Source organism: Typopeltis vanoorti, chromosome 22, assembly GCF_054136105.1.
Source record: "Typopeltis vanoorti isolate ZY-2024b chromosome 22, IOZ_Tvanoo_1.0, whole genome shotgun sequence".
In the NCBI taxonomy this organism is placed as follows: Eukaryota; Metazoa; Arthropoda; class Arachnida; order Uropygi; family Thelyphonidae; genus Typopeltis; species Typopeltis vanoorti.
The window spans coordinates 96,256,159-96,497,838 of record NC_143570.1 but is presented as its reverse complement, the minus strand read 5'-3'; the positions used below and the strand labels follow the sequence as shown (position 1 = coordinate 96,497,838).

General features: G+C 36.9%; 1 protein-coding gene and 1 long non-coding RNA gene across 3 annotated transcripts; both read left to right on the top strand.

Moving 5' to 3' along the window:
• Positions 1–53,045: 53,045 nt before the first annotated feature.
• On the top strand, positions 53,046–118,220 carry LOC150094579 (uncharacterized). Of its 2 annotated transcripts, none has more exons than XR_016550262.1 (3): positions 53,046–53,132; positions 66,187–66,460; positions 118,125–118,220. It is a non-coding gene; the product is annotated as an uncharacterized LOC150094579 (long non-coding RNA). The 2 variants fall into 2 exon arrangements; XR_016550263.1 differs by lacking the exon at positions 53,046–53,132 and adding an exon at positions 53,231–53,338.
• Positions 118,221–118,308: 88 nt separating this feature from the next.
• Positions 118,309–232,887, top strand: LOC150094578 (uncharacterized). The gene is made up of 4 exons (XM_090412112.1): positions 118,309–118,547; positions 189,005–189,802; positions 213,435–213,632; positions 231,571–232,887. Exons 1-4 carry the CDS (start codon positions 118,326–118,328, stop codon positions 232,417–232,419), a joined length of 2,067 nt encoding a protein of 688 aa, XP_090268238.1. The 5' UTR covers positions 118,309–118,325; the 3' UTR covers positions 232,420–232,887.
• Positions 232,888–241,680: the final 8,793 nt, after the last annotated feature.

The following is a 241,680-nucleotide window of genomic DNA, read 5'->3' as shown; positions in this document are numbered from 1 at the left end:
TGTAAACTCAAGAAAATCGACCGTAGAACCCACATTATTTCAGACATTAAAATATATTGTGTTAGGGTTAGAGACCACGAGATGGCGGCACATTTGAGCCGTCTCTCTTCACTGCGTACCGCTTAATTAGTGATAGCCTTGGGCCATCTGTCTCTGATTGGGTACCAGTGGAGATTGAACTGCCCACTCAGTCTCCAAAAGTTAGATAGGGCTAAATGGCCTCGCCTACTCCCGTATATACGGGAATAAAAAGGCGTTAGCTGATTTTTTTTTTTTTTTTTTTTTTTAAAATACACAAACTCGAACAAAGTATTTACTATAAATGATCCCATAACTTTATAAGACAGCTTCAAATTTCTGTTTACAGAAATATAAAAGCAACAAACATCGAAGAAACAAGAGTCATGAACTAAATAATGCATGGTTAAATGAGGATCCTCAACAGTTCTGTAATAAAAGGCATTCTATGGAAGAGAGAAAAAAAAACACCCAATGACATTCATCCACAAACATTTTACAAAATCACAGAAAACCAATAACAACTAAGATTCACAGTGCAAAAAGAAATTAGTACGTTCAGAAATTCGCGGAACACAATGCCAATATAAAAGACACATGGTCTACACTTATGGAACTATTATTCCGAAAAAGGAAAGCCTCCACACAAAATTTTATCACCAAAAACTTGTCAGGAGAAGAACTAGAAGGACCTTGCAGAATAATTTAACTATGCCTTCACTAACAGCATCATAGATCTCAAAAAAGATGATTTCCCCATTAGACCCAACACAAAACTATTAACCCAAATTCAACAGCAAACAATGTACTTTCCTCCTGTATCCAAATTGGAAATGAAAGATGCTCTCTCACAATTAATTTATTATTATTATTATTATTATTATTATTATTATTATTATTATTATTATTATTATTATTACACGACACCTCTAGGGAGTCCAAGGACTCATCGAGGGAGAGCATCTACTCTACAACTCTGAATGGACCACTCAGTCCACCAACCACAACAAACCGCAACTACGCTAACGCCATTTTCCGCACATTACCACTACCACCAGTATTTTTACAGACATTCACAGATATCCACACCCACCGCGGGATTCAAACCCGAGCCTTTTGGCTGGAGAGCGGATATGCTGACCACTCGTCCAACCAGGTCAGCGCAAAAGACTCACAGACCTCCTAACACATTTTGAACAACTAAATTCTATACTTCTGAAACTTTTGAACAACGTATTCAATACTGGCGCTATTCCCAAACCAAAAACAGCTATAGTTACACAGGTCTACAAACATGGAAAAAGTAATTACGTTCACAACGACAGACCAATAGTTAACTTACCTGTCATCTCTCACTTCTTGAAAAAGTAATACACACAAGTCTACAACACTACTTTCTGAAATATTCGTAATATATAGTGTCAGAGTAATGAAATTGTAACAGTACTCTGCTATAATTTGCCCTCCGTCAAAGTCTGTTTGAAATCATTGATAAATTTATATCAGACGTCTGTGAGGGAAATGACATGTTCCAAGTTTCAAAATTTCGTTTAGTCTAAACAGCCTTGCCTACTCCCTTTGGAAATAAAAACACATCAGCAGAGTTTTGCTTTTACCATTCCATTAATCACCATCTTTTCGTGGCCGAAATCCGAGGAAGCACACCTAGTAGTATCACTTCCAAAAGAAAAAGGCCTGTGAAATTTTAGAAGGATAAGTGTGCCATACCTTATTATAAAATTGTGAGCAGAAGAAGGAAGTCTAACGCAAGGGTTCGGCCGTCGCATAGGTAAACATATCCGTCGTTTGGTACAATACATTCTGGACATCAGCCGATAAATAGGAAACATCATTTAGCCTCCTTTTCTTGGCAACCCGATCAAGAATGTCAAAAACGGTTAGAAGAAAACTTAAAAAGAGAAATATGGACATAGCCGAAAAACAACTTTATTATGCAGGCTATTTTTGAATTAAATGTCATATTAACAGAATAAAGAGAATGTGTGAAATTCTTTGTTCCATTACTAAATGATGTATAACAGGAGTGATCAGATGTGAATAAATTCAAAATACAAAAGAAAGGAAGACAACTAGCTACATGAAATAAAACAAAACACAAAGGTTTACTAGAGTATTAGGCAAAATCCTCATGGCAACAGAAACAATTCTTACGAATATTTGGAGAAACAGTTTGGGTGATGTGAAATTTTGCAGCTGTAGATACAATATAACTTGATCTAACATTATAAAAGGAGAACAACACAGGAGAGGGCACTGAAGTGGAAATTATGTTTAACTTTCAAAGTACACTGCTTGTAAAGAAGTCAACGGATACCATAGTATGACAAGCAAAGAGCCATGGCGCTCACATTAGTAAGATGTATAATCTCCTTTCACTCCAATGACGGCGATAATCCTAAGGGGCATAGTTCCCACATGGGTACTCTAGCGATCAAATAAAATTTAAGACCATTCTTCCTATAAGCATGTAATGAGGTCCTGGAGTTTTCTGCAGTGGATGTCTGTCTAATTGACACAATGGCCCAGTTCATCCTACAGATAGCGAGAGTAGCGCTCTGTGGAGGCCAGTCAAATGTGGTGACACTTATATCCTGAAACAACGCAGTAACAGCAACAGCCTTAGAGCATAGTACATTGCTTGGGTAAGAGACAAACCGATCAGTCTGTAGAAACGCCACAATGTAGGAAGCATGGAATTGGCCAGAATGTTCATTTCTCTCTCTCTCTCTCTCTTGGAATACAATTTTCGTGGCAACAATTCAATTTTCGTGGAATTCAAATTTTCGTGGACTTCAAATTTCATGGCAAACAAGGATCGAGACCAAACCAGAAAAGCAGCACCACACCATCACACTACCAACTCTGAATTTCATGGCTTAGATTATGCAATCTGGTAACTGGTAAGATATGTTCATCGGGAATCCACCATACACACACCCGCGCATATTCTCGGTAGAGGGTGGTGTAGGTGATTCGTCGCTCCATAACAGAACTTTCGAAACTTTCGGGTTCCACTAACAGGCTCTTTGTGTACCACCGAAGACAATGCTGCAGGTTGGTTCGGTCAATGCAGGGCTTGCATATTGCGGTTCTGCCATGGAAATTCATGTTAAGACCCTCGGTTTTGAAAGTACTTGTGCAGATTAGTGTTTCAGTCGCTTCCCAGAACTCTGCATTCAATGGGTCGTCTGACCAATGGTGGTTTTTGCATATTATCCTTCGTAGCACCCGACGGTCATGTTCGGTGAATGTGACTGGTCGCCCACTTTGGGTAGCACTTATAGTTGACTCCCTGCTTTTCCATCGCAGTGTGCTCTCACGGTTTGTTGACTTGGGATGTTCTGATTTTTTAACAAGCAGAATGTCCCTAGTATACCATGATAATAAATATAGGTTTAAACAGCGCCAAAAACGCACAACAACGTAAGTTTAAGAAGAGCATGGAAGCTAGAATGTTGTCTTAACCGCTAAGATATTGAAGCTATTAAGGGGGTTCTTGAAAATAAATTAACCTCGAAAATAGCGAAGGTAAATCAGATTATTAGAGAGATGTCGACGTAATCACAGAAATGCGAGCGTCGTTTGAAGGAAAGTAGGGTTGGTTAGCCTGGTGGCTTTGCGCTTCGCACCCATATGCCTGGAGGAAGGAGTGTCCTAGGTTCGATTCCCTTTGGAGTCGTAAGGAGCTTAAGGATCTTCGTCAGCCATAGCCAAGTTAGCCGGTTTTGGGCGCGGGCAGCAGTGTTTTTTCCCCCAGTTCATCTGGGTTTTTTTCATCCTGCAAACAGACAAACCAACCCCATGAACATATACACGGATACAGTCAGGAATATCGCCCTTAGAGGATTCAGCGGAGGACTCGCGAACCGGTTGCATTAATACGCCAGTAATCCCCTCATTAGGAGGGAACTCAACCGTCCTAGACGGATGATAAAGGATAGATAGATAGAGGGGGAAAGAAAATTAAGCAGCAGGATAAGAAAGAGCGAAGCACAAAATTAGCTTTTGGAGATTGAGTGGGCAGATCAATCTTCATCGCTAGCCAATGAGAGATAGATGGCCCAAGTTTATCACTAATTATAGCCTACACCAGCGCTTCCCAAACTGTGGGCCGCGGCCCCCTTGGGGGGGCCTTTTTCTTGAGTTTCCGGGATGAAAAATCCGATTTCTCGTTCCAGAGATCGACTAACTCGCGAGCCGGTCGAAGAAAGGCTTAGAAAATGTTCCCAGTCGGCGATTAGACTTGAACTTAAATCTAACTTCGAGGGAGCAAGTGCAGAGGATGCAACCGACACTTCCACTTAGCTACACAGGCCTCAAGTAAGGAGAATGAGGTAAGTAATATTGTTAAAAAGAATGATATTCTGTGGTATGGTATTCTCTAATAAAGCAAGATGTTAATGAGCGGGTTACAACTTCAAGTTTTTCGGAGCAAAAATTAAAAACATAGCACATGCAACTGAAAAACAGAAAAGAAATGTAAACCAGATCGTAATTGTAGTAGATAGTAATGATTTATCTAGCGATAAGTTCAGTATGAGAGAAGATATGAAAGGGTTGTTGGAAGAAGCAAAAGTGCAGAGTGAGAAAGAGAAAATCGTAATTATATTACCTCGATATGACACAAATCGATTAAGAAGGGCTACATTTCGATCATGGAGAAACATTTCGAGGCAGAAGCTGTGTAGAAGGAATGGATACGTGTTAATGGATATGTGGAGTTAATTTGATGGAAGATTGCCTTTGCACCAGGGGAACAGCTACACTTGAATGAGTTTGGTATCAGAAGTCTTCAAAAACTAATATCTGGAGTGAAACAGAGAAATACAGGGAAATTAAATATAATGAGAAGAAAGGTGAGAATTGTATGTAAGGGCGACAATGTTTTGTGTGTTAATGAGAGGAATGGATATTGAAAAAATTACGAGGTGAGAATGATTTCCACTTTGTGTTCTTCCAGTTCCCACTTATCAAAGGTGCAAAGATTTATGTATCATAAAGAAAAAACATCAGCTAACGTCTTTTATTCCCTAATATGGAGTAGGCGAGGACATTATATCCTATCTAGCTTTTGGAGACTGAGTGGCAGTTCAATCTCCATCGCTAGCCAATTAGAGACAGTTGGCCCATGTCTATCACTAATCATAGGCGGCTACTGATGAAGAGACTAGCAACCAAGTGTTGCCATCTCTTAGTGCTTAACTCTAACAGGATATGTTATTGTCTGAAATAATGTGGGTACTGCGGTCGATTTTCTTGAGTTTACTGGACGAAAAACCCGCTGGCCCGTGCCAGAGATCGACTAACTCGGGAACCAGTCGAAGAGAGGCTTAGAAAAAGTTCCTGCAGTCGGCGACTAGACTTGAACCAAGGTCTGACTTCGAGCCGCCAAGCGCCACTTCTACTGAAGTACACAGGCCCATATCATAAGGCACAAGAAAAATATATATATGAATTTTAAAAAAATGCGGAAATTAAAGATATCCTAATTAAACAGAAAAATACGTCTTCATAATGGTCTCGTACCAAGGATGTACTCTAAAATTAAAAAAAGGAGAAGATAAAAAAAGATAATAAATGGGAGTCCGGGGTTTAAGCGGTGAAAGAGAAAAGGAATCCCATTATTGGCCTACTGAAATAAAGGAGAGGATCATTTCTCCCCAGAAGAAAGACAAAGAAGGACAAGGAATTGACATAAGTTTGAAGTGATGTGGTAGGGGGGAAGAGTAGAGTAATAGTATAAGAAAGGATTAGTATGGGAAGGATGGATGGGGAGGAAGGAGTAAGAGGTAAACTAGGCCTCAGCTCACGGTACTCAACTTGGTTGCTAAGTGCTATCAGATGATAACTCTTTTCACCACATCAAAGATGTGTCTCATCAGAACGGACGACGAAGATACCGAGGCCTATGTGATCAGCCCTTTCCAGGTAGATCGCCAGGTAGTTTGCCTGCGTTGCCTAGGTGTGTCTTTCAAATTACCCCATGTTAGACCTAGGACCAGGAAACCTCTTCAAACAGATGTTAACTTTCTTGAATATCACAACATTAACATGCAAAGTTTGATGTATCCTTAATATAATGTGAAGAGAGTGGATGGGGGTTTACACCATATATTGATAAATGTTGTGTCACCCAGAGCCGTTCTTTCGAGCCACAAAAAGCATCGTACCTAGCTGTACAACTTCAACAAGATGATTCTTTGTACTTTTAGCACTGTTGGAGGATTCTTAAAGTTGACGTTTTCTCTCTGACCTTCCATGTAGGCTACTTTAGGTCCACTGATGATGAAAATAAGAATTCCTGCCTGTTGCTAACTGGGGGGGGGGGCTAAAGATATATAACTTGTTCCCTGTAAAGTATTCATATTTGTCATGAAGTGTTAAAATGTAAGACTTATTATTGTTCATATGACCAGAGGTTTTTTTTAATTACTATATATGTTCATATGATAACGCCTGCCAGTTTCGCTAGCAACTGTATAGCTTTCTCAAGGCTTGAACGGTAAACACAAAAAAATATGAAAATGCGCTAATTATAAAGAATACAAAACCATTAGTAACTATACGGTAGCTAAGTTGATACGTTCGCGTGACAATGTCAGCATGTATTGCGAATCTTTAGTCCGTGTCCTGAACACGCTTTGCATGAGCACGCATTATATGATTGTTGGCGTACTGTAGTTCCATCAAACTGAGTGAATTGATTAAATTTTTCCAAGTCTCATTCAATATGGCACCTTGGTTTCTGTTTAGATTACTGCCTGTTCGTAAGACTACTGTTGCTGCTTTGAATAATCAGTGTCTGAAATCATCGTCTATGTAGGGCATAGAGCTATTTTCCAGGGGGCGTAGTCCTGAAAGAAATAGTGCCAGGGAAACAAAAATTTAAGCATAAAGTGAGGCATTTATTATTATTATTATTATTATTATTATTATTATTATTATTATTATTATTATTATATTAATTTTAATTATATTATATTATACTACTTATTATATTATTATATATTTCAATTAATATTATACTATATAAGATTATATATTAGATAATATAATAATAGCAGCAAGCTGCTATTTTTTGACCGAAAGTTGGAACTGCATTGAGTCTTATTATTATAATACTTATAATGAATTTAAAAATTTTAATAGTTTTAAAAAAAGTACCAGGGCATCGTCGTGGCCTGACTACACCCCTGCTATTTTCCCGGTCTATAGAATGAACAGAAGTTGAAAAGTGATGCGCTATACCGGAGGTGATCGTCCTGTTATGATTGTCATTTCCAACATGTTCTTTCTGTCTGATTTCGAGGCTACTTGAAGTTTGTCCAATGTACTTGAGGCCACACTTACATAGAATATTATACACACCTGGATATTTGTAAAATGACACTATCCTTATGAGATCTTAACACCATCTAATGCTAGTAGTTGATTTAAAAACAACTCTGGTGTTATGAGCTTTTAACAATCTCGCTATATTGGTGGAAACCGAACCCATAAAGGGGATGACGACTGTTGCACCCTGCTGTGAGACTGTCTCCTGTTGTCGGTGGTTATCTTCATTTAGGAATTTATTGATAATGTTTAGACGATATCTATTTTGAGATAGTGTTGTAACAATTTGAGACAGTTCTGTCTGAACCTCGTCTTCGTCTGAGACGAATTTGCGGATTCTATTTCCCAACATGTGGATGATGCTATGTTTATGTGACCTATGATAGTTTGAAGAATAATGTAGTTATCGTCCAGTATCTGAAGGCATTTTGTAAATAGACAGTTTGAAATTGTTATCTTGTCTCTTTGCCAGTATGTCTAAGATGTGCAGTTGTTTGTTATTTTCCACTTCTAGGGTAAATTTGATTTTGTTGTGGAGTGAGTTAATTCTGTCTACAAACATATGTAGGTTTTATATGCTTTCTTGCCATATGATGAAGATATCATCTACATATCTCCACCATATTGAAGGTTTAGGAGTAATTTGGTGAAGATTTCATTTTCAAATTTCTCCATGAAAAGGTCTGCACATGGTGGTGACAGATGGCTGCCAATGGCTAGACCTTCTAATTGTTGATACACCTTGTTGTTTACCTTAAAGAAATTTGATTTTAGGCAGTGCTTGAACATCTGTGTAATATCTACAGGAAAGAGATCTTTGATAATGTTAATGACTTCTTCTAATGGTACATTTGTAAATAAGGATACTGCACCCAGACTGGCCATTATATCTGTTTTTGTTAGTTTCACATTCTTCGGTTTTTCAACAAATTGTTGAGAATTTTTAATATAGCATTCTCTTTGTCTAATTTTTCCTTTTAGTAAGTTTGCAAGATGTTTAGCTAAAAAGTATGTTGGAGAGGAGCTGCCATCAACAATCGGATGAAGTGGGACTTCTTTATGTACTTTAGATGCACCATAACGTCTAGGAGTAATGGGATGTAAGATTTAATTTTTTTTTTCAATTCCTCAAGCCAAGTACTCATATTGCGGATCAAACGGTTTGTCTCATTATGATTCTTCATGGTAGGATCTTTGTTGAGAATTTTATACCTGGAACTGTCTTATAATAAATTGTTTATCTTCTTGAAATAGTCGTCCTTTGAGTTAAGAATGACTGTGGAGTTCCCCTTATCAGCTTTAGTGATTATAATCGCTTTGTTATTACTCAAGTTACGAATCGCTTTTCTGCCATAAGGAGTGGTGTTAAGTTTGGGTTGTTTAGCTGTGGCCAGGATGATTGAGCTATGAAATCTAATATTGTTAGCTATAGCCTCTGGTAGATGGTGAAGACCTTTTTAATTCCACAAATAAAGTCCATTTTTGGAATGTAATTGGGAGTGATTGAAAGGTTGAAACCTTTCTTTAGGATATCGGATTCATGTTTTGAAAGTCAGTAATCCGACATGTTGAAAATCACTTTATCCTCCAGGAGGCTGTTGTGTTTATGGTATTTTTTCTTATAGAGTTCTTCAAATACACACTTAGATATACTGGTAAAGAGACAAGATCACAATTTCAAACTGTCCATTTACAAAAAGCCTACAGATACTGGACAATATCTATTTTATTCTTCAAACCATCATATGACGCATAAACATAGCATCATCCACATGTTGGGAAATAGAATCCACAAATTCGTCTCAGACGAAGACGAGGTTCAGACCGAACTGTCTCAAATTGTTACAACACTATCGCAAAATGGATATCCTCTAAACATTATCAACAAATTTCTATATAAAGATAAAAACTGACAACAAGAAACAGTCTCCCAGCAGGTTTCAACAGTCGTCATCCCCTTTATGGGTTCGGTTTCCACCAATATAGCGAGATTGTTAAAAGCTCATAACATCAGACTTGTTTTTAAACCAATTAAACTAATTACTAGCATTAGACAGATGTAAAGATCTCCTAAGGTTAGTGTCATTTTACAAATATCCAAGTATGTAAAATATCCCATGTACGTGTGGCCTCAATTACATTGGACAAACTTCAAGAAACCTCGAAATCAGACAGAAAGAACATGTTGGAGATGTCATTCATAACAGGACGATCAACTCAGGTTTAGCACATCAGTTTTCAACTTCTAACCATTCTATAGACTGGCAAAATAGCTCTATGCCCTACATAGACGATGATTTCAGACACTGATTATTCAAAGCAGCAACCTAAACAGAAACTAAGGTGCGATATTGAATGAGACTTGGAAAAATTTAATCAATTCACTCAGTTTCACGGAACTACCTAACGCTAACAATCATATAACGCGTGCTCATGCAAAGCGTGTTCAGGACACGGACTAAAGATTCGCAATACATGCTGACATTCTCACGCGAACATATCAACTTAACTATCTTATAGTTATTAACAGTTTTGAATTTTTTATAATTAGTGCATTTTTCATATTTTTTTTGTGTTTACCGTTCAAGCCTTGAGAAAGCTATACAGTTGCTAGGAAACTGGTAGGCGTTATTATATGAACATATATAGTAATTAAAAAAACCTATGGTCACATAAACAATAATAAGTCTTACTTAAATTAAGGGGATATTAAATCCCACATAGTTTTAAAACCGGTTTTAAAACTATGTGGGATTTAATATCCATTTAATTTAAGTAATATTTTCATTGCCGAAATGAAGCTTATTAGCTCTTTATATTTAAATAATAAGTCTTATATTTTAACTTGTTCCCTTGTGAGGAATGGATGTGAAGTGCATCGCTAAGACTCCTCCAAGCCTCCAAGGAGTATGGACACTCATGAAAGGCATGTTCCTGTCCCTGCAGAGATCACAGTAGCAGGTGATCCTGGTATTATGGAATCTTGATATATATCAATGTTCACTGGATGGTTGCCGAAAGCTATCCTACATACTAGGTCTCTTCTCGTCGGATATCCTCTGTTCTTTTTTTCGGTTGTTGAATAAGATGTTTTCGGTTTCAAAGAGTGGGACTTCTGTACTTAGGATGTTGAAAAGGAGTTAATAATATTTTTACTGTGAAAGACGATGGTGGTGATGTCGTAACCAGGAGAGCGAAGTTGTTGTAAACACTAGCATAGCTGGTTGTACTGCTCCAGGACATTTTCCACTTTGGGACCTTGATGGTGTGCTATCTCTCAGACAGAGAGAGTTTAAACTCCAGAAAATACCGTAAAAGATAACTTCTAGGATGGTCAGTGCCAGACTCTTTTTTAGATGGTATTATTTAGATGTATTGCTGAGGTACTGGATGTTCAATACTGGGAGGCCATAGTCTCATAGTTTCTCTGGAAGTTGAAGGGTACTGATATCAACTTCTTTAGTAAATTGCCAAGAAAACTGCAGGGGTTTCGTATAGATCCGGTATACTTGTTCTTCTGTTATGTTAGTGATATTCACGACAAAATTATAGACTGGAAGATGATGGTTTTGGTGATAATAGCCCTGGAAGAAAGCGACATTGTACAGAAGTCCAATTCTTGAGCATGTGGACGGTTTCGTTATATATCGGATTCAGGCATTGCTAAAAAGGTAATCCCCAGGATGGTCAGGGGTTGTTGACAGGACGTTGAGGAATGTTGATTGAGTCCAACGAACTACAGTTTTTTAGTTCGGTTATGTGAATCACGGATTTTAAAGTTCTTTTCCACGTAATGTATTAGATTTTAGGTCACGCGACTGATAAATTAAGTAATAAACAGCGAAAAATGGACTAATCATTCCTATAATCAAAGAAACTCTCTAATAGAAAAATCATTAAACTACCATATATCCAGAATACATACAAAGCTCATAAAGATATATTCAAGCATAACGACTTTAAATTAGTGTTTACTGCTAGCAATCCAGGTTACACGATTAGATCATCATGGACAAGACTTACAGGAACATTTTCGTGATTGCAATATACCAATTCCAGAACACCTAGGTAATAAGAAGAGTAGCAACCAAAATTAGAACTAAAAAAATTCAAATATCGGAAAAACAGCAATCGCAACCTATGCGTTTGAACAGAAGCATGCCCCCGCAAATTGAAAAAGCCATCATATTAGACAAGCAGAATAAGAAACAACGCTAAGGATAAGTTTTAAAAGAGATAAACCGTGAGTAGACATATCGGTACACAATAAATAACGGAAAAACTCACGTTATTTATTGTGTAACGCTAAGGATATCAGAAACTATGGTCAATAAATGTGACAAAAACTCCATAAATGTCCACCGCCCTTTTGGAATCTTAGAGAGTTGGAATCTCCACAAAATGAAAATTAGGCCAAGGTTCCCAACAATACAAAGTAACACAGAAAATCTGATGCAAGTATAAAGCCAACATGATGTGAACTAAACTTTGCCCAGGAGCTCTGATGATGTCTCTTAGTCTAAAAGACTCATTCACCATACCTCCCATTTTTATCTTTTTCTTTTTAATCTTCTCCTTTTTTAAAATTTTGTAGTTCATCCTTGATACGAGATCATTATGAAATCACTGAATGTATTATTCGGTTTTAATCTGCATATCTTTAATTTCGGGATTATTATTTTCTATATATTTTATATATATTTTACTCCCCTTTATCGAAAAAAGTTCTAATGTATTTATTCAAACAATAGTCCTTCTATATGTTCACTGGGCATCTACAGATACCGTATGGTCACACCGATGCTCGATCATCAGCCACACCAGACCTCGGCATGTAGTCCTGTTGTTTGCTTTTCTGGCGGCTTCAGTTCTCTGACGATCAGTCACTCCACACACACCATTCATCCATATCACTGAAGGTCTACCACTTCCTCTTTTTCCAGGAACTTTACCTTCTATTACTGTTGTGAGAAGTCCTCCTTTCCATCCTTTCTATTTATATAATATCCAAAATATTTTAACTTTCTTCTGTCAACATCATTAAGGTACCTTAAAGTTCTACTGATCTTTTCTAACACCCATTAATTTGTGTGTCTTTCAATATACGATATCCTCAACAGCCTTCTGTAATACCACATCTCGAAAGCAGATATCCTTTCTTATCTGACTTCCTTAGGTTCCAAGTCTCACATCCATAAGTCGCTGTTGGAATAATAACTGCTTCCAAAATCCTCAGCTTTTGTTTCCATGGAGATAGATCCATCCTTCCAGATTTTAGACAAATCTCTGACTGTTGTTTCAGTCATTCCTGACCTTCTTCTGACGTCTTTTGAAAAGCAATTCTTCACATTAATAATGGATCCCAGGTACTCTAACTTGCTGACGTCCTCAATTCTTTATCCATCAAGGCATACTGGTTTCTCAAGAGCTTCTCTCTTTGTATTTCCTTTGAGAACCATAATCTTTATCTTGCTAGGATTGAGTTGAAGTCCTCTGTTATTACTCCTCTTGTTGGCTTTATCAAGAATTAGTCCTAGCTCTTCCATGTCATTACAAAAGAATACTTTGATAAAAAGCCAAACGGCTATTTTTTCTGGGGAAGTTAATTAAATGAAAGGGATAAAAATCTCTTATTATTTTACAGCAGTATGCGAAACTCTGAGATCGAAAACTACGATCTGAGAGTTTCATGCCGAAGAACTATCGGTGAATCCAAGCGTAAGTGACCACTTCGTAGTACTACACCAAGGCAACTCGAAGCAAAGGTGGAGCAAGCTCCCACACTATTCTTGATATTTTCTCATAATGTAAAACACAGCTCCTAGGAGATGTAATACTGCCTTACATTATGAGGAGAGGTCACTACCCAGACCGGTTTCAACCTTTTTTGAGTTCTCATCAATGAGTAGGTAGACCTGGATGATATCAAAGTTTAAGTGAAAAGAACTTACATCTCCTATGAGCTGTGTTTTACATTATGTGAAAATATCAAGGATAGTGGTGGAGCTTGGTCCAAATTTGCTTCGAGTTGCCTTGGTGTTGTACTACCAGGTGTTCACTTATTCTTGAATTCGCCGATAGTTCTTTGGAATGAAACTCAGATCGTAATTAGAAGAAACACACGTATAAACCACAGTGAAAATTATTTAATTGTAAATATTTCATCCTAAGTATCTTAGGACATCATCAGTACAGTATTTAAACAAAAATTAGGAATAACATACAGTTAGGGCGCATGATTACAATAGAATCTCATGCAAACGTGCATAACGTGCTAAAGTAGTACAACAACAACAACAACAAAAAAAAGTTAATTATTTAACACAGTTTTGTATGATAATTTCCCATACTTTAGGAATAGAAGAACGTCGTTGCTGTTTAGGTTTGGTCTGTGTAGTAGGGCTTCAGAACTTTCTTTGTTTAAACGTTCATGTATAAATAAAGATCTATGTAAAAGTTTAGCCTTTTCCCAATGGATCCTATGGTTTGGATTTTCAATTCCGTGTTGAGAGAGGCCAGATTTCTGGTTTAAGAAGGCGAATGTGGTCTTGATGTTCCGAGATGCGTTTCTGAACAGACCTACCTGTCTGTCCAAAGTAAGATAATTTGCATGAGCATGGAATCTCATAAACACCGGGTAACATCAAGGGTGAGAATTTGTCCTTAGGAGAAGGTAATAAGTTGTAAATTTGGTTGATAGGTTTGTAAGTAGTGGCAAAATTGTATTACTTCATAATTTTAGAAAGACATTCTAAGATTAAAAAAAAAAAATCTTAGATCGTAGTTTTCGATCTCAGAATTTCGCATACTGGCTATAAAATAATAAGGGATTTTTATCCCCTTAATTTAATTAACTTCGCCAGAAAAAATAGCAGCGTGGCTTTTTATCTCAGTTATAACATATGGTCACACCTTTCTGGCATTCGTATAGTGAAGGTATATAAGTTACATAACATAACATCACTGGCCACGAGTGTGGGATTCGGCTTGGCGATTTTGATGAGAGTGGACGTGTTACTTTAGACAGAGCCTGATTACATTGCATACAAGGTTTCTCAGCAATCTCACATTGCACTGGTGCTAACACAGTGTGATTCCTACTGTCTTCCCCTCTGCACGAAATGTGTAAGAGGTCAAATGGCCGGCTGGCCCCACCCGGAATGAGGACCAGTGGTGGTATTAAGATTTTATAGGGAGGTAGGTTTCTAACTGCGGCCTTGTGAGATGTTGATACTCCTTTTCCCAAATTAGTAGGTTCTAAGAAGACTTTGCTAATAGCCTATCTCAGTCTACAGGACATTTGCTGGCAGGCTTTAGGCCCTGCGGGATTATACATTGCTAGTAGTCCGTCCACGTCTACAGGATACTTTGCTGGCAGGCCCCCCGGCCCTGCGGTGTTATTATACTGCTTTTATCCCATTTCTGCTGGCAGGAAATCGCCACTTTGAGATGGACAACATCAAAGATCAGATCCAGATCCTTCACAAAGAGCAGTCTGTAGAGGTACTCAAACTTATAATAAGCAAATTAGAAACTGACTGCCCAAGATTTATAAAAGAGTACATTCACTCTAATGATGGAGAGGAGGAGAGAATGAGATCTCACAGGAAGATTTCATTGCTGCTCTGTCACCAAAATCCCCCTATCAAAACATGTCTCAAGGGGATCACTCTAACAAAAGTAGAAGAACCGTAGAAGACCAGATGGGTGAATACACACCAACGTTAGAAGTCCCAAGGAACACCGAAAAGGTTCCACCAGTAATACTAAGGGACAAGGACAAAGGGACCACTGCAACAGCAGCCCTTAGGGAACACAAAACTGCATATTCCTGGGCTAAAAATCAAGATGAAGGAGTCAAAATCCAACCAGCACTGGCTATAGACAGCTGACAAGATTATTGGATAACAAGAGTCTTCCATATCATACTTTTGCTTTACCCAGCAAGAAAAATCTCAAGGTTGTGCTTTGCGGAGTGACTGAGAGTGTCACCTGTGAAGAAGTCACCACTGATCTTATGAGTCGGAGCCTATCATCAGTGAAAGTGAGCAGGATGCTCAGGGCAGATAAAAGGACAATGCTACTGATACTTGTAGAAATTGATAAGGCACAGAAAGAGATTTATGAATTAACAACGACATTTCAAATCCACAGGAATCAGGATTGGGACAATAAACTATCATCACTCAACCCAGAAGATCACACAATATGGAAATTTCTGAAGATCCTGCACACCAAACACAACCCCCTACCCCCTCATGCAAACTGCTCATGGAATGGCGCACACTGATAAAGAAAAAGCAGAAGCAATAGCAGAAAACCTAGAAAAACAATGCAGCCCATCATATGACAATATAAACATCCCACATATATAAAGTCCACCAGCAGGTCAAGTGTACCTTAAGACAGTCCGAAGACAAACCAGACAGCATCACCTCCACTACACCGACTAGTGGAGCATATCACTCAAGGATACAACTGGAACCTTCACACAGCTGCGGTTTTTCTGGATATTGCCAAGGCCTTTGATAAGGTATGGCATCAAGGATTACTCTACAACTCTGCAGGCCAACATTCCAACAAACCTTACCCATCTAATGAAATCAAACCTCACTGACAGATCCATGCAGATAAAAATAAATGGCACCATCTCAACTAGGCGCCAAATCCTGGCAGGAGTACCATAGGGATTTCTATTGGCTCCTTTACTTTTCACAATCTACGTGGCTGACATTCCACAGAACCTGAGGACTACCATCACAGCCCTATATGCTGACAACACAGCCATAATGACAAGATCTCTCCTCCCACACCTGGCGATCAGTCGTCTCCAGGATACCATCACAAAGCTAGAGAAATGGTTCTCCGACTGGAGGATACAAGTAAACCCCGTCAAAAGCTCAGCTATACTATTCACCAGACGCAAAGACTTCATCCAAAATGATATTCAATTCCTCGGAAAAAAGATACCATGGCAGACAGAAACCAGATACCTTGGAGTACAGCTAGACAAAACGCTAAGCTAAATTTCAACAGCCATATCAAGCTCATAGGCACAAAGACATCCAGAACCATAGCCCAACTCTATTCCCCTGATTAATCGCAACAGCAAATTGGATAAACGCAACAAGCTGTTACTATATCGGATGGTAATACAGTCAGTAATCACATATGTATCCCCGGCATGGAGTCACACATCCAAAATCTAACATCCGGAAACTACAGAGGATACAAAACAAATGCCTGCGGATGATCTTGGACACCCCATGGTTCGTCAGAAACACGCAGATCCACAGAATGACCATGCGGAAAAGTTCTTCAGCAAGGCACACTCTCATTCCAGCCCACTAATCAGACAAGCTTCCGGTTATAGTGAACATGACTATCACAAACATAAAAGACACAAGGCAATCCTGCTCTCAGCAGAACAGAGCTAACTCCATAGTTCACACAAAGTGCGAGCATAAGACTCATAACCCCGCCCTTCCCCCCCCCCCATCAAGCTTCTCGACACAGATGAAGGGGAAAATAAAAAGCATTTTATGCTTCACCCAGCAAGCCAGTAACGTTGTTGTTGTTGTTGTTGTTGTTGTTGTATCACTGGCCACGGCAGCGGAAATTTATAAGAACATGTCGTTAGTATACAAATTGCAATATTCTTTCTATTTTTATGGCGGCTCGTGTGTTAGTGTTTCGTGTCATGTATTATTGATGATGAATTGTGAATTTGATTGATATGTTTTTAGCGATTTATATTTATGCTTATTAATTAGTAATAGTAGTTAATTGCTTGCTACCATAAACAGTCACTTTGTTTTCCATAGTGCTTTTTCCAGGTAAGTCATTTGTAATTACAAGGGCGATACGCTAGGCCTACAGCCGCTAGTATCGCCTTTGTTTGTTTCCTATAGTGACATTTTATTGCTGGTAGACATCTAAGAGTGTCTACGGGATTTGCTAATGGACCCACAAAAGTCCACAGGATTATCTTTACCTGCTCGGGACACCTGAGAAATCTCAACTCTTTCTCCATCTGTGTCTTAACACATATTAAATTATTAAAATGGTAAAACTTCTGAATGAGACAAATTCGAGGAAGTATACATGGAATTCCTCAGACTACGAAAGCTGCTGAGTGATAATTGGCCGGGAAAAGTGAAACTGTATGACACGTTTCCCCCCAAATGTGTCTCAGACGTTGTCGCTGAAGATCATTTAGAATTAGTGCCTTCTACTCCTTGAGACTTAGCAGAAGTGTGTGCACGCAAAAAGCGAAGAACAACAGATGAACCGCACAATGACAATACCGAAATGGAACAGGATCCTCAGGGTTCGGATGCCGCTATTTCTCCCAAAGAAAAAGTGCCTCCGATCATTCTTAGAGAAAAGCATAAGTGGGCAGCTTTAAGATCCACAATGTCCAATTTGCATATTGGCTTCACTAAGACCAAAAACATGGATGAAGGCATAAAGATCCAGCCAGCAACAGTGACAGACTATAGAAGGTTGACCAAAGAACTGGACGACAGAGGCATCCAGTATCATACCTTTGCGCTCAGCTCCGAAAAAAAACTTAAAAGTAGTCATTCGTGGTGTCTGTGAAGACATTGATACAACAGAAATAACTGCTCACCTAAATTCTCAGGATATGCCTCCAGTCAAGGTCAGCATAATGAACAAAACAGACATGACTCCCGTGACATTAGTCCCTGTTGCGATTCATAAAATATACAAGGATATCTATAACTTAAAAACAGAGTGTCGTCTCATCGTCACACCGGAAACACTCCGTAAAAGATCATCTTCTGGGCAGTGCCACGGGTGCCAGAAGTTTGGCCATGCCCAGAATCTATGCAGAGCGGAATATAGATGTTTAAAATGTGGAGACAGTCACCCAATCAATACCTGCACAAAGCCGAGGACCACCTCGGCCAGATGTGCCAACTGCAGTGGCCCTCATCCTGCGAACTACAAAGGATGTACTGAGCACCCAAAGAACAGACGGATGGAGGCAATCAATCAGCCCTCCTCGTACAGTACAAGAATACCAGAGGACCAGACATCGAAACCGGAGACTCAGCGGCCACAGTCGGAGACCTCCAATAATAGAGACACCCAAAAGCAAACAAGAAGTTATGCCGATGTGACCCGTACAATTAGACCAATTCCAGGACAAAATCAACCAACAGCACCTAAAAACCTAACAGCTGTTATTACGGTTTCACTAGTAAACATGCTACAAAATTTCAGCCTGTAAAACCCTACTGAAACCTCCACTAAAAGATTTCTTCGTGTAACGCAGGTCAATCTCACAGCTCTCATAAATGAATAGTAACAAACTCATTCCAGCATCTCTTCAGATAGTTGCTTGGAACACAAATGGCCTCATAAACAAAATTCTGGAACTCTGAGACTTCACATATAGGTATCAACCAGATGTTATTTTAATCAATGAAACTCATTTAAGAACATCAGACAATCCTACAATAAGGGGCTATCACCTATACAGAAATGACAGACTACTCTACAGAGGCTGCAGCACTTCCATCTTCATTAAAAACTACATTAAGAACCATTCTGTGAGCAATCCTTCAACCACTAACCTTGAGATCACAGGAGTGGAAGTAGTCACCAGCTCCACTGGTAAACTGAAAATATACTCAGCTTACAACCTTACCCCAAAATCTATACTTCACTCTCATCTAATGCCCACCATTATTTCCGGGGATATGAATTCCAAGCATCCTGCGTGGAAATGTACAACCACAAACAAGAATGGTTGCGTCCTTTCCAATTACTTAGGATCAAGCAACGCTGTTGTTGCAGGCCCCACCGAACCAACTCATCTCAGTACGTTCGGCACTGCTGATATCCTGGATATCAGCGGTGCCGATTTTTTTGAATTGCAGACTATCCTGCAGGATATTAAACGTCAATACAGCATCATATCTATGGATGAACTATCATCCGATCACAATCCAATTCTACTACAGCTGGGAAATCAAGAATACCTGTGTCCTCCTTCTCACTCCTACATTGCATGGGAAAGACTGTCAGCAGCACTCAAGGATTATATTGGACCTGTTCTTCACATACGCACAAAAGAAGAATTAGAAACTGTAGTTACAAATCTCACACAACAAATTAATTCTACTACAAAGGTAGCTTCTTCCTACAAATCTGCCCGCAAGCCAGCTCGTTTGCCTGAAGACATCATGAACTTGATCAGAGACAAAAACAGAGCTAGGAAAAGATTCCGTAACACGTGTGCACCACAAGATAAAATCAATCTAAACAGATTAAATGGGGCAGTAAGAGATGCACTCAAAGTTCATAGAGACCAAGTATGGGATGAAAAGTTATCCTCCATTTCACCTACTGACCACTCCATCTGGGGACTACAGAAAATTATCAGAAACAAAGACAGATCCCTTCCCCCAATATTCTCTGCACAGGGCCTGGCTCACACAGATGTAGACAAAGTAGAAGTTATAGCATACAACTTAGAGGAGCAATGCTGGCCTTCGTATGGAAACCTTGACTTTGACCACATATATAAGATTCACAGCAAAGTCAGACACTCACTCAAACTTCCTATCACCTGCACTGACCATATTGCACAACATCACCTGCTGAGATATATGACATTATTAAAAAATTAAGAACAAAATCTCCTTGGCCAGATGGCATTGCTAATCGGGTGATTAAACTTCTGCCCCGAAAAGCAGTAGTGCACCTGACCAGTATAATAAATGCAATTTTAAGATTTCACTATTTTCCTTCCACCTGGATACTGGCTGACGCAATTCCTATACATAAGCCAGACAAAGACCCTCAACACCTACCGCAAAATTATCGTCCAATCAGTCTCGTCTCGAATCTGGGAAAGATTGCAGAGAAGGTCATCCTCTCACGACTCCAAACCTCAGTAAATGACCTAAACATCCTCCCTAAAGAACAGTTTGGTTTTAGGCAACACCATTGTACTACCCAGAATATCCACATTGTCGAATACATCACCACCAGCTACAACTGGCACTAGTGCAAAGGCGCTGTTTTCCTAGATTTATCCAAAGCATTTGACAAAATCTGGCATTTTGGACTCCTGCACAAACTTATCTCAGTCGGTACCTCACTAAAAATGGTTCATTTAATCCATTCATATCTTCAGAATAGATCAATGCAAGTAATAATCAACGGTTTTACATCCTCCGAGCGCCACATCTTTGCTGGAGTGCCGCAACAATCTCTACTGGCTCCATTGCTGTTCTCTGTATACATGTCAGACATCCCACACAATCCAATGACTTCCATTTTGGCCCTGTATGCGGCCGATACGGCAATACTAACCAGATCTCTCAGACCCCATTTCATTACCAGAAAGCTTCAAGAAAACATTCTAAAGCTGGATGGTTGGTTCTCTAAGTGGATATTGGAAGTCAACCCCCAGAAAAGCTCAGCAGTTCTTTTCTCAAAAAGGCCAATGTCTCCTGTAGGAGATGTGTTACTATTCAATACTAAAATTCCCTGGCAGACAGAAACAAATTACCTGTGTGTAATTCTCGACAAAAAAGCTATCTTTCAATCAGCAACTAAGTCTGCGTGCACAAAGGCACCTAAAGTCATAACTCAGATCAATCCGCTAATTAATAGAAATAGCAAGCTCAGCAACAGAATCAAATTGCAACTATACCAGATGACAATTCGTCCTATAATCCCCTATGCCTCTCCGGCCTGGAGCCACACCTCTAATGCTAACATTATCAAAATACAGCGAGTGCAGAACAAGTGCTTGAGAATGATTCTAAACTCCCCGTGGTACGTAAGAAATAATCAACTCCACAGAGACACAAATATTTGCTATATTTTCTCTTTTCTACAATCCTTAGCAACCAAGTTTTTCCTAAAGATGTCCACACATCCCAACGATTTGGTTCAGCAAGCTGCAGCATACGATCCAACGGACATATTCAAATATAGAAGACCAAAAGCTATATTAGCCGCCTTTAGTGATCCATATTCTCCATGCCCATTCAGGGCGAGCAATCTGCTCATAAACTTTACCATCACTGTAACCACAACAGATAGCGGGGAATATGAAAAGCATCTTGCTTCAACCCAAAAGACATAAAGATCAATTGTCAATTGTCAATCACTGGCCACGATTCGGACTGGGCAGCGGCATAGATGACGTGATAAGATCGAGTGAAAAAATGTTATTTATGATGTGCATTCGTACCTTAAGTTAAATGTTATTCAGTGGTGATATCTGGTCTTAGAGCTACCGCGGGAACTTGTAAAGGCTTCGTTTCTCATGAGAATTTGCCGTAAAGTCTATATTTCGAAGTCTCGCTGTTCATTGTCATTAGAGTGATTTGAGTGTTGATTGCGGTCTCACGATAGTCCTTTAGTGTGATGTATTTTGTGTTTATTTGATATACGGAAGTCCTTGAGATCCAGAACAGGTAAGCATATATTTGAATATTATAAACATGAACAATTTAAGTCCCGATGACTTTATCCAATCTCTGGATAAGAAGCTGGCGCTCGACCTCCTCAAAAAACTGTTGAAGAAATTTGAGGTAGATTGGCCAGGGTTTCAAAACCTATATTCTGCGACAGATGACCCCACAGAAGGGGACAACTCAACACCAGGGGAAGAATGGAAGACGAACTAGATAATCTCTGCTCCCACTCCAAAACATGATACAGAAACCCGTGCACGGAAAAAACGTAAAATAGCGGAGACTCAGATAAACGAGGGGATGAAGGAAGATAACCCCAACACTGACCTCCTCACACCCAACAACGAAAAAGTTCCCCCAATTGTTCTATGGGAAAAAGAACGTTGGACAGCCCTTAGGCCTATTATGCAAAACCACCAAATTGCATATTCATGGGCAAAAAACGTAGACGATGGAGTTAAAATCCAGCCTCCCACAGTAGGCGACTACAGACTCCTCACAAAAACCATGGATGAGTCAAATATTAAATATCATACTTACTCACTGAAGTCGGAGAAAAACCTAAAAGTTGTACTCAGGGCAGTAACAGAAAACATTTGCACAGATGAAATTACTGAAGACCTCTGCCTCCAAGATCTCCCACCTGTCAAGGTTACCAGAATGCTATGGGCTGACAAGAGTCCAATGCCCCTAGTATTCGTTGAGATACCCAAAACACACCAGAACATATACAACATAACAACGATCTGTGGTCTGAAAATCACAACAGAACCACTAAAGAAAAGAGCTTCGTCGGGCTAGTGCTACAGATGTCAGAGGTACGGACACGCACAGAAACTCTGCAGAGCAGACTACAAATGCCTCAAATGTGGGCAAAACCACCCCACAGCAACCTGCACGAAACCCAGGACCTCACCAGCCAAATGCGTGAACTGCGGGAGTCCTTCACCCGGTAAACTACAGAGGCTGTAGTCACTACCCTAAGAATAAAACAGACAACAAAAGGAAACAGATCTCTCAACCCTGCCCACAGACACCAGAGTTGACGGCTCCCCAGTTGCATGACACCCAACAAAAGACAACAAAATACCAGCTCTCACAAATGGAAAATACCAACAGTGGAAAGCCACCGTCGAAGCAGGACATACGCCGAAGTAGCCGGCTCATCCAAAGATATCCAGTAGGACCAAATTCTTCCAAACATATCATCACAGCCTCATTGGCAAACATGCTTCAAGACTTCAGTAAGTCAAACCCATCACCAAACTCCACAAAAAGATTTCTAAAAGAAACTCAAACCATATTATCAATGGTTGTTAATGAATAAAACTAGATTACTCCCAGACTCACTACAGATCGCCGTTTGGAACGCCAATGGCCTAAAAAACAAGACACTGGAGCTTCAAGAATTCTCTCTCTCTCTCACAGATACAACCCTGACATAATCCTAATTAATGAAACTCATCTAAGACCTGCAGACAATCCAAAACTGAGAGGCTACACACTATATAGAAATGACCAACTGGACAACAGAGGTGATGGTACAGACATATTTATCAGGAACTGCATCAGGCACATTGGAATACTCACCCCCCCACAACCTTCAACCTAGAACTCACTGGTGTCGAAGTCCATACAAACTCAACTGTAAGACTTAAAATCTATGCCGCCTACAACGACCCTGCTATTTTCTGACTTGGATACTTTACTAGGCACAAATGAATCCATCATCGTCGCTGAGGGCTTAAACTCCAAAGATCCCTCCTGGAACAGCAGAACCACAAATAAAAATGGCCGTATCCTCTTCAGCTACACAGGATTAAACAACGCTGTCGTAACAGGACCCACTGAACCAACCCACCACAGCCCAACTGGCACAGCCGACATCCTAGACATCGCCATCCTACACTAAATCAAATACCAGCACAGCATTCAAGCACTGAACGAATTATCATCAGACCATAACCCAATCCTACTTCACTTAGGGAACAAAGACCAGTCACATCCCTCCCCAAACCTCCATTGTCTGGGAGAAACTTAGGAAAGTGCTGCCAGAACACATTGGTCCGGTTCCCCATATAAAAGCCAAGGAAGAAATAGACACAGCAATAAAGAACCTCGCCAATCAAATTAATAAAGCCATAACAGCAGCCACAGTATCCACGATTACCCACAAACAAAATCGTCTCCCGGAAGAAATCATGGACTTAATAAGGGAAAAAAACAGACAAAGAAAAAGATATCACAGCACTCGTGCTCCCCAGGACAAAACAGCCCTCAACAGATTAAACAAATCTGTCTGAGAAGCTCTCCAGAACAACAGGAACCAACAATGGGACAACAAGCTCACATCCATCTCCACAGCAGATCATTCCATATGGAAATTCCTAAACAACCTCAGGAACAAGCGTAAATCCCCCCCCCCCCGCAGAACAGCACCCTGCATTTGCATAAGCAGCTGCTGACAAAGCCAAAACCTTAGCAAGAAACCTAGAGAAACAATGCAGTCCTGCATATGAGAACCTAAACATCAGTCATGTATACAAGATCCATCGTAAAGTCAGGTTCACAGTAAATCGTCCCGATGTCAATCCAAGCCCTATAATGCCTACTCACCTACCGAAATCAGCGGCATCATCAATCATCTCAAGATCAAAAAAGACCCAGGTCCTGACGGCATCACTAACCAAGTCATCAAGGCACTACCACGCAAAGCCATAGCACATCTGGCAAACATCATAAACTCCATCCTCAAATGGCAGCACTTCCCCGAGTCATGGAAAATAGCTGATTTCATCCTAATTCACAAACCAGGCAAAGACCCACACCTACCTGAAAATTACCGTCCCATCAGCCTGCTATCCGATTTAGGGAAAATAGCTGAGAAAATCATCCTCATCAGACTCCAAGATCATGTCATCCAACTAAATATCATTTCAGAAGAACAATTTGGCTTCCGTCAACACCACAGCCCCACCCAACAGATCCATAGACTGATATAATACATCACCACAGGATTTAATTGGAATCAACACACTGGAGCAGTCTTCCTAGACATCTGAAAGCCTTCGATAAGATCTGGCACCAAGGCGTCCTCTACAAACTTATTATCGCTAACGTTCGACTAAACATGATACACCTGATCAAATCATACCTCTCCAACAGGAGGATGCAAGTCAAAATCAATGAAATAGTCCCAACCCAATGGAAAATCCTCGCTGGAGTTCCTCAAGGATCACTGCTAGCCCCAATCCTTCTGTTCAACATCTATATGGCAGACATCCCTCAAAATCCTCTCACATCCACCGTCGCCTTTATGTTGATGACACGGCTATTCTAGCCAGATCTCTTCAACCATATCTTGTTACCAAAAAACTACAAGATACCATCCTCAATCTAGAAATCTGGTTTAAAGACTGGTGACTACAATTAAACCCCCAGAAAAGCAAAACGATACTCTTCACAAGAAGACGAGCATCCCCCTGTTCAACTCCAAAATTCCCTGGAAAAGTGAAGCAAAATACCTTGGATTCTCGATAAGCGATTATGCCTCAACAGCCACATCAAGAGCACATGCACCAAAGCTTCAAAAGTTATCGCCCAGCTATACCCCTTGATCAACAGACACAGCAAACTAAGCTCAAGAAACAAAATTCTACTGTACAAGACAGTGATCCGACCCACAGTTATACACGCCTCCCCAGCCTGGAGCCATACCTCCAAGACAAACATCCTCGAGCTACAAAGATTACAGAACAAGTGCCTGCGAATGATACTGGACGACCCGTGGTTCATCAGGAACGCGCAGATCCACCAGGACATAAATATCCGCTACATCTCTCCACTACTAAGCTCCATAGCAGAGAAATTCTTTATGAAGACATCTACGCATCCAAACTAAGTAATACAGCAAGCTGGAAACATAAAAGACCGAAAGCCATCCTAACATTCAACGACGAGTAACCACTTCTGCCCACTCAGGGCGAGCTAAAATAGCTCACAAATCTCTCCCATCACTGCTCCCGAAACAGCAACAGGGAATATGAAAGCGTCAAGCTTCACCCTCTGCGCCATATATGTCCTGCGTCCTGCATCACTGGCCACCTCTACGATAGGCGCATGCAAGTCAGGATGTGTGGGGTAGTCTTGACACAAAAACGCATCTCAGCTGGAGGTCCACAAGGATCCCTACTAGCACCAATCCTATTCTCCTTATACTTGTGTGATATACCACACAACCCATTATCTTCAATTAAAGCCCTATGCGCTGATGACACTTCAATATTATTCAGATCTTTAAAGCCTCACCTAGCCATCAAGAAACTGCAAGAAAACCTACTGCTAATAGAACAATCTTTTTGCAAATGACGGCTTCAAGTGAATCCCCTGAAGAGCGTAGCCGTCCGATTGTCCAGAAGATCACTGCTTCCTAAAGAAGATATTCTTCTTTTCAACACTAAAATTCCGTGGAAAAATGAGATCAAATATCTCGGTGTAGTGCTGGACAGAAAACTGACTTTCAGCTCCCATATCAAGACTCTCTGTGCAAACACATCAAAATCCATAGCCCAGCTCTATCCGCTAATTATCAGAAACAGTAAGCTGAACACCAGAATCAAACTACTCATATACAAACTGATGATTCGTCCAATACTCACCTATGCTTCACCGGCCTGGAGTCATACTTCAAATTCTAATATTCTCAAATTGCAACGTATCCAGAATAAATGTCTCAGAATGATCCTGGGCGCCTCATGGTTCATCCGAACTGTCCAGCTGCACCGGGACACGGAGGTCCCCTATATTTATACTTTCATGCAGACTATAGCAATCAAATTCTTCTCAAAAGCATCTGTGCACACTAACAAACTGATCCAACTGGCTGCAGACTATGACGCAATGGATTATTTCAAACATAAAACAGCTAAAGCCATCCTAAACTTCAACAGTGAGGACTAATCTCCTAGCCCACTCAGGGCGTGCAGTTAGCTCATAAACTTTCTCCACTCACAGTTTTTCTCTCAAGATAGCTGAGAATATGAAAAGCTTTTGCTGCACCCCCATGTCAGTAAAGTTGATAGTTGATCACTGGCCAGAAGGGTGAAGCAAAATGATTTTTATTCCCCGTTGTCTGATAGGGAAAACGAATTGCAGGAAAGATTTATGAGCTGTAAGATCGCAATGTGTGTGTGTGGGGGGGGGGAGGACAGGAAAATTAATCGTTGTTACTGGTATTTAGGATGGCTTTTGGTCTCTTGTATTTGAAAAGTCAGTTTCATCATAGTTTGCTGCCTGCTTAAATAGATCGTTGGGGTGTGTAGAGATCTTTGAGAAGAATTTTTCCGCTGTAGTTTGTAGGAAGGATTAGATGTAAGGGATGTTTGTATCTCTATGCAGTTGGACGTTTATCACAAACCATGGTGCATCCATGATCATGCGCAAACACTTATTCCGCACTCTCTGCAACCTGAGGATGTTGGTGTTGGATGTGTGGCTCCAGGCTGGAGATGCATATGTTATTATGGGGCGGATCGTCAGCAGGTAGAGGAGTACTTTGATTCTGGTATTCAGCTTGCTTTTTCTATTTATTAGAGGGTAAAGTTGTGCAATGGTTTTAGATGCTTTCGCGGATAAGGCTTTGATGTGTGGTTGTAGAGATCTTGCAAGTACTGCTGTGTCATCCGCATAGAGTGCTAAGATGGATGACATTGGGTTGTGTGGGATGTCTGCTATATATATCAAGAATAAGATCTGTGCCAGCAGGGAACCTTGGGGAACTCCCGCAGAGATCCGTCGCTGATCTCTGCGGGAGTTGAGATCAGCGACGCTGATTGAAACTGTTCCGTTTATTTTGACTTGTATGTGTCTGTCCTGGAGGTAAGATTTAATTAGGTGGACGATTCTTGATGGTATGCTTTCTGAGATGAGTTTGTGTAGTAATCCGAAGTGGCATGTCTTATCAAAAGCGTTTGCTATGTCGAGGAAAACTGCTCCAGTGTGCTGTGAGCACACTGGAGCAGTGTGCTCACAGTGGTTGAAGCCCTTCTGGTTGAAGGGCTGGTTACAGAGTGGTGATTGATGTGGCTTTTTATGAAAATGGCAGTGCCACCACCTCTGTGGTTTATTCTGTCGTTTCTGTGAAGGAGGTATCCTCTAACTTTGGGGTTGTCTGCTGGTCTTAAGTGGGATTCATTTATTAGGATGATGTCTGGGTTGTATACGACAACTTGGATATCGACAACTTGGATATCAAGCATGTCTATAAAATCCACCTCCATGTCAGACATGCACTAAAACTCACCGACACCTGCAACAACAAACCTGTAAACACCTCACCAGCGGAAATCTATGACGTTCTAAAGAAGCTAAAGAATAAAAAAGCCCCTGGCCCAGATGGCATAACAAATAGAGTAATATCTCACTGCGAATTCTTGGAATTCCAGAACCTTGTTTCTAAGTACGTTCGGGTTCCAAGCGATGATCTGTAGGGAAACTGGGGTGCTTTTGTTTTTATGCATATATCAGAGCTGATAAGATGGACTGGGTTTCTTGTAGAAATCTTTTTCTGGAGTCCGAAGTGGGGTTACATTTATTGAAGACTTGCAGCATATTTGCGAGGGAGTTTGTGATAACGGCTGCTAAATTTGGGTGGTATTGCTCCTGAGTGGCCTTTGTTGAGCGGACTACATCTGCGTAGGTCTTTGTCTGCAGTTTGTGTTTTGCTTCGATCGGGGCTTCTGGTTGCGGCAGTAAGTTCTGTATCGTGTTTTGTCGACCTATGGTGGGTTGAAGAGCTGGGGCTACTGCTACTGGTTTTTGTCGATTAGTAGAGGGAGCAGATTGTCTGTTTTTGGGTGTTGTATACATCCTTTGTAGTTTGCTGGATACGGGCCCCCGCATTTTGCACATTTAGCCGGGGTAGATTTCGGCTTGGTGCAGGTGTTTGTGGGGTGGCTCTCACTGCATTTTAAGCACTTGTATTCAGCTTTACATAATCTCTGGGCATGACCATACTTTTAGCACCTGTGGCTCTGTCTTGATGAAATCTTATTTTTAGTGGTTCTGGGCTGATTTTTAGCCCACAATTTGATGTTAGGTCATATATGTTTTTGTACTCCTCGTGGATCTCTACTAAGACGAGTGGCATCGGACTTTTGTCTGCTTTGGTCATTCTGCTGACCTTGATGGGTGTAGGTCTTGGTAGCAGAGATCAGCGGCTATGTCTTCTGTATGTATGTGCTCCACGGGGAACCACCTTCAGCTATTGTACAGCTTTATTGTCTAGCTCTTTTGTGAGTCTGCAGTAGTCATTTATAGAGGCAGGTTGAATTTTGATGCCATCATCTAAATTCTTTGCTGTTGTGTATGCTATCTGTAGATTAGTCTTAGTGGCCCTTAGTTCCGTCCACCTGTTCTTTTCTCTTAAGATAATTGGGGGCGGGGGAGGTTAGAGTTTTGTCCATCTTCCTCCATACCTTCATCTGTGGGTGGTTCTGTCGTCTGTGTTTTGCGTTTTTTCCACGGGTGGGTCTCTCCTTGTTCCTGGGGGGGGGGGGAATTGGAGACCACCAAATCCAGTTTTTCCTCTGTATTAGCAGTATCTTCGCTTTCCTCATCGTTCCTCGTTGTGGAGTACAGGTTCAAATTTTTTTAGTAATTTTTTGAGTAGGCTTAGCGCCGGTCCTTTGTCGAGTGTTTCTATCAGGGCGTCGGTGTCTATTTCGGCCATAATTACGTTTAGTAGGTTTTGATGGGGGGGGGGTCAATTACTAAGACTGAAAATTAATAGCGAAACCTTACCTTTCACTGAACGAATCTCACACCTGGTAAAGTTTTTTTTGAATTCACAAGTTTGTTTTCTGCAATAGCTACCGTTAAAATAATCATGAAAAAATCACTACTCATCACGCATTGTATGAAATACATCAGGTATATAAGTTCTTTTCACTTAAACTTTGATATCATCCACATCTACCTACTCACTGATGAGACCCCAATGAGGGTGAAAACCGGTGCTGGGCGGATCTGGCTTTGAGAGGCTCCGCTTGGAGGTAAGATTTTGCCTGTCTCTGAGTGGGTCCACCGCTGATATTATGGCTCTGCTTGGTGGTGGGGTGAGCCTGTCATTGAATGGAACAACGCTGAGTTGGGCGATCTTTTGGGATCGTCTTATTTTTAGAGCCCGCTTCACCTATACAAAAGGTTGAAACCTGTCTGGGTAGTGACCTCTCCTCATAATGTAAGGCAGTACTAGATCTCCTAGGAGCTGTGTTTATATTATGAGAAAATATCAGGAATAGTGAGGGAGCTTGCTCCACCTTCGCTTCGAGTTGCCTTGGTGTTGTACTACGAAGTGTTCACTTACGCTTGGATTCGCCGATAGTTCTTCGGCATGAAACTCTTAGATCGTAGTTTTCGATCTCAGAGTTTCGCATACTGGCTGTAAAATAATAAGGGATTTTTATCCCCTTAATTAAAAAGAATGCTGTATCATCAGCATACCTCAGATTACTGATCAATCTACCTCCTATCCTAATTCCTGTCCTGAGCTCATCCAATACTTCACGCATGATGTCCTCCGCATATATACTAAACAAGTGAGGAGAAGGTAAACAACCTTGCCTAACTCATTTTCCAACTTGAAGCCAGTCAATCAATCCAACACCTCTTCTTACAGTGGCATCTTGCTGACTGTACAAGTTGGCTATGAATCTGATAGTGTGTTAAGGAAAACCCATTCTTTTCATTACTTCCCACAGTTTCACATGCTCATCACTGTCAAAAGCTTTAGAATAGTCTAAGAAACACATTGCCAGAGGGAGTCTAAGGCAAAGGATCTGATTTCTGATGCCCTTACCTTTCCTAAAATCTGCTCCTTCCTTGGGCATCTCTGCCTCAACTTTGGCCTTAATCCTATTTAGTATGATCTTCAATAAAATTTTGCTTGCATGAGATAATAAATTAATAATTCAATAGTTCTTGAACGACTTTATATCATCATTCTTATGTAGTGGTATGAAAATTCTTCCAGCTCTAGGCCATGATTTCATAGGTTGATTACAAGGATATCTCCGACATCCTTGTAATCAATCTATGAAACACTCTTATCCCACCATCCCCTGTAGTTTTATTTAACTCTGCTGGGATTTCATCTGCACCTGGGGCATTATTACTGTTAAGCTGTTTAACTGCTCCTTCAAATTCAAGCCTAAGTGGAGGATGTTCCAAATCAAAATTTTTATGGTGAGTGGGAGGCACATTTTCTTTATCCACCCTGCTGTACAGTTTCCTCATAGTATTCTTTCCATCTGATTTTGATTTCCCTATAGGTTCTTATTGGGCTGAGATAATTCTTGGCTGTATCCTGTATTATCACCTCTACTCCTTCCCAAAGCATTTCTGGTGAGTTCTCCTCATTGGTCTCCAAAAAAAATCATCCAGCCGAGTTGATGTTTCTTCTGTGAATCCACTAGGAATTACTCTAACTTCCAATCTAGTGGGATGTGCCTGACCTGGAAGTTTTAAAGTCTTAATGTTACTTTAGCTCTTACTAGGTGATGGCTTGTATAACAATCTGTTGCAGGACAAGTATGTACATAACAGATACTCGTCTTTCTCCGATGGAGAGCCAGGATATAATCAATCTGGTGCTTTGACCTATCAATGTTAGATGTCCAAGTATAGGTCCGTTGTGGATGTTTCTGGAAGCAGGTATTGGTAATTACTAATCTGTTAACAGGGGAAAATTCCAACAGTCCTTTACCACGGGTGTTAGGTTCCCCCAGACCAAACATGCCACGCTCTGGCCTGATTGTCATACTCTTACCCACTTTTGCATTTAATGCCTGAGTACCTCAGTGGTTGTGGCGTTTGCACACCATAGCGCTTAACCGCGTGAAGGGAGACTTGGTGTTTCGAATCTAGGCGGCGGCTAGAGGAAATTTTTCTAAGCCTTTTTTCGACCGGTTACCGAGTTCGTCGATCTCTGGCACGCACAAGCGGGTTTTTTCTCCCGGACACTAGGGTTTTTCGTTCCGTAAGTGAACTCAAGAAAATTGACCGTAGAACCGAAAAAATATTTCAGATATTAAATATATTGCGTTAGGGTTAGGGACTACGAGATGGCAGCACTTGTTGAGCTGCCTCTTCACTGCTTGCCGCTTAATTAGTGATAGCCTTGGGCCAGCTATCTCTTATTGGGTACCAGTGGAGATAGAACTGCCCACTCAGTCTCTTAAAGTTATATAAGAGCTAAAACGGCCTCGCCTACCTATACGTGAATAAAAAGGCATTAGTGCCTTTTTATTCACGTTATACTGCCTATCAAGGAGCCAGGCTCCTTGGTAGGCAGTCAAAAATAGTTTATAAGTTTTCATATAATTCCTCATTCTCTTCTTCAGGCCTATCCATGTGGGGTGCATAAACTACCACAATTGATACATTTATAGGTTGAGCCTTAAGTCTAATAGAACGTATCTTGTCATTACTGGGTGTTATAACCAAGAAGGTTCTTGTCTGTGCTGTCTTCGGTATCACAGCTATCCATGATCTTTTGATTCACAAACTGAGCAAATAACTAGCGTAACTTCCTTTCTTTTGAAGTGACCTTGTCCATTCCATCTGGTCTCTGTAATTTCCAGGATGTCAATTTTATACCTATCCATCTCTTTTCAGACAATCTGAAGAGTACCCATCTCTTTACTCCGAACATTCCATGTGCCTATGTAAAATTCCTTTCTAAGATTAATCTTATACTTTCTGTGTTGCTCATTCATAGTATCACTGACTTTTGATGTAGACTGTAATATACCTTCCTACTGAGCCCTAAACGAGGCTCTGATTATTCTGCGCAACAACCTAGGCACCATGAGATGTGTTATAAGAACAACCATATTAGCATTTTGGAGTGACGTCACTGCAAGAAGAAAGCGATAGGGTTGCAGAGACCCTTTCCACATACGATGAGATGAAATAGCAAAATAAAATAAATAAATATATTATTAGACACCTCCAGGGAGTCCAAAGACTCATCGAGGGGGAGTGTGCCAACAGCATCGAACGGTTGTCCCCTTCCAACTACTAACCGCGCTCAAACTTACTTAACTGAGCCATTAGTAGCAGAGGCCCTACCAATCGACCAACCTTTGCCGACACACACACACACACACACACACACACACACACACACACACACACACACACACACACACACACACACACACACACACACACACACACACACACACACACACACACACACACACACACACACACACACACACACACACACACACACACACACAATTTTCATGTACAACCTTGCTGTTTCTTGTCATATCCCTATTTCCTTCATTCTGAAGGTTGACAAAAATATCACACTCACGATCCGAAATACACTTCAATTCCTCATTCTCCCTACATTTTCTACACACATTCAATCCTTTATTAACATCTAACCACACTCCGCAAAGCGTACATTTCACAGCTAGTACACTGACTCATTTCTTTTATGCTACCGTTCTTTGATAACGATGGCGAACCTTCATTACTGGCCGCCATTTTCCTTCGCACAGGTGCCATACTTATCTCTAACGTGTTTTGTCAAATTATGTTATAACACACCAAAAATAGACGCACTAAAATACGCAAGGCAAACAAAACAAAACTACACAATATTAAGTAATTTGTATCGATAACTGAAAATGATACTTATCTTATCTGGAGCTTGCACGAACACTACACATTACGAATTCATCTAGCGGCGACTTCCCGACATAGATTATGTTATAAAACACTTTAGTACACTAACCACGCTAATAAAGCTCCAATAATATACCAAAATTAAACACTTAAGTCCATTAAATTGAATGCAAAACACCAATAAATCAACAAAAAACACATATCTCTCAGGAGCTCTCCGATAGCACGTCCGTTCACCAGCTAACCTCGACACCCTTAAATTAAACAAATAAATTTACAAAAAAGAATTCCATTCAAATTACTGAAGGGTTTCTATAAAATTAATTCAGAAGATATTTTTGAGAACAGGGCTGGTTGTGGGAGGACTAGGGGACACCCATGGAAACTGGGCAAAAGTGTGGTTAGTAAAGGTGTTAGAGCTGGGTTCTTTACTTTTAGAGTAGTGAATGAGTGGAATGCGCTCCCTGAGTCTGTGGTGGATGCTGTGACAGTGAATGAGTTTAAGGCGAGGTATGATAGATACTGTATGAATGTCAAATAGTTGTAATGAATATGATTTGGGGCCTCCCTCGATGAGTCTAATGACTCCCTGGAGTTGCCCGTAATAATAGTAATAGTAATCTTGCTTTAACATTATATTGTTTGCTTAACTTATGAGGTAAATCTGTAGTTTCTTATATACAAAGTTTTCTGAATTGCAGAATTAGTTACAGGTCTATAAATGGATAATATATCCTATTAACATTTTGGGTTATTATCATGTTATGAACTTATGTTATCTGCATTTCTTACAATTGACATTTCTACCGTCCTTGTGTCTGTATATACAAGAACATATACATATGTCTGGTAGTATATCTTAATCTACATATTTATTACTAGAGTAGTACTGACTTATCTTAAGGAGTAATTTGGTATTTACTTTTCTTTTTTTTTTCCTTACACAATTAGATATACATATATACATACATACATACATACAGACATATATATATATATATATATACACATATACACACATACATATATATATATATTTACACTTAGCTTTTTTTTTTTTCTTTGGGTTTTGACTTCCGGCTTTTGGTGATGATAGGCGTAAAAAAAAATTCATTTTTGCTCTCTTTACTGGGGTCTGTTTAGTATTCCATTCTGATTTCTCTACTTCGTTTTCTAAATCCGTTTTACTTTTTTCTGTAATTTGTGTTACCGAGATGGTTTGAATTATTTCACTGTTTGGAAGTTCTTCATCTTCAACCGGGCAATTATTATTTAATTCTTCATTTGTGTTATTCGGAGTGATTTTTTTTTTCTCTGTAGTTTCACGTTTTGTTACTTTTCTGAATTTGAAACTGACCTTTGGCTGTTAGTCTCCTCGCCCGCATGGATAATCCCTTCCTTTGCCTTTAGCGGAGAGTTATTCTCATTACATTCTGCGTGGCCGTGGGTGATAAGCCCTGGGGTACTGCTCTCATTGACCCGATTAGCTGCCTCAAATGCAATACTTGAGGTTATTTCCTGGAAGTGTTCTGCTTTTTCAAGCTCATCGCATGTGTTCGGTTGACTGCCCGAAGGGCACGCGGCCAACATGGAGGCATATGTCTGCCCTGGACATTGTTTAATATCGTGTCCGATTCTCTTGCATCGCTCACATATAGATGCTGTACATTCTCTTCTTAGATGACCTACCTGCCTGAATCTGAAGCATACAGGAGGTCTTCCTGGAATGATTACTAAGCCTGGCATTTTAGAAACTTTTATAATGTACGGGATATTTTCTATTCTGGCATTGTCATTCAATGTAATAGTCAATCTTTTTTTGTTGGATAATACATGCGCCCATTCTTTATCTTTTATATTGGATACATTTTCAATACATTCTATTTTACCAAATGATTCAAAGTGCATGCCAACTAATCTATTAGATATTTGGGGGGGGCAACCAATGAATTAAAATATCTAATTTTCTAGATCTCACATTGTGGATAATTTCACATGTATGGTTATTAACATTAAGCGATTTTAATTTAGCAAATTTTTCTTTCAAAGAAACATGTTTAAATGAAATTATGAAAACATAACTAAACTTTAAGGAGCCAAGGTGCCATACATCGGAACCTCTTACCTTGCCTTTCAAACTTTCGATGATATCCAGTTCTGTATATGGGGCGCCAGAAGGATCACACTTTAGGATGCAGGCCTTGCTCCAATCTAGTTCATCTGGGAGATTCAACGATGAGAGAACATCTAAATTGAAATCCTTCGTTGTACTGGCAGCAGGTGACTGAAAGACAGTCGCTGATGCCTGTTCCATTGTGTTATGTAGATTTGTTACTGTAGAGACTGGGGATGTATCCTTCAGAGACCAGTAGCCTTGGTACTTGAAGAGGTATTGCCAGATGAAACATTTCCTTCCGGTAGTTGTTGAAAGCTAGTAGCCTTAATAGGTGAGCTTGTATTAGCAAGTGAAGATTTTTCCGCGATCGACGACATGCTGTATGAAAGCAGACGGTACGTTAAGGGCAGCGTGCCCGCACTGGTAAGGCTTAGCAGCACTAATCCTCTTACGCTCGAACACTAAGGAGCACACAAAAACACGTCTGCTCTGGTCAGAGTTCACGCCGACTACACGCCACATCCACTGAGCTACACACTGTTAACTGTTAACTTCTGTGGCTTGATGGATGTCAATCCCGTGGATTCTGATCCCGTCATCGGTATGAAAAAGACTTATTTTAAAGGTTAGCGAGCACTCGGCTCACCCTGATTAGGGCAATGCGGAAGCGCCTGAGCCGAAAGGTAGTGCAGCTTTCGGGCGCTTAGAAAACTCCTGAATGAGTTGCTTGGAATGAAAAGCTGCTTAGGTGAAAAAGTAGCGGTAGTGTTACGAAGCAATGTGGAAATATCTGGGATATCAGCATCGAGATGCAGGAGAGCATGTCATTGGGTGATCATGGAGAAGATGACTTGACTATTCCTGAGGAATTTCTTAGTGTCGGCTTGGCTGGGGTTCATCTTGCTAAAGGTTATTAGCATCTCCCCTAGTGAGGCAGCAAGAATCTGTTCAGAATTTTCACTGTAAGCTGTCAAGGCTATGGGTAAAATCCGCGGAGAGACCGCAGAAGCGTATGTTTTATCGGAGGGAACACTCCGCACTGTGACTTCCGGCGAAGGTTTCGTGTCTTGAATCTCAGTGGGCGGAGCCAACGCCGCTCTTGTCTTCCGTAGGTTAGATGGGTGAATTGCGCAGCCTTTAAAATTTGCTGGATGGGGGCCGCCACAATTCGCACATTTAGCAGGTGTAGACGATGATTTTGTGCAAGTGTGCGAGGGATGGTTGTCACCACACTTTACACACTTGTAATCTGCTTTACTTAACTTTTGTGCATGCCCAAATTTTTGGCAGCGGTGGCATTGACCGGCGGATGCCTTTCTTCTGAGTGGTTCGGTCTTGATGACTAAGTTGCAGACTATAGTAAGGTCGTAAATTGCTCTGTGGTCTTTACTGATCTCCACTAAGACCAGAGGCATGGGGCGCTTGTCTGCGCGGTACATGCGCAAGATCTTAATTGGTTCAAGACCTTGTGATCTGAGGTCAGTAGCTATTTCATTAGTTGTTGTGGTTTCTGCCAGACCTCTGATGACTACCTTAAGGTTTGTTTCGCTTTTCAGTTGGTAGGTGTGATATGGGACTTTCTGTTCATCCATAAGTCTGGTGAGCTGGCGGTAGTCCGTTTCTCCTTCGGGCTGTATGCGAACTCCATCATCGGTGTTTTTAGCTGATGAGAACTTGATGTTATTGTTCTTCATCGTCTCTGCAAGTGACGACCAGTTTTCTTTAGCTCTCAAGATTACTGGCGGAATCCTCTCTTTGGGCTGTGTCAATGTCCCTGTTCTTTCATCAGCTAGCGCTGATGTATCCATTGGAGCTGTAGTTTCCGACGTCTGAGGTATTATTTTAGGATCTGTTGCAGGGGATTTTTTCTTTCTCTTCTTCCGTTTAACTTCCTGAAAGCCACTGGAGTTTGAAAGAGAGATGTCTTCAGTTGTTATTGCTGGCTCGCAGGCGTTGTCATGTGAAGGGTGAGGAAGTTTAGAGGGATGGGTAACCTCTGTCTCCGCTTCAAGGATCTGGTGTACTCCGATTTTATCTGGCCATTTTTTATGTAGCAAGTTGCCTAAATCCCTGAATAGCGTCAAAAGTTCCTGAAAATTGAGATCGTCGAAGGACTTGTCCATGGCTAGGCTTATGAAAACGAAATAGAACTAAAAGTCTTACCTGCTCTGTTTATCGAGCACGAACCTACGGTACAGTAGTAAACTCCGAATAATAATCGGCCTCCAAGATCTAATCTGGACCTCAGATCTAATGACTCAAAAAAAACCCTCATTCGCGCCTTTTTCTCTGAGCTACACAGACTCTTGTATATATTATTTAAAAAAAACGTTTTTTTCAATTAGTTAGTTCTCCCACATTGCCTACCCCCCACTTCCCTTTTAAGACCATAACAGCAGAAGTATGCACATCGCAGAAAGAAGACATGCAACAACATCCGAGAAAAGGTATGTCCGAATTTTCTTCTGTTATGCTGCATGTATATTTATCTCTAAAGTACATCTGTAAAGCCCTAAGAATTCTTGAGTAAAAAGCAAATGACATTAAAAAAGAGACACTTCTAAACGAAAGCAGGCAAGATAGCAGTTAAAATAATAGTTTTTAAGAGGAGTAACATAGGAGTTTTTCCAGAAATAATACCTATATAATAATAGTAATTGTAATAATAATAATAATAATATTCCCTACCCCTCCCCGAAGGAACACGGCCTTGTCGTGGCGGAAAGAATTGTGTTCTTCAGTGATGCTGAGAGCTATTCCGGCAGTAGTATAGCTGCCAGCAGGGCTACCCTTGTCTGACAGGTCTCAACTGAAGAGCCAGACTAGCAATGTTCCATCCCTCATCTTAATGGTGAAAAGTAAGAAGAGATCCATACCGGATCAGTCGACGCCCTGGTCATCAAGGACTGCGTCAGATTTTGGAGATACTGGGTATCAGGTTACAAGTGGGCTATAGGAAATCTCAAAAGCGACTGGAAGAAACGAAATGTAAAAAATGGACTGTAGAAGAAAATAGAGAAGTTATGAAATGCATTCATAGATCAACACCTTGCTAAAAGGTGATTTTAGAAAGCGTATGCATTTAATTTGGAATCAAAATTCTCAGAATCTGCAATAACAGAACAAAGACTTATGGACGAAAATAACTATATTTTCCGTAACAAAATATTTACTGAAATTGAGCTGCAAGAGTTACGTTATAAACCAACAACTCCAGTAACAGCAAATCATCAGGAGGTAGCTATATCAAACTTTAGAATCTTATTCAGTAAGCTCAATCTGACGACATACCTCAGAATGTTTTGACAGAAGTGCAGTGTAATATGAAGTCAGGAACATTGGAACATATGCACTTCATAAATGACCGTATGTCCATGTGGTAAGCCTAGTGGCTATGCGCTTCACAACCATATGCCTGGGGAAGGAGTGTTCTAGGTTCCATTCCCGTCGACGTCGTGAGGAGCTTAAGGATCTTCCTCGGCCATAGCCAATTTAGCCGGTCTTGGCCGTGGGCAGCAGGGTTTTTTCCACCAGTTTATCTGCGGTTTTTTTGCATCCCACAAGCTGGCAAACCGGTCCCGTGAACACACACGAGCTACAGTCAGAGGATATAGTACGGCAAGGAGAGCAATGGGAAACTACCGTGCTCATAATCATTTCCCTGGATGGTGGCATATATAGCTACCCCCAAACAGCCGTAAGGCTAAATACTATCGAATCAATCAAATGACCGTATAAGAACTACCACCATTAAAAGTTACATAAATCTAAGCTAAAACAGCTTCTGGTAGATGCAGATGCTTAAAACCAACACTTTACAGGAAACAAATTAGCTCCTATACAGCACAGCCTATATCATTACAGTGAAGCTTGGTTGCAAACTGCAAGAGAAAAGCCGAGGATGAAACAAAATGCACCATTGAAAATCCACTTGGAACGAAAAGTCAACAAACGTAGCTGATCTGACCAACTTAAAGAGTTTTAAAGAAGGATGGCTGAAAAGTAATAACCTCAAAAACAAACTTTTTAACATATATAATTTGGCCAACCAAAACAATTGCTGAAGTTAATGAAGAGCTATATAATGACTGCACAGAAAATTAAAAGATATGACGCAAGAATAAACCAATAGGTACAAAATATGCAATTTCGATATAACCAGCGTCAGTTATTTCAGTTTCTCCAGAGAAATACAAATGCAAACAATCATTCACCAGAAAAAAAAAACGACACTCACATTTTGGAAATCAATAGGATAATCCTATTGAACACAATAAAGATCCCTCATGGATTAAGGAAATAGAATCAGAAATGAAACTAAAACAAATGCAAAATATCATTATTAACGAAGAAATGGCCAGTCCACAAACTAGAAAATTAAAAAACTGGAATGCACCCGGCATAGCCGAACCTTATGAATTTTGGTTAAAGCATCTAACCAGTATACATGATCGCATTGAAGAACAATTTAATTATTTGTAGCAGTCAGGCTCAGCGGAAGACTGGATGATATCTGGTGGCACTTTTGTCTTCATGAAAGATATGGATAAGGGTGCAGACCCAAGTAACTATCATCCAATTATATGCCTACCAGCTATGCTTAAGCTGTTCACTGCAATCATAGAAAATTCGATATACCACTACTTATCAGATAATCAGATTTATTCCATTGAACAAAAAAGGCAATTTTAAAAAATCTAGAGGAACGAAAGACCAGATCCTTATTAATAAAATTATTCTCAGAAATTCAATTAGGCGAAAAGCTAACTTATGGCATGGATAGACTATACTGAAATATCCGATTCCCTTCCACACTCCTGGATCCTAAAATCACTGCAAATTTGGAATAGGCAAAAACATATGTTCGTTTCAGGCTGCTGCTATGAAATCATGGAAAACAACTTTTATAATGAATAATGAACGATTCGTAGATATTAGCATTAAACGTGGAATTTTCCAAGGCGATTCCTTGTCACCATTGCTCTTCAACATTTCTTTAATACCTTTTTCTATGATTCTGAAGAAAACAAAACTTGTATATGAAATTCCTAAATTCAATATTAAAATTTCCCCTCTGTTGTATATGTATGACTTGAAGTTATATGAAAAATCGGCCCAGAAAATGGACTTTTTACTGCAGTTCGTATTTTCAGTCAGGACATCAAAATGGAATTTGGTTTACATAAATGCGCAATTTTATCTATTAAACGAAGAAAAATTAATGATATTACAATTTTAATTTTGAACAAGAGAAATATTTAAAAGCAATTCCAGCTGACGAACACCATAAACACCTAGGACTATTAGAGGTCAGTGATATTCTCCACTCGAATGTCAAACAACAGGCAGCATCAGAATACATCAAAAGATTTCGAAATATTCTGAACACAAAATTAAATGGATTAAACACATTAGAGCAATGAATTCTTGGGCTATACCAGTGATGCGATACACAGCTGGCATAATAGATTGGACAAAAGAGGACCTGGGCAAACTGGACGGCAAAACTAGAAAATTAATGACTTTGCATCATGCATTACATCCACCAAGTGATGTTGACCGGTTGTACCTACCAAGGAGAATAAGTGGACGGGGTCTACTGCAAGTGAGACAGACTGTGGAAGTAGAAGAAATTAGTTTAAGAAGTTACATTGACAATAACTCTGAGCAATGCTTCAAGCACAATACAAGAAGGGCTTCTAAAAGCAACAAGAAACAAATCCGATTACTAAAAGGAACATCAAAATAACCGATACGTGCGATGAAAAAATATACCCTTGCATGGCCAATTTATTCGAGAAACTCAGGACAAAATTGACGTGAACAAGAAGTAGCAATGGCTGCAATATGGGTATATTAAAAAAAGAAACAAGAATTTATTCTAGCAGCTAAGAACAGGCATTATAAACTAATGCAATGAAAACAAAATTTTTAACATCAACAATAGCAGCAAATACAGATTATGCGATCAGAAAGATGCGACTGTAGAACATCTAATCAGTGCCTGAAGCAAGATAGCTGAAACTGATTATAAATACCACCATGATCAAGTGGCCCAAATAATTAATTTTCATGCATGCAATAATATGGCTTTCTCACTTCTGATAACTGGTGGCAGCATAAAATAGAGACAGTATTGGAAAACGAATAAAAACAAATCAGCTAACGCCTTTTTATTCCCGTATAGGGAATTAGCAAGGACGGTTTAGCCCAATCTAACTTTTAAAAGAATTTTTTTTTATACTGAGTGGGCAGTTCAGTCTCTACTGGTACCCAATCAGAGATGGTTGGTCAAAAGCTATCACTGATTAAGCGGCACACAGTGAAGAGAATGGCTCAACAAGTACCGCCATCTCGGTACTTGTTGAGCGGGCTTAATTATGCCCGTGCATAATTAAGCGGCACGGCACGAGCCTCGGACCAGCTATCTCTGATTGGTTTTCAGTGAAGACTGAACTGTCCACTCAGTCTCCAAAAGTTAGATAAGGCTAAACAGCCTCACCTACTCCCTATACGGGAATAAAAAGGTGTTAGCTGATTTTTTTTTTTTGATAATATGCCTTCGGTGTGGTTTTAATTTTTGTACCAAACTGAAGTTAAATGTAAATACTAACTACTAAATAAATAAACAAACACTTTTCTTCTTTGATTTCTTGTTGACATCGTTCATTACACTTCCTTGTAGAGGCATAGTTTCCAATTGACTCATACTAAATCCGTTTGAATGCAATACAGCACTTCTTGTGAGGCATAGTTTCATCTTTTTCTCTCAAATGCATGCTATCCATGAAAAACTACAACTCATTTTAGCTCAAAGAGCTCTGCTAATATGCTGTTCGTGTTGCTCCGAAACTCACTGATGATCTATCTGTTGTTATCTTATACTTCCCCAATGTCCTCTCGACATGCCTCTTTCTGTCAAAGCAATCATATGTATCCCCAACCGTCAGTAGCTCTCTTTTTGTTTATTTCTCATATACAAAGCATTAATCGCCTGTGAACATCCTCCCGCAGCACACACCTTGTGCACCCTACCTTTAAGAACGGAATCTTCATACAATGCCCCTCTCAAATCAAAGATCATCTTTTTTTATGCTTTGTTTCATTTTATTCTTTCAGGCCTTGTATTCATGTCCACCAAAGGTCTACTCGTTTTGACTAAATCTTCGCTTATTCTTCATCCTGTTCAAGTACTTCTTGAAGCTTGCATACCTTTTACTTCTTATTCGCGCTTCTGCATTTCGTGAATCCCATCACTTTAGTTCCAGAAATCGTTTACTGCACCTGTTTGCAGCAGTTCTCTACCTACTCTACCCCTCGCTATTAAAAAGTCTGGGTTTTTGATATCTTCAGCTCACCTAGAGTGAAAACGGGAAGATTTGTTTTAAAACGCACTGTCCCATATGTTTTCAGAAAGTTACGGCAAAAGGAATTCCTCCTCTTGGGGAACAGAAAGGTGTTAAAGGATGTTTATTTTATTTTATTTATTTAAAAATTAATATCATCATCATCATTACACTAATTACGGTATAGACCATATTTTATTTAACAACGTTAAATGTAACATAATTTAACAATTTAATACTACAATTTAACAACGTTAAATTTGTGATTCAGCATTTTATCATAACTGCAAGTGTTTTTTGTAAAAAATAAGCAGCAAACGGAAAAGTAATAGAAGGTACTAAGCAGCTGACTAATACAGTACAACTCGTAAGTACCCATCGTCCATTAAATCTGCTATATTTTACAACTAAAAAAACAGCACGTGAAAGCGCTATGCCTACCGTCCTAAATAAAGATGGCGGCAACAAAAGCCAACAACAGAAGACTACCTCGAGTCCAGTCAGCGTAGCGTCGACGATCGGCAGCAAACCGAATGACATCACGAAGTGCCGCAGCTGTGAAACCGAAGTCAAAGACGGGAAAAAAGGTATTCTGCGATTTCTGCTGCAACTGGATACATATTTCTTGCGCGAAAATAAATGCATCGGCACACAAGCTATTCACCGATCTAAACCAGCCCTACTTCTGTACGATGTGCCTCCCTTCCGTAAAACAGATACTAAATCTAGACAAAAGAGTCAGAAACCTCGAGCAGCAGCTTAATACCGTGATCGATACCTTCTCCTCCAAAATCGGAGTTTGAAACTGAGCTCGGGTCACACAACGATCAGCGCCCGACCGCAAGTGCACCCGTGCCTGTTAACGAACTTCGTGAACTAATCACATCATTGGTACACGAGTCGCTCGAGGCCAAAAATAGAAAACTCAACGCTGTTATCTGAACTTGTCGAACGAAAACTGCAAATCCCTAAAAGAAGACATCGGAAAGCTTGCAGGAGAATGCAATTTCGATCCCAGAAACCTCGTCAAATGCATCGTATCGGACCCATACAAAAGAAAGGATGGAATAAACTATCCACGTCTCTTGAAAGTGACCTGCGACTCACCAATAAACCAACCAAATTTATAACAACGATAAACAGCAAGCTAAAGGACACTTGCCCCCAGTCGCTCATACGTGCTCGACCTGATTTAATCTTTCCCCAGAGAGAACAAAGACGCCAACTCTGAAAACAACTAGAAGAAAAACGCCGAAATTGAGACAACAGTTGGGCAATAGACTACAAACACAAACAATTTAAACTAGTACAAAAACCAAGTGACGCCCGTAGCCACCAGCATGCTGGTACTGCATAGGAAACGTGCAAGACCCTTGGGGTCAAATCCATGAAACACAGAACCTTGCATATCCACTTCACTAGCATCCGTGGCCTCATCTCTAACCTCAACAGCATCCACTACCACCTGCAGTCCACCAAACCCCACCTACTCTTTTTAACCTAAACTCAAATCTCATCTTCCCCAATACTATTCATCTCAACCTTCCTAACTATACACTATTTAACTCCTTTCGACCCAAGGGTGGCGTCTGTGCATATATCCCCTCTGACATACCCTGTTAGAGAACAACTAGCTTGGAATCGCCCGACTTCGACTTTCTTTGGCTGAAGATATCCCTCTCCCACTCAGTCGATTTCATCTACTGTCTCTATCGCTCTCCTAATACCACTAATCACTCAGAGCTCTTCCATTTCCTCTCTTTAAAAGTTGATTTTCTCGAGTCGCACTCTCCAAACAGCGAAGTCATCCTCCTGGGTGATTTCAACGTCCATAACACCAATTGGCTTTCCTCTTCCAGTCATACAGATCCTGCAGGCAGAGATGCTGAAACATTTGCAGCCACTAATGACCTTACGCAAATTGTTCAAAAATCCAACAGAATACTATGCTTTATTCCCATGGTTAGACGATTGTTTCCGGTCTTCCAGTCCAGACATATGCACCGAACGCATCACCAACGTGATCCTCACTGGCACGAAAGCATATATATCCCACAGATCTGCCATCCCCTAACTAAACACTGGTTCTCCAAAAAATGTGCCAAGGCTGTACAAATGAAAAATCAGGCATACTACAACTGGCTCATATCAAGAACCCCATCCTCATTCAATGCCTACGCTGAAGCCTGAAACAAATGCAAGAAACTATCAATACTTCCAAAAGAGATTTTGAGCAGGCAAAAAGTAGGAAGCTTGCAGCCTGTCCAAACGGCAGCCATGCCTTTTGGTCCCTTTCCAAGGCAATTGGCCGTAACTTTTGCCCTACACTATTCCCCCCCCCATCACACCCAGATGGCTCATTGGTAACATCACCCATAGAAAAAGCTAATCTCGTGGCACCATACTTTGCCTCCAATGCACACGTAACTGATAAAGGCAAATGCCCTTCCAACATTGTATGTTGGGCAGTCATTCCAACTGCCCAACATACAATGCCCCCACATTCTTTTGCCAAAAAGACATCGCAAACCTGCTCTCTAAATTAGACAAACAAGTCTTCTGGCCCAGATGGAATTCCTCCAATTATCCTGAAGGTCTGGGCATCTGAACTGACTCCTATCCTATTGTTAAATTGTGAATGAAACTATGTTGTGTAATTTATTTTTTTCATTCACATTTAACATTGCTTATTATATATTAATCATAACTTGTATAAAGATTATTTATTGTTCCTTAATTAAGAATTACTATTTAAATATTTATTCTAAACTTAACCTACTATTAGTTTATTAAATAATAATATGTGTAGAAATTTATGATAACTAAAATATATGTGTAAAGTAACGTAAAGTGTTATTATAAATAATTGTATATGTAATGAAAGAGCTGATTAAGTAGCTCAAATATTCTGTTTATTCTTATTTGTAAAAATTTAACGTTATCTAATGACTTATGTAGTAGTAGAGTGTTGTATTACATTAGCGAAATGTTTGCGTTCATGCGTTGTCATGGAGACGCATGAAATAAACAAGCACGAGTCGAAGAGTGCGTGACCTTGGAATGAGAAAGGAGAAAAGAGAAAAAAAAAAATCAGCTAACGCCTTTTTATTCCCCGTATACGGGGAGTAGGCGAGGCCATTTAGCCCCCTATCTAACTTTTGGAGACTGAGTGGGCAGTTCAATCTCCACTGGTACCAATCAGAGATAGATGGCCCAAGGCTATCACTAATTAAGCGGTATTCAGTGAAGAGAGACGGCTCAAATGTGCCGCCATCTCGTGGTCTCTAACCCTAACACAATATATTTAATGTCTGAAATAATGTGGGTTCTACGGTCGATTTTCTTGAGTTTACAGGACGAAAAACCCGAGTTTCCGGGAGGAAAAACCTGCTTGCCCGTGCCCGAGAAAAGAGAAAGAAGAATTTTAATGAAAGAAAAGAGGAGAGTTTTGCGGAGCCTGAAGGAAAGTAGGATATAAGCAAGGAAGTGAAAGAAAATTGTAAATTCTTTAGGGCTGAAATTCAAGGAAGAGTGTTTAGAAGTAAGCAAAAAACGTAGTGAATCTTATACTCAGCTGCAAGTGAAATCAGCTGTTGTTATAGAGAAAAATTGATGTCGTTATCGGATAAATAAAGAACTGGACATTCAATGGGAAATTCTGATTAGTTCCAGTTAGTCTAGGATTACGTCTTAATTCTATGTTGCCCTGAGAAGAATTATTATGAATTTAACTAGTTGCAGGAAAGTATACAAGGAAGGATATCAGTACCTTATCGCTGTTGTTTAGAGTAGTGAAGCACGATTAACAGTAGTTCAGTTAAAGCGTTGGAGAATTTTATTTAACGTGTTCCGCTAGCTCAAATAAGTAAATTCATAAGTGTGCTCGCAATAAATTGATGTATTGAAGATTGTATCTGGTAAGAGTAGTCATACATGTTCATTCATTCTAACATTAACTATAGCGTATCTTAGAAGTTCAAGGTCCGAAATAAGATTGCTTGGAATATTGTCTACCTTGATTAGTGCCTGCTGTGAATTTAAACATTAAGTACAACTGATAGATGTGTGTAGACTGATCAAATAAGAAGTTTTGTCTTATTAACTTGAGTTAAGAAAATTTATAATTTTGAAGCAGTGAAATAAAGTTTAGAACATTGAATTGTAATGAGTGACTTAGCAAGATGCATTAAGTTATTTGTATTGTTTCATTTAGAAGTAGAATTCATGTATTTGCTATATATCATATATTAAATGTTTTATTTTGTTAGTCTAAATATTGTGTTTGCCTGAACTCCCTTTTATTGCACCGTTCATAAAAAAATTCGAATCATGCGGGTGCCCCAAGTAGAATAATAAATAATTCGGCCTAATGAGAAGACTGCTAACTTAATTAAGAATTGATCCTACTATTTTATATAGACTAATCTAAAAATAGGGTGGCGCAGTATAATTATAAATTTCCCTACTTTTGGATCGGTGATCAATTCGCAATTAGTTGTTTTATTTATAAGAGTGACTTGAAACAAGATGGTAAATTAGAACACAACATGAAAATAGAACGTCACGACACTATGTCACATGTACACACCTTCTTATTCCACTGGTATATATATCCCTAAACCTGGAAACTGGCCTTTATTCAACCCATTCCTAGAAAGGGGGTGACAAATCACTGCCCATCTGACCACCGCCTTATCTCACTCACTTCAGTCCTATCTAAAGTAATGGAGAAAGTTAGAAGCAATTAGAAGAATGATGGTACATTACGCACTTCGATTGGAATAGGCCTAAGTTCGATTCTCGTCTCGACGGAGGAATCTTTATCTGGAAAATTTCAATCGAAGGTGAGTTAGCGGGTCTCATACAAAGGTAGCAGGGTTTTTCTCCCGGAAACTCGGGTTTTTCATCCCGCATACAATTAAGATCGAAGATAAGAACTTCTGGTTGCCAGGGATGAAGACAATTAAGTGGTTTCGCTTAAAAGAAGAGAGTGTGAGGAATCGTTTTAGGGAGAGAGTGTTAGAGAGGATTTCTGATGGACTGGAAAGTGTACAAGATTGGTGGAAACATAATTCAAAAGTAATCCTGAGCTGTGCAATCGAGATGCTTGGTGAGACATCTGGAAAGATTAGAGAGCAGAAGGAGGGTTGGTGGTGGAATAATGATGTACAAGTGGCAGTGACAGCTAAGAGGAAGGCAAAGCAGAAGTGGAATGAGTCAAGAGTGGAAGAGAACAGAGAGGTGTACAAAGAGAGAAAGCAAGAAGCCAAGAGAGTTGTGGCACAGGCGAAGGCCATGGCATATCAAGATCTGTATGATCAATTAGAAACAAAGGAAGGACAGAGAAAAATTTACTAACTAGCGAAATGTAGAAATAAAGCAGCTAAGGACATCTTACATGTCAGGCAGATCAAAGATGCTGAAGGAAGAGTATTATGGAGGGATGTGGACATAAGAAACAGATGGAAAATATACTTTGAGGGACTTCTGAATGAGGAAAATGCAAGGACTCACAGAGGAGATGGGCAGCCTTCTGAGGGGATGGTGCAGAACATCAGTAGAATGGAAGTGACGGAGGCCATGAAGAGGATGAGGAATGGAAAAGCGGTGGGCCCCGACAGAATTCCAGTGGAGGCATGGAAGGCACTGGGGGAAGAGGGAATTGACCTGCTGTGGGACCTGTTCATGAAAGTTTGCCAACAGGAAAATATACCCGAGGAATGGAGGGAGAGTACTCTTGTTCCCATCTACAAGGGTAAAGGGGATGCACAAGACTGTAAAAATTACAGAGGAATAAAGTTGATGTCCCACACAATGAAGATCCTAGAAAGGGTTGTTGATGGTAGATTGAGGGAGGAGGTGGAGATTGCAAAGGAACAATTTGGCTTCATGCCTGGTAGATCAACAACAGATGCTATCTTTGGGTTACGACAGATGATGGAAAAATATCGAGAGAAACAAAGGGAGCTACATCTGGTATTTATTGATCTGGAGAAAGCAGACGATAGAGTGCCAAGGCAAGAAGTCTGGAGGTGTCTGAGGGAGAAGAAGGTGCCGGAGAAATATGTCAGGTTGGTGCAGGAAATGTACAGAAATGTGAAGACAAGTGTTCGGACCTGTTTGGGACAGACAGAAAGTTTTCAAGTAACAGTTGGCTTGCATCAAGGGTCAGCATTAAGTCCGTTTCTGTTTAATATTGTGATTGAGGTGGTAACAGAGGAGGTGAGAGAAGATGCACCTTGGACAATGTTGTATGCAGATGACATCTTGCTGTGTGTAGATACAAGAGAAGAAGCGGAAACTAAACTGGAAAGATGGAGAAAAGTACTGGAAGAGAGAGGTATGAGACTGAGCAGAAGTAAGACAGAGTATATGTGTTGCGCAGTGGGCGGTGGCAAGGAGACAGACCTGGAGCTGGAAGGAAATGTCATCAGGAAGGTGAGAGACTTTAGATACTTAGGTTCGACAGTGGAAGAAGATGGAGGAGGTGAGAAGGAAGTGGGATGCAGGATACAAGCAGGTTGGAGGAACTGGAGGGAGATGGCTGGAGTGTTATGTGATAAGAGGGTGCCGATCAATCTGAAAGGCAAAATTTATAGGACAGTAGTGAGGCCAGCTATGACATATGCTATAGAAACTGTGGCCCTGAGGAAAAATAACATCAGCAGGATGGAAGTAGCAGAGATGAGAATGCTTAGGTGGATGTGCGGTGTGACCAGAAAGGATCATCTGAGAAATGACTATGTCAGGGGAACAGTGAAAGTTACGAACTTAGGAGCGAAAATACAGGAGGCAAGGTTGAGATGGTTTGGTCATGTGATTAGGAGGGAGGACGAATATGTGGGAAGAAGGGTCATGCAGATGGATGTGCAAGGAAGGCGGAAGTGTGGGCGGCCAAAGAAGAGATGGAGGGAGCTGGTAGAAGAGGACTTGAAGATGAAGAACTTGGATGTGGTGACAGCCCAAGACAGGAAGGTGTGGAGGAGACTCATAACAAACAGTGACCCCACTTAAGTGGGAGAAGCTGCAGAAGAAGAAGAAGATACAGACAAATCGGCCGTTCAGAACACACGCAATTTACAGACAAAAAATACTAGTTGTTGTGGTGGTGGAGGTGGGCGTAGATGGAGATGATTCATAGTTGAGTTAGGTGTAGTTGTCCTAACACCTCCCGCGATGAGTCTTCGGACTCCTTGGAGGTGTTAATAATAATAATAATAATAATAATAATAATAATAATAATAATAATAATAAAAACATCAACTCTCAACTCCTAATCTACCTTGAAGGTACCCAGCTATTAAGCGACCACCAGTACAGATTCCCCCAAAGCCGTTCAAGGAGATCTACTCATAAATCACCCATCACTGGACGAACGCTATGGAGAAATTTGGTGAATCTTAAGTAGTTGCACTTGATATTGCCAAAGCGTTTGACCGAGTCTGGCACAAAAGCTTACTAAGCAAACTCCCATCATTTGGATTGCCTCAGGACTTCTGCAGATGGATTGCCAGCTTCCTGTCTGTATGCACACTATGTGTGATGGTAGATGGCTCCATATCCTCTCACCATCCAACTAATGCCAGTGTCCCTCAAGGCTCAGTTCTCTCACCACCATCTTCCTTCTATACATATCAATGACCTACTTCAGTTGACCTCTAACCCAATACACAGTTTTGCAGATGACAGCATACTACATCCCTCCCTTTCATTTGACAAACTCTACTTTACACAACTCACTTCAACCCACAGAACATCAACCACCATTGCCCTTGATTCTGACCTCCAAGCCATCCTCCAATGGGACTCAGACAACCTTGTAAACTTCAATGCTAGTAAATCCTAGTTCTGTTTTATTTCTCACAAAAAAGAACCATTCCCCCCAGCATTGTTTTCGATAACACTCAAATTCACAGACAAGACGAAATTTCCCTTTTCGGAATTACCTTAACATCAAGCCTCTCCTGACATAAACACATCGCAACTATTGCATCCTCAGCTTCCAAGAAACTAGGTTTTCTCTTTCGCTCAAGACGCTACTTCACCTCTAAACAGTTATTAATACTATACAAGCCACAAATCCGCCCAGCTCTCGAATACTGCTCTCACATCTAAAGTTGGACTCCAAAACGTTCTCTCAAACTGTTTGAGTCAATAATACAGAAAAGAGAACAATTATACTGTTAAATGACCCATCTCTTACCAACTCACTCCCCTCACTCTCACACAGACGCTTGGTCTCTGCAATCTATATGTTCTATAAATACTTTCACGAGAAAGGTTCATCTGAAACAGCATCCCCCACCCTGTACTAAGCCCATTGGAACACGTACAGCTGCCTCCCAACATCCTTTTACAGTACACCTCGAAATCCACAGAACAAGTTTCTTCTCATCCTCATTCATCTCTGCTACTGCAGTAATGTGGAACAATCTTCCCCGTGACGTATTTCCTAAGGAATACAATATACAGGCGTTCAAATCAAATGTAAACAAGTTTCTCCTTTCAGAATCCATCACCCATATACGGTACTAATACTATAGGTTGACCAGCCGACCTCCTGTATATGGGCCCAACATAATATATATATATATATATATATATATATATATATATATGTTAAGAATACCAAGCAATTTTTAAAAACCTGGTTTTACTCCATTTCCCAAGTAAGCAAACAGACAAAAAAGTCACGTTTGCGCCTGCAAATGATGCAAGTCTAGCTGATCCTACAGGTAGTGCAAGACCAGGGCAACTCGTGGTAGACGTGGAACAAGCTCCGATCACTAATCTTAATATTTTCCCTTAATGCCAAAACACATCTCCAATAAAGGGGATGTATGATGTTTTGTATTAAAGGCAAGGGGCCACTACCCAGACCGGTTTCGACCTTTATTGGGGCCTCATCAGTGGGAGCTAGGCTAGAAATACCAAGATTTAGTAATACAGAGCTAGTAAGTATTTTACCAGAACAAGTTGCCATAAGGTGTTTTAACCTTATTAATTAAAAATCTCTGGAGGAGATATAAATGTAGAAAGTATTTTACCTTGGGTAAAATACTTCCACGTCTACCACGAGTTTCCCTGGTCTTGCACTGCCTGTAGGATCAGCTAGACTTGCATCATTTGCAGGCGCAAACGTGACTTTTTGTCTGTTTGCTTACTTGGGAAATGGAGTAAAACCAGGTTTTTAAAAATTGTTGTTTTTAAAATAAATATATATATATATATATATATATATATATATATATATATATATATGTAGAAAGTATTTTATATATATATATATATATATATAGAGCCTGTGTAGCTCAGTGGATGTGGCGTTTGCACACCACCGCGCTAGGCCGCACGAAGGAAGTCTTGATTTCGAGTCTAGTCGGCGACTTTTTCTAAGCCTTTTTTCGACCGGTTCCCGAGTTAGTCGATCTCTGGCACGGGCAAGCACAGGTGAGGGTTAGAGACCACGAGATGGCGGCACATTTGAGCCGTCTCTCTTCACTGCTTACCGCTTAATTAGTGATAGCCTTGGGCCATCTGTCTCTGATTGGGTACCAGTGGAGATTGAACTGCCCACTCAGTCTCCAAAAGTTAGATAGGGCTAAATGGCCTCGCCTACTCCCGTATATACGGGAATAAAAAGGCGTTAGCTGATTTTTTTTTTTGATATATATATATATATATATATATATATATGCCTGCTCCGGTATCCATCCAATATCCTTTTATGAGGTCAACCCTGTCTTCCCTCTCCAATTGGCTTATATTTGAGTATTTCAAAAACCGGACAGAAAACATGGGAAACGACACAAAATTGGAAAAAGGTTAAAAATTAATAAATATTAATTTAGATACAGACAGTATCAATAGAAAAGGTGTTTCTTATTCTTGTTAGATTAGACTAATGAGAAACTGCATTTGTTTACTTTGATTTTGACGAATTGTTTGTTACTAAACAATAAGTAATGAATAAAGTTTAAATGTCTTCATAGCCGATGTTTGAAGTTGAAATTTTCATTATTCACGGCAAGTCGTTAGAGGTGTGTGTTGTATTTGGACTGATGTTGCGAGATAGAAACCGAGTTATGGTTTTGAGAAAACGTGCATGCGATATACTGTATCGTTAATAATGTAAGAAAATATCTTCCACAATTTTTTTTTCTTTTCATAGGATACTATAGTAGTTCATAAACCCGTATTATGCATACTGTTTTCAGAATGATGTCATTCAGAGTTACAATAATACGACGTACCTCAGTCTCAGTGAGATACACCTTGGTTGATGCATTAGACTCCTTTGCAGGCCTTATAACAATCCCCATCCCTGCCTGAATAAGGTTGCTATTTTTCAAGACGTATTAAACATTTTTATTTTAAACAATTATTTGGTGTTTCTATATAATAAAAATAAATGACATCGAGGGGAAACAATTTACTCTCCTCTCAATTTATGGATACACAAAAATTATAGTTTTCTTAAGAATAATTTACTTGAAATTCAATAATATATATAGTTGTTTTTATATTGTCTGGGCTCATTTATTTACACTATTATATATGGATGTACAGAATGTATGTATATGTTATTATTATTAACTATTATTTAGTTATTTTTTAATGTATCTCATTGGAGTTGATGCATAGTATTGATAATCAGTGCCTGGCCAGACCTTGAGTAATTTGCCTGTGCAAGACTCTTTCCTCTTGATATCTGTTTTCATGAAATAGCAATTTGAGCATAGTTCTTTAACTATATCATAGTGGTACTAGAATGAAAACATTTAATATATGGGAACAAGAGTCTAAATATTTGTAAAACATTAAATAATTTGATATTAATTAAAAAAAAAAAACTTTTAAATACCAAAGTTAATGGAAGGAAATTTAGTCACATCAATACCAAGGACTACCAGGACATTTTCTTCATTGTTTTGAAAGAAGAGTTCAAATCCTTTATGGGATTCAAGGAAGCTTTATTTACTAAGCTTTCTTACCAGCTCAAGGGCATTAGCCAGTTTTATACAGGTGGGTGTGATAGTGTTTCATTTTTCATTTTTTTTTTTTTTTTTTTAAAAATTTTTATTTTATAGAATTGGAAGACTGGCTGAAGAATATGCAATTCACATGAATAATATGTTAGCGTCATTGATTTTTGCTTCAGCTGTAATTCAAATTAAACCAAATCATTAGCATTCATTGGGACATTACAAAACCTGTACTTTGCAAATTTTATATATAAAACAAAGTACAGCTATAATTAGTTATTAATGCATTTTTGAAAAGTTGATGAGAATAGTTTCACTGCATTTAATAGATAATTAGATCTACAGATTTAAATTTCTTCAAGAAATCTTGTTAAAAAAAAACATATACACCATTTCTACATATATATATATATATATATATATATAGGGAAAATTCTAAGGAAAGTGATGAGAGCTTACTCCACCTTTACAACGAGTTGCCTAGTGTTGCATTACGTGCAGCCGCAAACTTGACTTACTTGTCTGTTTGCTTACTTGGGGAAAAGGATTAAAAACCTAGCTTATAAAATTGCTTGGTATCTTTAACATAATATATACCCAAGATAAAAAACTTTCTACATCTTACTCTCATCCTGTGATTTTTATATAATGAGGTCAAAGCACCTTGTGGAAACTTGTTTAGGTAAATTTATAAGCTGTGTATTACTTTACCCTTGGCATTTTCTAGGTCTGGTCCCACTGATGAGACCTCAATAAAGGTTGAAACTGGTGCAGGTTAGGCTTGGGTTCTGAGAGGCTCTGCGTGGGGATAGGTTTTTGCTCGTCTCTGAGTGGGGCCACTGCTGAGATTATGGCTCTTCTTGGTGGTGGGGGTGAGTCTGCCACTGGGTAGAGCCTATGCTGAGAAGTTCTTCTTGGTGACGGGGGTGAGCCTGTCACTGAGTGGAACAATCTGAGATGAGTGATCTTTCGGGATCACCTAATTTTTAGAGCCCGCTTCACCTATACAAAGGTTGAAACCGGTCTGGGTAGTGACCATTACCTTAATGCATAACATCATACATCTCTGAAAGGAAATGTGCTTTGCATTAGGGAAAATTCCAAGGAAAGTGATCAGATCTTACTCCACCTTTACAACGAGTTGCCTAGTGTTGCACTACATGCAACTGCAAACTTGACTGACTTGTCTGTTTGCTTACCTGGGATAAAGGATTAAAAACCTAGCTTATAAAATTGCTTGGTATCTAACATATATATATATATATATATATATATCTACCTAGCAAGCATATTAAATTATTATTAGCACCAGACCTCCAGGAGTCAAAACACTCATCGTAGGGGATACACAAAAAAGCCAATCATATTTGCTTTAAACTCATTCAATATATCTGCATTCATCACAATATCATGCAATGCATTCTGCTCTCCATGCAAAAAACCCACTCCTTACAACCTTCTTCAGGTTAACAAGGTGTAAGGAGACTCAAGAATATGACACTGACTGCTGTTGTTTTGTATTTCTGATCATAACTACTATCACACTGTTCTGCAGTAAATTTGACTGAGTTGTTGGGCTACAAAACCTCTTTCATTATTTAAAAAAATAAATTCGTTATCAACACTATTGATGAGACGGTTCTGGAACTGGCTGAAAAAGAGATAGATCAAGAGTCTGTCTAAATGGGCACCCTTAAGCAGACTAGCCACCTTATATAAATATTTACTTTACATACAGGTTATCATTAGATAGCCTGTATGTCATTCTTAGTCAGTTCTTTCCATGGCCACAAGCAATGCTTATACTATTATTTATTTGGATTTTGCTAAAGAATTGTTTGATCAATTATTGCATGATAAACTAATGTTGAAATCGAGCAGGACGGGGAATGGATAGTCATTTGGTAGCTTGGTTACAGGGATGGTTGACTAATAGGAGTCATTGAGTTGTGTTTGGAGGTGCAGTGTCTCAAAAAGGGAAGGTGATGAATGGGATACAACAGTTGTTTAACTTATATATCAGTGACATAGTTCACAGTGGGAAAGAAGATATTCAGTTGTTTGCTGATGATGCTAAATTATTCATTGTGCCTTCAAACATTTTGTATTCCTTTTAAGAGTACATTCATATGGAATTTCTTGTGTGCCATTGTTATCCCTACATTGCAGTATTTGTTTTGTATTATTTTATATATATATATATATATATATATATATATATATTTATTTATTTATTTTCTTAAAGACAAGTAATATAAACTTAAGAAGCTACACAACCTGTCCCAAACAGGTTCCTATTAGCATCAATATCCATTTTGGGATTGAAACCTACAACTTGTTGGTTGGAGAGGCTATCCACTCAGCCAAATACGAAACACTTTGCATTCCAGAAGTTAAAAGAATATATATATATATTGCAGAGTAATTTTTTAAGTCATCCACAAATTATATAATTGTTTCATGGAAAAGGTGGAGTCAGTTCTTGTAGGAGAAGGCAGGATCCATGATATTAATCATAATAATATATATACACATTTCAGATTTTTTCTGAAATGTGTAAAAAAAATCTGAAAACAAACCCCAACTCATCATCACCAGAGTTAAAGATTGGTACTATCAACGTAAGAAGCCTGAATGGCAAAGAAATGGAGCTAGCTGAGGAATTAGATAAGTACCAGATCGACATAATAGGGGTGACTGAAACAAAAAAGACCAAAACTGGTGAGATCTTTCTGAGCAATAAATACAAAATGTTATATTCAGGCAATGACAATCAAGGAAAAGAAGGAGTAGCCATAGTATTCAAAACAAAATACAAGGCTAATCTTCTTGAATGGCAGTCAGTCTCAAGTAGTGTAATGTGCGCAAATATGAGAATGGGGAACTGGACAATGAGACTTATTTGTGCCTATGGTCCCACAGAAGGTTCTACTAAGGTAGAAGTGGAGGAATTTTTTGAGGCTTTAGAAAAATCAACTGACACAATGAAAAAGGAAAAGTTGATCCTTGTTGGGGATCTAAATAGCAGAGTAGGAAATGATTGTGAGACATACAAAAATATTTTGGGAAAATTTGGAGAAAAGAGCAAAGCTAATAGTAATGGTAAATATCTGTTGGATTTCTGCTCAGGACATGGACTGGTTATTACCAACAGCATATTCCAACATAAAAATGTGCACAAATTCACATGAAGAGAAGAGGCTAGGAATAAGAAAGTCTCATTGACTATGTTATTGTTGATAGTGATGTTTTCTCCCTGGTGCAGGACACCAGAGTGTACAGATGATTTGAAATTGGAAGTGATCACTATTTAGTCTTGAGCAGGATAAAATTGAATTTCATATTGAAAAGAATAACATGTAAGAAAGTTTTAAAGCGAATAAAAGTTGAGCAGCTCCCAGATGTGAACTGTAGACTGAAATACACAAAGATTATTGGAAAAAAAATGAAAGAGTTTGAGAACAAGAATCAAACCTTGGAGATTCAGTGGCAAACTCTGAAGAAAACATTGATTGATTCTGCCAGAGAGGCATGTGGTGAGGTTGTCTGCAAGGATAAAAAAAATCAGAACTCCCTGGTGCACACAGGAAGTTAAAGAGGCAGTGAAGGAAAAGAAGAAAGCATATCAAAAGTTCCTGTCAAATAAAAATGTGCTCTTAGAGAATATAGAGACAAATGCAAGAATGCTAAACACTGTGTAAAACTAGCTAAACAAAAGTCATGGGAGGACTATGGCAAGAATATAGAAAATAAATATCAAGAAAGTGACAAAATATTCTGGAGGTTGTTGAAGAAGCTTAGGAATAGAGGAAAGAGTGCTGTAAAAGGAGTTAGGGATGATAAAGGTGACATGAAAACAGGAGAAAAGGATATCCTTGAAGAATGGAGTAATTACTTTGAAAAACTGCTAAATGAAACAAGCAGTGATGACAGCACAGTGGTAAAAAAAACACTGACCAGGCATGCAGTCAGGAATACATATCCATACTTGAAGTAGAAAAAGCCATCAAAGGTTTGAAATGTGGAAAGGCAGCAGGAGTAGATGATATTCAACCAGAAATGCTGAAGTATGGTGGTATAAGAGTCTTACATTGGCTGCACTGCATGGTTCAGAAAGCCTGGACAGAGGGACGAATTCTCTTTGGAGTAGAGCTCTCATAGTACCCATATATAAAAAGGGAAATAAAACTGAATGTGAGAATTACAGAGGTATTTCCCTACTGAGTGTTCCTGGCAAGATCTATGCAAGTATACTCGAGAAACGGTTGAGAAGAATTGTGGAAGAAAAGCTTGGTGAAGAACAAGGTGGATTCAGGCCAAATAGAGGCTGTCAGGATCAGATCTTCACTTTACGACAAATAGTCAAGAAAGCATGGGAATATAACAAAGATCTGTATTTAAGTTTTGTTGATTTGGAAAAGGCATATGACAAGGTGCCAAGAGAGAAGCTATTCAATGCGCTGCAGTTATATTGTCAATGATGCATTATATCAAGCAATACTTAGTCTTTATTTGAGTTGTAAGTCAGCAGTTAGAATTGAAGGAAGTACAGGAAGATGGTTTAATGTTAAATCTGGTGTGAGACAAGGATGTACATTATCCCCTCTGTTATTCATTATCAATATGGATCACATTATGAAGGAAAGTGGTATTAAACATGATATCAAAATTGGAGATGTTAATGTCAGCTCTTTGATTTATGCGGATGATGTTATACTTCTAAATAAATCCGCTACAAGTCTTCAAGATTCTCTGACTAAATTGAATAGCTGTTTTAATAGATATGGTATGAAGGTCAGCAATAAAAAGACAAAGACAATGAAAATAGGCAGAATCATTGAAAATGTCAACTGTGTTGTGAATGGAGAACCTGTGGAACAATTGAAACATTTCAGCTACTTAGGCATGATTTTTACTGAAGATGGTAAATTAAATATAGAAATAGACAATAGAATCAGCAAAGCTGGTATGGTGGGAAGTCAAATGAATAAATTCATATGGAATAAGAGAGTAATTAGTCGGAACACTAAATTAGCTGTATACAAGATAGTGTTTCAAACCAATTTTAACTTATGGATCTGAGAGCTGGGTCAGAAGTAACACACTTGACCAAAGACTAGAGACCGCAGATATGAGAGTCCTGAGAAAGATTATAGGCATGAACAGATGGCATCAATGGCAATATCATATTAAAAACGAGGATATTAGGAAAGAACTTGACATTGTCAGCATCCAGGAATGCGTTAGCAGAGTTAATCTCAGTTGGTATGGTCACTTAAACAGAATGGGCAAGGAAAGATTAGCAAAACAAGTGTTCTCTGCTAGTTGGCAGTAAAACGACCCAGAGGAAGACCAAGATATAGGTGGATTGATATGGTACAAAGTGCCTTAGACGATAGAAATATAAGATCTGATAATGTTGGAGTCTTGAGAAGTAATAGACTGATTTGGAGGAAAATTGTAGATAGGAAGTTAGTAATGATGTAGTTTTTTTCATATAGTACTATCATATCCTGTATACCCCTTGAGGGTACATGGCAGGAATTTGATGATGATGATATATACACATGCTTTTTCTTTTCTTTTTTTTTTTATATTGATCTCATATATGAAAGGTAGAAGAACGTATAAGTACATCAGTGCAATCTGTGTAGTGCAGGTGAATATTGAGAAAGGAGTTTATTGGCATTTTTCTTGACAAACATGGCAGGTTGTAGTTGTTTGGGAGTACTTAATGAGGAAGCCTATTCCAGAGGATAGAAATAGATTCACTGTATTTGCAGTTGCACCAAAAAGGGACTGTTTCTGGTCTTGTTTTCACAGGCCCATTAGAATGTGGAGGATGGTGGGGTGCCAGTTCAGAGTAGCAGTGACTGTGAAATTACCTACCTATAGAACAGACACAGAGTTAAAATATTTAATCTTTGAGATAAATGTTAAAGTGAGTCCATAAGGGAGGGAACATCTATGAGCTGAATTGCTAATAGATTCTGGACATCAAGAATTTTTAGAGAGGTTTAAGTGCACATTCCAAATATAAGAGCAATATTCTACAGATGTGTAGATTTGGGCTTTATAAGTTAGTAGCCAAGTGGGTGAAAATTAGCTTTTTAGTAGAATGTGCTACTGAATTGCCCACTATTGCTCTCCCACTCTCTTCCAAAATCATTAAAACAAGAGCCACTGTTAACCAACACCCTTTTACAGTCCCTTGTGCAACTCACCGAACCAACTTCACTGCCTCCTTCGTCCCATCTACTTCTGCCCTTTGGAACAGTCTCCAACATGCTGCCTTCCCCAAAGATTACAATCCTAAGCCTCCGTGTGTGGACAAGAGCAAAATGTGAACAGATTCCTCTTGCCCACACGGCACAGCCAAAGGCTTGTGGCATTTTGTGTGTGGATCAGATATTAAAAAAAAAAAAAGGGAACAGAATGTCTAGTTTTTGAGATACTGAGAAAGCGATGTGATGTGTTTATTCCAGGAGAGACTGCAGGTAAATCTATGTTGAATCAGATGAAAGATCTGACCTAAATCTGAAGTTAGACGGGATCCCTTTTGTCGAAATCATCCTTTTGACCAGATTGTCCCACTCCACTGAAAGATGATATGGAGATCAATGTTTATGGCATTGGTTGAAGATTATCCTTTCTTTTAGTGTTACACGGTGATCAGCATTCATTTTTGAATTTATGGATTCTTAGGATGTCTGAGCACTGCATAGTTTGTTAAATGGAGAGTACTAAATGGATGAATGGAGAGTACTGTCATTATCAAAACTGTGAATAGCATTCGTTGTAATTGAGAGTAGGTCATATGTATAGGAGAGAGAGAGAGAGGGTAAGTGATAGAACTGAGTCCTAAAGAACTCCCACATTGGTGGCAGTTCTACCATCTACCATGACATGCAGTGAAGATCAAGGAGAGAGAGAATGCCACTTACACAGGGTGGATGGTAGACCAAAGGATGACAGTTTGCTTAGGAGGTCTTGATGCCAGACTTGATCAAAAATTCTGGAAATGTCAAGAATGACAGTACATTTCACTGATGAGTCTTCTATTCATTACTTGTCAATAATAGTAATATGTCTGGTGCATAGGCTGATCACTCAGGCACAGATGTTGATTGGCAGAATCCATATTGATGGGCCTCTAGGTAGTGGAGAAGTTGACCATTGATTTCTTTCTCCATTATTTTGGAAAGGGTGATGAGTCAGTAGTTTGATTGTGGACTTCTATCTCGCTTTTTTTTTTTTTAAATAGACTGAATATATGATTGCCTTTTGTCGAAAAACCACAGTAGGAGGTGATTTGCTTTGCTCATCTCTGCATTAGTCGGAGGAGAAGGGTGATGCCAGAAGTTCATCTTGATCTGTATGCAGTAACAATAGTGCCATCTGGATGAGAGAGATGTGGAAGCACATGTGAGAAGTGTCTGGATAGCCTTCTCAAGGGACCACAATGGCATGTCTTCCTTTGGACAGGAGACAAGTTTTCTGTGTTTTGGCTTTATGAAGTCAGATTTAGATTTGCTGGTGGTTGTTTTGTATTTATTATGTGTTTTAGCATAGGCTGACTATGAAACTAGTATTCATAGCACAGGCTACCTTTGGTAAACTTTTTTTAATCTGTTTCTGTTGAACTAGAGCTTGGAAAAGTGGATAAGAATTTTGGATAGAACGGGCAATGAAGGACTTCAAGCCAGTGAGGATAATTTCTGTAACTTGCTATAGCAGGTGCTTACAGGCAGGGAAAAGATGGCACTATTAAAAAGAGGGGGGGAGGATGTGTAATTTATGGAAGTCCCTGCTGGAAAAAAAAGCAAATCAATTTTTCAGACTGATGAAAGATCAATATATGCAATCTCTTTGGATTTCATGTATATAAATAGTAACAATAAAGTTGATACTAGAACCATGCCATTCTCCACTCCCACTTGCATTGTTTTTTCCTCTTCTACATCTTATATTATACCTTTTTTTTTCCCATATGATATACTGGTAGCAAAATTATTATCATTTTCCTGACTTCCATAGAGTCAGTGTTAAGAAGATATTTACCACACTTTACCACCAACAGTGTAATGATATGTGTGAGAGATTTGAATAAAAATTATTATTATTTTCCTTTCCCCCATGGAGTCACAAGACTCATCGCAGGAGATCAACACTAGTGAACACAAAGTCAATTGGGCCACTCCTTAAAATCATCTACAGTCAAATTATCCACGGTACTAATGTACTATAGGTTGATCAACCAACCTCTTGTATATGGGCTCAACATAAAAAAAAAAGTTTGCACATTCACCACCTTCTCAGGCAATGCGTTCCATGCTCCTACCAATCTCCATGCAATAAACTTACTTAGCCATTTACTCACCTTCTACTTTTGCAACTTCCAGAGATGGCTCCCTTGTCCTACAATATGAAAAATCTTCTCCTTGATAATGCAATAATAACCCTTGAACCACTTAAATGTCTCAATCATATCCCCCCTCCCCTCTGCCTTTTATCCACCAAACGCTGCAGTTCACATGGTCTCAGGCTGTCTTCATAATCAATGTTGTACAGTCCTGATATGATTTTTGTTATCTATCTCTACACCCTCCAAAGTTACTTCATTCCCTTCAAATCCTGGTGACCAGATGAGCACAAATCCAGATGTGTTCTGATCAGAGCTTTATACAATGGGACCAGCATACTTATCTACACAGATTACCCATCTAGACCTTTAGGGTCTGATGATGATGATAATTCATCTAGGGATAACTATTTGAATCAAGATTGAAGAGAAGCCCCATTATTGGTGAAGCGAATAACAAACCTAGGCCACAAATCTGCGAAAAGGATCAGATTATTAAAGCTTACAAAGATAATCCTGTACTAAAAACTATTTTTGAACCAGTATTCAGACGTGAGACTCAGATACATTTTTAAACTTGGAAAACTTATATTTGGATAATGATGGACTACTCGTATCTCAACGAATGGATGAAAGAAAGTCAGAAATGAAAATATTGGCACCAGTTCAAATGATTCTATGGCTTATGTACACTTTCCATGATTTATGACCTGTCAGGACACCAAGGATTTTCTAGAACTTGGCAAAGAATAAAAGACGGATACATCTGGAAAGGTATAGTGACATACTCAAATATGTGAAATCATGCATAAGTGCAATTAAGATCCCCTTTTAGAGCAAAAGTGAAACTACAGCCATTTCCTATTCCAACAAGACCTTTTCAGGCTGTTGCTATTGGTAGTAGTCCTATCATACCACTTCTTAAAATCATCGACAGTCTGCATGTTCACCACCTTCTCAGGAAATGCGTTCCATTATCCTACCGTTATCCATACAAAAAACTTCTTACCCTTTTACTCACCACCTCCTTTTGCCATTTCCGTGGATGGCCTCTTGTCCTCGTTCCTTTCCCTCATTCTACCATATGAAAAATCTCATTTTAATATGATAACTCTTCAACAGCTTAAATGTCTCGATCATATTCCCTTGCCTTCTATCCACCAAACTCTACAGTCTCTGGCCTCAGTCTATCCTCATAATCAACGTTGTTCAGTCCTGACATAATTTTTTTATTGATCTCTGCATCCTCTCCAAGGTTACTTAATCCACTTCAAATCCCAGTGACCAGATCTGAGCACAGAAATCCAGATGTGGCCTGATCAGAGATTATACAGTGGGACCAGCACGCTTTTATCTTTCGTGGCCAATGAGATATCTTCACAAATTTTGCAGTGTGTTCTCAAAACTTTAAATCTCTATCCATAATCGCCCTAAGATCCCTTACTTCCTCCACTCCTTCCAGTATAACATCAAGTGAGTATGAAGCATCCCACCTGTGGTTCTCAAATTTTAAAACCTTACATTTCATTGCATTAAACTGACATCTCCATGTCTTTGATCACCCTTCCAGCTTATTCAAATCCTCTTGAAAGAGTCAAAACATTAGCACTATTACTATTAACCCTCTCAAGCTTCACATCATCTGCTAACAACTGAACATCTCTCTGTAGTCCTGTGACAATATCATTGACATAAAGATTGAACAGCAGTGGTCTCAGGACTGAACCCTGTGGAACTCTACTTGTAATCTTCCTACTCCCTGCTGCTCCCTCCCATATACAATTCTCTGATAGGAGAGTTATCAGAGAGCCAATCACCAATCCAATCCACTAAACTGATATCTAAACCCATATGATGCAACTTAAAAATTAACTTGTCATGTGACACTGTCAAATGCCTTTGAAAAATCCAAAACAATGACAGTGTATGCCTTACTCCCATCCACTGCTCATGTTACTCTATTATAAAAAAGTAACCAGATTACTAAAACAAGAATGCCCATTAAAAAACCCTGCTGGCCTACATAAATAATATTACCCTCATCTGCCCAATTTTGTATATGAGTTCTTAACAATTTCTCCAAAATCTTAACTATAGAAGAAATACAAACAGGCCTATAGTTTGATAACTCCATTCTACCACCACCCTTATGCAATGGTACTATCTTACCCTCCTTCCACTCTCCAGGAACTTTCCAATTGTAAGATTTTCATTAAACAGCAAAACAGTTAATGGCACGGTCAGTTCCATAGCATATTCCCTTAAAGCGTGTGGTGAAAATGTGATGATGATTTCCCCCGATGTTGTGAAGATTTTTGAAGTTGTTATATAATCAGAATATTTCAGTTAGAAAAACAAAATATCTAAACAGATTGAAGGCACTGCCATGTGAAGCCCTCTGTCTCCACCTTTGGCAAATTATCTTTTGACCATCTGGATGATAACTTGTTCTTATCCATTCATCATTAACCCTTTCTTTTGTTTCATTACGTCAATGATGTTTTTGCTGTTTATCCTCATTCTGAAAATGAACTTGCTACTCTCCTACAATGGATCAATAGTCTTGATCTATGCATTCAGTTCATCATGGAAAAAGAAATTGCTCTTAGTTTACCATTGTAGGACATCCTTCTTACTCGCACAGTCTCTGGTACTTTGTGAACCAGTGTTTATCGAAAACCTACCTTTACTGGCAAATACATTCATCAAAAGCGTGATCGTCAAGTCTTTAATTAATAAAGCACATAATGTATGCTCTCTCCTTCAAGTTTGATTAAAGTTTTGATCACTATCAAAACTTTAATGAAATTAAGTGGATTACCATCCTTATCAAACCCAGCAGATAACTCTTATGTTCTAACACCTTAGTGTTCAGCAGACCACAGGGTTTTAATCCCTTATATTTCTGGTATCTTTGAATCTATTGGTAGAATTTTGAAGAAGTATTACCTTATTCCCACATATTTTCCTATCAACAAAATTTCTTATCTGTCACTATCTACAAAAGACAAACTGCCACCTATATCTTTACCTAGTGTTTACCAGATTCCTAGTGAATGTGATTTGACATACTTTGGGCAGACAGGCTGTTCTGTGGAAAAAAGAATTAATGAACATTAATATTACATTGAATATGTGAAAGCTCAAAAGTCTGGTTTCATACAGTATAGTGTTGACATTAAACACAGTACCCAGTGAATTTAAGCTCATCTTCTGAATAGAAGTAGTTTTAAATATGAATACCTTTCAAGAGAGTTGTGGAGCCCTTTTACATCAGCCTAACCTGAATTGGAATGATTATCTCTCCCTTTCAAAAGTTAGGGAGATTCTTATTTTATGTAAACATCAAAAATAGTTTTAATATTGTTTGTTAATATTAATTTTGATTTGTAGCGGCAACAATTTTTTAATTGGTAAATTGATTATTGTATGTACATTTTATTCCTGTTCTTTGATTTGCTTGTTTCTTCACACTGATCATGTACTGTTATTTTCAGTATGAAATATCTGTACTTTCATTAAAGTTATTACTGTGGTTATCATGTAATTTGTTGTTCATGGAGTTGTTTCTGCTGTGTTACGTGTCTAGGAAAGAGAACTGGGTTCTAATATAGTGAGATATGAAAAATATTATTGACCTTTTTCAGGCAACTTGATTATGAATGAAAGCGAAGGGCTAAAAATCTTAATTTTAAGGCAACACGCATTGGTTATTTAAAGTGAATATAAAGTATTTTCTTGCAAGAAATAACAATAGTCTGTAAATTCATTATTTGGTGCTATTTAAGAATATGTGATAATCACAAATAACGTTACAGTATTGTTTTTATTTTCATAGGACCTCCATGGAGTTGCAAGATTCATCATGTGAAATCCTATTCAGCTATCATTCCAGTTTGTTAAAACTGTTGGTTGTAACTGTTCCCAGATCAGATTGCATTGAGATGAAAAACCTAAGTTTCCAAGCAGTGGTTAACTTAGTCTTGATTGAAAGGCCTGTAAAATTTCTGATGTCCAGGATAGGATTCAATTGTTTTTCCATCTGAATGGCGTGCGAATAAACTGCTGTGTTACAGAGAACTTCTCTTGATAAGTTCGCATTTAAAGAAAAGGTTAGTCACGTAAAAAAAAAGTTCAATTACAATAGATAGTACTTTAAAATCAAGCTTCATAGGCATTTGTCTGTTCTATTCAGCAACCTTTTTCATGATGTAACTTTTTATGTGATTTCAGGTTTCCATTAAGTAAGTTAGTATTACCATTAGTCAATAAATATCACTTTCACCTAGAATCATCCCAAATCTTTATTTATATATTTACTAGGGGGGGGGCATATCCACCCCCCCGACACCCAACCCCCCTGTGTTCCGGACTGTTAGGCCGGTTCTCCTTGAATTCTGATGACTCGAATTTTGAAGACTTGACACTCAGAGTAGCCCCTAAGTTTCAAAATGTTTCAAAAAACATGACATACAAACGTGACATAAAAAGACTTATCATTTTATATATATAGGGTAGATTTTACTATATTATATTTAAGGAGAGCTGGAACCATCCATTCCATATTAGTCATTCGAGGCTTAGTGGAGTAAGACAGCACTGGGAAAGGATTAAATATCTTTAATTCTTCTAGTATTTCATCTCAGTCACAGAGGCATTTTAAGGGAATACAACACAACTTGTAGAACACACAAAGGCAACACAAAACTAAGTGAAACATGTGGATGAAAGATTAGAGTCCTAACTAGGGGGGGGGCTCTCCAATGGGTACTTGGAGGCCTTAGTTGTAAACTGGAATTTCAGAGGATTAATGTTTCCCATATTTTAGAAAGTTTTATGCATCCATATTTATTCAGATTAGGCTGGTTTTTGAGGACAGCTGCAGAGTCTAAAAACAGTCTTTCTCTTCTAAACTTGCCCAGCAATGGAGCATTGTGTTTTTTTTTTCCCCAGTTGGTCTACAACACCTGATTGACCATAGTCATGGTTACAGGTGTATGATCTGTCTCTCCTTAGTAGACCAGTTTGCAGGAACAGGGAACTCAGTACACCAGGAACTGAGAGAGGAGGGAGTTGGTCTTTATGGGAACACATAAGGGTAGCAAGTTTCAAATGGAGCTTGAAAGCTGTGCAGGGGTTGTATTTCTTTAAAATTTTGCTAATTTTTTTATGTGCTTTAGATATAAGGCATGTTCATAGCATTACTAAAATCCTTCTGAAGAGATGATCTTGGATTTTGGGAAAGTTTCAGATACGTAGAATCATTTGGAAAAAAAATAAAAAATAAAAACATGCTCCATCACAAGAAGTTTAGAGAGACTGTTTTTTTAGAATCTGCAGTAACCTCAAAAATCAGCCTGATATGAATAAATACAGATGTGTAAAACTTCCCAGAATATGGGAAACATTAATTCTCTGAGATCTCAGTTTACAACCGAGGACTCCAGTGAGCACCCACAGATAGCATCCCCCACCAAGTTGGGACTCGAGTCTTTTATCCATATTTCACTCAGTTTCATGTTGCCTTTATGTGTGTATGTGTGTGTGGTTTTCTCCCAATAGTAACCCCATCAGATGGTAATTTATTCCTACGTGCTCCATTGCATACAATGAGTATGTTACATGTAGCTTCCGAGTAATGATTTATATTTTTGTATCAATATTCACTACTTCCATATTTATATTTTTATATATAGAACATATTTACACTATATAATTCATACAACATCAGTAATTTATGTTACATTACAATGACTGGAAGTCGATCTCATTGGCAAATTTAATTAATTCTGAGTAATACTTTTGGATAAGTCTCCGTTTTGACACTGGCCACTTGTCTCCAGAAGTGATGACATGTTGTACTAGGGGCATCCGGATGGATCCAGTAGCTGACATTCGTAAAGTATGTGATCGACAGTCTGTTGAAGGTGCGGACAACAAATGAATGATGGGGATTCCAGATTATGGAATCTGTGTCATCACTACTGACACAGATTCCATATCCTGGAATCTGTGTCATTTAGCCATAGCGTGGTTACACCTGGAGAGTTGGCTTGTTTTTTAGCTGGAGTCTACTTCTGATGCTTGGCAAGAATTATTTTGTTGTTGATCCTTTTTTGATGTTTTCCATTCTTCTTCCCACAAGTTTAGGCTTATTTCTTCTGTAAGTGTTTTTATAGGTTTTGAGTACTTTTGGTAACTTGTTTCTAGCCGTTTGTTTATAACACTTCTTTAGCTAGCTGATCTGCTCTCTCGTTTCCTGCTACCCCAGTATACACCTTCACCCAGCAGAACTTGATTTCCCATTCCTCTAGAGTGAGATTCCAAACCAAATTTCTTGTCTGTTCTATTAATGCTATATGGTTGTTCTGGTTTTTTCGTCTATAGTGCTATTGTCACTGTAAATTGTTGCTGTCTTTTGATGAGAAGTGTTGAGTTCTAATTCCCAGAGATATGTAAGTGAATGAACTATAGTAAGTTTTTCTGCTTAGTTGTTAGAACAAAGGGGATGCAGTCTAGAGCAGAGTTCTTGTATAATAGACTGTCTGTAAATGCAATGAAAGAATAACTAATGTTCCCTTTGGTTTTGCTTCCATCAGTGTATATATGGAAATCATCTTTCATAGCGTTCCTTCTCCTTAGTATATGTTCTCTTTGCTGGGTGAGGCCACCTACTGTAATGAAATGGACATTCGTAGAAATTTGGATCAATGTTGGAATTTTTGTTATATCTTCTGGAATTGACTTCATACATAAGAGAGAATTCTTGCATTTTTAAGCATGTCGGTGTTAGACCAGCAATAATGCAAGGATTAAGTGGGGGATTAGGCCAAGAGCACTGACAACAATATATACCCAAGATATACTACCATTGATATCTTATGCTGCACCTGCCTGGAAGCATGCACTAAAATAAAAGAAAAACCAACAAAAAGCTAAACTCTGTTTAGCTTTTGTTGGTTTTTGATTCTGGTAATCATTTTCAGCAGAGCAGAATGATTATCGGAAATAGAAATATCATGAGAAAATTTGGGGAAAAGATAAGGCTAATAATAATGGTCAGTACTTGCTGGATTTCTGTTCAGGACAAGCATGAAGATGTGCACAAATTCAGAAGACTTGAGAAATAAAAGAAGTCTCATCGACTTTGTTATTGTTGATAATGTTGTTTTCATGTTGATTCAAGACAAGAGTATACATGATTTTAAAGTAGATAATTACAAAGTAATCACCATTTAATTTTAAACAGAATAAAGTTGAATATCATATTAAAATGAAAAGTGCATAAAAAAGAGTTTTAAGAAGAATCAAAGTTGAGCATCTTTCAGAGGTGAACTGTAGACTCAAATAACTAATATTATTCAAAAAAACGTGAGAAAGTGTGAAATCAGGAACCAAACTTTGAGACTCAGTGGCAGACCCTGAAGAAAAGAAGCAATCCATTAAGCAATACATTATCTATAGTTGAGTTGTAAGTCAGCAGTTAGGCCTGAAGGAGGTACAAGAAGATGGTTTGATGTTGAATCAGGTGAGACAAGGACGAATCCAATATTATTTGTCATTATTCATCATTTATATAGGTTACATTATGAGGAGAAAGTGGCATTGGGCCACTTTCTCCTCATAAATATGGAACTAGACAACAGAATTATTATAGTATACGTGTGTAGAGGCTTAAAGTATATGTGTAGAGGCTTAACGTAGAGGTATACGTGTGTAGAGGCTTTTTGAGTGTTGTAAAAAATCCATTAAGCCTCCAACATGATATAGTTGGTATAGTAGGAAGTTTTCTTCATCATGTTTCTTCGACCTTTTGTTTTGTAGCTAATCATGTTTCTGGGTAGTCTATCATATGCCATTCATTCTAGATGCTCTTTCCATTTGGGTCTATATTTTTCTATTATTTCCATTACTGGTGTTATTGGTGACTTAATTCTTTCAGTATATCTCCTATAACCTGCTGTTCTTTGCATATGTTTCATTTCTGATGCAATGATTTTTTTTTTATATATATATATATATATTTTTTTTCTTTATTGTCCATGTTTAACTGCCATATAATAATGCTAGTTTTGATTAAATATCACACATTCTTAGTGTGCTTTTTTTTTTTGGTAACTATTGATGAACTTAATGTTTTGTTTATTATTTTATTTACTTTGGACAATTTGCTAATTTATTAGCAATGTCTATAATTTAATCTATAGCCCAAATAATTAAAATTGTTTACTTGTTCAACCATTTTATTGTCTATTACTATTTTAGTTCAGATGGATATTTTTCCTTTGAATGCTGTAGTTTGTCATCATCATCAAATTCCTGCCATGTACCCTCAAGGGGTGTACAGGATATGATAGTACTACATGAAAAATTTACATCATTACTAACTTCCTATCTACAATTCTCCTCCAAATCAGTCTGTTACCTGTCAAGACTAACATTATCAGATTTATGTTATATTATATTATCTTATATTTCTACTTCTAAGGCACTGTTTACCATATCAATCCACCTATATCTTGGTCTTCCTCTAGGTCTTTTTCTTGCCAACCTGGCAGAGAACACTTGTTTTGCTAACCTTTCCTCACCCATTCTGTTTAAGTGACCATACCATCTGAGATTAGGTCTGCTAACGCATTCCTGGATGCTGACAATGTCAAGTTCTTTCCTAATATCCTCGTTTTTAATATGATATTGCCATTGATGCCATCTGTTCATGCCTATAATCTTTCTCAGGACTCTCATATCTGCGGTCCCTAGTCTTTGGTCAAGTGTGTTACTTCTGACCCAGCTCTCAGATCCATAAGTTAAAATTGGTTTGAACACTGTCTTGTATACAGCTAATTTAGTGTTTTGACTAATTTCTCTCTTATTCCATATAAATTCATTCAGTTGACTTTCTACTATACCAGCTTTGTTGATTTTGTTGTCTATTTCCTTATTTAATTTATCATCTTTACTAAAAATTGTGTCTAAGTAGCTGAAATGTTTTACTTGTTCTATAGGTTCTCCATTCACAACACAGTTGATATTTTCAATGCTTCTGCCTATTTTCATTATTTTTGTCTTGTTATTGCTGACCTTCATACCATATCTATTACAACAGTTATTCAATTTAGTCAGGGAATCTTGCAGACATGTAGCGGATTTATTTAGAAGTATAACATCATCTGTATAAAGCAAAGAGCTGAGATTAACATCTCCAATTTTGATATCAGGTTTAATACTTTCCTTCATAATGTGATCCATATAGATAATGAATAACAGAGGGGATAATGTACATCCTTTTATCACACCAGATTTAATATTAATCCATCTTCCTGTACTTCAGTTCTAACTGCTGACTTACAACTCAAATAAAAAAAAGTATTCCTTGATATAATGCCCCAGTGACACCGTATAACTGTAGCATTTTGAATATCTTCTCTCTTGGCACCTTGTCATGCCTTTTCCAGATCTACAAAACTTAAATACAGATCTTTATTATATTCCCATGATTTCTTAACTATTTCTTGTAAAGTGAAAATCGGATCCTCACAACCTGTATTTGGCCTGAATCCAGCTTGTTCTTCACCAAGCTTTTCTTCCACAGTCCTTCTGAACCATTTCTCAAGTATACTTGCGTATATCTTACCAGTGACACTCAGTAGAGAAATAACTCTGTAATACTCACATTCAATTTTATTTCCCTTTTTATATATGGGTACCATGAGAGCTATACTCCAATCATCTGGAATTCGTCCCTATTCCAGGCCTTCTGAATTATGCAGTGCAGCCACTGTAAGACTTTTATACCACCGTACTAGTTGGCTGCTAGAGGGATTCATGGTCTGTTGTGTTTGTCGAGAGCTCCTGATAAGATAAGTGTTATTTTAAGTTATCGTTGACAATTTTGCTTGAATATTACATAATTTTGTTTGTTTTGCGTATCTTAGTGTGTCTGTTTGTGTGTTTTTTTGGTGTTTCAATTATTAATTTGATAAAATACAATAGAAGTGAGCACGTCTCCCGTAAGAAGGAAAATGGCAGCTAGTAATAATGGTTCACCATCTTTGTTCAATAACTGTAATATAAAGGAGATTATCCAGTGGACTATCTGCGAAATGTATGCTTTGCGGAGAGCGGTTGGAGTATGGTTAGATGATGATAATGGAGTGAATGTTGGTAGAAAAATGTAAGGAAAATGAGTTCAAAAAACAGAATGAAGAAAATAATGTTATGATAAGAAATTGCGAGGTTGTACCAGAGAACTGTGAGGGCATGAATGTAGAAAATGTGAATGATGGTATTAATACAGAGCAAATTAATTGCTTAACAGATAAAAAAAAAAAGATGAGATAGATGCAATGAGTGAGATTGCATTGTTGAGCGGAGCGATACATAGAGCATAGCACCTAGAGCGTATGCACAAATGTCTACTGAGTGTACCAGCCAATAATAAAAAGTATAATAGGAAAAATAAGAGTATAATTGTGAACGTAAACAAAATGAAGGATTGAGTGCTGTATGGAGATTCGTTAGTACGAGGTGTGTTAGTAGAGGATTTGACAAAATCATACCAACCTGGTGCGACCATCAAGGACGTAAGTGAGTCTATTAGAGAACAAAAGGAAAGGGGGGGAAGAAATGATATTTGTGTCAGGTACGAATGATTTGAAAGGAGATAAAATGGAAATGATAGAGGACCTGAATGAATTGTTTGAGGTAGCAAAAGAAAAGAGTGAGTGAGTTAGGATGATTAGTCTTTTGCTGCGGTATGACAGTGAAGTGTTTAGAAGGAGGGCCATAATTACAAATGATTTTATGTGTGGGTTATACATGACGAGTTGCGTGGAATTTGTGGACGTGTGGAGTGAGTTCGATTTGCATTTGAATGGATTCAGTGTAAGGAGACTTGAAAGAGTGTTGTTGAATGAAGTGGATGTGCAGAATCAAGGAAACTAGATTTATTAAGGGGGGGGAGATATGCAGACCTTGGGGAGGCAGTTGAGTGTATGAATGATTATAATATGCCCGAGCGAATAAAGACAACAAAATCAGAATGGGATAGTCAGTATAAGGTAGGGATGGGACTAACGGGGGTCTGTAATTCATGTACACTAATGCTAGGAGTATTAGGAACAAGAAGGAAGAATTTTTGGCCTTGGTTGGCACTTCCAGACCACAGGTTATTGGCATTAGTGAAACATAGCTGACTGTAGATGATATAGCTAGTGGGATTGAATGTGATGGGTATAGTGTGTTCAGGAAGAATAAAATGGGAGTAGGAGTATTGTTGATGATAGCTGATGAGCTGCAGCCAAGGAGATTATTCAACTTAATAACACCATTAAGTTGAATTGCAGGATAGAGAAAAGAGCACATTTGAGGCCATTTGGTGTGAGATTGTGGCTAGCAGAACATACAACATACAACTGGGTGTTCCTATAGACCAGGTGATGGAAAAGATGGTGGAGATAGTATGCACAAGCAAATAGAAGAAATGAGTGGAAGGAGGGTAATTATTATGGAAGATTTCAACTATGGTAGCATAGATTGGAGTGAGGAGAAGACACATGGGAGGAAGGAATTGGATTTTATGCGGTTATTGAGGGATAACTATCTGCGACAGCATGTAATGGAAATTAATAGGGGTCAGAGAGTGCTTGACCTAGTAATTGCATCTGAGGATTTGGCTGACTAATATGAACACATCTAAAGGTGTGGAATTTACAATTAAGACAGGGTACATGTGGAATTATCGGGCTGGTAAGCATGACAAGCTTAGGAGTTTGATTGGTTCAGTGCTATGGCACATACAACTACAAGGGCTACAAGTTGATAGTGCATGGGAGGCAATTAAGAAGTGTTTGCATGAAGCAGTGGCTGACTGTACACCTAGAGTACGAATAATAAATCAATTAGGGGTTAAGTGGATGAATAACACCATTAAGCTTGAGCTGCAGAAAAAGAAACAACTATGAAGGGAATTTAATGAGAAAGGTGACTGGCAGGCCCATGAACAGTATAAAGTGCAGGCCAGAAGGGTAACGAGTATGGTAAGAAAAGCAAGAAAGGATTACGAAAGAACATTCGCCATGCAGGCTAAAGAGAATCCTAAACAGTTTTTTCGATATGTTGCAAGTAAAAGAAAAAATGTATATGGCAGAATGATTTTAAAGAATGCCGATGGTAGGGAGGTAGCCAAATCAGTTGATATAGTTGAGTTACTGAGCGAGCACTTTGCTAGAATATATCATCCAGGTGGTGACATTGCAGAAATGAATGAACCTATAGATTATATGGGAATTGTGGTGAATGAAGTGGAGGTAAGTTGTCTATTGCAAAACCTCAATGTCATTACCTGTGGGATTGGATGGTATACCAGCTCGTGTCGTACGTGAAGCATCTAAAGAATTGTCAGTACCCTTGACCATTTTGTTTAGTTTGAGCCTCGGGTCTGGGTTAGTCCTGTGGGGGTGGAAAGAGTGGAAAATACTTCCACTGCATAAAGGAGGTTGGAAGACTGCTGTTGTCAATTACTGACCGATTAGCATATCAGGAATCATTGTCAAGGTCTTGGAAAAATTAGTCAAGAAAAGAATGCAGGATTGGATAGATGAAAATGAGATATTGTATGGGAGACAACATGGTTTTGTGAAGGGTAGATCATGCCTCAGTAACTTTCTCACGTTTTATAACACAGCGACGGCTGAACTGGATAAGGGTAATGGGTTTACAGTGATTCTACTAACCTTGCCAAGGCCTTTGACAGGATACCACATGGAACTCTAATCAGTAAACTGGAGCTAATGGGGAAGGATATAGGGTTGATGAGATGGATAGGAGATACCAGAGAGTGGTTTATTCAGGAGCTGAGTCCAAAAGACGGCCTGCGACTAGTTGTGTGCCGCAGGGTTCTGTTCTTGGACCACTACTTTTCAATTTGTTCATCAATGATATAGGAAAGGATCTGAGAGGAAGTGTTCACTTGTTTGCTGATGATGCAAAGTTGGGAAGAGCAGTTGTGAGTGCACAGGATGATTTGGATAGTTTGGAAGACTGGGCTAGGGAAAATGGATGTTGATTTAATTTGGCAAAGTGTAAGGTTATGCATTTTGGAATGAAAAGATTAGCAGCAGTATATCACATTGGTGGAACAGTACTTCAGGAGATTGATGAGGCCAGGGATTTTGGGAGTGTTGCTGGATAGAGAATTGAAGTTTAGGGGGCTCGTTGCAAAAGTGGCTAAATCAGCTCATCAAATCACTTGGCTTCTGAAAAATACTTTAACAAGCAGAGACAAACAAGTTATTGTTCCTCTGTATCGAGCTTTGATAAGACCCCATCTAGACTTCTGTGCCTAGATATGAGCACCAGGGTTTCTTCTTGATGGGGAGGAGGTGTAGAGGATCCAGAGACAGTGACCAAGATGATAGCAGGTCTGTGGAATGAATTTTATGAGAACAGGTTGAAGATTTGTGGGTTACAAAAATTGGTTGATAGGCAGAAAATTGGTGTTATGATTGAGACATTCAAATTACTGAAGGGTTTCTATAAGATTAATCCAGAAAATAGTTTTGAAAATAGAACTGGTGGTGGGAGGACTAGGGGCCATACGTGGAAGCTGGGCAAGAATGTGGTTAGCAGGGGTGTTAGAGCTAGGTTTTTTACTTGGAGAGAGTGGTGAATGAGTGGAATACGCTGCCAGTGTCTGTTGTGGGTGCTATGACCGTGAATGAGGTCAAGGCGAAGTATGATAGATACTCTGTGGTCGAATAGTTGTTTTTGACATGATGTTAGGGCCTCCCTCGACGAGTCTGTCGACTCCTTGGAGTTGCCCGGAATAATAATAATAATAATAATACTTGAGCATTTCCGGTTGAACATCATCTATTACTGCTGCTTTTCCACATTTCAGATATTTGATTGCTTTTTCTACTTCAAGTATGGATATGTATTCCAGACTGCATCCCTGTTTAGTGTTTTTTACCACTGTGCTATCACTGCTTGTTTGGTTTAGCAATTTTTCAAAGTAATTACTGTTTTCATGTCACCTTTATCATCTCTAATTCGTTTGCACTCTTTCCTCCATTTCTAAGCTTCTTCAGCAACCTCAAGAATATCTTACCACCTTCTTGATATTTATTTTCTATGTTCTTACCAAAATCCTCCCATGACTTTTGTTTAGCTTTCTTACATTTGTCTCTGTATTCTCTAAGAGCACAAGCTGACTTATTTGCTAGGAACTTTTGATTTGCTTTCTTGTTTTCCTTCACTGTCTCTTTAACTTCCTGTGTCCACCATGGAGTTCTGATTTTTCTATCCTTGCAGAAAACACTGATTGATTCTGGCTGAATCAATCAGTGTTTTCTTCAGGCCTTGCCACTGAATCTCTAAGATTTGGTTCTTATTCTCCAACTCTTTCATATTTTCTTCAATGTTTGTAGTTTACAGTTCACATCTGAGAGCTGCTCAGCTTTTATTCACTTTAAAACTTTCTTACATGTTTTTCTTTTCAATATGAATTTCAATTTTATTCTGCTCAAGACTAAATGGTGATCACTTCCAGTTTCACCTCCTCTGTACACTTGAGTGTCCTGCACTACTGAGAAAACATCACTATCAACAATAACATAGTCAATGAGACTTTTCTTATTCCTTACCTCTTTTTTCCATGTGAATTTGTGCATATTTTTATGTTGGAACATTGTGTTAGTAAAAACCAGTCCATGTCCTGAAGCAGAAATCCAACAGGTATTTGCCATAATTATTAGCTTTGCTCTTTTCTCCAAATTTTCCCAAAATATTTTTGTATGCCTGACAATTATTTCCTACTCTGCTATTTAGATCCCCAACAAGGACGAACTATTCCTTTTTTCATTGTGTCAGTTGCTTTCTCTAAAGCCTCAAAAATTCATCCACATGTACCTTAGTAGAATGTTCTGTGGGACCATAGGCACAAATAAGTCTCATTGTGCAGGTCCACATCACTCTACTCGAGACTGCCTGCCATTCAAGATGATTAGCCTTGTATTTTGTGTTGAATACTATGGCTACCCCTTCTTTTCCTTGATTGTCATAGTCTAAATATAAAATTTTGTATTTATTGCTCATAAAGATCTCTCCAGTTTTTGCCTTTTTTTGTTTCAGTCACTGCTATTATGCCAATCTGGTACTTATCCAATTCCTTTGCTAGCTCCATTTCTTTGCCATTCAGGCTTCTTATGTTGATAGTACCAATCTTGAACTCTGGTAATGTTGAGTTGAGGTGTGTTTTAGGATTTGTTCCAGTAGCTAACGTTTCACTGTTCGCCCTGGTTTCCTTGCAAAAACAACTGTGGGGGGGGGCTTGTTTCACCGGGTGATACCCCTGCCGGCATGAAATTCTGTCATGTTGTGCCATAGTCAGCTAAATCCCAAATTGTCAGCCCATCCTGGTTCGTTCAGTATCCAGGTAGATACCTAACAGGGTGCACCATGAGAAGGTGAGGATTGGACATTAAGCCAGAAGCCCTGTAGTTTGTTTTTTCTTGAAAGATTAACATATTGTATTGTTTTATTATTAAATTCAGTTTATATACAGTTTTTTTTGTCAATTGTCCTCAGTTGTTCCAAATATCATATTTTTGTCATCTGGAAAGAGTAAGATGTCTAAGGTAATTCTTTTCTATTTGAATTTCTTCTTTTTTGGTAATCTTCATTCTTTCATTCATATATTTCAATTAGTATTAAAGGAAGAGACATCCTTGTCCAAAGACCTTCTGTTACTTCAGATGTTTTGGTTCTGTTCTTGCTTCTTTTTATGCTTATTGTTTTCTTATATAGGCAGTAGAGTGGTTTTAATAAAGTTATAAGCAGGTGGTTCTTTAGTATATCAAAGAGCTTATATCTGTATAAAAAAGCATTTGACAGGAGAGAATCTGTATGCATTTCTAAATTGAATTTTCTTTTCTCAGTTAGTAGTTTGAGGTCAAATATAGATTTGTGCAGGCTCTTCCTTTTTTAAAGCTATTCTGTTCTTCATTTATGATCTTTCTAGTATACGGTTGATTCTGTTCTTCAGTATTTTGGCACATATATCTTATGTCCTGTGTTTAATAAACTTATTTCTTTGTATCATTTCTTTTAAGCTTACACGGTGATCCGAATGCATTTTTGAAAATTATGGAGACAACTACCATGGTAGCAAAAGAGAAGAGTGAGAGAGTTAAGATGGTGAGTATTTTTCTGAGGTATGACAGTGAAGTGTTTAGAAGGAGGGCCATAAGTCTGTTAGATGGTGATAGTGGAGTTAATATGGGCAGAAAGTGTAAGGAGAATGAGGATCTAAAGCGTGTTTCGGGTGGCGAGAGTGATCGCGTTAAAGAAAGTCAGAATATGGAAATTAGTAATCTGATAAGGAATTGCGAGGTAGTACCAGATAGGTGTGAGAGCGTCGTTGAAAGTGTAAATGAAGGTAGAAATACAGAACGATGGATGATTTAAATGATAATGAAAATGGTGAGATAGATGCAAGTAGTGAAATCGCACGGTTGAGCGGAGTGATACACAGAATAAAGCGGCAACTGGAACGTATGCAAAAATGTGTACCGAGCGTACTGACTAATAAACGGCGAAAGTCTGATACGAAAAATAAGAGAATGTTCGTAAACATCAATAAAATGAAGGAGCGAGTGCTGTACGGAGATTCGTTATTAAGAGGTGTGATGGTTGAGACTTTGACGAAATCATACCAACCGGGTGCGAACATAATGGACATCAGCGAGTCTATTCAAGTGCAAAAACAGAGGGTGAAAGAAATGATAATCGTGGTAGGAACAAAATGCTTTGAAAGAAGACAAAATGGAAATGATAGAGGATGTGAGTGAATTGTTTGAGGTAGCAAAAGAGAAGAGTGAGGATGGTGAGTATTTTTCCGCGATATGACAATGAAGTGTTTAGAAGGAGGGCCATAATTGCCAATGACTTTATGCATGGGTTATGCATGGAGAGTAGTGTGGAGTGATTTCGATGGGCGAAAGGATTTATGTAAGATGGATGGGTTACATTTGAATGGATTTGGTGTACGGAGGCTTGAAAAAGTGTTGATGAATGAAGTAGAAGCAGATGTACAGACTCAGGGAAACTGGATTTAAAGAGGGGGGGGGGAGTAGATATGCAGACTTTAGGGAGGCAGTTGAGTGTATGAATGAGCATAATATGCCCGAGCGAGTACGAAGGACAACAAATCAGACTGGGATAGTTAGTATAAGGCATTGAAGTAGGAATGGGACTAACGGGCTTCTGCAATTCATGTACACCAATGCCAGGAGTATTAAGAACAAGAAGGAGGAGTTTTTGACCTTGGTTGGCACTTCCAGGCCACAGGTTGTTGGTATTAGTGAAACATGGCTGACAGAAGATGATAAAGCTAGTGAGATTGAATCCGACTGGTATAGCGTGTTCAGGAGTGTGACAGGGAGAATAAAAAGGGGGGGGAGTGTTATTGATGATAGCTGATGAGTTGCAGCCCAGGAGTATAGAAGTTGAACTGCGGGATAGAGAAAAGAGCACATTTGAGGCTATTTGGTGTGAGATAGAGGCTATCTGAACAAAATATACAATTGGGTGCTGCTATAGACCAGGTGATGGAATAGATGGTGGGGATAGTATGCATAGGCAAATAGAAGAAATGAGTGGAAGGAGGGTAATTATTATGGGTGATTTCAATTATGGTAACATTGACTGGAAGGAGGAGAGGGCACATGGGAGGAAGGAATAGGATTTTATGCGGTTATTAAGGGACAACTATCTGCGACAGCATGTAGTGGAAAATACTAGGGGGCAGAGAGTGCTTGACCTAGTAATTGCATCTGAGAATGTGGCTGTAACAAACATGACCATGTTGCTACCATTTGGTGAGAGTGATCATAAGGTGATCATGACTTGGGAGGTGGCTAAAGGAGTGGAATTTACAATTAAGACAGGGTACGTGTGGAATTACCAGGCTGGTAAGTATGACAAGCTTAGGGGTGTGCTGGGCTTAGTGCCATGGCATGTAAAACTGCAAGGGCTGGATGTTAATAGTGCATGGGAGGTGGTTAAGAAGTGTTTGCAGGAGGCAATGGTTGACTGTATACCAAGAGTCCGAATAATAAATCAAGTAGGGATTAAATGTATGAATAACACTATTAAGCTTGAGCTGCAAAAAAAGAAACAATTGTGGAGGGAATTTAAACAGAAAGGTGACCAGCAGGTGCAGGAACAGTATAAAGCTCAGGCTAGAAAGGTAACAAGGGTGGTAAGAAAAGCAAAAGCGGATTATGAAAGAAAATTGGCCATGCAGGCTAGAGAGAATCCCAAACAGTTTTTTAGATATGTAGCAAGTAAAAGGAAAAATGTTCATGGCAGAATGATTTTAAAAAATGCTGATGGTAGGGAGGTAACCAAATCAGTCAATATAGTGGAATTACTGAGCGAGCACTTTGCAAGAGTATATCATCCAGGTGGTGACATTGCAGGAATGGAAGAACCAACAGCATATACTGGAATTGTGATGAATGAAGTAGAGGTAAAGAGTCTATTACAGAACCTCAATGTTAATGCATCTGTGGGATTGGATGGTATACCAGCTTGTGTCATACGAGAAGCAGCTAAAGAATTGTCAGTGCCCTTGACCATTTTGTTTAATTTGAGCCTCGGGTCTGGGTCAGTCCCAAGCGGGTGGAAAGAGGGGAAAATAGTTCCGTTGCATAAAGGTGGTTCCAATGCTGCTGTTGAAAAATTACCTGCCAATCAGCATAACAAGAATCGTTATCAAGGTCTTGGAGAAAATAGTCAAGAGGAAAATACAAGATTGGATAGATGAAAAGAGGATACTGTATCGGGGACAGCATGGTTTTGTGAAGGGTAGGTCATGCCTCAGTAATTTGCTCACTTATTATAACACAGTGACAGCTGAACTGGATAAGGGTAATGGGTTTACAGTGATTCTACTGAGCCTTGCAAAGGCCTTTGACTGGATACCACATGGAATTCTAATCAGTAAAATGCAGCATATGGGGATGGATATAAGGTTGGTGAGATGGATAGGAGGGTGGTTCACGGAGAGATATCAGAGAGTGGTTTGTTCAGGAGTAGAGTCCACAAGACGGCCTGTGACTAGTGATGTGCCACAAGGATCTGTTCTTGGACCACTGCTGTTTAATTTGTTCATTAATGATATTGGAAAGGATCTGAAAGGAACAGTTCATTTGTTTGCAGATGATGCAAAGTTGGGTAGGGCAATAGTGAATGCAGATGATGTCAAAATTTTGCAGGATGATTTGGATAGATTGGAGGTCTGGGCTAAGGAGAATGGATGTCAATTTAATGTGGCAAAATGTAAGGCTATACATTTTGGGGTGAAGAGATTAGCAGCAGTTTACTACATTGGTGGAACTGTACTCCAGGAAATTGATGAGGCACAAGATTTGGGAGTGTTTGGTGGTTAAGGAGTTTAAGTTTAGGGGGCACATTGCAAAAGTGGCCAAATCAGCTCATCAAATCACTTGGTTTCTGAAGAATACATTGACAAGCAGAGACAAGCATGTTATTGTTCCTCTGTATTGAGTCTTGATAAGACCCCCATCTCGATTACTGTACCCAGATTTGGTCACCTAGGTTTCTTCTTGACTGGGGGGAGGTTTAGAGATCCAGAGGCGAGTGACCAAGATGATAGCAGGTCTGTGGAATGAACCTTATGAGAACAGGTTGAGGATTTGTGGGTTGCAAAAATTGGTTGACAGGCGGAAGAGGATAGATATGATTGAGACAATTCAAATTACTGAAGGGTTTCTATAAAATTAATTCAGAAGATATTTTTGAGAACAGGGCTGGTTGTGGGAGGACTAGGACATCCATGGAAGCCGGGAAAGAGTGTGGTTAGTAAGGGTGTTAGAGCTGGGTTCTTTACTTTTAGAGTGGTAAATGAGTGGAATGGGCTGCCAGAGTCTGTGGTGGGTGCTGTGACAGTGAATGAGTTTAAGGCGAAGTTGATAGATACTGTATGAATGTCGAATAGTTGTGATGAACATGGTTTGGGGCCTCCCTCGATGAGTCTAAGGACTCCCTGAAGTTGCCCGTAATAATAATAATAACTAAAATCTACCTGCGACGTTTCAACCTTTATGTCAAGGTCATCTTCTGGAGCATACAACTATACACAGAAAACAAGCTATACTACAATCAAACTGGTTTGTTAAAGATACTGACCAACCACTGTAACAATTGTTGGCCTGACCTCTGGTGAAAAAAAAAAAAAATTATATATATATATATAATTTTTTTTTATTGTTGGCCTGACCTCTTGTGAATATATATATATATAATTTTTTTTTTATTTTTGGCCTGACCTATGGTGAATATATATTCGCCAACAATTGTTGCAGCGGTTGGTCAGTATCTTTAACAAACCAGTTTGATTGTAGTATAGCTTGTTTTCTGTGTATAGTTGTATGCTCCAGAAGATGACCTTGACATAAAGGTCAAAACGTCGAATGTAGATTTTAGTTATATTAAACTAAAGTTTTTATTCAAACACGGTAGTTGTGTCCATAATTTTCAAAAATGCATTATTTCTTTGTAGTTGCCACACTAATTTTTACTTCTTTTTTTAAAGATGGTAATCACAGTTGCATGGTTTTCCAGTCATTTGGTATTCTTCCTGTATTGTATATTTTGTTTATTAAAGTAAGAAATCATTGATGAAATTTATATTCTGCCTATTTTATAAGTTCTGTTGGAATTTTATCTTCTGGTCATTTTCCATTTTTCATTTCTTTTAATTCTTCATTTAGTTCTTGTGAGGTAATAACATCACATCAGAAGAACTATTATCAGTTACATTTTCAAAAAAATCTTTTAAATAATAATTCTGACTGTTTATTTCCTTCTCAGAGTTTATAATAATGATCTATTCATTGCTGGTCATCTATCTCTCCATTATCTATCGTTTCTTTCTGTAAGAACTTCGTTGCTCTATAGATGTATTATTATTAGACATCTATGGAGTCACTGACTCATCATGGGAGGTCCTCTATCACATACACATATGATAGAGGACTTCCCATACCATGACTTGAATGCATTCAGTTTCCACACTCAGCATACTTCCAGGTAATGCATTCCAGCCGCACACAACTCTCTGTGCAAAAAACCTACTTTTCACCCACTTGCTCGCACTCTCCTCATACAGCTTCCACGGATGGCCTCTTGTTCTCCCCCCCCCCCCTTGTCTCCACTCATCCTTGTGGGGCACTTTTTCATGGTGGAGAGGACCTTCCAGTGATGATACTGGCCCTTTTTATTCTTCCTCGTTTTCAATGCTTCGTGTATTCTTTGGGATCCAGTGCTCTGCTGCTGTGTTTGCCATGCAGTGTGACCCATGATCATCTTGCAGCAAGATGGGCGGTCCTGGATCGCCTGACTGGGATCCTCCAAGGGTCAATGATGTTACAGTAAGTTTCTCATCCCATGGTCTGGGGTTAGAACCCAAGGCTTACTGTGGTGCTGATATGGGAACACCTTGTTCATGTATGGTAGGGACTTGGTGCCTTTCCAGTTGACGTCATAGAATATCACAAACATGTCACAGAATCAGCCGGAAAGGCACCAAGTCCTTACACCACATCAAAACCTGTTTTGAAAGAACGTTCAAAGAAACCTGTGAGATGCTGAAACATCATCCAAATCTTAACAAGAATAATGGATTAATAATTCCAGGAATCTGGAGGACCCATCTACAGCCCATATAACATCTAGAACAACCTCCAACAGAAGAAAAGGACTATAGACATTGTTTAATGTAGTTCTACTATAACCCCCATGCTTTTTAATCATCTGTATATTATTATACTGATATGTATAAAAAGTTAATTTTATTTTGTGAATTAATTTTTAATTTTGCATATATATTTTATTTAATAATATTTTTAATTTAAAGTTTTTTTTTCACCAGGTCAGGCTAGGGTAAATTACTAACAAAGCATATAGATTTGTCTTACTTCTGTGTAGTGTCATGTGGTTTGTGTCCTGTAGATATGTATGTTTTCCTGATGATGACCTCAGTACAGAGATTAAAACGTCTAGTATTATTTTCTTAATTATAAGTACAGTAATTTCTCCAATGCACATGTTTTTATCTCCATAAGTTCTTCACTATGAATTTATTCAGAAAGATTTAGAACTGCAGGATCTCCCAAAAGTGTTAAGAAATCATGTTCTGGTGATATCCTTGTGGAAACATCATGTCAACAACATGCTGGAAAACTACTGAGAGCAACATCAATTGATGGAATACCAATCACATTAACGCATCATAAAACATTCAGTTGTTGCAGAATAGAGAAGTGTTATCAGAATGGGATCACATTGATGTTCAGAACTTAAAAGTCTGGGAGTGACAGATGTGAGGTGCATCCTGATACATAGGGATGGTCAACTGGTTCTGACCACGACATTTGATACGTCTAAACTTCCAACATCTGAAAACGAAGGGTATCTCAACTGTCCTGTTAGAGCATACATTCCTAATCCACTGTCCTGTCCTGCCAGTTGTCTTCTCCCTCCAGGAGATCGACTACCATGTGGAGACACATGATAGTCAATCCTATTCCGTGCCTCTCTGCTGCATTCCTCGTATGAGAAACAGGTCCATTCTTCTATATTTTTCATCCACTCCAGTCTTTGTCTTCCTCTCCTTCTCTTTCCCTCAACAGTTCCTTCAAGAAGTGCCTTTGTAGGCAATTATGTCTGAAATAGCTGACATTACTCTTTTTAATTTCTTTTATCAGGCTTCAGTTTTCACCTACCATCTCTAGTACCTTTTTGTTTGTCTTTGTCTTTTCCATGATATCCTCATAATTCTTCACAGCATCCACATTTCAAAGGCTTCCAGTTTTTTCACACTTAGATTGGAGAGTGTCTATGTCTGTACTCCATATAATAATGTGAACCACATATACTATTTGGAGATTCTTAATCTTGTTTTCGGATTTAATTCTCTAAATGTCAGTAGATTTTTCATCTTATTGAAAATTGACCTTGCGATTTTAATCGTTCTAATTTCATCTTGTGTCCTACCATTCTCTGTGATCAAGTGTCCGAGGTATATGTATGTTTGCACTTGTTCTAGTTTATTTCCTTTTATATTGATGTGTATTTCTGGTATTTCCTTTTCTCTTGAAATTATCATGATTTTTGTCTTTTTAAAGTTGAAACTGAGGCCATACTGTTTGCTGCACTTGAGGTTTTTTTTTTTTTTTTGTTCCATCTATAAGAATCTTGAGTTCATATTTGTTTTCACCAGAAGAACTGTGTCATCTTCATATCTTAAGTTATTAATATTTCTGCTCCCCTACAGTGATTCCTTTGAGGTTACTAATTTTATTAAATATTATTATCATCATTATTACATGACACCTCCAGTGAGTCCAAGAGACTCATCGAGGGAGGGCACCTACTTTACAACTCTCTGTCTCCACCACTCAATCCACCAACTATAATGAACTGCAACTACCATCATCATCTACACCATGTCGTATTGCCACCCATCACCACCACTGGTATTTTCACAGACAATCACAAGCATCCATCCCCACGGCAGGATTCGAACCTGCAGCCTTTTGGCTGGAGAGTGGATATGCTAACCACTCGTCCAACCAGGCCGGCAAATATTTCTTTTGTGTATAGGTTAAAGAGAATCGGAGACTAGACACAGCCTTGTCTCACATTTTTCTGAACTAGGAATTCTTCTGAGGCCTCACCATTTATGCTCAAAGATGCAGTCTTTTCCTGGTAAAGATTAGTTATTTACTATTTTTGAAAGGATTTCAATTAATTCCTTGTGTAGAACATTGTTGAATGTCTTTTTGTAATCTATGAAGCAGAGGTGCCCATCTTGTAGCTTTTGTGTTTTTGGGAATTGGAATAAAAATAGAGTGATTAATATCTTTGGGTAGAAATCCAGTCTCGTATATCTTACTGTATAATTTGTAGGAATTTCAGTCCTCCTTCTTCTAGTACCCTCAACCATTTGGCAAGATATTATCTATTCCTGCAGCTTTGTGGTTTTGTGATGCCATTTTCAACTTCACAAAGTAAAATGAATGGTCCTTCTAAATTTATTCTGTTTGGGATTATTATTTCTTTGTTGCTTGTATAATTTCCTTGTATATTCAATCCATCTTTCCATGATTTCTTTTTTATCCATTAGAATATGGGCTCTTGAATCTCTACTAACACTTGTGTGATTTACTTTATTTGTCCTGCTTGTCATTTCTCTGATCTTTTCATGCTTTTCTCTGCTTCTGCTTTCTATCAAGGTTTTCTATGTCTGTACATTTATTCCTAATCCATTCCTCTTTGGCTCTCCTGCATTCTTTTTTTATTTCTTTAATCATGCTTTTATATTTGGGTTTGTTCTTTAACTTTTTTTCATTGTTCCATCAACTTGAATATTTTTTCATTTATCCAAGGTTTATTCCTTTTTCTTTTTAATTGTGGGAGCATAATTTTGGCTGCTTCGTTGATGCTATTTTTTGAATGATTGCCAGCTTATATTAATTTCATCAAATGGTCCTTCTATATTCTGTGTGAGTTGTGGTGTCAGATTTGCTAAAGGATTTTGTAAATTCTTTTATAAAGTGGTCTTTAACTTCTTGGTTGCTAAGTGAGTCTAAATTATAAGTTTCTCTTATGAATGGTTGGCTTGGTATCTTAAGTTTTATTTTGATTTTTGCAATCACTGGGTTATGGTCTGATCCTATGTCTGCTCCAGGATATGTTTTTGTTTGTGTTATCACATTTCAGAATCTTTTGCTTATTATTATATTTGACTATATAGATGTCCACAGGGACATCTATAGAAACAGGGAGGATGTTTAAGTAGTGTGTTTGCAATTATTAGGTCATTAGTTTCACAGAACTGAATCAATCTTTCACCTCTTATTTCTAATTCCAAGCCCTTGGTTTCCCATGCAAAATGAAATTTTTTCTGAATCCACTTTTGCATTTAGGTTGCCCATCATTATAATAATATCATTTGACTTAGCACTGTCAGTTTGTATGTCTTCATAAAACTTCCAACTCTTTGTCTGGGTGGTCTTGGGGTGGTGCATATGCTTGAATAATATACAAGTTAAATGGTTGTGCAGTTATTTTGACTGTTACAATATTGTCAATTATGGGCCAATATCCTTGTAGAGATTTTGCAATTATGCCTGAATCTGTCCACCACACTTCACTGATACCTGCAATATCTGCCTTTATCACTTCTAATTCCTGGATTAAGTTGTCTAATTTGTCTACCTCATAGAGTGTCCTGATGTTTCACCTTACTATTTTCAAGAGATTGCTCCTGGTTTTCAGACAAGGGACATCTGAGAATATCCTTCCTGGAGGGTTTGGGATATCATCTTCATATACTACCTTGGTAGTTCTTGTCTTACAAGTCCTGGTTTCAAGCTCTTCTATCCTGTAGCTATAAGAGCTGATGGTTGCAGGTGGCTCAACCACTTCTATAACTTCATATTGTGACATGGTATGTTTCATGGTTGACCATGGATAAATATATGGTGAGGCTCCAATCTCTTCCATGATGGCTAGCTGCCAGTCCTTTAGATGTCAGGAGTGTGTCCTTGAGGTATTGAACATCTTGCTGTGTTGTTGTTGATTCTATTGTTATTGAGTCTATGTTGATTCTTCTGCCATCTTGGCCATTCCAGACTTTGTGCACATAAAGGTTGACATTCCCTATTTACAGCATTGCTGATACCCTCACTTAGTTTAGCCCACCAACTGAAGTGGTTTACCGGGGTTTGTCCACTGGTGTGCACTACCAACTTTTTGGAGCAATAAGTTGAGTGTATGTGAGGACCAGAGCTCGATATCCTGACCCTGAGATCAGTGGCCAATATCGATACTAAGGTGCTATCCACCCTATCCACTAAGATGCTTTAAATGTTAGAAATATGGGCATCTCAAAGTACGTGTCTCTCCCACCTGCACCTGATCTCTTAGTAAAGAGCCTGATAACAAATCTTGCTTTGCAAAGAAAGCTAAATGTGTCAACTGTCAAGGCGATCACCCAGCTTACTCCTGAGCATGAAGAATTGAAAGGATGAAAAATTAAAACAGAACAAAATATATCATATCAGGATGCAAAAAAGGAAGCTAGCCATCACCACTACACCTGTTGTGAAATCCTCTTATTCTGAGAAGGTGGCAGCAAAGAAAATGTCAACAGCATCTCAAGCATGTATGTCTATTCCACCATTTGATAATTTCACCATACCTGAACTTTATGATTGTGAGTACTTCTCTGTCGAGTGCATCAATTGCATGACCTAGTCTCACTCCAGAAACGACTCCACAAATGGTTTGATGATAAACCACCAGACACCCCCACAGAAAAAATGGATACTTTGGTATCTGCTGAAAGTAACTTGAACTTACCCAGTGATCCTGACACATCCAGTGAAGTATTGGATTTTTCCAGAGGAAGAGATGGACACTAGTCATTCATACTTTCCAAAATCTAATTTGAAATATAAACCTGACAAGGGTAAGTCCCCACTCCTGGAAATCAGACAAGTCTACAAAGCCTTAAACAATAGGAAAATTTTTACAATGGAACTGTCATTAGTTTCATCAGAATATCAATGATATTAAAATTTTATTGCAGAAACACAAACCTTTCTGTTTCTGTCTGCAGGAAACATATTGAAAATCCAATGAGGACCTTACCTTAAGGAATTTCACTGTTGTATGCAGGGACAGGAGTAGTATTTATACTGCTCTGGAAGCAGTAGCAGTTTGCTTATCTATAGGATTTATTATAGTATGTTCAATTTATTTAGTACCAAATGCTGAGCTAAATGAAATCGATCTTGATAACCTTATCTTGCAACTGCCTGAACCCATACTTCTTATGGGTAACTTTAATGGGCACAACACACTATGGGGTAGTGCCAACACAAATGGAAAAGGTTATGTCATTGAACAAATCCTTGACGATAATGACCTCTCTTTTGAAGAATAGACTCAATATTTTCTTCCATATGCCTTCCTGATGGACGTGTTGCTTATCACAAACAACTGCAGACACTTTGGGAGAAAATTTTGTCAGAATCTTAACAACAGCTTCATATACTTCTAAAGTTTTAATATTGAAAGAGCAACAAGAGAAACAGCTGCTAAATTTTTCTACCAGTGCACTTGAGCTCTACAATTGGCCGTTTGTTATGGAGGAACTAAAAAGAGCTTTTTTTTTTTTTTTTGCTGTCTTACCCCTAGTGCAGTAGGACCTGATAAAACATAAAATGATCAAAATCTTCTATTATCTTCTATGGATCTCCTTTTTACTATACAGAAGAATATTGTAGAGGAAGTGTTTCCAGATTCTTGGCATAAGTCAGTTGTCATTGCTATCTCAAAACCAGGAAAGAATTCAACACAAGCAAATAATTATCAACCTGTTGCTCTGATCCATTGTCTTTGTAAGATATTGGAGAAAATGGTTAATACCAGACTTCTCTGGTATTTAAAAAGCAATGATCTTCTCTCCAATACGCAGTGTTGTTTTCATAGACATTGTTCAACTTTGGACCATTCGGTCTGTTTAGAAACTTGCATAACAGATGCATTCGTGAAGCAAGAACATTTGGTTTCAGTGTTCTTAGAAAAAACTTATGACACAGCCTAGAGATATGGCCTATTAAAAGATCTCTATTACCTAGGTCTCAGAGAACACCTTCTTGTATTTATTAAAAACTTTCTGTTCACGAGAGTTATCAAGTCAGAATGGGAAGTATGCCTATTTTGGCCATATCATCAAGAACAGGGTGTTCCCCAAGGCACTGTCATAAGTGTGACACTTTGTGCTGTCAAAGTTAACTCACTCACTGTAAAGCTTCTTCCCACTGTAATAATGCTTTATATGTCGATTTCAACAATTTACTGCCCCTCTTGTAACATGAGGATAACTGAAAGACAACTTCAGCAAGCAATTGATCCTGTCTCTCTATGGACTCTTAGTAATGGGTTCAGGTTTTCAGTAGAAAAAAAGTCTGTGTACACTTCAGTTGAAAATGCACTCTTCACCCAGATCCTGAATTAAGAATGGGACAAACTGCCATTCCAGTAGCAACTGAAGTCAAGTTCTCGGGACTCATCTTTGACAGAAAACTTACATTCCTTGCACACATTTGTCAAGTAAGAGAAAAATGCAAGAGAGCATTGAATCTCCTTCACACTCTATCTCTACTGAATGGGGTGGAGATTGTTCTTCATTGCTTCATCTTTATCATGCACTTATACATGCAAAGCTGGATTATGGGTCTCAAGTCTGTGGTTCTACAGGCAGAATAACCTGCAGTGGTTGGATCCCATTCTTCATCAGCATGTACAGATAGCTACAGGTGCCTTTCGCACATCGCTCACTCAAAGTTTTTATGTTGAAGCAAATAAATTGGCTCTATCATTTAGACAGAAACAGTTTTATCTTAATTATACCCTAAAAATAGTCTCCTCCAGAGCATCCTACGTGAACTAGTCTCTTCTCTACATTGGGAAGCTCAACACATCAGGCTGCCATACATCATTTTGGTATGCTTTTAAAGAGACTGTGCAAGCATTTTGGAATGAATGTTGACAACATTCCCTCAGCAAACATACAGCATCACTCCATGGCAGGTTTGCATCCAATCCTGCAACCTCTTACTTTGTCAACTACTGAAGTGTCATAATCATCTTCTACCACGGCTGCTCTGATTTCTTGTCCATCTAAAATACTGACGTATAATAAATTAAGTTTAATCCTTCATCCAAGTGTAAGCAAACAAAGTTTGTGCCTGAAGTATCTTCAGGACTGAGGCAACTCGTGGTAAAGGTAGACTAAGTTCTCATCGCTCCCTTATCTTAGTATCTCCCATAATGTCATAATCATCTGTCTACCATCATAATCATCTGTCTACTATGGCTGCTCTGCTTACAGAGTAGCCTGCTCTGATTTCTTGCCCATCTATAATACTGATGTATAATAAATTTAGTTTAATCCTTCATCCAAGTGTAAGCAAACAAAGTTTGGTCTGAAGTATCTTCAGGACTGAGGCAACTCGTGGTAAAGGTAGACTAAGCTCTCATCACTCCCTATCTTAGTATCTCCCATAATGTCATAATCTGTCTACCATGGCTGCTCTGCTCTGCTTTCTTGCCCATCTATAATACTGATGCATAATATATTTAGTTTAATCCTTCATCCAAGTGTAAGCAAACAAAGTTTGGCCTGAAGTATCTTCAGGACTGAAGCAGCTCGTGGTAAAGGTAGACTAAGCTCTCATCACTCCCTATCTTAGTATCTCCCATAATGCAAAGCACATCTCCTTGCAGACATGTATAATGCTATACATTAATGGAAGGGCCACTACCCAGACTGGTTTCGACCTTTATTGAGGTCTCATCAGTAGAAGACAGACCCAGAGGTGATGATACCAAGGTGGAAGCAATGGAGAAGTCATATTTACCTATACGAGTTGACAAAAGGTTCTTACGTCATTATTAAATTACTCTGGATTTAGAGAAAGATGTTGAAAGTTTTTCTCCACTTGATTAGACTATAATAAATTTAGTTTAATCCTTTATTCAAGTGTGAGCAAACAATGTTTGCGCCTGAAGTATCTTCATGACTGAGACAACTCGTCGTAAAGGTGGACCAAGCTCTCATCTTCCACAAGATGTGGAAGCCCACATCTTGGTTGTCCAGGTGTCTACCGGATTCCTTGCTCTTGTGGATTATCTTATTTCGAACAAACAGGAAGATCTGCCTCTGTTCGGCTAGAGGAACACCCGTCTTATGTTGAACCTGGATGGTCTGGACTTGCGGGGCATGCCGTCATCACTAGACATAGAGTTTATTAGAAAAAGACAAGAGTCCTTTGGGAGTCAGTTCCTCATGGGGTGGCTTTATAGAGAAACATGTGAAACTTTACTTCACTATCCTAACTTAAATGGATCCAATGGTTTACGTCTATCCCCTTTATGGGAGATAGTACTTAATAAATCAGCTAATCTTTCCTAACTTTTTATTGTATATATAATTTTTTTTTTTTTAGTTAGGAAATTTATTGACCTTTTTAGTTATCTTACATTAGCTACTTAGGTTGCCTTTTTGGAATTGTCAGTTATTGTTTAATTTCAGCTTAAAATGTACTGAAGATGCCTCTGACACGCAGGCAAAAATTATACTATTAAATAATCTTTTAACTTATTTTTTCCATTATAAATTCTGTATTTATATGTCTGCTCACGGTATTCCCTTATTAAAACATGTCTCAATCATATCCCCTCCTCATCCCATTCACAAGGCTTTGCAACTTTCATTTCCTCAAAATGTCCTATTACTCCACATTCCAAAGACCACTGACCACCTTTGTGAATCTTTTCTAAACCATTTCCAGCATATCCCATCACCATGAAAACCCGGTGACCATATCTGTGTCCAATAATCCATATGGCCTGATCAAGTCCTACAATTGCATCATAACTTCTTTTCTGTATGTCCTTCGCATCATTGTCATTATCCAATATGATGTTTTAACAACTTGTGCAATGTGGCCCCTGAATTTCAGGTCGTTGTTCACCATTGCTCCTATATATCTCATCTCCTCTACTTTAAAGTTTCCCCATCAAGTGTGTACTTTGCATCCGATTGTTGCTTACCAAATTTCAAAACCTTGCACTTTGCAACATTGAATTGACAGTGACCATATCTGTCAACTTACCTGCCCATTCATGCAATCTATTCAAGTTCTTCTGTAAGGCCATAACATTCGCTTGACTCTTCATTGCTCTCCCCAATTTGCATCATCTGCAAATAGCTGGATATCACTAGTTGAATCCATCCCAGTATCATTAACATACAGATTGAACAACAATGGTCCCAAAACTGACCCCTGTAGTACACCACTAGTGATCTAATTTATCTCTGACTGTTAATTAATACATTGTAGTTCAACCAATAAGAATACAGCTAGAATGGTTAAATCCCAAATTGCTAGCCCATCCTCATTCGTATAGTATCTATCCAGTAGATATTTGACAGAGTGTACCATGAGAGGTGAAGATTGACATTAGGTCAGAAGCCCCAGTCAGTTCTCCACATTCCTTAAAAAGCTACATGGAGGTCTCCTCCCAGTTATACAGATTTTCCCCTTAAGCACCCCCCTGAAAAAGGAAAACTCAGTTCTTGTTGGAGATCTAAACAGTATAGTAGGAAATGATTACCAGACATATAGAAATATGTTGGAAAAATTTGGAGAAAAGCATAAAACTAATAATAATGGTAAATGCTGGATTTCTCTTCAGGACATGGATTAGTTTCCAACATAAAAATGTGTACAAAATCACATGGAGAGAAGATGCACAAATTAAAAAAAGTCTCATTAACTTTGTTTTCCCACTTTGTTCAGGACACAAAAATATATAGTTTTCTATTTAGTTTTGAGCAGGATAAAATTGAATTTCATATGGAAGTGTGTAAGAAAGTTTTAAAACGAATCAAAGTTGAGCAGCTTTCAGAGGTGAACTGTAGACTCAAATGCAAAAACATTACATTGAAGTAAAAAATGAAAGTTTGAAAACAAGAACCAAACATTGAAGTTTCATGTCAAACCCTGAAGAAAAGATTGATTCAGACAGAAAGGCATGTGGTGAGGTTGTAAGGATAGAAAAATCGGAACACTATTGTGGACTCAGGAAGTTAGAGGCAGTCAAGGAAAAGAAGAAAGCATATCGAAAGTTCCTGACAAATAAGTCAGGTTGTGCTCTTAGAGAATACAGAGCAATAATATCTAAGAAAACAAAGAACTGTGTAAAACTAGCTAAACAAAAAATCTTGGGAAGACTTTGGTAACGGCATAGTAAATGTCATGTTCCCAAAAAAGACTGAACGTTTTCCACAAAGACTTTATTGCTCATTTTAAGTACTGTCCCCCCCCCCCCTTCAAAGTAGTCCCCTCTACTGGCGATACACTGTTTCCAACGTTTCTTCCATTTCGGGAACACACTTTCTGTGTGTTCCAGAAAGCATTCCAGGTCTCTTATTGCATTTTCCTGAATCTCCTCTGTGGTTTTGGAACGATGTCCTTTCAAAGTGATTTTAAGTTTGGAAACAGAAAAAAGTCTGCTGGGGCTGAGTCTGGAGAATAGGGTGGATGGGGCACAATAGATGTCTGATGTTTTGCCATATAACTCCAGATGAGGAGCAACATGTGGGATGGCACATTGGCATGGTGCGACATCCAAGTCTGGTTTTTTCCCACAATTCAGGCCTCTTTTTTTATGCTAAAACTTCCTGGTACAACTCTTTGTTTACCATCTGACCACATGATACAAATTCATAATGGTAATGCCTTTTCAATCAAAAATCACAACTAACATCACCTTGATCTTTCAACGACTCATCCATAATTTTTTTGGTCGAGGAGACCCTTTACTCACCCCCCTGCAACAATTGTATCTTGGTTTCAACATCATAGCCATAAACCTACATCTCAAGTCCGGTTATGATGTTCTCAAGAAAGTTTTCATTACCATTTGCAATGGAAAGCAGTTCCTGATTGATTTCAACATGGTTCTCTTTTTGATCGTTGGTTAACAAACGTGGCATGAAATTTGCACTGATGCGACGCATCTCAACTTTTTCAGCCAAAATTTGATGGCAAGATCTTATGCTGATCTTGCCATCAGCATAAGATCTTGCCATCAAGATCTTATGCTGATGCCCACTTCATCAGCAATTTCTCGGAGAGTTAAATGACGATTTCCACTAATCACAGCACGAACTCTTTCTTGACACGGTCATCATCTGTTGGTGGTGCAACATCAGGCAACTCTGAGCAAAGGCGGACCAAGTTCTCATCACTCCTTGTCTCAGTATCTCCCATAATGCAAAGCACATCTCCTTGCAGACATGTATACTGCTATGCATTAAGGGAAGGGCCACTACCCAGAACGGTTTCAACCTTTATTGAGGTCTCGTCAGTGGGAGGTAGACCCAAATGTGGAGATACTAAGGCAGAAGCAATAGGAGAGGTCATATTTACCTATACGAGTTACCAACAGGTGTACTACCTTATTATTGAATTACTTTGGATTTGTAAGTGTAAACAAACTCAAAACTTTTGTACTAAGAGGAATCATATGAAGGCTCGCCTCTTATTGTATTCAGTCAGTCAGCTACTCAATCAGCCAGTCACTCACTCGGCTATTGAGTCAGTATTGACTCAATAGCTGAGTGAGTGAATACTGAAATCTGTTCATTCCCCAATCTTTCTTAGAACTCTATCTGTGGTCTTCAGTTTTTGATGAAGTGTTTTATTTCTAACCCAGCTCTCAGATACATAAATAAAAATTGGTTTAAACCGTTTTGTATATAGCTATCGAAAGTTTATTTTTCACTTGGTTAGAGTATAATAAATTTAGTTTAATCCCTAATCCAAGTGTGAGCAAACAAAGTTTGCGCTTGAAAGTATCTTCAGGACTGGGTTAAGGTGGTACAACACCAGGACAACTCGTTGCAAAGGTGGAGCAAGCTACCAACACTCCTATCTCAGTATCTCCTATAATGCAAAACAAATCTCCTTGCGGATATGTCTAACATTATGCATTAATGGAAGGGCCACTACCCAGACTAGTTTCAACCTTTATTGAGGTCTCTTCAGTGGGAGCCAGGCCCAAGTGGAGATATCAGGCAGAAGCATTAGCAGGTCATCTCTACCTATAGGAATTGCCAATTGGTGTGCCACCCTTTTTTAATAATTTACTCTGGATTTAGAGAAAGATGTTGAAAGTTTATTTTTCACTTGGTTAGACTATAATAAATTTAGTTTAATCCTTTATCCAAGTGTGAACAAACAAAGTTTGCGCCTGAAAATATCTTCAGGACTCGGGTAAGGTAGTACAACACCAGGCAATTCGCAGCAAAGGTGGAGCAAGCTAACATCGCTCCTATCTCAGTATCTCCCATAATGCAAAACACATCTCCTTGCAAATATGTATAATGTTATGCATTAAGGGAAGGGCCACTACCCAGACTAGTTTTGACCTTTATTGAGGTCTCTTCAGTGGGAGCCAGGCCCAGAGGTGAAGATACCAAGCAGAAGCTTGTTTACTCACACTTGGATAAAGGATTAAACTAAATTTATTATAGTCTAACCAAGTGAAAAATAAACTTTCAACATCTTTCTCTAAATCCAGAGTAATTTAATAAAAAGGTGGCACACCGTTTGGCAACTCCTATAGGTAAAGATAACCTGCCATTGCTTCTGCCTGGTATCTCCACCTCTGGGCCTGGCTCCCACTGAAGAGACCTCAATAAAGGTCGAAACTAGTCTGGGTAGTGGCCCTTCCCTTAATGCATAACATTATACATATCTGCAAAGAGATGTGTTTTGCAATATGGGAGATACTGAGATAGGAGTGATGTTAGCTTGCTCCACCTTTGCTGCGAGTTTCCCGGTGTTGTACTACCTTACCCCAGTCCTGAAGATACTTTCAGGCGCAAACTTTGTTTGCTCACACTTGGATTAAGGATTAAACTAAATTTATTATATTGTATATAGCTAGTTGATTCAGTTGACTACATACCAACTAATAAATGAGATAACAGTTTACAGAGATTACAATATTCATTTTAAGATCATCATTTGGTAATCAGAAATATAATACTACAAAGCTGGGTGAAAAAAAAATGTGGGGGTACCATTGTATAAAGCTTCGATCAGACCACATCCGTTCTGTGCTCAGATCTGGTTTTGAAGAGGATGAAGTAACCTTGGAGAGGGTGTAGAGAAGGATAACAAAAATGATATCAAGACTATACAATGCTGATTATGAGGGACAGACTGAAGGCATGCAGACTGCAGAGTTTGGTGGATAGAAGACAAAGGATTGATTTGATTTTTTTTTTTTTTGATGGTACAAAGACATCAAAGGTCATACTGCACCATGACACAGGTCACAGCAGTACCTATGGTAACTGGCTTGCAGGACAATCAGAAGCATACATGCCCTTGGCAGGATTCGAACCAACAGCCTCTTGGCTGGAGAGCAGAAACACTAATCACTCGGCCAACCAGGTCAGCAAAGACGGGGGGGGGATGACTGAGACGTAAACTATTGAATGGTTATTATCGTGATAACACTGAGGAGATTTTAACATGATAGAACAAGAGGAAGGACCAAGGATAATGGGCCATCCTTGGAAGTTATGAAAGGGAGAAGTGAGTGAAAGAGTAAGTAGTAAGTTTTTTGCATGGAGACCACAAACAGAAAAAAAGAATGCATACCAAGAAAACATAAATAAATACTTAAAAGAAACAGAATGGAAACTGATAGAAAATGTATAGAAAAATCTGACACAATGGTTATACATAAAGTAATAGGAGAAAAAAACTGAAAAGAAAACAAGGACTACAAATATGGAATAGATGTTTGGAATAGAATATAAAAGGAAAAGAGCGATAGCAAAAACTGAGAAAAAACTTCACAGAAAAAGTTCGGTTAATTGTATTAGTAAATTAGAAAAAAATATATATAAACCACAATCCAAAATCTTTTGGTGTGTCTGGAGTTGTAGTAAAAGTGTTAGAGAGGTTAGTGATGATCAGAATTCAGAACTAGGTTGATTACAACATTCTTTTTGATGGACAGAATAAGTTTGCTAAAAGTAAGATTGTGATTTAGCAATCCACATACTATAACATGGTGAGAGATGCAGTAAATGAAGGGAAAGCATACACTGTGATATATTTAGATTTGGCTAAGGCTTTTGACAAATTTCCACGTGGCAAGATGGCAATTAAACTAGAATGGATGGGTTTAATGTATTAAACTGATGTGAATATCTTAGAGGTGGAGTAGATGAAAGATCTAGAGGTGATGGTGGATAAAGATTTGAAATTTCAGGGCCATTTTTCTAAAATTGTAGATTTTAGAATTTAAAATCTCTAGAATGTAGAGTATGAAAGCAGACTGAGGGAATGCAAATTGTAGAATCTAATACATAGAAGGATGACGGAAATATGATCGAGGTAGGTAAGTTGGTAAGAGTTTATTACCAAAATAATGTGGATCAGATTTTTCATGGAACGGGCAGAAATAGAGTTGATTGGTTGGTTTATGGTTTATTGGTGCAAGGACAACAAAGGTTATTATTTTATTACTATTATTACCCTAAAACCCCATGGAGTCAAAGACTCATCTAGGAAGTCCCTTTGTCATACACATGCATAGTTCATCATACAATGCCTTAAACATATTCAAATTCTCTGCGGACACCACACTCTCAGGCAAAGAATTTTGAATTCCAATCATTCACAGCTCTGCATGCAAAAAACCTGCTTCTCATTCCTTTCTTCACACCCTCCTTATACAGCTTCCATGGATGATCCCTTGTTCTCCCAATCTCACCATTTTATGAAAAACCTCTTCAACATTGATCTCATAACAACTCCTTACCAATTTGTACATCTCTATCATATCATATTTTTTGGAATAATTAATTTTAAATAAGTGTGTTTATGAGTAAGAGTTGCTAAAAAAGTGTTGTGCGCTTGCAGTGGTTTTAGTGTGTGGACTTGTTTAAGTTTGTTTATGAAATCATTAAACTTAGAGCTTAGTATAGTAATCAAAATTTATTTTTGATTACTATACTAAGTCATTTCATGAAATGTGAGGTGTGTTATATGTATGCATTTGATTATTTAGATAAATTATTGATATTTAAGATGGATGGAATGAGGATGTGTGCAAAGTGTGATCTGAATGAGGACATGATGAGCGGTAACATATTGGTAACTGAAAGTGGGAACACCACGAGGAGAATGAGTGCTCCAAAAAGAGCAATGAGAAATGGGAAAAAAAAGTTTTGTAAAAGCGAATGAGTGATCTAATGAACATAACAGTTGATGGTAAGAAATACGAAAGTGATACGAATATAGTAGAAGTTGAAAAACAGTTCAATTAAAAATAAGGTGGCAAGTGGCATCGAACAAGCATGTATTGCTGGCAATAAAATCGAGAGAGTGAATGAGAGTGAAAATGCTATGCAAGATTTGAAAACTGAGTTAGTTAATATGAGGCAAGAGATGCGGAGTGAAAATGGATGTGGATTGAAATTAAGATGTAATTTGAGATGTATGGAAAAGTGAAAATGATAAACAAATGATATGAGTATGAAAGAGGTAATGAAAAACCTGTGAGTGGCATTGCATGCAAACTAGAGGTGTGGTAAACAAGATGCACAAGGTTTGTTTTCCTGGACGTATAATGAATAGAGTGATTGAGGAGTAAAGCAAGCAAAAGAATTGGTAGTGGAAATAGGGACAAATTATTTGACTGGCAACACAAGGTTCCACGTAAGATTGGATATCAGGAGGTTGTCAAGAAGGATAAAAGATAATAGTGTGATAAGAAAGGTAGTCAGTGTATTGTCCAGTTATGACAGTGATGAAATGAGGTGGAGCGCGAAGATTGTGAATGATATGTTAGCAGAAATGTGTGGAGAGAAAGGAGGGCAATTTGTTAACTCAATTCAATTCAGCCTTCAAACTCATTTGAAGGCTGAATTGAACTGAGTAAGAGTGATGGTCTACATTTGAATAGTTTTTGGTATGAGTAATTTGGATAGACTGCTGCTGAAAGGTAGAGAAATGAGTGCAGAGAATGAATCTGATCAAGTAATCAGATTCATTCTCTGATCAAATGAAATGGTTGCATTAATTGAGTATGTTAACCCAAGAATTGTTGTAATGAGTGAGACATGACTGGATGAGGACGACATCCTGACAGGAATAGAAATGGAAGGATATGATGTGTTACATGAAGATAGAAAGAGTAAAAAGGGAGGGGGAGTGCTATTGATGATAGAAAGAGTTATGTCTATACAAGGTAGAGAGATGCAAGAGGAAATAGTGCAGTGGTTTTGAGGCAATGTGGTGTGAGATAGAGGTGAATAGAATGAAATACTTGGTTGGACCTGATAATGTAAATGGTAGTGACCATGAGATATATAATCAAATTAGCCAAGCAGATAAGAAAAGGGTGATTATTATGGGTGATTTTAATTATTGTAATAGAGAGTGGGATGAAGAGATAGCAACTGGAAGTAAAGAAAATGAGTTTCTTGAGTTTTTGAGGAACTACCTTAGGCAGTATGTAACACAGAGCACACAAGGAATGAGGGTCTTTGATTTGATCAATTCATCAGAGGATGTTATTGTAAATGAGGTGTCAAATCACCCTCCAGTTGGTGACAGTGAAAACAGCATCTCCCCCCCCATCTCTTGGCAGGCTTACACCTCATCTTGCAACCTCTCACTCAGTGAACTACAGAAATCTCATAACTTCCATCTATCTACCTTCAACTGTTTAATGACCAACCACAGAGAAGTTCACTTTTCTTGCCCATCTATACTGATGGTTCAAGATCAGAGATCTCTGTTGACAGTGCTGTTGTGTTTCCTAATATCACGATCTTCAACCAAATCCCATCTGATTGCAGTAATTATACAGCAGAGTTACATGCCATTCAGCTTGCACTTATACATATAAAAGCAAACTCCTACCAAAAGTGTGTAATTTATACAGACACTTTAAGCTCTTTTCAGGCTATCTGTTCTCTGCTATCTGTTCACACTTAGTGTTGGTGAGGTGTTACAACTGTTATACAAAATAAAGATCCTTAATTGCAGTGTTCAGTTTTGCTGGATTCCCAGCCACATAGGAATTAAAGGAAATTATATCACAGATGCAGCTGCTAGATCAGCTCATTCCTTCCCAACATCTTGTTTGACTGTTCCATACACTGACTACACAGAAATAATTTGTGTGCAGTCAAAAACAACAGCGTTTCCAACAGTGTTAGGACCTCTGTGAGGAAAGGGTGTATGTGGAACTACAAGGCTGGTGAATATGAAAAGCTCAGGAGGCAGCTTGTAGCTGTAACATGGAATGAGGTGTTGGCTGGAAAGAGATCAATGTAGCTTGAGTGATATTCAAGAACTGTCTAGTAGAAGCAATGTCTAAACGTATTCCAAGGGTCAGAAGGTGAAATAAGGTAGGTGCGAAATAGATGAAGGGAGAGACTAAGCATGCAATATAGAAGAAAAAGGCATTATGGAAGCAAATTAAGAGGAGTGGTAATAATCAGTTCCATGAATGTTACAAAGAACAGGCAAGGAGGGTGACTTGGTTGGTAAGGGTAGCAAAAGTGAAGCATGAGCAGCATTTAGTTAATGAAGCCAAAAAGAATCCTAGGGAGTCATTTCGATATGTAGTCAGCAAAAAAAAAAAAAAAAAGAATGATCATGGAAAAATAAGATTGATTGGAGAAAATGGTATAAGAACAACTGCTGCAGAGGATACAGTTGAGATATTTAATGAGCAGTTCATAAAGGTCTTTCATTCTTGTGAATGTGACATCATGGAGAGTTTGAGAGCAGTTGATGATCAGGTGAAGAGACTGACTGTAAGTGAGCAAGAGGTATATGGGAAATTGAGCAAACTTGATATTAATAAGGGTGTGGGACTTGATAATATTTGACTGTATATTTTGAAGGAATGTACCAGGCAGTTAGTATCTGCCTTGACATGTTTAATATGAGTCTTTCGCTGGGTCATGTTCCAAAGGAGTGGAAGGAGATCAAGATTGTGCTGCTTTATAAGGCAGGTGACAGAACTTGAGCATCAAATTATAGGCCTATCTGTGTGTCAGTTGTTGTGGTTAAAGTGTTGATCCAGAAATAGGTTGTTAACAATGGTATTATCTTTGATGGACAGCATGGAATTGCCAAAGGGAGGTAATATTTTAGTAATCTACTTACTTATTATAATAAGGTGATGGCTTCATTGGACAAAGGAGATGGATACACAGTAGTATACTTTGATTTTGCAAAGGCTTTTAATAGATTACTGCATGATAAGTTGATAGTCAAACTAGAGCAGATGGGATTGGATATTAGACTAGTGCTCTGGATTGGAGATTGGCTATCTGATAGGTATTAGTAAGTTGTATATGGGGGAGCAATATCCTGGAAGGGGAAGTTACTAGTGGTGTGCCTCAGGGGTCTGCTTTAGGGCCATTGCTGTTTAACCTGTATGTTAATGATATTGGGGAAGATTTGGATGGGGATATTCGATTGTTTGCAGATGATGCAAAGTTGAGATGAACTATGAGAAGTAGAGCAGAGCAGATGTTGTGGCCTGGCCTTACAAGAAGACTTGAATATATTGAGCAAGCGGGGATGGAAGTTCAGTGTTGCAAAATGTAAGTTTTAAAATTTGGGAAACAAAGATGGAATGTAGAATTTATGCTTGGGGGGGGGATATATTGTTGGAGATGGAGGAAATAAGAGATCTTGGAGTGATGATAGATAAGGATCTAAAATTCAGAGGACACATTGCCAAAACTGTGAGGACAACATAATGAATTCTGGGAATGAGGCAGAGGACACTGACTTGCAGAAGTAAGGAGCTTGTTCCATTGTATAAGGCTTTAATTAGGCCACTCATAGACTACTATGCACAGATTTGGTCAGCTGGTTTTCAAAAGGACAAAAATGTTGAAAAGAGTCCAGAGGCAACTGACTAAGGTAGTTTCTGATCTTTGGAATATGAGGAAAGGTTGAGAAGTTGCAATTTACAGTCTAATGGATAGGAGAAAGAGGGGGTGATATGATAGAGATGTACAAATTGGTAAGGAGTTGTTATGAGATCAATGTTGAAGAGGTTTTTCATAAAATGGTGAGATTGGGAGAACAAGGGATCATCCATGGAAGCTGTATAAGGAGGGTGTGAAGAAAGGAATGAGAAGCAGGTTTTTTGCATGCAGAGCTGTGAATGATTGGAATTCAAAATTCTTTGCCTGAGAGTGTGGTGTCCGCAGAGAATTTGAATATGTTTAAGGCATTGTATGATGAACTATGTATGTGTATGACAAAGGGACTTCCTAGATGAGTCTTTGACTCCATGGGGTCTTAGGGTAATAATAGTAATAAAATAATAACCTTTGTTGTCCTTGCACCAATAAACCATAAACCAACCAATCAACTCTATCTCTGCCCGTTCCATGAAAAATCCTGATCCACATTACTTTGGTAGTAAACTCTTACCAACTTACCTACCTCGATCATATTTCCGTCATCCTTCTATGTATTAGATTCTACAATTTGCATTCCCTCAGTCTGCTTTCATACTCTACATTCTAGAGATTTTAAATTCTAAAATCTACAATTTTAGAAAAATGGCCCTGAAATTTCAAATCTTTATCCACCATCACCTCTAGATCTTTCATCTACTCCACCTCTAAGATATTCACATCAGTTTAATACATTAAACCCATCCATTCTAGTTTAATTGCCATCTTGCCACGTGGAAATTTGTCAAAAGCCTTAGCCAAATCTAAATATATCACAGTGTATGCTTTCCCTTCATTTACTGCATCTCTCACCATGTTATAGTATGTGGATTGCTAAATCACAATCTTACTTTTAGCAAACTTATTCTGTCCATCAAAAAGAATGTTGTAATCAACCTAGTTCTGAATTCTGATCATCACTAACCTCTCTAACACTTTTACTACAACTCCAGACAAACCAAAAGATTTTGGATTGTGGTTTATATATATTTTTTTCTAATTTACTAATACAATTAACCGAACTTTTTCTGTGAAGTTTTTTCTCAGTTTTTGCTATCGCTCTTTTCCTTTTATATTCTATTCCAAATATGGAATAGATACATATTTGTATCTATTCCATATTTGTAGTCCTTGTTTTCTTTTCAGTTTTTTTCTCCTATTACTTTATGTATAACCATTGTGTCAGATTTTTCTATACATTTTCTATCAGTTTCTATTCTGTTTCTTTTAAGTATTTATTTATGTTTTCTTGGTATGCATTCTTTTTTTCTGTTTGTAGTCTCCATGCAAAAAACTTACTACTTACTCTTTCACTCACTTCTCCCTTTCATAACTTCCAAGGATGGCCCATTATCCTTGGTCCTTCCTCTTGTTCTATCATGTTAAAATCTCCTCAGTGTTATCACGATAATAACCATTCAATAGTTTACGTCTCAGTCATCCCCCCCCCCGTCTTTGCTGACCTGGTTGGCCGAGTGATTAGTGTTTCTGCTCTCCAGCCAAGAGGCTGTTGGTTCGAATCCTGCCAAGGGCATGTATGCTTCTGATTGTCCTGCAAGCCAGTTACCATAGGTACTGCTGTGACCTGTGTCCTGGTGCAGTATGACCTTTGATGTCTTTGTACCATCAAAAAAAAAAAAAAAAAAAAAATCAAATCAATCCTTTGTCTTCTATCCACCAAACTCTGCAGTCTGCATGCCTTCAGTCTGTCCCTCATAATCGGCATTGTATAGTCTTGATATCATTTTTGTTATCCTTCTCTACACCCTCTCCAAGGTTACTTCATCCTCTTCAAAACCAGATCTGAGCACAGAACAGATGTAGTCTGATCGAAGCTTTATACAATGGTACCACCACATTTTTTTTTCACCCAGCTTTGTAGTATTATATTTCTGATTACCAAATGATGATCTTAAAATGAATATTGTAATCTCTGTAAACTGTTATCTCATTTATTAGTTGGTATGTAGTCAACTGAATCAACTAGCTATATACAATATAATAAATTTAGTTTAATCCTTAATCCAAGTGTGAGCAAACAAAGTTTGCACCTGAAAGTATCTTCAGGTACTTTCAGATACTTTCAAGCGCAAACTTTGTTTGTTCACACTTGGATTAGGGATTAAACTAAATTTATTATACTCTAACCAAGTGAAAAATAAACTTTCGATAGCTATATACAAGACGGTTTAAACCAATTTTTATTTATGTATCTGAGAGCTGGGTTAGAAATAAAACACTTCATCAAAAACTGAAGACCACAGATAGAGTTCTAAGAAAGATTGGGGAATGAACAGATTTCAGTATTCACTCACTCAGCTATTGAGTCAATACTGACTCAATAGCCGAGTGAGTGACTGGCTGATTGAGTAGCTGACTGACTGAATACAATAAGAGGCGAGCCTTCATATGATTCCTCTTAGTACAAACGTTTTGAGTTTGTTTACACTTACAAATCCAAAGTAATTCAATAATAAGGTAGTACACCTGTTGGTAACTCGTATAGGTAAATATGACCTCTCCTATTGCTTCTGCCTTAGTATCTCCACATTTGGGTCTACCTCCCACTGACGAGACCTCAATAAAGGTTGAAACCGTTCTGGGTAGTGGCCCTTCCCTTAATGCATAGCAGTATACATGTCTGCAAGGAGATGTGCTTTGCATTATGGGAGATACTGAGACAAGGAGTGATGAGAGCTTGGTCCGCCTTTGCTCGGAGTTGCCTGATGTTGCACCACCAACAGATGATGACCGTGTCAAGAAAGAGTTCGTGCTGTGATTAGTGGAAATCGTCATTTAACTCTCCGAGAAATTGCTGATGAAGTGGGCATCAGCATAAGATCTTGATGGCAAGATCTTATGCTGATGGCAAGATCAGCATAAGATCTTGCCATCAAATTTTGGCTGAAAAAGTTGAGATGCGTCGCATCAGTGCAAATTTCATGCCACGTTTGTTAACCAACGATCAAAAAGAGAACCATGTTGAAATCAATCAGGAACTGCTTTCCATTGGAAATGGTAATGAAAACTTTCTTGAGAACATCATAACCGGACTTGAGATGTAGGTTTATGGCTATGATGTTGAAACCAAGATACAATTGTTGCAGGGGGGTGAGTAAAGGGTCTCCTCGACCAAAAAAATTATGGATGAGTCGTTGAAAGATCAAGGTGATGTTAGTTGTGATTTTTGATTGAAAAGGCATTACCATTATGAATTTGTATCATGTGGTCAGATGGTAAACAAAGAGTTGTACCAGGAAGTTTTAGCATAAAAAAAGAGGCCTGAATTGTGGGAAAAAACCAGACTTGGATGTCGCACCATGCCAATGTGCCATCCCACATGTTGCTCCTCATCTGGAGTTATATGGCAAAACATCAGACATCTATTGTGCCCCATCCACCCTATTCTCCAGACTCAGCCCCAGCAGACTTTTTTCTGTTTCCAAACTTAAAATCACTTTGAAAGGACATCGTTCCAAAACCACAGAGGAGATTCAGGAAAATGCAATAAGAGACCTGGAATGCTTTCTGGAACACACAGAAAGTGTGTTCCCGAAATGGAAGAAACGTTGGAAACAGTGTATCGCCAGTAGAGGGGACTACTTTGAAGGGGGGGGGGGACAGTACTTAAAATGAGCAATAAAGTCTTTGTGGAAAACGTTCAGTCTTTTTTGGGAACATGACATTTACTATGCCGTTACCAAAGTCTTCCCAAGATTTTTTGTTTAGCTAGTTTTACACAGTTCTTTGTTTTCTTAGATATTATTGCTCTGTATTCTCTAAGAGCACAACCTGACTTATTTGTCAGGAACTTTCGATATGCTTTCTTCTTTTCCTTGACTGCCTCTAACTTCCTGAGTCCACAATAGTGTTCCGATTTTTCTATCCTTACAACCTCACCACATGCCTTTCTGTCTGAATCAATCTTTTCTTCAGGGTTTGACATGAAACTTCAATGTTTGGTTCTTGTTTTCAAACTTTCATTTTTTACTTCAATGTAATGTTTTTGCATTTGAGTCTACAGTTCACCTCTGAAAGCTGCTCAACTTTGATTCGTTTTAAAACTTTCTTACACACTTCCATATGAAATTCAATTTTATCCTGCTCAAAACTAAATAGAAAACTATATATTTTTGTGTCCTGAACAAAGTGGGAAAACAAAGTTAATGAGACTTTTTTTAATTTGTGCATCTTCTCTCCATGTGATTTTGTACACATTTTTATGTTGGAAACTAATCCATGTCCTGAAGAGAAATCCAGCATTTACCATTATTATTAGTTTTATGCTTTTCTCCAAATTTTTCCAACATATTTCTATATGTCTGGTAATCATTTCCTACTATACTGTTTAGATCTCCAACAAGAACTGAGTTTTCCTTTTTCAGGGGGGTGCTTAAGGGGAAAATCTGTATAACTGGGAGGAGACCTCCATGTAGCTTTTTAAGGAATGTGGAGAACTGACTGGGGCTTCTGACCTAATGTCAATCTTCACCTCTCATGGTACACTCTGTCAAATATCTACTGGATAGATACTATACGAATGAGGATGGGCTAGCAATTTGGGATTTAACCATTCTAGCTGTATTCTTATTGGTTGAACTACAATGTATTAATAAACAGTCAGAGATAAATTAGATCACTAGTGGTGTACTACAGGGGTCAGTTTTGGGACCATTGTTGTTCAATCTGTATGTTAATGATACTGGGATGGATTCAACTAGTGATATCCAGCTATTTGCAGATGATGCAAATTGGGGAGAGCAATGAAGAGTCAAGCGAATGTTATGGCCTTACAGAAGAACTTGAATAGATTGCATGAATGGGCAGGTAAGTTGACAGATATGGTCACTGTCAATTCAATGTTGCAAAGTGCAAGGTTTTGAAATTTGGTAAGCAACAATCGGATGCAAAGTACACACTTGATGGGGAAACTTTAAAGTAGAGGAGATGAGATATATAGGAGCAATGGTGAACAACGACCTGAAATTCAGGGGCCACATTGCACAAGTTGTTAAAACATCATATTGGATAATGACAATGATGCGAAGGACATACAGAAAAGAAGTTATGATGCAATTGTAGGCCTTGATCAGGCCATATGGATTATTGGACACAGATATGGTCACCGGGTTTTCATGGTGATGGGATATGCTGGAAATGGTTTAGAAAAGATTCACAAAGGTGGTCAGTGGTCTTTGGAATGTGGAGTAATAGGACATTTTGAGGAAATGCAAGTTGCAAAGCCTTGTGAATGGGATGAGGAGGGGATATGATTGAGACATGTTTTAATAAGGGAATACCGTGAGCAGACATATAAATACAGAATTTATAATGGAAAAAATAAGTTAAAAGATTATTTAATAGTATAATTTTTGCCTGCGTGTCAGAGGCATCTTCAGTACATTTTAAGCTGAAATTAAACAATAACTGACAATTCCAAAAAGGCAACCTAAGTAGCTAATGTAAGATAACTAAAAAGGTCAATAAATTTCCTAACTAAAAAAAAAAAAATTATATATACAATAAAAAGTTAGGAAAGATTAGCTGATTTATTAAGTACTATCTCCCATAAAGGGGATAGACGTAAACCATTGGATCCATTTAAGTTAGGATAGTGAAGTAAAGTTTCACATGTTTCTCTATAAAGCCACCCCATGAGGAACTGACTCCCAAAGGACTCTTGTCTTTTTCTAATAAACTCTATGTCTAGTGATGACGGCATGCCCCGCAAGTCCAGACCATCCAGGTTCAACATAAGACGGGTGTTCCTCTAGCCGAACAGAGGCAGATCTTCCTGTTTGTTCGAAATAAGATAATCCACAAGAGCAAGGAATCCGGTAGACACCTGGACAACCAAGATGTGGGCTTCCACATCTTGTGGAAGATGAGAGCTTGGTCCACCTTTACGACGAGTTGTCTCAGTCATGAAGATACTTCAGGCGCAAACATTGTTTGCTCACACTTGAATAAAGGATTAAACTAAATTTATTATAGTCTAATCAAGTGGAGAAAAACTTTCAACATCTTTCTCTAAATCCAGAGTAATTTAATAATGACGTAAGAACCTTTTGTCAACTCGTATAGGTAAATATGACTTCTCCATTGCTTCCACCTTGGTATCATCACCTCTGGGTCTGTCTTCTACTGATGAGACCTCAATAAAGGTCGAAACCAGTCTGGGTAGTGGCCCTTCCATTAATGTATAGCATTATACATGTCTGCAAGGAGATGTGCTTTGCATTATGGGAGATACTAAGATAGGGAGTGATGAGAGCTTAGTCTACCTTTACCACGAGCTGCTTCAGTCCTGAAGATATTTTCAGGTGCAAACTTTGTTTGCTTACACTTGGATAAAGGATTAAATTAAATTTATTATAGTCTAACCAATTGCAAAATATACTTCCAAGAAAATTAGAATAGGAATGGATTATATTGTGAATTATGCCATAAAGTGAGACATTGCAAAGTAATTGTTTATTCCCTTACCCTTACTCAGCACTTCCGAACTTCCAGTGAACAATACTTCTCACAACTCCTGACTCCAAATCCATTTGAATGCAATCCATTCATCTTATATAAATCATTTTCTATCAAGCTCGCCCTACACATCCACAAACCCCACACCATTCCTGCACAGTCTGTGCACTGACTCATTTGCAATCATATCTCTCTCTCTGTCTCAGCAACAGACAATTTTTACTTTCTCACACTAACTTTCTCTCCTTTCATACAACACATTTTAATTTCATTTCATGCTATGATTTTCACCAAATATATAGTGATAAATACCAAGAATAAGACCTTCATTGTTTTACATATCTTAAAGTTTACAGTAATACAGTTATTTTTATATTTCTGTAAATTTTCACAGCATATTCATATTAAAACAACATTCTGAATATGATAGCATTTTATCCCAGTACATTGGACCCCTTCCAAATAGTTCTTTAATAAGAAGTTTTTCACTTCAATAGATGAATGCTAATGGCATGGAGATGATTGCAGGAAATTGCAAGAGTTAGTGTGTAAAGAGGCCAAGATAATCCTGTTCTATAAAGCAGACTCATAAGACAAAGGTAATAACAACTAATAGAACCAATTAGTATCTCAGCAGTTATGATTAAGGTATTGGAAAAGCTCGTTAAGAATTTAGGAATTGGTTGCTGCTAGGAATATGATACTCTGCAGGTGATATCATGAATTACTAAACATGGCTTTCTAAAGGGGTGGGGAAATCTTATCTTTGTAATTTACTCACTTTTTAAAATAAAGTGACAACTGAGCAGATAAGGGAAACAGCCATAATGTGATATTAAGGGACTTTGTAATGGCATTTGACATGATACCACATGGAATTTTAAGTAAATTGGAGCAAATGGCTATGGATATGATCCTGGTGATGATGGACAGGTAGGCATTTGTGTGTAGTATATGTTGAAGTTGAATCATAGAGAAGGCAGGTGACCAGTAGTCTGCCACAGAGCTTTATACTTGTTCAATTTGTACATTAATGAGAATGATTTGATTGAGAATATCCAGTTGTTGATGATGTTAAACTGAAGAGGGAAGGAGTTAATAAGGATGATGTAGAAGTCCTGGAGGATGATTTGAATAGATTGACAGTATGGAGAAAAGGATAAGATTGCTTTAATGTGACAAGGTGTAAGGTTTGGACTGAAGAGATTGCAAGGTGTGTATGATGAGTTGCACCCCAGGAAACTGAGGCTAGGGATTTCAGGGTGATAGTGGACAGGATATATATAATAAAAAGGGCAAAATAGCTGAAAAGATTACTTGGATGTTAAGATATGCACTGGCCTGCAGGGATGAGGTTATTATCTCTCTTTACAAGGCTTTAATAAGATCATGTCTCTGGGCTGCTGTGCTTAGATTTATTTGTCTGTGTTTTTTGGGGATGTGGAAGTGGTGCAAAATATGGTGACTGGTCTGTGGAGTGCTTACTATGATGAGAGAGTAAAGGTTTGTTCATTAGTGTTTAGTTGACAGGCAGAAAAGAGATGTATTATAGAAACAAATAGATTACAGAAAATGATTTATAGATTACATAAGAAAATGTTTAATTCGTGACTGAACAGGAGAGAAATGACCTCTGCAGGTTTGTGTAAGAGTGTGGTTAGCAAGGTTTTGAGGGCTAGATATTTTGCATAGATAGAATGTGTGGGGTTGGTTGCCAAAGGTGGTCTTAAGTGCTCTTTCAATGAACAAGGTTTAGATGTTTGATAGGCATTGTAACTTATTATGGACTTCCTATCATGAGTCTTCAGATTCCAGGAAGATGCCCGTGTTTAATAATTATAATAATAAATTTCAGCATCTTATTATTCATTACAACTTTCTTCACTATTAGAAAAATTTTAGTTGTGACTTTCTGTATCTTCTTCTTTTCAGCCATTTTCTGTCCACTGCTAGACAAAGACCTCTTCCAGTTCTTTCTACCTTTCTCTGTTGTTGGCAATGGTTGACCAGTTTTCCCCAACAAAATTTGACAATTCATCGCTCCACCTTCTTTTAAGACGTCCGCAGCCTTGTTTCCCTTCTTTTGGAATCCAGTTCGTTAGTATGGTGGTCCATAGCTCATCTTCTCTTCTGGATAGATGTCCGACCCATTTCCATTTTAGTCGCTTATGGTGAAGAATGATGTCAGTGATGTGAGTCTGGCTTCTTATCCAGGTGTTTCGCTTCTCTTTTAATGATCAACCTCTCCATTTTTCTTTGAGTTGTTAATTTATTTGCCAGTGCTTTTGTTAGCAAACAAGTTTCACAACCATGTGAGATGACTGGAAGTATACACTGGTTAAATGCCTTCCTTTTTAAACAGAGTGGGACATCATTGTTTTGGAAAATGCTTTTCAATTTTCTGAATGCACTCCAGGCAAGTTGAACTCTCCTATTTATTTCCTTTTGGAGTCCACAGTTTAGATCAATGAGATGACCTAAGTATGTATATGAAGAGACTCTTTCCAAGAAATTGTTGTCTATTATTATGTTTTTTGGTGTTACAAAATGATTAAACATGATTTTAGTTTTTTCTCTGTTTAATTTGAGACCAACTTTTCTGCTTTCATGTTATAGGTCTCCTATCATTATATTAAGGTCTTCTGGAATGTTTGCAAAAATTAATATCATATAATCTGCATATCTTATGCATGTTAAGTTTATGTTATTAATTTTTATACCAAGGTTTGTCCAGTTTATATTATTAAATATTTCTTGAAGGATTGCTGTAAAGATTTTGGGTGATAGAGAGTCTCCTTGTCGACACTTTTTTCAATTGATATTTTATTGCTACTTGTGTGAAGTTGGATTGTTGCAGGGTGGTATATTGCCTGGAGGAGGTCCATATATTCTCCAAGAACTCTGATTCTGGAGTGCTTTGATTATTGCATTAGTTTTGATGGAATCAAATGCTATTTCATAATCAATAATATCTAAACAGAGAAGCAATTGGTTTTCTTCTGCTTTTCTATTATTTGTTTTACTGCATGAATATGATCAATTGTGTTAAAGCCTTTACAAAATCCTGCTTGTTCTAGTGGTTGATTTGAGCCTAGAAGAGGGGTTAACCTGTTTGTTATTACTTTTATGAGAATTTTGTACAGATTAGAGAGAATACTAGTTTATCTATAGTTCTTTACTTCTTCTTTGTCCTTTTTTTTAAATAACTATAATTTTTCCAGTTTTCTGGTATCTTCCTCTCTTCTAGGCATAGATTTAGTAAGTTTGTGACATGGTGAATTATGTTGTTTCCTCACCATTTAATCAATTTTATGTACTTTCTGTATACTGATGCATTAATTATGTGATTTTGGAAAAAAATTTATTTCACTAGTCATACTCTGGCAGAAACATTTTTCAGATTGCATTGTGAATAGTCTAAAACAGAGGCATCCAGTGGCATACCACTATATTTAATTCAGGATATTAGATGTACCAGTAAGCAAATTTATTCTGGAAAAGAGTGATTATTGGTCCCAGGGGCAAAATAACCATTTCTCTAAGTACTAGTGATTTTAGTTATTTATTTTTTTATTCAGATATTTATTGGATAAAAAACAGATACTCTTTGAATCTATTCAATGGATTATTCTGTAAAATGTGCAATTTTTAAAAATTAAAATAATAATGAGTGAATATGTAAACAAATTTTGACAAGCAAATATTCCTGATAATGGTACTCCAGTTCTCAAATAAACTTACAGTCGGTACAAGTTATAAATATAACATATTTAAAATTACAGAACTAAATTCTTGTTTCAGTGTGAAGGTTGTTTAGCTAAACACAGCTTCTTAATGTCTGGTTTCAATTGACTTAATTTGAGTCTTAAATCGGGTTCAACATTCAACTTATTCCTGTACTTGTTTGTGATATAAATGAGAGAAGAAAACCCACATTCACAAAGGTAAGTAGTTGCAAACACCAACAGATATTTAGAGCCTTTTCTAAGATCATTAGATATTCATTTCTTCTTGCCAACCAGAAGTCTGTTAAATCCATCCTCTTCATTGTTTGCCTGAGACTTCCATCGCAGGAGAGCTCAATCAGTTCATCTTTCTCGGAAGGTGTTAACGTTTCTGGTAAGGTGTCATCAGGTTCAGTGCCATGGCATGCACAACTACAAGGGCTACAAGTTGATAGTGCATGGGAGGCAATTAAGAAGTGTTTGCATGAAGCAATGGTTGACTGTATACCTAGAGTCCGAATAATAAATCAAGTAGGGGTTAAATGGATGAATAACACCATTAAGCTTGAGCTGCAAAAAAAGAAACAACTATGGGGAGAATTTAAGGAGAAAGGTGACCGGCAGGTACATGAACGGTATAAAGTGCAGTCCAGAAGGGTAACGAGTGTGGTAAGAAAAGCAAAAAAGGATTATGAAAGAACATTGGCCATGCAGGCTAAAGAGAATCCTAAACAGTTTTTTCGATATGTTGCAAGTAAAAGAAAAAATGTATATGGCAGAATGATTTTAAAGAATGCCGATGGTAGAAAGGTAACTGAATCACTTGATATAGTTGAGTTACTGAGTGAGTACTTTGCAAGAATATATCATCCAAGTGGTGACATTGCAGAAATGAATGAACTAATAGATTATACTGGAATTGTGGTGAATGAAGTGGAGGTGAGTAGTCTATTGCATAACCTCAATGTCAATACATCTGTGGGATTGGAGTATACCAGCTTGTGTCATACGTGAAGTGGCTAAAGAATTGTCAGTACCCTTGACCATTTTGTTTAATTTGAGTCTCGGGTCTGGATTAGTCCCGAGGGGGTGGAAAGAAGGGACTATTTCACTTTATAAAGTGAAATCAGGAATCATTGTCAAGGTCTTGGAGATTTTAATCAAGAAAAGAATACAGGATTGGATAGATGAAAATGGGATATTGTATTGGAGACAACATGGTTTTGTGAAGGGTAGATCATGCCTCAGTAAGTTTCTCACGTTTTACAACACAGTGACGGCTGAACTGGATAAGGGTAATGGGTTTACAGTGATTCTGCTGAACTTTGCAAATGCCTTTGACAGGATACCACATGGAACTCTAATCTGTAAACTGGAGCAGATGGGGATGGATATAGGGTTGGTGAGATGGATAGAAGGGTGTTGATGGAGATATACCAGAAAGTGGTTTATTCATTAGTTGAGTATAAAAGATGGCTTGTGACTAATGGTGTGCTGCAGGGCTCTGTTCTTGGAATACTACTTTTCAATTTGTTCATCAATGATATAGGAAAGGATCGGAGAGGAAGTGTTCACTTATTTGCTGATGATGCAAAGTTGGGAAGAGCAATTGTGAGTGCACAGGATGTCAAAATTTTACAGGATAGTTTGGAGGACTGGGCTAGGGAAAATGGATGTCAATCTAATGTGGCACAGTGTAAGATTATACATTTTGGGGTGAAAAGAATAGCAGCAGTATATCACATTGGTGGAACTGTACTCCAGGAGATTGATGAGGCCAGGGATTTGGGAGTGTTGGTGGATAGGGAATTGAAGTTTAGGGGGCTCATCTCAAAAGTGGCTAAATCAGCTCATCAAATCACTTGGCTTCTGAAAAATACTTTAACAAGCAGAGACAAAGAAGTTATTGTTCCTCTGTATCGAGCCTTGATAAGACCCTATCTAGACTTCTGTGCCCAGATATGGGCGCCAGGGTTTCTTCTTGATGGGGAGGAGGTGAAAGATCCAGAGACGAGTGACCAAGATGATAGCAGGTCTGTGGAATGAACCTTATGAGAACAGGTTGAAGATTTGTGGGTTGCAAAAATTGGTTGATAGGCAGAAAAGGGGTGATATGATTGAGACATTCAAATTACTGAAGGGTTTCCATAAGATTAATCCAGAAGATATTTTTGTGAATAGGACTGGTGGTTGGATGACTAGGGCCATACATGGAAGCTGGCAAGAATGAGGTTAGCAGGGGTGTTAGAGCTAGGTGTCTAATGTCATAGCACCCACAGCAGACACGCTGCCAGTGTCTGTTGTGGGTGCTATGACTGTGAATGAATTCAAGGCGAGATATGATAGATACTGTGTGAATGTCAAATAGTTGTTCTTGACATGATGTTAGTGCCTCCCTCGATGAGTCTGTGGACTCCTTGGAGTTGCCCAGAATAATAATAATAATAATAATCAATGGAAAACGGCTCTCTAATCCAAAATGCTGAAGCCAGGTTTTCAGGGAAGTATTCCTTGAAATCTATGATTAGACTCCCAAGATGCTTCGTTATATTCACTGCCAGTTCACTATGAAGAAGAATTTTCTTCTCAGTTAAGAAAGCATCCAACAATGGAAAGGAACACATGTTTTCAGTATTGATTTCTTTAATGATGAAGCAAAGTTTTTTTCCTAAGAGCCGCAAATTTATCCTGTACCAAGAATAAGGAAGTACATGCACCCTGCAAGCTCGTGTTCAGCTGGTTGAGGATGAAAAATAAATCTGCCAGGTAAGCCATCTGGGCAAGCCACAGTTCATCAGTGAAATAATTCAAGTCTGAGTCTGAGGACTTGTCAGAGAGAAACTTCTGAACGAAGTAAAACAGGTAGCTCAATACATTTCCCCTCGACAGCCACCTAACTTCGGTGCGAAGTAAAAGAGAATCATGTTCAGCACCCATTCCATTGCACAAAATGGAAAATAGTCATGAATTCATAGCTCTGGACTTAATGACGTTAACAATTCTCACACTTTCATTCAAAACTATCTTCAGAGCAATAGGCATATTTCTTGTGGCTAAAGCCTCGCGATGAATGCTACAATGCATGAATTTTGCTTGTGTGAGCTACTTCTTTAATTTTTGTAAGAACGCCACTGTGTTTCCCAACCATTGCACGTGCTCCATCAGAACAAACGCCAACACATTTATTCCATTCTATATCATTCATTTTCATAAATTGGTCTAATTTTGAAAATATGAGAAGGCAGTGGTTCACAAAACAAGAACTCTTCCTTCGCTGTTTTCCCATCTATAAATCTTATATATGTAAGAAGATGGGCCATGCTGGTAATGTCAGTAGTTTCATCCAATTGTATGGAAAAATATTTATTAGCCTGAACTTTTTCTATTAACTGCTCCTTAACATTTGAAGACAAATCTGAAATTGTTCGTGATATGGTGTCATTGGATAATGGAATCATTTCAAGTTGTTTTGCTGCCTTTTCACCCAAAATTATTCTAACCATATCTGTGGCTGCTGGTAATATTAATGACTCTCCGATCGTGTGAGGTTTTCCTGTCTTAGCTATTCATAAACTGACTTCATAAGATGCCTCCAGAGCCTTCATGTTAAATTCTGAAAATGAGGATATTTGTTTTTTCCTTGCTGACAAATCGGACAGTTTCCTCTGGAAATATTCCAAAAGTTTGTGTTTTAAAATGACATTTAAGAAGGGAAGGCTTCATCGAATGTTTTGATAGTGTTTCATAACAAATCACACACTGGAGAACAGGTGCAGTTTCTTCTCCAATATATGTGAAACCATATGATAAATAACTAAGATTATATTTACGTTCTGCTGTACGGGACTTTTTGTTGCATTCTTGTACAATGATGTCCTCCGTCAGTTGGTTAGGATTCGAAGTAGTGGCTCCTGGCAGAGAAGAATTGTTTCCCCCGCTTTCACTCATTTCTCCCTTCGATCTTTTTTAGGACCCGCTTATTCATGTTCCGGTTTCTATTTTCTGGCACAAACTACATATAAATATGACAATTTCACAATTAAAATCTCACATTCAAAGACAATAATCTAACACCACTACTTTCTTAACTGTAACTGCGGCTCGCAGCTAAACAAACGACAACAGACAAACTGTTTCCCAATCAAAGATATATTCGAGTTACTTTCTGTCATTGTCATTTGATTAATACTTATTAACTTCAAATTGAACTTCCGTATTATTTTTGTATATTATTATACAAAAGTTTTTAATGATAATGTAAAATCTAATTGTTTTCATTTAGTTGCATGAAATATTTTAATAGAACTGTTAAATATTTGTGCATACATTTTTAATTCTCAACTCAATGTTACGAGTAAAAAAATATGTTAATTTACCCTTTTATTTTATACTCTGTTTTCATACCACCTGGCAGTGGCTCGCATACCACTGGTTAAATGAATTATGCTGAGGTATTCAATGTGGTACTTTTGTTTCTAAATTTGAATTTTTTACACTTTGAACAGAGTTGAGGAAAGCCTGTACTATATTTAAGGATTGACTGCAAGAAGTAGAAAAGGCAAAGGAACTAGCATGATGATGGATGAATGTTTAATTTCAAGGAATACATCTTATATTTTCTCTTATTATTATTATTATTATTAAGAAGAAGAATTTTCATTTTGTATTTACTTAGGTTTTAATATATTTTTCCCTTCTAAATATGTCAAAAAATTTTAGTTCACTCTTCTCAGTCTATTCATAGTCTGGTCTTTATATCGCTGTAATGTCTCTAGTCCTTATAAATAATTGCACATTTTGAATTAAAGTTTTTTTTTAAGCATTGCATTTAATTAATATAAAATATATCCATGCCATTTTACCATTTTGTTGTTTTTTTAGTTCTACCATAATGTGTCCCAGATGACTGGAGAGGATGCATGTACTGATGTGTTGTCCAAAGCTTGTACATATATTTCCAGTATTGAAGAATCAAATTTTGAATTAAAGTTTTTTTTAAGCATTGCATTAAATTAATATAAAATATATTAGTGCCATTTTACCATTTTGTTGTTTTTTTAGTTCTACCATAATGTGTCCCAGATGACTGGAGAGGATGCATGTACTGATGTGTTGTCCAAAGCTTGTACATATATTTCCAGTATTGAAGAATCAAATAATACCTCTTATTCAAATATGGATCCAGTACCTAATTCTCATCTTGTTACTCTTCATGTTGAAAACATCCAAAGTGAATGTGGAAGGGACCAATTTAGTGCTACTGAAAGTCACAAAACTGATTTTATTCGTAACTCTCTTAAGCAGGTAAGTAGTATTTTGGAGTGCTATTAAATATCTACTTTTTTTAAGTGTAATGTTGATTGTACATTTTATTACATACATTAATAAACTGTATTTTTTCAAACTGAAATGTATTGACTACAATAAAAGTTTTAACAAGTTTATAACTAATTTAAAAAGAAATATACTTTTTTTTAATAATAATCATATTATTAGTAGTGACTGGAAATTAGTAGTTATTAGTAGTAGAAATAGTAGAAAGTATTATTAGTAGTAGAAAGAAAAATTGAAACATTTGTTTATAAAACTAGACTATTGAATGACACAAATGTACAATGAACAATGTACAAATGGCTATATGAACAAAGAATTAACCAATATCTAGACAAAATAAAACAAAATGAAGAAATAGAATGGCTTAATATAAAAATGATACTAAATGCAGCAGCAAATTAAAGCTTAGGAAAGACCAAAAATTCAATAAAAAGAAAAACTGAAGATCTGGGATGATACAATGAAAGAAATAATCAAAAAAAAAAAGTAGCCTATCACAAATGGTTAAGCAGTAAAAGATTAGAAGATGAAATAGAATATAAAAGAATAAGAGCCATAGCTAAAAGAGAAGTCAGAAAAAGACAGAGAATCATGGAACAAATTTGTTTCTAATTTAGAACATGATTTATATAAAATAAGACCCAATGTATTTAAAATTTTGAAACACTTAAATGCAGATACCAAAGAAAACATAAAATTAAACACTGAATTGAAATTAGAAGAATTTCTAAATTACTACACAGAATTGTGGACAGACAAATATTTTAAAAAAGACAACTGGCAAACAATTAACGAAAATGAAAAGGAAATAACTAAAGAAGAATTAGAAATCAGCCTGAAAGAAACAAGAAACGGAAAATCACCTGGAGAAGATAAACTAGGTTCAAAACTATATAAATATGCAGGAACTAGATTCAAAGAAAGACTTATTATTTTTAAATAAAATTTATTCAACTGGTATCCCCCCCCCTTCCCCAATAGAATGAAAAAAAGCAATTGTGATTCCTATCTTTAAAAAAGGTAATAGAGATGACCCTAAAAACTATACAGGTATCAGTATACTAAATTCTGTTACAAAATATATAGCAGAATCTTAAATAGCAAACTAATGAAATATTCCAAAAACTTTATTTTGAAGTACATGGATTTAGAAAAGGACGATCATGTATAGACCTGGCCTTTTGCCTAAAATTAATAATAGAGAAAAGAAGAGAATACAATTTAGAAACACGTATTGCATTTATTGACTTTGAAAAAAGCATTTGACAAAGTTAAAAGAAACATATTATTTAACATATTAAAAGAATGACAAATACCAAATAATATCTTAAAAGCTATCACAAGTATATATGAAAATAATCAAATACAAATAAGATTAAATCACAAGCTATCATATACGAGAGAGATAAACCAAGGGGTCCGACAGGGATGTCCCCTCTCAGCAACTTTTTTTAATATCTACTTAAATGAAATAATAATAAAATGGAATAAAAATTTACATCAAGGAATTAAACTTTCTTCTACAGTAAACTTAAACACTCTCCTCCTTGCCGACGACCAAATAATAATTACAAATTCTGAAGATAAACTACAAAAAGCTATTTTAGATCTAAATGAGATATCCAAAGATTATGGTATGATAATATCAACAGAAAAATCAAAAACTATGGCATTTAAAGGACAAGATCCAGCAAGAACTAAAATAGTAATAGATAACAAGATCTTAGAACAGGTGAATTCATTTAACTACCTAGGATGTATGATCACATATGAAAATGAAAGAGATATAAATGTAAAAATTGCAAAATATTTAAAAATAACAGGAGTAATTAACTCTATATTTAAACCAAACCTAGTTCAAAAACAAACCAGACTAAAAGTATACAATGCATTAGCTCTACCAGTCTTAATGTATGGAAGCGAAATCTGGACAATAAAACAAAATGACAAACAAAGATTGACAACAGCAGAAATGAAGTTTATGAGAAAAACCGCAAAGTATACCCTATTTGATCACAAAAGAAACGAAAAAATTATGAAAGAATTAAACCAAGACCCATTAATAGAAAAAATTAAAATATATAAACATAAATGGATGGAATACGTTCAAAGAATGAAAACAGAAAGATTACCAAAACAAGCCTTAAAGTACAAGCCATTAGGAAAAAGAAAACCAGGACGTCCTCTTAAACGATTCAACGATGACTTCTAAGGCCGGAACAGGCCATGCTAGGCCTAAATCCTTGATATGCATGATGATGATTAGTAGTAGTGACATGGTGAAGATTACATCTGGTGCCATTTGTGAAAGGATCCTGATAGTTTCCTCTTATGTTCAGGCACACCAAATGGTTCATCTTCTTGCTATCCATGGCTGATGTGGAAGTGGTGCAAAAGATTCAGAGACAAGCAAAATATGTTTTTTTGGAAGTTTTTCCACTTGGTTGTATTATGAATTAAAAGAAGCAAAGAAACTATATTCTTGATTTAATCCTTTATCCAAGTGTAAGCAAAAAACGTTTGCACCCGAAGTAATTTCAGGATTAGGCAACTCATATATAGAAGCTTATGATTTCATCACTTGCCTTAGTATCCCATAATGCAAAACACATATCCTTACAGATATGTATAATGCTATGCATTATGGGAAGGGTCAGAACCAGACTTTATTGAGGTGTTTGCTTAGACTTGGATAAAGGATTAAATCAAGAATATAATTTCTTGGCATCTTTAATTTATAGTATAACCAAGTGGAAAAACTTTCAACGACTATCTCTAATCCAGAGTATTTTAACAATAAGATGTCACACCTTTTGGCTACTCATATATGGAAATATGACATCTGCATTACTTCAATTGGTATCATTTCTGGGCCTGTCTCCCATAGATGAGATCTCAAAGGTTGAAACCAGTCTGGGTAGTAACCCTTCCCATAATGCACAGCATTATGGATGTCTGTAAGGATAGGTGCTTTGCATTATGGAATACTAAGGCAAGTAATGTGAAGTCATTAGCCTCTATATATGAGTGGCACAGTTCTGAAATTACTTCAGGTGCAAACTTTGTTTGCTTATACTTGGATAAAGGATTAAACCAAAAATATAATTTCTTGGCATCTAATTTAAAGCAAAATATGGTGGCTGGTCTGTGGAGTGCTCTCTATGAAAACATGAGAGTTCTTCCAAACTTTTATGTTTTCACCAAATAAAATAAGCAGTAGATCTAAAACAATAATAAAAAAAAACATTAATTCACACACACATGCTTGCATGCACGAATAAATAAATAAATTCTTCCCCAAATTGGCAATTCACTTCATTAATATAGCATTTCCTGAAAAGTATCATGCACATCCTCATTGAGTGTGTAGGATATGATGAGAGAGTACTATATAATTAAGTTTATATTATTACTGGTTTCCTATTATCAAAGAGTTGAGGTTTCCATGGCTTGAATTGTTTTTTGTCAGGCTAGCACATTGTTCAACTTATTAGAAATCAGGTAAACAACAAATTACATGATAACCACAGTAATTAACTTTAATGAAAGTACAGATATATAAAACCTACTTTTACTGGCAGATACATTCATCACACCTCTCAAAAAACTTAGTGTTATCAGGTCTTTAATAGAGCACATAATGTGTGCTCCTCTCCCTCAAGTTTACAGCAAGAACTTCTCTTATCAAAACTTTAATGGAATTTAGTGGTTACAATCCTAATCGAATCCAGTAGATAATTGATTCCAATGTTCCAACACATCAGGATTCTTCAACAGACTGCAGGGTTCCAATCCCTTATATTTCTGGTATCTCTGAACCAATTGGTAGACTTTTGAAGAAGTATCACCTTATTCCCTTATATTTTCCTATTAACAAAATTTCTCATCTGTTGCCATCAACAAATGACAAACTCTCACCCCTATTATTAGCTGGCATTTACCAAATACCTTCTGAATGTAATTTGACAAACTTTGGGCAGACAGGCTGTTCTGTGGAAAAAAAAGAATTATGAACATCAATATTGTATTGAGTACATGAAACTTCAAAAGTTCTGGTCTGGCACAACATAGTATTGACACTAAACACAGTATCCAGTGGGATGAAGCTCATCTTCTCCATAGAAGCAGTTTTAAATATGAATGCCTTTTCAAAGAAAGTTGAAGCCCCTTTACATTGGCCCAAATCTGAATCATTGTCTCTCTCTCCCAAAAGTTTCGAAGATTCTCATTCTATGTTGCCATCAAAAATAGTTTTAATAATATTATTTATTAATATATTAATTTCTAGCACTTGGCAACAGTTTTCAATTGTACAAAATTCTCACAAAAGTAATAACAAACAGGTTAATCCCTCTTCTAGACTCAATCAACCACTACAACAAGCAGGATTCCATAAAGGCTTTAACACAATTGGTCATATTCATGCAGTAAAACAAATAATAGAAAAGGCAGAAGAAAACCAATTCTCTCTCTATTTAGCCTTCATTGATTATGAAAAAGCATTTGATTCCATCAGAACTAATGCAATAATCAAAACACTCCAGAATCAGGGAGTTCTTGGAGAATATATGACCCTCCTCCAGGCAATATACCACACTGCAACAATCTAACTTCACACAAGTAGCAATAAAATATCAATTGAAAAAGGTGTCCGACAAGGAGACACTCTATCACTCAAAATCTTTACAGCAATCCTTCAAGAAATATTTAATAATATAAACTGGACAAACCTTGGTATAAAAATTAATAACAGAAACTTAACACACATAAGATATGCAGATGATATTAATTTTTGCAAACGCTCCAGAAGACCTTAATATAATGATAGGAGACCTATAACATGAAAGCAGAAAAGTTGGTCTCAAATTAAACAGAGAAAAAACTAAAATCATGTTTAATCATTTTGTAACACCAAAAAACATTATTTAAATTAAGGGGATATTAAATCCCACATTGTTTTAAAACCGAATAAGAAACTCAAAGATTGGAATCAGAGAGTTTCATGCCGAATATAGTAAACTATAAAAGTATCGACGATCACTAGCATGAGCTTATGCAAGTGACCCTAGTACGTAGTACAATACCGGACAACTCGCAGCAAAGGCGGTAAAGTTCTGATCGCTATTCTTAGGTATTTTCCATAATGTAAAAACACATTTCCAAGGAAATGTATGCTGTTATTACTTTATGATGGGAGGTCAATACCCAGACCGGTTTCAGCCTTTTTTGAGGCTTCATCAGTGAGTAGCTAGACCAAATTAATACCAAAGTGTATAGCGAAAAGAACTTATATACTCTGCTATACAAGTTTCGAAACAGGTGCAACCATTAAGTTACTTAAATATAAAGAGCCAATAGGCTTCATTTCGACGATATAAACAATATTTAAATTAAGGGAATATTAAATCCCACATTGTTTTAAAACCGAATAAGAAACTCAAAGATTGGAATCAGAGAGTTTCATGCCGAATATAGTAAACTATAAAAGTATCGGCGATCACTATCGTGAGCTAATGCAAGTGACCATCGTATGTAGTACAATACCCGACAACTCGCAGCAAAGGCAGTAAAGTTCTGATCGCTATTCTTAGGTATTTTCCATAATGTAAAAACACATTTCCAAGGAAATGTATGCTGTTATTACATTATGGTGGTCACTACCCAGACCGGCTTCATCAGTGATATTTTTATAGTTTACTATATTCGGCATGAAACTCTCAGATTCCAATCTTTGAGTTTCTTATTCGGTTTTAAAACAATGTGGGATTTAATATCCCCTTAATTTAAATATTGTTTATATCGTCGAAATGAAGCCTATTGGCTCTTTATATTTAAGTAACTTAATGGTTGCACCTGTTTGAAAACTCGTATAGCAGAGTATATAAGTTCTTTTCGCTATACACTTTGGTATTAATTTGGTCTAGCTACTCACTAATGAAGTCTCAAAAAAGGCTGAAACCGGTCTGGGTGGTGACCTCCCACCATAATGTGATAACAGCATACATTTCCTTGGAAATGTGTTTTTACATTATGGAAAATACCTAAGAATAGCGATCAGAACTTTACCGCCTTTGCTGCGAGTTGTCCGGTATTGTACTACATACTAGGGTCACTTGCATTGGCTCACGCTAGTGATCGGCGATACTTTTATAGTTTACTAAATTCAGCATGAAACCCTCTGATTCCAATCTTTGAGTTTCTTATTCGGTTTTAAAACAATGTGAGATTTAATATCCCCTTAATTTAAATATTGTTTATATCGCCGAAATGAAACCTATTGGCTCTTTATATTTAACCAAAAAACATAATAATAGACAACAATTTCTTGGAAAGAGTCTCTTCATATACATACTTAGGTCATCTCATTGATCTAAACTGTGGACTCCAAAAGGAAATAAATAGACGTGCATTCAGAAAATTGAAAAGCATTTTCCAAAACAATGATGTCCCACTCTGTTTAAAAAGGAAGGCATTTAACCAGTGTATACTTCCAGTCATCTCATATGGTTGTGAAACTTGTTTGCTAACAAAAGCACTGGCAAATAAATTAACAATCTCAAAGAAAAATGGAGAGGTTGATCATTAAAAGAGAAGCGAAACACCTGGATAAGAAGCCAGACTCACATCACTGACATCATTCTTCACCATAAGTGACTAAAATGGAAATGGGTCGGACATCTATCCAGAAGGGAAGATGAGTTATGGACCACCATACTAACGAGCTGGATTCCAAAAGAAGGGAAACAAGGTCACGGGTATCTTAAAAGAAGGAAGAGTGATGAATTGTCAAATTTTGTTGGGGGGAATTGGTCAACCATTGCCAACAACAGAGAAAGATGGAAAGAACTAGAGGAGGCCTTCGTCCAGCAGTGGACAGAAATGGCTGAAAAGAAGAAGAAGAATATATATTAATTTCTAGCACATGGCAACAGTTTTCAATCGGTAAAGTGATTGTTGTATGCACCTTGTATTTCCGTTTCTTTGATTTGAATTTCTACACACTGATGTACTGTTATTTTCGGCAAGTAATATATGTATACTTTCATTTCACTAAAGTTACTTATTGTTGTTATTGTGTAGTTTGTTATTTATAGTAATGCCACAGTTACATTTAATTTAATTTCTAGTTTCATAAATCTTGTCATGTACATCTTCATATTAAATATTTGATAAATAATGTCAGTTTCCAAAGTACTTGTTGCTTTCTTTAGTGTTGTGAAATGGTAATCCTGATTTATGTGCTCATTTCTTCTCCACTTCTCTGATGTGTTCTTTGTCGCATAGTGTCTGTAGGAGCAGTTTAATGTATTTTATTTGGTTTTTGAGTCCTTTTTTTTTATATATATACAATGATGTTTTCCCTATATTATATAAATATTGACAAAGGCAATATGTGGATGAATGTCTGGATTCAAGCATTCAAGCAACATGTACACAAACGAGATGAGAGAACTACTTAGTGATGTCTGTAATTAAAGACAGTTAGATTGTGATCTCACATGGAGTATTCTCATTTAGGCCAATTACAAAGGTATTTTGTAATTGGCCTCAAGTTATGAAAGAACAAATCCCTTCACAAAATGCAGTCATCCTACATATCTATGGTGTGACTAAAATAAACAAGAAGGCTTTCCACTTAGATATATTGTCGATGCCAGACATTGACTCACATATTACCTTTGTAATTTACTATTTTACAGTGGCTACACTACATAATTCAGAAGGCCTGGTCAAAGGGTGTTGAATCCAAGATAATTGGAGTAGAGCTCTCATAGTACCCATCTATAAAAATGGAACTAAAACTGAATGAGTATTACAGAGGTATTTCCATACTGAGTGTTCGTGAAAAGATTTACAAATAAACTTGTAAGAAAGAGCTGAGAAAAATTGTGGAAGGTAAGCTTAATGAAGAGCAAGCTAGATTCATGCCAAATAGCAATTCAGAATCAAATTTTCACTTTAAGTCAAATAGTTGAAAAATCTTGTGAATATAACATGTACAGGTATCCCTCGATTAACGTGGTTAATTAATCCCTCGATGTTACTGCGTATATCAAAATCGCATTAATCATCATCATCATCAATTTTCTGACATGTACCCTCAAGGGGTGTACACTATGTAATAGTAATACATGAAAAATTTACATCATCACTAACTTCCTATCTAATATTTTCCTCCAAATCAGTCTGTTACTTGTCAAGACTCCCACATTATCAGATCTTATATTTCTATCGTCTAAGGTACTTTGTACAGAGTCAATCCACCTATATCTTGGTCTTCCTCTGAGTCATTTTTCTGCAACCTGGCAGAGAACACTTGTTTTGCTAATCTTTCCTTGCCCATTCTGTCTAAGTGACCATACCTCTTGGATGCATTCCTGGATGCTGATGCTGATCCTGGATGCTGACATTGTCAAGTTCATTCCTAATATTCTCGTTTTTAATATGATATTGCCATTGATGCTATCTGAACATGCCTCTAATCCTTCTCAGGACTCTCATATCTGCGGTCTCTATTCTTTGGTCAAGTGTTTTACTTCTGGCCCAGTTCTCACATCCATAAGTTAAAACTTGTTTGAACACTGTCTTGTATATCGCTAATTTAGTGTTCTGACTAATTTCTCTCTCATTCCATATAAATGTATTCAATTGACTTCCTACCATACCAGCTTTGTTGATTCTGTTGTCTAGCTCCATATTTAATTTACCATCTCCACTAAAAATTATGCCTAAGTAGTAGCTTAAATGTTTTACTTTTTCCACAGGTTCTTCGTTCACAATGCAGCTGACATTTTCAACGATTCTACCTATTTCATTGTCTTTATCTTTTTATTGCTGATCTTCATACCATATCTATTACAACAGTTATTCAATTTAGTCAGGGAATCTTGCAAGCTTGTAGCGGATTTATTTAGAAGTATAACATCGTCCACATAAAGCAAAGAGCTGAGATTAACATCACCAATTTTGATATCATGTTTAATACCACTTTCCTTCATAATGTGATCCATATAGATAATGAATAACAGAGGGGATAATGTACATCCTTGTCTCACACCAGATTTAACATTAAACCATCTTCCTGTACTTCCTTCAATTCTAACTGCTGACTTACAACTCAAATAAAGACTAAGTATTGCTTGATATAATGCCCCATTGACACCATATAACTGTAGTGTATTGAATAGCTTCTCTCTTGTAACCTTGTCATATGCCTTGTCCAGATCGACAAAACTTAAATACGATCTTTGTTATATTCCGATTATTTCTCAACTATTTGCCGTAAAGTGAAGATCTGATCCTGACAGACTCTATTGGGCCTGAATCCAGCTTGTTCTTCACCAAGCTTTTCTTCTGCAATTCTTCTCAACCGTTTCTCAAGTATACTTGCATAAATCTTACCAGGAACACTGAGTAGGGAAATACCTCTGTAATTCTCACATTCAGTTTTATTTCCCTTTTTATTTTTATATATGGGTGCTATGAGAGCTCTACTCCAATCATCAGGAATTCGTCCATCTGTCCAGGCCTTTTGAACTATGCAGTGCAGCCATTGTAAGACTTTTATACCACCATACTTCAGCATTTGTTGAATATCATCTATTCCTGCTGCATTTCCATATTTCAAGAATTTGATGGCTTTTTCTACTTCAAGTATGGATATGTATTCCTGACTGTCTGCCTGTTGAGTGTTTTTTACCACCGTGCTATCACTGCTTGTTTCATTTAGCAATTTTTCGAAGTATAATTACTCCATACTTCAAGGATATCTTTTTCTCCAGTTTTTATGTCACCTTTATCATCTCTAACTCTGTTTACAGCACTCATTCCTCCATTTCTCAGCTTCTTCAACAACCTCCAGAATATTTTGCCACCTTCTTGATATTTATTTTCTATATTCGTGCCAAAGTCCTCCCATGACTTTTGTTTAGCTAGTTTTACACAGTGTTTAGCATTCTTGCATTTGTCTCTGTATTCTCTATGAGCACAAGCTTGACTTATTTGCCAGAAACATTTTATATGCTTTCTTCTTTTCTTTCACTGTCTCCTTAACTTCCTGTGTCCACCATGAAGTTCTGATTTTTCTATCCTTGCAGACAACTTCACCACATGCCTCTTTGGCTGAATCATTCAGGGTTTTCTTCAAAGTTTGCTACCGAATCTCAAATGTTTGTTTCCTGTTCTCAAACTCTTTCATTTTTTCTTCAATAAGCTTTGTGTATTTTAGTCAGCAGTTCACATCTGAGAGCTGCTCAACTTCTATTTGCTTTAAAACCTGTTATTCTTTTCAATATGAAATTCAGTTTTATCCTGCTCAAGACTAAATAGTGATCACTTCCAATTTCAAATCCTCTGTACACTCTGGTGTCCTGCACCAGGAAGAAAACATCGCTATCAACAATAACATAGTCAATGAGACTTTTCTTATTTTTTGCCTCTTCTCTCCATGTGAATTTGTGCACATTTTTATGTTGAACATGGACTGGTTATTGGTAATAACCAGTCCATGACTGAGCAGAAATTCAACAGGTATTTGATATTATTATTAGCTTTGGTCTTTTCTCTAAATTTTCCCAAAATATTTTTGTATGTCTGACAGTCATTTCCTACTCTGCTATTTAGATCCTCAACAAGGACCAACTTTTCCTTTTTCATTGTTTCAGTTGCTTTTTCTAAAGCATCAAAAAATTCTTCCACTTCTACCTTAGTAGAACCTTCTGTGGGACCATAGGCACAAATAAGTCTCATTATCCAATTCTCCATTCTGATATTTGCCCACATCACTCTACTTGAGACTACCTGTCATTCAAGAAGATTAGCCTTGTATTTTGTGTTAATGGCTACTCCTTTTACTATGTCTACTCCTTCTTTTCCTTGATTGTTATTGCCTGAATATATCATTTTGTATTTATTATTCAATAAGATCTCACCAGTTTTTGTCTTTTTTGTTTCAGTCACCCCTATTATGTTGATCTGGTACTTATCTAATTCCTCTGCTAGCTCCATTTTTTTGCCTAAGTCATTGGAGCATTCAGGCTTCTTATGTTGATAGTACCAATCTTTAACTCTGGTGATGTTGAGTTGGGGTGTGTTTTCAGATTTGTTCCAGTAGCTGACTTTTCGCTGTTCGTCCTGGTTCCCTGGGGAAAACAACAGGGGCCTTGTGTAATCGGGTGATTTCCCAGCCAGCATAAAATTTTGTCATGTTGTACCATCGTTTTGTATATTGGTTTAAGCCAATAAGAATGATTTGGTAATTTGGAATAATAAGAATAAATCCCAAATTGCCAGCCCCCCATCCCCGTTTTCGTTCAATATCCAAGTAGATACCCAACAAGGTGCACCACGAGAAGGTGAGGATTGGACATTAGGTCAGAAGCCCTGGTCTCTGCATTCCTTTAAAGGCTATGTGGAGGTCTCCTCTCAGTTATACAGCTTTGACCCTTAAGTACATTGCATTAATCAAATATAATAATTAATGGTAAAAAGTACAATTCGTCCATGATCGATTACTGTATTAATGATTCATTTTATATGGTACTCTTTTAGGAAAGATAAAAAATGAATGTAAAGTAAATGTTTAATAAATGCTTGTACCTACATTAGTTATTTTTTTATCAAAAAAGTTATGAAGAGTTGTTTGAACAGTTTGTTTTTTTTTCTTATCAGCATAAATTCTACTATAACAAGCAAAATCTAGACCTCGGCAAAAACAAACATTCTTCGATTAACATCTGGATCCATATCCATTACTTGATGTTTAAGCATTTCTAAACTGCAAAATATTCCATCTGTTTCTTTGATTGTTATCTCCTTTGGAACTTCATCTTCACATTCCATTTGTTCGTTGTCTTCATATGAGAGTTGTTCAATTTCAAGAAGATCATTGTTACTGAAATCTTTTGAATTTGAATCCAATAATTCTTTAACATCTTCTGCATCAACACCATCAAAACCAAAGTCTTCGTCAACTGCAACGATTTCTTCAACCACGTTGTTCACAGGATTTTGAAAACCACCTAAGTCATTAGAACATTCTGGCAAAAGGTCTCATGCAGCTAGAAGACACTGTCTCCCACGAGCCATGAATATTTTCAATTGCATGTTTAATGTTAAAAATTTTCGAGCTTGTAGCGTAATCGCATTTTCTCCCGTTGTTGTTTCTACCGCCTTTGAGAATGTCGTTTTAAGAAAATAGGCTTTGAAAGTTGCAATGAAGCCCATGTCCATGGGTTGTAGCGATGATGTCGTATTTGGTAGAAAAATTAAATTTTCACATCACACGGATCATTAAGAGAATTTGGATGACCAGGTGCGTTATCTAAACTAAAGTTCTGCTGTATTTTTTAAATACACCAGAACAATTGTAGCTTGTAATATACCCACTCTTAATGCTTAATTGGAGGCATGACTTCATCTGCTTACGACTTTCGGTCAGGAAACACTCCACGAGGCTTGCTTGTTTTTGCATGGTAAATTTAAAGGCACGTTATTCAAAACTTTTGCCGCGTATATCAAGGGATTGTTGCAATTAATTTCACTGTGTTAATTAAATTCCGTGTTAAGCAAGGGATACCTGTATTTAAATTTCGGAAATCTGGAAAAGGCTTACAACAAAGTGCCATGAGTAAAGCTCTTCAAAATGCTGCAGTTATGATGTAAATAGGATATTATATCTAGTGATACAGTCTCTATTTGAGCTGTAAAGCTACACATAAAATTGAAGGTATAGAGGAAGATGGTTAATTACTTAGATCAGAGCTCAGACTAGGGTGAGAGACATTATAACAGCCATTAAAAGATCCAAATGGCAATGGGCCGGTCATATTGCAAGAAGTAACACTCAAAAATGGACAAAGTTGATATCAGAATGGTGTCCTAGAGATGGAATAAGAGAGCTACAGTAAGACCAAAGGGACAGTGGTGGGAGGATATGATTAAAGAGATGGCAGGAACCCAGTGACATAGAAAGGCTCAAGATAGGAATGCATGGAGGACTTTTAGGGTGGGGGACCTTTACCCAGCAGTGAACAGAAAATGGTTGCTGATGGTGATGAATTACTTTGAAATATTTTATTGTATAATCATCATCATCATCATCATAGTTTATTCACAATATGATACAATGTGAAAAGGGAAAAGAGATTTACATTAAAAATTAAAGATTGCAAATTATGGTCTTCCAAGTCTCTCTATCTTGAGCTAACTGGCAGATGTCAGATAGTTTTACAGTTCAGCCTATTGATGGTTTCACATATGTGTTGTCAAAATTGTTTGCATGGTCTTCCTCTACTGTGATTGCCATCTTCTGGTTTGTACAGGATGAGGGATTCCAAAAAAGGGTGGGACTTTAGGATGTCTCAGTTGGTGTCCAAGCCATCTGAGTTGTCGTTTTTTTGACTATATTGACAAGTGGTTCTTGCTTAGCCAGATTTAGCACAGCAGAGTTAGTGACATGGTCCAGCAGTGTTTCCAAGGATTAGTCTGAGACATGTACTTCCAAAGGAGTTAATTAGATCTGTAGTTTTTTGGTGCTTATTCTCCAGGTTTGAGAACCACACAAGAAGATGGATCTACTGGTTGCATGGTATAGTCTTAATTTTGTCTTTAATGATATTAATGATGATTTACAGATGGGGTGGAGTTTGTTAAGGAAGACTAGAGCCAGCTGTTTATGTTTTCTAATATCATTTTCTGTATTGCTGATGCAATCCAAGATACTGAAAGTCCTTTGCTCTTTCTAAGGGTTTATTGTTAATATGAAGTATAAAGTTTTCATAACCTATTTAGAATACAGGTAACCTTCGTATAACACGGTACTTATACAACGCGGTTTCGATATGACGTGGTCTACAAATTGTAGTAACCCTTGTTGAACGCGGTGCTTACACAACGCAGTTTCAATATAAGACGGTCTACAAACTGTAGTAACCCTTTAACTTTTCATATATTTTTCACTGCACGACTTAAAAATCAAATCTTATCTTCGTTAAATATGCATCTGCCTGTATCACACATGTAGTTATAAGTAGCGAATTTATATTAGGGGAAATACCCTTTAGCACACATGTACATCAGTTGGTTACCATATAAAGTCTTTATTGTTGAACGTTGTCTTCTGCCAGGAAAGCTCATTAAAAATCATAAGTGTGTTAATCTCAAGCTGAGCACTTTATTTTTGGGTGAGTTACATACAATACATAATGCTTTTTTTTATGTAAAAAATTATTTTTATAGTAATGGCCACTTAGAATGCTTTTGCTATATGCATTTGTTAATAGGGATAAACCCACCCGCTCTAAACTGCCAAGGTAACATTTGAACAAGACTGAAGATGCATTCGGTTTCGATCAGCACATGAGAATCAACCTTCGCGAACCTCTTTATAAGTGCTCCAATCTCTTCAATAGTGAATTAATTGATGGGGAAACAGATTTAAATGAGGAGGAACTGGTACAATTAATAAATGATGTTGAACCAAATGGCAGGGAAAGTTCTGCCGAAGATTCTGATTGTGATGAATCTGTTAAAGAATTCTGTTTAAAGAAATTACCAGAAGGATTGGACTTGGTAAGAGAGTTATTTTATGGATAATGATCTCTCAATGGAGCTCTCCGGAAAATTCACGAGACAACTGGATATTTATTTAGCTCCATATTCTGAACTTAATAAAAAATTGCATCATAGTGGTAAGTAAGGTCTTATTACTGACTTCTTGATAACTAAACCAGCCGAAGTAGACAATGACAATTATAGAAATGATGTCCAAGAGATTTCAAGTGATGAAGACATCTGCCACTCATAAATAAAGAACATCTAGAAGTTAGTTTTGAAGACAATGATGACGATTAAAATATACACTTTATTTTATTTTGCTTAAAACATTTATGTATTATGTGCAATGAAGTTTATGTACAATTTATAATTTTTTATAGTTTTATACTATGTATTTGTTTCATAGTTTATATGTTTTCTTAACTTACATTACATTACTGAATTAAATAAAAAGATATTTTTGTTCGATATGTCATTGTTTATATAATCTTAAAAAAAAAAAACGATTTCGGAACCTAACCCTAATTTTTCTATGTGATCTGAGTCTCGTATAACGTGATTTATATAACGTGCCATTTTTGTGGAACCTAACATCCGTGTTATATGAGGGTTACCTGTACTTTGGACTTTTGGATGTTAATCTGTAGACTAATAAGTTTAGCCTGTGTCTCTAGTAGACTGAGATGTTTTTGTGCATTTGTTGGTTATGTATCGATAAGTACAACATTGTCAGCAAGCTAAGGTCAGTTATTTGCATGGTGTGGGTGGATATTCTAATCTTAAAAAACTAATCTTCTGTGTTGATGGTCTGGAAGATGTGGTCCATGCATACCAAGAACAAATAAGGTGCTAGTACATCACCTTGCAGGATTCCTGTTGTCACAGGAAAGGATTCAGATGTTTCTGTTTTAAAGATTATTATAGCATTATAATCTTTATAATTTATAATCTTTATAAGTGTTTTTTATTAATAGTAGTGTTAGAGGATGGAAGGGTATGATATGTTTCGTGAGGATAGAAGGGGTAAAAAGGGAGAGGGAGTGCTATTGATGATAGAGAAAGAGTTATGGCCATACAAGGTAGAGATGCAAGAGGGAAATAGGGCCAGTGGTTTTGAGGCAGTATGGTGTGAGATAGAGGTGAGTAGAATAAAATACTTGGTGGGATGTTGTTATAGACCTGGTAATGTGGATGGTGGTGATAGTGAAATATATATAGTCAAATAAGCCAAGCAAATAAGAAAAGGGTGATCATTATGGGTGATTTTAATTATGGCAATATAGACTGGAATGAAGAGATAACAACCGGAAGTATAGAAAATGAGTTTCTTGAATTTTTGAGGGATAACTACCTCAGACAGTATGTAACAGAAGGCACACGAGGATTAAGGGTCTTGAATTTGGTCATCTCATCAGAGGATGTAATTATAAATGAGGTGTCAAATCATCCACCAATTGGTGAAAGTGACCATGAGGTGATTACCTGGGTGATTGCCAGCAGTGCAAGGACCCTGTGAAAAAAGGGTATATGTGGAACTACAAAGGGGGGGGGTGATTATGAAGAGCTCAGGAGACAGCTTGTGGGTGTAGCATGGAATGAGGGGTTAGCTGGAAAAGAGATCAGTGCAGCTTGGGGGATTTTCAAAAACTATTTAGTAGATGCAATGTCCGAATATATTCCAAGGGTGAGAAGGTTAAATAAGGTAGGTGTGAGATGGATGAAACACAAAATAAGCATGCAATACGGAGAAAAAGGGCATTTTGGAGGCAGCATAAGAGAAGTGGAAGTAACCAATTTCATGAGGTCTACAAAGACCAGGCAAGGAGGGTGACTTGATTGGTGAGAGCTAAAGAGAGGTATGAACAGCAGTTAGCTAATGAAGCCAAAAAGAATCCTAGGGAGTTCTTTCGATATGTAGCCAGCAAAAGAAAGAATGGTTATGGAAGGATGACATTGATTGGAGTAAATGGTTTAAAGACAGCTGTTGCAGAATGTGTGGTGGAGACACTCTTTATTCATAAAGATCTTTCAATCTTGTGAATGTGACTTCATGGAGAGATTGAGAGCAGTTAATGATGGGGAGGAGAGACTGACTCTAAGTGAGCAAGAGGTGTTTGGGGAGTTGAGTAAACTAGATGTAAATAAGGCTGTGGGACTTGATAATATATCGCTGCGTATTCTGAAGAAATGTGCCAGAGAGAGCCTTGACATATTTTTTAATACGAGTTTTGCACTTGGTCAAGTTGCTAAAGAGTGGAAGGAGGGCAAGATTGTGCCACTTCATAAAGGAGGTAATCGAACTCAAGCATCAAACTATGGCCTATCTCTGTGTCAGGTGTTGTGATTAAGTTGTTGGAGAAGCTTGTGAGAACTAGGATCCAGAGTTGGGTTGACAACAATGGTATAATCTTTGATGGATAGCATGGATTTGCTAAAGGGAGGTCCATCTACTTTCTTATTACAATAAAGTAACTGCTTCCTTGGACAGAGGAGAAGGATAAATGTAATTATGGATAAATGGATTTCGCAAAGGCTTTTGCTAGAGTACCTCATGATAAGTTGACAGTCAAACTAGAGCAGATGGGGTTGGATATTAGATTAGTGCATTGGATTGGAGACTGGCTATCTGATAGGTATCAACAAGTTGTGTATGGGGATGCGATATCGAGGAAAAGGAAAGTCACTAGTGGAGTGCCTCAGGGGGGTCTGTTTTAGGGCCATTACTATTTAACTTGTATATTAATGATATTGGTAAAGATTTGGATGGAGATATTCAGTTGTTTGCAGATGATGCAAAGTTGCGACGAACCATAAAGAGTAGTGAAGATGTTGTGGCCTTGCAAGAAGACTTGAATAAATTGAGTGATTGGGCAAGCAAATGGGAATGTGAGTTCAATGTTGCAAAATGTAAGGTTTTAAAAGTTGGAAAACAAAGATGGGATGCAGAATTTATGCTTGGTGAGAATATATTGTTGGGGGTAGAGGAAATAAGAGATCTGGGGTGATAGTGGATAAGGATCTAAAATTTAAGGGACACATTGCCAAAATTGTGAAGACAACACCAAGACTTCTGGGATTAATGTGGAGGACACTGACGTGTAGAAGTAGGGAGATTCTTATTCCATTGTATAAGGCTTTGGTTAGGCCACACATGTACTATTGTGCCCAGATTTGGTCACCGGGTTTTCAGAAGGATGAAGAGATGTTGGAAAGGGTCCAAAGGCAACTGACTAAGGCAGTTTCTGACCTCTGGAATGCTGAGTATGAGGAAAGATTGAGAAGATGTAATTTGCAGAGTCTGGTGGAGAGAAGGAAGAGGGGAGATATGATAGAGACCTACAAGTTGGTAAGGGGTTATAAGATAAATGGTGGAGAAGTTCTACAGAGAATAGTGGGAGATCAGGGAGAACCATAGGTCATTCCTGGAAACTGTATAAAGAGGGTGTGAGTAGGGGGAGTGAGAAGCAGTTTTTTTTTTTGTGCAGAGTTGTGAATGATTGGAATGCCTTGCCTGAGATTGTGGTGTCTGCAAGGAGTTTGAGCATGTTTAAGACACGGTATGATGAGATGTGTGTGTGTGATAAAAGGACCTCCCAGATCAATCTTTGACCCCATGAGGTCTTGGGAACTAATAATAATAATAATGTGCTGAGATTGCTTGTATAATTTTTGAGGTTAGACCATAGAAGCTGAGTATTTTAAACATTGCTTATCTATTAATGGTGTTAAAGGATTTTTTGAAATCTTATACAAGTTAAAATGAGTGGTAAGTTTTTATTACATGAACCTTCTATGATTCTTCTTATGCAGTGTATCTGTTCTATTGCACATCGTTTTTTTTGAAATCCAGCTTGGTTTTTTCTTAATAGTAGTGTTAAGTATGATTCTATTCTATTGAGTATCATCCTGGTTGATAGCAAAGTAATATTTCTGTAGTTATTCAGAAATGTATTAAGACTGCTCTTTTTGGGTATTGGGACAATAAGGCCTTGTTTCCATTGTTGAGGTATTATTCCAGTATTTAAAGCTTGATTCATTATGGCAAAGAGATTGGAATAGGGGTTATACCCAGCATTTTTGAAATCTTCTGCTCTGATCCATCAATCCCTGGAGATTTTCCTGCTTTTGTTTGATCTATTGATATTATTGTATAATATGTGTTGTAAAAATATAAGTGGCAATAACTGAACATAAATGGAAATATTTAGAGCACTACCATATTGTCATTGATGCTAGGCTAACATATGTTGCTGACATTGCAGCAGAGCAGTTAGTATGTATAGGACTTTTGGATGCATAGTAGTACAGAAAAATACTGAAGAAAAGTGCTAAAAAAGTAATACTTCAGTGAATGTTTTGCATGATATTACTTCTGGACAAAGGCACATGTTGACAGTTGTATTGCAAGCATAGAGTGAAGAACCCAGATGTGACTGATGCAGTCCCCAAAATATCACCCAGCGTTTCTTTTGTTAGCAGCAGAAAACTAGAAAATAAAAGCTGGGAAGTTGAGAGAGAAAGTTAATGAGGTGTGGAGAGAGAGAAGTAAATTCAAACTTATAATTTGATCCATATTTAAATATGGATCCAGTTATAATTTTGGATCCATATTATTTTCAATGATATGGATCCAGAATTTCCATAAATTTGAGAAATAAAATAGAGATTTTATTTAGGAAGTTATTCAGCCTGTTAACAGCAATATATATATGCTGATATTTTCAAGGGACTTCTCACAGGATCTGTTCAGTTGATGAAGTACACCGAGAGTGTGATATTCCCAATGTTATTCGTGATCAGAATAAAAGAAACTAATATATGTACTTGCATCATGTTATGAAAGAACTCGTATTCTTCATTTTAAATGGTACAGTGTTTGTTTGTATGCTCCCTCAGCTACTGGAAGATACGACTATAATCAAATACTGTTTATCTAATCTTATTGGGAGAGCGATGTTTTTTATTTGGTGATTTGAAGGCACTTTTTACCATATCAATCCACCCATATCTTGATGAACCGAACCTTGGTCTTTCTAAGGGTCTTTTTCCTGCCATCCTGGCAGAGAACACTTGTTTTGCTAATCTTTCCTCTCCGATTCTGTTTAAGTGACCATACCACCTGAGATTATCTCTGCTAATGCATTCTTGGATGCTAGTTCTTTCCTAATATCCTTGTATAAGAATGCTCTCAGATCCATAAGTTAAAATTGGTTTGAACACTGTCTTGTATACAGCTGATTTAGTTTTTTGACTTATTCCATATAAATTTATTCATTTGACTTCTTACCATACTAGCTTTGTTGATTCTGTTGTCTATTTCCATATGTAATTTATCATCTTCACTAAAAATCATGCCTAAAGTAGTTGAAATGTTTTACTTGTTCTCTAGGTTCTCTATTCACAATGCAGTTGATATTTTCAATGCTTCTGCCTATTTTCATTATCTTTGTCTTGTTATTGCTGACCTTCATACCATATCTATTACAACAGTTATTCAATTTAGTCAGGGAATCTTGCAGACTTCTAGAGGATTTATTTAGAAGTATAACATCATCTGCATAAAGCAAAGAGCTGACATTAACATCTCCAATTTTGATATCAGGTTTAATACCACTTTCCTTCATAATATGTTAATATATATTCCATATAGATAATGAATAACAGAAGGGAAAATGTGCATCCTTGTCTGACACCAGATTTAACATTAAACCATCTTCTTTTACTTCCTTTAATTCTAACTGTAGACTTACAACTCAAATAAAGACTATGATATAAACTTTCAACATCTTTCATCAAATAAAGACTAAGTATTGCTTGATATAATGCCCCATTGACACCATATAACTGTAGCATATTTCTCTCTTGGCACCTTGTCATATACCTTTTCCAGATTGACAAAACTTAAATACAGATCTTTATTATATTCCCATGACTTCTCAACTATTTGTCATAAAGTGAAAATCTGATCCTGACAGCCTCTGTTTGGACTAAATCCATCTTGTTCTTCACCAAGCTTCTCTTACACAATCCTTCTCAACCATTTCTCAAGTATACTGGCATAAATTTTACCAGGAACACAGTAGAGAAATACCTCTGTATTTCTCACATTCATTTTATTTCCCTTTTTATATATGGGTACTATGAGAGCTCTATTCCAATTATCTGGAATCCGTCCCTCTGTCTAGGAATTCTGAACTATGTAGTACAGCCACTGTAACACTTTTATACCATCATACTTGTATATTGGGATTGGATTGTATATATATATATAAGATTGGATGGTATACCAGCTCGTATTGTACGAGAAGCAGCTAAAGAATTGTCAGTACAGTTGACCATTTTGTTTAATTTGAGTCTCGGGTCTGGGTTAGTCCGGAGGGAGTGGAAAGAGGGGAAAATAGTTCCACTGTATAAAGGTGGTTCCAAGACTGCTGTTGTAAATTACCGACCGATTAGCATATCAGGAATCATTGTCAAGGTCTTAGAGAAATTAGTCAAGAAAAGAATACAGGATTGGATAGATGAAAATGGGATATTGTATGGGGGACAACATGGTTTTGTGAAGGGTAGATCATGCCTCAGTAACTTGCTCACGTTTTATAACACAGTGACGGCTGAACTGGATAAGGGTAATGGGTTTACAGTAAAACTACTGAACCTTGCCAAGGCTTTTGATAGGATACCACATGGAACCCTAATCAGTAAACTGGAGCAGATGGGGATAGATATAGGGTTGGTGAGATGGATAGGAGGGTGGTTGCAGGAGAGATACCAGAGTGTGGTTTATTCAGGAGTGGAGTATAAAAGATGGCTTGTGACTAGTGGAGTGCCCCAGGGCTCTGTTCTTGGACCACTGCTTTTCAATTTTTTCATCAATGATATAGGAAAGGATTTGAGAGGAAGTGTTCACTTCTTTGCTGATGATGGAAAGTTGGGTAGTGCAATTATGAGTGTCAGAATTTTACAGGATGATTTGGATAGTTTGGAGGACTGGGCTAGGAAAAATGGATGTCAATCTAATGTGGCACAGTGTAAGATTATACATTTTGGGGTGAAAAGAATAGCAGCAGTATATCACATTGGTGGAACTGTACTCCAGGAGATTGATGAGGCCAGGGATTTGGGAGTGTTGGTGGATAGGGAATTGAAGTTTAGGGGGCCCATTGCAAAAGTGGGTAAATCAGCTCATCAAATCACTTGTCTTCTGAAAAATACTTTAACAAGCAGAGACAAAGAAGTTATTGTTCCTCTGTATCGAGCCTTGATAAGACCCCATCTAAACTTCTGTGCCCAGATATGGGCACCAGGGTTTCTTCCTGATGGGGAGGAGGTGAAGGATCCTGAGACGAGTGACCAAGATGATAGCAGGTCTTTGGAATGAACCTTATGAGAATAGGTTGAAGATTTGTGGGTTGCAGAAATTGGTCGATAGGCGAAGGAGGGGTGATATGGTTGAGACATTCAAATTACTGAAGGGTTTCTATAAGATTGATCCAGAAGATATTTTTGAAAATATGACTGGTGGTGGGAGGACTAGGGGCCATGCATGGAAGCTGGGCAAGAGCGTGGTTTGCAGGGGTGTTAGAGCTAGGTTTTTTACTTGGAGAGTGGCGAATGAGTGGAATAAGCTTCCAGAGTCTGTTGTGGGTGCTATGACCATGAATGAGTTCAAGGCAAGGTATGATAGATACTGTGTGAATGTCGAATAGTTGTTCTTGACATGATGTTAGGGCCTCCCTTGATGAGTCTGTCGACTTCGGAAAAAATAGCCAAGATACTAAAAAAGTATAACCTACACACAACATATAAGCCCTATCGCAAACTTGCTACCCTTATCTGTTCTACGAAAGATCAGCTCCCCCCTCTCTCTCTCTGCCTGGAGTTTACAAAGTACCCTGTTCCTGTAAGCTTGCGTACTTTGGACAGACAGGCAGATCAGCATCCATCCGCCTGGAGGAACACAAGTCGTACATCGTTAAACACAACTATGGCCATTCAGGCTTGGCTGACCATGTTTTGGACACCACCCCCAGAGTATCATGGAAGAAAACCACCATGCTCCACCACAGCAAATTCAAGAAAGAGAGAGACTTTTCTTAGAAGCAGCAGCAGCAGCTCTCAGAAACCAACCAAATCTTAACAAATACGGTTGCATTAAGCTTCCGAAGATTTGGGAAACAGTCATCACCAGAGGTCCCACCTTACATTCCAGGCCACCTACTACTGCCCTTAGAGGGTGCTCCACCTTGATAGGACTTTAGTGTCACCCACGTGGTTGGGCTTAGTATATTAAGTTTTTGTGTGCATGTTACATTAATTGTCTTTGTAATCCCCATAGATGTCCTAGTGACTAGGACGAAATATAGGAAGTATTAAATTCTATTTTAATTCTTTTTAAGTGTTGTAAAAAATCCATTAAACTTCCAACATAATGTCTTCACAGCACTTAAGCCTCTACACAAGAATGTTTTTATTGAGCATTCCAATTTTATAAAAGTAGTACCATGTCACTTCAAATTTGAAAACCAAACTTCCTTCAAACTAGTTATTCATTTTGCCGCAATGTATTCCTCATGCTGATTTAAAGCAATGTTCTTTACTGATTTCTTTATCACAAATTATGTAGTGCACAGTTTAACTGTGTGCATGTATACCTGTTAAGCTCTTACATCCCGAACGAAGAACCTTTAAAAGGAAACAGTTCATTCAGGATTTAACAAGTCAGAAAAATCAGCTGAGAGAAAAAACTTGTTCTCGAGCAGAAGAAATAAAGTACTAACTGTAAATAGAAATAGAATTACCTCCTTATAGTAGAATTGTAATACCATGTAAAGAATTATGTCAGATTAATGATTCTATGTAAAAGAAATATTAACTTAAATTTGTGTCCTATTAAGCTATCTAAAATAACGTAAATTGCCAGACAGTGATGAGTCAGTGCAAGGGTTGCGTCTGAAACGCACATATCGGTCTTAACGCCAGAGGCTACAGCGTATGCGAAAAATAATGTAAGCGCACTTTCCTCGAAGACAGCACCTAACAGCAATAGGGAGATTAAGGATCATCTTAAGGGCATTAAAACTAAGGGTCGTGCGAAAAAAAGGATACAGCAAAAAGAGGGTGCTAGAACAGAGAATATAAGGCAATGTGCACCATATTGCAAGGCATTTTGTTCCGGATTTCATCTCGAGGATTCTTGACCAGTGGTTGGAGAAAGGACAAGCCAGGGTTCTATGATGTCAGACAGTGGGCCGTTTTCCTGATTATGCTAAACAAGATTCCACGTGGAGCCATACACGAATCATCAGCCTATGAAAAATCATGCCACTCACTGGATGTCCCATCGGAAAGAAGCGGAGATAGCCCTCACTTGTGGCAGAAACTAGTTCGAGTCCGGCAGCAGTAGAAAGGACGACGTAGCCAAAAGCCAGGTGCTGAGATAGCTGATCGAAGGATGACCAGAACAACACGTGGTAGTTAATAGACCTTCGGAAAGAACTGGGTAATGTAGGGATCTTTGTTATTTGTTACAGAGGTGATAGAAGATAGAAATTTGTGTTAAATTAAGTTATGTGGACAATCCTTAGAGAACTTTGATAAGATTTCGTATTTGTGACAGCAAATTCTGTTGGAAAAGGAATTGTCAGGAACGAATCTAATTGTATATGACTGAAGTAAGTGTTTTGTTTAGTAGATAACCTTAACTGAGAAAGCAACAAGTTGTATAATATGTACTCTATAAATAGCATGCATGAGAGAATCTTAATTTAGTGTAATATTGTCATTGCTTTCTATTGGTCTGTGTGATTAACAAATTGATCTGTCTAGGTGAACTTGATTAATTTAGAATTGTTTAATTATCTTAGCATGAGATTTAACTTAACAAGAGATTTAGAAGTTATAGTATTTTGATTCAATTTAGTTGTAATTGTCATTTAGTTCCAATAAGCATATTTTATTGCACATGCCGTGCCTGAGTCATGCCTGAATTCGAGATATCAAATTACCACTTATAAAATTAGAACCATAGCGGAAGAAATTTTAGATACGTATGTTTAGGTAATAGATCATTGGTCACGACTGCAAAGTACCGATATCTATTTAAGTGTGTGTTAGAGTGTATGCCAATGAATCTAGGAATATTTCCCTGAACTTGAATAAATTCCTATTATAGGATACTGGCTGGCACAGTATAAATACAAATTTGCCAGTATCTGAAAAGGAAATATCCCTAGGTAGAATCTAGTTAGGACACACACAAGAAAAGATAATAGAGGTTAAAGAAGTATATGAAATAAGAAACTAGAGTGAACCAACGACATAACAAAGCCAAGTAACTGCACACGAAAGTTACTTGACAAACATTGCTTTGTTTGCCAAGTAACTTTCGGGCAGTTACTTGGCTTAACAGGTATACATTCACACAGTTAAACTGTGCACTACATAATTAATGACATTATTATTGTTAAACTAGCACTGTGAATAACTAACAAAAAGCAAAAAACTAGCAAATCTGAAAACACACCCCAATTCAACATCACCAAAGTTAAAGATCGATACTATTAACATAAGAAGCCTGAATGGCAAAGAAATGGAGCTAGCTGAGGAATTAGATAAGCACCAGATCGACATAATAGGGATAACAAACAAAAATGACAAACACTGGTGAGATCATTCTGAGCAATAAATACAAAATGTTATATTCAGTCAATGACAATCAAGGAAAAGGAGTAGCCATAGTATTCAACACAAAATACAAGGCTAATCTTCTTGAATGGCAGGCAGTCTCAAGTAGAGTAATGTGGGCAAATATGAGAATGGGGAACTTGACAATGAGACTTATTTGTGCCTATGGTCCCACAGAAGGTTCTACTAAGGTAGAAATGGAGGAATTTTTTGATGCTTTAGAAAAAGCAACTGACACAATGAAAAAGGAAAAGTTGGTCCTTGTTGGGGATCTAAATAGCAGAGTAGGAAATGATTGTGAGACATACAAAAATATTTTGGGAAAATTTGGAGAAAAAAGTAAAGCTAATAATAATGGCAAATATCTGTTGGATTTCTGCTCAGGAAATGGACTGGTTATTACTAACACCATGTTCCAACATAAAAATGTGCACAAATTCACATGGAGAGAAGAGGCAAGGAATTAAAAAAGTCTCATTGACTATGTTATTGTTGATAGTGATGTTTTCTCCCTGGTGCAGGACACCAGAGTGCACAGATGATTTGAAATTGGAAGTGATCACTATTTAGTCTTGAGCTGTATAAAATTGAATTTCATATTGAAAAGAAGAACATGGAAGAAAGTTTTAAAGCAAATAAAAGTTTAGCAGCTCTCAGATGTGAACTGTAGACTAAAATCCACAAAGATTATTGAAGAAAAAATGAAAGAGTTTGAGAACAGGAATCAAACTTTAGAGATTCAGTGGCAAGCCTTGAAGAAAGTCCTGATTGATTCAGCTAGAGAGGCATGTGGTGAAGTTGTCTGCAAGGATAGAAAAATTAGAACCCCATGGTGGACACAGGAAGTTAAAGAAGCAGTGAAGGAAAAGAAGAAAGCATATCAAAAGTTCCTGTCAAATAAGTCAGCTTGTGCTCATAGAGAATACAGAGACAAATGCAAGAATGCTAAACACTGTGTAAAACTAGCTAAACAAAAGTCATGGGAGGACTTTGGCAAGAATATAGAAAATAAATATCAAGAAGGTGGCAAAATATTCTGGAGATTGTTGAAGAAGCTTAGGAATGGAGGAAGGAGTGCTGTAAAAGGAGTTAGAGATGATAAAGGTGACATGAAAATGGAAGAAAAAGATATCCTTGAAGTATGGAGTAATTACTTTAAAAAACTGCTAAATGAAACAAGAAGTGATGACAGCACAGTGGGTAAAAAACACTGCCCAGGCATGCAGTCAGGAATACATATCCATTCTTGAAGTAGAAAAAGCCATCAAATGCTTGAAATGTGGAAAGGCAGCAGGAATAGATGAATGATATTTGACCAAAAATGCTGAAGTGTGGTGGTATAAAAGTCTTACAGTGACTGCACTGCATAGTTCAGAAAGCCTGGACAAAGGGACAAATTCCCGATGATTGGAGTAGAGCTCTCATAGTACTCATATATAAGAAGGGAAATAAAACTGAATGTGAGAATTACAGAGGTATTTCCCTATTAAGTGTTCCTGGCAAGATCTATGCAAGTATACTTGAGAAACGATTGAGAAGAATTGTGGAAGAAAAGCTGGGTGAAGAACAAGCTGGATTCAGGCCAAATAGAGGCTGTCAGGATCAGATCATCACTTTACGACAAATAGTCGAGAAAGCATGGGAATATAATAAAGATCCGTATTTAAGTTTTGTAGATCTGGAAAAGGCATATGACAAGGTGCAAGAGAGAAGATATTCCAAATGTTACAGTTATTTGGTATTAATGGGGCATTATATCAAGCAATACTTAGTCTTTATTTGAGTTGTTAATCATTAGAATTGAAGGAAATACAGGAAGATGGTTTAATGTTAAATCTTGTGTGAGACAAGGATGTACATTATCCTCACTGTTATTCATTATCTATATGGATCACATTATGAAGGAAAGTGGTATTAAACATGACATCAGAATTGGAGATGTTAATGTCAGCTCTTTGCTTTATGCAGACGATGTTATACTTCTAAATAAATCTGCTACAAATTTGCAAGATTCCCTGACTAAATTGAATGACTGTTGTAATAGATATGGTATGAAGGTCAGCAATAAAAAGACAAAGACAGTGAAAATAGGCAGAATCATTGAAAATGTTCAACTATGTTATGAATGGAGAACCTGTGGAACAAGTAAAACATTTCAGCTACTTAGGCACGATTTTTAGTGAAGAAGGTAAATTCAGTATAGAAATAGACAACAGAATCAGCAAAGCTGGTATGGTGGGAAGTCAATTGAATAAATTCATATGGAATAAGAGAGAAATTAGTCAGAACACTAAATTAACTGTATACAAGACAGGGTTCAAACCAGTTTTAATTTATGGATCTGAGAGTTGGGTCAGAAGTAAAACACTTGACCAAAGACTAGACACCGCAGAAATGAGAGTCCTGAGAAAGATTAGAGGCATAAACAGATGGCATCAATGGCAATATCATATTAAAAACGAGGATATTAGGAAAGAACTTGAAATTGTCAGCATCCAGGAATGCGTTAGCAGACCTAATCTCAGTTGGTATGGTCACTTAAACAGAATGGGTGAAGAAAGATTAGCACAACAGGTGTTCTCTGCCAGGTTGGCAGCAAAACGACCCAAAGGAAGACCAAGATATAGGTGGATTGATACGGTACAAAGCGCCTTAGAAGATAGAAATATAAGATCTGATAATGTTAGAGTCTTGAGAAGTAACAGACTGATTTGGAGGAAAATTGTGGATAGGAAGTCAGTAATGATGTAATTTTTTCATATAGTACTATCATATCCTGTACACCCCTTGAGGGTACATGGCAGGAATTTGATGATGATGATGAACTAGCACTATTTAATTATTTCATTAATTTATGTTACATTATATGTAATGCCATGAGATAGAAGCTTTAAGTGTTTTAATAGAAACATTTTTCCATCAAGGCTAGAATGAATTGATATACAGAATTAGAAACGCTATGGGTGGCGCTGGTGATATGATATTTTATCAAAATTGTCACATTAAAAGAAGACACATAGCTACGAATTTGGCAAGGGTGCCAGCTTACTGTTTTTAGGATCGAGATATTTTGATCCTAAAATTTGCTATTAGGATCAAGATATTTTGATCCTAGGTTTTAGGTATATTGATTAAAATTATGCCAATGGATGCAAACAATTAATTAGGAGAACCACACAAAGTTATTTACAGTATCACTGTAAGAAAATAGAAGTGTTACCATGCCACTAAAATGATTATGGATTGCTCTGGAAATCACGAGGGGTTTGCATCTGTGTGTTTCCAGTAGCAGCGGCACAACAAAAATTACTAACTTGCTCTTAATTTTGTCACTGATGAGTTGGGTTTGTTGCTGTGGACAATAGCTAATATGTGCAACATCAACCATAACAAGCTGATCTCATCTGCATTATACACTTGTTGTCATGAACAGTTTCTTGGAAAGCTTTTACAAAGTCTTCTGCAGCCTCGAAATCCTATTGCTTTTCTCCACAAATTACTATTCACCTGATTCCATGACACTACTTAAGCCTGTGCAACCATGCCTCACTATACATGCAATTTGAATGCATATTCATTTTCTCATGTAAGTATTTTGCTTTTTTTCTAATTAGTTAACCTGGCATGGGAATCTTCTTTTCTCGTTGCTGCTGATATCATTAACACACCACTTCTGTTCTTGGTTTTTATCAGTGTCTTAAACTTTCAGAGCCTTAGAAGATCCTATGTGGAGGAAAAAAAAAAGTTCCTTTACTGCAGTATCAAAATCCGAAATCTGGACCCTTCAATCTTTTTTATTTTCGATATGCTGTTGAATGTTTAATATCACTGTTTTCTACCTTTCTTGCTAAGTGATGGTTTAAATGCCTTCCGCTGTTACTTTCAATAATACTAGAAATTAAAATGAGAATAGTACTATGTTGTAGAGAGAATTCAATGCCTTATATATATATATATATACACTGGTATGCTGCTCTATAACAAGTGTGTTGAAATATGCAAATATTTCGTATGAAAATATACTACAGTACTGTACTGTCTATCCTAAGTCTTGAAACGGTTCTGTGGAACACATTCACTGAGCCCACCATACATCTGGCCATTAATCTCTGAAGTACATCAGATACACAGACTCGTTGTCGTCCGGTAGCATCCTCTAGCAAGAGGGTTGCAGCAGATGAGCAGCTCTTCTCCATTTCTGTCTGTCGCTTCCATCATTCTTAAATTAGTCCCTTCCACGATGTTATTAAAACCACTCTCTAGTTGATCTTTCACGTCTTCTCTTCCCCTCAACTTTCCCTTGTAATATAGTTCTTGTCAGGTGTCCCGAAGAACCTCTCAGTAGATGTCCTGCAAATCTAGTCTTTCTTTGCATAATATTCTTTAACAGTGTTCTTTCCATCCCAACTCATCTTAAGATCTTTACTGCTCATCCAAACTAGGGAAAAAGTAGAAGCATAGTGGTTTCCCGTTGCCTTCTATGCATGAAGAGATGAAAAAAGTAGAAACATTGAAAGAATCACCCCTAGCCCTCGATTACTCTAATAGCATTGGGGGGAAGGAACAAGAAAAAAGAAAAGGATAGAAAGAAAGAAGAGTAGGGACCATCCTATAGATAATATAACAGATGTATATTACATGAAATAAGGTATGGTCCAGCATCAGGTACCTCGGGTTCGCCACTCCCGTACTCACTAAAGTGAGCCCTTGCAATACACAGACTACCTTATTATAATATTTCGAGGATAAAACATTCTGCTTCAAATTTTTTTATTTCCTTGGTCCACAAGAGATATAAAATTTCAACTTGTGAAAATAAAATAAATTGCATGTATTTCCAAAATATGAATCAATCTTAGGAAAAACATTTATTTATTACTGGCAATATTTGCCTTGCCATCTTTTATTATTATTATTTATTCTTCCAATCAGTGTAATTGAACAAGATATTTTATTCAGGCACTTTCATTTTGCTGAACATACTGCTGAAATTTTTCATGCAAAATGTTTGCAAAGAAAATAATTACGTTAATTACATATGAAAAACAGACCATACCACCTGAAATTAGCAGAGCTAATCTCAGGTGGTATGGCCACTTAAACAGAATGAGAGAGTAAAGATTAGCTAAATAAGTTTTCTTTGCCAGGATGGCAGGAAAAAGATCCATAGGAAGACCAAGATGTAGGTGGTTGATACAGTAAAAAAGTGCCTTAGAAGACAGAAATATAAGATCTGATAATATTGGAATGTTGATAGATAACAGGCTAATCTGTAGAGAAATTGTTGATAGGAAGTTAGTAATAATGTAGTACTATCATAAAATTCTGTCCACTCCCTGTGGATATATATCAGGCAATATTTGCCTTGCCATCTTAATGTCATCTGGTCATCTTGATGACTGACTGATGAATGAATTACTACTCATTCTGAATGAATCGTTCCTATAGTTGTGAAATTAGATGATCTGAGTGTAATACACAACAGCATATTTAGGCTTTTACCCATCGTTGGCAAATGCCCCAGTGCTAAAGCATTCCTACACTACTGGGTATACAGCTTACCAAAGCTTAAAAATTTGTCACAAATGACATAGATCAAGATTTAAACATATGTTACTATAAACATATGAATTTTTTCTCTTTAATTCATGCCATAAGATGAAATTGCATTCTTGATGTTTTGCATTAAACAATGAATAACTTCTCGGGCAATTTTTCTTTCTAAACTAATTTGACTTAAAAGTAACCTAATCAGGAACACAAATTATTTTCAAAAAAAAAAAAGCAAAAACTGCAATACAGATAAATGTTGAATTGGATTTAAATGGTATTGATGCGAACACAGATTGATAATGAATCGTGATAATGAATTGATAATGAGTGCTATTAACTTAAAAGCTAATATTTTGCTGGTATACAGCAAAATCAAAGTTAAAAAAAAAAAAAAAAAAAAAAAAAAAAAAAAAAAAAAAAAAAAACAGTAGTCCAAAGTTATAGTAGTCCTTGAAACTTTTGAAAAATAGTAGTCCAAAGTTTGAAAAAATAAAATTAAAATAAATAAATATTAATTTGGTCTTAGGATGACTGTCTCCCAAATCTTTGGTAGATTTATACAGCCATACTTGTTAAGGTTTGGAGTATGTTTTAAGGCTTCTGTTGATTCCAGGCACAACCTCTCTGACTTGTAGAAGCTTCTTTGCAGTACTTTTGTTTTTTTCCAATTGATCCTGTGTGCTGGGGTATCCAAAGCAAGGTCTTCCAGACCCGACTTGCCATAACGAAAGTACCGGATATATTTTTGTGTTCACTGAGGCAGATGTCCACAGTTCTTCCTGTCTGTCCATAGTAGACTCAATGACAAGAACAGGGCATTTCATAGACTCCTGGATGTGATAAAGGAGTGAATCTATCCTTAGGCAATTTTTTTTCAAACTTTGGACTACTATTTTTCAAAAGTTTCAAGGACTACTATTTGGACTATTTTTTCTTTTTTAATAACTTAGATGGTGGCATATTAGTACTTCAGTCTTGTTTTGCATGCTGCAATTACTTATACCAGCTCCACTGTTACGCCGAATTGTGATTGTCTCGCATTTGTAACAAACTTTTGTGTGCTCTGAAGATGCTGGATATAATATCAACGAAATATTAGCTTTTAAGTTAATAAATAGTTATTTTCTTATCAATATATGTTCGCATCAATGCCGTTTAAATCCAATTCAACAGTGTGATGAACACATAAGCCTATCCACGTGTTTAATACAGATAAATTATTTGAATATGCACATTTAGCTTACGCAACCAGAAGTATTTAATTAAACAACTTTAAAATTGGTCATGGCAGCACTTGTGTGCTGCTATGACCTTGAAAACAAACTACAGTACAAAAAAGCCACTGTTACTGACATTAGAATAAACCTTTTATCACCTTTGCAGTCTATAAAAGCAAGGTGCAAAAAATGTTGTTTATTTCCTACAAGGGTGGTTGTAATTTTGAAATGAATTAGAATCACAGGTGTTGACAAGATGCCTAGGTTGTTTCTACAGGGATGAACACGGCAGGTAATTGTAGGGGAGAAAATTTGGTGTGCCGAGCCAGTCTCTTACATAATATATAATTAGTCACTTGACTGAGTGCTAGAAGCATACACATTCCGAAGAACATGCAACAAGTAAAACAATTCCATTATTAAGCTTTTTTTGAAATCTTACTGTCCAATGGAATGGACTGGATTTTCTCCTAGTAGGTTGAATTTGATATAAGAACTGTAGCTAATATTGGCACATCCTGTAGGAAAACTGCATAAATTGCCACTGATACATTTCTGAAGCCTCTTATTTTCTTTAATAATCACGTCTTCAAAACTCAGTGCTTGTGTTTGCATTTAAAGTTTAAATTTTAAACAAATACAGTATAATAAGTCAGTCACATAAAGCAACTCAGTTTGTGTGAAATGTTGTGTTATTGTTGATCATAAATCAGTGCCTAATCAATGTTATTCAGGAGTGGAGAAGGAAAATGCAACTTCTAAAACCTTTTATCTGCAAAGTCATGATTTTTCTTCTATTACATTATGCATCATGTGTCATTTGAGTTTAGTTTACTTCCACACAAGAAGTGATTACACAGTCCAACACAATGTTTGCTGACTTTTATATGAGACTTGTTTTTTTACTAATTTGGGTGCGCTGATTTCAAATATCAAACCCATTTTTCTCTATCACGTCAGGTTTTTCCTCTATGGCATTTTCTTTTTGCTAATTTGTAAGTTTTTGATAGTTTTAAGGGAGCAGTACTATTTAGAGGATCAACGAAATCAATTTTTGAATATTATTTTCTGAAAGTATGTACTTTTAAAAATCTGTTCCTAACTTTTTATCAAGAAATTCGAAAAATTCCTGAAGATATAGCCTATTATTCAAAGCAGTGCTCAGATCAGAATCGGAGCGCTCACCACTCTCGCTTGTTAGTAAACTAATAAATGTGTAAGAACCTGCAACGGCACCTACTGGCATTTTGAATGCAAGAGAGGCCGATAATTAGATACATAACTACTTAACAATATTCATTAAAAATTACAAGAATATTTATAAAAAAAAAAAAATTTTACTTACACTTGAGTTTCGGGGAATAAATTTTTGTTTGTAGCAATTTCTGGTGTGTATTCTGTTTTGGCAATCCCTTTGAATACTCCAACAATAGTCAGCCATCATGTACTTGGTATCCCATCTTCCTTGGTACTGATCTTCCATAGTTTTTAAGTCTTGATGAAATCTTTTGCCTTGTTCATCGCTTACAGCACCTAAATTCTCAGGAAATCTATCAAGATGACTGTATAGGAAATGAAGCTTTATGCTCATGTTGCAACCTAGGTGCTGGAAATTTTCAATCATTGTTTCCACTAGATCTTTGTAAATGCATGCTTTTTTGTTTCCAAGAAAATTATTCGCAATCATCGTAAATGAAGTCCAGGCCTCTTTCTCAATTTCTTTCATAGAGTTGATGAAATTTGGGTCTCTCATTAAAGTTCTAATTTGCAGTCCATCAAATACACCGGCTTTAAATTTTTCATAACTAAGTCGTGGAAATTTTTCACATATGTATTGGAAACAGTCACCTTGTAAATCTAAAGCTTTAACATACTGCTTCATAAGACCTAATTTGATGTGTAGAGGTGGAAAAATGATTTTTTCTCTGTCAATTAAAGGTTGATTTATAACATTCTGTTCTCCAACATTTAAGGATATTCCAAGAGGCCAGTGTTTCTGACTCCAGTGTTGGTTTCTAGCTCGACTATCCCAGAAGCATAGATAACATGGAAACTTTGTATATCCTCTTTGAAAGCCAAGTAAAAAGTTCACCATTTTAAGATCCACACAGATGATCTAGTTATGGTCTGTATATTTTAATGACTTCAGAACCTTTTTAATGTCCTCATATGTTTCCTTTAAGTGGACTGAATAGCCAATAGGAATTGAGCCATATACATTCCCATTGTGTAGTAAGACACACTTGAGACTTCTGCTTGAACTGTCAATAAATAAACACCACTCATTTGGATGATATTGTACAACACTCATTTCAGTTAGTAAACCTGACACACTGTTACCGTAAACAAACCCACACTCATGTTTAAAATATTGTACAAGATTACTTTCCCTGCTACGATAAAAAGTTATCTTCGTATCTTGCTCCAGTAAGTTTTTTTTTCATTTAATCTTGAAGCTAACAATTCCGATGATTCCTTTGATAGGCCCAAATCTCTTACTAAGTCATTCAATTCGAATTGAGCCATATACATTCCCATTGTATAGTAAAACACACTTGAGACTTCTGCTTGAACTGTCGATAAATAAACGCCACTCATTTGGATGATATTGTACAACACTCATTTCAGTTAGTAAACCTGACACATTGTTACAGTAAACAAACCCACACTCGTGTTTAAAATATTGTACAAGATTACTTTCCCTGCTATGATAAAAAGTTATCTTCGTATCTTGCTCCAGTAAGTTTTTTTTTTTTCATTTAATCTTGAAGCTAACAATTCTGATGATTCCTTTGATATACCCAAATCTTTTACTAAGTCATTCAATTCCGCTTGAGTAAAACATTGCTGTCCAGAACTAGAAATTAAATTTTCATTGTCTAAATCAACATCCGGGTCTTGCGCCTCAAGAATATCTGGCATATCCCGATCATGCTCGTTCTCAAGTAAAGGAAGTCCTTTATAAATTGGCATGGCTATTTCATTGGAATGAACAACTGGCTGAATTGCTGAGTCGAGATTTGGATACACAATTTTTTTCTTATTCTTCTTATTATAACCAGAAGTTTGAACTAGACAATAGCAATCATCTACGTGATTTTTCGGTTCACGCCAAATCATTGGAATGCCAAAAGCTAATTTTTGGCATTTTGCCTTGCTCCACTGTCGTAAATTTTCTACACATGACTTACACACTTTATTTGGAACCCATGAATTGTCCTTATCTGCAAGTTTTACGTCAAAGTATGCAAAGTACACTTTCTTAACGAAATCAGTGATATTTGTCCTTTGACTGGGAGCAGTAAAGCTGCCACAAATGTAGCAGAAGGAATCTACACTATTGACACATTTTCGAGTAGTAGACATGATGTATTTTCTTCACTGCCGACTAACATGCAATTAACAAGACAAAAAAAACCAGTGACTTTATTGAAACATTATAAGCGCTCATCATACTTTCACAATTGATTAACGATTGACTGATTTCGATCGTTCTTTGTCCGCTATGACGCATATAGCATTCATTTGTTTTAGGCAGTTGTCATTGCCTACTTTTCATCACCTAAATGTATTAGGTCAGTTATTGGCCTCTCTCGCATTCAAAGCGCCAGTACATGCCGTTGCAGGTTCTTACACATTTATTCATTTACTAACAAGCGAGAGCAGTGAACACTCCAATTCTGATCTGCGCACCACTTTGGATAATAGGCTATATCTTTGGGAATTTTTCGAATTTCTTGATAAAAAGTTAGGAACAGATTTTTAAAAGTACATACTTTCAGAAAATAATATTAAAAAATCGATTTTTTTTTGATCCTCTAAATAGTACTGCCTCCTTAAAACTATCAAAAACTTACAAATTAGCAAAAAGAAAATTTCATAGAGGAAAAAACTGACGTGATAGAGAAAAATGGGTTTGATATTTGAAATCAGTGCACCCAAATTAGTAAAAAATAAGTGTCAGATCATAATCAGCAGAAAAAAAAATTTTTTTTTGTTGGCCAGTGTTATTAATATTTGAAAAAAAATGGTAATGAATAATTAATATTTGAAAAAAAAGGTAATGAATAATTAATATTTGACTCCAAGATGTATTTGTAGAATAATAAAGAAATTTGTGTCTGATCCTTGATTGCTTGGAAGCTCACATGTACATGTCCATATTGTTATTATTATTATTACCCTAAGACCCTATAGAGAGTCAAAGACTCATCTAGGAGGTCCCTTTGTTATACACACAGCTCATCATATCATGCCTTAAACACATTCTAAGTCTCTGCAGACACCATACTCTCCAGCAAGGCATTCTTTTGTTCTCCCCTGATCTCCCACTGTTTTATGAAAAACCTCTTCAACATTGATCCGTATAACAACCCCTTATCAACTTGTATGTCTCTATCATATCACCCTTCTTCCTCCTATCCACTAGAGTCTGTAAATTGCATCTTCTCAACCTTTCCTCATATTTGACAGACATTCCAGAGATCAGAAACTACTACCATAGTCAGTTGCCTCTGGACCCTTTCCAACATCTCTTCGTCATTTTGAAAACCAGGTGACCAAATCTGTTTACAGTAGTCCATATTGTGGCCTAATCAGAGCTTTATACAACGGAACAAGAATCTCTTTATGCCTGCAAGTCGGTGTCCTCTGCATCATTCCCAGAATTTGTTGTGTTGTCCTCACAATTTTGGCAGTGTGTCCTGTAAATTTTATATCCTCATCCACCATCACCTCAAGATCTCTTATTTCCTACACCTCCAACAATATATCCCCACCGAGCATATGTACTACATCCCATCTTTGTTTTCCAAATTTTAAAACATTACATTTTACAACATTGAACTGCCATCCCCACTTTTGTGTGTGTAAACCTCCCCCTCAGCCAGATCTGCTGGAAAATTGCCAAACTATTTTGTGATTGCTATTAAATATTAATTTAAGCACATTTTTTCATAGGCCTAAACAACGCAAATAGAATAAGGCATGCTCACAAGTATATAAATATTAACCAGAACAGCTATTTCATGCATAACCAAATTTTGTAAAGTTTCGAAATACTTTAAATTAATTGATTGTATTAACATATTATTAATTTGGTTGGCGTTAATTTACATTAAATGACCATTGAAAGAAACGTTTATTATTATTATACTGAAATGTGTGTCTCTCATGTTTTTCCTTTTGTGTTTTTTCTTCAGTAGTGCAGTAATTTCACAATTTTATTGTATAAAATTAGTAATTATTCTAATATTAATTCTAACATTAATGCATCAAATATTCTACATTAATGTTTTAATTAATGAAATGAAAGCATTTGTCATGGTACGCACAAGTCATGATTTATTTCCTACAAGGATATCAAGAGAAATAAAATGCCTAAATTATTTTACGTCTGTATAATTTGTATTGAAGCTGTTGTGCAACTAATGTTTTTGTTTTGTTTTTCAGAGACAGTATATGTGTGTGGTGGTGGGGGATAAGTGTAAACAGAATTAGAGGAGTTTATTCCTTGTGTTTAAAGTTATTAGAAATGAACATTTTGCTTTTCCTTATTCATATATTGTATTTAAACACTATTTATTATATGAAGTGTGCAAATTTCAACCCAGATGTTATTGCTGACAAGGAAGATGCAAGAACACTGTCATGAGTTAAATTAGTTGTGATGGAAATCCTCCAATTCTATGAACAAATTTCTAAACATCCACACTAATGCATCTCAAATGCTTTAATTAGCAGTTCTCTAAAAACAAACAGTATTAATTTCTGATTGTTACAGAGATAGAGGTATCTTCAGTGAGTAAAATTGTTTCATGTTATAACTTTCGTATTTGTAAAAACAGATGACTCTCTTCTGGGTACTGAGTATTTCTTGAATATTTATACAAGTAAACATGGCCTTAATTAATTTGTCATAAAACCTAATTTCAATTATTCAGCTTTAAGTAAAGTTATACAATTCTACTAAATGATCGTCCATGTTGTTATTATCAATAATAATTGATAAACTAGTTGTTAAATGGAATAATTGTAATGTACAAGTGTTTCTGAAATATTTTATTGCTATAGTGTACAGTACATTATTGTATTATTAAATGCCTTATAACATAAATGTGGCCAGGAAATGATTTAATTAATTAGTGCAAGGTATATGTGACTAATTAAATCAGTCATTTAGCATTGTGTACATTCCAGCAAAACTATTCCAAAACCAAAAGTTAATTGCTTATCATGTGTGCATTTGCTTGTGGTACCAAATGATGAGTAAATCATTCCTGGAACAAAATATTTCATTTCCAAGCATTTTAAAAAATACAAAACCTATGGATTTAGGAAGTAATTGCAAATACAAATTTCCCATAGACAGTTAACAGGAATGAAACTGTTCTGAGAAACAGGATATCTATATATATAATTTTTTAGTTCTTTAGTATACAAATGACAGAAATCGACAATAAGCTTTACTGCTTCAGTTTTGCATTATTGAAGTTAAAGAACTCAGGTAAGAAACGAATAGCAGCGAGATTCCTAACATACAGCAAGCAATGTATGCACTATGAAATTTCTTCTCTTCTTCTTCTTCTTCTCTTCCGTCTATGGCGGGTTGAGTCTTCTCTTGAGCAGGATCTTCCAGTCTTCTCTATTCCTTGCTGTTCGAAAAAGTTCCTTATATGTTCTGCATCCCGAGATGTTCTTTATTCATTTCAGCCCAGGTAATTCTTGTTCTTCCAGGTCTTCTTTTTTCAGTTGGAAAAGTATTGATTAGGACGTTAGGAAGTCTGTCTGCATCCATGCGTACAGTGTGTCCAAACCATCTCAGTTGTTGTTTTCTAATTTTTTCTATTATTGTCTTTTTATACAATAGTTCTTGTCTGACTGTGGTGTTTGTTTTCTTTTCTATCCAACTTGTTCTATTTATTTTTCTTAAGCATTTATTTCAAATGCCAGCAGTTTTTTCTCCTCTCTTTTTTTTTTTTTTAACTGTCCGCACTTCTGCTCCATAGATGATGACTGTTGGTATAATTATTGCTTCATATAATTTGATTTTGGCTTGTTTAGATATCTTGTTTGTTTTCCAGATTTTCTGTAATTTTCCTATGGTGGTCCATCCTATCGCTATTCTGTGTTTGATTGTTTTTGAGTTCATCTATTGTTTCTGTTAGTTTTAATCCAAGGTATATGAAGTTGTCTACTTGTTCTAATTGTTCTCCGTTTAGGGTGGCTGAGAAGGTAGTTCTGTTCCTCCCTATTTTCATCACTTTTGTCTTTTGTATATTTATTGTCATGTCATATGTTTTACAAGTTTTGTTTAGCTTGTTGATCAACTTTTGTAGTTCATTTGGGGTTCTTGCAAGAAGGACGAGATCATCTGCATATTTGATATTATTTATGTTTAAACCGTTGACATTGATTCCAGGCTCATTGTCTATTGCTTTCTTTACAACTTCTTCTAGATATATGTTGAATAGGCATGGGGATAATGGGCATCCTTGCATTACTCCTTTTTGGATCTCAATGGGTTCTGTTGTGAGTGTCTCCTTTTTAATTATTGCATTTGTCTTAGAGTAATATTTTATCAGAAACTGTATTATATATTTGTCTATTGCTTTTTCTAGTAGAATTTTGAGAAGGATTTCTCTGTTGATGTTATCGAAAGCTTGTTTAAAGTCCACAAAACAACAATATAGTTCTTTATGGTCTTCCCAGCCGAGTTCCGCTAGTTGGTGCAATGTGAAAATTTGGTCTATTGTTGAATAGTTTCCTCGTAAACCAGCTTGTTCTATGCCTATCATTTCTTCGTAGGTGTTTTTTAATCTATTTTGTATAATTCTTATGAATATTTTATAGGTGTGAGGGAGTAAATTGATTGTCTGTAATTTCTGCAGTCTCTTTTGTCTCCTTTCTTGTATATTGGAATGATCTTTCCAGTTCTCCAGTCGTCTGGGATCTTTCCTGTTTGTAGTATTTTATTGAATAGGGTTGTTAAATATTCTATTGATATGCTGCCTCCATATGACCATAGTTCAGTAGGGATAGTATCAATGCCTGGTGCTTTATTGTTTTTCATCTGTTTTATTGCATATCTAACTTCTTGTAAAATTTTTGGGTGATCATTATTTTCTTGTTGGCATTGTAGTTTTGTTTCCTTGGTGGAAGATAGTCTTAAAATGGTTTGACCATATTTTTCTTATATATTCAATATTCCTGGTTTCAGTCATCTTGTTGTTCATCATTGTTACTGCTTTTGCTGAGAATTCCTTTGTAATTTCTCTTACAGTATCATGGAAGACTTTTAGATTGTTTTGTTGGTATGCTTCTTGGCATTTCTTAGCTTTTTTCTTCTAACCATTTTTCTTTGGCTCTTTTGCATAGGTTATCAACTTTATTTTTTAGTGCTCTGTATTTTTCTCTATTCTCTTCATTATTTTGTTGGTTTACAAGTATCTTGGCCTCTCTTTTCTCTTCTATGGTAGCTATGATTTCTTGGGTTATCCACTGTTTGTTTATTTTGGTTTGGAACCTAGAGTGTCTTTTGCAATTGATAACACTGTTTCTTTTCCTTCTTCCCAGAATTTTCCGCTGTTCTGTAAGATGGAGGGTTTTAATTTCAAGCACATCTGTTCTAAAAATCAACTTCTGCTTGAGCTATCTTTTAGTTTTGATAGGTTGATGTTTTCTTCTTTTCTGATATTATTTTTCCTGTTGAATTTTATCTTCACTTTGGCCGTTAATATTTCGTGGTCAGTGTCAAAATCAAAACTTCTTAATGTTCGTACATTATTTACTGATCTTTTCCATTGTTTGTTTATGATGATATAGTCTGTGCAGTTCTTTATATTACGATCTGGGGATGTCCATGTATATTTATTATTAGGGCATTGATAGAACAATGTGTTTGTAATCATTAGATCATTTGCTTTACAGAAGTGGAGTAATTGTTCTCCTCTGTCGTTAAGCTCTCCGTATCCAAATTTCCCCATCACATCTTTTTTGTCTGCTGTGAACTGTCCTATTTTAGCATTAAAATCTCCCATCACTATCATGAGTTCTCTATTTTTGGGATTATCTATTTTCTGTTGTAGTTCTTCATAGAAATTTTCTATTTCTTCCTCTGAATGGTTACTGTCTGGTGCATATATTTGGATTATTTTAATTGTTTGACCTTTTTCTTTTGCTTGAAGTTTGGCTGTTATTATTCTAGGAGACACTGGGTTTATTTCAGTTACTGAGTGTGTACGTTTCTTTTCAATTAGTAATGCAACTCCTTCTCTGCGTATGTTATCTTTTCTTCCTGAGAAGTACAGTCTTCCTTCTGGTAAATCCATCTCTGCACCAATGTGTCTCTGATAAACCTAAAATACTCCATTTCAGTCTTTTTAAATTTTCCTGGACTAATTGTAATTTTCCAGGTCGGTATAGTGATCTTATGTTGAGCGTGGCTACATGTTTCACATCCTTGGCTAACCACATTGCTGATTTCTCACCTACTCTATGTGGTCTTTGAGTAGGCGCATCGGTTGTCCCGTACGCAGTAGCACTATCTCGGTTTATAGACTTTCTCCTGCTCATGAAAGTTACTGGCATAATAATGTAGCCAGCTTGCCATGCCTCTGCTACATCCTTTGGTCCACGGCTCTTTATTGTTTATTCAGAGCAACCCATTTGGGTTTCCCCCATCCGCCACCCGGGGGACGCGCCTGGTAGGAGTGTGGTCTCCCCCAAGAAATTTCTTCACATAGCTATATTTTTTGGTTATTGAAAGTTTTTCCACTTGGCTATACTATAAATTAAAGATACCAAGAAATTATATACTTGGTTTAATCCTTTCTCCAAGTGTAAGCAAACAAAGTTTGCTCCTGAAGTATTTTCAGGATTGGGGAAACTCGTGGTATGACTTCGCATCACTTGCCTTAGTATTCCATAATGCAAAGCACATCCCCTTGCGGACATGTATAATGCTCTGCATTATGGGAGGAGTCACTACCCAGACCGGATTTGAACCTTTATTTAGGTCTCATCAGTGGGAGCCAGACCCAGAGGTGATACTAAGATTGAAGTAATGCAGAAGTTATATTTTTCTATACAAGTTGCCAAGTATATAGTTTCTTGGTATCGTTAATTTATAGTATAACCAAGTGTTAAAGATACCAAGCTATTTAAAACCTGGTTTTACTCCATTTCCCAAGTAAACAAAGAGACAAGTAAGTCAAGTTTGCACCTGCAAGTATTGCAAGTCTAGGTGACCCCACACATAGTACAAGTCAAGGCAACTCATGGTAAAGGTGGATAAGCTCTAATCATTATTCTTAATATTTACCCTTAATGTAAAACACATCTCCTGGAGGAGACGTATGATGCTTTGTATTAAAGGCAAGGGGCCATTACCCAGCTCGGTTTCGACCTTTATTGAGGTCTCATCAGTGGGAGCCAAGCTGGAAATACCAAGAGTTTTAGTAATACAGAGCTTATAAGTATTTTACCAGAACAAGTTACCATAAGGTGTTTTAACCCTATTAAATAAAAATCTCAGGATGAGTGATAGATGTAGAAAGTATTTTACCTTGGATATAATAAATGTTAGATACCAAGCTATTTTAAACCTGGTTTTACTCCATTTCCCAAGTAAGCAAATGGACAAGTAAGTCAAGTTTGTGCCTGCAAGTATTGCAAGTCTAGGTGACCCCACATGTAGTGCAAGTCTAAAATCTTGGTATTTCCAGCCTGGATCCCACTGATGAGACCTCAGTAAAGGTCAAAACCAGTCTCTTAGCAGTGGCCCCTTGCCTTTAATACATAGTATCATACATCTCCTCCAGGAGATGTGCTTTGCGTTAAGGGTGAATATTAAGAATAGTGATCAGAGCTTATCCACCTTTACCGTGACTTGCCTTGACTTGCACGATGTGTGAGGTCACCTAGACTTGCAATACTTGCAGAGACGCAAACTTGACTTACTTGTCTGTTTGCTTACTTGGGAAATGGAGTAAAACCAGGTTTAAAATAGCTTGGTATCTTTAACATTTATTATACCCAAGGTAAAATACTTTCTACAGTATAACCAAGTGGAAAAACTTTCAACAACTATCTATCTAATATAGAGATAATACAGAGTATTATAATAATAAGGTGTGACACCTTTTGGTAGCTCGTATAGATAAATATGACTTCTGCATTACTTCAACCTTGGTATCACCTGGATCTGGCTGCCACTGATGAGACCTCAATAAAGGTCGAAACCGTTCTCAGTAGTGACCCCTCCCATAATACATAGCATTATACATGTCTGCAAGGAGATGTGCTTTGCATTATGGGATACTAAGGCAAGTGATGTGAAGTCACACCACCTTTACCACAAGTTGTCCAGTCCTTCTTCAGGCGCAAACTTTGTTTGCTTACACTTGGATAAAGGATTAAACCAAGTATATAATTTTTTGATATCTTTAATTTATAGCTATATTTTTTGAATAACTACTTGACACATGTAAGAGAAAACTAAATATATTATTACTTTTTTTATTACTAATTTATTACTATATATAAATTAAACTATAAATTATTTATTACTATATATAAATAATGGCAAATATCTGTTGGATTTCTGCTCAGGACATGGACTGGTTATTACTAACACTGTATTCCAACATAAAAATGTGCACAAATTCACATGGAGAGAAGAGTCTAGGAATAAGAAAAGTCTCATTGACTATGTTATTGTTGATAGTGATGTTTTCTCCCTGGTGCAGGACACCAGAGTGTACAGAGGATTTGAAATTGGAAGCGATCACTATTTAGTCTTGAGCCGGATAAAATTGAATTTCATATTGAAAAGAATAACATGTAAGAAAGTTTTAAAGCGAATAAAAGTTGAGCAGCTCTCAGATGTGAACTGTAGACTAAAATACCAAAAGATTATTGAAAAGAAAATGAAAGAGTTTGAGAACAGGAATCAAACCTTGGAGATTCAGTAGCAAACTCTGAAGAAAACATTGATTGATTCTGCCAGAGAGGCATGTGGTGAGGTTGTGTGCAAGGATAAAAAAAATCAGAACTCCCTGGTGGACACAGGAAGTTAAAGAGGCAGTGAAGGAAAAGAAGAAAGCATATCAAAAGTTCCTGGCAAATAAGTCAGCTTTTACTCTTACAATACAGAGACAAATGTAAGAAAGCTAAACAGTGTGTAAAACTAGCTAAACAAAACTCATGGGAGGACTTTGGCAAGAATATAGAAAATAAATATCAAGAAGGTGGCAAAATATTCTGGAGGTTGTTGAAGAAGATTAGGAATGGAGGAAAGAGTGCTGTAAAAGGAGTTAGAGATGATAAAGGTGACATGAAAACAGGAGAAAAAGATATCCTTGAAGTATGGAGTAATTACTTTGAAAAACTGCTCAATGAAACAAGCAGTGATGACAGCACAGTGATAAAAAAACACTGACCAGGCATGCAGTCAGGAATACATATCCATACTTGAAGTAGAAAAAGCCATCAAAGGCTTGAAATGTGGAAAGGCAGCAGGAGTAGATGATATTCGACCAGAAATGCTGAAGTATGGTGGTATAAAAGTCTTACAGTGGCTGCACTGCATAGTTCAGAAAGCCTAGACTGAGGAACAAATTCTCGATGATTGGAGTAGAGCTCTCATAGTACCCATATATAAAAAGGGAAATAAAACTGAATGTGAGAATTACAGAGGTATTTCCCTACTGAGTGTTCCTGGCAAGATCTATGCAAGTATACTCGAGAAACGGTTGAGAAGAATTGTGGAAGAAAAGCTTGGTGAAGAACAAGCTGGATTCAGGCCAAATAGAGGCTGTCAGGATCGGATCTTCACTTTACGACAAACAGTTGAGAAAGCATGGGAATATAACAAAGATCTGTATTTAAGTTTTGTCGATTTGGAAAAGGCATATGACAAGGTGCCAAGAAAGAAACTATTCAATACGCTGCAGTTATATGGTGTCGATGGGGCATTATATCAAGCAATACTTAGTCTTTATTTGAGTTGTCAGTCAGCAGTTAGAATTGAAGGAAGTACAGGAAGATGGTTTAATGTTAAATCTGGTGTGAGACAAGGATGTACATTATCCCCTCTGTTATTCATTATCTATATGGATCACATTACGAAGGAAAGTGGAATTAAACCTGATATCAAAATTGGAGATGTTAATGTCAACTCTTAGCTTTATGCGGATGATGTTATACTTCTAAATAAATCCGCTACAAGTCTGCAAGATTCTCTGACTAAATTGAATAGCTGTTGTAATAGATATGGTATGAAGGTCAGCAATAAAAAGACAAAGACAATGAAAATAGGCAGAATCATTGAAAATGTCAACTGTGTTGTGAATGGAGAACCTGTGGAACAAGTAAAACATTTCAGTTACTTAGGCACGATTTTTACTGAAGATGGTAAATTAAATATAGAAATAGACAACAGAATCAGCAAAGCTGGTATGGTGGGAAGTCAATTGAATAAATTCATATGGAATAAGAGAGAAATTAGTCGGAACACTAAATTAGCTGTATACAAGACAGTGTTCAAACCAGTTCTAACTTATGGATCTGAGAGCTGGGTCAGAAGTAAAAAACTTGACCAAAGACTAGAGACCGCAGATATGAGAGTCCTGAGAAAGATTAGAGGCATGAACAGATGGCATCAATGGCAATATCATATTAAAATGAGGATATTAGGAAAGAACTTGACATTGTCAGCATCCAGGAATGCGTTAGCAGAGCTAATCTCAGGTGGCATGGTCACTTAAATAGAATGGGAGAGGAAAGATTAGCAAAACAAGTGTTATCTGCCAGTTTGGCAGGAAAACGACCCAGAGGAAGACCAAGATATAGGTGGATTGATACGGTACAAAATGCGTTAGACAATAGAAATATAAGATCTGATAATGTTGAAGTCTTGACAAGTAACAGACTGATTTGGAGGAAAATTGTAGATAGGAAGTTAGTAATGATGTAATTTTTTCATCATTACTAACTATATATATATATATATATATATATATATATATTGCATAATATATCATGAGCTTATTTCAAGGAGAAGAATGAAAAACTGGCAAAACCGTTTAAATTCTGAATACATGTATATAATATCACGTGTCTCAATTGCAGCTGTCCAAGTAAGAGGAAACACTATATAGTTCATACATGAGATACATATATGGGAATAGAATTAATTTAAAAATAAATAAATAAAAATATAAAAAAAATTATAAATAATTAACAGAAATCACTTCCTAAAACTTAGAAACAGGCATACAGTCTGTCTGATTGAGAATTGGACAGTGGTGTACAGCTTCACAAAATTCAAAAAATAGATGATCAAATTTGAATCTGCTGTAGTGTAGCATCTTGGTACAGTTCCAGTGAAATTTGTCAAGTGTTGATGAAATGAGAAGCAAGGCCTGAATGTTCAGAAGCCAAAAATCTGATATAAGCTTGATGTTTTTCGATTCTCATAGTAACAGAATGGCCAGTCTATCCATAGTAGCAAAGATGACGAGAATAGGATATTTGATAAACCAGGCAAGGATAAAGGTGATAATGTATCTTTGATAGGTGGGAAAAAAAGATAACTTTTTTGATGACACCTTCCCGTTTTGGATATATGAATACATCGTAACTCTGCTGATAATATTGAATTTTCTGTTTACAGGAAGCCATTGTTTACAGACTGACATATCAATGCATCTTCACATCATCTTTCACAAAAAATAAGTATAATCTCAAAAGCCTTGTACACTGAGCATGGACAATTTTTTTTTCTGAATCTCTTCTATTAGAAGAATTAAATAAAATAAAACTTACTCTATTACTTAACACGTTCGCTGCCAACTACGAGTATACTCGTAGTGGGTAATCCTGCTTCACAAGCCAGCTACGAGTATACTCGTAGGACACTTAACGCCGGGAACGAGATTATTGTAGTGACCTTGAAGAAGTGAAAATGCTTGGCTTGTGGGGCTAGCTTGAAAACTGTGTATTCTCATAGACCGTATATGCTCTGTACAAGCCAACTACGAGTATACTCGTAGGTTGTTTACCTCCGGTAACGAGATTATCGTACTGACCTTGAAGAAGTAAAACAGCTCGGCGTAGGGGAACAGACCATGCCAAAGTAGCGTGGCAGCGAACGTGTTAATAAATACGAGACCTTGATACAGAAAATATTTCATAATTATAATTCCTCTTCCAGATTGCAATCTGTTAAAAAAGGATATCCTATATATCCTATCATAAAGAAACATCTGAACAAATAGCAAGGACCCTTCATAGATATAATTTGTACAGCACTTTCAAACCAGGCTGGAAGCTGCCTTTCTTATCACCTATCAAAGATACATTATCACCTTCATCCTTGCCTGGTGTTTATCAAATATCCTGTTCTTTTAATCTTTGCTACTTTGGACAGACTGGCCATTCTGCTACTATTAGAACCGAAGAACATCAAGATTATATGAGATTTTGGGATTCAGGCCTTGCTTCTCATGTCATCGATGCTAGACACAAAGTTCACTGGAACCAAACCAAATGTTGCACTACAGTAGGTTCAGATTTGATAGTCTATTTTTTGAATTGTGTGAAGTTCTATGCCTCCATCCTAATCTTAATCATATGGACTTGTATGTCTATTTCTAAGTTTTGGGAAGTGATTCCTGTTAATTGTTTATAACTTTTTATTATTTTATTTATTTATATAATTTTTAAATAATTAATTATCTATTCCCATGTCTCTGAACTCTAATAGTGTTTCTTCCTACTTGACAGTTGTGACTGAAGCACATGATATTATGTGCATGCTGTATGACTTGTTTTTGTATTCAGAATTTATATGTTACTAGTTTTCTGTCTTCTCCCTGAAAGAAGCTCATGAATATTGAGCAAAACACATAGGAGTAATAAATTATGTTTAGTTTTCTTTTACATGTGTAAATCTCCTCCTCCTCTGAATATTTCTTTATTTGAATTACAAAGTCTCCGTTCTTTAAGCTGAAACAATAACATTGTAATAACGAAGTCTAAGAAAGGAAATGCAACTGTATGCATGGATTTCACTGAGTACAATCACAGACTTAAATATTTTACTGCATGATAGATTTACTTGAAGTATAATTGACAGAGATCCTATGCAAAGCTAGCTAAATTGAATAAATTGTTGGTTCAAACATATTCCTTAGATACTAATATTATTGAAAAGTTGCAGATTCATTATGCTCATCCCCCACATATTTATAGCCTGCCTATGGTACACAATTCTGGTTAACCGTTGTGTCCAGTAGCTGATTGCATAGGATCTCCTACTTATTATTTGGCAAAATATCTTTCAAGACATCTGTGAAATTTTACTGGAAAAACTGCCTCTTATATAAAAATTAGTTTTAACATCAAAGAAACTACATCAAATTCCTTTGATGTACAATAGTTTCATAGTTTACAAATATACCACCTTAAGAAACTCTACAGCTTTTACAAGTACAGTGGAACCTAGGTTGTCGAATGACTCTCATCTCTAAAAAATCAGTTCCCGAACAAAAAAAACAGAATCTCGGTTCCTGAACAGGCAAACTGGCAACCACGTGCTCTGCGGGATAAGATGTATGGCCGTAGCCTCCGCTCAGCGCAGACACCTGCTCAAATTTGCAGTGCCTTTTCTTAATTTTCTTTGTGTTTTTTTTTATTTTTTTTTTTTATAAATTATTATTAAATAAGCCACCATGGGGGGCCGAAGAAGGATAGTGATAGCAGCAAAGCGAAAAGAAAAGTTGTTAGAACAACAATAGAGGTGAAAAAAGAAATCGCATCCAAACATAAAAATGGCATTCGTGTCTCGGATCTTGTTATGCAGTTCGGGATGGCAAAATCAACGATCTGTACAATACTCAAAAATAAAGAGGAAATCAATTTTCATCTATATTTTATCTATTTATTGTGTTTATTCTTTCTGAGTAAAATTTTATGCATTTTCATTGTTTTGTATACAATTTTATGCATGAAGTAGTACTGTTATCTCCTTATATACTCACATCATCTTCTCTTTTTGGATACTGTAATACATTGTAACTCTGCTGGTAATATTAAATTTTTTGTTTACAGGAAGCCATCTTTTACCTTCATATATTTCCAATCATCTTCACATCACCCTTCACAAAAAACAGGTATTATCAAAAGCCTTGTAACATTGGGCATGCAAAATTTGTTCTTCAGAATCGCTTCTATTAGAAGAATTAAATAAAATAATACTTACTTTATTATTTAATGGATAGATACAGTGAGAACTAGATACAGAAAATATTTTATAATTATCATCCATCTTCCACATTGCAATCTGATGTTAAAAGGATCAGCATAACCTATCTTAAAGGAACATCCTAATGTTCTTAGGAAATGACAACATAACTAAATTATTAATTATAAAATCTTTAATAACTACCTATATTTCAGCAATATTACATTGCCATCTTCAGGGATGACAAAACAATGATATGTGCATGCAGGCACTCGCACTAAGGCCGAAGAAAGGCAACTGAAGTCGGTCCGAGAGTCCTAAAGATGCTCCCTAGCGGGCTAAATTGGTTTGTCTTGGCTGTTGGGCTGATGATTTTGGAATGTAAGCTTCCCAAATTTGAGACAGTTTCGTGCACTCAAATTTGTTGAGGCTTGAAAAGTTTCTTAAAGCTGAGGCAGATTCGATGAATAATCTCTCATACTTGTACTTGCTGCGGTGAGTAAAGTGGCTTCTTACAGCATATTTTGTGGTGAGTTTCCAATGCATGGTCAGCAAGTCCTGAGTGGCTGTATTGGTTGAACCAGATGTAGTCCTTGTGTTTAGATATCATGATATTGTCTTTCTGCCTGTTTGGCCATAGTAGGACAGTTTGCTACTGCAAGGGACCTGGTATATTCTAGGCAGGTCTAGGGGAAGTGGCTGGTCTTTGGTGCAGTGGATAAGAGATGCTAATTTCTTATTTGGTTTGTAACTTGTTCTGTGGTTTTATTTTCTCAGGATTTTTGTTAGTTTTTCAGATGTACCCCAGATATGGAGTGGTGATAGATTTAGAGTAATCTCTGTTATGAAGGGGAGGGGGGGTTGTGGTTAACTGGTTTTAATATTTTTTGGGGGTTGTAGCCATTGGCTAAGAAGGTGTTAAGGATATGGTAAGTTTAGTTGTTAGGGCATTGTTATCTGAACTGATTAATTTTTCTCTGTTATATGTAGGGTTTTTATAATCCCATATTATTAGGGGGGGGGTAAGTGCATCTACCTGTATACGTAGATTTTCTGTAAACAGAGAAAGCCAGGGATCCATCTGGCTGGCATGAAATCAGAGTGTCAAGGAAAGGAAGACTGTTGTTGTCCTTTTCCAGGGTAAATTGGATCCTGGGGTGTTGATTGCTTAAGTGTGCTGCAATGCTGCAAAATTGTGGAGTGTATCCAGGCCATTTGGCAAAATCATCATACAGACTTCATTCACATGGTCTCACCAACAACCAAGCACTAAAATACTCCTCCTCTCACGTATAATAGCCAAACAATTTATTTATGTGAGGCAGAGTTTAAGGCCTTTTCTTCAAAGGTTTCCATAAAGAAGTTGGCCAGGGGTGGAGTGAGTGGAGAACTCATCCCTTTCCCCTCTGTTTGTAGAATTTTCCTTGCCAAATGAAATAGCCTAAGTTCATGGTGAACCGAAATAGGGCTGAGATATCAGGAGGAAATTTAGCTTGGATGAAGTCTAAGGTATCTTTAAGTGGGACATTGGTGAATAAGGAGGAGACATCAAAACTGACCATTATGTCAGTGTGTTGGAGTGAGAGGTTTTCTATACTGTCTTTAAAGTGGGCTGAGTTTCTTATGTGTGAAAGTGTGTTGCCAGTGTATTGTGTGAGCACTTTGGCTAATTTGTATGTGGGGGAATCAATAATGCCATCCATAATGGTATATTTTGCTTATGGATTTTTGGTAGTCCATATATCTGGGGGGGGGGGGGATAGAGTTAAAAGGTTTTAATCTGTTAGTCATTTCCACAGCCAAGAGGTAACTTTCTTAAGGTGCCTATGGAGTGTTCTGATTTGGAAGCTGGTGGGATAATATTCTATAGGGCAGTAGGTAGACTGATTTAAAAGTAAATAGGTAAGCTTGCCTGTGTAATAAGATTCATGTAGAACCACAGTGGCATTTCCCTTATCCACTTTAGTAATTATTATTTTTTCTGTTTTTCATTTCTTGCAGAGCTTTGAATTCTTCTTTTGTAGGTTACTCATTGGTGGTTTGGCTTGGGTAAGAACACTGGCTACATCCAGTCTGATATTATTGGGAAGGCTGTGGATATCTCATTCCACATGTATGATTATTTCTTCTGTGGGGAGGATCTTTTTTGGTGCTATAGCAAAGTTGTGGCCACGCACAAGTGTGCTTGATTGCTTTAGGCTTCAGGGTAAAGGATGACAGGTTTATTACTGTGTCGAGAAGTAGTTGAGATTTGGAAGTTGTGTTCTTTTTTAGACTTTCAAATTTTTTAAAGTGCCGACATCATTTACAGAAAACCTACACATACAGGTAGATATATTCACCAGCAGTCACCCTCCTCCTCTCAACAGTATGGGATTATAAAAACCCTATATAACAGGACAAAATTAATCAGTTCAGATAACAATACCCTAACTACTGAACTTACCATATCCTTAACACCTTCTTAGCCAATGGCTACAACCCCCAAAAAATATTAAAACCAGTTAACCACAACCCCCACATTCTTAACACCTTTTTAGCCAATGGCTACAACCCCCCAAAAAAACTAACAAAAATCCTAAGAAAATATGACCTCACAACTAGTTACAAACCACACAAGAAATAACATCTTATCTTCTCCACCAAAGACCAGCCAATCCCCCAAGACCTACCTAGAGTATACCATGCCCCTTGCAGTTGCAAACTCTCCTACTATGGCCAAACAGGCAGGACAACCAATATCAGGATATCCTAACACTAGGACTACGTCCAGTTCCTTCAATACAGTCACTCAGGACTTAATGACCATGCATTGGACACCCACCACAAAATATGCTGGAAGGCCGCTTTACTACACCGCAGCAAGCACGAATACGAAAGATTATTCCTTGAATCAGCCTCAGTCCTGAAAAACTTCCCAAACATCAAGAAATTTTGTGTATGAGACTTTCCCAAATTTGGGAAGCTTACATTCTAAGATTGTCATCCCAGTGGCCAAGACAAACCAATTTAGCCTGCTAGGGAGCACCTTTAGGACTCTAAGACCAACTTCAGTCGCCTTTCTTCAGCTTCATTTGCTTAGTGTGAGTGCCTGCATCCACATATCATTGTTCTGTGATCCCTGAAGATGGCAATGTAACATTTCCAAAATATAGGTAGTTTTTAATTAAAAGTTTTTATAATTAATAATTTACTTTTTTTACATTGTCATTTCCTAAAAAATTAGAAGTATGTCTAACTAACGTATAAGCTTATCTACAAGAATTAAAGGAACATCTGAACAAATAGCAAGGCTCCTTTGCAGATATAATTTGTACATCACCTTCAAACCAGCCTGGAAGTTGTCATCTTTCTTACCACCTATCAATGATACATTATCATCTTTATTATCCTTGCCTGCTGTTTATCAAATACCCCATTCTTGTCATCTGTGCTACTTTTGGCAATCTGGCCATTCTGCACTATTAGCAGCAGAATGGCTAGTCTGTCCAAAGTAGAATCAGAAAACATCAAGATTATATAAGATTTTGGACTTCTGAAGGTTCAGGCCTTGCTTCTCATGTCATCGACACTAGACACAGAGTTCACTGGAACTGTACCAAGATTATAACACTACAGTAGGTTCAAATTTGATAGTCTATTTTTTGAATTGCGTGAAATCCTATGCCACCATCCTAATCTTAATCGGATGGACTTGTATGCCTATATCTAAGTTTTGGGAAGTGATTCCTGTTAATTGTTTATATTTTTATTTATTTCTTTTTAAAATTAATTCTGTTCTCACACATCTATTCCCATGTCCATGAACTCTGTGATGTGAACCCCTTGGTGTATTCAGAATTTAAATGTTGTTACCAGTTTTTCTTTCTTCTCCTTGAAACTCATATGTTACACAAAATATATAGGAGTAATAAATTATATTTAGTTTTCTCTTACATGTGTGAAGCTGTTATTAAAAAAAATAGTATGTCTAACACGCATGTCCCTATTAAACAACTAATAACTTCTTGACATAGCATAATGCATGAATGCAAAAATAGACCATACACATAAATGCTTGTAATCTTTGTTGTTACTAAATTTAGGAAGTCAGAATAAACTTTGATATTTCTTAGCCAACTAAAAGCAAATGTGAGAGTCTGCACTGTAAAATAGTAAATTGACAAAAAGAAGAAATATCGATATGCCATTAGTGAAGTAAATGCAAACAAGAGACCACATATATAAATAAGGATGAATTCCATTTAAGATGTCATTCTAAAGAACAAGATATGAATGTGTGTAAGACACCATACTGTTTTTTTTTTTTTAAATGACAACGTTTTGAGTTTTTTTTCCCTACTATATTATCCATTTAATGTTATATTTGCAGTTTATCATACTTCTTTGTATCTATAAAGAGTGATATCTAGAGTAAAGGGAGTCAGAAACTCGTCGAGGGAGGCCACACAATTCGCACCAGCTTGCATACCTGTTCTTGATTTCATTCATGCTACTTGTGCGCATGTGCACACACACACACACACACACACAAAAAAAAAAAAAAAAAAAAAGCTCGATTAAATTTTGCTGCATAAAAGTGCTATTGTATCATGGGAAAGTGCAATTTCAAGGGTCAGATGACCTAAGGTTGAAATCTTTGAAGGATCTCTGTTTTGGAGGTCAGATAAACAGTAGATTTCTGTAGTTGTTCTGTCTATTTAGTTCTCCTCCCATGTTGAAATTTCAGTGGTTGACTGCTAATAAAATTTTATCTGAAAATACAATATAGACATTTGGTATGTTTTATCTGGTTTGTTTAGTATATTCAGAAAATTAACTACTGAAAGTTTATGTGAAGTTGCTTAAGAGTACAGATGATGGATTATTATGATAGTAAGAGATTTTGGCATATTGAGCTCAAGCGCACATTCATCTTTAACCAGTTGTACAATTTAATTTGAGAGAAAGTGTGTAAGATTGATTAATATTTATAATTCACAATATAATTTTAGTAGAGTTTTAGTAACTCTAATGATTTTAGAGTTTTAATAGTTCAAGGGTCATATAGCAAAAATTGTAAATACAACTCAGAGAATAATGGCAGTGCTGAAACAAACCTTGACACATAAAAATAGGAAGTGATTTTGCCTCTATTTACAAGGCCTTGATAAGCTCTCATTTGAACTATTGTACACAGGTCTAGTTTCCATGGTGATTCTGATACGGTGGAGAGAGAGTGTATGCAAAGGATCAAAAATTATATCAGGATTGTGAAATACAGATTATGAAGACAGATTGAGAAATGTAGGCTGCAGACACTAGGAAACTGGAGAAAGAGGGGTAATATGATTGAGACTTACAAACTTCTGAAAGAGTTATACAGAATTTCAGTAGATGGAATTTTTCATTTTATGGAGGTTGGGGAAAGGACGTGAGAACATCCATGGAAGTTGAATGAATGCTGTGAAGAAGGGGGGGGGGACAGTTAGGGCTAGATTTTTCGCTCGTAGAGTAGTGCGTGATGGGAATGGATTGCCGTTGGATGTTGCGTGTGTGTGTGTACATGCGTGCGCAAATAGCATGAATGAATTCAAGAACAGGTATGCAAGCTGGTGTGAATTCTGTGGCCTCTCTCAATAAGTTTTTGACTCCCTGATATTATATGTTCATGAGATGAGATTGTAGAAAGTTTTTTACCTTGGGTGTGAAATACATTAAAGATACCAAGAAATTTTATACTTGGTTTTAATCTTTTTCCCAAGTAAGCAAAACATAGTTTTGCACATGAAATATATTCACATCTGAGTTACTTGCATGTGGAGACTAATAACTTCATATCACTTGCCTTAGTATGTATCCATAATGCAAAGCACACCCTCTTTCAGGCATGTATTGGGTTGGCAAATAAGTTCGTTCGGTTTATGCGTTAGTACAAGTTTACGGTGCTTCACCTGTCACTATTGTTGCACTACTGCGCAATGCTGTTGCACAGTTGAAAGGCAACATTTCACATAACCTTTCAGTGGATTTTCATTCGGCCTACTTCAGTTGCGTGTGTATAACATATTTTTAGAAATGGAAGGAAATGACGTACATTACCAGCATATTTTGCTTTTTTATTTCAAAAAAGGCAAATGAGCTGTGGAGGTGCATAAAAAAATATGCAGCATATATAGGGATGGTGCCTTAACAGAACGCATATGCCAAAAGTGATTTGCCAAATTCTGTTCTGGAGATTTCGATGCGAATGATGTGCCTCACGCCGGTCGCCTGGCCGAGGTTGATTCAAGTGTTGTGAAGGATATCGTCGACAAAAATCCATCACAAACAGTGCAGGAGATTGCTGCAGTACTGAACATATCCCATACAAGCATTGAAAATCATTTGCACAAGCCGGGATATGTTTCAGAACTCAATGTTTGGGTACCATGAATTGATAGGCCAATATGACTGCTCGCATATCTATCTGTGATTCGCTGCGACGACACCAAGAAAACGACTCATTTTTGAAGCGGATGATTACGGGAGATGAAAAATGGGTCATGTACGATAATGTGCTACGTAAAAGATCATGGGGCACGAACGAACCGCCGCAAACATCCTCAAAAGTGGGATTACACCGAAAGAAGATCATGCTCTCTGTGTGGTGGGATTATAAAAGTGTTGTCCACTACGAGGTGTTACTGTCAGGCAGAATGATTGATTCAACTGTCTATTGCACGCAGTTAATGCGACTGTCCCGTGCAATTAGCACAAAACTTCCTCAATTGGCAAATCGGAAAAGAGTTATCTTTCACCACGACAACACCAGACCCCACTCATTGTTAACAACCCGAAGTAAATTTCTACGTCTTGGCTGGGATGTTTTGCTGCATCTTCCATATTCACTGGATCTGGCACCTTTCGATTACCACTTATTCCAGTCATTGCAGAATTCTCTGAACTGGAAAACCTTCGCTACTGAGCAGGCAATCAAAAGACACCTGGATCGGTTTTTCGCCAGTAAACCTCAGGAGCTTTATGAACGCGGCATAATGAAGTTGGTGGACAGATGGCTAGAGGTCATTGATATAGAGGATCAATATATAACTGACTAGTATGTATTATATATATTAAATAAAATGTGTTTCATTCCACTCTGAAAAACTGAACGAACTTATTTGCCAACCCAATATAATGCATTGCATAATGGGAAGGGCCACTATCCAGACTGGTTTCGACCTTTATTGAGGTCTCTTCAGTGGGAGCCAGACCCAGGAGAAATGCCAGGGTTGAATGCAGAAGTCATATATATCTCATATACAAGTGAACAAAAAATGCTTGACCTTCTTAATAAAAATCTCTGGATGAGGAGACCTGAATAAAGGTTGAAACCAGTCTGGGTAGTGACCCTTCCCATTATGCATTACATTATACATGCCTGAAAGGGGATGTGTTTTGCCTTATGAGATATATACTAAGGCAAGTAATTATGAAGTCATTAGCCTCCATATACAAGTAGCTCAGACTGAATATATTTCACGTGCAGAACTTTAATTTGCTTTCTTGGGACAAGGATTAAAACGAAGTATAAAATGTCTTGGTATATTTAATGTATTTTACATCCAAGTTAAAATCTTTCCACATCTTTCTCTCATCCAGAGATTTTTATTAAGAAGGTCAAGCACCTTTTGTCTACTTGTATATGAGATATATATGACTTCTGTATTACTTCAACCTTGGTATCCCAAGACATGATATTGGGCGAATAATATTAATCCCCTTGGAGGGTAATAATAGATGGCAATGCTGTAGCCAAAGAAGTTCTAACTGAGACTCGGCTATTGCTGTTACCCTTCTACCATGATTAGATGTGAATGTATTTCACATGCAAAACTTTGTTTTGTTTACTTGGGAAAAGGATTAAAACCAAGTATAAAATTTCTTGGTATATTTATACATATATATATATCCTATAATATAAAATGATAAGCATTCTTTGAAACAAGCATTGATAACACAGTGGTAAAACAAACTCAATAGGCATACAGTCAGGAATACATATCCATACTTGAAGTGAAAAGAGCCATCAAAGGCATGAAATGTGAAAAGGCAGCAGGAGTAGATGATATTCGACCAGAAATGCTGAAGTGTGGTGGTATAAAAGTCTTACAGTGGCTGCACCATAGTTCAGAAAACCTGGACAGAGGGATGAATTCCCGATGATTGGAGTAAAGCTCTAATAGTGCCAATATATAAAAAGAGAAATAAAACTGAATGTGAGAATTACAGAGGTATTTCCCTACTGAGTGTTCCTGGCAAGATCTATGCAACTATTCTTGAGAAACGGTTGAGAAGAATTGTGGAAGAAAGGTTTGGTGAAGAACAAGCTGGATTCAGGCCAAATAGAGGCTGTCAGGATCAGATCTTCACTTTACGACAAATAGTCGAGAAAGCATGGGAATATAACAAAGATCTGTATTTAAGTTTTGTCAATCTGGAAAAGGCATATGACAAGGTGCCAAGAGAGAAATACTCTACAGTTATATGGTGTCAATGGGGCATTATATCAAGCAATACTTAGTCTTTATTTGAGTTGTAAGTCATCAGTTAGAATTGAAGGAAGTATAGGAAGATGGTTTAATGTTAAATCTGGTGTGAGACAAGGATGTACATTATCCCCTCTGTTATTCATTATCTATATGGGTCACATTATGAAGAAAAGTGGTATTAAACATGATATCAGAATTGGAGATGTCAAAGGTTGGTCGATTGGTAGAGCCTCTGCTAATAATGGCTCAATTAAGTAAGTTTGAGCACGGTTAGTAGTTGGAAGGGGCGAATCATTCGATGCTGTTGGCACACTCTCCCTCGATGAGTCTTTGGACTCCCTGGAGGTGTCAAATAATAATAATAATGTCAGCTCTTTTCTTTATGCAGACGATGTTATACTTCTGAATAAATCCGCTACTAGTTTGCAAGAATCCTTGACTAAATTGAATAGCTGTTGTAATAGATATGGTATGAAGGTCAGCAATAAAAAGACAAAGACAATGAAAATACGTAGAATTGTTGAAAATGTCAACTGTGTTGTGAACGGGGAACCTGTGGAACAAGTAGAACATATCAGCTACTTAGGCACGATTTTTAGTGAAGATGGTAAATTAAATATCAAAATAGACAACAGAATCAACAAAGCTGGTATGGTAGGAAGTCAATTGAATAAAGTCATATGGAATAAGAGAGAAATTAGTCGGAACACTAAATTAACTGTATACAAGACAGTGTTCAAACCAGTTTTCACTTATATATCTGAGAGCTGGGTCAGAAGTAAAACACCTGACCAAAAGCTAGAGACCGCAGATATGAGAGTCCTGAGAAAGATTAGAGGCGTGAACAGATGGCATCAATGGCAATATCATATTAAAAATGAGGATATTAGGAAAGAACTTGACATTGTTGGCATCCAGGAGTGCATTAGTAGAGCTAATCTCAGGTGGTATGGTCACTTAAACAGAATGGGCGAAGAAAGATTAGCAAAACAAGTGTTATCTGCCAGTTTGGTAGGAAAATGACCCAGAGGAAGACCAAGATATAGGTGGGTTGATATGGTACAATGTGCCTTAGACGATAGAAATATAAGATCTGATAATGATAATATTGGATCTTGACAAGTAATAGACTTGTCAAGATCCAATATGGATATCCAATATGAAAATTGGAGGGAAATTGTAGATAGGAAGTTAGTAATGATGTAAATTTTTCATGTAGTACTATCATATCCTGTACACCTCTTGAGGGTACATGTCAGGAATTTGATGATGATGATGAAATTCATGGCTACCCTGAGTGTCGAGTCTTCAAAATTCGAGTCATTCCCAACTAGTCTGGAACTCAAGGGGATTGGGTGCAGTAGGTGTCAGGGGGTGGAGCCCCCCCCTAATATGTATATAAAATTTCTTGGTATCTTTATTTATATATACGTATATAATTGTTATAAATAATATTTGATTATGATTTAGTAAATTATTTTGGAGTAATTACGGACTTCATCTATAATTAAAGATTAAAGTTCTTTGAATTCAGTTGAGTCTGTTATCAGTATTAGCATTTCCATAGGAGACAAACCTAGTAAGCATTTTAGCAATTAAAATAGATGATTTTGAATGCCAGAAGGAGATCATTCATTATATTAAAACAAAACCACATGCCTACTTTAGGCAGCTTTATTTCTGTTATCTGTATATATTTAAATTGCCATCTTCACTAAAAATTGTGCTTGAATTGTTCAATGTTTTACTTATTGTATAGGTTTTCTATTAAGAATTCATATGCTGTACCTCACCACCTTTTCTATTCTATTATCTGTTTTCATATTTAAGTTGCTATCATCATTAAAATGAGCATCAATTAGTTACGTGCTTTCAGTGATGCTCTTTGGTTGGAAAGACCTGAGTCTGAATCTAGTCTAGGCTGTGAGCTTTTCAGTTGAAGGTCAGTTAGCCAGTCTCATAGGGAGGTAGAGATTCCCCCCCCCCCCCCCAGAGACTTGAGTTTTTATCCCACAAAACAGGCAAACCAGCTAGAAGAACAGATGTAATAGACACAGCTGGAATATGCTATGAAGCTAGAATTAACTGCCCTTTTAGAGCATTAATCAGGTTTCAAAGATGGAATTAGAGATATCTGAAACTCCCAAGTGGCATTAATGAAGAGTTCTACTTTGATAAATTTCCATTATAAAGTATAAGTACTGGCCACTGATTTAGAAACCCTTATGCAGATGCACTTAAATGTCACTTGCAGAGCATTGTTAATATATCTACTTTATCTTATCTGATCTAATATGTTATATTTTGTCTTTACTTTATTGGTCTATCATTCTTATTTCCTCACACTCTGTAATTTAACAAACTTATTTGATTTACAATTGTGCCAGCTAAACTACTTAATGAGTATGAGTTTGTAAGAAACGTAAACAGAAATAAAGCAGATATTATTCCTCCCATTAACTCTGACCTTCAACTTATGTCCTTCATGGCTTAAACTTATATTTTTAGTATATCATAAATACATTCCCCTAATTAGTCAGATATATGCAGGTTCGTACTTCTTTCAAATCAATGAATTGACAGGCCAGTCTCAGCATATTGTTAACAAATCAATTTATTTAAACCAAGACTTCTATATACAATGTTCAATTTACATATAAGCATTGATACAACGAAATTTCAAGTCTTAGATAATTACAAGTAATTCTAGCTTAGATCTCCTACAATTCTATCTTATAATCTAAGCATAATTCGGGTATTCTTACTAGTCATTTTTGTCCATTAAACAAATAAACTTGTCAAATGTATGCTCTATCAACAATAACTTATCTTTATAGCAGTATGCTTAATCTTAGAATAGATACTTATTCATTTCCATTGATAATATTTACGCTAAAACAGTTGACTGCTGACACCAAAACACAGAATGTAATTTGTCCGGAAATACTTAAAAATCTCTCCTTGTACTTATGGTGAATTACATATCGTATAGTTCTTTCATTCGCTACATTCCTTACTTGATTTCTTTGTCTATACAATCTTTCCTTCTTCTAACTATGCCTGTTCTTTGTTTTTCCTGCCATTTTCTTTGTCCTCTGTTGTCGATGTCCTTTTTCCTTCATATTCTGGTACTCAGCAGTGTGGTGGCTGCGAATGCTTTTATCTGTTTTGATATCTCTCCATGACTATTCATCCTTCAAAGCAGGACTACATGGTCATTCTCACCAATGGGGGGCATGCATGTTATCTCAGTCAAATCAGATCCTTTTATGCTATGACCAAATGCAGAACTCTTGATTATCATACTCCCTCTAACACATGTTGACTAAGACAATTGTCACTCAAGAAATTCAAGAATTCGGTTCCCTTATTACTGCATGCTGTCTCCTCTGCCCAGTTTATATAACTATAGTTGAAATCCCCCATAATGATCTCTCGCTTTGTGCTTGCCAAACTAATTTGCCTAAACATTTCCTGCTCATCACCATCTATATTCCCTGGTTTGTAGCAACATCCCACTAAATATCTTGTCCTATAAACATCCATTTCACACCATATACTCTCAAAGCGATTAGTGTTAAGAGATTCTCCACCCTGAGAGCACGCAGTTCATCTCTTATCATGAGTAACACTCCACCACCATTATTATGACCTTTTTCTTAACCACTAGTATTAATAAATTAAAGACTTAATTCTGTATGTTAGTTAACTAAATAATAGTTTAATATCCGACATTTCACTGACTAATATCTGTCAGCATTTTCAAAGGATACACTGGTAAGCAATAGAAAGTAACAAAAACTAGGAAACTAACCAACAATTCTAATAATGATATAAAGTTATCACTGTACGTGATACAATATGCGTGTCACAAGCACAACATTTTATTTGTTGAGATATTTATTATAATTTTCATGAAAGTTCATTTCTTTTTGATTAAATGATCTGATTAGAGTTTTCCATATATCTGGTAGGATTAGGCCTTGATTCTTATTTAAGTTACCTGTTGATTGGGCGACTGTAGCAGCTTCTTTGAATGTTCTGGAATGGTAGTTCTCTTCTATGTAGGGCATATAACTCATATCCCATTCAATATTATGGTTGGTAGAGGCAAAGTGGGAAGAAAGGCCTGATATATCTTGTCTGTTATTCCTTATGTGTTCTTTCTTTCTTGTTTCAAAACTTCTAGATGTCTGTCAGATGTAATTGATACCACATGAACAGGGTATGCTATAAACTCCAGAGTATTTGTAGAATGGATGGCTATCTTTCGGTGACCTTATAAACTTTTGAATGGTCTCAATAGGTTTGAAAGTTACCCCGATATTATATGGTTTTAGAAGAGCTAATTTTCTGGATATGGTACTAACAAATGGAATTGTTATAGAGCTGATGTATTGGGTTTCATCTCGTTGCTCTTTGCGGTATGTCATTAAAGAGAATCTTGTTGATGATTCTTGTAGGGTAGCCATTTAGGGATAGATCTCTGGATATTTTCATTAATTCTTCTTTTAATTACATCAATTACATCGGACAGACATCTAGAAGTTTTGAAACAAGAAAGAAAGAACACATAGGTTATGTAAGGAATAACAGACAAGATATATCAGGCCTTTCTTCCCATTTTGCCTCTACCAACCATAATATTGAATGGGATATGAGTCATATTTAGAAGAAACACGTATAACCCACAGTGAAAATTATTTAATTGTAATTTTACAATTAAATAATTTTCACTGTGGTTTATACGTGTGTTTCTTCTAATTATGAACGCACCACAGGTTTTGTTGTTTAAAAAAAAAAAAAAAGACAGTCATATGCCCTACATAGAAGAGAACTACCATTCCAGAACATTCAAAGAGGCTGCTACAGTTGCCCGTTCAACAGGTAACTTAAATAAAAATCAAGGCCTAATCCTACCAGATATATGGAAAACTAATCGGATCATTTAACCAAAAAGAAATGAACTTTCATGAAAATTACAATAAATATCTCAACAAATAAAATGTTGTACTTGCGACACGCATATTGTATCACGTACAGTGATAACTTCATATAATTTTTAGAATTATCGGTTAGTTTCTTAGTTTTTGTTACTTTCTATTGCTTACCAGTGTATCCTTTGAAAATGCTGACAGATATTAGTCAGTGAAACGTCGGATATTAAACTATTATTTACTTGACTAACATACAGAATTAAGTCTTTAATTTATTAACTCCACCACCATGTTTACCTTTACTATCCTGCCAAAATATGTTATCCTCTTTGATTTCTATCCCTGTTAGAACATCCTTTTCAGTTAACCAAGTTTCACTGATACCAACAACCTTTGGGGAGACTGAGTCAATCAATGCCACAAGCTCATTGCCTTTATTCCTAATATTCCTAGCATTTTTATACACAAAAGCCAGTGTATTTCCAGTATTCTCATAGCTATTATTACTCCTCTCATACTCCACCTAGCTCAGTAATATAATGTGCACCCTTCATTTCTCAAGTCACTTCCCAGGAGACTATCCCTGCAACATTCTTATCTCTGCAGTACTAGTATCTCTGTTCTGACACACTCACTTGCCCAGAAAATAAGTCTTTCCAAATGCTTGAGCCCTTCTTCATTCAAATGCAATCCATCTCTTGTATACACTCCCGTCTATTCTCAAACATACTCCACGCAAACAAATATTCCACATTCTCACTGTCATCTCATTCATCATCAGGGACCACAAGCTCACTACCTTTCCTCGCACACATTTCGGCTGCACTGTGTTTATCAATCTCAAATCTCGTGCTACATCTCAGGTCATTCATCCTAATTATTGCTATCATCTTCCTTTCATACTTCCACCCCCTCTTCACTGCCATTGCCACACTCTCCATCATTCTGCCAGGCAAGCAGTCCTCTGGCACTTTGCTCTGCACACCCGTAATCGGCAAATCTCCATACATGACATTCCAAATAGATTTATTCAACCTTCCCTCACTGGTATCCCTGACACTTATGGTTTCCAATCTTTCTCTCGTACTCTACTTTCTTCCTTTTACCTCTCTATCCCTTACTTCTGCACTCTCATCTTTCTACAATTTTTCTGTCATCCACTGTCTCCTATTATCTTGACACTTTGTTTTTCCCTTGCTGTCCAATGCTGTTCTCTTACACCTACTCTCATTCCTCTCACACTAGTCACCCTCTCTCTCTCTCTCTCCTCCCAATATCTTTATTCATCCTCCTCAACTCAGCCTTTATTCCCTTCATCTCCTTTTTCAGCAGTTCTGTTTCTCTCTGCACACATTCTGCTTTCAATTGCCATCCACACACACAATCATGGCCATCAGACAAACTATTTCCATTCACTAAACTATCCAAAACTAAATCTATATGTAGGTCTTTAATATTCTCTCCATCTTCCAACAGACTGTTGGTATCCACCAACTGAAAATCACCCATTTCCAAAGTACTATCTCTGCTGCTGCTAAATCCTGATATCGAAACACTCACTGTCTTCCAGTGGCTTTCACTGTCTTTTCATGCACACATGCACGTTCCCGCCTTGCACCTGCGACATTCTTAAACAACGGGATTTGCACATACTGCATGTGTAGTAAGCTACAAAATCATCAACTAGGTTACGAATAACGAGTAGTCATTATGTGGTGGTAGGGGGAAGAAACTAGTGGCGCCACCTGTTGTATCTTTTTGTTGTCGAAAGCGGCAACCTTCATTAGTGTTGTGTCAAATGTTTATGACGTTTGTTTCATTAGAAGCTGAGTTATAGTGCTAAGAGTGACAGTGTGTTTTGACGAATGGTCGGGAAATGAGTTTCAAACAGAGAGCTGCAATTGACTTTTGTGTTAAACTTGGTAAAAGTTTTACCGAAATGCACCAAATGCTTTAGAAAGCATACAGTGAAGAATGCTTATCCCATACTCAAGTTTACGAGTGGTTTAAGTGATTTCAAAGTGGTCGTGAGACTCTTGAGGAAGATGAAAACCCAGGCAGTCATAAAAACTGGACTGTGCAAAGTTAAAATCCAAAAAGTGCATGATTTCATCAAAGATAACTGGAAATTGTCTGTGAGATTGTTTGAAAATGAATTGGGGATCCCAAATTCAACTGTGCACAACATTTTGACTTAGACTTTGGGCCTTCGTAAATCAAATTCGTGATTTGTTCCCCGCAAATTGACCAAAGACCAAAAAACGTATCAAGTTGAACACTGCAAGGACCTCATTAAAGCTACTCGGAAAGAACTCAAACTTCCTTGAAATGATTGTTACTGGTGACGAAATGTGTGGTGTTTTGAGTATGAGCCTGAAACAAAGCAGCTGAGTGGAGACCACCAGAAGAAGGGCATCCGAAAAAAAGTTGCTTGAAGAAGTCAAAAGTAAAGACAATACTGACTTGTTTCTATGAATTCAAGGACATTATCCAGAGAGAATTCGTTCTGCCTAACCAGACGGTCAGTGGTGAGTTTTATCTCAAAGTTTTGAAGCGATTAATAGTGAGAATTCTTTACATATGGCATGAATATCGTGATGCAGGCAGCTGGTCACTTTTGCACGATAATGCACCATCTCATCGTTCGCACATTCTGAGATAGTTTTTGAGCAAAAACTAAGTTTATATGTTGGATCACTCGCCGTATTCACTGATTCACCCTGTGACTTCTTTCTCTTTCCCGGACTTCATTTGCTGATGAAAGGAAAGCAATACGACACCATTGAAAACGTTCAAGCGGCAGTAATCACAACCCTCAACAGCATTCCAAAAACTGATATAAAAAACTAATTTAACGAATTAATTGACCATGCCAAATGCTATATCGAAGCTGAGGGAGAGTATATTGATTGAAATAAATGATTTGGATAATTATAATTTTCCTGTGTTTTATTTTCTGTTAAAAGTTCGGTTTCTTTTTGGACAGAGGGTGTAATAGCTACAATACTGAGATCGTAAAATCCTAACTAAATACTGCATAATTATAGAAAAAAAAACATTTGAACAGCATAAACTTAAAAACCAGTATTGTCACAAAATAAACACATTAATATCTTTCCTTACTTCTAATACTTATCTTTTTTTAACAGCTCGCGTCACTCTTTGCATCCATCTTTGCATGCTAGCAGCATCTTCAGCAGATAAATTCCAATCTGGCACACACTAAATGAATGATTTGATACATATCCTTCACAAGCATTATTTTCATGCAGATTTACTTTTCATTCTGCTATGAAAGAAAAACTGTTTTTGCTTTATATGGTTTTGATTCAGTTTTTCCTAATGAACTTGTTTCAGTTGTTCTGATATAGGATGTAATGACAAATGAATACCTGGAAATAGTAGTAAATAAATTTTCTGCTACTCATAGGTTAGTAAGAGATATAAGTCAATTAAGTTTACAGAAAACCAGACTATACAATAATTGCTTTAGAAAATATAAGCAATTTAGATCAGGAGATTTAGTAATTTTTTTGAATATAAATCTAGCATAAAAAGGGCAGAGAAATTAGGATAGAAAGCAACAGGTACATATAGAATTTGATCAGTTTTCTCATGTGAATATTAGGATTCACAATGTAAGAAATCCCAGTATAACTTTAAATGTACTCAAACAGGTTAAAAAGGTATTTCTTAGGAAGCAGAAATTTAATTATGTTAGGAGAGAACATGAATAAAACACTAAATGATCGTTTTCCTAATACTAATTATGCATTACATTGACAATCAGATTTCATGAAAGGAAATAGTTTAAAACTTTATAATTCAAATACAGAGCATAGGAGGGCATTAAGAAAATTTGGTAAGACAAAACCTAATCACACAAGAAATCCATCGTTTATCTATTCAGCAGTACCATGGAGCAAGAGTCACCTTAGCACTCCATCCCCCCCCCCCCCTGCAAGGTCAAGCTGATCGCTAAAGTACCTGGTCATGCACTGTACACCAATCTTGAAACACCAAACCACAATATCCTACATATTTTCGATATCTACTTACTGCAGCAGAAGTCTTTGACTTCGTAAATGTCCATCTTCCAAAAATTGATCAAGAACACGTCATCATTGCTGGAGATTTTAACTGCAACCTTGACCCTGAAATGGGCAGGTTAAACTGCACCGAGCATTGTACCTCTTTATTCACACACTGCAAGAAATGTAAACAATAGTGAACTTATCGATGCCTTCTGGCACCAATATCCAGAAAAGAGGTGCTATGCCTGGAAATAATCTATCACAGCATCTTAGGTGTCTCTCTATCATGCTTAACTGGACAGATTCTACCTCTCTAAACACAATAATCTGATTCATCCTACATTTCCGACCACTGCACCATTAAATTGGAACTGTCATTACCCTACAAGACATCCAAACTAGGAAGCGGCTATTGGATCTTTAATACCACCTTCCTGCAAGACTCAGGATATGTACAGAATATCCAGAACTTATTATCCAACCTTACTGAATCAATCAAGAGATAACAGAACTGATGAAAACATGGGAACAAAGTAACTAACCTTAAATCTCAACTGAAAGCGAACACAGAAATCTACAGTCATCAAAAACATCAAAAGAGAAACATTACCATTAGACAACTTGAATAGTAGCTTCTGTTCCTCACGGATGAAAGTCCAGAATACCCATCAATTCTCCAAGTAATACAAGCACACCTAGAAGTCTGCCAAAGGTGCCCTCCTTAAATCATAGTACACAAATATAAACCTGTAAGATGTTCCCACAAAGTACTTCAAGAAAAAAGAAATGTCAGGCATCACCTTTCATCTCAGCCATTAAACTACGGGATGGTAAAATTATAGAAGACCCAAATAAAATTACATCTGAAATAGTGACATACTACAATCAAGAGCTAACAAAATCAAAAGATAAGTACTTCACTCTAGAAAAAAGAAATGTCAGGCAGCAGCTTTCATCTCAGCCATTAGACTACGGGATGGTAACATTATAGAAGACCCAAATAAAATTACATCTGAAATAGTGACATACTACAAAACAACATATACTTCCACAAGAACCTTTACTGATGCTATCCATGAAAAACTGAGAAAAACAACAAGATTCTCTTCCACACCACAAAACAACCTGGAGAAATCCATCACTCTGGAAGAACTGAAAGCAGCATTTAAATCTCTACGAAAGAACAAATCTCTCGGCCTGGATGGACGGACGGACTTCTCTGAGGACTACTTATCCTCTAAAACAGGGGAACACGGGCCGTAGTATCCAAACTACGGCCTGCGATATGATTTTATCTGGCCTGCCAGTTGGACTAATTTTTCAATTAGAATCTGCAAAAAAAAAACACTGGGTGTTGATAGATTTCAAATGCATTAATTAAAATTGTTCAAATTATATTCCCTAATAGCAAAAAGTAAACATAATCCAAGTTACGGTCTTTCTGACTGTAAAAGGTCAGTTAAAATGGACTAACGAAGAAAAAAATTTAAAAGAATTCAAAACGAAATAAAAAAGTTACATCCGAATAAACTTTTTTATCAACAAAAAAAATTTATGTCGCACAAAATAAGAACATTTAAAAAAGTCGGTAAAAACACGTTAAAATGAACTAACAAGCAAAAAACGAAATAAAAACAAAATTTCCCGATCTGTATTCATTGACAAAAAAACTCATAATTTGTGATAAAAATATGAGAATTTGCTGATAGTGTTCATTGTCATTAATATATGATAATTTAATCTCATATTCTGTAGTCAGTTTTCATCTGCTTTCAATAAAACTTGTATATCTAGTTCTAGAGTTTTTTTTTTTACTACAGCCCACTGAACAGTGCTGAAGTACCCAATGTGGCCCTCACAGTGAAAAGTTTGGAGACCACTGCTCTAAAAGAAAAATATGTGTTCCACATGTATTTTTCTTCATAAAAGAGACAGATGACAGCAACCTTCTTTATTGACACACTGATGCTAAGTATTCTAGACACTGGATTTGGTTTCAATTGAAGACTTTATAGCAAGAAGGGATTAACTCTAGTTTTATCAACTTTTGGCAATTCAATAAAAACTATTTCAAAAAAATATTTTTAGACTGTTATTCGAAATGTTTTGCTAACAACATACAATATCCATATGAATACACATTTGAGCACTATTATTATTATTAATAATATCTGATCTCCATGAAGTCAGAGACTCATTGTGGGAGGTACACACACACTATCATACACAAAGCTAATCCAACCATGCCTTAAACTGATTGAATTTGGCTACATTCACAACACACTCAGGCTATGCATTCCACTCCATACAGTGAACCTGCTCCTCATTCCTCTTCTTACATCCTCCTTATACAGTTTCCAAGGATGGAATCTTGTTCTACCCCTATTAATATTATTAACCTACTCCCTCAATCTGGAGAGCAGATACACTAACCACTCGGCCAATCAGGATGGCATTCTACGAAATTCTATTTCCCATTCTATGAAAAATTTGTTCCATGTTAACCTGATAACAAGCCCTGACTAACTTATATGTCTCATTCTTATCTTTCCTTCTATTTATGAGGCTTTGCAATTGCCATTCTTTCAATCTGTCTTCAAAATTCCAAAGGCCACTTACCACCTTTGTGAATCTTTTCTGGACTCTGACATATCCTTGTCACCATGAAAACTTGGTGACCAAAATCTGTGCACAATAATTCATATGAGGCCTAATTAGGTCTTATACAAATCATAGCCTCCTTATTTCTGCATGGCAAGGTCCTTCACATCATTGCCATTATCAGATGTGACAACTTGTGCAATGTGACACTGAATTTCCGGTTTTTGTCCACCACCATTCCCAGATCTCTCATCTCCTCAACCTCGTTTAAAGTTTCTTCAAGTGTATACTTTGCATCTCATTGTTGCTTACCAAATTTCAAAACCTACACTTTGCTGAGTTCCATGCTGTTGCCCACTCATACAATCTATTCAAGTCATCCACATCTGCTCGACTCTCTATTGCTCTCCCCAATTTTGCATCATCTGCACAGAGTTGCATATCACCAGTTAAACCATCACAATATCATTAATATTCAAATTGGGCAACAATTTTCCCAATACAGACCCTTGCTGTACACCACTAGTGACTTTTCTCTTTCAGAATACTGCACCCAATTTTGTTACCTATCTGACAGCCAGTCACAGATCCAACTCACTAGTCTGTTAGCCATTCCCATCTGTTTCAATTTATTTAACAGCTTGTCATGTGGTGGTCTATTAAAAACTTTTGTAAAATCTAAGTATGCCACTGTATATGCATCAAAACCTGAGTTTTTAGGAAGAAAAGTCTTGTTATCTCTATGTGAGACTGGCTAGTCACCTTCAGTTTAAAAATCAAAATGTACAGTTTTAATTTTAAGTATCATTACATCTTTGCCCTTAAGTATTGAAAGTTGTATTATCAGACACTGCATTCACTTGATATACTTACAAGATAGAAACAGAAAATTTTGCAACTTGAAAAAAAAAAACAATTTTTTTAAAATTTATCTTCACTACAGTGATGCAGAATTTTTAATAAATTCGAATATTATGTACTAAGTTACCTTCCATTTTTTTATATTAAAATTACTGGAACACCAGTTAGATTTTATATTTTTATTGAAAACTTATGTTTAATTAAACCAAATATCATATTTTCAGATATTCTCTGAGGTAAAAGCAACACTTGCATCTCACGTAGCTCAAATTGTTCCTGGAAGTGTAGAAGTATTTATTCAAAACAGTTCCATTCCAGCTAAACTAGAGCTAGCAGAGATAAATAACGAAACACAGTATGTGTTGTGTGGTTCTTTAGAAGATATTGTGTCAGCACATGAAAAATTAAAAGAATTTATTTCAAAGATTATTTCAGAAAATAAAGTTAACAATCCAAGTAATCTATATAATATGCTACATCATCAGCAGTCAAGCTCTATAAATAATTGTGTACTGATTACAAATAATGATAATATAGTCAGCTTAAATAAAGAACATTGTGATTTAAAAATATCTAATAGACAACCAGCTGTATCTCAGAGAAGTGAACGATTGCCTCCCAGATGGTCTGGAAGGAAATCAACATTTCTTCAAAAAGAAAAACTTAGAGTAAGCCAAAGAATCAAGTGTTTAAGACTAACTAGAGGTAATATTGTAAAAAGAAAGTACACTCACAGATTTAATACTTTACTGGAAAATTCCCGGTTAGATCATACATCACATAATAATCAAAGTGATGAAGAGAATTTTCATTCCAAGATATTAAATAGTACTGAAATTTCTAATATTAATGAACCAATAAGTGATGCTGAGCAGGAATCACATGATGAAAAGAGTAATTATGAAAAGAAAAGAAGAAAAGATTATGAAGCAGAAACCCCATTTAAGTATTTTTGCAAAGTTTGTTCATTCAAAACAAAACGAATAAGCCACTTCAATAAACATATGGGTATACATGATAAGGTAAGTTTTTTTTTATTATCATATTTTTTTATTATTAGAAACTATAACATTTAGCACACTTATCAGTTTTTATTTTTAAAAGCAGAAATATCACCATTTAATCGTCCTCTTTGTAATTTGTAATTTTTCACGGACCACATAGTAGCTCTCGAGAAAATGGAAACTGATAATAGAGAATTCATCTGTGAACAGTTTCACAACCACGTGAACAATTATGAGCTTAACATGCCGCATGCAGTACTTCTCATTATTAAACTGATCTTGGGTTCAAGACTGCTTTGATAAAGCTTTTTTTTTTTTTTTGTCATTACAATATGAAGCAATGTTAATGATATATGTATTTACTATGATAACAAACCAAGAGGCTATTTTGGATGGTGACAGATCTTGCTCCACCTTTGCTCCTAGTTGTCCTGGTGTTGTACTACCCAAGTGATTACTTACACTTGGGCTTGCTGATAGTTTTTTGGCATGAAACTCTAGGACTTCGATGGATTTCGATACGATTTTTGTATCCGGCTGTAGAATAATACTGGATTTACCATCTCCCTTAAACTTGATATATGTATTTTTTTGCTATATTTGGATCATTTGAATTGTAATGATTCATGTCAAAGTTTCAGGAACAACAGCAACAAAAATATGTAGAAACAGTAATGCAAATAAATAATTTACTGACTAAAATCAATTATATACAAGTTGATGTTTCTAGCTCAGGCTAGTATTATCAGAAGCATTAGAAAAATTATGGAAACAACTACCTTGTTAGAGTAAAACTTCAATTTAATATAAACCAAAATAATCACTCTCCCTTTTTTCAACCTTCATATTGAGGTCATCATCTGGAGTATACACATATATACAAAGAAACAAGCTTACACCCTACATCAAATTGATTGGAAAAGTATTTTGGATTTCAATACTTATGATACTTCAGATTTGGTCCCCAGGATTTGAAGGGGATAAATTAACTGTGGAAAGGATACAAAGACGGATGACAAAGATGGTTTCAGGACTGTACAAGGATAGTTATGAGGATCGGCTGAGAGAATGTGGACTGCAGAGTTTGGTGGATAGAAGAAGGAGAGGTGATACGATTGAGACTTTTAAACTGTTGAGAGGTGGTTACAGGGTTGACACTGGGGAGTTCTTTCACTTGGCTGAACAGCGGGAAGGAGTGATGACAAGGGGCCATCCCTGGAAGTTACGAAAGGAAACTGTGAGCAAGAGGTTAAGGAGTGGTTTCTTTGTGTGGAGTGTGGTTGAGCCGTGGAATGCATTGCCTGATGGAGTGGTGGGAGCGAGAACGGTCAATGAGTTTAAAGAGTGGTATGATAGACTTTGTGTTTCTCGGGGGGGGGGGACCTCTCCTCGATGAGTCTTGACAGACTTTGTCTTAGGAAGGACCTCCCTCGATGAGTCTTTTGACTCCATGGAGGCCTGAATAATGATAATAATAATAATTTGTTCTTTACATCATACAAAAACCTGGTATGAATGGAAATTAAAAGAAGCTTGTGAAATTTTGAATTAATCATCCTAATCTTAACAATAATGGTAGCATAAAAATCCTAATAATTTGGATGGCACACATTCAGCCCACTTAGTTCTTTAAGTTTTCCAGCAAACCCTGACTTTAGAACTCTAAGCAATTTTTTAGCTTTTATTGGCCACCATCCATACTGTTTTCATTTATATGTATACTTATATGAGTAACTTCTGTGTGAACATGATGCTCTTTGGCTTAATTTATTTTTGTAACCTAATAGATAATAACAGGACTCTAGCTTTGTAGTAAGTTCCCCCCCCCTCCCCCCAAAGATCAAGCCAATAGTTTTAATGGTTGATCAGTAACTTTAGCATATCATGTAGGTTATATTATAGTGCAGCTTGTTTCTTGTATATATATATATGTGTGTGTGTATACTCCAGACGATGATGACCTTAATGTGAAGGTCGAAACATCGAGTGATTATTTTGGTTTATATTAAACTGAAGTTTTACTCTAAAACACAGTAGTTGTTTCCATAATTTTTACGATGCATTCTGATTACTGTGTAAGCATTAAGGAAAGGATTATCAGAAGCAATTTAACAATACATAATCAATAAAGATAGAGAATGAAATGATCTCCTGAACAAGGATAGTGATGTTCATGGAGTGGAGAAAGTGGCACTCTTCGTGGTAATTTCTATTATTAATGCTGATGGACAGATAGGCGGTATGACAAAAATCTAATCTGGGAGTGTTAAAGGATCCTGCTGATCTGTCTCAGGAAGGTGGAAATTTTGTTTAGAGGTTTATATACAGTTCTGACTGTGTTGTTTCAGGAAGGAGCCAAGTTTATCTATTATACCTTTGATGTAGGATAAAAATAGGGTGTGTGTATTCACATGATGAAAAGATTATGAAGCAGAAACCCCATTTCAGTAGTTTTGTAAACTTTGTTTTTAGATGCATGCACACACAAGGGCATGCTGAAAAGTTGTGATAATCAGCATGAAGGAATTGAGATAGAGCCATGTAACTTGCACATTATTCTACATGTTCTCTACAAAGCGTATACTTGTTACAACACTGCTGCATCATTTGCAATCCTCTGAATAAAAAAGTCTTTCATTTGTTGCACAAACCAGTCCTCAGCTGCAGATATGACTTCATCATCTGTGGTAAATTTTGTACCTTTCAAGCGTTTCTTTAAATTTGGGAATAGGAAATAGTCAGATGGGGCTAGGTTTGGTGAATAGGGTGGGTGATTCGAACATTAAAAGCCCAAGTTGTGTATTGTTTATTGGGTCTCATGAGCAGTGTGAACATGTGCATTATCCTGCAAAAGCAACACACACCTGCTCAGTTTCTGGCAGCGTTTTTCCTTCAATACCTCCTTCTGTTCCTTTGGAGCTATTGAATAAATTGCTGCTGTAACATTTTCACCTTTTCTGAGGTATTTGGTAAGGATTACACCATCCATATCCCAAAAGAAAATGGCAAGAACCGTTTCTGCTGACCTTTGGTTTCAGAACTTCTTTGGCCATGGAGAACCTTTGTGTCTCCACTCCATTGACTGCTGTATGGTCTCTGGATCATAGTGATGAAGCCATGTTTCATCAACAATCACTATATAAGCCAAAAAATTTGCACCTGATTTCTCAAAATTACCCAAAATCTGTTGATGAAAGCACATGTTCTTTCTTTTGGTTGGCATTCAAACATTTGGGGACCACCCACTTCATTGAGGGCATTTGCATGTCCAGATGTTGGTGGATAATGACCCCAACTTGTTTTCTTGATATCCCCAGAGTCTTTGCAATGTTTTTGGTTGGTATTCATCTATCATCAAAGATCATGGCATGCACCACAGTGGTGTTTTCAGGTGTGATCACTGTGGAAGGTCTTCCTGACTTGGGAACATCTGTTGTCTCAGGATGCCCAGTTTTAAACTTGGCCACCTATCTGGCAACTCTTGGATATGCTGGGGCACAGTCCCCTAAAGTCTCACACAAAGTTTGATGAATCTCAGTTGCATAATTTCTTGCAGCAAAAAAACTTGCACCTTTGTATCTTCAAATTTCTTCAAAACTTCTGACATATCTTCTTATATATCCTAAAAAAACCCAGATTATTAAAATTTGATGAAATGCTGGTGTTAAAGAGTTTTAAGATATGTTCTTTCTTGTGGTTATGTCAGTTGCTTGAATATAATTTTTGTTCTAGGTGTTTATCTCAGCTCTACCCCTCATACACCATATCTTTACATCAAATTTGTGTGTGTGTGTCATCTTCATCATCATATATATAAACATCATCACCATGCTTTTCAAGGATTTATGTCTAGAGTTGTCAGTTCCAGCCATAGAATCATCATTAAATCTCTTAAGAGGACGTCCTGGTTTTCTTTTTCCTAAGGATTTGTAATTTTAGGCTTGTTTTCATAATCTTTCTGTTTTCATTCTTTCAACATGTTCCATCCATTTATGTTTATATTTTTCAATTTTTTTTTATTACTGATTCCTGGTTTAATTCTTCCATAATTTCTTCATTTTTTTATTTTTTATTTTTTGTGATCAAATAGAGTATACTTTGCAGTTGTTCTTTGTTTGTCATTTTGTTTTATTGTCCAGATTTCAGTTCCATACAATCGGACTGGTATGCTTTTAGGTTTGTTTTTGAACCAGGTTAGGTTTAAATATAGAGTTAATTACACATATTATTTGTAAATATTTCACAAATTTTAGGTTTATAGCTTTTTCATTTTCATGTGTAATCATACATCCTAGGTAGTTAAACGAATTCACCTGTTCTAAAATCTTGTTATCTATTACTATTTTAGTTTTTACTGGATCTTCTCCTTTCGTTTTTTATTTTTCTGTTGATATTATCATTCCATAATCTTAAGCTCTTTCATTTAAATTTAAAATATCTTTCTGTGAGTTATCTTCAGAATTTGTAATTATTATTTGGTTCCTCAGCAAAAAGGAGGTTTAAGGTCACAGTAGGAGAAAGTTTAATACCTTGATGGAAATTTTTATTCCATTTTATTATTATTTCATTTAGATAAATATTAAAAAGAGTTGCTGAAAGGGGGACATCCCTGTCGGACTCCTTGGTTTATCTCTCTTGGATATGATAGTTCATAATTTAATCTTATTTGTATTTGATTATTTTCATATATACTTATGATAGCTTTTAGAATATTATTTGGTATTTTTTTTTCTCTTAATATGTTAAATAAGATACTTCTTTTAATGCATTTTTGAAAATTATGGAGACAACTACCGTGTTTGAATAAAAACTTTAGTTTAATATAATTAAAATCTACATTCAACTTTTTGACCTTTATGTCAAGGTCATTTTCTAGAGCATATAACTATACAGAGAAAGCAAGCTACACGACAATCAAACTAGTTTGTTAAAGTTACTGACCAACTGCTACAACAATTGTTGGCCTGACCTCTGATGGAAAAAAAAAAATTATACATCAATGCTAGAGTCCTGTTTTTAGTGTTATCTGTTGGTTGTAGACATACATTGGGTGCAACAACAAGTCTACGTATCTATCTATATACATATATTAACATCATGATTATACATGTACATTCCAGCCAGTTAGTATGGAATGGTTTCTAATACTAGCTGAAGATTGGCTAGAGTCCTGACTTATGCTGGATCTTATATATTAGGTGGGCTGAATGTGTGCCATCCAGATCCTTGGAATTTTCATGCCATCTTTGTTGTTGATATTTGGGTGGTTGCAGGATTTTGCAGGCTTCCTTAAATTTCTTTTCATACCAGGTTTTTGTGTGGTGTAAAGAGTGGGTGTTTTTCCAGTTGATTTGGTGTAAGGTGTTGAGCGCGTGATCTGAGAGGCCTGCTTCACCATAATGGTTATATTTAATGTGTCTAATGTGTTCTTTCTTGCATACACGGATTGTCTGTCCTGTTTCACTAATGTACGGTAAGTTACAGGTGCAGCAGATGCAATAGACTCCAGGATGTGCCAATGGGAGGAGAGGATCCTTAGAGGAGCTGAATATGGTTTAAGTTTAGTGGGTGGTTTAAAGGTGGCATTGAGGTTATAATGTTGTAGGATTCTGTCGAATTTTGCTGATAACCCCTTTAATGTATGGGATGACTGGTTTTACTGTAATCTAGATTCGTTTTTGTTGTTGTTTTATGGAGTATTTTTTTAATGGTATTTTTGTTATAGCCATTATTTATGAATGTATCGCTGATGATTTTTAGTTCTTGTTTCGGGGCTTGCTGGTTAGAGCAAATTGTTGTTGCTCTGTTTTTAAGGGTGTTAACGACTCCATATTTTTGTGATCGGTGGTGGTATGAATTAGCATGGATGTATTGGCCCGTGTGTGTCAGTTTTCGTTAGACTGTGAAGGATAGACTCCTGAAGGAAGACGTGTGACTAGTGTGTCTAGGAACGGGAGCGAGTTTTGATTTTTGATTTCGATAGTAAATCGTATGCATTCGTGTTGTTTGTTCAGGTGGCTAAGGAATGTGTTTAGCGTTTGTCGCCCGTGCAGCCAGAATCACGAACAAGTTGTCAATGTATCTAAGCCAGACTGTCGGTCTTAGCGTGGCGGAATCAAGAGCCCTTTGCTGAAAGGTTTCCATCTAGAAGTTAGCGATTGGTGTGGGGATAGTGGTGAGCCCATGGCTGTACCTTCTTTTTATAGGTAAAATTTGTTTTGCCACATGAAGTAACCGGAGTGTAGTACATAGGCAAAGAGGGCCGTAATGTCGGGCGGAAATTTGTTCTGTAGTAGGAGAATTGTGTCATTGATGGGGACATTAGTGAAAAGGGCAGAAACGTCGAAATGGACTAATAAGTCATCTTTGTCGAGTGTTATGTTTTTAATTTTGTTTATAAAGTGTTGTGTGTTTTTTATGTAGGAGGGGGAATGACCTACCAACTCCTTGAGTGTTGCTGCTAATTTCTTGGCTAAGTGGTAATTGGGACTGTCTATTCCTTCCACAATTGGTCGAAGAGGAACATTTTGTTTGTGTATTTTTGGGACCCCATATTCTGGGGGGGTTGAGTTTTTTAAGTCTATTTCCCCCCCCCCCCCCCCCCCCCCCCCGAATATACGGGGTCCCGAAAATACACAAACAAAATGTTCCCCTTCGACCAGTTGTGGAAGGGGAATATTTTGTTTGTGTTTGATCTAATATATAAGATCCAGCATAAGTCAGCGGGACTCTAGCCAATCTTCAGCTAGTATTAGAAACCATTCCATACCAACTGGCTGGAATGTACATGTATAATCATGATGTTAATATATATCTATAGATAGATACATAGACTTGTTGTTGCATCCAATGTATGTCTACAACTAACAGATAACACTAATAATAGGACTAACATTGATGTATAATTTTTTTTTTTTCCATCAGAGTAAGGCCAACAATTGTTGTAGTGGTTGGTCAGTAACTTTAACAAACCAGTTTGATTGTAGTGTAGGCTTGTTTTCTGTGTATAGTTATATGCACCAGAAGATGACCTTGACATAAAGGTTGAAACGTTGAATGTAGATTTTAGTTATATTAAACTAAAGTTTTTATTCAAACATGGTAGTTGTCTCCATAATTTTCAAAAATGCATTCCGATCACTGTGTAAGCTTAAAAGAAAGGATACTTCTTTTAACTTTGACAAATGCTTTTTCAAAGTCAATGAATGTAATAAGTGTTTCTAAATTGTATTCTCTTCTTTTCTCTATTATACTTGGCTCCTTTCTGAAACAATACAATAGAATCAGAAATGTATGCATATCTCTTAATAAAATTTCTACCTTGTTTAGAGAAATCAAAGATCACCAGGATCCTCTCACCTACACAGCTATCTACAGCATCCCCTGCTAGTGTGGAATCTATTATTTTGAACAGAGAGGATGAACTACTTTGGTCAGAAAAACAAACAAACAAAAAAAAAAAAACATAAAAAAATACATCTGCTTCTGACAACCAAAAAGTGGACTAGTACAAACTAGGACAATTGTGAATTTCACAAATATCCCATTTTTTGGGATATTTGTGAAATATCCCATTTTTTAAACTGGGATATTTCACAAATCCCAGTTTAAAAGGGAGAAGGGAGAGACTTATATATATTTATTTATTTTATATGTTACTCTCGCACACGAGAAACTAGTGCCAGTAGGAAATAAGCACATTGACTATGCAAATTGCCCACATAAAAACACTTTTGTGTTATACTTTTTTTGCAACTTTTCATACATTTGATTGATATAAAGGTAAAAAAATTACCTTTATTGAAAATAATAGTTGATTATTGCTATAGCAGTAGTTATAGTAATAATACAGTTTTAAAATATTTTCATTGTTTTATATTTAAGAGGACAGTACTACAAGGTAAATTTACATTATTACTAACTTCCTGTTGAAATTTTCTTCCAAATTAGTCTGTTATCTGTGATTCCAACACTGTCAAATCCTGTATTTTGGTTTTATAATGCACCTCTAAACACTGCATCAGTCTTAGTTCTATGGTTCTTTTCCTTGCCATTCTATCAAAAAGGTATTCTACTAACCTTTCCACTCATGTTCTGCTTAAGTGAACACCACTTGAGATCAATTCTGCTTGCACATTCTTGACTGAAAATTTTTGGCTTCTTTCTAATATCATCTTTTTAATGTGGTTCTGCCATTGATGCCATGTGTTCACTCCTCAATATTTCTCATGTCTTTCATATCTAGTCTTTAACTTTTTTATTTCTAACCAAACCATCAGATACATAAGTTAAAATTGGCTTGAATGCTATCTTACATGCAGCTCATATATTGCTTTCCTTAATTTCACTCCAGTTCCATATAAATTATTTGACTACTTCATCATACCAGCTTTTCCTGTTTTGTTATCATCATCATCAAATTTCTGACATGTACCCTCAAGGGGTGTACAGGATATGAGTGTACTACATGAAAAACTTACATAATTACTAACTTCCTATCAACAATTTTCCTCCAAATAAGTCTGTTATCTGTCAAGACTTGAACATTATCAAATGGCACTTTTACTGTATCAATCCACCTATATATTGGTCTTCCTATGAGTCTTTTTCCTGCCAACCTGACAGAGAACATTTGTTTTGCTAATCTTTCCTCTCTCATTCTGTTTATGACCATATCACCTGAGATTAGCTCTGCTAATGCATTCCTGGATGCTGACAATGTCAATTTTTAATATGATATTGCCATTGATGCCATCTGTTCATGCCCCTAATCTTTTTCAGGGAGAAAGATTAAGGGCATGAACAACCAAACACTAGAGATCACAGAAATGAGTCTGATCTCTAGTCTTTGGTCAAGTGTTTTATTTCTAACCATCTCTCAGATCCATAAGTCAAAATTGGTTTGAACACTGTCTTGTATACAGCTAATTTAGTGTTTTGACTAATTTCTCTCTTATTCCATATAAATTTATTCGGTTGGCTTCCTACCATACTATGTTCATTCAGATGTCTATTTCCATATTTAATTTACTATCTTCACTAAAAATTGTGCCTAAATAGTTGAAAAGTTTTACTTGTTCTATAGGTTCTTCATTCACAATGCAGATATTTTTCAATGTTTCTGCCTATTTTCATCATCTTGTAATTGCTGATTTTCGTACCAAATTTATTACAACAGTTATTCAATTTAATCAGGGAATCTTGCAGACTTGTGCTAGATTTATTTAAAAGTATTGCCATCATCTGCATAAAGAGTTGAGGTTAACATCTCCAATTTTGATATAATTTTTATTATTACTTTTTTTCATAATTTGATCCATATAGATAATGAATAACACAGGGGATAATGTACATCCTTGTCTGACACGAGATTTAACACCTAACCATCTTCCTGTGCTTCCTTCAATTGTAACTGCTGACTTACAACTCAAATAAAGACTAAATATTGCTTGATGTAATACTCCATTGACACCATATAACTGTAGTGTTTTGAATAGCTTTTCTCTTGGTACCTTGCCATATGCTTTTTGCAGGTCTAAAAAACTTAAATACAAATCTTTGTTATATTACCACAGTTTCTCAGCTATTTGTTGTAATGTGAAAATCTGATCCTGACAGTGTCTATTTGGCCTGATTCCAGCTAGTTCTTCTCCAAGCTTCCCTTCCTTCTCAACCGTTTCTTTTCTCAAGTATACTTGCATAAATCATACCAGGAACACTCGGTAGGGAAATACCTCTGTAATTCTCATATTCAGTTTTATTTCCATTTTTATATATGGGTACTGTGAGAGCTCTACTCCAATCATCAGGAATTCGCCCATCTGTCCAGTCGTTCTGAACTATGCAGTGCAGCTACTGCAAGACCTTTATACTTGAGCATTTCTGGTCAAATATCATCTACGCCAGCTGCCTTTCTACATTTCAGGCTTTGGAATTTTTTCTACTTGAAGTATGGATATGTATTCCTGATTACATGCCTGTTGAGTGTTTTTTACCATGTTCTGTCACTGATTGTTTCATTTAGCAATTTTTCAAAGTAATAACTCCTTACTTTGAGAAAATCTTTTTCTCCAGTTTTCATGTTACCTTTATCATCTTTAATTTCTTTTACAGTACTCTTTCCTCCATTTCTGAGCTTCTTCAACAACCTCTAGAATATCTTGACACCTTCTTGATATTTATTTTCTATGTTTTTACCAAAGTCTTCTGAAGACTTTTGTTTAGCTAGTTTACACAGTGTTTGGCTTTTTTACATTTGTCTCTGTATTCTCTAAGAGCACAAGCTGACTTATTTGCCATGAACTTTTGATATGCTTTCTTCTCCTTCACTGCCTCTTTAACTTCCTGTGTCCACCACGGAGTTCTGATTTTTCTATCCTTGCAGACAATCTCTTGCCACGTGCCTCTCTGGCTAAATCTTCAAGATTCGGTTCCTATTCACAAACTCTCATTTTTTCTTGAATAATGCTTGTGTATTTTACTCTACAGTTCACATCTGAGAGTTGCTCAACTTTTGTTTGTTTTAAAACTTTCTTACATGTTCTTCTTTTCAATATGAACAATTTTATTCTGCTCAAGACTAAATGTTGATCACTTCAAATCCTCTGTACTCTCTAGTGTCCTGCACCAGTGGGAAAACATGATTATGAACAATAGCATAGTCATTGTCAATGAGACTTTTCTTATTCCTTGCATCATCTCTCCATGTGAATTTATGTACATTTTTATGTTTGAACGTTGTGTTGGTCCATGTCCTGAGCAGAAATCGAACAGGTATTTTCCATTATTAACTCTGCTCTTTTTTCCATATTTTCTGAAAATATTTCTGTATGTCTGACAATCATTTCCTATTCTGCTATTTAGCTCTCCAACAAGGACCATCTTTTTCATGATATCAGTTGCTTTCTCTAAAGCCTTAAAAAATTCATCCACTTCTACCTTATTAGAACATTCTGTGGGACCGTAGGCACAAATGTCTTATTGTCCAGTTTCCCATTCTGATATGTGCCCACATTACTCTATTTGATATTGCATGCCATCCAAGAAGCATGCTGTTCCGTTATTTAATTCCATATTTAATTGCAATCTTTACTAAAAATTATGCCTAAATAGCAGAAATATTTTACTTGTTCTATAGATACACTATTCAGGATACAGCTAAAGTTTCGTTTTTAGTATTTCATTCTGCACATAGCTTTTGTCTTTTAATTGCTGAATTTTATGCCAAATTGTCTCAGTCATTTTTCAATTTACTTAAGAAACTAAAAAACTGTATTTATGTAAGAGTAGAATATCGTGTGCGTAATGTGAAGAGCTGAGATAAATATCTCCAATTTTGATATGTTTAATGCAATCTCGCTTCCTTATATCAAAAACATTACAGATAAGCTAGCCAAATTAATGAACAAACACAACATAAAAGTAGCCTTCCTTCCTATGGAAAAAATCTCAAGATTCCTACATCCACCAAAACCACCTCATCATCCTCTTAAAAAATCAGGAGTCTACAAAATCCATTGCTCTTGCGGGATTTGCTATGTAGGACAGACAGGAAGATCTGGAGAAATACGCATGGCTGAACACCAAAAAGACATACAATACAAGAGAACAAAAAACGGGTCTTGCTTTCCATACCACTTCCACTGGACACTATGTACTCTGGCAAAAAACGACAATGTCATATATAGAAAACAACAGTTATATAAAAAAATTTAAAGAAGCTGCTAATATGATAAAAAAAACCCAACCCAATGCAATAAAAATCAAGGTTTAATTCTCCATCAAGCGTGGTCAGCTGTAATAAAAAATCTACCTCAATCTGAGCCCGGACTGTATGAACGAATAATAAAAATGTGGTGTAATCACTGAAATATATCTTTTGAACCAATTAGCCACAGAATTCTATGCCTGCAATGTTTAATGCCACTTTCCTTCATAATGTGATTCATATAAATTATTAGTAACATCAGTTATCAACAATGGAGATGGTGTACTTCATTGTCTTATACCTGATTTTATGCAAAATTATCTTGTGTCTTCTTCAATTCTAACTGCTGAACTAACAACTTACGTATGTACTAAGTATTGATCTATATCTTTTTATGTTCTCAACTTTTTGGAATGTTGAGAACATCTTAACTGAAGATCTGGCTGTACTTGATAAATCCTTTAAGCGATGATTACAACAAAAAAACTGAAATAACATTCTTTCATTTAAGTAATAATGTATTTTGGGATATATAGGCCAACTATATCCCAAAAGTTTGCTTCAGAAATAAACAGGTGAAATTTAACGATCATCCAAATACCTAGGAGTTACCATAGACAGAAGTTTGACATTTAAATATCATCTAGAAATATCGCTGGAAAATTAAAAACTCGTAATAATATAATGCATAAACTTGCTGGTACTTTTTGCGGTGTTGATGCCAACACACTGCATACTACTGCAATGTCTTTGGTCTATTCTACAGCAGAGTATTGTGCTCCTGTGTGGCTGAACAGCACATGTGCTTCTTAATTGATGTCTAGTTGAATCGAATCAAATTATGAGTATAATCTCTGGAGTTCTAAGAGCTACTCCTGGCTACTGGCTCCCAACTCTCAGTAATATAGCCCCTCCCTCACTTTGCAGAACCCAAGCCTTAAGCAAATTATGGACAAAAATAATTGGAAACAGTTCCTTGCCTGTCCACCAAGACATTTCCTTCCAAACCTCATAAAGATTGAAATCCAGGCTCCCTGCCTGGAGGAGTGCAATACAAATGAATGACCAGAACTTCGACCAGTGCGAGTTGGGAAGAGTATTGGCTTCGGCATACCTCCAATCTTCAAATTCCCCTTTCAAATCCAACATCTCGTCTGGAGGGCTTTGATCTCCCTAGACATGTATGGAGCTCTTTAAATCAGATCAAAACAGGACATGAGAGATGTAAACATCCCTTGCATAAATGGGACGGGTTTGATACTCCAAACTGTGAATGTGCAAGCGGGATCAATACTATCTCAGTATCTCCCATAATGCAAAACACATCTCCTTGCATATATGTCTAATGTTATGCATTAAGGAAAGGGCCACTACCCAGACTAGTTTCGACCTTTATTGAGGTCTCTTCAGTGGGAACCAGGCCCAAGTGGAGATATCAGCCAGAAGCATTAGAAGGTCATCTCTACCTATAGGAGTTGCCAAATGGTGTGCCACCCTTTTTTAATAAATTACTCTGGATTTAGAGAAAGATGTTGAACATCTCTCCTATAGGTAGAGATGACCTTCTAATGCTTCTGGCTGATATCTCCACTTGGGCCTGGTTCCCACTGAAGAGACCTCAATAAAGGTCGAAACTAGTCTGGGTAGTGGCCCTTCCCTTAATGCATAACAGACATATCCGCAAGGAGATGTGTTTTGCATTATGAGCGATACTGAGATAGGAGTGTTGGTAACTTGCTCCACCTTTGCAAGGAGTCACACTGGTGTTGCACCACCTTACCCCAGTCCTGAAGATACTTTCAGGCACAAACTTTGTTTGCTCACACTTGGATAAAGGATTAAACTAAATTTATTATGATGGATCATGGCATCGCCGTTTTGGGATTCTAAGGGCATTTTGTTTATTAATTATCGTGAAAAGGATAAAACAATACCCAGTGATTATTATTCTGATCTTTTAACCAGACTAGACAAAAAAATTTGTGAGAAAAGACCCAGTTTGCAGAAGAAAAAAAATCATCTTTCATCAGGACAATGCAACTACCCACAAATGTGTTTTGGCAATGGGAAAATTAAGGGATCTGCACTATGAATTGTTGGAACATCCACCCTATTTCCCAGATTTGACTATCTCCCTCTAATTTCTGTCTCTTTCGAAACTAAAACTCTTCCTTGCTGGTCAGCATTTTTTTTCTTCGAATCAAGAGGTGATGGCAGCTGTAGAGAGGTATTTTGTAGATCTTACTGAGAACCACTACAGGAACGGGATAATGATGCTGGAGCATTGCTGGAATAAATGTATTAGTCTTAAGGGAGATTATGTTGAAAATTAAAAATAATTTTGAAATTATAAAACCATTTTTTCAATGTTAGGCTGAGAACTTTTCAGACCACCCTCATATAAGGTAAACAGGACATTATATCACAAATGGGCTCAATATAAATAAATATATATAAATAATAAAATAAAATAAAATAAAAACTTATATTTCATTTAAGTTAAGGGATATTACATCCCATATTGTTTCTTAGCCGAATAAGAAACTCAAAGAGTGATATAAGAAATAAGAGTGAAATAAGAAACTTGGTATTAACTAGGTCTACCTCCTCACTGATGAGACCTCAATAAAGGTTGAAACCGGTCTGGGTAGTGACTTCTCTCATAATGTAGAACAGTAATACAGCTCCTAGGAGCTAAGTTCACATTATGGATAAATACCACGAATAGTGATCGGAGCTTCCTCTATCCCTTACTATGAGTTGCCTCAATTTGCACTACCAAATGGGTCAGGTGCACTATCCAGGTTTTTGCTTACATTTGGAATCGCCGAACTTTATATAGTTTCTATATTCGGCATGAAACTCTTTGAGTTTCTTATTCGGCTAAGAAACAATATGGGATGTAATATCCCTTAACTTAAATAAGTTCAATGACGCCGAATTGCAGCCTTTGACTCTTCATGTAATTAATAAGATATATTTTATTTATTTAGCATATGATGTACAGGTTTCAGGACCTACATTAAAACAACATAAAAACAACTGTAAAAATCATATTAAAAGGGATACAATAGCGTGAAATTATTAAACATTAAATATTAAGAATGAGGAGTCAGAGCTTAATCCTTAAATCCTGGATCCACTCCAGGGATAATGGGGTCAGTTTAAAAAGTCTTCTTTAGTGCCTGAGAATGAGTAGATAGGTCACTCAAGCACAATGCGATTGATAGTATTGATCCCACTTGCACATTCACAGTTTAGAGAAAGATGTTGAACATCTTTCTCCAAATCCAGAGTACTTTATTAAAAAGATGGCACACCATTTGGCAACTCCTATAGGTAGAGATGACCTTCTAATGCTTCTGGCTGGTATCTCCACTTGGGCCTGGCTCCCACTGAAGATACCTCAATAAAGGTTGAAACTAGTCTGGGTAGTGGCCCTTCCCTTAATGCATAACATTAGACATATCCACAAGGAGATGTGTTTTGCATTATGGGAGATACCGAGATAGGAGTGTTGGTAGCTTGCTCCACCTTTGCAAGGAGTCATCCTGGTGTTGCACCACCTTACCCCAGTCCTGAAGATACTTTCAGGTGCAAACTTTGTTTGCTCACACTTGGATAAAGGATTAAACTAAATTTATCATATTCTCACCAAGTGAAAAATAAACTTTCAATGCCATGATCCATCAGTATGGAACCGACTTTGTCTTTTTTGGCATTAAACAACTGGCTTCTGGCCACTGTTTTGACTGCTGCTTGGATTCTGGTGTGTAACCGTGAATCCAGGTCTCATCCATAGTAATAAATCGATGCACAAACTCAGCTTTATTCTTGATAAAATGCTCCAAGCACTGTTCAGAGATTTTCATGCGAGTGCGTTTTTGATCTGCTGTGTGCAAGTGCAGCACTCATCTCGTGCAAAGCTTTTTCATATGCAATTCTTCATGCAAAATATATCCTACATGTTCTTTTGAAATGCCTATAGTCTCAGCAATTTCACCTACTTTGACTCACTGGTCATCCAACCATATTGTGCACTTGATTAATGATTTCTGGTGTTGTTACACTTTTTTGGACATCCTTCACATGGATCATCTTCAAGGCTGTTATGGCCACATTTAAATTAGGCAGCCCATTTCTTAATTGTCTAAAACAAAGGAGAAGAGTGCCCAAAACTTTTATGAACTTTGAACAAATTTGTTTTGGCATTAAACCTTCTTTTACAAAAGAAATTTATAACCGCACAATACTCAATTTTACCTATTTCAAGGGATACAGACAACACTTTTGCTTTTTTCACATGGATGCTTATGACAGATGTGCCAACTTAGAAAAAAAAAAAATCTCTTGCTGATAGTGTTGCCAGCTATAGTCGACACCAAGAACGTTTTTAGACTACCATCGTATAACCATAATTTGAAGAGCTTTTGTTTTTTCTAAATCTATAAAACTTAAACACAGATCCTTGTTATATTCCCATGATTTTTCAATTATTCAATGTAAAGTGATCCTGACCCCCCCCTCCTCTCCCATTTTGTCTGAATAATCTGGCCTGTTCTATCACAGTTCATCTATAATTCTTATATTAATTTCATTTCCCTTTTTATAGATGGGTTCTATGAGAGCTCTACTGCGGTTATTTTGAGCTCAGCCTTCTGACCATATTTTCTGAATCATGTAGTGCAGCTTAAGGGGTGCTTAAGGGTCAAAGCTGTATAACTGAGAGGAGACCGCCACATAGCCTTTCAAGGAATGCGGAGAACCGACCAGGGCTTCTGACCTAATGTCCAATCCTCACCTTCTCGTGGTGCACCCTGTTGGGTATCTACTTTGATACTGAACGAACGAGGATGGGCTGGCAATTTGGGATTTAGCCGACCAAATGTATTCTTATTGTTTTTTTTTTCACTATATTATTTCAGGAAATTACAACATACTAGGATATACATTAAAATAAATTTTAATATATTTCTATATTTCGGCAACGTCACGCTGCCATTTTCAAGAACTTAGGTACAAGATATGTGCACACAGGCACAGCAAAACAATAAATGAGCAAGAAGTATAAAGCTATTCTTTCTCCTAAAGTCCTGATGGTGCCCTCTGGTGGGCAATGTTGGTATTCTTGGGCGATTGGGCTGAAGGTCTTCTGATGTAGGTCTCCCAAATTTGAGGAAGTCTCATGCAGCCAAATTTGTTGAGGTTTGGCTCGTTTCTTAAGGCTGAAGCTGATTCTATGAAAAGCCTTTAATATTATTATTTACGGTGTATTATCCTGGCTTTTTTCCACCGTATTCTATGGCAGGTATCCAGAGCATGGTCAGCAAGACCAGAGTGGCTGTATTGGTGAAACCAGATGTAGTCCTTGTGTTCTGAAATTCTGATATTTGCTGTCCTGTCTGTTTAGCCGAAGTAGGACAGCTTACAGCTGCAAGGGACCTGGTACACACCAGGTAGGTCTAGGGGGGAAGGTTGGTCTTTTGTTGAGCGGATAAGGGATGCCAATTTTTTGTAAGGTTTGTAACAAGAAGTTAAGTTATGTTTCTTTAAGATTTTTGTGATTTTTTCTGAGGTGCCTCGGATATAGGGTATGGTGATGGATTTAGAGTAATCCTTGTTATGAGGGGGAAGGGGGGGGGGGTTGTGGTTTACTGGTTTTAATATTTTTTGGATTTTTTTTTGGGGGGGGGGGGGTAGCCATTGGCTGAGAACGTGTTGTGGATGTGGTTTAGTTCTGTGGTTAGGGCATTGTCATTCGAGCAGATAAGTTTAGCCCTGTTGTGTAGTGTCTTAATGACATTAAGACACTACACAACATTCATTAAGACACAACAGGGCTAAACTTATCTACTCGAATGACAATGCCCTAACCACAGAACTAAACCACATCCACAACACGTTCTCAGCCAATGGCTACCCCCCCCCCCCCCTGCCAAAAAAAAACATCCAAAAAATATTAAACCACATCCAAAACCAGTAAACCACAACCCCCCCTTCCCCCTCACAACAAGGATTACTCTAAATCCATCACCATACCCTATATCCGAGGCACCTCAGAAAAAATCACAAAAATCTTAAAGAAACATAACTTCTTGTTACAAACCTTACAAAAAATTGGCATCCCTTATCCGCTCAACAAAAGACCAACCTCCCCCCCCCCCCTAGACCTACCTGGTGTGTACCAGGTCCCTTGCAGTTGTAAGCTGTCCTACTTCGGCTAAACAGACAGGACAGCAAATATCAGAATTTCAGAACACAAGGACTACATCCGGTTTCACCAATACAGCCACTCTGGTCTTGCTGACCATGCTCTGGATACCTGCCATAGAATACGGTGGAAAAAAGCCAGGATAATACACCGTAGCAAATACAGATATGAAAGGCTTTTCATAGAATCAGCTTCAGCCTTAAGAAACGAGCCAAACCTCAACAAATTTGGCTGCATGAGACTTCCTCAAATTTGGGAGACCTACATCAGAAGACCTTCAGCCCAAGCGCCCAAGAATACCAACATTGCCTGCTAGAGGGCACCATCAGGACTTTAGGAGAAAGAATAGCTTCATACTTCTTGCTCATTTATTGTTTTGCTGTGCCTGTGTGCACATATCTTGTACCTGAGTTCTTGAAAATGGCAGCATGACGTTGCCGAAATATAGAAATATATTAAAATTTATTTTAATGTATATCCTAGTACGTTGTAATTTCCTGAAATAATATAATATAGTGAAAATGCATAACCAACGTATAAGCCTTTCCACGTGTATTGTTGGTTAAATCAAAATAAAAAAATGATGGTACAACATGACAGAATTTCATGCCGGCTGGGGCGTCGCCCAGTTAAACAAGGCCCCCGTTGTTTTTGCCAGGGAACCAGGGCGAACAGTGAAAAGTCAGCTACTGGAACAAATCTGAAAACAAACCCCAACTCAACATCACCAGAGTTAAAGATTGGTACTATCAACGTAAGAAGCCTGAATGGCAAAGAAATGGAGCTAGCTGAGGAATTAGATAAGTACCAGATCGACATAATAGGGGTGACTGAAACAAAAAAGACCAAAACTGGTGAGATCTTTCTGAGCAATAAATACAAAATATTATATTCAGGCAATGACAGTCAAGGAAAAGAAGGAGTAGCCATAGTATTCAACACAAAATATGAGGCTAATATTTTTGAATGGCAGTCAGTCTCAAGTAGAGTGATGTGGGCAAATATCAGAATGGAGAATTGGATAATGAGACTTATTTGTGCCTATGGTCCCACAGAAGGTTCTACTAAGGTAGAAGTGGAGGAATTTTTTGATGCTTTGATGAATCTCCAGGTAATGAAGAAGCTGGTTGTTGTTATCCTTCTCCATCACCCTTAAAAGTACTGAGACGAGAGCAATGGATCAGTAGTTAGATGTCTGACTTTTTGTCTCCCTTTTTGGGTAAAGGCTGGATGTAAACTTGCTTCCATACTGTTGGGTAGATGCCAGTAGAATATGATAGGTGATATAGGATGGTTGTCAATTCTGGAGCACAACTGGAGGAATACCATCTGGACTAGGAAGTTTATTAGTATCAGGATTAATGAGAGAGTTGCTAGTGCATGTAAAAAAGAAGAGTGATTAAGTAAAAGTTGTGAATGAGTCAGTACGTCGATTGTATAGGAGGAATGAGTGGAGTTTGTGGAGTGAGATTGATGGAAGAAAGGATTTGTATAAGGTGGCTTGCATCTAAATGGATTTGTATTTGGTGTCAGGAATCTTGAGAAAGTTATTCGGTGATCGGAAGTACAAAGTCAGGGAAACTAGAATGTTCAAGGGGATACAAGTGAGTATGGCCAGGCAACCTGGAGGTTAGTAAGTGGGAAAGCGATCACATGATGCAAAACGTGGTATCCCCGGTTCATAACATTAGTGGGCTAAGTAACACAAGATGTAATGAGGTTGTGGGCTGTATGGCAGTTTATGTGTACTAATGCCAGAAGTATTCAGAATAAGGTTAAAGAGTCTTTGGCATTGATCAGCACAACTTTGCCAAAAGTTATAGGCATTAGTGAGACGTGGTTGACCGTGAATGATATGGTCATCGGGATTGAATGCAAAGGATAGTGAGCCTGGTTGGCTGAGCAGTAAGTATATCTGCTCTCCAGCCAAAAGGCTGCAGGTTCGAATCCCACTGTAGGCATCGACGTTTGTGATTGTTTGTGGAAATACTAGTGGTGGTGGTGGGTGGTAGATGGCGTTGGTGGATTGAGTGGTGGAGACAGAGAGAGAGAGATAGATGTAAAGTAGGTGTCCTCCCTCCATGAGTCTTTGGACTCCCTGGAGGTGTCACGTAATGATAATATAGTGTCTTCAGAAGGAACAGGACAGGGGAGGAGTTTTGCTAATAATAGCAAAAGAACCAAAATGCCAAAAAGAGTACATGTACATCAGGAGACAGGGATTCACAGAACAGTTCATATATATTCTTAGCCCACTAATGTTATGAGGCTGTGTGGTGTGAGATAGAGGCCAGCAGGACTAAATATGTAACTAGCTGCTGCTATAATCCAGGAGGTATATGGGAGAATGTAGATGCACTCGCAAATTAGCATGATGACTACAGGTCAATTAATTATTATAGTACAGATAAAGTAATTATCTACTATGGGGACATAAACTGGAGATAATTACCTGAGGCAACACGTATTGTAGGGAATACAAGGTTTAAGAGTGCTGGATTTGGTCATTGCATCAGCAAGCTTAACACTAACAAACTATACTGCCTCTGCCTTGAAGAAAGTGATCATGTAGTCTTTACCTGAGAGACTGTCAGATATACAGGTGATTATGACAAGCAGAGGAGTCAGCTGTCAGTAGAGACATGACATAAGAATTTGGAGGGGGGGGGATGTTGGTGGTGAATGAGAGGTGGTCAAGGGGTGTTTGAAGAAAGCAGTATCTGAATGTATATGTAGATTCAGAAAGATAAATCAAGTAGGAGTTAGATGGATGAATAGCTTTATTAAGCAGGAGTTGCACACAAAGAAAAGATAGAGGAGGGATTATAAAAAAAAAAAAGGCGATCAGCATGTCAATGAGCAGTTTTGCCTGCACCTTATGGAGCAGGCAAGAAGGATGACTGGTATGGTAAGGAAGGCCAAATTATGAGAGCAAGCTAGCTGATGAGGCCAAAAGAAACCCTAAAGAGTTCATTCATTATATGGCAAGTAAATGGAGAAATGACTGTGGAAGGATGATTTTTAAAAGTGCTGATGGTGAGGAGGTTACAGAAACAAACCAAATAGTTGAATTACTGAGTGAGCATTTTGCAGAGGTGTAGCATCTAGGTTGTGACATTGACCGATAATACAATAGAGGCTGAAGAAATGGAAGTGCGTAAAATATTGCAGAACCTCAGTATGAACACAGCCATCTGATTTGGCATGTTGGCCTGTGGATAATGAGAATGGACAAAGAAATTATCAACTTCTCTGCCCAAGATTGTTTAATTTAAGTCTCAGTACTGGGGAATGGAGTGAAAAGAAAAGGAAAAATCATAACAAACTATCCATTGCATAAAGTAGGCTCTAATATAGAAGTAGAAAATTATAGGCAAATTAGCAACTCAGGAGTGGTGGTTAAAGTATTGGAGAAATTGGTGAAAGACAGAATTCAGGATGACTTGATGGGTACGCTGTAAGAGACAACATGGTTTTGTGAATGGTAAGATTTGCCTTAGTAATTTGCTTACTTCTTTTGTATAATCAAGTAACAATGGAGTTGGATAAGAGAAATGGCTACTCAATGATATTGCTAGACTTTGCAAAAGCATAAAAGCATTTGAAAAGATTTCACATAGAACTCTATTGCATGGGAATGCATATGAATTTGGTGATTTGGATTAGAGGGTGTCTGACAGATAGCTATCAAAGAGTGGTTTATGGAGGTTGAGTCAAGGAGAAGGAAAGTGACCAGTGATGTACCACAGGGCTTAGTACTTAGTCCACTGTACAATTTGTATATCAAAAAATGTATATCAGTGATATAGGAAATGCTTTGACAGGAAATATTCAGTTGTTTGCTGATGAAGCTAAACTGGGAAGAGCAATGGTAAATGAAAGTGATGCAGAGATCCTGTAGGAAGACTTAAACAGACTAGCAGTGGGCAAAGGTAAATGGCTGCCAGCGTAATGTGGTGCACTTTGAGAAGCAATTTTTTTGAAATAACATTAGAATGAATGAATTACAGGAAATTGCACTCAATGTAAATACAACTGTAGAATTAGTTGGGATATCAGCTCGGATTCTGTGAGAATATATGAGGGAACTGGCGATGCCTCTGACTAGGCTGTTTAATTTTAGTCTCAGCTCTGGTAGAGTTCCAAGGGAGTGGAAAGAGAGCAAAATAATTCCCTTGCATAAGGGAATTAAGATTGCAGTAGCAAATTATAGACCAATCAGTATCTCAGGCATGGTGCTAAAAAGTATTGGAAAAATTGTCAAAAAGAGAATTCAAGAATGGGTGGATAAAAATATGATACTGTATGAGAGGGAAACATGGCTTTGTGGAGGGTTGGTCATGCCTTAGTAATTTACTAACTTTTTATAATAGAGTAACAGCCTAGTTGGATAAAGGAAATAGCTATATGATGATTCTGCTGGATTTTGCAAAAGCATTTGACAGAATACTGCATGGAATTCTAATTTGTTCTAATGTCACAAATTAGAACAAATGGAGATAGATATGACACTGGCTATGTGGATAAGAGGGTTGCTGCTGGACAGATATCAAAAATATGGAGTGGCAGAATCAAGGAAAAAACACGTGACTGGCGGTGTGCCATAAGGTTCAGTGCTGGGACCTCTACTGTTTAATTTGTACATTAAACAATATTATTTATATTATTGTTTAATTATTTATATAATAAACAACATTAAACAAATTATATAGGAAATATTCAGTTGTTTGCTGATGATGCCAAATTAGGGAGTAATATTTAATTAAGGTGATGGGGAGAGCTTGCAGAAGGATTTAAATAGACTATCAGTATCGGCAAAAGATAATGGGAGTCAGTTTAATGTGGAGAAATGTAAAGTTATTCATTTTGGGATAAATAGATTACAAGTGGTGTATCATATTGTTGGAACTGTACTCCAGGAAATAGATGAAGCTAGAGATTTAGGGGTGGTGGTAGACAGAGTTAAATTTTACAGGACATATTGCTAAAGTTGCCCATAAGATTACTTTTCTATTGAAGAACACATTAACAAGTAGAGATGAGGAAGTTGTTACCCATCTTTATAATGCCTTGATACATCCACACCTAGATTACTGTGCTCGGGTCAGGTCTCCTAGGTTTCTTGGGGATGAGGAAGCAGTGGAGAAAATTCCAAGGCGAGTGAACAAGATGGTGAGTAGTTTGTGGAATGTTGCCTATGATGATATATTGAAGGTGTGTGTGTGTGTGGATTACAGAAGTTGTTTAATAGAAGAAAAAGAGAGTATATGATAGAAACATTTAAGTTGCTTAAAGGGTTTTATCGGATTGATGCAGGGGAAATGTTTCAACCCTTGACTAGAGGGGCCAGAACAAGGGGTCATCCCTGGAAGTTGAATAAAGGTATAGTTGGTAGGAGTGTGAGGACTAGATTTTTTTCTTTGGAGAGTTGTGAATGAGTTGCGAGTGCTTTATCTGTTAATGGATTCAAGGAGGTGCACTTTGAGAACTGGAAGTGTCCATACAATAATAATAATAACAACAACAACATGAAATGATAAAATTTATGATCTTTATAACTTAAGTGGATTTTGTTTACAAACATGTAAATTTGACCTACTCAAAAATCTTATTAATATAATCTTTGTTAAAAATCTTATTAATAATAAAATGTTAAATTATATATATATATATATATATATATATATATTGAAAGCTAAAAAATGTATTTCCTGGACCTTTTTTTTTAATAGGTTTCAACATTACACAAATGCAATCAGTGTTCCTTTACATCTGTGAGACTCAGTCATTTGAGACGCCATGAAATGTCTCATAGCTCTACTGTCCATCAGTGTGCACAATGTTCTTACAAAACTGATGATATGAAATTTCTAATGAGGCATGTTAAACAAAAGCATCATAGATCACGTTTGGATAAAAAATCATCTAAGGTATATCTTTTACCATTCAAGTTTAAATGAACTCAGAGCTGTACAGATTATATGAAAACATTTGTAGGATGATTTTTAATACAAATTATTTAAAAAAAAAACGATTTTTAACTAAATTTACCTTGTTATTTAGTGTTTGCAGTGTGTTGATAAGGCTGAGTAGATATAGTTAAGTTTTAACTTTCATCATCCTCTTTGCATAAGATGCAGGTGTTCTATTTTTAAAGTTTTTTTTGGCAGTACTACAGCGGTTGTCATACATATCAGGCCAAATTTTATGGATAATAAAGCAGTTAACATTTCTGCTTCCATGCTATTTCTTAGTTTAGATTTTATGTTATTTATTCATGCTACCGATATTCATTTGACTTCAGCATTTGTGTGTCACAAAATTAAATCAAAATTGGATGCAATCCATTCAAAGAATTTGAATGGATTGCATCCTGATGTATCTTTATACTGCAGAGCCTCACTCCCAAAGCTTCAATATTAGTGTTACATTTCCAGTCAACTGAAGGAATTTTTTTATACTGATATTTAGAATCTGATATGATTTTTATGGATGCTCTCATATATTCCACCAAGGTAACAATTGAGTTGATTCTTTAAGTGAATGAAGACCTTTTTCAACTGCTAAAATTTTTGAGAATAAGCAATTTTTTGGTATCCCTTGCTTCATTTTTTTTTTTTTTTTAATATAGCCAAAAGAACATTTTGACATCTTTGTCTTAAAGAGAGCTTTCCTCATCCTTTGTAATTCTGTCAATCCTTTTTGATTTTTTAGTTTTTTTTTTTTTCCCCCTTTGAAATCTGTATTTCAAATAAGGTTTTAGGTCTAGAAATTCGTCAAAATTAGAAGTAAGAGGATTGAATTTAGTATTTGGAAGTATCAGTATACCAGCAATTGATTGTATAAGAAGAGTGAGATCATCTAGAAACCTAACTTTATTGGCAGTACTTGATTCAAAAATTTTATCCTTCTGAACTTCAATACCTGGATGCAAAAAGAGGAGAAAGGCTAGGTTCTTTTCATTTTTGTACATTTCATATAAAAATTGGAAATATATTCAGCTTTCCTTGTAATATCAAAATGACTCTTTAATTCAAACCATTGTGTTATTGATTCTCCCAACAGCAGGTTCAATGGAAATCCATCTTGTTGCACGTTTTCTGGGAAATTTTAGAAGGATTTCTCCTTCATTTTTGCTTGGTATAGTGTTTTATAAGATTGCTGTTCTGGTTGGATGAGTGGCTACAGCAGGTTAATCATGCTGTGTGCATGATTAACCTGCTGTAGTCACTGTGATTGTCTTTAGACAGGAGATGAATTTCATCACCTGGTGTGAGACTACCATCCTGCTTATAAGAGGTCTGAAGTAGCTTGAGAAAGTTCCATGTTTAGTCTGGAGAGCATGGTTTTCAACTGCATAAAATTAAGTAAAAATACTATGGGTTTACAAACCTTTCATAGGTAGATGCTACATAAAGTAAAAATAAATAAATACCTCAGTGATAATAGAAAGAACCACCTGTGTGTTTCTGCAATATAAAATATGAAAAAGTTTTCTTGGAAATGTTTCCAAAGCTGCACTGTGAAACTGCTAATTCAAGTTGAAAGTTTCTCCACTTGGTTATACTATAAATTAAAAATACCAAGAAATTATATACTTGGTTTAATCCTTTATCCAAGTGTAAGCAAAGTTTACACCTGAAGTGACTTCAGGACCGGGCACATATATAGAACAATAACTTTACATAACTTGCCTTGGTATCCATAATGCAAAGCACATATCCTTATGGACATGTATAATGCTATGCATTATGGGAAGGGCCACTGCCCAGACCTGCTTTGACCTTTATTGTGATGTCTCATCAGTGAGAGCCAGACCCAAATGTGATATGAGTAATGGGTTGAAGTAATGCAGAAGTCATATTTCCTTATATGAGTAGCCAAAAGGTGTGAAACCTTATTACTAAAATACTCTGGATTAGAGATAAATGTTACAAGTTTTCCACTAGGTTATACAATAAATTAAAGATACCAAGAAATTATATACAGGTATCCCTCGATTAACGCAATTAATTAATTCCTCAATGTTACTGCTATATCAAAATCGCATTAATCGAATCCAATAATCAATGGTAAAAATTACAATTCGTCCATGATCAATTACTGTGTTAATAATTCGTTTTATATGGTACTCTTTTAGGAAAGAGTACCGGCTGTCTCTGAAGCAAAAGTGTTTTCTGTATCCCTTGAAATGGACAAAATTGATAATGTTTAATAAATACTTTTACCTACGTTATTTACTGCCATTTTTTTTATCAAAAGAAGTTATCAAGAGTCGTTTGAGCAGTTTTAGTTTTTTTTCTTATCTGCATAAATTCTACGATTAACAAGCAAATTGACTCTCCAGACCCTGGCAAACACGCAATAAAACATGAAGAAAAAATACTGCAAATATAATACATGATGGTACAAATTAAGTGGATCTAACTATGAAATAATGTTGAATCCAACATTATTTCATAGCCGAATATAGAAACTACAAGATTTTTGTGCTGAATACTGTATATAGAAACTAAAAGTTTCTGCGGATGCAAGGATAAGCAACCCTGTGGTCAACTCGTAGTAAAGGTGGAGTAAGCCCCAGATCACTTTCCTTAGTATTTTCCATAACGTAAAGCACATCTCCTAGAGGACATGTATGATAAATAAGCCTTTGACTCTCTATTTCAGTAATACATGATGGTTTATTTATTTTCAGTTACAATCTAGAAATTATTGAACAAAGAATTGAAAAAAAAAAAAACTAACCCATACTATACTGACATTGGAGGTCGCGGTATCTCTCAGATGCAATTTACTGTCAAATATCACAAACCTTTACATAACATGTGTTAAACCAAACTGACAGCAACAAACAGTGTGGAATATCATTCATAACATATGAATGCACAGCTACTCATGACCTCCAAGCTATACACTGAATTTTGTAAGAATATTTATATTAAACATTTTGCATGTATCTGTCAGATGAGCTGCAAGCTCTTCAGGGTTAAAGGTGTGTTAATCAAAACTCTTGCTGTGTATATCAAGGGATTGCTGCAATTAATTTGGCTGCGTTAATCAACTCCTGCGTTAAGCAAAACCTCATTAAGCAAGGGATACCTGTACTTGGTTTAATCCTTTAACCAAGTGTTAAGCTTATCGGATACCAAGGCAAGTGATGTAAACTCACTAGCTTCTATATACAAGTTGTCCAGTCCTGAAGTTACTTCGATCACAAACTTTGTTTGCTTACACTTAGATAAAGGATTAAACCAAGTATATAATTTCTTGCTATCTTTAATTTATAGTATAACCAAGTGGAAAACTTCCAACATCTATCTCTAATCCAGAGTATTTTAGTAATAAGGTGTATGACACCTTTTGGCTACTCGTATATGAAAATATGACTAATGCATTACTTCAACCTTGGTATCATATATGGGTCTGGCTCTCACTGATGAGACATCACAATAAACGACAAAGCTGGTCTGGGTAGCGGCCCTTCCCATAATGCGCAGCATTATACATGTCCATAAGGATATGTGCTTTGCATTATGGTCTCAGTTGCTGAGAATAGCGAAAGCCAGAGATAAGGCCTCGAAAGACATAACATCAGTCAAGCAGATAAAGGATGCCTCAGGAGTAGTATTACAAGACGAGGACAAAATCAGAGGAAGATGGAAAGAATATTTCCGAAAACTACTAAATGAGGAGAATCCAAGAGAGAGGTGCGAGGATGGAGAGGTAAATGAGAGACTGGTGCAAGACATAAGTAGAGAGGAAGTGGTTTGGGTACTGAGAAAAATGAAGAATGGAAAGGCTGTGGGAGCAGACCAGATACCTGGGGAAGTATGGAAAAGTTTGGGCAGTGAGGGCGTGGATATGTTATAGGATCTGATGTGTAAAATAGCCCAACAGGAAAAGATACCAGAGGAATGGAGGAAAAGTATTTTTGTCCCAATCTACAAAGGAAGAGGAGATGTTCAAGACTGTGGCAACTATAGAGGAATCAAGCTGATGTCACACACATTAAAAATATGGGAAAGAGTAATTGAAACAAGGTTACAGCAGGAAACGAAAATTGGTGAGGAGCAGTTTGGATTTATGCCAGGAAGAGGGACAATGGATGCAATATTTGCGCTAAGGCGATTGATGGAGAAATATAGAGAGATGCAAGTGGATCTGCACATGGTGTTTATAGATCTGGAAAAGGCATACGACAGAGTGGCCAGGCAGGAGGTATGGAGGTGTATGAGGAAGAAGGGGGTGTCGGAGAAGTACGTGAGGTTGGTGAAGGAGATGTATGAGGGAAGAGAAACTCAGGTCAGGTCTAGTGTCAGCATGACAGAAGGGTTCCCTATTGTCATAGGGCTACACCAAGGGTCAGCTCTGAGCCCCTACCTCTTTGACCTGGTCATGGATGTACTAGTGGAGGATGTCAAGAAGGAGGCACCATGGAGCATGCTGTTTGCCGATGACATTGTTCTATGCGAATCATCCCGAGAGAAGCTTGAAAATACCCTGGAAGAGTGGAGAAAGGCATTGGAGGAGAGTGGCATGAGAATTAACCGGGTAAAGACTGAATATATGTCAACGGGGAGTGACGAGGATATCGTCATACGACTCCAGGGTGAAAGGCTAATTTCAGGGAAGAAATTCAAGTATCTTGGGTCGGTTGTCGAGAGGAATGGTGACCTGGATGAGGAAATACAGCACCGAATAACATGCGGTTGGATGAATTGGAGGAAGATGAGCGGGTCCTGTGCGACAAGAGAGTGAGTTGTAAGAGGAAAGGAAAGCGCTATAAGATGGTGGTGAGGCCGGCGATGCTCCATGGTGCAGAGACGTGGCCTATAACCAAGGCACAGGAGAGGAAGATGGAGGTAGCGGAGATGCAGATGTTGAGATGGATGAGTGGTGTGACAAAGAAGGACAGGATAAGGAATGACTACATCAGAGGGACGGTTAAGGTGGGACCAATTGGTAAGAAGATACAAGAAAGTAGGCTGAGGTGGTTTGGACATGTTGAGATGAAGGGTGAGGAGTATGTTGGTAAACGAGTGGAGTATATGGAGTTGGAGGGAAGGAGGAAAAGAGGTAGGCCCAAGCTCAGGTGGAGGGATAAGATGACAGAGGATCTTAGGGAGAAAGGATGGAGTCCGAAGGATGCCCTGGACCGGAGAACTTGGAAGAGAAAGGTTAAAGATTCGTGCGCCGACCCCGTTTAACATGGGATAAGGCAGAGTGAAAGAAGAAGACTTTAGACAGGATTCAGGTAAGCAAGATAGGGCGGTAGAAGTTGGACGGCAGTGACTTGTTGCCCTTCATGGGAATGTGTTAATTTCCATGTTGTGGGATAGATTCCAGTGGAGTAAGAGAGTGTATATTTAGGTGACATAGGATAGGAGACAGTTCTGATGCACAAGCTTTTAGGACAATTGGGGAAATGCCAATTGTCTGGTTGTGATCGCCACCACACATGCTCTTGCCCAGTCACCTTTATCTCCACTTACCACATATATCTGCTCAGTCCCAACTTCCCCACCCACATCACAATATACTCCATCTCCATACACATATTCACTACTACTTTCAACATCCAATCTCTCTCTCTGTCTATATAAGAGGGTGGTCTGAAAAGTTCTCGGCTTCGACCATAAATGGCAACACTATCGGCAAGAGATTTTTTTTTCTAAGTACATCTGTCATAAGCTTCCATGTGAAATTGCAAGTCATTCTATCAATTAGTTCGTTTTATACGGCTGTCTGAAGCAAAAGTGTTTTCTGTATCCCTTGAAATGGATAAAATTGAGTATCATGCGGTTATGAAATTCTTTGGTAAAAGAAAATTTAACGGCAAAAGAAATTTATTCAAAGTTTATAAAAGTTTACGGGCACTCTTCTCCTTCATTTTCAACAATTAAGAAATGGGCTGCCGAGTTTAAATGTGGCCAATACTAGCTTTGAAGATGATCCACATGAAGGATGTCCAAAAAGTGTAACAACACCAGAAATCATTGATCAAGTGCACGATATGGTATTGGATGACTGCCAAGTCATAGTCCGTGAAATTGCTGAGATTATAGGCATTTCAAAAGAATGTGTAGGATAAATTTTGCATGAAGAATTGCATTTGAAAAAGCTTTGCGCAAAATGGGTGATGCCCTTGCAGATCAAAAACGCACTCGCATGAAAATCTCTGAACAGTGCTTGGAGCATTTTATCAAGAATAAAACTGATTTTGTGCATCGATTTATTACTATAGATGAGACCTGGATTTACAATTACACACCAGAATCCAAACAGCAGTCAAAACAGTGGACAGAAGCCAGTTGTTCAGCGCCAAAGAAGACAAATTTGGTTCCATCAGCAGGAAAGGTCATGGCATTGGTGTTTTGGGATGCTAAAGGCATTTTGTTTATTAAATATATTACTATCTTGAAAAGGCTAAAACAATAACCGGGGAATATTATTCCGATCTTTTATCCAGACTAGATGAAAAAATTCTTGAGAAAAGACCCGGTTTGCAGAAGAAAAAAATCATCTTTCATCAGGACAATGCACTTGCTTAGAAAACTTTTTGGCAATGGGAAAATTAAGGGATCTGCACTGTGAATTGTTGGAACATTCACCCTATTCCCCAGATTTGGCTCCCTCTGAATTATATCTGTTCCCAAAACTAAAACTCTTCCTCGTTGGTCAGCGTTTTTCTTCGAATCAAGAAGTGATTGCAGCTGTAGAGAGGTATTTTGCAGATCTTACTGAGAACCACTGCAGGGATGAGAAATGGTGCTGGAGCATTGCTGGAATAAATGTATTAGCGTTAAGGGATACTATATTGAAAAGTAAAAAATAATTTGTAATTATACGTTAGTTTTTTCATTGTTAGGCTGAGACTTTTCAAACCACCCTCATAGATAACGAATAGCAGTGGATAATAGAAATTAAAGGAAGATGGGTCGTTACTGCATGGGAGATACTTAAGAAAAAATTGTCAACAGCAATGACTGATTGTATAGCTTGAGCAGAAAAAATAAAGCAATTTGGAGTCAAATGGATGACAAAAGGAATAAAAGAGGAATTTGAAAGAAAAATATTATGGTAAGCATTTAAAGAGAGAGGTAGAGAGCAGTTGCATGAGGAATATAAGGATAGGAAAGTGACTGGTATTGTATGGAGAGAAAATTTAGAATATGAGAGGAGAATCCCAAGGAGTTTTTTAACTATGTGGCGAGCAGGAGGTAAAATGAAAGTGGACGGATTATCTTGCAGGATGGAGATGGGAATTGGGTGACCCAAGCAGGTGATATAGTTGAGCTATTTAATGATCACTTCCTTAGAGTGTTCCACCCTGATACTACAGTTTTTATTTCTAGAAGGATAATGAGTAGTTAAGTGTTAGAAGTGATTGAAGAGGATGTATTCTGAATACATTAATGTCAATGAGGCAGGGGGACTAGAAAGAATTTCACTATGTGTTTTAAGGGAATGTGCTGTTGAACTGACTGTGCCATTAACTTGACAGTCTTGCAATGGGGCAGATTCCTAGAGTAGAAGGAGGGTAAGATAGTACTATTGCATAATACATGGTAGAATGGAGATATCAAACAAATAGGCCTGTTTGTATTTCTTCTGTAGTTGTTAAGATTTTGGAGAAATTGGTAAGAACTCATGTACAGAATTGGGCAGAGGAGAGTAATATTATTTATGCAGACAAGCATGGATTTGTTAAAGGATGCTCTTGTGTTAAGAATCTGGTTACCTTTTACAATAGAATAACAAGAGCAGTGAATGAAGGTAAGGCATACATTGTCATTCTTTTGGATTTTTCCAAGGCATTTGACAGGGTGCCACTTGGCAAGTTAGTTTTTAAAAAGATGGTTTGGATTGGTAACAGGTTTTCTGATTGATAACAGGGAATTGTATATGAGTGGTGGGGGAAAAGTATCAGGGAGGAGAAAGGTTACAAGTGGAGTTCCACAGGGTTCAGTCCTGGGATCATTGCTGTTCAATCTTGTTTGCAGATGATGTGAAGATTAAATGGGTTATTAATACTGATGTTTTGGCTCTTCATAGGATTTGAATAAGCTGGAAGGGTAGGCAAAGGCATGGGGATTTAATGCAACTAAATGTAAGGTTTAATATTTGGGATCCACAGAAGGGATGCTGGATGTGAAGATTAGGAGAGTTATTAGTAATAGTACTGATGTTTTAGCTCTTCAGAAGATTTGAATAAGCTGGAAGGGTAGGCAAAGGCATGGGGATATCAGTTTAATGCAACTAAATGTAAGGTTTTAATATTTGGGATCCACAAAAGAGATGCCTCATACTCACTTGGTGGAGTTATACAGGCAGGAGTGGAGAAAGCAACGGATCTTTGGGTGATTGTGGATAGAGATTTAAAGTTCTAATGATATATTGCAAATATAATATGATATAAACTGGGTTTAATAGGTCTTAAATTTTGATACAGAATGTTAGCCTAGTAGTTTCGCCACCTAACTGGTGGCGAAATACTAGGTGGTTTTGTCTACTGGTGGTTTTGTCTGGGCAAGATAACTCTATACAAAACAGCTTAAAGAACAAAATCAAGCTTAAATTACAACTAATGCATAACCGAAGCAGGTGCGTCCTATAATTGGTTGCAATGTTGCTTGCTAGCATACATGCTTCATGCATTTGTGTAACAGTTCATATGAATTTGATATTTTTCATCCTTTGGTTATGCATTAGTTGTAATTTAAGCTTGTTTTTGTTCTTTAAGCTGTTTTGTATAGACTTGCACAGACGAAGCCACCAGTTAGGTGGCGAAACTAGTAGGCTAACATTCTGTATCAAAGTCTCTGACCTATTTAACCCAGTTTATATCATCTTATAATATATAGTGGTCAAAAAAAACATTCATCATGATATATTACAAAGGTTGTGAAGACATCTCAGAGAATTGTGGTGATGTTGAGGAGAACGTTGACAATGAAAGTTAAAAGTTTGCTGGCCTCATTGCATAAAGCTTTGATCAGACTACATCTGGATTTCTGTGCTCAAATCTGGTCACCTGGATTTGAAGGGGATGAAGTAACCTTGGAGAGGGTATAGAGATGGAATACAAAAATTGTCAGGACTGTACAACTTTGATTATGAAGGCATTCAGACTGCAGAGTTTGATGGTAAGAAGGTAAAGGGTATATGATCAAGACATTTAGGCTGTTGAAGGATTATTGTATTAATACTGAGAAGATTTTTCATGTGGTAGAACAACGGAAAGGAATGAGGACAAGAGGCCATCCCTAGAAGTTGCAAAAGTAGGTGGTGAGTAAAAGGATAAGGAGTTAGTAAATTATATATATATATTTAGTTTAATCCTTTATCCAAGTGTATCTGAAGTATATTCAGGACTGGGGAAACTCGTGGCAAAGATGGACTGACTGCACATCACTTGCCTTAGTATCCCATAATGCAAAGCACATCTCCTTGCAGACATGTATAATGCTATACATTATGGGAATGGTCACTACCCAGACCGGTTTCGACCTTTATTGAGGTCTCTTCAGTGGGAGCCAGACCCAGAGGTGATACCAAGGTTTAAGCAATGTAGAAGTCATAAGGTTATTGGCATTAGTGCCCCAGTCCTGAAGATACTTCAGGACTGGGATAGAATGTGAATGGTATAGGTTTGTGAGGAGGATAGAGAGAAAAGAATGGGAGGGAAGGAGTATTATTGATGATAGCTGATGAACTGTAGCCAAAGAGAAGAATCCAACTGCAAAGCAGTGAAAATAGCACATTTGAGGCTGTCTGGGGTAAGATAGTCGTCAACAGAACAAAATATATAGTTGTTTGCTTTTGTAGACTAGAAGATGTAAAGAATAATGGGGATAGTATGCATCAGCCATTAAGCCCAATGAGTGGAGGGCAGGTGATTATTATTGGGAACTTCACCCATGGGAACATAGATTCAAAGAAGGAAAGAACACATGGAAGAAAGGAAATGGAATTTATGCACTTGCTAAAGCACATTTACCTGAGACAGCATGTGATGGAAGGTACTATGGGTTTGAGAGTGTTAGATCTAGTAATTGCATGAGTTTTGACCTGGGAGGTGGCTAAATGTGTAGTATATTCATTTAAGAGTGAATTTATTTGGAATTACAAAATAATTATCTGGTAAGTAATGGTAAAGTATGACAAACTTAGGAGATTGCTTGGATCATTGCCATTGTATGTGAAACTACAAGGGCTAAATGTTGATAGTGCATGGAAAGTGGTAAAGGAGTTTTTGAAGGAAGTAATAGTAGAGTGCATATCTAGAGTCAGAGGAATAAATCATGTGGGAGTTAAATAGATGAATACTAAAATTAAGCTAGAGCTACAAAAAAAAGAAATATTTGTATAGAGAGATTACAAGGAGAAAGGTGACTGGTAGGCACATGAGCAGTACAAAGCATGTGCCAGAAGGGTAACCAGTTTAGTAAGAAAGGCAAAGGCAGAGTATGAAAGGAAGTTAGCAATACAGGCCAAAGATAATCCCAAAGAGTTCTTTTGGTATGTTGCAAGTAAAAGGAAGATTGCTTGTGGCAGAATGATTTTAATGAATTCTGATGGTAGGGAAGTAACTGAATTGAAATTACAAGATAATTCCTGGTAAGGAATGGTAAAGAAGTATGACAAACTTGTTAGCAATACATGCCAAAGATAATCCCAAAGAGTTCTTTTGTTATGTTGCAAGTAAAAGGAAGAATGTTTGTGGCAGAATGATTTTAATGAATTCTGATGGTAGGGAAGTAACTGAATCAGATGAAATAGTAGAATTACTAAGTGAACATTTTGCAAGAGTATATCATCCAGGTGGAGATATTGCAGTAACAAGAGATGCAAAGGCTTATATGGAAACTGAGGTAAATGAACTGGAGACCCTTGATGAATTAACTAGAATTAGCAGCACACCTAATTCTCTAGCACCTTCTTGTATAACTCAAGCTGGTACCAACCATCTAATTCCATAGCTGTATTCACGTCAAGAGTCTGCTACTCACCTCCAGTTCATTTACCTTAGTTTCCATATAAGCCTTTGCCTGTGTTGTTACTGCAATATCTCCACCTGGATGTTATACTCTTGCAGTGTTCACTTAGTAATTCTACTATTTCGTCTGATTCAGTTACTTCCCTGCCATCAGAATTCATTAAAATCATTCTGCCACAAACATTCTTCCTTTTATTAGCAACATTACCAAAAGAACTCTTTGGGATTATCTTTGGCCTGTACTGCTAACTTTCTTTCATACTCTGCTTTTGCCTTACTTACTAAACTGGTTACTAAACTGCTTGGATCATTAACCACATTGTTTAATCTACGTCTCAGCTCTTGGTTAGTCCCGATGGAGTGGAAAGAGGGAAAAATAGTTCCATTTCATAAAGGAGGCTCTAAGATTGATGTAGCAAATTACTGACCAATCATGTCAGGAGTCATAGTCAAGGTTCTGAAGAAGTTGGTTAAGAGCTAAATACAGGAATGAATAGACAAAAACGGAATACATGCGAGGATAAAATGGTTTTGTGAAGGGTGGGTTGGGACTCAGTAATTTGCACGTTTTATGATACAGTGACAGCTGATTTGGATAAAGGTTTACAGTGATACTGCTGGACTTTGCAAAAGACTTTGATTGGATACCACATGGAATTCTAATCAATAAATTGCAGCACATGGGGATGGATATAAAGTTGATGAAGTGGATCAGAGGTTGCTTGAGAGAGAAATATCAGAGAGTAGTTTATACTTGGCACCCTGGCTGGCCGAGTGGTGAGCATATCTGCTCTCCAGCCAAAGGGCTGCGGGTTTGAATCCCGCCGTGGGCTTGGATGTTTGTGATTGTATGTGAAAATATTAGTGGTGGTGGTCGGCGGTAGACAGAGTTGAAAAGCAGGTGCCCTCCCTCGATGAGTCTTTGGACTCCCTAGAGGTGTCAAATAATAATAATAATAATTCAGGAGAAATCCAGTAGAAGGCCACTGGTGATGTACCACAGGGTGGGCTCTGTTCTGGAGCCATGCTATTTAATTTGTACATGAAGGATATAGGAAAGGATCTGAGAGGAACTATTCAGTTGTTTGCTGATGATGCAAAATTGGGTACAGCAATAATTAGTAAAGATTATGTTAAAATTTTGCAGGATGATTTGGAATGAGTGGCAGTCTGGGCAAAGGAGAATGGATGGCAGTTTAATGTGGCAAAGTGTAAGGTTATATCTGTATGGTGGAAAGATTACCAGTTGTGTACCACATTGATGGAACTGTACTCTAGGAAATCGATGAAGATTTCCTAGAGTACAGAACCCTGGGGATTTGGGGTTGTTAGCAGATAGGTAGTTTAGAGAGCATGTAGCAAAAGTGGCTACAGTAGTTCTTCAGATTACTTGGTTCCTGAAGAATACCCTGACGAGCAGAGACAAGCAGGTCATTATACCGCTTTATAGAGTGTTATTAAGACCCCATCTTGACTGTAGAAGATCCAGAGATGAGTGACCAAGATGGTAGCACATGTATTGGAATGAACCTTATGAGGATAGGTTGAAAATTTGTGGGTTGCAGAAATTGATTGACAAGCAGAAAAGGAGTGATATGATTGAGTCATACAAATTACTGAAGGGGTTTTTACAAGATTAATACAGAAAGTAAAATTTTCTGAAGAGGTCTAGTGGTGGGAGAACTAGAGGCCATCCTTGGAAACTGAGCAAGAGTGTAGCTGCAACATGCCTCTCCACAAAATGAATGGAATAGGTTGGCAGAGTGTTGTAGGTGTTATGACTGTGAATGAGTTCAAAGCAAAGTATGATGGATACTGCCCAAATTTTGGATAGTGCTTGGTATGATGTTTATTTATGGCCTTCCTCAGTGAGTACAGGGACTCCATGGAATATCCAATACTTACATAAATCTTATCAGGAATAAGATAAGATTTATCTTATTCCTGATAGTAGGGACATTCTATAATCACATTGTTTTATTTCTCTTTTTATAGATGATTACTAAGAGAGCTCAACTCCAATCCTCAGGAATTGGGCCATTTGACCAGGTCTTCTGAATTATGCAGTATAGCCATTGTAAAACTTATATACCTCCATATAAAAGCATTTCATCATTTCTGGTTAAATATCATATATCTACTCCAGCTATCTTTCCCACATTTCAGGTTCTTAATGGATATTTCTACTTAAAGTACTGATAGGAAAGCCACTATATTGCAATTGGAAGAACAGCAGAACATTGCACCCTTTGATTGGAAACGACCTAGGTTTGATTCTTGTTGTGACGAGGGGAATCCTGGGCTTTTTTCAATTGAAGGTGAGTTAGCCGATCTCATACGGGGATAGCAGGGTTTTTTTCTCTCAGAAACTTGGGTTTTTCATCTTGCATACAGACAAATCGGTCTTCAGAACACATGAACTTACAGACAAAAAATACTGTTGTTGGTGATATTGGGTGGTTAATGGTAGTGTTGTAATAAGAGAATTATGTAGTAGTGGAGATGTTGAGATGTATGTAGCAAAATAGTAGAGTGCCCTTTCCACAATGAGTCCTTGGACTCCCTGGAGGTGTCACATAATAATACTGTGTTCCTGCTGAGTGTTTCTACTACCATTCTGTCACTGCTTGTTTCATTTAGCAATCTTTCAAAAACAGTAGCAAAATAGTAGAGTGAAAACTTTCCACAATGAGTCCTTGGACTCCGTGGAGGTGTCACATAATAATAATACTATGTGTTCCTGATTTCATCCCTGCTGAATGTTTCTACCACCATTCTGTCACTGCTTGTTTCATTTAGCAATCTTTCAAAAACTAGTTATTTCAGACATATATAATATCTTTAGTTTTCGTATAACCTTGATCATCTCATGTAACCTTCATGTAACCTGGTTGGCTGAGTGGTTAGCATATCTGCTCTCCAGCCAAAAGGCTGCTGGTTCGAATCCTGCCATGGATGTTTGTGATTGTCTGTGAAAATACTAGTGGTGATGGTCAACATTAGATGGCATTGGTGTAGATGATCAAGGTAATTGTGGTTGGCGGAGACAGACAGTTGTAGAGTAGGTGCCCTCCCTCAATGAGTCTTTGGACTCCCTGGAGGTGTTACGTAATAATAATAATAATCTCTGATTCCTTTTATAGCTCTTTGCTCCATTTGTTAGCTTTTTCAATAGCTTACAAATATTTTGCCACCTTCCTGATATTTATTTTCTATGTTCTTCTCAAAGGCTTCCCATGACTTTTGTTTAGTAAGTTTTACACAGTGCTTTGCTTTCTTACATTTTTCTCTGTATTTTCCAAGCTGACTTGTTAGTACCTTTTGATATGGAAAGGAAAGTCATGGTAAGCCTTTGGGAAGAACATAGAAAATAAATATCACGAAGGTGGCAAAATATTTGTAAGCTATTTGGAAAAGTTGAGGAAAGAGTACTATTAAAGGAATCAGAGATGATCAAGGTTACATGAAACTCACTGAGTCTATCACGGAGTTCTGATTTTTCAATTCTTGCAGACAACCTCACCACATGCCTCTCGAGCTGAATCAGTCAGTGTTTTCTTGAGGATCTGCCACCGAATCTCTAAGGTTTGGTTGTTTTCAAACTTTCATTTTTTTTTTCTTGAATGTTTGTATATTTGAGTCTACCATTCTCCTGAATGCTGCTCGACTTTGATTCATTTTAATACATTCTTACACACTCTGCTTTCCAATATTCGAAGGTTCGGTATGTTGGGTAGATGAGCTCAGTGAAAAAGATGTTGACAATGCATGGAAACTCACAAGGCAGTATCTGACAAAAGCAGTCTATAACTGCATACCAAGGATTAAGTGAGTAAATAGAGTAGGAGTGAAATGGATTAACAGTGAAATCAAGCAAGCTGTGCTGGAAAAGAAAATGTTGGAGGAGGTACAAGAAGTTAGTGGTGATCGGATCCATGAAGAGTAGAAAGTGCAGTATGAGAGGAGATTGGCTGGTCAGGAAGGTTAACTCAAGGAAATTTTTCTGCTATATGGCAAGCAAGAGAAAGAATATTTGTGCAGAATAATAACACTGGTGGACAGTCATGGCAACAGAATAATAGCTGCAAAGGATATAGTGGAATTATCGAAGAACCATTTTATCAGCATATATCATACCGGTGTAAATGATACCATGCAATGTATAGAAGAGAGGCAAGTATTAGGAGAATTGGAAGCGAAAGAATCAGAGGTGTATCAGATTCCTTTCCTCTAGTGTTACACAGTGATCAGCATTCATTCTACATAAATTATGGACTCTACAACAGTGTTATAAATAATTATTTTAATTTCCTGACATTTCGACCTTCATATTAAGGTCACATCATCTGGAGCATCACACACACACATATATATATATATATACACAGAGACAAACTCAATTACATTTCTCACAGTATGCTGAATAAAATAAAATTACAATAATAAATGAAATAAAATAACTACATCAAAGCTATATTCTATTTAAGACAATATCAGAGAAACATTCTTTCATATAGATAGTTTTGTTACAGTAAAAATGATGTCCTAATTTAACATGACAATTGTTATATTAGATTTAAGATCCTAGATTACATATGGTCCTGTTTATAATTAACTCTTAGGGAGAAAGGTTAAGTGGGTAGAATATGTGCCTTCCATATTCTTGGAATTTTTTAGCCCATTATTATTGTTAAGATTACGGTGGTTGATAAGAATCTCACAGGCCTCCTTATATTTGCGTTCATACCATGTTTTGGTGTGATATAAACAATACGTACTTTTCCAGTCAATTCTATGTAAAATGTTCAATGCATGACCAGAAAGACCAGCGTGACCATAGTTATTTAATGTGTCGTTTATGTTCCTTTTTTCTTATAGGAATTGTACGTCCTATTTCCCCTATACAGGGCAAATTACAGGTGCAATGAATACGGTATACTCCAGGGTGGGCCAGTGGAGGGAGTGGATCCTTGGATGAGTTGAGTAAGTTCTTTAATTTTGCAGGAGGTTTAAAGGTGGCTTTAAGATTTCTGTAGTATTCTATTTATTTGGTCTGATATACAACCTTAAAGCCACCTTTAAACCTGAAAAAGAATATAGTTTCCTACTAGTTTCACCACGTAGACTGGTGGCTTCATCTGGGTTTGGATGAACATACAAATATAAATAAACAACAAGCTTGGATTATGAACTAATACATCACTAAAGCCAAATGCATGGGAACCATTACAAGTACAATAGAAATACATGGAGCATGGATGCTAGCACATGGTCAATCATTGTTCAGCAGGTGCATCTGATAGTTAGCAGAAAAATTAAACTCTGATGAGTGACTTCCAAATGTCACGCAGGATCATCCCTTGGTTTCTGTTTACGGTATACCTTGTGAGTGGATTACCAATGTAGCCTCTTTTATGTTGCAGGAGCTGTAGTCTTCTTCTATGTATGGCATGGAACTCTTATCCCATTCAATGTTGAAGTAATGGAATGCCAACCCTGAACTGTCCTCTCTATTGTTATTGACATCTCCACTGTGTTCCTTTTGTCTTATTTCTAAACTTCTTGAAGTTTGTCCTATGTAATTAAGAACATGGAATGTTGTAGACGTTGGGATGTTTGTTGAAAGAGTTGTGGCCTTGGAATGAGCGTAACATATTTCGTGCTGTCATCCAGTTATGACAGTACGAAATATATTACACTCATCCAAGGATCACAACTCACTGTCTTCCAGTTATGACAGTACGAAATATGTTGCGCTCATCCAAGGACCACAACTCTTGCAACAAACATCCCATGTTTTTGTGACTTTAATTACATAAGACAAACTTCGAGAAGTTTAGAAATAAAACAAAAGGAACACATTGGAGATGTTAACAACAACAGAGTGGACAGTTCAGGGTTGGCATTCCATTTAGCCAACACTCACTACAACATTGAATGGGATAAGAGCTCAATGACATACACAGAAGAAGACTACAGCTCCCTCAACATAAAAGAGGCTACAGTAGTAATCCACTCACAAGGTACCCTAAACAGAAATCAAGAGATAATTTTCTGTGATATTTGGAAGTCACTCATCACATCTCTAAACACATCAGAGTTTAATTTCTCTTCTAACTATCGGATGCACCTGCTGAATAGTGACTGAACATGTGCCAGCATCCATACTCCATGTGTTTCTATTGTACTTTTGTAATGGTCCCTTTGCATTCAGCATTTTTAGTAATGCATTGATTCATAATCAAAGCTTGTTGTTTATTTATATTTGTATGTTCATTCAAACCTAGATGAAGCCACCAGTCTACATGGTGAAACTAGTAGTATCAAATCTTTACAACCAATAAAGTGTTAGTTATTTTTATTGTAAGTTTTAGTGTTCAGTGGTCATTTATCATCTATAGATGTAATGGACTTTTCTTCCAATTAGCATAGGTATGCTTTTATGATGACATACTTTGCAGGTTTATTGTAATCAGTTATTTAATCTGTTTTTTCCCTCTCCCATGAGTGGTTAGACTTCTTTGTGATGATCAAAATAGGTTTAGATTTATTTATATGTGGGAGTTGATTCCACTAAGCTTTCAAAAAAAAAAGTATTCTGTTCTACATCATTATTACTAGTCTGCAATTAATGTATAAGGATAGCCATATTTGTAATTTTTCATAATTATTATATTTTGTCTTTCTTTTACTGAACTGAATAGCATTGAGCATAAGATAAAAAGATCTATATTTTTATTTGTTATATTATAAAAATTATTTATTTTTTAATAATTCTGTATATGTATCTGATTAAGAATTTCTCTCTAAACTTATTAAAACTTTTATGGCATTAAAAAATACTTCAATATGAATTGTTTTTTCAGGTGTGGGAGTGTGATCACTGTCCGTACAAAACAACCAAACAATATTACTTTGATCGTCATCAAAGAATTCATGGACCCAAGAACAGAACCAGTACTGTACATCAGTGTGAGCAGTGTTGTTACAGAACAAGAAGAAAAGAACATTATGTACGACATGTAAACAACGTTCATAACAACAAAAGACCATATTTGTGTCACTTTTGTGGTAAAGCTTTTAAACGAGGAGATGCACTTCGACAGCATCATCAGACTCATGCAGAAAATAAAATTCAAGCTGAAGCCAGTTTTAAATGTGGGATTTGTGATAAAAGTTTCCGGTCACAGTCACAGTTGTTTGAGCATCAGGCAGTACATTCTGATATTAGATCGTTTCTTTGTGAAATCTGCGGGGCAGCTTTTAAGACCCGTTCTGTACAAAGGAAGCATGCACTCACAATTCATAAAAATCCTAGAGCACATCTTTGTGATGTGTGTAATAAACGCTTCAACACTCAGTATGCTTTGAAACGGCACCTTAAAGTTCATGATGGGAAATCAAATCAAGAACAGGAATTACCATCTGATTCTAATGAAGTCCTGGCAAGTGCTACATTTCCAAAAGGTGAAAACTCTAATCAGTTGTCTGTTATGACCCTTTCTCATGATCTTAATATTCTTCCTATGGCAACACTTCAGATGTCTACAGTTACCACAGATCAGCTGACGACAGGAATGACTACAGCACTTACTGTTCAAGATACAGTGGCATCAAGAGCAGATGTTATCCAACAAATTCCTCAAACATTTCTCCAGACTTCTGAAGCTACTACTGCTCTTTTATATCTTACTAATAATATGACATCTTACTAAGCACAGCTTAAACAGAATCTTGCTCAATTAACTTAAGAACATTTATAAGTGCTGTGCACCATGAATTGTAAAAAGAAATCTTTATTTTTGACTCGAGAAAAGCATTGATTTCCAATTTAATCGGAGTTGGATTTATTAAGCTATTTCAACAAAATAGAAATTGTTTTAAATAACTTTCTTTTTATTTATTTTTTAGAATATTCGCACGTGTGATGAACTTACAGTTAGATATATCAGCATGCCATGCTATTCATCTTTCAGCATTGTTGAATTGTCTTTCTTCATCAAAGGCCATTCAACTTTCAATGAAGTCCTGATATCAGACATGCGCTGTTTACCATATATTAGGGCTTTTATTTCAAAAACAAGACATTATTATAGGGCAATAGAAGTCATGATTTGTAAAGGGAGATACATGATAGGAATGAAGATGTTTATAATCTAAGGGGCTCTATTATTAAGGTCTAATGATCCCTGTTGTATACTTGCTGGTTTTCAATAATGAAAGATGGGGAAGATTGTTCAGTTTCAGATTTCTAAACTCAGGAGCAATGCTTCTTCTAATGTTTTTACTACACTGAAAAATTTACATAACCTGTAGACTGTGTGCCACTTTAAAATTTTTTTGTAATGCACATACAAAATAATTTAACTACATTTAACTCTTCTCTTGCCTTTCTTTTTTGACATTGTAAAATACTAATTATTATTATTATTATTAGGAAATACCAAAAAAAATAATTATTAAGTTTGAAAAACACAATTTTTCCAAAATGCCCTTGTCATGCAAATAATTTTATAGGACTAATTTTTACCTTGTTTTAACAATTTATCAGCTTGACACACAGTCCAGCAAAACCTTCTCACCAGCACCTGTAGACCAGATTCAACACTGCTCCACTGCACAACTAGTCACATTCACATTGTTCCATGACAAGCAAAACAGTTGGACTTCCACTATTCACATTTCTTAAACAAAAGTGTCTTTACACTGTATCTCTCTCTCTCTTGTTATCTCTATTGTTAGAGCATTTAATGTTCCAACAGTACAAATTCTGACTTGTGTTTTAAGCAATTAAAAAAATCCATTATTACATACAACATCTCTACAAAGCTTCTGTCGAAAACAAATAACTAAATCTGCCAGCAAGCTATACAGCAACAATTTAGCTTGCATTTAGTTACTCCATAGCTTAGAGGGAACATTGCTCTATAGTCATTTTTATTTAATTATTTATAGATCCTCCTTAATTTTATATACACAGTTTTATTTGCAAACTCCTTGATCCTTAATCTTAGTTATATTGTCATTAAGGACATAATATATATTTTAAACTGCTAAAATGAAGGAAAACAAAGAATTTTCATTTGGAAGTCTTTCAGAGTTGGCACTGTTAGCTTTGGAGAACTGCACTAATTTCCCCATTATCCAACCATAGCAGGAGAGCAGCTGATGGTTGATTAATTGAAGACCCACATACACTGACTTAACAGTTAAAAGTCTGGCTGAAGAGTACTGGGCATACAACTAACCTATATGATAAATATCTTAAAATCTATGATGTTAGATACTGAAATACAAACCCTATTTATGAATTATCATAAAGATACCAAAGCAAACGTCAGATTTAATAGAATAAAAACAGAAATTCAAAGTAGAAAAAGGAGACACTGCAGGGTTGTCCGCTCTCACCAAGTTTATTTACTATCTCAAAGAAATGTGCAAAATCATAGCCAAAGAACCAGCTCTACAAATAAAAGACATGAATATCAACCACAAATAAATATGCAGAGTCGAGAGCACAATTGGAAAAGAGACAAATTTTAAATAAAGAATGCAAAACATTTGAAATGAAAATCAATCTGAGAAAAACAAAAATGAAAATGGGAAGAGATGAGGCAAAAAATCATTTAAAAAAATTTAAGAAAAGTCATATACTTGAAACAGTAAAATACAGACTTAACATAGAATGGCATAATATGAATAAATTAAACAAAATATGGAAAAAATAACAGCATTTCAAAAATCCTCATACTAAAAGTCTATCAAATCATTATTATACCAATGGCAACTTATGAGGCTGAGACATGGAGACACAATCAGAAAGTAATGCTTTCATTGTGAAGAATTTATGGAGACAAAAACATGCATGTTAGAATAATTATTTTACTTAGAATTATGAAAATAACACTTGACGTGTCAAAATCTGTATTGAGCTCATCATCAGAAAAATATACATATGCACAGGACTCAAGCTACATGACACTACACAAAAGCAAGATAAATCTAAATGCTTTGTTAATCATTTTACCCTAGTCTGACCTCTGGTGAGGAAAAAAAAAAAACAATAATAAATCAAAAATTATACGCAAATATAAATTAATTAACCAAATAAAATAATTTTTTATACATATAATAATATACCAATGATAAAAAAAAAAGTTTTGTAGATCTGTAAAAGCCATATGACAAGATGCCAAGAGAGAAGCTATTCAAAATGCTACAGTTATATAGTCTGAATGGTGCATTATATCAAGCAATACTTAGTCTTTATTTGAGCTGTAAGACAGCAGTTAGAATTGAAGGAAGCACAGGAAGATGGTTTAATGTTAAATCTCGTGTGAGACAAGGATGTACGTTATCCCCTATGTTATTCATTATCTATATGGATCACATTAAGAACGAAAGTGGTATTAAACCTGATATCAAAATTGGAGATGTTGTCAGCTTTATGTAGATGATGCTATACTTCTAAATACATCTGCTATAAGTCTGCAGGATTCCCTGACTACATTGAACAACTGTTGTAATAGATATGAAGGTCAGCAATAAAAAGACAATGAAAATAGACAGAAGCATTGAAAATATCAACTGCATTATGAATGGAAAACCTATAGAACAAGTGAAATGTTTCAGCTACTTTTTAGTGGTAAACTAAATATGGAAATAGACATAACAGAATCAACAAAGCTGGTATGGTAGGAAGTCAAGTGAATAAATTTATATGGAATAAGAGAGAAATTAGTCAAAACACTAAATTAGCTGTATACAAGACGGTGTTCAAACAAATTTTAACTTATGGATCTGAGGGCTGGGTCAGAAGTAAAACACTTGTCCAAAGACTAGAGACCGGAGATATGAGTCCTGAGAAAGATTAATTTCATGAACAGATGGCATCAATGGCAATATCATATTAAAAATGAGGATATTAGGAAAGAACTTGATATTGTCAGCATCCAGGAATGCAGTAGCAGAGCTACTCTCAGGTGGTATAATCACTTAAACAGAATGGGCGAGGAAAGATTAGTGTTCCCTGCTAGGTTAGCAGGAAAAAGACCCAGAGGAAGACCAAGATATATGTGGATTGATATGGTAAACAGTGCTTTAGAAGTAGAAATATAAGATAATATCTGATAATGTTGGTCTTGACAGGTAACAGACTGATTTGTAGGAAAATTGTAGATAGGAAGTTAGTAATGATGTAAATTTTTCATGTAGTACTATCATATCCTGTACACCCCTTGAGGGTACATGGCAGGAATTTGATGATGATAAAAAAAAAAAAAAATTATAATAATATGCCGATGATAAAAAAAATAATAAAAATAAATTATTAGATATATGAAGAGCCAAAGGCTTCAATTCAGCGACATATGACTTGTTTAAGTTAAGGGATATTACATCCCATATCGTTTCTTAGCCGAATAAGAAACTTAAAGCGTTTCATGCCGAATAAGAAACTCAAAGCGTTTCATGCCGAATATAGTAGAAATTATATAAAGTTTGCACTACCTTAAGGGTCAGTTGCTGCAGTATCCAGGTATTTGCTTACGCTGGGAATTGCCGAACTTTATATAATTTCTACTATATTCGGCATGAAACTCTTTGAGTTTCTTATTCGGCTAAGAAACGATATGGGATGTAATATCCCTTAACTTAAATAAAAATAAAGTTTTATAGTGGAACTATATTAAATACATCTGTACAGTTCACGTTGGTATCCAGAAATGTGTTAGCAGAGCTAATCTCAGAAATTAGCTCTGCCAGGTTGGAAGGAAAAAGACCCAGAGGAAGACCAAGATATAGGTGGATTGATACAGTAAAAAGTGCCTTAGAAGATAGAAATATAAGATCTGACAATGTTGTAGCTTTGACAGGTAACAGATTGATTTGGCAGAAAATTGTAGGTAGGAAGTTAGTAATGATGTAAATTTATCATGTAGTACTATCATATCCTGTACACCCCTTGAGGGTAAATGTCAGGTATTTGATAATGATGTACAGTCCTCTTATATTAAAGTTTTCTTGTGATGGGATTCTGCTATCATGTTCTGGATGCTATGTAGATTGCAGATGGGTCTTCCAGATTCTCATTATCATAATCAAATTCCTGACATATACCCTCAGGTAGTATACAGGATAATTATGATAATACTACATTAAAAGTTACATCATTACTAACTTCCCCTCAACAGTTTTCCTCCTGATTAGCCTGTTATCTGTCAACATTATCACATCTTATATTTCTCTCTTCTGAGACACTTTTCACTGTATCAATCCATCTACATCTTGGTCTTTTTCCTGCCATCCTTGCAAAGAACTCTTGTTTAGCTAATCTCCCAATCTGTTTAACTAGCCATACCACCTGAGATTAGCTATCCTAACAATGTCAAGTTCTTTCCTAATATCCTCGTTTTTAATATGATAGTGATATTGATGCCATTTGTTCAGTCCCGTAATCTTCCTGATCACTCTTATATCTGTGGTCTCCTGTCTTTGATCAGGAGTTTTTAACCCAGATCTATAAGTTAAATTAGTTTCAACACTGTATTGTAAACACCTACTTTACTGTTTTGACTAATATACTTTCTTATTCTTTATAAATTTATTTAGTTGACTTCCTGCCATACATGCTTTGCTAATTCTGCTGTCTATTTCCAAATTTTATTTGCCATCTTCATTAAAAATTGTGCCAATATAGCTAAAATGTTTTACTTGTTCCATAGGTTCTCCATTCAAGATACAGTTGATGTTTTTGCCTCTTTTCATTGTCTTTATCTTTTTAATGCTGATTTTCATATCAAATTTATTACAGCAGTTATTCTATTTTGTCACGTAATTCTGTAGACTTGTCCTGGATTTATTTAGGAATATATCATCGTCTGCATAAAGAGCTGAGATTAACATCTCCAATTTTGATATTAGGTTTGATACTCTTTTCCTTCATAATGTAATCCAAGTGTATAACAGTGGAGATAATGTACATCCTCGTCGCACACTTGACTTAATATTAAACCATCTTCCTGTACCTTGTTCAATTCGAATTGCTGATTTACAAGTCAAAGAGACACTATGTATTGCTTGATATAATGTCCCATTTACACCATATAAATGGAGTATGTTGAACAGCTTTCCTCATGACACCTTGTCGTATGCCTTTCCAAGATCTACAAAACTTAAAATAAGATCCTTGTTATATTCCCATGAATTCTCAACTAATTGTCTTATAGTGAAAATCTGATCCTGAAACCTCTATTTGGCCAGAATCCAGCTTGTTCTTCAAGTTTCTCCTCCACAATTTTTCTTAGATGTTTCTCAAGAATACTTGCATAAATTTACCAGGAACACTCAATAGAGAAATTCCTCTGTAATTCTCACATTCAGCTTTATTCCCCTGTTTTTTTTCTTTTTTTTTTTTTTAAATAGATGGGTACTGTGAGCCCTCTATTCCAATAATCTGGAATTTGACCATCTGACCAAGCCTTCTGTGTTTTGCAGCGTGGCCACTGTAAAACTTTTATACCTCCATACTTTAGCATTTCTGGTCAAATATCATCTACTCTGGCTGCCTTTCCACATTTCAGGTTTATGATGACTTTTTCTACTTCAAGTACAGATATATATATATTCCAAATGGCATTCCTGTTGAGTGTTTTCTACTGCTATGCTGTCACTGCTTGTTTCATTTAGTGATATTTCAAAGTAATTACTCCATACATCCAGAATATCTTTATCCTTAGTTTTCATGTCCCCTTTATTATCTCTGATTCCTTTTACAGCACCCTTTCCTCCATTTCTGAGCTTTTTCAATAGTCTCCAGAATATTTTACCACCTTCCTGATATTTATTTTCAAAGTTCTTACCAAAGTCTTACCATGACTTGTGTTTAGCTAATTTTACACAATGCTTTGCTTGGTTACATTTTTCTCTGTATTCTCGAACAGCACAAGCTGACTTACTTGCTAAAACTTTTGATGTGTTTTTTTCTTTTCCTTGGCTGTCTGTTTAACTTCCTGAGTCCATCATGGAGTTCTGATTTTTCTATCTTTGCAGATTACCTCACCACATTCCTTTCTGGGCAAATCAAAGTTTTCTTTAGGATTTGCCACTGAATCTCCAAGGTTTGGTTCTTGTTTTCGTAATCTTTCAGCTTTTCTTGAATAATCTTTATGTATTTGAGTTCACATCTGATAGCTGTTCAACTTTGATTCATTTCAAAACTTTCTTAAACACACTCTTCTTTTCAATATAAAGTTCGATTTTATCCTGATCAACACTAAATGGTGATCACTTTCTATTTCAAATCCTCTGTATATATACTCTTGTGTCCTGAACCAGTGGGAAAACATCACTGTTGATAATAACATAGTCAATGAAACTTTTCTTATTCCTTGCATCTTCTCTCAGTGTGAATTTTTGCACACATTATTATTATTATTATTCAGGCCTCCATGGAGTCAAAAGACTCATCGTGGGAGGTCCTTCCTAAGAACATAAAGTCTGTTAAGACTCATCGAGGGGAGGTCCCCCCAAGAAACACAAAGTCTATCATACCACTCCTTAAAACTCATTGACCGTTCTCGCTCTCACCACTCCATCAGGCAATGCATTCCACGGCTCAACCACCCTCCATGCAAAGAAACCACTCCTCACCCTCTTGTTCACAGTTTCCTTCCAGGGATGGCCTCTTGTCATCACTCCCTCCCGCTGTTCAACCAACAAAAGAACTCCCCAGTGTCAACCCTGTAACCACCTCTCAACAGTTTAAAAGTCTCAATTATATCACCTCTCCTTCTTCTATCCACCAAACTCTGCAGTCCACATTCCCTCAGCCGATCCTCATAACCAAAATTGTACAGTCCTGAAACCATCTTTGTCATCTGTCTCTATACCCTTTCCACAGTTAATTTATCCCCTTCAAATCCTGGGGACCAAATCTGAGAACAATAGTCTAAGTGTAGTCTGATCAGAGACTTATACAACTGAATGATGTTGGAACATGGTGTTAGTAATCACTGGTCCATATCCCAAACAGAAATCTAGCAGGTCATTATCACACTTTTCATGGATTTAGACCTACAATGGCCTGTTCAAGCCACAGAAGTCAACATTGAATCTCTTTAGAGGATGTCCTGGATTTCTTTTTCCTAATGTTTTATAATTTAATACTTGTTTTGGTAATCTTTCTGTTTTTATTCTTTTAATGTGTTCCATCCATTTATGTTTTTATTTCTTTATTTTTTCTATTACTCATTCCTGGTTCAGTTCTTTCATAATTTAATTTCTGTGATCAAATGGAGTATACCTTGCAGTTTTTCTCATAAACTTCATTTCAGCTGTTATTAATCTTTGTCATTTTGTTTTATTGTCCAGATTTCACTTTCATAAAATAGGACTGGTATGGCTAATGTATTATATACTTTTAATCTAGTTTGTTTTTGAACTAGATTAGGTTTAAATACAGAGTTAACTTCACCTGTTATTTTTATATATCATACATCCTAGGTAGTTAAATGAATTCACCTGTTCTAAAATCTTGTTATCAATTACTATTTTAGTTCTTATTGGATCTTGTCCTTTAAAGATCATCATTTTTGATTTTTATGTTGATATCACTCCATAATCTTTGGCTATCTCATTTAAATTTAAAATATCTTTCTGTAAGTTATCTTCAGAATTTGTAATTATTATTTAATCATCAGAATAAAGGAGAGTGTTTAAGTTTACAGTATGAGAAAGTTTAATCATTTGATGGAAATTTTATTCCATTTTATTATTTCAGTTAAATATTAAAAAGAGTTGCTGAAAGGTGATATCTTTGTCGGACTCGACTCCTTGATTTATCTCACTCGGATATGATAGTTCATAATTTATTCTTATTTGTATTTGATTATTTTCATATATACTTACAATAGATTTTAGAATATTATTTGGCAGTTGTGTTTCTTTTAATATGTTATATAAAATACTTTTCCCAAATCAATAAATTGTATTATTTTCTTAATTATCAATTTTACACAAAAGGCTGAATCTATACATGATTGTCCTTTTCTAAATCAATTTTGTACTTCTAAAGCCTTTGGAATATTTTATTAGTTTATTTGAAATTCTGCTATATATTTTATAATAGGAATTTAGAATACTTATATCTGTATAGTTTTTAGGGTCATCTCTATTATCTTAAAAAAAAAAAAAATAGAATCACTATTGCTTTTTTCCATTCTATTGGTGTGGTACTTGTTGAATAGATTTTAAGAATACTAAGTCTTTCTTTAAACCTTATTCTGCATATTTATATAATTCTGAACCTAACTTGTCTTCTCCAAGTGGTTTTGCATTTCCTGTTTCATTCAAGCTGATTTCTACTTCTTCTTTAATTATTTCCATTTCGTTTTCATTGAATGTTTTCAAGTTATTAATATTATATAGCACCTCCAAGGAGTCCAAAGCCTCGTCGAGGGAGGGCACCTACTCATCTCCTCCATCTCCACCACATCATCAACAACACTGAACTGCTACTATTATCATCATCTACACTCATCTACTGCCCACCACTAGTATTTTTTGTCTGTAAATTGCATGTGTCCTGAATGCTAATTTTTCCATATGCGGAATGAAAAACCGAAGTTTCCAGGAGAAAAAACCTTGCTACCTCCGTATGAGATTGCCTAACCTACCTTCAATTGAAAAAAAACATGTATAAAGATTCCTCTCATCATGACAATAATTGAACTTAGTCCTTTTTCAATTGAAGGACGCAACATATCGTCGTTCTTCCAATTGTGCTGTTATCTTTTTTAAAATATTTGCCTGTCCACAATTCTGTATAGAAATTCCTCAAATTTCAATGCGATGTTTATTTTATGCTTTCTGTACTTAGATTTAAATGTTTCAAATTCTTATATACATTGGGTCTTCTGTATAAGTCATGTTCTAAATTGGAAACAAATTTGTTCCATGATTCTCTGTCTTTTTCAGAG

What these genes read in the sequence shown, in the direction of transcription:
- LOC150094578 (XM_090412112.1), top strand. Translation starts at nt 118,326, where the DNA reads ATGACTGGAGAGGATGCATGTACTGATGTGTTGTCCAAAGCTTGTACA. An exon ending in TTCGTAACTCTCTTAAGCAG is followed by an intron (nt 118,548 to 189,004) that starts GTAAGTAGTATT and finishes TCATATTTTCAG; the next exon opens with ATATTCTCTGAGGTAAAAGC. An exon ending in ATATGGGTATACATGATAAG is followed by an intron (nt 189,803 to 213,434) that starts GTAAGTTTTTTT and finishes TTTTTTTAATAG; the next exon opens with GTTTCAACATTACACAAATG.